This window comes from Myiozetetes cayanensis, unplaced genomic scaffold, assembly GCF_022539395.1.
Source record: "Myiozetetes cayanensis isolate MyiCay16 unplaced genomic scaffold, myiCay2020 scf7, whole genome shotgun sequence".
Taxonomy (NCBI): Eukaryota; Metazoa; Chordata; class Aves; order Passeriformes; family Tyrannidae; genus Myiozetetes; species Myiozetetes cayanensis.
The window spans coordinates 5139897-5428254 of NW_026087964.1; the positions used below are offsets into that span (position 1 = coordinate 5139897).

At 42.5% G+C, this 288358-nt stretch overlaps 4 protein-coding genes and 1 long non-coding RNA gene across 11 annotated transcripts; 1 reads left to right on the forward strand and 4 right to left on the reverse strand.

Annotated features, from left to right (window-relative positions):
* The first annotated feature begins 32501 nt into the window (after positions 1 to 32501).
* On the forward strand, positions 32502 to 67961 carry NAT8L (N-acetyltransferase 8 like). Its single transcript, XM_050337819.1, has 3 exons — positions 32502 to 33118; positions 34390 to 34554; positions 59902 to 67961. Exons 1-3 carry the CDS (start codon positions 32785 to 32787, stop codon positions 60267 to 60269), a joined length of 867 nt encoding a protein of 288 aa, XP_050193776.1. The 5' UTR covers positions 32502 to 32784; the 3' UTR covers positions 60270 to 67961.
* A 16392-nt stretch (positions 67962 to 84353) lies between these two features.
* Positions 84354 to 178391, reverse strand: POLN (DNA polymerase nu). The gene is made up of 24 exons (XM_050337829.1): positions 178265 to 178391; positions 175157 to 175218; positions 171495 to 171983; positions 170871 to 171040; positions 168998 to 169110; positions 167113 to 167270; positions 162987 to 163055; positions 161503 to 161563; positions 161235 to 161299; positions 160392 to 160475; positions 159893 to 159982; positions 156704 to 156760; positions 155959 to 156012; positions 155664 to 155729; positions 139357 to 139414; positions 137747 to 137824; positions 137223 to 137337; positions 117338 to 117420; positions 112983 to 113114; positions 110012 to 110122; positions 106713 to 106791; positions 96811 to 96878; positions 87909 to 87970; positions 84354 to 85481 (listed from the first exon to the last, which is right to left on the reverse strand). The coding sequence occupies exons 1-24, from the start codon at positions 178389 to 178391 to the stop codon at positions 85413 to 85415; spliced, it is 2520 nt and encodes an 839-aa protein (XP_050193786.1). The 3' UTR covers positions 84354 to 85412.
* Positions 171922 to 191857, reverse strand: HAUS3 (HAUS augmin like complex subunit 3). Of its 5 annotated transcripts, none has more exons than XM_050337816.1 (6): positions 191719 to 191857; positions 190746 to 190802; positions 189298 to 190253; positions 184420 to 184856; positions 182559 to 182787; positions 171922 to 181259 (listed from the first exon to the last, which is right to left on the reverse strand). In XM_050337816.1, the coding sequence occupies exons 3-6, from the start codon at positions 190201 to 190203 to the stop codon at positions 180993 to 180995; spliced, it is 1839 nt and encodes a 612-aa protein (XP_050193773.1). In that variant the 5' UTR covers positions 190204 to 190253; positions 190746 to 190802; positions 191719 to 191857; the 3' UTR covers positions 171922 to 180992. The 5 variants fall into 5 exon arrangements, with proteins under 5 accessions (XP_050193773.1, XP_050193769.1, XP_050193772.1 ...); XM_050337812.1 differs by having other exon boundaries at positions 189298 to 190325; XM_050337815.1 differs by lacking the exon at positions 191719 to 191857 and adding an exon at positions 191229 to 191695.
* A 5763-nt stretch (positions 191858 to 197620) lies between these two features.
* MXD4 (MAX dimerization protein 4) lies at positions 197621 to 238808 on the reverse strand. Of its 3 annotated transcripts, none has more exons than XM_050337822.1 (6): positions 238668 to 238808; positions 237938 to 238037; positions 228606 to 228635; positions 207200 to 207314; positions 204020 to 204179; positions 197621 to 203072 (listed from the first exon to the last, which is right to left on the reverse strand). In XM_050337822.1, the coding sequence occupies exons 1-6, from the start codon at positions 238729 to 238731 to the stop codon at positions 202924 to 202926; spliced, it is 618 nt and encodes a 205-aa protein (XP_050193779.1). In that variant the 5' UTR covers positions 238732 to 238808; the 3' UTR covers positions 197621 to 202923. The 3 variants fall into 3 exon arrangements, with proteins under 3 accessions (XP_050193779.1, XP_050193778.1, XP_050193780.1); XM_050337821.1 differs by having other exon boundaries at positions 237938 to 238106; positions 238668 to 238798; XM_050337823.1 differs by having other exon boundaries at positions 237938 to 238034; positions 238668 to 238794.
* A 42969-nt stretch (positions 238809 to 281777) lies between these two features.
* Positions 281778 to 283224, reverse strand: LOC126651694 (uncharacterized). The gene is made up of 3 exons (XR_007631771.1): positions 282926 to 283224; positions 282109 to 282159; positions 281778 to 281791 (listed from the first exon to the last, which is right to left on the reverse strand). It is a non-coding gene; the product is annotated as an uncharacterized LOC126651694 (long non-coding RNA).
* Positions 283225 to 288358: the final 5134 nt, after the last annotated feature.

Sequence of the window (288358 nt, forward strand, 5' to 3'; positions counted from 1 at the left end):
GAGAGAGGCTTTATGAGATCTCCATTAAGACCTTTTCAAGTTCCCTAAAATATTGAGAACATTTTCTTCATGTTCCATTCCAAGGACCCAGGAATTTGGGGAAGTTGTCAAATCCCTCTGCTGCCTCCTTTCTGCAGGCTAGAGGGAGTCCAAAACCCCGGTGAGAAATGAGTGTGATCCACAAGAAGGGTAGGGGCCTGTTCTTATAACCACACTGTAGAGAAACAAAGCTCGATTCTACATTTTTCTGTCATCAGGAGTGCCCTCACTCAATATCCATGGACATTTCCTCAGCAGATGAACACTAAACCACCATGGGCTTTGTTCTTTGTCTCATGGGTCTTTTCATTCACAGCATTTAAATTACAGATTTACTACTATGAAAAGCTCTATGAGGCAGATTTCTCATGATTTATGGACACCAAATGATTGAGTTCAAATGCCTTCACCAAAGTAGCCACACCAGGTGTAGCCCTGAAGATACAATTCTGTTTTTCCAGCCTGAAATTTTCCAGCCTGAATTTTCCAGCTTCCACAGATCCATGACCCATGCTTACTCCACTCATCTTTGTCTACTGCCATATCATTCCTTAGTAACTATCACGATCTCACTTTTCCTTATTCAGTCTTCCTGTTATTTCATAGGGATTTAACCCAGAGCAGTCACTGCCAAGGACATTCTGGTTTTTACCTAACTCATTAGAAAATTATATTTGTCCTATTTTTTTCTTCTTCTTCACACTTTATATAGAAACTAGTAAAAGAACCTTACAATTAGCAAGGTGAGATGACTTGGTGGGTTAAGGCTACAATAACCTATTATTTTGGTGATGGTTGAGTGAAGCATTATTGTAGATCAGGGATATAATACTTGTTCAAGCCAGGTGAAAGAAGTGGTTAAGCTCTTTTTATAATGAGCAAATTAATACAGCCTTTGGGCAATCACCCCCTACAACTACTCACCTGACATTGAATAATGTTTTGTTATATGGGTACAAGACTTTGATTCCAGACTAAAAGTAAATGCAGGGAGTTCAGCATTTTTTAGGTATTTGAGTGAACGAGGGAGAGGACTAGAGTTATAGGTAACAGAAACTGACAGAAAAGGCAGCAAAATGATTTTTTTAAAAGAAAATATAGTCAGAGGGGCTTTAGAAGGAAATCTAAGAGATGTTAGTGGCAGACTCAAAATCATAGTTTGAAATACTGGCAACTGGTACTCCATGTCCAGGGGTATTCTGTGTGTTCATGTGCATTATCAAGGTTATATCAAAGAAGGCCTAGCTTGCCCCCATGGATCACAGCACTTAAGATCCCACTTTGTAAGGTATCTGCTCACATCAATGGAGTCATGCTTTAACACATTACTCATAATTTTGTCTGGATAACTATTCTTCCCCTCTAATCCCACATTATTTCAGCTGTTGTTAGACAGTTGCTGTTTTAAACCCAAATTGCTCCAGTGTCATGGTGAATGATTCTCATGGGCAATATATAAAGTGCACTGGAAGCTTTCCATACAATGCTGCCCAACTCTTCCCAGGCATACACTGCTCCCAAGTTTCAGAGTAAGGTGCAGCAATGACTGAGTGTGTGCACACTGCTCCCGTAGAAAAGCAACCCCAACTGTGCATCCATTTGGGTGTGTAGATGACTCACATTACAACTTATGTTTTCTCTACACATTTCAAACTGCTCCATGAACCCCGTGCAGGTCATGGACCCTGGGTGATTCTCACCTGCTCCAGATTAAATAAAAAAAACACCACCCTAAACCAAAGATCACTATTATTAGCAACAAGACTAACTAGTAACATGTGTCACTTCCTTAGTGAGCCTTTCCAAGCAGGTTATAAATGTCCATAGGAGATGGCACACTATCAACCTACATGGCTTCACATATTTTGTCTGTGCATATATGATTATCACCATGCCTTCGGCGTGAGGGTGGCTCTAAAATTAACCAGGCATTAGGGGGTATAAGGCATGGCAAGGTGCAATCAGAGGGAGCAGGGCAGGGGTAGTGGGAGAAGAGGCCAGCAAGGAGAACAGAGAACATACTTCACATATCAGCATTCACTTGATCCAATTTAGGAACGAGCATCACCCTGCCGTGGTCATGGTCATACAGTATTTATAGAATGCCATCTCCTGCCTCACAGACATCTAATGGCAACTAAGCGTTTACCCCTTTGGGACCAATGCAATATTTTAAAGAAAATCAAAATAATTTGTTTACTTATGTGATTACCCCCAAACCCAAGTGTTTAATCTTTCAGTGTCATTAATGGAAAACTCAGCAAAACCAATATTATTCCCTGGCCCAGGTCCAAAAAGGTACTTAAGTGAATGCCAAACTTCCTGCATGGAAATAATCCCACCGATGAGTGTTCCTGATGAATTGGGATTTTCATTTTAAAATACTTACCACTTTTTCACTCTATGGTGCTTGTGATAGCATTATTTAAGTCTCAATTTAAATTAGTGCATAAATTAAAAATATTCTCTATTGCATCCACTCTGTATGATCTTTATTAAAAAAGGGTATTTCGATTGCATGAAGGTTTTTGTGAAAAGGGACTAGGTGTCCATGTTAAGAATGAATCTTCATCACCATTTGGAAACATAAGCCTGTTGGATCTACTAGGCAGCCTCACGATACAAGGACTATATTTCATTTTCAAGCATCACATCACGTTGTTTCTGAAGTGTCATTTTCTTAGAATTTTCAGTTTGTGAGAAGCTTCAGGCAGTTATGGAGTCAGCACACTTCGAACCACAAACAAATTTCAAATAAGAACAGGGAGGACACTTATCATGTGCTAGAAATTCTGCTTTTGCATCTGGTCTGATATTCCAGGAGCAGCCTAAGGTCTCTGTTAGGGTCAGAGACATCTAGTGTGGGACTAAGCATCTTTTGCACCTTCTACAGCAAAGTTTAGTTTTTGGAATCATATTCAGGGGACACCTGAGGTGGAATTAACTGGGCAGTCTTCACCAGCATTGTTCTGCTTCCTTAGAAGGTGAATACCCAGCCCTGTGACATTCAGTGGGGTGATCCAAAGCTCTGGTCGGAGAAGTGTCATTTGCCTGTCACTTTTGAGTGAAACAGGTAATTGATATGAAGGGAGTTTTTTAATCTGGTGGAATTACATTGTCTATGCAATATCTGTGTGTACTCTTTGGGAAGCTGGCTGGGAGGAGCATAAATACAAGCACAGGCCAAAGATTTCCTACTCTCACACAAAATGTACAGTGTCTGAACAGGGAAACCCGAGCAACGTTAATGGTTACAGATTTCAAATTGCAGCAACGCCAGTTTCAAATATTCCAAAATCATGAATCAGGCTTCTCTAAAACTTGTCTCAGAGTGACACGGAGGCAATTTCTATGGAGGAAATCACCTATAATTGCCATTTTACAAGATTTACAAGAGTCTTCCATTTTAAGACTGACTTCAAAATAATGAGAAACAGAAAGAAATACTCTTCCAAATTATCTTCTGGGATATACAAGCCATTGGGATATTTCAGTTCTGTGTTTTAAATTTGCTTTGTAAGCCAGAGGACTAGAAACTTATTCTTTTGAATAAAATGTGACTTTCTTATGTAATCAGTTGCCCTGCGAGCAAGATTTTTAAGATAAGTGCTGAATTCTATGAAGCTTCTGATAAGCTCCTAAGAATTGGAGTCACTAAATCAAAGAACAAAAAATGTAATCAATCACAGGGTCATACTATAGGGCCTGTGAGAAAGAACTGAATGATGTTAGGAAATCAAAGAAACAACTTCATCTTGCAAAATGACAATTATGGGTGCTTTCATGCCTATAAATTGTTCAAATGTCATGTTGAGACAAGCTTTAGAGATGTTAAATGAGTACCTCAAAATGTCTTCCTCTAAAAATATTCGAGAGGAGTAATTCCCCTTTAGAAAGAGTGGGTTCAAATGACTAACGACAGACTTTCCAAGCTATTTGGGTGATTAAATCTTGGATAATCATCATCCATTCATTTGTGCTGAGGCTGTCATTCAGTACAAGTGTAGGAGTCCCTCTGCTCTGTTCTGGTCTGCACCTTTTCTGAGAATTGCACCAGTGTTGGCTGATGTTTTGTGTTGCAAGTCTGGTAACTGTGTCATTCTCTGTTATTCTGCCCAAGAATAAGAAATCGAGATGGCACAATAAATTGGTGAGGTTTTCAGAAATTGTTTCTGAAGGCCCAGGGACTGGTGGCATGAATGATGACTGCGTCAGCTATTATGTGTTTTGGTGCCACGCATTTCAATTTGCACTGGACAGACTTACTCTTCCTCCTAATGTACTTTCCAGACTTGATGTTTGGCGTGACTGGAGAGGCTAAATTCAGGCAGGCATTATCGAGCAGAAAATATATTCTGGTCAGGTATCATTTTCTTTCCCAGTTAGTTCCATACATACTTAGCTGGTCTCATCTTTGTAGCGTGCTGACAGCTCCTCACAGGAGTGAAATCACTTGTCTGATCTAATGCCTGGGCTGATTAATTGGTTCACTATGCAGAATGGCCCTACTGAGATTTAGCTTTATTGAGAAAGAACAGGAGGCTCATTTTGTGCCCGTTTCTGCAGCAACAGATTTCTATAAATGCCATTTGTGGTGTTGGTAGAGAGATTCAGAATGGGTTCTGCATTATTCTTGTTGGAACTATTTCCCTGGATGTTCCATGCACCAGAGTGAATCTGTGCAGCGTGTTGTTAGGGCTATCAACTCTGTATTTGTGTACTTCACTGCCTCTCACATTATCCTCTCGCCTAGAATGGCAGCAATCGATCACTGCCTAATATAGACACTGCCTCAAAGAGATTTTAGACACTTGGCCTGGGAGAGCAAATCCAATCCACCTAATACTGAATTTCCCTTTGCAATCAGTTGAGTTTGGCACTTCAGAAAAACAGGGCAGGAGGGCGGGGGGGGTCTCCCTGAAATAGTCTTCTACCTTTTTATATTTATTCAGTAGGAAAATAGGCAACTCCAGGACATAATTCAGTCCACATATATTAGACATACACGTATTCCTACAGTAGGTGTGTTATGAAAATCAGCAGCTTTGAGACTGTTTCTCTGTGGATGTACCACAGTGGATCAGAGCTGCAGATTCCCAGCAATGTGCTGTGGAGAACTTCTGGTGCCGACTCTTCGGGTTATCATTTCCAGAGGAAGTTCTGAAGACTCTGGAGAAGACCAAAGTCCTGTTGATTTCCACAGGGAGCCCATCACACAGAGCTGGTGGAGGAGGGATTGTCTCCATGAGATGAGCTGAATGCACTCAGGATTGAAGATAATCCAGGCTGAAAGGGACCTCAGGAGGTCTCTGGCCCAACCTTCTGCTCAAAGCAGGGCCAGCTATAAGATCAACCTGTTCTTGTGCTGTCTGCATGATGAAAGAATTTTTCCTTTTTTAACATGGCCTGAACCTCTCTCATATCACCTTGTACTTGCTGCATCTTGTCTTCCTCACGTGCGTGGCAAAGAGCACGGATGTAGTTGTTTAGCTGAAAGCTGGCTTTGAAATATTTGCAGAGCATAAGGAGATCAAGTAAATGTAATGCATAAGGAAGGTATTCAGATATTCAGTATTTCTATCTCTGTTTGCACATTACTATCAATTGTTTTGTTGGATAAGGAATTATAACGTTCTCTCTGCCAGACTCATACTAGGCTGAGGTGCAAACACTGAACTAAAAAGGCATTTTCAAGAAATATGAAACTATTTGTCAAATACAGAAATATGAAAAAGTCAAAACTGACATTTAAAACCTGTTACGACTGTAGTTTGGAAGCAAAATATGACTTTTAGAATTTTAAGTAAGTGCTTTTCCTAAGCATACAATTGTTTTCCTATTTGAATGACCTATAGTAACTATAACAATAGTTATTCCTGGGAGGACCTCAGACCTAGTTCATTGCCTTGCCATGTCCGATGGTCACTGATCTGCCAGTGGGACTTCTCTCTCTCTCTCCAACCTTGTCCTGGTGAGTAATGTTCCTGCCTGGGTTGTAGTTGCTCTATGCCCCTCATGTGGCAGCCCTGATTTACTAAATGTGATTTACTAAATCTGCCACTTGAATAATTTCTGATTAGAACAAGACAGCAGGTGTCTGGTGATGCCCATTCATATTCAGCTCATGTTTGAACTTTTCTGGCTGCACCTTTGGATGGTCCAGTTCACTAGCCTGTTTTATGCATGCTGATCCTGCTCACTGAGATGCCCACATGGACCCCAGGTTGTAATTATTCAGCTCTATTGTATGAACATTCTGGAGAGTGAGTGAAGGCAGGGGAGGGAGAAGTCATGATTAGCAGCCTTAGGTTCTGGTTTAACTTCGTTGTCCACTAATTCAATAGTTTCCTGACCGACCTCGAACAGAGCAGAGACCACATTTAAGAAAATCTCCTCCTGCTGATGTTCATGACAAAGTGGAAGCTCTCGTGGTTGCTTGTACCCAACCTAAGTTATTCATCTCTCCCCTTCAGGGCGAACCTCAGCCACTTGCAGAGGACAATTTCACCATTCCCTCGTGATACAGAAATGACAGGAAGGTTCCTGATATAAGCACCAGAAAGCAAAGCCAGCTCCTCTGACAATGCCTGATTAATCTGCAGAACACCATGCTGATGCTACCTGAATAGATATCATTGCTATTTATCAAATTTCTGCAGCTTGCATAATACAAATTGCTGGAAGACTTTAATACGTGAGGAAATCCATCTGATCCTATGGGTGCACAATTTGTCTGAGATTTCTTGCAGCAGGGAAGCTTTCAACTTTTGCTGATTTGCATTCACCTAATTGCCTGACTTTGTGCACCTAATTAACTTGCAATTCTGCCATCAAGGGAATCCATGATATTTCCAAACAATTTCATGTCAGCCAAAGCTGATTCCTCTGTAGGAAGGACGCAATCTGCTTTTTAATTGCTGTGTCCATTTTGCTCTATTCCCTTTTTGTATACTCTTTCAAAAGAATCAGAACTGAGGAGAAACAAAATTGAAGGAAGGGCAAAAGAATGGCCATGTACTCCTGAAACAGGGTTGTGTAATGCTGAATCCTAAAGAGATCATACATAGACGAGATGTAGGTTGAAATTTCCTTCACCTTTCACTGCAACAAATAATTTTTGACTATTTAGTTTACCTTTACATCCGATGGATTTAACCAGGGCACATTAATTTCCACATCCATTCTCCATCCTTCAAAGGCTGGTTCTGTAACTGAGATGATGTTTTCTTGCCTGGCCAAAAGATTCCAAGAACAATCTCCACTTGACAGCTTGAAGGACACTTATGGACACTGGCACTTGGATATAACATTGGGAGTCAGGAGTTTTGGGGGACTATTTCTGTCTCTGGCACTAAACAATAGAGGAGGTACCAACAAAAAGGCTCTGACCTTTTAAAAGATAATGATAAAGTTAAAGTATTCATCAACACCTCCTCTGCTGAGATGGAAGAGACACACTTGTGGGTGTGTCATTCCACACCAAATAAATATGTTTAAGTTAAGCAAAGTAACTCGCCTTTAAGGTTAATATTGACTGTAGTAATGCCTCTGTACCACAGTGATGTTCCATTTGGAATGAAGACAATAATGTTTATTAGGTATGATATGAGGGCAACCATGAAATTTTAGTTGCTAATATATGTCAAGTGTTTCTAAATCCCTGTGCAGGAAGTAAAATTGAATTTGTTACCATTTTTATCCCATATAAGAAAAAGCAACACTCTCTACAAAACTTTTCTGCAATGAGAGAGATTGCCAGATGAAAATCCCAACTGTATTATTACCTCTTCTGAGTCCAGACAGTGATTATTTGTGTAAACAAAGAGCAGGAGGATGGAGAGCTCTTGTAATTTATGTACAACTGTGTAGGCTGTTCATACTCATTTAAAGGTCTCAGTCCTGCCTTGCTCCTATCCACTGGTGTCCATCAGATGATGTGGATGGCAGTGTAGTTAATCCAAGTGCAGTGCCATGTGGTGCCCTTGGGACTTTCCTTTTCCTACATTTTTAGCTTTTTAAATCTGGTGCACTAATTGTGCTGCCCATGACAACGGGTTGATAAGTGTTTGTTCTGTCTTTTCAGCATTAGCCTGTATTTGCCTGTTTCTGTCAAGTCTTTGCCTCTCATGCAAACTTGCCTTTTTACTCTCTTCATACTGTTTGAAACATGATGGGTGATACTAATTCCTGGCAGAACTGGACTCTTCAGTTAATTTTTCATTGGATTTGTATTAAATCTCCCCAGTTTTGGCTATCCTGAGCATTTTGAGCCAAAACCGTATTTTAGCTCCTAGCTGGCCAGTGGTAAATACAGCACCAGTCTGCAATCCTGTCCTTGGAGCTACCCGCGATTAATCTCTTCCCATGCTAAGAATTGGCCATTTGTTCCTACTCCTTGCTCTTTATCTCTTCTCCAGTTTTTAATCCATGACAGGACTTTACCTTTCACCCCTGGCCAAGTTTCTCAATAGCCTCTTGTGCTGGACTTTATCAAAAGCCTTTTGAGAGCCCTCTGAGTCCTCCCTGCTCCACAGTTTTGTTAACCCTTTCAAGGGATTCAAGCTGTAAAACAAGAGCATGAGAGAAGGAAGATTATCACTCACAGGCAGTTTGCTGGATGGCACATCTGTCATAGTTTTTGTGTTTTCTTGGTCAAATAGATTCCAGTTGCAGGAGTAATGTTTGGTTTATAGTGACCTGCTTTTCTTGGGGTCTGGCTGTTTGCTCCTTCACCACAGTTTGTAGGGGAGCAGGGGAAGGCCACTCAAGTCTTCATATAAAGTCATGGACTTTATATAAAGTCCACTCTGTTTTCCTTGCATATACTCTGATACTGTCTTAGCAACACTTGACACTCACTGGCACTTTGTCTTCCCCCCAAATCCCACTGCAGAGTCAGGGCAGCAAGCTGCCGGGGCTGCAGGGCACGTCTCATTGTGCCACCTCAGCGGGTGACTGAGTAGGGCTGGCAGAAACCAGGCCCTGTGCTCTGTTCAGAAGCTTCTGTTCACAGTGAAGAGCTTCTGCAGTTTTGCACGATCTTACCAAGCCCCTCCCAAACCCTATTTCACCACTGTTGTGTGTCTCCTTTACTCTCACCCTGTCAGTTTTCCACAGATAATGTCCCATTTACTGTAGTCATTTCTTCCCTTCCATGGAAGCAGGTCCCTGGTGAAATGTTCCCAACCCCACATGAACTAAGTATGGTCACATTAGTGTTCAGCCAGCCCCAAACAGGCTTCCCTTCCCGCATGTTTGTCCTGCCAACTGTGTCCAGGCCTTTTGAAGCTTCACCTTGCAAGATGCCTCTTAAAAAAAGCTGAACACCCTCAAATCTACGTGTCCACTTCAAAGTAAGCTGAGTGCATTCATTATCTCTCAGGGCATACCTGACTGATGTCTCTGGCTCTTGCTCTCCTCTTCACCTGCCATTTTGTCTCTACTAATATCATCATGGCTGGACTCTCGTTTTCCCTGGATATTGATATCACCATGAAACCTGGCAGACAGAGGACAACACAGGCAGTAAGTGAATCTTGGAACATCTCCTTTTGCTTGTGAGAACCACGACAACTTACTTTTCCACCTGCAGCCCTGATTCTGCTGCCCTTGCCTCCTGCATCCATGTTCCTGGGGGCTCAGGTCATACATGTTCCAGCACTACACATTATATAAATAAAATACCGAAATTTTAAGTGCATCTAGACAGGAGCTCTCTGGGTCCTTGGGATAGACAATGGTAATTTCATATTTTTTTACTGTATTAATTTATTTAGCTACGTCTACTTGTAATATATATATGTATTAATAGTACACAAAATACTTTGAGCATAAATAAATGCACAGCTTTGCTTTCTGTAGTGCAGTCACCACACAACGAATAGAGCAGGAGTTGCAGAACATGTAGTGATGTAATCATTCACAAGGCATCCCAGAATTTCCAGAAGTAAAAAAGTAAAAAAAAAATAAGGAAAAGGATAGTAACATATTTCAGTCACTACCTGTAATCCTTAGGGGCATCAAGAGACTTTGGAGGGATCTGCGATACATAGCGAAGAATCTGAAGAAATACTGTCACCAAGAAATCAATTCCCAGCCCATAAAAAAGCAGCTGAAAGTTTACAAAGCAACACCTTCAACAGGGATATATGACAGTCCTACAAACACAGGTTACTTCTCCTCTGCATTAGGAAATCTTTAACCCTTCAGGCAGTGATCAGAAAACCCAAGCAGTTCTTGGACCTGTTTTTGTTAACCATTTTGCCTCTTTAGGAAGCAAACACCTGGGAGAGAGCCAAGGGCTTGCTGAGAGAGATGGTTTTATCCCAAAGCTCTTGTTCAGGAGTCAAAGCAACAGTGATGTCGTGTAAACACCATTTAAAGTTGCCAAAACAACAAACCTGACAACAATGGATAATATAATATAATATTCAAATCAGTGCTGTCAGCGTTCATGCCAGGAAGAGACCCTGAAGAAGAGCAAATCTGTTATTGCCAGAGCACAGGGAAGCGCCCTCTACAACATGACCTCCTCTTTCCTTCACCTTTTGTCAAGGTTTGACAGCTTTTCATTAAATTCTGGCATTTAGCTATATTAGTGTTCCAGATGCCTTGCCTTTCTGAAATATTGCTGCTGACCAGGGGTACAGCAGTTCAACGATTTTGCAATATACATGTATTTTTTGGTAGGGCTTTTTTTCCAGGAAGTTTTCTGAGAGTCATAAAAAGAAATTGTTCTGGTTATGTTCTGTTTAAAATTTTCTAACAGGATCAAAAGGGTTAATATGAAGGAGGAGATTTGAAAGACTGGAAATTCACACCTTCTTGAGGCCATAAAAGAATTAACCAACAAGGTATGAAACCTGCTGTAATGCAGTACTACCCCTGACCAGTGGAGAATTAGGAAAAAAGTAGGCAATATTTGCTAGAAAGGGAAAGGTTTTATACACAATGGGGAAACTGATCATCATTTCCTTAAATGTCAGCAGAGTGAATAATCACATAAAATAAAATTTAAAAAAACCCCACACTTTTCTGCACCTGAAAAAATAGAATACTGCTGTGGGATTCCTGCAGGAAGCATATGACTTAGGCTTAAATCTGAGTAAATCAGATTTTGCTCAGCTCAGCTTGAGAGCTTCCAAAGAAGAACTGTGCAGCTCTTCTGTTCCATGAAAACACAGCTTTTCCTGTATTTAATTTTTGGACTAACAAAAAAGGGAAGATTGTATGAGTCAGAAGTAAATTGCTACAGTATGAAATAATTTTTATTAAAGTCACTCACCCCAACTGTTTTAATTTGGCTTTCTTAAGTGCAGTACAGAGAAACTTTATCCAACCTTGATGCTCTGGTGTCTCGGGGATTATATATCAAGCTCATTTTAAATCACAGATTTAACACATCATGTGTTAGCTTTCAGCACCTGATAAATGTTATGGGTTTCCTAATGATCTTGGAGAATTGGAACCACCAATCAATTGGCTCTCCAACTGTTGTTTGACTATGTGGCATTAAAGGCTGAATATTTTATTAACAAAAGGAAAACAAATCTTAAATTAAAATAAAATACTCCACTCCAGAGCCCAACTGCATAGTGCTCAACCTCAAATCCAATTTGTGCTCCTAGCTATCTCCAGAATACACAAATTGGGCAGTTTTGGCAATTGGAAAAGTTTTCTAGTAACATCCTAAAGGTGGGCCACATTCAATTACCTGCCAGAAGACCTACCTGCTACAATCTTAAGGGTGTCTTTTTAAAAGGAAAATAATTATAGCAAGAGAGTTTCAGAAGCTGAAATGAATGTTACAGTTTGCTAGGAGCAAGCACCATCACTTTGGGCAAGACTGAATCAAAACAACTTTCAAGCATAAAATGCTGAAACTGAATGGAAATAACCCTAGAACTGTGGACTTGGTGGCTGTGAGGGACTTCTGGAGGCCTCTTGCCCAGTCTCCTGCTCCAGGATCAACTACTGACAACTCTACATTAGGTCAGATGTGGCTTTGCCAGACAAATTTTGAGAAACCTCCAAAGACAGAGGCTGAGCTCCGTCTGTACAACCTGCTCCAGTGCTGTGCTACATCCCTCATGAAATTATGTTTTTCCTGCTGTCCTTCCCAAGCTGCAGACTGGCCACTGCCCTCTCTTACTGCCCTGTGCTCCTGAGAAGGGTTTGGTTCCATCATGTTTATCATTGTCTGTCAAGGAGTTGGGGGCAAGTGCTCAATTTCTCCTTTAACTCCCTTTTGCCAGAGTAAATGAGCCCAGAAGCACAGGAGGTCCATGACCATGCTTATGGAAACGTATTTTGATGTTGGGGACCTAAAGAAGCCCAGGCATGGAGTTCCATACGGAATACAGCAGGTAAATATTGGTTTAACGCATGGTCAGAAGTAGATCCCACAGTCCTTTAAAGACCTGCCCAGAATGGAAACCTCCAACAGGAAGAAAAAAACTGCACAGCCTTTTCAGCAGAGAAACAGTGAGGTTGGTTCATGGAGAAAGGGAACAGGAGGGTCTGACAGTGTAGCAGTTATTAATATAATAAATAATAAGTCCCATGGGGACCATAGCGACACCAACGTGGTGTGTAACAAGAGAGAGTTTATTCAAAGAACCACAGTTTATATAGCAGTTTCAAATGCTGACACGTCACACAGGTAACCTTTTCAGCCAATCCCTTCAAGCATCCAACTGAGCATGTGTGACAGAGTATTCAGAACTACAACCCCCAGGATGCTTTGCAGCACCTGGTGTAACTAGACACCACATTCCCCCCGTTTTTATTAAAACACAAAATACAAAACAGTGTAAATTCAAAAAATAGTGCAATTCTTAACAAAACAGTTTTTGACATTGTAAACTTATTTCTTGTGTAAACCTTCTACACTTAAGAGTTCTATATAATAACAAAACTTTATTAATTAAAACCTTATTTACCTAAGAGTTCTATGCAACAACAAAACTTTATTAATAAAAACCTTATTTACCTAAGAGTTCTATGCAATATCGGGGAAAACTTACTTTATTAGAACATAAGGAAAAGGTTAAAGAAGGAACATCATGTTCTGAGTTCTTTTTCAATGAGATTTCGCAGAGGTAGTGTATGTTGTGTATGTTTGTTTCATATATAAGGTGCAGTATGGTTCACATACATTCATACATTCACACAATTTCTCTTTCACTCATTCGGGTGGCCACCCCAATCATTTTTCATTCATGCATACATGCAATCTTTGTTTTCATATTCTAGCTATACAACTTAAACTTTTATGTAGTGGTCAGAATGAAAATTGTTTGACTCAGGATTTACTTACTTAATTACATGCATATTCTCTGTCTACTCCCCTTCTTTTGTTGTGAATATGGAAAGTTAATGAATTTAAAGGTATAAGAGTGGTAAGTAGTGTGTATATTTCTGAGTGTGTACTTAGAGAAATGAATAGGTAGGTTACTATTACAATCTGTTAATTAATAACAATAGAAATTCTTAAAGATGCTAATTACTACTTAAACGAAATAGTTATAAACTTATTTAGATACATTTAAGAACTTAATTTTAAACAACACTTAGTAAATGTGACTATTAGTAATTTAAACAAAGGTATAGGGAAATTATCCCCCATCCTCTCTTCTCCCTTCCTTCACAGCTGTGCAGTGGGTCTTGATGCCAAATGTGTGAACCCATGCAGCTCACATCCCAACTGCATTTATAAACTAAAGGAAAAAACCCACTCCCTGCAGTGGGTCTGCTAAGCCAAGGTGGATTTGTCAGGAAGATATATGAGAGCCAGTGATGGAAAGCACTTGCTACATGGGCACAAAACATCGCCAACAAGGGAAGGGCAGCCAGCATTCCAGGTTTCTGGGGACGCGCTCTCTGCCTCCACCATGGTGGTATTTGTAGGTTGTAGCACATTTGTCTATAATTTACAGATGTCAGGCAGCCTGACTGGGGCAGCCGCTCTCACCAGGCAAAGCAGATGCCCAGAAATCCTGACATATCCACTGAGCAGGGGAACATCTGTGCTGTAGGGTCAGAGCAGTCAGATGGAGACTCCCGGGAAGCCACGGGGGACCCTTGGTTGTGGCAGTAACATCAGCTACTGCGTGACCCCAGCTCGGAGGGTCTGTAGGGCACATCCCTGTGCTCCTGCAGGCTTTTGCAGCCCTGACAGTGTCAGGGCAAAATAGGGGACTGAGGAGACTTTATCTGTGCAAGAGGCTTGCCACGTTGCTGTGGATGTCACTGCATTTTTGATGCCTGGATCTGTGCTCGTTTCAGCACAGATATTGTGTTCCCCTTCTGCTTTTTCACTCAGATCATCAGCAGGGATGCCAAGAATTTCTTGGTGTCCCTTAGGCCCAGTGGAGACCTGATCTTCAACTGCACATCCCCTGAGCCATGAGGGAAACCTGCAGCACAGTATGGAAGTACATGACATTCCTTATTATTTCTGGACTGAAAATAAGCAGATTTATTCATATAGATCAGAGGTCTTTTTAACCATTGTGGAGGAAGAATCATGCCCTAAGCCTAAGGTTTACAAAGTACCAACTAATTGACACTGAACAGGGATGACATGATGCCAAACCCTCAGATTTGCTGTCAGAGCCAGTGAAACTCACTCTTCCTTCTCCAGTGTTCCAGCAGCAGCAGCCCCTGTGCAGTAGGATCCTCACTGCCCTCTCAGTCCCTGCATGAAGCACTTTCTCATTGCTAAAGCCAAAAGGTCTTGATCTGGAAAAGCTGGGATCAGCAAGGATTCCTCACTCTGTTAAGGGTGTTTCTCAGTTCTGACTGGATATACAGGGCTGTCAGACCCAGAGGGATTAGGGTATAAAAATCCCAGCACTGGTACTAACACCACATTTACAGTTTCTAAGGCAGGTCTGTCTGTAAGGCACAGTGCCACATTTACCTAATGGTGAGAGCAAAGCAGGGGAATGAATGCATCTGCCTGTGGTTTCCCTAAAAGAGTTCTTACCACCAGATATCACCTTGCCTGGGGAACCAGGCAGCCAGGAATAACACTTCACCATATAGCTGACACCAGAGAGGGAGGAATCACCATCCCAAACTTCCTAAATCCAGCAGCCTTGATCATCACAATGAATGTCAGGTGGGAGACAGGCCTCAGCAAGCATTAGAAGGACACTGCTTCAGCCTCACCAAGTGTTGTCACCAGGCCATATGTATCTCATGCTGTCAACAGGCCACAGACCCAGGGCATAACAAGGTACAGGCTCTGGGTCAGACACACGTCCAGGACAGAGAGAGACTGACCTGGTCATCTGATGCTGCTCCCTCTACCATGATCTCATTACTGGCATCTGTCAGCACCCTTCTCTTGGGAAACCCCTCACTGATAAAAGGTCTCCACTCCCATCAGGAACACAGTGCTGCTCTCACTTCCCAGGCTAGACCTGGGGAAATCCAGCCTCCTTGGATATATGAGTTTCCATGTTTGGTCTTCTACTGCAGTAGAAGAGACTGTGTCTCCATAAGGGAGCACTGAAGGGAGCCTGGGGGGGTTTCCTCATGTTAAGGAGCTCCCAAGCAACTCCTAAATCAAGGAGAGCTAAAACAAATGGCTTCTCTGGTTGGAGACCAGCATGCTCCTGGTTTCTTACCTGGACCTCACAGACAGGCAGGATACTCTTCTCCTGACATGGAGGGTCCAAGTCTGACCCACCTAAAATCTCTAAAATTAACTTAAAGAAAAGGTTGTATTTATTATAGATATAGATACAGCTATTTTTACTGTAGACAGAAACTTACATGCAACTTTGCCAACACAGAAATGTTGGGCATGACTTCACCCAATTTTTTCCCTCCAATTTTAATCTCCTGCAATTTTTAATTCTCTCAAACTCTTGGAATATGAGGGAGTGGTTATCCTGCATGGCGTCCCCTGGGTTTTGGATAGCCTCTTCTAGAGCATATTTGGGGCTTGTTAGAGGAAAAGTGGCATATGAAGGAAACTACCTCAACCACAGCTTTCAGAAAGATGGATTTGAAATTAAAAGCCACTCTTCACAATTTCACATTAATAAATAGTCCCTTCCCTTCCTAGTCCCAGGGAAGAGCTCTTTCCTACATGGGAATGCAACTTTCTCTGTCACAAGCAGAACATCCGAAATTAGCCGAGGGGTTTGAAGTCTTTGCCAGCAGTGCTCAAACAGCATTACCTCCTGGCAGGGTGCCCAGGCCCTCTCTGTCCCTGCTGGGGATCCACAGCTGGCAGTGGCTGTTAACTCTTGAGGCCATTGCCCGATACCCCAGACAACAAAGAAAGTTATGGGGATCTTTGGAGACATCCAGTCAAAGCCATCCCTGCCCAGTGAGCCTTGGGGACAATTGCACCCAGGCTGAAGGCTGCGTGGAAAAGCTGACAGCTCCTGATGTTTAGGAGAGGAGTTCACAGACATGCCAGGTCCCAAGAGGCCGTACCAGATCTTCATATTTCTGCTGCAGTCACAGAGACCCCAGAGGAGAAGAAGGCCCATACTGTACCACGTGCTTTAGAGATGCAGCACATGCAAATAGTCCAGGGAATTTGTCATCCCCAAAGAGTTTAGCATCCAGGAGGAACTTATAAGTACTGCTGGAATCTCAGCTCCACTTGGCTTTTTAATTTAAGGACAATGACTCCCCACAAGCATCATAACTTGACTCATTAAGTATGTCCTCAACAACAACTAGAGACTGAAGGAGCAATGGGAATACCTTCGCAGGGATCTAGGTTGGGATCTCTGTTCTCCAGCTGCCTTAGCTCAGTCACTGTGCCTGTCTGCCCTGAGGGAGAGAGTCCCCATCTGGGACTCTTTCCTTGACTCCTGGGCTCAGGAGGACACAAGGTCTGACTGCCATGTGCAGTCTCCCTCCCTGTTTTTTCTCCTTTTCTCTATTTCTGTTCAATAATACTAAATATTATCTCATCCCAGGAACTGATTTCATCCCACGCTTGACTTCACATCTCACACTCAGGAGAAGCTCTGCTTGTCTCAGAGCTCATAAGAAATCCATGATCCTCTCGGATGCCTAATAACAAAATGCCTGCCTCTGCCTTGTTCCCTGACCAGACATTTCCTCATGCACGGAGATGAAATCCTCCCTCCAAAATGAATCTTTATGAAATAAACTTCCAAGAGCCACTAGCTCCTAAACCCTCTGTGCCACTGCTTCCCCCAGCCTCGGTGTCCTCCTCTGATGTCTCCTCCTCTCACTGCCGTAGTCAGAGCGGGCTAGTGGAGGTGTTGGCCCCACACTGCCAGGAAAGCAGGTGGGCTGACATACACCCTTCTTAGTCCCAATCCTGTCTCCTTTTTCCACTCTCATCACAGTGATAGGTTGATTTGGTGTGGGTGGGCTGGGAGACAGCAGCACAGACGGGAGACCCAGACAGCCCATTCAGGAGCACAGCAGTAGGGCAAGAAGCAAGAAGATTCCTGAAGAGTGTCAAAGCCGCAGGGGAACTGCAAGCACAACTGGGAAACACAAGTGAACTTGCATAAATCACTCCATATGCTGCATTTATTCCTCCAGTGCTCATAGAAATGGCAGAGCCCTGCTACCCTTTGGAGTTTATTGAATTGCTGCTGGGCTAACGAGATTCATGGGAAAATTAAAAATTGATCAGATGACCTAAAAACATTGTGTTCTGGTGAAAAAAAAAAAAAAAAAAAAAGTTGGCTTCAAGTAATTTTGCAAGTTGGAAAAGTATTTTTTTGAACCACACTTGAGGTCGCTGGACACGTATTGTTTTGCAGCTGGAGCAGGGTGACAGGCAGCTGCTGCATTCTTGAAATGGATGTGAAACATTTCAGCCGCATTCACTGGAATCTTTCTTCAGGTTTACAGCTGGAAAAACGCTTCTGTGATTGTGTTTTTTCATGGCAACTCATGACAGATTTATTATTCTTTTCTTTGATACCCTAGCACATTTCACAGGGAAAGAAAACCACACTCTGCCGAGCTCTGGCTACAAGCACTCGGGGGCCAGACATTGCCTGGCAGGGAGGGCTGTAGTGTGTACAGCTAAAACAAGGGCTACCCCAAGCCCAGTTGTGTAACTGCCTGTTTAACCCAAACAGTCACATTAACAGTCAACAGTCAGAGCAACTGCAGCTGCTCCAGTGCCCAGCAGTGACACCTTGGAGTCTGGATGCAAGCGACCCCCCCAGGCACTGCCTACCTACACCAGGGTCTGGGTCTGCTGCTGGTTTCACAAAGCAGAGCCAGCACAGGCCCCCTTCAGCTGCCCATGTGGAGGCACAGAACCATTTAGGGTGCTCTGTGGGCACTGGACCATCTCTAGGAGTCTTAGTGGCTGTGACAGGGGGCCTAGGGCAGATCCTACCCATACAGAGCAGCTGGACACCAGGTAGGCTGTGAAATGGCCTCACCTTCCCCTGTTTAGGCAACAACACTATAACACTATACTGTCTTCATTGGCTTCAAAAGTCTTCTCTATCTGAATGTTACTGGGAGAGTGAGATTATGGCTGTGTTCATACCCTTTCCTGCAGAGCTTCTCCCCACTGCTGAGGCAGTTGGGTCTGGAGGGTGGATCTCATCACTCTCCTGATGTTGAGCACCATGAGTAAACCACACACTTAATGTTAAACCTCTAAAGTCAGACCAAAGCTCTTACCTCGTCCCAGCACATATCATTCCCAGTCTCAACTAGGAATGAAGCTCTGGCAAGAGGTTTCAGTGGCTGACAGCTTGCTCTCCCACACACAGTGAGCCAAGGCTAGCTTAAGAGGAAAGGCAAAGGTTTGCAAAGTGTCTTGTGGTGAGAAGCACCAGCAGACTTGGTGTGTCCCCCACAACAGCCACATGCCTCTGGGGTGAGGAGGTGGATGTCCCTGGAGGAAGCTGTAGGACCTGTACCCATCATGATTTTGACAAGGATTTACAATCAGGATTTACAACAGGGATTGCCTCTGGTAGAAAAACTGGGCATTATTAGTAATACACTAAAAACACCCCTGGAGTCTCTGAGCATCAGGGCAGGGCACAAGAGAGACAGGGTGCTGGGTACTTTCAACAGATCCTTTCCTGTGGGGTTAGGTGCCTTTTGAAAATTAGGGCATTGACTTTTATTTGCCTCTAATCTGAGTGACTCGCTTGGGGTCAATTTTGGTTTGATCTGCTGGAAGGGACAGGCAAGCTGGGACTTGCTCTGTTCAGTCTTACTCATCTGGCATCTCGCTATCACACTTTTCTCCTGGCTGGACCAGCTGTTCCCTACAATCAGTCCCACTGAGATAGCAAAACGAGCTAAACGTGCTGTTCCCAGTGTGTCTCTCCAGCCCACAAACAACCCTATGCCTTCCACGAGCCATGGAGGGAAGTCCCTGAGCAGGACATGGATTCCCCTTGGGGCCTCTGAGAGGTGAGGGGAATTATCAAAAGCAGAGATGAAGTTTTTAAAACTTACCCTCACCACTGGGGGCCCAGCAGGGATTCAGTGCAGACCCAACCATAAGGAAACCAAACCTCACCGTGGTATGGATGTGCTGTCTGGGATCTTTCTCTCCCTACAGGAAGGGGAAGAAAAGGGTGTCCAGGCATGATCCTCCAGAAAGATGGACTACCAGCCCAGGCTGCCTTTGTAACAGTAATGTTGCACAGGATTTTGCACTGAGCAAAGACCAAGCAAAAGTCTTGCAGGACCAGGCTGTGCTTCACTTTCTTCCCTGTCCACAGCACCAGAAGCAGCCAAAACAACAATGAAGCTGAAAGGCAGAGGCAGGTTGTGCCCTCTCCTGGGAAGCCTCCTGGAGAGGATGGGCCATGGCTATGCCACTGAGAACCAAGGCAGGAATATACAGTGGTTTCAACAAAGAGGTTGAGGTTTCAGACGGATCTTGGCTAGAAACTCCTGCAGAAGGTCTGTGCTGACTCAGCCTCTCTGTGCTGTGACTACAAAAGCACCAAACAAAAGGCCACGTCATGGATGTTGCTGCATCTGCTTTGATGATTTTGCCAGCACAACTGCAGTGATGAGAAGAGGGACTTTTTCCTCACAGTCTTAACCTAAGCACATCAGCCTAGCCTTATGCTCTAAATTAAAAGAAGTTCTGTGGCTAAAGTTGAAGGAATTTGCCCTGTTTAGTCTAGAAAAGGAGGCTAAAATGCCAAAAGATAATAATCTTCCAACATACAAAAGGTTGCTGTAAAGCTGGAGGTGGTCAGTTGTTGTTCCTCAGCTCCTGACAGGAGGATAAGATGTAATTGGAGTAATATCCAGCAAAAGTGACTCAAATTAGAAATGACAAGTAACTAGCAGAAGATTTAAACACCAGACAATAAAACTGGAGATTAAGTTACTGAAGAAAGCTGCAGACTCCCCATCTCCAAAGGTTTTTAACGAAAGATGAGATTGACTTTGACCAGAAGTAGTATGGAAATTCTTGTTCCTTACTTGGCAAAGGAAGTCTGCATAACTTCTAGCCTTAACTTCTAGCTTTATCTCAGCCAGAAGTGCTGTTTTAGGGGTTGAACATGGGCAAAAAGACAGACAAAATTAAAAGATAAAGTTACGTTCCTTTCTAAAGTTACAGTGATTGATAAATCACTGCCCACAAGAGCAAACCACTCTGTGAAACACTGCTTCCCAACGTTTCATGGTCTGCTTAGTTCCCATGTCCTGTATTGCGATTACGTGTATTGGTCAATCCCTCACCCTGCCTTTTTGTCCTCTCCCCTTTCCCAACCCCTGGCCGTGCTTTCACAAGGAGCAAGGCTACTACATGATATTTAATAGGTATTTTATCACTATGGCAACTCCTACCTAACAAAGCTGAAGTCAGGACCAGGTCCTGCTGCGATATGAAACCTGTGGTTCCCAAGAGGGGGGGCATGAGCTGCTGAGCTGCGCTTTCCAGACTACAAAGATTACATGAAACTTCAGGGCCAGAGTGATTTATTGATGCTTCCTGAAGCCTGCAGATACGGCAGTGACCTCGTGTTGGTGGCAAGGGCCAGCTGATCTTTCAAGGTGCTTGTGCTCGAAACAGGTGGATGAAATTCCTCCTCATCCCAGAAGAATAGCTGTAAGCATTGAGCCTGTTTCAAAGCGGCATCCAATGACCTCCTGATAGCCAAGTGCTGAACCAGCTGAAAAGGTCAATAGCATATCAGCCAGAACAGCTGGATCTAATAGAAAACGAGTCAAGATGATACATAGCTGGCATTGCAGGAATAACAGATGTCATCTGGGTTGGTTGTACCAGCGCACTGATGTGCTATAACAACTGAAAAGAGACTCACATGACCACAGCATACCACCCTCTTCCCATCCACTGAAACTGAGATGACCAGCAGATGTTACACACAGATTTTCTGTGTGACCAGGTTTCCACACACAACAGATTCAAGGCAGATCTCGTGCCAAAGCGTGGTCTTGGGAAGGGCCGTTTGCAATGAGGGATATGGAGATGGAGCAACTTGCAAGGCAGTGGTTATAACTCAAGTTTTGATTTATATTAGGACTCTGCAGTTTTCAGTCCCAAACAACACCACCACTGTCAACCTGGACCAGGCATGCCCAAACCTCATTTGCCATTTCATTTCTCTGCTGTAGTTGAAGAGAGGGCGATGTTTGTAGCTTTAAAAATAATAATAGTAATAAAAAGCAGCTGCTTAGCTTAGAGCATCTTTTATTGCCCAAATTAAAGGAGGCTCATGAGGGAAAGATGAGGAAAGCAGGTTGCAGGGAGTGGGGCTGTGAAGCCAGGAAGTCTTCCTGTGGGCACTGCAATGCTGCACTGGCAGCATCTTGCTCCCAGAGCTGTAAAAGGGATTAAGTTAACAAATATAGAAAGAAAAAGAAGGCTAAAATAGGAGACTAAAATAAGAATCAGAATCCCTCTGGTAAACTGCTGAGTTTGCTCCCAGCTGTAGAGAGCCAGTTGTGCTGGTGGGGAGTGAGCTATTTTCTGGAGATGTGCTGGAAATAGCACAGGGTAGTCAGGGAGCAGCAGAGGGTGAGCATCAGCAAGGTAACCTGTGGACCACCAAAAGCTTTCCCACTAGGTTGGGCATGCCAGTGTACACTGGGAGGATGCAGCAGAGACCAGGCAGGATGGGAGGAGATGGGATAAGGAAGGCAGTAGGCTCAGTGCTGCTGCTTAAAGGCTTCAACTCTCAGCAAAACCCACCTGTTTCAGAGCAAGGCACCGAGACCTGAGCCTTGGTGTGCCACTCATGGAGGCACAGAGGAGTGCAGGGGGGTGCTGACCCAAAAGCATGGGGCCTCTTGCAGCCCTGTGACTGATGGCACTGTCCTGGCACCACCTCCCAGCCACTCCGGCCCCTCAGCACACGGACAGTGATGAGCAGCCGGTTGTCTGGCGAAGCAATTACTGCCAGGCCCAACGTGCTGCTGCTAGTGCAGAAATTGAATTTTGAAGCAGTCAGCAGCAATTCTCCAGGGAGCACCAGCAGGTGGATGGGGGACAGCAGGATGGAGGTTTTTCTTACCAGGCTTCAATCCTCACTCAGACGTGCTGAAATTAGACACTAAGCCTTGAACTCAAATCCTCTGATTTTCCCTTTTGTGTTCAGCACTGCTCTTGGTTTTTCCCTCATAAAACCTGTTTGTTGAAGCCACACAAGATACCTCCTTGGTACCTAAATCATCTGTGCTGAATTTTGAGATGACTCTGCCCCTTGCAGAGGGCATGGCAGGAAGGTGATGGACATCGGAGAAGTCAGAAAAGGCCATGGAGGAGACCTGGGCTAAGAAAATATGCTAAGTAAAGAATGCTTTCCCATGTGGTAGATAGGGGTCACAAAAGAAAAAAGCATCAAACCTAATTCCCTGGTCATTGTTAAACCTGGGAAATCACCACCAAACCCTAGAGTTTTATTTTGCTACATTTTTTTCCCCCAGGATCTGCAGACTGGCACGTAGAGCACTGCCTTGTAAATGAGTAACCATTCCTTATGGAGGTATTTACAATAGAGACACATGAAGAAGTGCTGGTTGCTAGAAGGGTTTTGATGAGATCCCATGAAGCTGATGATTTCAAGTCTTGTGCCTGTCTGGATGAGAACACCAGGAGGAGGATGGCACAGGAAAGCCTTTGTGTGTCTCAAAGAGGGAGGGAGGAAAGGGAGGGAAGTGCAGAGTTTCCATACTGAACCCTTTCCTGTGGGCAGTAGGTTATGTGTGGTGCTTGTCCCAGCGATGCACTGTCAAAATCCTTAGGGCAGACCTTTTCTAGCCCTTCACTATGTTTTCCACTGAGCCTTCAGAGTGTTGGTCCCTCAGTGTAAGAAAGCACATGGTTAAGTCTGGGAAATTAAATCCCTGAGTGTCTCACCTGCTCTGAAGCTCCGTGCTTCCAAAGCACGGAGAGGGCACTGTAAGCAGCCGAGCTGAGCCCACACGAGGTCCCAGACCCACGTTAGGACTGTGTAGGTTTGTCGGTGGCTGCAGCATCCTCCTACACAAGCTGCAGGCTCTGGGCCCCAGAAGTCAGATGGAGCACAGGAAAGGCAGCACAGCAGTGGCACACACACAGCCCTTCACTGCACGGGCAGTGCACTCCCTGCCTTCCTCCCCCAGACCTGAAGCACAACCTGCAGCCTCAGCCAACCTTACGCTTGAAGCACTGACCACTGAAGCAGGGAGGAGAGGAGTATCTCTCCCATACTTCTTTGCTTTCCTACAGGACCCCTCGCTCTGTACATGAGCTCTTGTTCACCCACTTGCAGTAGCAGGGGAAGAAGAGATGCCCCAGGCGAGGTCTCCATCCCTGGGGTGGCAGTGACAGTGCCGTGTAGTACTCGGGAGGGCCACTGGAGGTCTGTGTGCATTTGCTTTCTCCTGCTCACTGCACAGCGCTGCACAGGGCGGGATAAACCCCACTCGTCATGGAACCGCTGAATATTCTGAGTTGGAAGGGACCCACAAGGATCATCGAGTTCAGCTCTTAAGTGAGTGGCCCACATGGGGACCAAACCCACAACCTTGGTGTTACCAGCACCAGGCTTTAACCAACTGAGCTGATCTCAGGATCTTGCCTCAGCCTGGGCAGGACAGCACACCTACCTCCCCGGGTCAGCCCGTGTACCCATGGGGTGGCTCTGCTCCCCTCTGAGCATCCCAGGGCACCCTCAGCGTTGACCCACCTTTGGCTCCATTGTGGGGCAAAATTCCAAGAGCAAAACTCAAATATGGGGAGGTTAGTTTGTCTGGCTCCTCTCTGCCCAGGAAGCACCTCCTGCAGCTGAAACTGCACCAAATCTCTGTCAAGCAAGGAGCTGCTTGTGTCTCTCCCAAGTTTGGAGTGAAGTCATCCTCAGGGAAGACCAGCATGAAGCTGTCTACCTTCAGGATGTGAAACCTCCTTCCTTTCCATGGGTGGCTGGGATCATTGACGGGACGATGTTGGGATTCTCACTCATTTTTTTTCAGAGTGGCAGGTTCCTGCTCTCTGAAGACACTTGCCCCTCTACTCCTGCAGCTCTTGCCTGTATATCCATCATTGCTTCCCTGGCCCCTGCTGCATCAGTTTCCCTGACTTTGTTTTTAATCAAGTTCAGACTCGCTTGTGAGCTGCAGGATATAATGGCATGAGTGTGTATTTGCACAGCAGTTTCATTCTGGGTTGCAATGCTGTGGGATGTCACTGCATTTTTTGAATTTGCCCAATGCAATTAACATAGCAACTTCACCATTATGAAAATTTCACCAGAGCTTTCAAACTTCAGAAGTTTTTAGAACTTCAGTTTATTAAAGGAAATTTGGCACACCAGGATCACAGCATCCCCCACTATCATGTGGTGGCCCTGGTCAGAGGAAAAAGTCAAACCTCCCCCGTTCAGTTCCAGAACAGAAGGAAAACTGAAAGGATCAATCACTCCTTCACTCTTCAGAGCCTGGACATTCTGAGACAGTTGCCTCTGGGGCTTGGCAGCTGCCAGGGCTGTTGCTTCTGGAAGCTGTCACCACACTTTCATGTCTGAACCACACTCAGAACCCAAGTGTTTCCATTCAGATGTTACAGGGTTGAAGGTCTCATTTTGGACATACCCTTGTGATGCTCCTTACCTACAATCACATCACATACACCACTCTGCTCTGGCCAGGAGCTCCAGATGATAGTGGTGGAGCTCCCCATGAAGGGAGAGCAGAGCTAAAGTAAGCAGCGGTCATTGGAGCCTTGCTGCCTGCTTTGCCAGGAGTCAGGCAAAACCTTAGTATGGCTTTCTTTAGCTGAGCTTTACCATGTGACATATCTACCAAATATCCCCCAGCTAATTCTCAGTTCAGGTTGGGCAAAAGATAACTGAAATTCAGCTGGGCTGTGGTGGACCACGTGCTCTGGATGGAGGGAAAGGCAGCAGCAAAGGCACCACAGGAGCTGAGAGGAGACAGAGGTCAAGCTATGTTTTCTTGGTGTGCAAGGATGAAGGGCTGGGCTGAGGAGGGAGGAGGCACAAGGATGGCATAGGGAAAAGGATGGCCAGGCCCAGGAAAGGAGGAGCATTGCCATTTTTCACAAGAATTGCAGCTTGGAAGATCAAGAAGATACTAAACAATCAGCTTTTTCAAGTGGCAGTGATAGAAAACGCAGATGGCTTTCCTGAAAATGTGAACCCCATGACTCTTGCCTTACGAAGAAGAAATACACTGCACTTGCCACGTTTCCAGCAAAATCAAAGAAGCACACACAGAGGAAACCAAACTGGGCTTCTCAGCACACTCCAGGCTAAAGCTTTTTCTATCCCAGGAAAATGGGGACTTCTGTTTCTCTGGGCAGGTCTTCATCTGATACTGGAAACCAATGATCTGGGACTGTGTCCTCTTCCAGTGGGTCTGTCCTTCTGCCCCACCCGTGAGCTTTGGGGGTGAAACGTCCCTTGAGCAGATGTCCAGAGGGCCCTTTGCTGGGATCACATCTGAGCGCTGCTGCCTGTGGTCAGGTCAGAGTCTGCTGCCAACTCCCTGAAAACCCCTTTGCAGACCCTAGCTGACAATGCCCAACACCTCTCTCTCTTCCATAGTTTTTGCTTCTCCAGAAGCCCAGGTCTCTGTGGCATCCAGAGTTAGCATCCCCTCACCCCTTGTACGGAGGGAAAGGGACCTGGGGCCTGCGCCTTGCAGCATCAGGGCCTGGAGGCACCACTGAGCAGGAAAACTGGAAATACCTGAAAATTTGCCTCAGCTCCTTGCTGAAAGGCATTATGCAAGGAAAGGAAAATCCCAGCCTGGATCAAGTGCTGGAAAAACCAGTGTAAAATCAGCTCTGACATGAGCCCAACCCACACAGGGGATGATCTATATTGCCTGCCCTAAGGCTACATGCACAGTGCTGCTGGAGGAGCTGGGTCACTTGCTGGCCCTTACAAGCAGTTACAGGGCAGCCTTACAGGCCAAGCTGAAAATGTGGCTTTTCATTGTTCAGCAGCAGAACTGACTCTCAAATGTAGCCAGAAAAAACTTTAAGTAACCTTGTCACATCTCTTCCTGCTTTGTCATTGCAGACCTCATCTTGGGCCAGGCCATTCAGTAGCTGCATTTCGAGGTTTTCTGTCTGTGGTTGCTTTGACATCTAATTTTCCTCTCTTTGTCACAGAATACCCTCAACCCTTCTCCACTCCAATTTTCTTTCTGCTTTTCTCCTTTTACCTCCCTTTGGTCCTTTTCAAACTGCTTCCCCCACCGTCTGCAGTCAGGCTGCAGTACCTGCTATGGGAAGGGTAAATAAGACTCATCCAAGTCCCATCAGCCTCCTTACAAGATCATAAAGCTACAGCCATACTTTGGTGATCATTCGTTAAAACAATCATTGTTTAAAACACCAGCAAAATAGCTGTTGGTCAAAAGTACAGTCATTAACCTCATGTTCTCCTCTTCTTCCTTAGCAAAGATGGATACACATTGACAGAGTTGTTCATGATGCAGCAGATTTTGTAATAGCGTTACCCTGCTGACCCAAGCAGGTAGCCAAAATTCAGGTGGCTGGAGGTTATTTACAGCAAGAGAAGGAACTGGCTGTGGAGGCAGGTAATTTTCCAAAGCAGTGTTGCTAATTTACAAAGAAGGTGCAAAGTCCTGGACTGAAAACCCCAAGAAATGAGCATTTCCTGGCTCACACCATCTGTGTTATTCCCACGTGCATAAGAGCTCTCATGCTCTCAGCTTTTCTCAGGGCACGTGTAGTCCTGGTCCCTCCTTCATGGCACTGTGGTCCCAACACAGCCCCTGGGAAGCCTCTACCATACATCACAGAGCTTTGCTCTGCTTGCACAGCACAGTCTCCTGCAGCTAATTGAGGGGAAAGTCTCTGCTAAAATCTGCAAAGAAAACCCGACTTCTTTTTAATCTAAGCTTGCAACAAAAATATTATCAGGAAATAAAAGACGTGTTGTCTCCCCAGGACATCATACCCAGTGTCAGCGAATACTACTCCTTAGCTGAAGATGCTTTAAATCTCCATAGAATCACAGAATCACAGCATGGTTTGGGTTGGAAGGAGCCTTAAAGATCACCCATTTCCTATCCCCTTCCAGGGGCAGGGGCACCTTCCACTAGACCAGGTTGCTCAAGAGCCCCATCCAGCCTGGCCTTGAAGACTTCCTTGTTTGAAACTATTCCTCACAGCTGCACTGAGATGCTCTAGATACATCTCTGAGTAATTGCTACATAGCTCAGATTTTAATGTTGCTTTGATCTAGAGTGGGGTTTCTTCAACATAGATGTTATTGTACATTAAACACACACACAAGCTCCAAAATCCCCATTCGGCAGAGGGTAAAGCCAGCCGTGGGCGTGCACACTGCTTGGGAAACATTTGTATTTAATTCACAACCCACAAAAGTCTTTCAACCCAAAAAAAGTTGTAGGAAGAGATTAATCTTCAGATATCCCCTGGGGAGACCTCCACAGCTGAACTTGTCACCCTGAACTCCCTTTACATACAAACTCAACTTTTAGCTTTTAGCTCATGATTCATTCGATCTATTTTAGAGGTCTATGTTGGGTTGCAAGGTTCTGTATCTCCAAAGAGGCCTGTTTTCCCCCTTTGCTGTGCCCAAAGCAGAGGTCAGCCAGCTCCAATGCCAGCAGAGATCTGTGTGTGACAGCACATCCCACCTCTGGCCCTGGTTACCAATCCATGGATTTTTACCAGCTGGAAATAATTTGGCATGTCAGGTTTTATAGTGACTTATTCACGGCACTCAGGGAAGGAGAGAGCCTTCACCACTGCTGTGATGGGTCACAGTGCATGGCAGGACTGGGGAAACCAGGATGTGTGTGTGGTTACTGCAACACCGCTGTCACAGCACAGGTGCCACTGCCAGTGTCGGTTCCTGAGCAGAAGATTAGTGAATCCTCAGCCTTGGGGGTCTGTGCATCAGGAAAGGGGTCAGCAACACATTCTCAGGGGGAAATCAGCGTCCCTAAGAGAAGGTGCTGCAGAGCTGCTGCAGTCAGAGGGAGTGCAGTGAGAGCAAATCTTGGGATGCTAATTAATCCCCCTTTGGGAAGGTATTTATTAGGCAAATGCCTCACATTCATATGCACATCTGCAGTCAACAAAGAGGCTTTTACTTTTTCCCAGCCCAGCAAAGCCAGAGGGTGGGAGGTTGCTGCCACCACACAGCCAGTGGTGCTGCGGGTGCTCAGCCTGCTCCGGGCGTCTTGGGTCAAGCGTGGAAAAAACAATTGAAATGACCAAGGTCCAGGTTGGAGGAGAACTTAGACGTTAAGTTGAGAAGAAGATCTTTAAACCTGGATACCTTCCTCCCTCCCTCACTGATGGAGACATTGCAAAGGACAGGGTGGGAGCCATCCCTGACAGACTCATCCTGCTGGGATGAGCTGTTCTGAAATCACTGCATTAATATAACCTGGGGCAGCTTTTGCTGTCAACCAGTTAGTTTCTGAGGTTGATAGATATAGCCCTTGGTGAGCAAAGGATTGGGGCTGCTTGTAGCTCCTGCAGAAAAAAGAGCCAGCAGGAGCTCTCCTTGTCCAGCAGATACTGAGCAGTGGGTACAGAGGCTTGCAGGGGACCTGCCTCGGTGCTCCCCACTCCTTAGGGATAGATGCTCTGCGAGAGTGAGTGCTCATCCCAAATTGTTTGCTTCATTTGCTATCACACAGATCTCATTGCTTCAAGAGTTCCAGTAAAATCTAGTTGGAAGTCATGCAAAGTTCAAGGGTGGACAGAAAACCTCAAATTTCAGAGGGAGAGCAGCATATGAGTTTGTCAGCAGGGGAAGAGGTAATTCTGTTGTACCTTTGATGGATGCTTCCTACAACCTGTGAAAGTGAGTGACTCCCTCTGACCCAAGACAAGAGCTGCCATTTTCGGAAGGATAAATAATGACATTTCCAAGGCTTACTGGTTTGATGTGCTAATCCAAAGCAAAGTCAGCCGAAAGCAGACCTGCTGAAGGCAAAGCATGTTTCTTACTGAAATACTCCAACATCCTCAGCCCCCAGAGCCACAGAGCCTGCCCTCATTATCCCGAAGGTTTTTTTTCCTGAACATACCAATGGATCAAACATCTGCACAGTCTCCTGTTTTATACTGAGGAGCAAGAGCTGCTGAGAGCACTGGCACGACACTCAAACTTTAAACTGTCCATCTTAATTAAATTAGTTCTATCCATGAGGTTCAGCGGTCGGTCACGGCATGTGGGAGATTTACCCTCAAGTCCTGGAGGAGCAGAAGTAAACCCAAGAGTAAAATCCTCAGTGACTTGGGATGACAACTGTGTTCTTTAAGACCAAAAGCTCCTGGCAGAGCAGTTGCCTTGCCAGCAAGCTGCTGTTAACAATATCCTTTTCATTCCAGGGACCCAAATCTGCCGTCTGCGAACCTGACTGGCTTTTGAAATTGATTTCAGAGAGGCCCTTAATTTTCACTGACATTTGCTTTGGTCACTCACAGCTTCCAGCTCCTTCTCCTTCCCTCCTACCCATCGTGCAGCACCCTCAGAATCTCCCCTTCACCCCCATTTACAGAGAAAGCTGAAATCCTGGCTTTGCAACAAGAAAGGCAAAGTTTGGCATTCAGACAGCAAGGAAGGACTTGGGAAATTTAGTCTGGTGCTTTGTGTCTTCTTTGAGTCACTGCATGATGGTGCATAAATTACTGCGTCCCTCTGTGCCTCAGTTCCCTCACCGTGGCCGAGAGTGATGGTACCCTTTTATCTCAGGGGAACAGGAGATATTAATTACTGCTCATTAGATGCTCAATTGTGGCAGCATAAATAGTAAACAAGCATTTAGTGCCTTTCTAAAGATAACTGATTTGCAAACACTTAGGTCCATAGCTTGGGACCGGAATTGGGAACGCCCTTGGCTGTTACATAACTGCAGTAGGTTGGCTTTGGTGTTGTTTTTTTTTGTTGGTTTGTTTTGGTGTTTTTTTTTTTTTTTTTAAAGGAATGGGTTGTTTTTATTACTGTAGTAATTTCATAAATAAGGAATGTATCTGACTAGAAAGGATGAAACAAAAATAAATGCCAGCTTAACCCAGGCATATGGAAACTAAGCATTATCTTAATTATATTTTTGAAACAGCAACCTCCTATCTTTGGCCAAAAGCTTTCAGAATTCAAAGGCAAACACTGCCCCAATCTTTCAAATATTTTTTTCCCCCACCCACAGACTCTTTGTGTGTTGGTGAATTTGGGGCTGCCAGGTATCTCCCAAGAGCAGGAATCCAACTGCTTCTTCCTTGATGAGGTGAGATGTGATGGGGGGATGCAGGGATGCTGCATGCCTCGCCTTTCCTCAGTGAGGTGATCTTCCCATGGGAGGCTCCAGTCTCGAGCAGGCTCTTTTGGCCAACTCATCCACTGCTGTACCTGCACTGTGACTTTTATAATCCTACATTTTTATTTCCAGTACAGACATTCACAGGCTTTGGGAGCTGGGGGTTGCTCTGGCTGCGGTGGCAGACGATGCCCATTAGGAATGGGAACTCTGTGGGCGCTCCAGCAGGCTGGCAGCGCTGCAGTGCCTGGCCACGAGCAGGTCCCACAGCCACCCCAAGAGCAGATTCTCACCAGGGACGCCTGATGCAGCACAAGCCTGTGGGGTGCTGGCACTGCTCCGCTGGGTGGGAAGGTTTCCAAGTCCTTATCTAATCCTTCCTCCTTTCCCCTCCCTCATACTCCCGAAAAAATTTTTAATAGAAAAGTGAAGCAATGGAACCACAATGAAATCACCACAGTGAAATCGAGCTTAAGCTTGCAGCAAAGATCCAGTCACTGCATCTTCCCTAGGACCAAAGTGCACCCCATGAGCTCCAGGGCAGCAGATCCCGCAGAATGCCAGAGACACAGCCGCACTCCCTGACGGGCGGGTGCATCTCCCGGGAGACGCAGGGACGAAGTTTGTAGGGAGGGCGCATGGGTGCACCTCACAGGGACACGTGCACTGGCAGGGGGATACAGGAATGTTAACTCCAAGGCGGCTGGGTGCAAGGAGGATGCACACGTGCATGTTACCAGAGGAAGAGACACAGAGGAAACTTTCACGGCGTGTACGGGAGCACCTTGCAGGTGGAGGCACCGCTGAGGCTCGCAGGGGGGTGCAAGTCCCAGTGGGACGCACAGGTGAAGTCTGAGGACAGGCACAGCTGCGACCGCGGGGGGCTGTCACCGGGCACGGGGAGGCGCAGACGAAGCTCTCGGGGGATGCACATCACAAGACCGGGGGGGTCCGGGCTTTCCCGTCTCCCCGCCCAGCATCCCCCGCCCAGTCCCGACCCTGCACCGGCCGCGCACAGCGCATGCCTCGGGCAGATGCCGGCCGGTTCCAACCGGGAGAGGCCGAAGCTTTTCGGGTCCTGTGAAGAGGAGGAGCCCGTCCTCCTCCCTGCGAATCCCCCCCCCCTCCCCCCTTCTCTCCGCCCCGCGGTGGGCGCGGGGGCGATGGGGCGGCCGCGCTTCGCGCAGCGGCGCGGGCACGGCTGGAAAAGTTACTGACCGAGGGATGGGGAGGGGGATTGGCTTAGGAGGCGCCGGGGGCCTCGCGGCTGCATCCCCCGCTCAGCGTTCCACGCGGGATGGCTGGAGCTGGGGCACCCTCCGCGCCCCGCGGAGCTCCGCGCAGGGACTCTCGGTGCCGCAGCCCTGCGGGACGCGGTGCAGGGCCGGCCCAGTCTCTCTCTCCGCCGCTCCGCGCCCCGCAGGCTCCCGCAGCGCCCCGCGCAGCGCCGCGCACCCGCAGCGACTGTTCCAGAAAGCCGCCGGGCGCACCGTGCGTTCGCAGTATATACGTAGATAAATACATAGCAAAATAAAGAAATGACGTCCCCTTCCCCCCGCTCCAGGCGCACCGGTGAGTGCGGGCAGCGATGTTCGACCCCCGACTGCCCGCGCAGCCCCGCGCCGTAGTAATTTGCAAGGGGCGGTGCAGGGATGGGAGGGGGGAAAGGGGGAGGTGTCCCGCCCCCCCGATCACATGGCGACCCCGCGCAGCCAATGCGGGGGGCTCTAAGACCCCGGGGACCCGAGGCCCCCCCCGCTCTATAAATGCCTCTCCAAAATGCAGCGGGGCTTCTTCCTCCTGTCCCGCCCGGCCGCGCAGCTCAGCGCCCCGCTGCCTGCGGGTCTCCGTGCCGGCTCCGCGCCCCGCTCCTTCCCCCTCCCCTTTTCCTTTTTTTTTTTTTTTTTTTTTAAATTATTTTTTCTCTTAATTTTCTGACCTCCCCCTCCCGTTTTTCTCCTCGCCCCTTCCCCGCGGCCGGTTTGCATGCATTGTCTGTCTCCCAAGATGGTTTGTGAGACCAAGATTGTGGCGGAAGATCATGAATCAATCCCGGGATCCAAAAAAGACACGATCATTGTTTCCTCCTCCCAAATGTGGCCCTCTTTGGCCGGCTCCACTCCCTCCCCACCACCTCCCCTCACCCCACCAAAAGAAGACCCCCGGCGCGACAATGTCTATATCCGCGAATTCCACCCCTCCGAGCAGGAGGTGGTGCGCCGCATCTTTTACGAGGGGATCATGGAGCGGATCCCCAACACGGCGTTCAGGGGGCTGAAGCAGCAGCCCCTCACTCAGCTGCTCTACGGGCTGCTGGCGGGTGAGTATCCGCTCCCTTTTGGGAGAGGGGGGCGCCGGGTTCGTTCCCTGGATGTGGGTCTTCACAAAATGGTCGGAGCGGCGGGAGGCGCCGGGGACCCGCGGCCCCGGGCGCGCTGCGGCGGTGCGGGGAGCGGGAGCGCCGCAGCATCGTGCGGGGCGGCCGCGGAGCCGCAGCGCTGCGGCGGGGACAGGCGGGATGGGAGCGGGATGCGAGCCTTGCGCCGCCGGGGGATGCGCGACCCTACCACGGGTTGTAAGGGTGGGGAGCGCTGAAGGCCACCGCGGGGGTGAGGGCAGACTCCGTCCTTGTGGTTATTGCGGGGCTGGGGGGTGCGCGGAGGAGCGCAGCGCACCGGCCGCCCCCGCGCAGCCCGGAGAGGGGGGGACGAGCCGCGTTCCGGCGTTGCCTGGAGACGGCCGGGCCCACCAGTGAAAGCCCCCCTTTAGCCCTCCCCCGGCGTGCGGAGGGGGTGTCCTCCTACGGCAGGGCCGAGGCGAGGAGGGGGGGGGTCACCTCACCTCCCAGAGTTCAGTGCCCAAAATAATGCTTGCAAGGTGTCCCGTCCCTGTGCCAATAATAATATGTGCCCCCCGCGCCGGGCGGGCTTTGGGGTGGTCTCCTGCCCTCGGTGGGTGCAGCAGGGTCACACCCTGTGCCCCAGACATCGGGGAGGACGGGGCCCCGCGCTGGAGGGGGACCCCCCAGCAGGCGTTGGGGCGCAGCCGGCGGCTCTGGGGCCATGCCGGGGGGAGCCGCCGGCTGGGGGGCACCCGCAGAAGCCCCCCAGGTGTTCGGCAGCCCGGCGGGATGGGGGCGGGCGGGGTGGCTGCCCTGGGAGTCGGTGCTGATGGAAATAGCACTGCCGCAGTGGCGAACACATGGCTGCGGAGCGGTGCCCGCAGCGCGGCTCCGCCGCCCGGCTGCGTTCCGGCCTCACCGGGGAGAGCGAAGGGAGCCTGGGGTGTGCTGGGCCCTGGGGGTCCCCACGGCCCTGCTCCGGGGGGCTCGGTGGGACCTGCCGTGGCGTGGCAGCATCCTCCCCACCGGCTCCTTTCAAGACCCCATAAACTTCTCCGGGTTACCTTGTCGCGATGCACTATCCATTAACGTGATAATCTCGAGAGCGTGAATTGTGTGTGTACTGCAAATGTTTATTTTGACTGTGATTGTTTTATTTATTTATTTTTATAATGACTTTGTATTCCGAAATCAACACTAAATTCTCTTTTCTGACAGGTGTCGTTTATTTCTCTTCCTTATCTCCATAGTAATGTGCTTTGTTGTGACCAAGTCCTTCCTGCTGACCTGCTGTTTGCCCATCTTTCTGATGGGCATGAGGTACTACTTCAGTAGAAAAGTTATCCTGCACTATCTCGATTGTGCGCTGCACACGGACATGTCCGATATTGAGCAATATTACATGAAACCGCCAGGTGAGTACAAATTCCCCGAGGGAGCCTTCCTTCTCCCAGCCTGCTGGGGAACATGGCTGCTCCCTGCTGCTGGCGCCTTTTCCTCCTGTCAGCAGCACTGAGCAAGCTCAAAAGACACCAGAATGCAGCTCTTTAGCCACACCAGGCACAAAGCCACCTCTGGGTTTGGTTTGGTTTGGCTTGGGCTTTTTGTTGTTTTGGTTTTGTTGTTTGTTTGGTTTTTTTCACTACCCCTACAAGGTGCCTAGTCATCCAAGGCACCCTCTGTCCACCCCCCCCACCCCGGGCACAGCGCTGCCGGGTCCCACAGCCAGCCCAAGGACTGGGGCGTGGGTGCTTGGGGACACTGATGGTAGAGGATGCAGGTTTTCCACTGCTGGCTGGGTCCACCCCAGCCCTTATGTCTTGAGCCTGCTATTTCTTTGCTCCTTGAACTTGGTATTAGCTCTGACAGCAGGAAGAGAGGGAGATGAAAGGCCTTTTAGCCCAAATGCACGGAGGAGCCCATTTTAGCTACTGTGCCCATTTTCCCATATTGTTCAAGAACATTCCTTAATGCAGGTGTTTTGGAAGAGGTACAGATCAGGTATGTAAAGGGCTGCTGCCGCATGAGTTTGACATAATATATGTCCATCCATTTGTTACATATATGAATATAATTAAAAATACAGTATCTCACTATAATATTTGCTGGTTAAGCTGTAAAAAAACCATTATGATGACATAATTTAAAAAAAAAAAAAAGAGTCCCTTTAGAACCTGTCAGGCTCCATTTCCCTTGTTGTAGGCACACACCCATGTTGAAAACCAGAGCAGGGGGATGCCTGGGCAGTCACTCGGGGTTTGAGGTTTGCTTTTGGTGGTCGCAGAGTGCTAATGGTGAGCTGTGAGAGCAAGGCGATGCCAGTATCCTGCCTTAGTTCCCTCTTCTCAGGGTACCTGCTCTCTTCTTGGGTATCTACTGTGTTGTTTTTTTCATGTGACTGTGTTTTTGCTGTATCATTGCGGATCGCCAGGTGTGACAGACCTCTTCCCGGCCACTTCTAGAGGATTCCCGGGTGGTATCCTAGCCACAAACTTTCCCTCACTTCTAATGTGCAGTGTTACATTTTCCTAAATGTAACATTGCTAAAATGTTGCTCCTCCTCGTAGGAAAATCCCCAAATAGCTTAACATGTCCTCGCTTTAGATTCCGTTTCCCATTATAGCGTGTATCTTGTCCAGGTCTTTGTCCCATATTCCACACAGGTTGTGTTTCATTTACAGGGCTTGTTTTTGTAAAAATTAAGTGACGTGTGACTTGTATTTAAAAAGCTCAATCTTCATTAAAGGTGGTTCACAGAAATAAAAGTGTTCATACCAACACATCTCTGCAACTCTGTAGTGAGGTTCAGCAAGGTCTTGTGCTGGAGAAAGTAGCAGGAGACTCCACTAGAATAAGAACATGTAATATGGAGTTAATAGGTGTTTGAGCTGCTTTGCTCATTAATGCTCAGGATTTGTGTGGTCAAAGTGGTTGCAGTGCCTGTATTTATAATACTAACAGATACAGAAAATAAAGGAAAAGGGCTCAAAGGAAGAGTAATGCCCTCAATTTGTTTAGGGTCAGTAATGTAATCCTGCTCAGCTGTGTTGCCAACATGTCTTTGAAATGTTAGCATTGCTTTTATTTGGTACCTGAAAGGGCTAATTGCAATTTTAGAGCAAATGTGTGTGGGCTGTAATTTTTGACAGAATTTAATCATGTAATTAGGCTTCTGCCATGCCGTAAAAAGCAGATTTATGGGATTGTTGGTGCTTGTTAAAGGTTCTTGATGATAGTGGTGTTAAGCAAGTTGGCTGGAGTAATAACTGGATAAAGACCAGAGAGGCTTTGGGGGCTGGGGAGGAGAAGAGTGCCTGCATGCTGGGACCAGCACCCTCAGTGATGCCTGTCTGTGTGCCATGAGGCCGTGCAGTGCTGTTTGGTGTAGCTGTGCACAAGGCATGAATCCAGCAGTTTGCTCCTGTTTCCTCTGAAAATGCAGTTGGTGGATTGTTTTTTTCCTATAGGATAGCAGCATAAATACAGTCCTCTTGGAAAATCCTGGAGTTCTGTGTGCTTTGAAGGCTGGCTGGCTGAACAACCGGAGAAAGGCAGTGATGAGCCACACTGGCGTCGCCCATCCCACCCAAAGGACAGAACAATGGCAATAAAACGAATTCCAGCCCCAAGTTTTTCTTTTATTTGCATAGTTTACAAATTAGCACCCAGGCAGAAATGGTTGCAGTGGGAATGAGAAGGGCTCCTCGTATTTCTGCAGCTGAGATATTAGTGAGAGCTTTCTCAATGAGGTGTCAAAAGAAGAACCTGTCACAGTGAGGGTAATGGGGTGCAAGAACAGAGGCACAGAGAGGCCTGGAGATGGCCAGAGCTTGACTAGATGAGTTAAACCCAACCTGATGTAACTGCAGCTTGGCCTGGCTTTTGCTGGGAGTACAACCAGGCAACTTGCTGATCCTTCTTTAGAGGATCTGTGTTTACCTGCTCAAATTTTTTTTCCCCAACATGGAGAATAGAGGAAGGGAGAACTTCTGTGGTGGGGTTATGAATTCCTGTTTCCTGGGGTGATGAACACCAAGGTAGAATTGGGAGATGGTCTTAAGGTCTTGGATCATGATGTTGGTTGTGGCTTTGGTGAGGTTTTGCCCTTGGAATCCACGGTAGCCAGACTTGAAAACCTCTTGTTTGCAGCGGGCTCCCTGTGGTGCCCAGGACTGGGGTATGGCTGTACAGAGCATCCACAGCAAATAGCCTCTGGTGAGGCAGGGATCTACAGTGAGGGGATATTTTAACTATTAAAAGGGGTGGTTCTTGCTGGTTTTGAGAAAGCATCTGCAAAACCTGTGGGTCAGTTTTAAAACCAAACCTAAAGGACCAGGTTTGCAATGGGATATCATAAGCACCCAAGTTAATGATTAGTGTTGAACAGCTCCATGATTTACATTGTATTAGGGTTTTTCTTCTGCAGTTTTTCTGAACCGCTCACCTCCAAGTTAGTTATGGTTTGAATTTTTCTCTGCTGGATTTTGTGTGAACTGAAAAATATGTGCTGACAGTGATTCTGCAGAAGTACACTAGCCAAAATTTAAGTCTTTGTTTTCTCTTGCCCTCCAACACTTATGCCAAGGGTCTGGCAGAATGTTTGGTCCAGTGCTTAACTTGGGGCTTGTACACAGCAGTGTGACTTGAAATTGTTCTTAATGTGAAAGGAATTGTTTGTGTTGATTCTTATGCTGGGGTCTTAGAACAGAAGGTTGAATGGCTCAAACACCTTCCTGAGCTTTTTGTGAGCTTGCATTTTTCATTTTAAAATAGCACTTATTGGAACTCACTTTTTTTTCTCCTTCTTCAAAGGCTATGAAAAAAGACACTGGGGTGGTGGAAAAGAAAGGAATTGGATAATGGGCTTAATTGTCAACCAGAGTAACTTAGGCTCTAGTAAACAAACAAACAAACAAAATTTATTTTAAAAATAGCCCTGCCTTTTGCATTTATCTATGTAAAAAAGAGGAGCACAGCTGGAGCTTGTTTTATGGTCTGATGATTTTGATGACTAATCAATTTTACAGTGTCTCTTCAAGCTTCTGTCCCAGTTGGTTGTGTTGTATATTTTTTGCAGTGGTTGGTGTGTTAGAGAGATTCTTGCGAGGCTGAGGTCTCTGCTGGAGTGCTGATGGAAACCAGGACTCCTTTGCCTCCAAAGCAAAACCGCTGCTCTCCAAAGCGAGTGGAGCTGGGGCTTTGGCTGAGGAACTTGCATGTCTTTCTGTGGTTGTTTAGAGAGTTGTCTCCTGCTGCTGGCTGTCCTAGCAGGGTCTGCTGAGGGGTGTGCATATCTGTCCTGCTGGTGCAAAGATCTAGTGGTGGTGGGAGCTGGCCTTTGTCAGGGTTTTGGGGACTGGTGACGAGGTGGGTGGCTACCTAGCAATGCCCAGTGCTGCAGGGGAAGATGGACAGACAGCACAGATGGGCAGCCTGGAGAGCTGAGGCTGCAGGACCTGCTGGAGTGTTGAGGGCATCTGCCTTGCCCAGTGTAGCAGACAAAGCTGGAGTAGTTGCTGCAGGAGGTGTCAGGTCACATTATCTTCGCTGTGCTGAGGGCTGTGATTTTCAGCAGTGGCTGCACATCTGCAGCTCTTTCTCTGTGGGTGCCTCTGGTTGCTTCATGCTGGGACAAGATGGGTGCCTCTGCTCTCCTGCCTCCATCCAGGGGTGAGCAGAGCTTTCTGATCCTGCTGCCCTTTGTCCCCAGTATATAAGGGTGCAGATGAAGTGCCTGCACAGAAAGCCCAACCTCCCCGGGGGACAGGCCCTTCAGAAGAGGTGCTGCTGGGGGATGGCTTGTTAGGGTTCAATTTCTGCTGCTCTTGGGTGGCACAGTGCTCAGCCAAGCCCAACGGAGGGATGTCCTGTCCTTCTTGGCAGAGGTTTTGGTTTGATGTCCTTCTGCCAGAAAGAACACCAGTTGAAGTGGAGTCAGAGTTGTGGTGAGGAGGTGAGATCCTATTTACTGCTCCTGCCTTTTGAGGTGTTCCTCGGGTTCAGTGGGATGTTTGTCTGGTTAACAAGCAAATATTTGCGTTTTGCTCTTGGATCAGGCCAGTTGGCAGTGGATTCAATGCCAGAGGGATTGAACCCAGATGTCTGCAAGGTGAGCAGCTGGGTATAAATCATGTGGTTCCTGCTAGCCTTGCTTTGTGGGTGCTGAGCTCTGCAGAGGCTGTGGGATGAGCACCGATGAGTTTTGGGATACAGGAAAAATACAGGGTGTACCTTAGGAGGAGATCCTCAGCCCCAGATCTGTCCTTGCTCTGCTGTGCCCAAACCCTTTGGCAGCCCCAGGGAGAGGGGGCCAGGGGGAGTGTTTCTCCCCACCACTGAGCCCCCGGGCAGAGGGTCGGCCACAGAGCCCAGTTCTTCCACATTCTGGGTAATGCTCAAGCTGACAGATAAGCAGGAGGGAAGCTGCCAAATGATAACATTGTTTGGAAAGAATAGAGCAGCCCTTGCTTTGCAAAGAAAGGGCTCAGTTACCTGACGCCAGAGAAGGCTCAGGGCTGCTGCTTCCCAGTGGAGGAATGTGTTTTTGGAGAGCCCTGCCCCACTCTCGTTCCCAAGAAGCAGCTGGAATCTGAAGCATCCCTATCTTCAGCATTTCTTGCTGGCTTACGAAGTGCCCTGACCTCACGCATCTGCCAAACCCCTGAGCTGTCTGTCCTGTATTGGGATTTTCCTTTGTGCCTCTCCCACACAGTGCTTAGGTCAGCGAGGAGTTCTGCGTGAGGCTGGGAGCTGGAAAACCCATGGGAGAGGCTGTGTCCTTATCTCTGCCTGGGTGTTTCCAGCTCTGCTCCACACCACTGCTGGGAGCAGAGGCTGGGTCTCCTCAGGCGGAGGTGGGTCTGTCCTGTGAGCATTTCACTGCTGGCATCTCTCTGCAATTCAGTGAGTGTGCTTCAGGGGATGCAATCTTCATTTAAGATCCTACAAGATTAGGATTACAGACCTCTCATGTAATTTATAGTGCGAAGTATTTTGTCAGAAAGTACTTCCAAAGCTGGCTTACTGCGAGAGGATGGTCAGGGATGCTGCTGCTGCTCAGCAATTCTCACTGTTGCTTTTGGGTTTCTACAGTTTAGGAGCGCAGGAACTTTCTGGTTTGGCATCTCTCGTTGCCAGTGCAGAGTTTCTCAGGAAGCAATAGGAAAAACAACTCATGTTTCCAAGCGTTAGGGATATGCTTTGTCCAGTGTTAGCAATGGACTGAAATATTTTGGTTTCATTTGAATAATGTCAAATGTCTTTAGAGTCGAGTTGCCTCTCAAAACCCACCTCATCTGACACTGGCACTCTACCACGCGTGGCTGCCTCATTTTGCTGTGTTTGAGCCTTGGCTTTTCCATCTGGAGGCAGCCCCATCCTGCAAGCGTGGAGCATGGGCACGGTGAGCAAGGCACAGCGCTGCTCCTGACCCCCATCCCACATTCCCAGAGCTGACCAAGGGATGCCCCCGCCACAGGCAGCTCTGCCGGGTCCCAGCCCAACCCTGCAGCCCTAAAGATAAGTGCTGTGTAGATCTGGAGGTGACACAGCCTGGGTCCCTTGCAATGCTGAGCCACATGGGCCAGCACTGCTCAACCCACTGGAGGGCCTGCAGGGTCTTTCTGCCCCACAAAACACTTATTATTAATTTTTTTCCACTTTGGGGGGGGTCACGTAGTGCAGAGTGGAAGTGCAGTGCTGTCAGCCGAGGGCCAACATGGGAAAGCTGGAGTTGCCTGTTAAGTGGAGATTCCAGGCTGTGTCATCCATGCTAATAGGATAAGCATGTTTATGGGCAAGCTGCTGCAGCCTGCCCTCCCCTCCTATTTATTTATCACTGGAGCAGGAACATATGCACAAACCCATTCCTCAATGCACGTATCCATAAGACAAAAATAGCTCTTCCTTTAGATCCACAAGCTTTGGCAGAGTCCCATATCAAAATTAGATGAAAATAGATTTCATAGTAAATTTTGTAGAGCAATATAATCTTCTTCTTTCTTTTCCCCCCCCGCCCCCCCTTTTTTTTTTTTCTTTTTGGTCCACGTGTTCAAAAATTCTCTCTAAAAGTAGTCAGTCTAGTCAGTCCCTCACTGACCTGACCATCAGTTAATGCAGTGGTGTTTGAGCTGTAGCCATGACTGGGTGGATATGATGCTCCTGAATGTCAGCTCTGCCTGCAGATGTTTAAAATTCCTAGTATGTGCCAGTGCTGGTCATTAATCTTCAGTACAAGAAGTAACCAGTTGTGTAAATTGAACATTAGTAGTTTTTTAGGCACAGTTAGCTTCTCAGGACCAGCAAACAAGCCACACTGAGACCTATGAACATGGAGGCAGGAACATCAGGTGTTCTGTTTTGGTTTGGTTTTTTTTTTTTTCTGGCTTTGAGTAATTTTTTTAATGTTTTCTCCTATGTTGGATGGGTTTTGGCATGATTGTATGCAATTTCTCACTACTGTCTTAGTGAGTAAACCTAAAAAGGTTCTGACTCCAGAATTTTCTGCACAAGTTTAAATGCAAATGTACTACCCTGATAAAGGGTTTGCTGCTTCTTTCTCTTGCTTTCTTAGGAATGACCAAAATTTAAAACAATTACCCAAAAGTCTGTTTCAGGTTAAGATTTTCATAATAGCCTAAATTTAGATTTTGTGTCAGATATCTAACTGGTGGCAGGCGTTTAAAGGTACCAAACTTTGAGCCCCTATTGACACTGGATTTTGGATGTAGGAGCATGAACTGAAAAAATCTTATTCCCAAACATGTTATTTATTTATTATATTCAGCCTCTTAGGGTTACCCAAGAGTGTTACTTGGTTCCTGCCAGCGTGCAAGACCAGCAGCCTGAGGACTTAGAAACTGCCATTTGGTATTGCTCTCTACTTGAAGGCCTCTAAATACATTGAAAAATTCTGTTTTCTTGTAAAAGTCTAAATGCATGGCCTGATTTTTAAGAAGACAAACCATTCAAAATCTCCCCAGATTTCAGAGTGGATTTGTGAAGTTCCTTTTGTAGGCTGAGATCTTGATTTGGGCAGGTCATATTTAATTACTCTGGATGGGAACCATCTGTCAGGGTGTCCAAGAGCCCCTCATGGACTCCAGGAGCTCTCAGCGTTGTTTATGGGTGTATCCAAAAGCCCATGCTTTTATTTTGGTAATGCAGTGCTGGGGATCTGTTACAAATAATCACATGTTTGATGCTACTCCCTTCCAGTCTACAGTAAAAAGAGAGACTTGGAGTGTTTTGCTGGTGTCTGGTTCTGGAATGGATGAGTCTTTGCTGTCACTTTCTGCATCAGTGAAACAGGGAGCTTCAAATGTATTTTTAGATTTCCCCCCCCTTTTTTTTTTTGTCCCCCCCCCCAATAGAAAGCTGAGGAATCGTTTTGTTGTCCTGACAGGTGGCTACTGAAAGGATTCTTAAAGAGAATCTAAAGATAGCAGTACATCTTACCCAGTTTCTATTTACAAATCTATTCCCTGTAACAAAATAATAGGGTTTGGGTTTCGGGGTTTTGGTGGCTTGTTTGTTTGTTTGTTTGGGTGGTTTTGTGTTTTGCTAAGGGCCAAGTGGAATCACCATGAAGCCTCATGTCCTTTAATAAGGGTGCATCAAAAATTAGTTCGTAGTGGTCTGGTTAGAGCCAGGTACAAGCTGTGGTATCTGTTACAGATGGCTTTGAGCCATTCTTTTAAGTCATCTATTGACCTGCTGGACCCCAGCAATCAATTAACAATTTATGACAGCAATATACAGTATCATTCACTGTCTTCTATAACTGAAGAGTGTTTCTTTCAAAAATTGGAAAAAAAAATTATTTCTTACAGGAGAATTCTAAAATTTAGACCTGAGACTCCCATGGTTTAGTGCCAAGCTGGGCTTCTGCTTTGAAGTGGGATTGTGTGAGTGAAAGGAGACATTTCAAAATAGGTAATGGGAAACATATATTGCAGTTGTATTTTTTAAGTGGCTACATGAGATATTGTTATTTAAAATTGGATTTGCAGCAGTGTAAATGTTAATAGAATAATACAGTGCATTAGTTGCACGTCAGCGTGTCCTGCTTGAAATGATAACTTGCAAGTAGTATTTGTCACTTAAAATTCATGTGCAGTTTCTATGACTTATCCAAGTGGCAAAACTGAAAACCAGAGGTTTTATGAGAAAATGATTTTTCAGTTCAGGAACTGGAAAGTAACAGGGAGGACAGTTTTGGTCCAAATCAAGCTGATTCACTAGTCCCTCTCCATTTTTTTTACTATGAAGAAGCAAGTATCTGTGTTTAGTGGGGAGTAGAATGCTTTTCTTCAGCCCAAAATGAAACTGTTGGCTCTGTTACAGGCTTCCTTAAGAAGCAAAGGTCAGACCCAAGTGTATGCTTAAAAAATACTGATTATGGTAGAGCCATGGTACAGTTAGTGTTTGTTACCCATCAGGCAGGTCCCTCTGTTGCTCTTTGCATGGCACTATTAAATCTATACTGAGTCAGTGCTGGGATTGCCTGGATCCCAGGCCCTGTTTAAATTACATATTTAGGTATTTTATACCAGTGTAGTAGTTGAAGAAGTGGTGTTGCAGGGCTCCATCTCTGAAGTGGAGGCTGCTGGGACACCCCCTGTGATCCCTGGGAGGACCGAGAAGTGTGCTGGTGTCCCAGCCAGGCACACTGGGGGCTGAGCTGTGTGCAGGATTAGTGCCAGCCTGCCTTTCCTCTGCCTCTCATTTTGCAGCTTTGGTGAATCCAGGACAAATGTGTAAATTGTTTTGCATTGACAAAAACTGCGTTTTTAAGTAAGCCACTTGCCTGGATTTATCCTTGATCACCGGTAATTGCTACACAGGCTGCTCCCACTCTCTCTTGCCAGTGTGCTCAAAGCCTGACATGGAAACCAGCAGCAGCCATGCAAGTTTATTTGCTTTTTGCTGTTGCAGCTCTTGGGCTCTGTGCTAGCACTGCTAATTGAAATGGGGGGCAGTGAACCAGCTGTCTGGCTGTTTGTGGCTCCTCAGTGCACCTTGCATTCAACACTCGTTTCAACAGCTATCAGATAATAACATCTACTACTGGGAACCAACAGGAGTTCCTTGAAGTATTTATTTTCCCCATTTTTTTTCCTCATGTCCTTCCCCTACCACAGCAGTTCTGTATCCCATGTTTCCAGTCTTGGATCAAACTGCAATATTTGGATTTTGTATACTTTGAATTCTCATTGTCTTTATTGTCCAGCCCTGTGTTGAATTCTCCAGTGCTTTTTTTTTTGTCTGGTTCTTGTTTCATTCATCACTTCTGGCATTTCCCACAAGTGGTGGTCCCGTACACAGCATCCCTCTGTATCTCTGATCTTCCTCTTATACTTTTATGTCCTTTTGCCTAATTTCATTGTATATGTACTTTCCTCCTCTTAGTTTGCTGTTCAGATATTTTGCATGGTGAGTGCAAGACTTTATTTTTTTTTGGTAGAAGACTCAGAACAGCAAAGATGAGAAAATAAATAGCAGTCAGCAGCACGAGGATATTGTCTCTGCTAAGCTGAAAGCAGTCCATCAGTGCACAAATCCACTTGTCAATGGTGGCAGGGGGAGAACATTTTGTCTAAAGGCAAATGAACTGCCAACAACAGGATTTCTTACACCTTCTTTAAAGCATCTGACCCATATCACTTCCAGATGTATCTGCTGATCTTTATTGCCAGGATTTTTCCTATAAACCTAATTCTTCCCATTTTAACAGGATATATAAAATCATTATTGCAGTCAGAATATGAGAAAACAACAAACCAACCACTTCATTTGCTGAGATCAGGGCTTTTTGTTCTTTTTTTGGAGGTGCCAAATCTGTTCATCCTCCCTGGAACTAGATAACAGCAGCAGAAACACTGTGTAACACTTCTAGTGGGAATCCAGGGAAGACCTAAATCTGTAGTCTTTCAATTTAAAATAATGTTAAATAGTAGAACTGCAAAGAGAAGCTTTTGAAAACAGCCTGGTTTGGAGCACCTGGCATTTCTAAGTGCTAAGCAATTCAGATGACTGTTAGTTAGAGACAGCAATAAAAGCACGGCAGATCTCTGGCTGGTAAAGTCCTCCTTGTCGGAATTACATCGTTAGTGGTGGGATTTGTTAAAGGGAGAAAGTGAGCAGGGAATAAGTTATTGTACAATAGGGATGCTGATGAGAGATTTTTTTTTTTAAATCCAAACTCTTTAAAAGGGGTATTTGTAAAACACCTTTTCAAGCTTTTGCTGCCTGTAAAGTCAATTAGATTCACTTAATGGCTATGAAAATCTACATCTGGTGTGGTTTCAGAACCTGCCAGTGTTTGGAGGATAAGATCAAGCTGTGCCTCTCGGACAGCGATTTCCATTTGGGAATAAGCCATCATCAGGTTTTACATCAGCTTTTATGGGGCTTTTTTTGAGCCATCAGTAGTCTGAAAAACATCAAAGCATCTGCAAGGATTCTTGAGAAGTGGGAACATTTTTTCATGGATAACTCAAATAGCTAAAGAGGATTTCAGTGAAATTTAAAAAAATCTTACATAACCCCCCATGTTCTCTGAGACTGAACTCTTGGGACAGTTTGGCTTAAAGATTCAGTGGAGCATTTGCTTTAACTTAATCATGGGCTTAAATCCCTTGTCTCTTGCTGGGAGTTGAGTGTATTACTTAGGGGCATCCTTCAGTATAGGTCCAAGTGCTCTTTGGATATTTAGTGGAAACTTGTGACGTAAATGGAAAGTGCAGTGGTGGAGTAAACCGGTGGAGTTTGCTCTGTGTGTTTGCTATCAGCTGCCTGCAAGGTGAATTTATGATGTTTTAGGGAACACTGGTGCATTGGGAAGGACTTGTAGCTGTGAACCTGCTCTTAGATACATTCATTCTACCCTGTCTTAGCATTGGGTACAGGGCATTTAGTATGTCTTTGTAGCTGAGAAAATCCAACAGATCTTCAAAATACTGCATTTCCACCCAGATTTGTGTGGACTTGCATCTCTTCTTGCTGTAGCACTGCTCATATTTGTAAGTTGATCCCCTTTCCACAGATCCTTGGTGAATGAGCTTGCCACAGCCTGACGCTGCACGGTATTAAAGTATCTGCTTTCACTAGCCCTGAACAGCCTGCCCTTCATTTCCTGTACGTCTTCCCAATGGAATGAGATGTGGCCTGTTACCTACTCACTCCATTAATTTATTTTACAGATGTCTTTCAAATCATTGGCTCTTGGGACTGATATTGGGGCTGGGGCTCCAAGGAATCCCATTCGCGTGGATGTGAAGTGGTGAATAGATGGTTATCACAGGAGATCTTGGATTAGGCTTTTGTAGGGATGTTTTGGCCTGATTGGTCTGGCATGGTAGTCTGAACACGTGGCAAAGTGGTTTTTTGCCGTTTTTTAATTTTAGAGATGTTGAGATTTACACATGTAATTTTCATTTTCTGCTAATGCATCATCCACAACAGGTCCATTGTCTGTGCCCAGCCTGACAGATGTTCATGTATTTATGGATGTAGAATTTTCTTACACTGCCACGTTAAATAAATGTGCTGGTTTCAGTCTGGAGTAGTGGAGTTCAGTAGAATTATACCTAAGGCATACTTGGTTTATTGTGCTGGGAGAGGGATGCAGAAATGCATTGATTTTAACAAGACGGGGCACCCAGGTATGTGTTCTTCTGCACCACAGCAAGGCTCTGGCTTTACATGGGGGCATTGCCACCGGTTTGCTGAGAGTTAAAGATTGAAGCAATGTGTGGTGATGGAGGTTCGTGCTGCTTGGGAGGCCTTGCTGGGGTCTGCACCCTGACCTATTGAAAGGTATTTCTTCCCGTGGCAGGGAGTTGGAGCTACAAGATCCTTATGGCCCCTTCCAACCCAAACCACTGTGGGATTCTAAAGCTTGTGACAGGAGGTGAAGTCTTGACCCAGTGTTTGCCCTCCTTTGCTGTATAGGGCTCCAGCAGAGCCCTTTACCTTGGCATCCACACATGGGACACACTGGAGCAACATTACACCAGGGCTGTGTTTGGCTGAGTTAGGTATAAATATAACAGCCCCTCAGAGATTAAATACTCACTGTAAATGTGGAGAAGTAACAGGGCTGCAGGCAAGCCACGTGTTCATTTACAGTGGGAGCTGCAGTGGGGCGGCCATGGGGAAGCACTCCCTGAAGGATGGTAGGTTGCCTTCACAGGCTTCCCCCGGCTGGAAAAAAAGCCTGTACTTATTTTCAAGGAGAGAGCACTCACTGCAGCAGTGTCCCTGGGAGTCCTGGCTGTCCCAACAGCCCAGTTACCTCAGAAGGGCTGAAGATCCCCAGACACCGTCTCAGGAAGGCTCAGCATCTCCTGCAACCAGGCTTCACGAGCACAGCACGATGAGAATGCAGAGGTACCTCTGTCTGCTGATTCTGCCTGGTCACTGGAGTCAGCACCCAGCTGGCTGAGGGTTGGCTTGGAGGTGTGGGAAGATGCAGATACCAGGAGGCACCAGCAGCTGTCAGTGGATCAGGTTCAGCCCCACAGCAGCACCAGAGAGCACCTCAGGGTGTGGAGGGGAGATTTCCTCTTTCCCTGCTCTTCCCAAGTAGGATGGACTGGTTGGTCTATTGTAGAGAGAGAGTCATTGCTTTAGGAAGGCCTCCAGTGTTAGAAGCGTGATGGTGTTAAAAGCACTTCAGGGATACTAGAAAGTTTTGCTTCTAGAGGGATCTGATAGTTATTCATTTCTTTATATGGGTCAGGACTTGCATTAGCCCTGTTGCTACCTCTAGCCTTGGACGTCAGAAGTGCATGTCAGACCACTGTTCAAAGGGAAAGGCCTTGCTTTTTTTTTCCCTATCACCTTCCATGCCAGGATGAGCACCTCTGCAGAGACAGTGTGCCACCTCAATGGCAGCAGGACCTGATTCTCCTTAGCAGCTTTATTATCATTTCAGTTTCCTTATTATTTAGCCACCTGCTCCTTACCCAGAGGTTAGGGGAATAGCTTTGACCAGGACAGGTCAGGCAGGATTGGTTCCTTTGAGAAGCACCCAAATGAACACCCTTGATGAGCAGCTGGGGAGGACAGAGGTTGTGAAATTTCCTTCAGTGCCACCGTCACTCCTCAACTCCTGAGCTCTTCCCAGTCCATTGCAATGGATTTGGGAGGCTCATCTTGGTGCAGCAGCTGGTGACTATTCACATGCTGGGATATCCTGGGGTGGGTTGGTCCCAGCTGATGATAACTGGTGTCCTGGTTGGATGCCTGTGCTCTGGGAAGGGTATGTGTGCAGCACCATTTCAAGCTGTTGTGCTAGAAATAGGAAGAATAAATATTTCTTTGCAATAAACTCAAGGAGATCAAGCCATGTACCACCTGACTTCAGACTGTAGTTAGTACCAAATCTGTGCCCTGAACCTTTTCTTTTTTTCTTATGTCTTCCTCTGTGTTGAGTAATAAATTCTTTACTGTGGTTTCATAGGAAATATAACTCCTTGTGACTGCTGTTTCACTCCTGTAGATTATTAATGCGATGGAAAGTTAGAGGTCAGGGAGGTTTGATTCATTGTGTTGGTAACAAGGTAGGATTCTTGTGAAACTCGTGTAATCTGGAGAAGGAAAGGCTTTGAATGCAGCAGCGCCATGTCTGTCACTGGTATTAGGAGAGTGTTGTGGTAGCTTCTCTTTGCCGTGCAGGGTTTGGTGAAGTGCAGTTCCCATCTGTCAATTCCCAGCACACCCTAGGGATGAAAGCAGAGGAGCTGCCCTGAGGTTTGAGAGTTCTCTGCTCATGTTTCTGCACCGTAAATATTGCTCACTGGTCTTCATCATTGTCGCTCGTTGGCTGCTGTGGTAGGACAGCTCTCATTCAGAGGCTCATGAGGGCAACAGGAATGTGCTAAGGGGGGGAAAAAACATGTTCAGAACCACCGAAATATGCTGTACAGCATGGTTTGGCTGAATATATGCACACAACTTTAGCCAACTCACAGCTGAATATTGTGCTTTTGGCTTGGGATTCCATGCTGCAAAATGCAGTCACCTGCCCAGGGGGTGGCCTGTTCCCAGCTCTGCCATGCTGATGCCCCTAAGAGTAATCTATGCAATGTAGTCCTGTATGGGGCTGTGTTTTAATTTTGGGTGGGGGAAGTTTGGTTTGTTGTCTTTTAGGGTTTGTCTGTCACTTTTTAAACACGTAAATATTTTTAGGCGCTCCATTTGCCTCACCTCATGCTATTGGGAGGGGAGGCACCTCTCAGCCTTGTTATTGACTGATTTAAAGAGTTTGTATGCACAGATGTTGCTTTGTCCTAGTGCACCATTATGCCATATCTTAATTTTGAACCTACATCTTGGGTACAGTTCATCATTACCTACCTTGTTCCTGACTGAAAGTAGATGGTTGCAGTGAGCTCTGTAGGCTTTTGCTGTGATCTTTTGCAGAAGAGGGGCTCTCCCAGAGCGTGACTCACCTTAGAGATTGTTGACCTCAGTTCAGCATAAAACTCCTCGGAAATCTTTGTAGAGCTCAGAATTGCATTTATTATTTAACCATTTAAGTAAATACACCTTAGCTTCTCTCTTTGCTGTGAGGCATTTGGTGCAATACCTGTGTAGATTACAGGCACTTCTGTTGAATAAAGGGAGCCTTGGCTAAATTTAGAGCAGACATGTAATGATGGATGGCGAAAATCAGATCGATTCTATCCGTTTTCCCTGCATGATTTATGGCTAGGCCAGCTGCTAAGCTAAAGGAAGACATTCAATGGTTATTGCTCAGTCCCTTTTTACAGTAAAGCATGTAAAGTCAGCCAGCAAATAATGAATTCTAGAACATCCACTAATTGTAGTTTTCTCCAGTTTCTTCAGTGTTTGGAAGTGGAAATTGCTGTAAGGTGAATTCAGTACCTTTTGAAAGCAATAAAGCCATGTAGTGAAAGATTGATGTAGAAGATGGAGACTGAGCCTTAACAATGTCCTTTTAAGGAGCTGGCTTAAAACACAACCAGCAGCACATTTCATCTTATAAACTAATTTCACTAACGAGGAGCTAATTGTCACATCAGTCTTTTGGAGCTGGCGGGACCCAGGCTATCAAAGCTGGCAGAAGGGCTTGATTTCTTTTTTCCTTTAAACTTTTAACTAAAAACCAGTCTAAAATGTAAAGCATTGGTTTAGTTAAGGTCTGACTCTGCAGTTGATAGGCTTAGTGTGGATTTTTGCATGCATAGGAAACATCTACTCTGAAAGTAGTTTAAACACTTTTTCCTGGTTTTGCCCGTTTGTGCAGAGCAGTTTGTTCTGCTGAGCCAGCTCCATTGTGCTGGGACTTGTAATCCAGTCAGCCCTGAGGACAATGCCGGGCCAAAATCACGTACTCTAGTCTTCATTCACTCCTTTGAGCTATTTAATTCTTTGCTTATTGATAACAATTGCTCACGTGCCAAACCCACAGGCACTGCCTGGTTTCTCAATCTGTGCTTTCCCTTGGTGACCCAGCAGCAGGTAGAGCCCTGGGCGCTACATCAGTGGTTTTGTATCTCCTTTCCCGGTGTTGTGTCCTTCTTTTCAGCAGCGGAGAGATGGGCCAGGCTAAATCTGTCCAGATAACCAGGCAATTTCTAATCCCCCACAACTGCTTCTGCAGCTTTTTCTTGAACAGTTGTTGTACATTGGCTTTATTACAGTCTTTGCTTTTCAAGGTGCAGCACGGCCAGCAAAAAGAGCCTGATAGAAGGTTTTAAAGTCCTGCTGTTACACTTCTTAATATAGCACCCTCTGAAATGTGCTGGAAGGGCTGTCTTTATCCCATCTGCGGCATCGCCTGGATTTCTAGCTGTCTCATCAAAAGCCTGTTCCTGCGCTGTGCTGAGTGCTTCCTGGGGCTTTGCTGAGCCCCCCCTCCAGTGCTGTCACACGTGGTGACGCTCTGGACCCCCCTGGGGGACTGGAGCCTGTTTGAAAAATCAACCAGTGAAGTGCTGACACGGGGGGCATGGCCACTTAACAGCTTGCATTGATCCAGACGTCCAGCCTGGGCCCCCGCAAAGCTTTGCAGGGTGAGGTGCGTGGGCAGGAACTGTCATAGGGGCATTTCAGAGGAACAGGGTGAGGTTTAAAGCAAAGGTTTTAAGAAGATTAGAAATGCCTGCTGGGTTGTGTCCGCAGCAGTGACAGCAGGAGATGCTGTTTAGGACCAAACCTGGCCACTTCCTGAAGTCCCTTTGCTGCGGATTGTGGGTTTTATTTTCTTCTGTCAAAATATTAGAATGAAAGTAAACTACAGCTAGCCATCAGCATCTTAGGGGTTTTCTGTGGGCTTTGACACCCCAAAATGGAATACCTGTGATAGAGTAGTTGGGTGCTTTTGAGGAAGGCCCAGCTCCATCAGGAAGTGTGAAGCAGGCGCCGATGAAAGTCAGTTCTCATACTGTTATTCTAAACTGCAACCCCACCACCCCTTCCATCCCCAGGTGAAGGTGAACCTGGGCTGCAGCAAAACTCCCCAGTGGGACCCTCACCTGCACAGCCTGTGCTGCTGCTGCTGCAGGTTTATCAGCACTGGCACGTTTCAGCCAGAATTTCAGTCTGAATACAAATATGGTTTTGGGTTTGCACAGATGTTTAGGCCAGCTGTTGCCTGCAGTCCAAAACCCCATTGCCAGTCTTGTCTCATTTTATGCTCGTGTTTATCAGCTGCAGGGGCCACCTCTGAATTCTTGTCTCCTGGGGCAGTTTGAGACCCATTGTTGTGGTGGAATGTGGTCACAGTGTTTTCTGGTAGCAAATGTGGTTCCAGGGACATATGGTCAAATGCTGGATGTCGCTGTCACCCCACTGATTCCCTGCTGCTTGCAGCTCTGGAGGCTTTGCCTGAGCTTAGGGGTCGTTGCAAGTAGCTTCAGCCCTCGGTAACAACACAGGTGAAAGGTAACAAGGATGGAAAAGAAGGCAGATGGAGAAGCAGATGAACTGGTCGCTCAGAACCAAATCCTCCATCTCTCTTCATGCTGTGTAAGGTGATCTCATCACCTGCTGCCCAGATGCCCCATGAATCAAGGGATGTCACCCACCCCTGGCGTATCGAGGCGCTGCCCTGTGCTCTTCCAGCAGGGAATTGTTTATATTTTGGGCAATAAGTCCTGGAGTGGTAGGTTATGTGGAGTTATTTATGAGGAAGAAGGAGTCTCACAGCATTTCTAATTTCATGCATGGATAATTCCTGTGTCCCTGGCATTTTTTGTTCCCCCATGCCTGGGCCTTGTGTGGTGCAGTGGGATGCTCACAGATGTTGGGAATGTCGGAGTCAGGATCTCTCAGATCTCAGCCAGTTTCCATAGACATAAACTACACTGAAATGCCATTATTTTGTAGGAGCCCTCCAGGAACACCTTTAACTGAAGTCAAGTGTAGAGTTATTAGCAGAACTTGTGGGAGCTGCCATGCAGCCCTGCTTGAAGCCAGGGGAAACTCGAAAGGTAGGAAGAAGAGAAACTCAATGCACGGGAAAGATGGAGGTAAGGAGGGATAATGGGATAATGGCATACCTCATAAACACAGACAGAAGTCCCTGCCCATCTTGGCTAGCTGAGCAGCTGCAGTCAGTGGCAGGGACAGCTGTTGCCTGTCCTTGGTTAGTCCCTGTGCTCAGGCTACCCATGTCTGGCTGGGTGGCAGCCACTGTGCCACGGCTGTGCCCCAAACTCCTCCTGCTGGCAGCAGTCACATCACGGCAGCCAAGCCGTCCCCGGAAGAACCTCATTTCTCCCTTGATGTTGATTTAACTCGGCTGGTCTGCCCTGCATTTCACCAAGGATAGAGGGGAAGGAGGAGGGAGAGTTGCCTCAAGTGCTCAGTGGTTCTTCTGCTCCCTCTTCAAAACCCAGACAGGATAAAAGGGCAGGGATTTAAATGGCATCAGCCACCCACAGCCATGGCACAGCCAGCTTTGTCCACTTGCTGCCACTCACAGTCTATCTCACTGACAGGGATGTATATAAATAGTGCTGGCAGGAGGAGAGGCCAGACACTGAACTTTGGGGCTTTTTAATGGGTTATCTGTAAATAGGTAATAATGTCACTGCTCTGTGTCCAGTGCAGGACCCCCTGGTTCCTTCTGTACTCCCCTGCTTGAATCTCTCCTACTTGGCTCAAAGAGCTGCTGCTCTGGCCAAAATTACATCAAGAGATGGCACAGGGGGCTGAACAAGTGACTCCAAGGGTAAATATTTAAAGCTTCATGATGGGACAGCGTGTTGTATTTCCTCTGTCCCAGTGTTTCCACGCAGAGGTGTCACACCAGGCTGTGCCACAGAATGTCAGTAGGTTGGAGGGAGGAGTTGGGGGCATTCGGATCCCTGGGATTAGCAAGGCTGTCACTTCTGGCAAGCTTTTATGTAGGTGTATTAAGAACAAGGGACACAGGCAACTGCAGGTCCTGTCCTATGGAAAGCATGGGGATGAATTTGAGGTTTTTGGTGTTGGGATTTTTTTTTTTTCCCCCCCCTTTTGCCCCTTCATAGAAGCCTGGGAGAAACACAGGAGAGGGATGTTTGCCTTGTGCAGGATGCTGCTTTTCCCTGTGAAGCCCTGAAGACACACACTGAGCCTATGGGCAGCCTTCCTCCCCATCCCAGAGCTCACACCTCTATGTCACATCTCTGCCGGGGACGCAGGTTCCTATTTTTAATTTTGGAAGGCCTGGCCTTCCAAAGGACTTCTTCTCTTACTATCAGCTTCCTTTTCTCACAGTGGTCAGTCCTTGGATGCTTTCCTGGCTCTGCTGCAAGCATGCAGAGATGCTGGTGCTCGCCTGGTGCATCCCCAGCCGTGGTGATGGAAACTGCTGAGCATCTCTGCTAGTCCCCTCATCTGGAGGGTGCTCCAAGGACATCACCTGGGACAGCTTTGAGCCGAGAGGGGAATTGCTCACATTTGTGTCTCTGTGACATGCCAAAGCAGAACTGAAAGTCACAGTCAGTGCTTGAAGGGAAATTGCCTTGAGAAGTTCCGTGTCTGTCTGGAAATTATGTTCCACAAATAACCCTCTGAGAATTAATGACAGCTCGGCTGCAGGACATACTCTGAAGAAAGAAGGAGAAGACAGGGTCTTTCATACATACTTCCAAGGAAAACTTCCCACAGGGATGCATCCGTGTGAAATTAGCACCAACAGTCGGTGGTGACTGCAGGAGCTGCTCTGTCCCCTCTGCAGCCCTGAGAAAAGTCACCCCTCAGTGTGTAGGTGCTGGCACTGGGGAGGACCCAAGTGTGAGTTCAGGATGTTCTGGGGAAGCAGAGCTTTGCTTGTTCTTGTGGGAATACTAGAATTGTCTAGGAACCAATGGATTTGAAAAGTAACTACCTGGAAGACAGAGCTTTGGTTTTTTTCAGAGCAACACACTGCTGTTAAATTCTGGAGCTTGGGGTAGTGGTCCTTGAGTGTTAAGTGCCTTAGGAAAAGTGTGGGAACCTTCCATTGTCAGTCATGTAGGACTCAGGCTGGTGGGGAAGGCTGATGTCTCTCTGTCCCCCTCTCTTCTAGCAGTACTCTCTGCCAGTGCTTTTGGCTCCAGTCTTTCCACCCATCCACCCACTGGCCTTTTATTCATCAAAAGGTGTAGAAGAATTTGCAGCAAAAATAAATGAATTTATTTTCACCCACCATCCATCCTCGTCGGCTGTGTGGGGGAGAGCTGTGCAGCTCATGACAGTGGAGGAGGGTGGGAGAGGAGGCTTGCAGGCACAGCCAGAGAATTGCATGGCACGTCCTCCTTGGCAGGAGTGGGGAATAAGTGGCCAGTGTGGCACCACCGCTCCAGGGAAGTCCTTGGGGTGCGGCACCAGCAGCAGCGTGTGGAGCCTGAGGGCAGCCTGTGCTGTGGGAGATGGGTGGGTGGATTAGAAGAATGTTCTCTTTTGGTCTTCAAAAGCTGGGAATCATCCTTAAATTTAGAGCAGAAAGACACTGCCATCTTGTGTGCTTTCAGATCCTGGGTACCATCAGCTGAGGAACGGTGTCTGACCTTGCTGTGAAACATGAACAACCCAAAATCGTGTTCTTTGTTACAAACATCACAGCCATCTTGTGCCTTTCTCATAGGTGTCTACTGCAAGGTGCTGGGGTTTTATAACAGAAGTTTGGGTTGGACAAGACCTTTAAAGACCAACTAGTTCAAATACCCTGCCATGGGTAGGGACACCTTCACTAGACCAGGTTGCTCAAATCCCCATCCCCCCTGGTCTTGAGCACTGCCAGGGATGAGGCATCCACAGCTTCTCTGGGCATCCTGTTCCAGTGCCTCACCACCATCACTGTAAAAAAAGCTTCCTCCTTTATTATGTCTTTTGCCTTTAAGTTCTTGATGTTGTGTGGTGAGGCAGCAAGCTGAGGGAGTGGAGAGAGCTAAGGAAGGTGGTGGTGCATTTTCCATGGCTGCTTCTCCTCACTTTTGCAGTTGGCAGCCCTGAAGAAAGCAGGGAACAGTGCTGCAAAGAGGCTTGGTGTTTGGCTGGAAACAGCTTGTGCCTCTGGAAGGTACCTCCAGTGCTTCAGAGCTGTGTTCACAGGGCAGCTCTAATTACATGCAAGACATCCGTGAAGAACAGATCTTGGAAAGAGCTGGAAGGGCTTTGGATGACCGTAGTGATGGCTTGGCAGATGGACTGCAAATGAGGGTGAAGGCAGAGACAAGAGATGCTGCCACAAGATGAGTATCTGAAATGCTAGGGAGAGTTGTAGCTGTCAGGGTCTGTGTTTATCTTTGCAGCAGTGATTATTTTCAGATAGCATGTGAGAGAGTAAAACGTCAGCTCCTGCTATTAATAGCGCTGCAAACAAGGCTGTTGCTTGTTACTGACAGGTGAGATGTGTTAGTTTGTTTCATCCTAGGTAGGAAAAAGTTCAAAAACAAGCTCTGAGTTAATTCCCTGAATCCAGAAAAGGTGGCATAGAGACCCCCCCAGCCCTGAGATGTGGCAGTACAGGGTGGTTTATCCAGGGTGCTTCTGTGCTGCTCCAGAGTAAGTGCTGCTGGAAGAGTGGAAATGGTGAGGAGCTGCAGCTGGCTAGCATTGTGGAAAACATAGAATCATAGGATAGTTTGAGCTGGAAAGGACTTTTAAAGGTCATCTAATTGAGTTTAGGTAAAAAGCAATCTGAAGACCTTCAGCATTCCTGCTCTGAAGCTGGAGGGTTTTCCCAGAGGAGAGGAGGTCTCAGCCCAAGGTCAGGAGAATATGGTGTGATCCCAAGACAGCTTTCAGTGGCAAATCCCCATCCAAACGGGATGCAGCTGCCTAGAGGAGGGATTTGACAACCCCACAGGGGAAAGCTGCTCCTAGGCTTGAAGCCACCTTTGGGAACTTGAAGTGTCTTCATCAGGGTGAAGGATCTGGCCACTGGTGATCCTTGGAACAGAAGCAGACACGAGGTGGGCAGTAGGGTAGAAGTCTTGGGGACTGGTGGTGCTGGTGTGAGAGCTGAACACAACTCGCATTGTTTGAGCAGATGTGTCCTGTCTGTGGCTAATTATAATAAGTGTTATGTGCACAACACACAACTGGGAGATGTGCCAGATACTGTTTCTTCTCACGTTGAACTCAAAATCATTATAATTAAGCTTTAAAGTTGTAAGTAAAAGCTAACAAGGAGCGCAGGTTCGCTGTCCTGCTGCTTGCAACCAGGGCCGGTCTGTGCTGGGAGGGACAGGGGTGGGGGTATGTAGAGGGTGGTCAGAGGAAGTGGAAATGTGAACGTTTTGGGGCTCTGCTGTGGTGGGTATGTCCAGATTTGGGGTTTGAATAGGCAGAATACCCCAAAGTACTAGAAATGTGCCATTTTACAAATGTGGGAAGTGTTGCTGAGTGAGCTTTAGCAGCCTCTCAGGTTTGGTGGGCAGAGACAGAGGAGAGGTGTTTGCTAAGAAGGGAAAATAGGGAATAAAAGTGGGAAGCAATCACGGAAGCAATCATGTAACCTCAGGCTGAGAGGAACCCAGGTTGTGTCTCTGGTTTGAGGCAACTGAGACAACCTTGCTGAAGAAGCAGCTCCAGGAGGAGTTACTGGCTGCTTTGTGGCGCTTTTGGGGGCTGCCCCACAGCTGGGTGGGTGCTGGGGATGAACCACCATGCCACAGGAGCAGTGGCCATGTGTGTAGGAGTGAGGATCCCTGTGGCCCTGATGTTTGTGGTGTGCTTGCCGTGTGGCCAGAGGTGTGATGGGTGGGCTGGGGAGTGCCTTGGGCGGCACCACCACGTGATGAGCAGTTGAAAAACAGCGGAGAGCTCTCCACCCTGAGATTTGCATTCGGAGGGAGGGCAGCTGCTGGGTTTCAGTGCTTGTAGGTGTTCATCTGGGGTCGTGTCTGAATAAATTACGTTGTGAGATCCAAGCGAGCACAGGGGAACAAGCCGCACTGTCAGCACGGCAGCGGAGCAGAGACATCTTAACTGCTCGTGATAAATGGGTCACGATGGGCCCCGGTGTTTTAAAAATTAGCAGTTGGCCTAGATAGCAGCAGCAAAATGACTTGCAGGGGGAACAAAAGCGAGCGTTGCTGGAGCTGTGCATTGCTCTGAAGGTGGGGACAAGCCCAGTGTACTGGGGTGAACCTGAGCTGCTTCCCCGCCCTTTGTTTGTACCTGGCTCTTCCTTGGCAGCTGGACTGTGCTGCAGGGAAGCGGGGAAGACCTTGGCCCATCTCTTTCTGATGGCTTTGTGGAGTCACAAGGTGCATTTGTCCTGCAGGCAGCAGCCGGGGAGGCACCTCCCATGACCCCTTCAGTGCTTTGCTTTCCTCCAGTGGCAAAGTACTCTGAGTTGTTTTAATAATTTTCCCCCCAGTTTTGTCAGGGAAGTGATGCTGTGCACCCCTGAGCACCCACCTGGGCTGTTGAACTCTGAGAGTGTCAGAGATGTGTCGTGCATTTGGGTTGGGTTGGTTGGCAGGGTTGGTGCTAAAGATGGAGCTGCTGCCCAAATCAGGTTCTCTTCTGCTTAGCATTGGGGAAGAAGCCCACTGCCTGCACCAGGGGTTTCTCCTGTGGTGGGGTCCTCTTCCTCTGGATGAAACCATGCTGTTCCAGAGCACTGAAAGTCAGTGCTTTTCTTCTGGGCAAGATACCTCAGAGCAGAGGTATCTGACTGTGCTGAGCCCTTGTACTCCAAAAGCACAGACTATTCTTTTATCTGCATCATCATCCCTGGAGCAGCGTGCCTGCTGACCAGTGCTGGTGTGACTGAGGATGGGCTGGTTTTGCTTGCTGAAACTATGTGGCTTTGGCATGAGTTGCTTGAGCACAGTGTTTCCAGCTCATGAAGGGCTCTCACCTGGCACAGGCCAGCAGAGAAGGAGCAGCAGTAGCTCCAAAGCAAGGGGGATCTGGCCATAAGCACCCCAGCCTGCAGGGAAGGAGTGGGTGAGCCTGGTCTTGGCTGTGCAGAGGAGATACTCTTTCTAGGGGGGTTGTTTATGCTGTTTTCCCCTGCTGGTGCTATGCTGCCATTAATAGTCCCAGTTTCTCGCTACCAACATCTTGCTGCCCAGTTTGGATTTTCTGTTTGAAGCTGTCTTAGGCAAGTTCTACACTGAAGTCTGCAAGAGGAAAACGCGCTTACATATCTGATGTGCATGGAGAGAGGTCAGAAATAAGCCAGGCAGTCACTTATTTAACTTTTCATATCAGGTCCTTGTGGATGGAGAAGCAGGTGGCAGGAGGAGCCACTAAGAGTCTTGAGCAGTCAGGACAGCTATTGCATCACACCTGAAAAGCAACATCCTCATGAGTCCCAATGTGAGGCTGAGACCATGGCTCGGTGTCTACCCCGCAGCAGGCACAGCTTTTCCCAACCTGGGGAGCCCCACCAGCTCCTCATCACCCACCACAGAGGCTCCCATCCTGTTCTGAAATGGTTCCCTGCCTCTCCCCACAGCACTAGGGAAAGAAGCTCAGCCTTTCCCTATCCTCACTGTCATTCAGTTCAATCCTGCCTTCTCAAATCTTCAAAGATGCTTTGTGCACCACCCTGTGATTCTTCCCCATGGGCCCCTGCCTGTGAGCGCTGCCCCTGCCTGTGAGCGCTGCCCCTGCCTGTGAGCGCTGCCCCTGCCTGTGAGCGCTGCCCCTGCCTGTGAGCGCTGCCCCTGCTCTCTTCAGAGACCACAGGCCTGCCCAGAGCACATCAGCAGCTCTCAGCTGCTGGGTCCAGCCCGATGATGTCCTGCCCGTGCCTCAGGCGAGCTGTTTACCTGGAGATGAGAGCCTCTGAAAAGTGCAGCCTCCGGTAAAGGAGGATTTTGGCAGCAAAGAACACAACAGGCTGCCTGTGCCAACTCCGCATCACAGGGTGTGATGCAACAAGCGGCCAGGGTGGATTTCGCTGTGCCAGAAGGGATCTGGGACTCACTGCAGTGAAGTTACTTGGTAGGACAGGAGAGTGTGACTGTGTGCTGGTCAGAAGTTGCCCATCATGTACAATCATTGGCTGGGGACCGTTCCCTGTCTGTGAAGGCAGCCAAATGCACTTCATGACACTCTTTCCCTGGGAATCTTGCTTTGGTGTGTAGGGACTTTGCTGTGCATTTTCCTTGGGAAAGAAACATTCCCTTCAGTGTGTCAAGAGAAAAGAGTTTGGTCCTTATTTTTGGAGGTTGTTAGTCCCCACACATGACAGGTGATTTTGGACCCCAAGCCCTGCTCCCAAGTGTGTGTTTGGCAACGGGCACTTGTCCATCCGGGATGGCTGGTGACTGCATGTCCTGCTTTATCTCCCACAGGCTCCTGCTTCTGGGTCGCCGTCCTGGATGGCAACGTGGTGGGGATCGTGGCGGCGCGGGGCAACGAGGAGGACAACACGGTGGAGCTTCGCCGCATGTCCGTCGACTCCAACTACCGCGGCAAAGGCATCGCCAAGGCCCTGGGCCGCAAAGTGCTAGAGTTTGCCATGCTCAACAACTACTCCTCTGTCGTGCTGGGAACCACGGCCGTGAAGATGGCAGCCCACAAGCTCTATGAGTCCTTGGGGTTCAAGCACGTGGGTGTCGTCGAACATTATGCCCTGCCAGGGATGACACGCTCCTTGCTGGAGAGAATGTTTTTCCAGGTCCGCTACCACCGCTACCGCCTGCAGCTGCGGGAAGAATAAAAAAAAACAAAACAAAACCCAACCAACCTACCAAACGAAAAAAAAAATATTTTTTTTTTCCTCCTCTTCCTCCCCCTTCAAAAATAATAAATTACCCTTCTGTTTCTCGTCACCGTTGATTTGCCAATTTTGGGTTGAGTTTTTGTTCCCTCATGTCACCTTTTGGTTTGCTCCGTTCAGCTCGATGGGCCGGCCCTTCCTCGCATGCTGTAGGTGGTGGTGCTGGGAGTCCGTGCGACCCGGCGGGGCAGAGCGGAGCGGCGGCCTCTCCTTCCCAGGTACCTCCGTAAAGCACAGAAACTTAACTGCAAAATAGTACCACTCGCTCTGGTGTACATAGTCTTCTCCTTTTCCAAATGTAAGATAATATAACATAGTGATGCATTCATAATAGTGCAGAAATATTACTTGAATGCAGTTTTCAGTATTTCATGCACCAGTAAGTAGAACATGCATTCGTCCTACCGTTATTTACTGGTTAATAGTTTTCAAAGAAAAGGTGGGGGGCAAACCCCGCCCCCCCTGCCCCAACCCGCTTGCTACAATGCATGAAGAGGAAAGCGCGTGCACGCACTCAAACACATCGCACTGCCACCACGGCACTGGTGTTGCACTTTTTTTGGATGTGCCTCATTCTGCCAAATGCCTGAGAGACCCTGGGTGCATCCGGTAACCACAACTCCACTCCACCTCCCCCTCCTTCCTAAGCCAGCACAGACTCGGACCGGCTGAACTGAGCCCCATTGTACCATAGTGTGAAGTTAAGATCAAACCTAAATATCTCCTGCGCTGTTCCGTAGCCACGTGTAACCTGCAGTCCTGGGCCAGACTCCGCATGTGCGTTGGACTTTCTCTTTTCTGCCTTTTGGTTTTTTTTTCCGTTGTTTGTTTTTATTTTATTTTTAAGGGTTATTTTGTTGTTGTTGTTGTTGTTATTTTTAGTTTTGGCTTTTGCTGAATGGTGTCGTTGAGGCGTAATGGAGGCTGCAGTTCCTATGGCAACACATTTGCACATTAATGTGCGCACCAAATCTCACCACTTCAGAGAAGCAACGTGTGACAGATAATAGCATTTTGGGGAGTGCCGGGGTGGGGGGGGGAGGCAGGAAGCGTACTTATTATCTTAACCAGCTGCTTGTTTGATAAATGTAGATGGCCTCACTGCAGCCTTCCATCAAAGGTAATTAACTGCTTTAATGATGTCAGATTTGTGAATTGTACAATGCAAAAAGCAATGCAAAGCAGATTCGGCATGTGTCTGTATCCAGTATGTATGTACAGTGCCTGCCAACTAAAGAATAACCAAGACTACAGCTTCTTCTAGCCTGAGATATCAACTTTTATAACTTACTTAAACAAATAGCAACCTTGCATGAATTATGTCTTGGGGGAAAAAGAAGATTGGTAGGTTCTAATTTTTAAAGCGTGGTATCAGAGGTATTACAGTAAATCATTTCTGGCTGCACTTAATTTGGGGTGGGCAGAGGGGTATGGCTCAGCTAATACATTTAAAGGGAAAAAGCCCTTCAGGTCCTGGGGAAAAAAAATAATTACTATTTTATGAAGTATTATGTGTGTGTGTGGGGGGTGAACCCCACCACCTTACCATGAACTTGGTGAAAGGGTAGAGCATGTGTTAACCACGCTTGCACTTGCAAATACAATGGAAGCATCAGCGGGAGAGCCCTAGAAGGAAGGAGCCATGGGGTGGAAGTGGGAGCAGACAGCATGGACCTTGGACAGGGCCTGCTGTCTGTCTCACTCCTACCAAGAGCTGCCCTTTCGTCTCCAGCCGAAAGCTTTCCCAGCACTGAGACGTGGCCAGCAATGCTGAATGAGAGCAGAGGGGAGGGGATTCACCCCATCCCTGCTGGGCCATGGACCAGGCACTGATGCTGGGGGTGGAGGAGGCATTTGGCACAACACCGGTAGCGCTTTCAGTGCTGGGCTTGGGCTTGGTCCAGCCTGTAAGGAGTTGGAGGGACAGAGTCCCAATGTGTGTCCCAGCAATAAAGAGATAAAAATGAGGATGGTGAAGGGCACTGTAGCAAGAGACCATGAGTTTAATTAACAAAATTTCTGTATGGGGCACTATATTTTTAAAAGTCTTTCTATGCTGTACATTTCTCCTGAAGCTGAAATAATGTACTATTGGTAGGGGTTCTTGTATAGTGTACAGAAATCGGCAGAATATTTTCTTGCTGCATTCAGTGATTTATTAACCGAAGTAAAACAGACAAATATAAAGTGTTAGCAAAAGCTGAAAGGAAAACAAAACAGTTTGTGCCTTTTTTAGTTTATTTTTCTGTTGCTATATAATCACTGCACTAAAACCTTTCCAGAGGAAAAACAAAAACTAGTCTTTTAATAAGGGAGGAATATGTAAAGCCTAAATTGAGCATTAATTTTTTTATTAGGATATTTAATTGAAATAATGTTGCTGGTTTTATTTGATACCTGTGCCTTTGTAATAAAACTCCACATCTTGTCAGAATATCCAAAACTGGAATAAATCCCACCAGATCCCACAGCCGCAGAAGTACCATCAGGTTACCAGTATTTTCTTTTAAAACATGTAAACCTTAACTGATGATGTTACAGTATCTGATCATGTAATACCTGTTGAGTTTCCTGGGGAAGAGGTGCTTTGGAAAGGTGTGGCTTTCAGGGTGCTGTCTGCATTCCTCCCCCAGCTGGAGATGCAGGGATAAGGATTGAGTCGTTTCCACTTGGCTGGTAGCTGCCAAGCAAATTTATTCCCTTAATGCTTCTGCCAGTTGCTTTGTGACCAGGCTTTTTGGAAGAAATCCAGCTGGTTGCTCCCAGCTCTCCAGCCAGGACAGCTTGTTTCTGAAGGAAAGGGCTGGCTGCCAAATAGGCTGGGATTTGCTCTCCTCGGAAGATGGAGAGGGCTGCCAGGGCTGCATCCCCTGTAGCAGCGGTGGGACGGGGGTACACGACCTCCGGCGTTGCTGCTGTTCTCCCACCCAGAGCTGCTCTGAATAGGATTAGGCAAGGTTGGACTTCAAAGCATCAAGTGATATTGTTGTTTTGTCTGCATTCAAGGGAGGTTTCCTTAAATGTGATAGCTCAGGCTCAGCTCTGGAGCCACATGGTTGCTGCTCTGCGTGTCCCCGAGGCTTTGGACCGTGCCAGGCTCTCCTGCTGCCCCCAGGGCCCAGCCTGCCTTGCCCCTGCTGCCCGGGCAAGTGTGCAGGTAGAGCACCGTGCAGGGCAACATGTTGAGGCTGAGCTGCCTTTGGCAGATCCATCTGTCTGCTCTGCCTCTCTCAGGGTGTTCTGGTTTAAACAATGCTGCATGGAAAAGATCCCACACCTCATCATTTGTGCCCCCCAGTCCTGGCTTTGCAGCCCCCCTTGGGGAACTTCTTTTTTCTCCTGCCCCCAATAGCTGTGCTCAGCATAGCCCTTTCTCTGGGCCTGAGCATCACCTCCAGGGTCTTCCCATCCCAGTTCAGTGGCTGGGTGGGTGCAGAGCAGCACAAGACAGTTGTGGGTTTGGTTTTGTTGCCAGGAAACCCTTTGATACCCTATTGCCAGTTCTTGTGTCTTGATTCCCACAGAGTCACGTCAGTGTGAGATGGGAGGGGATACTCCTGACTTACTTTGGTGATTTCTCTTTCCAAGGATAATTCCGGCTGGAGCGTGAGGAAGAGTAGAGCGCCTCTTGGGCTTGAGCCTCAGTTGGTAAATGTGGTGCTCAGTAAGATCCCTTCAGATTTAGGTGGAGGATATGTTGGAGATGTGAAGGCACTTCTCCCAGCTGTGCCACGTGCCTGCTCTTACTTTGCAGTGCAGATGGGCTGTCACAGCCCCCTGCCCTTGTGCTGTGTGCCAGCTGGTGGCTCAGGGGATGCAGTTTCCTCACCTGGCTTCTCCCTCCTTAGCATGGGGCTTTTCCTGATAATCCCTGTGCAGTAGCCCTCTAGCTTGGAGGGGCCTGGGACAGAGCTCTTGCTCCCTGAGGAAGGAACCAGGTGTGATGTCCAAAAGGTTTAACAAAAAAAAAATGTAAAAAACGAGGAAAAAAGGGGAAAATTGCATTGCTTTGGCAGAGGTCCAGGGTCTCAGGGCTGCTCCAGCCCTCCAGCACAACCTGGGCCATTCCCTGTGGAGTGAATGGGAACTCCCTGCACATCCTGAGCGAATTGGCATCTCCAGCACATGTCATATTTGGCAATAAACTCTCTGGGAAGCTTGGCCCCTGAACAGATCCAGGCCAATAATGCTAAGCAATGAAACCCGCAAAGTGGTTTCTAATCTACCTTGAAACCCCTAAATTCATATTTGTTGTAAATTCACACTGTGCTTTCCCTCTGTGAATCAGACAGCACCTGCAAAATGCCTGGGAATGGCAATTGTAAAGTGTCTCTGCTGGGAGATGCGGAGACGTTCAGGGCATTGCCTTTGGGGCGCTGCCGTCAGCCGAAAGTCGCTCTTTTCCCTCACCTCTCTGTCCCCATGTGTGATGGGGGACAGTGTTTCTGAGCAAGCCTTTACCTCTCTCCAGACGTGCTGCAGGCTGTACCCACGCACAGGACTGGGTGGCAGGACCTGTGCTCTTCCCTGCACGGTCCATCCGCTCCTGTCCCTGCGGCACATGCGGCTTGGGGAGCAGCCAGGGGAGTGGGGGCTGCTGCAGGGAGGAGAGGGGGTGCCTTGGCTGCAGGGCTTTTCAGGCTGGAAGGAGATAGCCAGCAGTGACCCCGTCAGGGACAAACAGGCTTGTTTTTAGAGATGTTTGTTGGAAGCAAGATGAGTTTGACAGTGTTGAAAGGAGGCCGTGTGGGTGCTCTGCCCTTCGGGTGCGAGGTGCAGCAGCACTGCAGGGCTGAGCTGGCTCTGTGCTGTGGGGGTGGTGTGGGGCACTGAGGCAGGACTGCCCTTTGTGATCCTGCAGAGGTAGCTGCACCCCTGAAACTTGTGTCACAGCTTGCAGGGCACAAGTTGTTCTGCTGCGTTCAAGATGGATGCATCTAAATTCTTAAAATCCCACGGGCCAGCTCTGCATCTGGACTCGTTTCAGCATTGCCTTTCAGCTTATGGGGGGGGGCAAATGACTCCTGGGGTTGGGACCTGGGGAGTCATTCCCACACCCCCTGTTGTTTATTGTCATGGAAAATGAGGATGATGCTTTAGGTCATGATGTCAGAATTTATAAGTCCCTGTGTAAGAGTGGCAGGACTGAGGGTCAGCAGCTGCCTGTTGGGGACAATTATGTGCCTGGTGGGGTCCTGGTGCTGCACACCTGCAGTGGGAGCAGAAGGTGTTTGTTGCCTGGGTGGGGCTCAGGCACCAAACACCTTCTGTTAGCCAACTGCAAGAACAGAAAGTCTCATGGTCAGAATTCCTGAGGGAACTGTGGTTTTGCAAAGCCTTGTCATGATCCTTGCTGCTGCTGATCCGTACCCATCCGTGATGCAGGTCTGCTGCCTTTCAATTTGCCAGCTTTGCTGGCTGAGGTGCAAATGGATAGAGACTGACTGCAGGGAATTCCGAACTGCCGAACACACAAAGTCAGGAACCAGCTCTGGTTACCTCTGAATTAACAGTCTCATTTTTGGTGTGCTGGGGCCTGTGTTTCATTAGTGCTAGTGTGATACTGTTGGTATGCACTCTATTTAAAGTTTAATAAAGGCATTTTAATTCCACACTAATGAGAGTCATGCAGTGGAATATACTGTACCATGTAAAGAAAACAAAGGAATGCTAAGTGTTAAATAAGCTTTAAAATGCAAAAGGATAATTTTCTTTTTTTTCTCCCTCAAAATACATCCACACAAAATCTTGAGGAAAAAACATGATATGCTCTTGCGTCCCTCAGTCCTAGAGACCGTGCAACAGAGCTTATGCTTATTTCCCACCAAAACCTGCCACCTGAGTGGTGGTTGGGAGTACATTTCACTAAAAATAAAACGAGATAAATTTGAACAAGTGAGAGTTTAGTCAAAACACAGTATTGTTTAAAATAGTAAGCTCTAAGTTAGCATTTGGAGTTTGATCACTGTTAAAAATCGCTGTTCAGTGCTGTCTTTGTATTGCACAGTGGTCACCTGCAGGAGAGAATATGCTTTTAACATCTAAATAGTAGAAGACAGACTTAGTGAGACCAAGAGCATAACAAATACATGATGCAATTGTAAATTTATTTACGAGTAACACGTTTGAATGCAGAAGCAGCTACTGCTATATAAGTGTAATGAACTTATAGCTAACATTGTTTTCAATTTCTTTTCCTCCAAAGCTTAATCCTTTTGCCTTGTAATATGTATATTTGATTATTTTTTTTTAAATGTAATTAGGTTTAACAAAGCATCCATTGCTTTGTGAGTTGTACTTATGATTGTGCTGGGCTGTTAGCTTTAAGCCGTTTGTGTGCTTGTGTTATTTTATTAAAGCAAAAGTCTTCTTGAGACAAAAACGGTAAAGGAAAAAAAAAAGATTTTTTTTTTTTGGTAGTGTTAAACAGATGTGTGGTATGCATTTGGAAAATGTCCAATGTCAGTTGAAGAAATGAAAAAAAAAAAACCACAAACAGGCTAAATTGCTTACCAGAACTGCTCATGTTTAAGGCAGTGGCTTACTCACTCACGCCTAAATAGAAACTTGGATTCCCCCAAACAGCCTCTTACTCTGCATCTCTTCACCGTTGTACAAGACTGATGTGAAATGAGTCTTGTGTTTTCTATGTTCAGCATAGTATGTACTGTACTTTGTAATGGGAAGTGGCTACAAGTCCTCAAATAAAAATGAAACATATTCTAAAACAGCAATAATTATCACTGTAAAGCAAATGAGCACGTGGGGGAGAGCCCAGGGAGATAGTTAATGAAGGTGATACCATTAGGAACATGCTGGCATCAGTGCTGCTGTTGCACCTGGGGAGCAGGATTAAGTACTAGGGAAGGCCATCCTGGGACTAGACATCACCTTGGCCAAGAACTTGCCCGTGTGGGGTCCCTCCACCTGAGTCACTTTGAGTTTTCATGCAGCACAGGTTTTTCACCAAAGTTTTAAGGGAGAGTTGTTGCAAGTACCGTTCCTGATGGGAGAGACAGACACAAGGCAAAGCTGTCAGTCACACAGAGGAAGGTAAATGCTCATTGCCACAGTTTTGTACTCTGCTACTGCACAACTGTGGCTCCACAACAGCAGAAAATAGAATAAATTACTATAATTTTCTATGGAGGGAAGCAGGAGTCAGCTCTGTTGGAAAGATGTTTGCATACTGTCAAGGTATCAACGCAAACCTGTTCCTCTGGGGTGGCAGGGTGTGTTAAGATGTGTCCAAGTTATCCCTTGATGTGCTTTGAGCATTTGAGCTCCAGCCTACAAAGCTTATGCTGAGAGGGTGTGGTCTCTCCATCTGCAGTGGGCAGAGCCCCGGGAGCCAGCCAGCTCTCCAGGGGCAAGCAGGGTGTCCTCAGGCAGGGGCAGGCGAGGTGCTCTGGACAAATGACTTGTAGGTACTTAAGTTCTGTTCCTGATGGCCGCTGTAACTGTGAAAATTAACCAGACCTGCTGTGATAAATTTGGTTATATAAGGTTTATTTGGTTAATTTTTTATAAGTGAAAACTGAAAAGATGAAAGAGAATTGTAATATGAAAGCAACTGCTGTAAATAATGTACGAATGAATAAAATCTAAAACTTATGTCAGTTTTTTCCTAAACTGTATTGCTGTGAAGTTACTGACACCGCAGTGCAGATGGTGCCTGCATCTCTTCCAGCTCCCCCTCCAGCACGGGCAAACACCACTCATTCCTGCTTCCACTGATAAACAGGGATATCTCTGTGTGTCTCATGCATGTTCTTGGGTTATATTTCCATGCCATTCCAGCTCATACAAGCACATTCAGAAGTGTAAATGTTCTTGGAGCTCCATCCAGTAACTGTGGAGCCAGCCCTGGGTGCTGCATTGCTGGCACGGCCCTGGCTGGCCCTGGCCACCAGGCACAGGGCTGCCTCAGAGGCCAGGACCTCACTATGCTCCTTGAGCACTCACCTAAAATCCCACCTGAGATCCAAGGTAGCTCTGAGGAACATCCCATTGAAGCAGAGTTCAAAACAAAACTATCATTGAGGAGGATACTTTCGTGGTGGAGATGCATCTGGTGGGGGTTCCCTGAGCCACACAAGTCCCTTTCTCTTCCCTACACATGTGCCTTAGCTCATGCAAAAAACAGCGTAAATGGGCTGTTCCCCCCTGGAGAGACCTGCAGGAGGCTCTTTCTGACCAACTCTGGAACATCTCTGGGAGGCAGAGAATCTCTGTCCTTCCATTTTGGGAAGGGAAATGGGGCTCCAGCCTTCCACTCAATTAGATACAGCTGGAATAAACTGATAGCTGCTGAAACGGCCTCTGGGCATGTCTGTTCCTGGAAAGCAGTTTCTAGAGGCAGTTAGAAGTGCTGCAGGAGGGGCCTGCCAGCCAGCTCAGGGACGCCCAGGCAAGATCCCGCTGGCAAGCTGGCTCTGGAGATCACCCAGGCAGCACGCCCAGCAAGGGCATTGGGGCCATCCCCCTCCCAGAAGTGTGGGTTGAAGCTTTGGGATGTGCAGGGTTATCTGGCTGAACAGTCAGGCAGGGATGTGGAGCATTAGGTTAATGTCTTTGCCAGGTGGATCTGGCCCCTGTCGATTCCCTGCTGTATCCAGATGTGCAGGCAGCGATAGCAGTATCTCACTCAGAGGAGCATGCAGGACACCTCTGGGACTGATAGCAAGTAGTGTGGGATTTGGGGGGGTTCTGGGGAGAAACAGCTGTAAGTTCATGCATGTGCACAATCTTTAATTTATACCAGGGCTAACAAAAATCATCTCTATCCTAAAACTGCTTCAGTGAAATTACAGAAACGTGGCAAGAAAAGCTGTGTTGGTTTTAGAAGTTCAAGTGTGGTTGTGCTGTGTGCCTTAAAGGACTTAATTAACTGCTAATTGGGCTCAGACTCTTCACTAACAGGCCATACATCCCTGTCCTGGTCTCTTTCACCCTTCATGATGACTTGCTTTGGATAAAAAAACATTAGAATTCATGGGGATAAGGTCTTTGCCTCCATGCCCAGTGTTCCCAGGCACATGGCTCATGCTGTGGATGAGACAGGACCTCGTGACCCCCTTCCCTGTTGGAGACTTCCTGGTACACCCACCACTCATGTGCACTTTAATGCCTCCTAAAAAGCCAAAGGAAGGCAGCAAGACAAGCCCACCCCTCTGCTGTAGCCATGGCATCCCCTCAGGGGCTTGGTGCTCTCCCAAAGCTTCAAAGGGAAGGTTCCTGAGGCTGGAACTGGGCAGGGCGGCCCCCAGGTCTAACAGCTGGGCACATCCAACCCACAAAACTGCTGTTATCTCAGCCAAACAGCCTCAAAGTGTTCCATCTGCCTACCTGTCTATCCAGCTATCTACCTTTGTCCATCCACCCATCCATCCTGTCCCACCTTCTGGCAAGAGTCAGAGCTGTCTCCACGGAGGTTCCCCCTGCTCTCCTGGACAGCTCCTTGCTGCTGGCTGGCTTTTGTCTGTCAGGTATGCTGAGCAAAGGGTGCTGTGGCAAGATCTGTGGGCCTCTGGCTTTCCCCCAGTCTCCCCTGTGTCCCCACAGCTGCAGGGGTTGGGGTCATTTCATATCTAGGCTTCACCAGGAGTCATAAACTGGACCTCCCTTTGCTTATCTCATCAGCAAGGGCTGACCAGCAGCAAGGAGGATTATGTGACCCTGTGCCCTCTGGTTGTGTCTCTTTTAGTTCAGGCTTAGGTGACTGAGTTTATCAGGTAGGGTATATTTGGGCAACGATGCGTTTGTGCCAGTGCAAGTGGTGAGTGTCACCACAGAGGGACACATGGTCTGGCCCTGTGGCTGGACACCCAGTCCTACTGCTCCAGGCTGCATTTTTACTCCAGCAGCTGCTCCCCTTTACAAGGCATCCCACCACCACCTGCCAGCCTGACAGAAAGCTCTCTTAGTTACTGCCAGAGTCTTTTTGGAGTGCTCCTGAGGACATGCAGGACTCACTCAGAAGTTTCCTTCACCTCTCTGGAGTATTTCTGCTGCATTTCTCTCTCTACTCCCTTAAGCATCTCCCTGGTTCACAACACCCCCTATGCCCCCACCCTGCCTCTGTTACACAAATGTTACACAGTTACCATCCCTTCCATTTTAACAAATAGAAAAACCTCATGAGGGTGAAGGTGTCCTGCCCCAAGGATTATTTTATTACAGCTCTTCACAACACTACTGACCAAAGAAGCAAAGCAAACCAGCTTCTTTTTACTGCCCCACCATCTCAAGGGGTGATTACACTGCCCTGGGAAGCAAACACCTCAAGGAGAGCTTCTTTTTGGAAAGGGCTCCTCATCAAGGAGGCTGAGGCACCACAGGAGGTTTGCTTTGCTCCTCCCAAGTCCTGACAACCCATGTTTGGCAAAGTGCTGATGTGTAATTGCCAGGATGCATTCAGGCCCTCGCAGTTCTTGCCACCAAAGCTATCCAGGTTGATATCCCTACAAGATGAAATCTGTAGAGTTATCAGCTCTGTCAACAGCAATTACATATAAAAATGCTGGAATATGAACTATTAGTATGGGGAGAAAATGGCCATATTCATGATCATTTGTGACAATACAATTTCTTATGAAATTTGCCAAATTTGTCAGGAAATTAACCTATTAATTTCTCTGTGGTAGATTATCATTCTTTTCTGTGCTTGACTGCATTTGCAAAGTCAGTAAAGTAAATTCAGCACCTTCTGTCAGTTATGACAGAAGAGGGATGAGCTTTGTAGAGAGATAAATCTTCTCATCTGGATGTCAAAGGCAGGGTCAGATGAATCACACTCCATTAATGACCAGTCCAAGGTGTGTCTAGACTAGCCCAGCAGTAGCTGTCTATCCTAGAAATACCTAAGGTGAGATAAATCCTAACATGATGCCTCTGTAGAGAAGCTTAATTCTACCAGAGAACTCAGGGAAGCTGAAGGACAAATTATAATTTTTTTTTTTCAGCAAAAATTCACTGGGGCTTTAAAGGTAAATGGTTTTATTCAATCCCCAAAGCTGAAAGCCTTAACAGGGAACTATGTTTCTGGTTGTTAAAGAATCAAAGGTTTGATGCCATGGTGAAAAAAAATTACTTGCAAAAGCTCAGGTGGTCATTAGTCTGGTCCAACTGCATCGGTTAGCTGTGGTTCCATCTACTAGAGAGAAATGTGAAAATCAATTACTCACCCCTAGTATTTATATTACAATTATATTACTTAGATTTTTTTTTTAACCTAAACAGGAAAGAACGGATAGAGTAGGAAAAGAATAAACAGCTGCTCTGTGTTTGTCTGCAGAGAGGCAAGTGGGATGGAAGAAAGGATTACTACAGCAAATTTAATTATCTTTCATTTCTCTTTGTTGTTTTATGTTGTCACACATATTTTATCTCGCAGCAACCCTGAATAATAGCCATTAGATAATCAAGATAATTCTTTCAATTCCATTGTTTAGGGACCACTTTGATTTACATCTGGTGGATTTCTTAGTAAAAGCAGAAGCTCCTACAGCCTTCTAAGCTGAAGAGACCTTGTTTCTCAAGAACAGGAAGGAATGGTCTGTATGATGAGACAGGTTTCCATTATTAACTTTTTTGTGGTCTTTCCTTTGTGGAAAGGTAAAGAAAACAAAGAAAAAAGTAGATACTTGTCTTACAGGTTGTGACTTCTTCAGGAACAATTTAAGGAACAGAAGAAAATCTACAAGTCAGTGGTCCATTTAAAACCCTATCAGTAATGTGCACTAGGAAGACCTTTGGGCAGAGCATCAAGGGAAAGAGGATTCAGTACTGGACCAGGACCCACAAAGTGGGAAGGATGGGTCCTACCCCTACCTGGGAAAGGATGGTCTCACCAAAGCATCAAAGAGTGTTTGAAGGAGGGATGAGTAAACAGTTACAAATGCTTGTTCTTTGCCTTTTCCAAGCACGGTGTTGCATCAGATGATGAGCCTCTCCTCCTGCTTTTAGAGCAAGGGGGGGATCTCAAAGCTATTAGAGAGTCATTAGAAAGGGAAGGTCAAGCCTGCAAACCCAAAAAGATCACACCAGAAGATGAATTTAGGACTGGATGCCCTCTTCAGATACTGATTTTCTTTTCTTTTTTTTTTTTTTTTCATGGATATAGAAGAGCTGAGCAATCCAAGAGGTGTTTGTAGGGTTTGGACTGCTTTGGTCTGACAAAAGCCCCGTGCCTTGTGTAATGACCTCATGCTGCATGTAGAAACTGCACAAACAGCTAAATTTTTACTCCAGCTCTGAAGGTGAGTGAGAGGCTCCAAAACCTGGGGTCTTTGTGCCAAGGCTCTGCAAGCTGAACACACGGCGTGAGCCAGGGGAGCAGGGTCAGCTCTGCCACTGGGGATGCCCTGAGGCAAACGGTCTCCAGCTGACACTGAGGGCATATCCCATGGTGAATACACAAAGAGACAACTGCATGACAGAGAAGCAGTTCTTCCTTTCATTATAGTGCAGTATATCCAGCGAAACACCACCTGAAATAACTTCGAGGTTAACACAGGGAAAAAAAAATCAAACAGACTGTGATTCTACTTCACGTTGCAAAGATTAGCTTTCTGTTCAAAATATTCTCTAATGAAAGAAAAGCATTTATTGTTAGCCTGCCATGTATGTCAGTTCATATAAAAACTCATAAATACATATATATTTCTGTAATGCAGCTAACTTTTTTGTCTCTTATGAATGTACAGACATATATTATACACCTACCTCTCCCACTGTGTCCACTGTAAGAAATAACCCAACTGGAGATACATCTTTTGCACTGCCAAGTGTGATAAATGGGGTTCAAATGGTGGGGAAAATTATACTGACCTACCCCTACCTCCATTCCCATTAAAGTTTTGCAGGTGTTACATACAGAAGAAAAAAAGTATCTCTGTTCATCAGATTCTGTTTCAGATAATGTTAGGTGGGATGTCAGTGTCTTGGGAAGGGAAGGAGCTGAAAATAGAGTGGGAAAATGAAAAAAAGAAAAATAAAATAAAGAAGGGGAATAAAAGGAAAGGAGAAAAAAATAGCACACTGACAACTAGTTCCTACAAATACAAAGTGTAAAAACTTTCCAGTAGCTGTTCTGTTACTTTGGTTCCCAGACAGCAAAAACTTGCATGGCTGGCGCTTGGGCACATTAAACTGCAGCAAAAATGTCCTTGATAGCCTATTAAATTTTCACAAGGCTGAAGTGTTTCTCACTGACGCTAGGTCTGAACTTTTGATGATTGCAGTTTTAGTCTCCTAAATGTCAATTAACACACCCATGATTATCACACACCATCTCCTTCAGTCTGGTCCTGGGGAGGAGGACTGCAATTCCCCCCTTGTGCCTCAGGTCTACTGCAGTGTTTAAAACCAGTATTTGAGATTTTGGGCATCCTGGCAAGATTCCCTCCCTGTGACTTGTAGAAATACTGCATTTAGTGAAGGCAGATGCTGGTTTTTCTCACTCTTTCTAACAGAAACACAATAGATTTTGATATGAATAATAATGCTCTCTAGAAATACAAAGGACATGATTCAGCTGGCTAAACACGAGGATGTAGTATCATTTGAGACACCTGTGTTTAGATGACTTGAAGCGAGCCCAGCCAGGCTGTGAGCATTGCTCTGGGAGAGCTGACAACCTGGAGAGGCAAACAGTGTTGTTCTCTTCTCCCTTACTCTCATGCTGAGTCGTTTAGGTTTATTATGTGCTCTGTTTGCATGGCAAACGTGAACAAGTCACACAGATAACTTGAACACTTGCAAGTTACGTAGGCTAAAAAATAAATATCCTTTCCCCCTCTGTGACTGTTTGTCTTCCTAGACTCTGAACATCTGAGAAGCACAGCTCAATCACATGAGTATCCAGTATTTCTATAGTAGCCTTCTAATTAATATCAGTGTCATGACACCTCTAGTCCTAGGAATGTGCCATGCCTGTGCCTAATTTAAAAAAAAAAAAAAAGGAAAAAAAGGGTAGCTTTCAGTAGGACAAATAATAGCGAAATGAGCAGGGTACATGATAAAACAGTTCCTGTGTCATTCACTTAAGCAAAAGTAATCAAAACACTTCACTATGCTAATAAACTGCAAAATTATTCATTGAGATGGCTTGTTCCTTCATCGTGTCATAGTCTCAAAGGATTTGTCACCAGAGCTTCCACACAGATTTTCAGTATTTTTTGCATATGTAAAGAAGTCTTAAGGGAAAACAGCACAGAAGCTCAGGCCCTAAAAAGGCCATGTCAGATGGGTAAGAGCTGTGAACTTAATATACCTCGAGCATGCTATATAGAATAACATATCTAAGTGTGTTTTGTTTTGCTTCCTGTACTGAAAAAACTCATTCTTAGGAAACTATTTTTAAAAATTTTTTGTGTTTAAACCCAAAGTGTACTAAGAGGGAATTCTTGTTATGGGCATGGAAACATTTGCTGAAATTCAGTATAGTAACTTTCTGGTCTGTTTATTGGGGCATTAAATTCTTGGAAGTGAAGTACCTATCAGTGTTATTTTCCTGGAAAAATGTTTTAATTAAAGAAAGCCATTTAGTTTCTCCTTAATTATTATTTCTGGGAGTGCTACCAGAGTTAGACATTCAATTTGTAAATGTCAAGCATTTTGTCTATTCTGCTCAATTTAATAAAACTTATAATGACTTCTACCCACCAACCATCCCAGTTATTACAAGCCCAGGTCTTCAAATGGATTGGTCCAATTTAATTTAAGAACAGATAAAGAACCTGTGTGGCTCTAGCACTGGAGTCCTTTGGGGTGGATCATCAAAGGCCACATTCTGAGCAGGTGACTCAAAACCAGTCTCTACAGACAAGGCATGTCAGAGTCTAAGGAAAACAGAAATATAAGACCTTTTCCTATGAAATCTGCTTGACAGAGCCTGCCTTGGTGATGGCTTCTTGCCTGTGTCCTGACTGCCATCACTGCCAGATGCTGCTCATTCACAGCCCTGTGCCATACCCTGATGGAACAAGAAGACCACTGATCATTCCATAGGAGTTGATCTGAAAACCTTGGTTCTCTGTAAGCAAAAATTGAGATCTATCCCAGCATGCACTGTGAGGAGGATTGGACTTGAAGCAATAATAAGTTGTCTGGAAGGGCAGTGGTATGACCTGATGGCTCAGATGAAATTTTAAACAACAATTTAAACAGCAGATTTTAAACAACAGTTTAGACAGGTGAGAAATCATGGTGCACTTCAAGATACACACTGGGAGGGCTGCTCTGAATTGTGGTTCTTCTCTAAATCTCTCGCTGATGCTAAAGCTACAAAGTGGGCTTGAGACTTTGGATCCCTGCAGTGATGTCCAAGTTCAGTTATCAGTACCAAAGGGTTCAAAACTTTCCTGTTGCTTAAGTGTAGGAAGCAGAAAGACAGAGGCTTCTTTATAGCATCTCCATGCTTTCTGAGTTCAGTCTTTCCCACACAGGTTTCCTTTAGCCTCTGTTTTATCCATTGAATTCTGTGATATCACTAGTCTTTGGGGAAGGGAACCCACATTTTTCAATTGCCTATCAAGAACGGTTTTCAAAACTGACTTTTAGTCCAATAGCTTTATGAACTGGGCAATATGATGGTTTGCTTCCCCATTTCTGCAAGGCAGGAAAAGGAAATATCTGAAGATTAAACACTTGACCTACAATGTGAGGTTCATGTAGGCAGTAAAAGGATTTCAGTTCTGCAGTTTCCTCCCTATGACTAATGCGTTTAACTGCACCACAAACAGGACAATGCTTTAAGCTGGCAGACTGGGAAATAAAAAAAGCAACACAAGTATAAAAAGAGATTTTGCTGTTGCTGAGAAATGAATGTCCTTGGACTAAGAAGTAAAAAATGTCATTGGCAACTGTTAGGTACAGAAGTATCAATGAGCAAAAAAAGCAGGAGGTAGAGTAAAATGGGGAGTGAATAACACCTGCTCCTAAGATAATTTATTGAAATAACTGAAATATAGGTAAACTAGAAAAGAATTTTAAAGCCAAGAAATCCCACAAAAAACAGCTTAAGTGCTCACTCTTAAGTCAGATGATGGAGGGGAAGCAGGGACAAGAAAGTACACTCCTGTCTCTGTACCATTAGTGTGGAGCATGAAGAAGGACATGGAGGATCCATAATGCAGGAATGATGATAAAAGTGAAAAGCCTTCCAGCCCAAGGGCAAAAGGTGGGCATTTCACTGGGATGTATCTATGGGCAATGATGACACAGTAGAGAGTTCATTCTGCTTTGTTCTGATTTACACACAAAGGCATGTTTTGAACCACGAAGCATTTCCAAGATTGGAGACTGGCTACAGAGTCCAGGCTTTCCTGTGGGATGCAGTAACTTGGAGGCTGGACAGTTGTGCTCTTTTCTGTTTGTTTGGTGTTTTTTTTCCCTTTTGTCTCTGTATGTCTGGCAGAGCAAATATTGATCAGTTCATACACTAGTGGCCAACCGCATGAGGGAGCATAGAAAGCTCCTCTGCAGAACATCCTGTAAGCAGGTGATTCATGCATTCCTGTGAGGGATGGATGTTGAAAGCCCTTCAGTGAGAAAGGTTTCCTACACTTTGTAGATAAAAGGACAGGAGCAGCAGCAACATCCATTGCTCTGACTGCCTTTTGAAGGAAGGAACTGCCTCCTCAGTGTTAGAAGGAAAAGCCATGGGTGTGAATCCCAGAAGTCGGCACTTAAATCCCAGGGGGACAGAGTCAATCACTTCCCTGTTCACAGTTTTTTTAAGCAGGCTACTTGGATACTCAGAGAGCTGGAAAAAAAGGGACAGATTTTGGGCATTTTATGGAGTGATGAGTGCATATCTGATCCTAAAAATGCTGTGTAACACTAACAGTCTGCCAGCTCCTGCTACTTCTGTCAGGCTGAGGAACGTTCAGTAATCCTGATATTAACCGCTTATAAAAAGAGGGGTCAGTAGTTCATTTGACCCAAGCTGGACTTCTAGATAAGCAAAGATAAATTGCCCAGCCCAGTAGGTCATTTCTCCCAGCGTGGCAAGGATGGACACACCAAATGCATGAGGAGGAAATGGAGTGCTGGGGCTGGGGTGGGCTGGGATACACAAACACACTGTATGGCCAACCCCAGAAGTGTGAGGTGTGCTGTACTGCACACAAAACCTAATGCATTCCAGATCGTGCCTGACAAGTGCTGATGGCTTTCAAAGGATCCATCCTTATACTCACCTTTGAGTAAGTCACAGGTGTCTGGTTTTGCTCTTGCCATGCTCCCAAATGAACTGACAGCAATAGTTCAGAACAGAGTCTTCAGACAGGAAAAAAAATCTGTTTCTGGCTGAAAAAAGTCAACAGGTAGATGTCTCACACTGAGGAGTTCTACTGGATGCCTCACAAGTAGTATTTGGTACCATGAGCTTTTTTGCCCATTTTGTGATTTGAGCTTGCAGGTTGCAGAGTCATGTTTTCCTCAAAACTGAAGCAGAGGGAAAAATAATTTCTTAAGTCAGAACTGTATACCTTAATCATAGTAGGATACATAGAAATTATATTTTATGAAATTCAGCTGTTGCCCAACATCAAAACCCAGCAATTTCTAATAGTAGGCTGATGACCACAGACTTTACTCCCTGCTCAGTCTTAAGGAGCTGCTGGCAAATCAACCTGGGAATAGTGTTTTCTGTCTTTATGACTTCTGATTTTGTAACTTGTTTCAGGGAAAAGACTCTTATTTGTATGTAACTGTGTTTAAGCAGTGGTAGAGTTCTGTGTATGTTATATACATATCCGTTCATATCTTACCTATCTAAAGGGTGACATGGGTAAGAGAATGCATCAAAACCTCCACCAGTTGAACAGCAAGTGATGTGCAGATACAGATAAACATTTCCAGAGCCAATGTACCTGGGAGTTTCACCTCACTCAGCTGAAGGTGCCTCCTTGAGACCTGTGGGGGGACTCCTGTCACCAGTCCTCAGCCAGTGATCACCCACCCTGTCCCAGAGATTTTAATCAAGATATGCCCCATTTCAAAGTTCCTAATAAAGCTTGCTCAGCAACACATTGATGCAGTCATTTCTGTAACATGGTATCCATAAGTAATTGGCAGTGAACAACCATTGGCACATAGAGAGATGTGGGGGAAGAAAGGAAATTAACAAAGAGAAGTCTGGAGAGTTTGAACACTATTAATTTTTGCTTGACCAAAAGATCAAGATTATTTAAAGAGCAAGGGTGGGGCAGAAGAAAACTCTTAACTGTTTCTTTTTCAGTATGAAGAAAAATCGATCTGCACTAGTTGAGACAGACTCCACCAGAAAACTCCAGTTTCTCCATCCTAGTAAAACTCCAGTGATTAAAAAACATTATTATGAACTCTTTCCCCAAGGCAAGTTAGAAAATGGCACTGTCATCCAGGCAGACTGCTGGGAATGACTCAGGAGGAAAGCAGGGTGCTTCATGTCTGTTATGGGCAGCTACTAAGACTCCCAGGATAATTCAGGTTGGTAAGGATCTCTGGTGGTCTTCTATCCCCAGCTCAAAGCAAGGCCTTCAAAGAGAGGTATGTCCAGGGCCTTTATTTCTTCTCACATAGCACAGAGCCTGTCCAGAACCAGCAGCTCACATTGTACTGGAACCACCACCCTTTTGCATTAGGGATGTAAACTTGAGGGCCTTTGCTGGCATCATTGCAGAGCCAATGGCACCTTTTCTGTTGCTGTACGTGCTGTGCTCAAGGCCTTGACCCCAGAACTAGGGCTGGAGTGAGTCCCAGTGGGCTGCTCAGCCTGTGCCCCTGGCCTGAAGCAGGATCAATGGAGCAAAAGTATATTGTGACACATATTTGTCAATCCTGATCTCGAAATGCGTAGTAACAAACATCTGAAAGCTCTGTTCAAGTCCATTCAAATCCTTCACTATCATTAACATCCTTTTGAAAGACTTAACAACTTCCCTTGCTGAAATGTAAGCCCCTCTCTTCTCATTCAACCTGCAGACGACTTACAGAGCAGTTCATTGCCATCTTTATGACAGCCCATCTCATACTGGATGACCACTTTTAGATCTCCTCAGTCTTCTCAAGGTCAAATTACTTAAACTCTTGCAGCCTTTCCTTACAGGTGATATTGTCTGTAGCTCTGATCATTCTTACTGCTCTCCTATGGCTTCTTGTTGCTCCACCTACTTTCTGAAATGCTGTTCTGAAAACTGGGCAGAGCATTCAACCGAGCCCTGGCTGGGGCTGAAGGGAGGGGAGAGATTGGTCATACTCCTCTTGGTCACTACACAAACACCCAGAAATCCCCAGGTCTTTTCCTGAAATTGATACCTAACGAGCTGTTCCCTACATTTTGGGAAATATGTTGCCTACATTTGGGTAGCTAACTGGTTTTGCTTTTGTGTGAAGCTTTGCACTTATCCTCACGGAATCACTTCTTTTTATTAATCTTAAAGTATTATTCCACCATGTTAAAATCCTTTTGAATTATAAACCTGTTGGCTAGAAGGATGTAATGCAAGATTTCAATTCTACAAAAGCAGTATAAACAGGAATCAAGAGCTTCCAGGAAAGAAAGATATGACTAATTATCAGAAAAATATTTGGTTTATTGTGCAGTTATAAATGTCTGCCCAGAGTGGAGGGGTAGGACGAATTAAAGAGGTAATTACAAACCTGATTACCAGGGAATGGAAGGCCTTAAGGGATATGGATAATGCCAGGAGAAGGTTAAAGTTTAGGTCACATATGAGAAGAAGTGAAAAGACTAGAAAAAATTCAGCTCCAAAAGAAAAATCAAATGTATAACAAACCATAGTATCAGAAGCAGGAAACACAGCCAGAGAATTTGACTAAAGCCCAACATTTACAACACTTTTTTAACCTCATCTGTGACCCACAGAGGCCCCAGGGGAAGATGTTGACTTCTCCCAGCTCATGTGTTACAAAAGCTCATTATATTTAAAGGAAAACCTCCCTGGGAAGCTTATTTAATTTAACATCACGGTTCAAGTGAATGGATGGGAAGATAAACAGAGATGGGGATTGCTGGCAGGCAAGTAGGGTGGCCCAGCTTTCCAACTGCTGCAGAATTTATTCATTGCTAAAAAATGAAGTTCTTACAGGTATCCTTCACATGCAGTCTGGAGTCAATCATCAGCCTGAGCTGGCTTTGGGGCATAACTTGGAGTTAAAAAGAGAAGGAAAAAAAAATCTGGCAGAAGTCCTGGGGACACTTGTCTTCTTCATCTAACCAGATACCAATAAGGCATTTAGGATAAATCAGCAATTAACTAATTTCTGGACTCAGCTGGATGTGGACTAATGGATCAGTGCAAAGAGGCCAAGGTAACCCAGGGAGATACTTAATTTTGTCTCAGCCAATTCTGTGCAGAAAGGCAGTCTAGCAGGCAGCAGCCACTCGTGGGGAGGATGGAGGTTGATTCTCAGGAGCCTCTAAGTACAGTTCTCTGTTTAACACACAGATTGGGAAATGGGATTGTAATCTGAGGCATGACACTTTTGAATAATTAGATGTGAGAAATTCAGCGTGCACAACACATGAAGCTGCCAAAGAATGAAGGGGGGTCAAAAACCAGAGAATTTCCACAGTCAGTTTTTGATACCATGGAAAAATGGATCATGAGATGAACTACAGTAAAAATACAGTTAGCCAGAAAACAGTCTCCAAAATGCCATAAATGCACAGATTTCATGACAAATGGTAGAAGGAAGTGAACAGCAGGGCACAAAGGTTAGAGGTAGAAAGACAAGCAACTCTTTTTTTTTAGCTTGTGGACAATTAATAGTGAGAGTTCTCCTAGCAATAATAACATTATCTACGAAGTGGAGGGGAAAGGTTGCGAGTGGATTAAATTATCAGTGTCGGCAGCAAAAGATGAGGAAGAAAGAAGCTAAAATTTTTTCCAACTAATTAGCCTTGAATGGAGAAGATGACATGGAAAAATGCACCACAAATGTGTGAACACTGGCTGGAACCTGGATGTCCAAAACACAAGCAGAGAGGATAACAAATTGCCTGGACTTACAGTAGATAATAAAGACACACTTGGTAACACAAGAGGCTCTTACAAAAACGGGTGGTGGACGCGCACTGGTCTCAAGAGAACCAGCTGACAGTGGCTGTTGTTTCCAGTAGAGAGGAACTGACCAGGCTGGGGACGTTTCCCAGGAAGGCAAAGACAGGACATGATTGAAATTTAAAACCGCAGATTGAAATGTTAAACCCCAGAAATTCACTGTCTACTGAAACTACTGCGGAATGGCAGAAAGAAGAACGGATTCCATTCCACTCCCTGGATGTTTCTGACAACCTGCTAATACCAAAAGGAAGTGTGCCAGCCAAAAGTGAGCCTGTGAGCCAGGGAACATAGTAAATGTTGGCACAGAATGAGGCAACACAGGTGGGAAGGAGGAATGAAATCCCAAAACATTTCTGGGGCTTCTTCTGCTATGGCACTATATACTCTACTGTGGTGCAGCAGAATATTTGAAGGGAATTTCTGGTTTGTCTTCCATCCAGATGACTGCTGATACGCCTTGTCCAACTGAGGAGTGACATAAGACAAAAATTCAGGTTGGATAGGACCTCAGGATGCCTCTAGTCCACCTTTCTGCTCAAAGTAGGGTGAGCCGTGAGGTCAAAACCAGGTTCCTCAGGGATTTCTCCAGTCTGGTCTTCTAATGGTGAAGTGACAACAGATGTTTTAGGCCATTGAAAAAATATATCGGGAAACTACAATACAAGCTTGAACCCATTCTTTGACCTCCTTTTAAAATCATATTAAACAAGAAATGAGAGGAACAGGCTTTGACTCCCAAAACATGAAAAAAGTTTAATTTCAAGGGCCCCTTCTCAATCATTACCATGAAGAGATGATGTCCTGGATACTCTAGCAGCTTCAATCTTTTAATCTACTCTCAGTTTTGAAAAACTGAGACATGTTTTCCTCCTCATGTGTAAAATGCCTTGCTCACATAAAATCTGAGACCAGTGCTTGAGCTGTGGTTATTATCAAGTTGGCCCAAGGTTCAAGATCAGTCATGCCATCCCACAGTGGTGTGTGGACAATGGAAGATTTACAAGCAGGTAAGTATTGGCCATGCCATCCATGCAAGCACCAGCAAAGAGCTGTGCTGTTCCATTTCCCTCGAACACTGAGTTAAAAGTATGTTCAAATAGCTCTCCTTCCCCGCTACTCCACATGGCAGATGAAGAGATTTTCAGATGATCTAAGGGAACATTCAGGCCATAAACAACACACCTGAAATTAAACCCAAAGATACAAATCAGTTCAAAAGGGGCTATTACCGTGTTCAGAGAATCAGTGAACGAAATTTCTTCTCAAAAGGATATCTGAACCTCAGTACAACCGACCCTTTCCCTCTCCACATCTATTCTGTGATTTCCCATGCTCATTGATCAGTACTTTTGTAGGGTTCTGCAATTCAAACAGAAGTTTTGTTTCTTGCTCTCCCAGTACCTCTTCATGGTTTGTGACAAAAAGGGAATCATTCTAGAGATCAAGAGTTTTAAGGATGGAAAAGGGTTGTTCCTGCTCAAGCCTAACCATGTTTCAAAGTCCCTTTCACGCAGAACCAAAATAACCTGAAAAGGTGGCCTTTTATTATATAATAAGGGTCTTGAGTTCTCTGGTGTGAAATTATTGTGCTGCCCAAAGGAATTCCTGGCAGTCATCACATACTGAACAGTTTCACCTGTATTTATTTGGGAGGAAATCTGTGGTCAGGACTGGTCTTGCTTCCCTATAATGGCTCTTTAGATTCAGACCTCGCCTAAGGTTTGGAAAAACTGCTCTGCCCAGATTTTATAGTTACACATAGATCAGCACACAAGTGTGATGAAAGTGATGCCTTGTCCAGAGGACCTTGCTGGGAAGTGATTGCAAACACTACTCTTTCTCAAGTGGAGAAAGTTTCTCAGTTTATTTACTGGAGAATCAGGAACACTGGAAAGATATTGAGTTCACAGTATGCATCCTGCAAGTTGTGGGGACACAAACTGCACCAAGTCTTGAGATCTTGGTCAGCAACAATCCTCCAAAATTATGCCAGTTTGCCTTTTGTTCTCACACCAGTGTACACAGAATGATCCCTTGGACACATGTGGAAAAAGTTGTGCCTTACTGCTTGGTCCTCTCCCTTTTGGAGGCTGACTCTTGGGAAATTTAAAACCATGAAGAAACTGCGACACAAGGAGAATAAAATATTAACTTTGCCTGGTGTATGACAACCTCTACAAAGTGCACACATCTGGGGAACTGTGACTGACAGTCTTTTGTAAAAGGTTGTGTTTGAAAATTTGTTCTGTATGGTGACCTCTACATTTCTGTAGCTTCATATTTGAACAGATGTCAATTCACACAAGCGGACTGAGATTCTTTTTGTTCTTAAGCATGTTTTTGTTATTTGTTAGGCTGAAGAGTATTCCTAGTGTTGTTCAGGACGTGAAAAAATACAATATCCAGTTTAAAAGTAGGTATCCTAAGAAAAATACACAAGATGGAAATCAGCTGGAAATGTAGAAAAAAAATGATGCTTCCTCCATATAGTAGGAAGGTCAGCAATGTAGCCTTAGAGGAACTGGGCTTAATTAGTACAGGCCTCCCGAAAACAGCAGGTCTTTAAGAGGAGCGAACCACATGAGACAGCAGAACAATTCACTTATTCAATGCCACTGCAAACACAGAAGGCTTGAAAATAGCAAAAAGCAGAAGAAAATTTGTGCCACCTCTTCTCTGTTGGAAAGGTGGAATCAGGCCCAGTGGTCACACGACCTGGTGCAGAGTCAGAGCCACCCAGGCTGGACCCCCAGCCAAGGAGCTGCCCCCCATTAATATGCAGAAGGTTCTGACTTCGCTTACATGATCACTGCCAATTTTATAGCTATAAGAATCCATTTTTAGAAACTACTGACTCACTTCAGCTGACAGGTTATGTATGATTAATAAGCAACATAAGAAAACAATGTTTAATAGTTTAATGCCTTTTAAGTACAATGAAAAATTATTTAACTCTACAAATTAAAAATGCTGCAAAGTCTTTGTAACCATACATTTCTAAAATTTAAACTGTATAACTTTGATGTCTAATGATAAAACATACTGAACACCTCTTAAAAAGTTTTGTGTTTGACTTCAACCTCTGAATAATTACTAGCAGACTCTGAGGACAGCTTCATATTCCACAAGCATGGAGACAGAATTTGTAAAACAGTAATGTTATGAAACAAGCTCTTTTAAGGAATAAACTCTACAGAAAACCAAATTATCAATAAAAAATCCAAACATTAGAATAAAAGCCTGAATCCTTAGATGCACAAGGCAAAATCCTAAAATTTATCCAAACAATATTTAGCATTACATAAGTAATAAAAGTAATAAATTAGGCAAAACTATAATATTTCCTCTATGCTGAGGTTACAGTGTGCAAGTTGAGTTTGAAATTAACTGAATTGACAACAATCTGGTTATTTTTATTGCATTTATGCTTCTAGTTTTGTTTACTTGTTTTGCTCCAAAATTCTAGATAAAAATCAAGTTCATTTCCAAAGAACTCTTTTTCTTACTCTGGGGAACAGGACATTTAATATGTCATGAACACCAAGCATCTGCATTCTACTGACAAAATACAAAATAAGCTGAATACAACAGTTAAGCATTTGCTGATACAGTTCAAATAGCGCCAGTGTAGAAGTATTTTTACACACCCACCTCACAAAAAAATTAACATTAAAGTCTAAACATCCCTCCAACTCAAATCTATTTGTGATGTTCCCAAAGGGTTAATATCGTCTTGTTTCATTTCTTACATGTAGTAATTTAGCTCTGAACAAAAGCAGCTCCCCGCTGGTTACCTTGGCTAAAGGAAACACAATGAACTGGTAGAAACCAGTTTTATCTCACTGCTGTTGCCTAGGGCTACAGACAAAATGAAGTAAAAAAATTCACATGCAGAGTATTAGGTGCTTATGAAAGATCCAGCAGCGCTGTTGCCTAGTGATTCAGCGAGGAATCAGCACAGGCCAATGAGGTGTTCGGGTACTGAATAACATCCCTGATGGCTGCTTTACATCTCCTGCAATTCTGTCATACACCCCCATGATTTCCCAGTGGTGAGAATCACTTTCAAGGGAACCTGTCAGAATAAAAAAAAAAAAAAAAAACCAAACACAAACATTTAAACAAACAAACAAATTGCATATAGCAAGATTACTATTTTTGCTCTTCCCTTTGGATGTTAGTACTGCTCTAGATTACATACCTATCCATCATGTAGTGTCCTTCGTTTCTATTAATACTCAATTATTGCAACAATTTTGACTAAAATACCTTAAAAATTAAGACTAACCTTTAGTTTTGAAATTGCAAATACATGTTACTGAATTGCAAGGAATACGCTAACACAAAATTCATCTTATTATGCTTTTCAAAAGGGCTAAAAAATCATCATGATGATTTTGATATTTGTCATCAGCAATTTTGTAAGTAATGCATAAAGATATATGAGTTTCTTTACCACCTACTTTTCAAACTCTGGGGTATTTTTATTGTTGCTTTGGTTTAATTTCAGTTTGTTTTGCAGTTCCTGGTGCTCTGGTACACAGTAGATTTGCTGACATGAAAGCTGCCTCATTAGCAAGGACTCTATTTTGGAAAAAAAGCTACTTCAAAGATAAAGCATTCTTTACCTCAAAGAAGAAGAAGAGATCTCTCCCCATTAAGACTGTATATGTGCTCTACTTTAGTGACATTTTGTCTCCATATTAAAAAATAATATTCATATTAACAGAGCACATAACATATATTTAGTTGAAGTAAGTCTGCTGAAGGAAAACAGGAGCATTTCACAAAAATCTTTTCATCTTCAGCATCTCTAATCCTTGAAGATATATTCTTACTGTATAGAAGGGTAAACAGCATGAATAAAAATACAAACTTCTTTTTAAGAGATCACTCTCAATTTCTTCTCTGAGATCAAGCTGTTGGTATGTTATGTTTTCTATCTGGCCTCTGACACTGATCTCTTTGTGATGCTTCAGAGGAAGATGAAGTATCTTCATGATGCATGTAGTCTAGAGTGCTGTAGGAGTAAAAGTATGTCAGGACTCCTACAGTAATTTGCTCAGGAAAAGGAGACCAAACAAGGGTAATGAAATGTATCTCTCCAAATACTTCTACTGCCTACTAAAAAGCCCTGATCCTTGAAACCCCCCGAGAACCGCCTGTTGTCCAAGAATGTTTCCTTTCACCTATTAAAACATAGCTGGAGTTTGAATTTAAACAGAGAACTATTCTTCTAATAGGAATGACATATTGAATCCATTTGCTAATGCATAGAGATGAATTTGTCAGTGTGTGACAATAGGACACCTCAGACAGAGGGGAATAAGGTGATGTGTCCCATTTTGTCCACGGGACATTGAAACCTTCTGCCAGACAATGGTTTGTCGGAAATATGGAACACTAAAATGATATTCTGCCCATGTAATTTTGAACATTCTCAGTATCCATGTAAACATTTGTCTTTCTTAGAAACCTATTAAAGTGTTCATATTTATTTCATGGCAATGATTTCCTCAGGCAAAGTATGCACGTTGTTGCCTGTCAAAAAGCTACCAAAACGTCTTCTAAGGAAGGACTATAGTGTTGCTATTAACTTTGTATGTCACCACTAATACCACATTTGATTATTTTTATGAACTTTATAGCAGCATGAGTGTAAATACATGCTTTTAATTACAGTTAAAAATATTTAAATGTAGTATAGCTTGCAATTAAAGGTAATTGAAAATATTTAAATGTAGTATACCTGGAAAAAACACTCTTGCTTCTCTTTTTCTTTTGAGGAATTTGTAACAAAAGGAGCTAGGCAAACACAGGTGTACAATGTAATCAACCTATAGAAATGCAGTTTGTAAAGCTTGGGAGTGTCTTCTATCAAGCAACAAAGGCTGAGTAGTTGACAAGGGTGAAGGGTACCAGTAGAGAGAGAAATATAATTATTTTATAACATAATTACAAAATATAGACAGATGCAATAGCTGTGTAGCTATTTACTCAGTTCCTTCAGATGCTGGTCTGCAGATGATGTCCTCTGCTTTGAACAGTGACCAAGGATTTTGTCTGCTTTGTCTGTTAGGCATTCACATGGAAATGTTAAATAGACCCTTTTTCTAAGTGAAAATTACTGAAGAAAGATCTTTTGCAATATTTTTTCAACAGTAACAAATTCCTGGCACATCTAGAAAGCCTATTAAAGGGACATATTTTTCACTCTACCACACCCAACAGAAGTTTCATGGCAATGAATGAAACAGATTTTGAAATTACCATACTGCATTGCTAAGGCAATCTCACCTTCCAAAAGGGAGGTTGACTTTCTTTCAGTTATTTTCCTTTAGAATTTTTATAGTAATTTTTAAAAGCAATTACCCACAAATATGAAAATGAAACAATTGAAGTGGAAAGCAAAATAGTTTTTGCTAGATTTTTGATATGATGATGATAATGTACAAGGCTAAGCATGCCTGAGACAGTAACGGAAATTCAGAATTATCCCTACCTTTAGTGGCACTTCCAAGGCTGTTGTTTGCTGCAGGGACTCCATTGTTCTTTTTACCAGTGCTGTAAGGTTAATTTGAAAACCTACAACTTTATTTGCCATTTTAGCATTGTTATATATATGTATATATATAAAATCACATGCTTTATATTGTTATATAATACTTGGCATTTCTGTATAAAAAAAATTACCATTTACAACTTTTTCAGATTATTTTTAAGTTATATTTTATCTCTTGTGGAAGCTTCAATTTCTTATTTTAAACCAAATTTTACAGTAAAATATGTAGAATTATTTAACTTCTATATCCCATATATAAAGAAGTACAGCACTAATATATTTCATATAGAGGTACATACAGCATATCTGAATGCTGAATTTCTCAGCTTTTAAGTTCAGTACTCATAACTATATGTTTGGTTACATTTTATACATTTGAATTTTTTTGTGCAGCCATAAAACTCAGTTAAAAAGAGAAGAAAAAGCTAGTGAAAAAAACCATGAGAAGTCTAAACTTTTTAAAATATCTTATTCTTCAAAGTAAAAAGATCAGAGCCAAATTTTAAAAAAATCTTCCCTGTGGGATAGTGGAGCTCTCAAGAATCTAAACAATTAAACTTCAGTATAATTCATGTTACTTAACAACTCATCATGCCATAACACTGTGCTCACTATTACTGTGCAAATGCATCTATAATTATTCCAAATCAATCACATGGGATCAGATTTGTCATCATTGGTCCTGCTAATTAGTGTTTTGCTTGACAAAGATTGCTGCTGCAACACATATTGTTCTAATAAAAATCAAAGAGAGATTCAGTGGCTAAACAGTTTTTTTTAAAAAAAGTTAATTTTTGGCTAGTGAAAGTGAAATAGGAATACCAGGAAGCCCCAAAACACAAGATATGGAGCAACTCTCCACTGCTCTGACAGGATGGATGACTAAATAATGGATGTGGTCATGTGCCTCACAGAAGTGGGGGATAGCAGGGAATGTGGTACGAGGTGCTGGAGCGAAACCCACGTGATTACCGAGAAGCTTCCTTTGAAGTTATCCCCTGATGCACATCGTGGCTCTTTGGCAGCTGAGGTCAGAGGCAAAAGGAGCAACAAGGACTGTAAGAAGCTGTGTATGGGTTGTCGCTCTGGCTGCTGCCAAAACCTCCCCTAATGATGCCAGCAATGAAGAGCAGCATGAAATGTTTGATGTCACATGGGTGACACTGAGGATGGCTTGCTAATCATGATGAGGATAAGTAGCTTCTGCCTGAACAGAAGTGCAGAGCTCAGGCCGTGCTGGCGCACTCAGACTTGCATGCTAATGAGCTGTCATGAGCTTTTCCATCAAGTCCGAATTATGCAGTAACTCAAAGGATCGGCGGCTCAAATGCCAAAGCTGAGGAAACCAAGGCATTTGTTGACACATCTATGCACAGCTACACCTATGTATTTGCTTCATGTTAGATCTGAGGTAGTTCATCCAGTGTAGGACACGGCGTCATTTTTGGAGCGCAGAAATGAACATTGCAACCGCAGATTGTGAAGGGAGAAGTGCTGGCCTAAATAATTACCCATTTGAAATCCAGTCCAAGTCAACATGGCTATTAATAGAAGAGTGCTGGACTGAGAAGCCCACTCTGAATTTCAACAAGCTGTTGGCTCCAGGAGGTCAGCAACACAGCAGACGCTGGGGCACCCCAGCCAGGTGGGATGCCTTCAGAAGGCTAAGTGGGTGGCCAGTAAGTCCTGGATAAACATTTTTTCCATCAGTAAGCTCCCTACCAGGCAATGACTCCGGAAAGCTTTTGAGAGGATAACACCTGGATTCTGCACTTCTCATGCAGAATCACTCAGCTCTGTATGTTCCACCACAGCACTTACGAAGGGCACACTCAACTCTGTGCAACTTCGCATTTTTTTGTGTTATTAGACAAATAACAGGAACAGAGCATTTGGGCAAAAGGGGGAATAGGTCTTCTTCACAAAAAGAGCTCCAACAGACAACAAAAGATGGAGCATGAGTCAGTAGCATCAATTCATGGGTTGAAAGATATGAGTGATATGATAAAGGCTGCTGTCTGCATATGCACTGAGTTAGACGAGTTTTCCCCTAGTTCTCTAGACCTCTGAATTTGACTACTTCCCTCCTATTCAACTGTTATCCACAAAAGGGGATTCATGATGGTAGCAATGATTGCAACAGCTTTCTCTGTTGGTTGACAGACTTTTCGCTCTAAGGCATCTGGCACAGTCAGAATTCTGCTGTGTTCTTAACTGTTCTTAATTTTAAAAAGCACAGATTAAAATGGCCACATTAGTGAACAAACCAAATGGTCCCTCATTCACTTTGACAACCATTAAAACCCTCTCCATGGGTTTGCTCCATTTTCTTCATTCCTTTTTTCTGTGTCAGTTTGGCTCCCTGTTCTCTTTCTCATGTCACACTGACTTCTTCTCTACCCAGAGTTTAGTGGGTGGCAGAGTAAAGCCATTCATTTCAAGCAATCTGAGTTGTAGTGCCTGCATTTCAGCCTTTTGAAATCACACCTTTCCAAATATACAAAAGATTTACCTACATCTACTTTACCACAGATTTTGAATGAAATAATAAGGATATACTAACAGAAATATCAAGAAAAGGCAGCTGGATTGCCATTCCTGTTCAGTCATCTGCTAAGATGGTAAACAGGGAAGAAGGAAGCATTTAAACTAAATTACAGTCTTCGCACAAAAATAAATAGGTATAGTGGCTGAATACATTTAGGCTGGAAATTTAAAGTTCTAGATTTTGGAGAGATGAAATTCTGGAACAGTCCCTAGTGGGAGTAATTTTTCATGTGGAGATGATAATTTATAAAGGAGACCATATGGCACGGGGGTATGTAATCACAGGATAGGCCCCCTTTAGTCCTATGTACATAATATCTGAGTCTCACGCTACTTTCTCAAATCTCCTTGAAACTCCTCTCTTTCTCAAAGCTCAAAATAAACAACCAGACATACACAACTCTATCTTCTTTATCTCATACACATTTTAAAGTGCGGTCACTAAAAAAGGAACCGCAGTGTTTAAATAGATCTGTGTCTACCACTCTTAATTTTTTATTTCTTTTCTATGATTTAGATTAGAGGCTTTGGGAATAATAATTATTTCTGTTCAGTCAAGGATCTAGTATATCTGGGGCACATAAATTATTAATTTTAAAATGTTCCTTTACAGCCAGCTATATACTGCAATGGCATCTGTAAAATGCTGCTCTCCCAATCCTTGTAATTTGTCTCTCAAAACCCAGAGTCAGCAATTAGGAGAGCTGTTGATTATACTCGTTCTGAAATGCTTTGTAAGTGCTAAGTACGTACACTGAAATATTATGTTTAAAAAAAACCTGGTGACAGCAAAGTTAAAAGATTATAAGGGAACTGAAATTTTAACGTATGTTTTAGCATATACTAGATTTTCTTGATACTGGCCAGGATAAATATGGTTATTGAAAGTGCTGTGAATAGGAACAAAGGAAAGACACGCATGCCTGCTGTGGAACAAAAGCTTATTTGTCCCTATCGAACTGAAGACATTTTTCAAGCGCACTCACCTATGAAATTATGAGTCCAGAAACATGTCAAAGCTGGCCAGACATATGATCTATGGAACAGGGATTTTTGCAAACTGAAGGCTATCTGGAGGCATCTTTAGTTTATGCACCAGTGTTTTTCAAGTTAGAAAAAGGCAGCTCAGAGGACAGAAAATGTCACTAACTTGTGATGACCAGTTCATTCTTTTGTTCTTCTGTTACTTGAGTCCCCTTTTGAACATGTGCACATTTTTATGCAGCTGCCTCAGTGCCCATTAAGGGGGAAATTGTAGCAGAATAAAATGAAATTTCATGGAATTTGTGTACAAGCCAAAAATTTGTACTGGCAGATGATAAAAAACCCTAAGATACTGTTCTTTAGGTAGTAAGATTCTGAATTGATATGAATAGCAAAATAAATAGGCTTAGTTTAATCTTGATGGGTTTTTTTCCTTAAACTGGTCCTTCTGGTGTTCTTAGATAAAGTATTTCAGCTGCAATATTTTATACCTGGTAAAATATTAGAAAAATTGTTTAAAATTCTAAGTGTTACATGTACAAAATATAAGAACAGATGCAGAAATCCTTTAATTCTATCAATAAGGTATAATTATGAGTTCTAAAATAAACCTCTAAAAATTAGTCTAATGCCCTGTGATATTGAACACAAAGTACTGAAACACATATATTTCTACAGAAAGATGTTACTTCAAAATACCAAGTGGCTTTCATTTAATTATCACTAATGGATCCAATTAAGCAGGCAGAAAGACATGGAAGGATCCATGGTAATCACCATTGGTAAAGTTCACCTTTCAAATCCACCAGGTATTTACAGAACACACATCAGAAGCCAGATTTTACAGTTGTAACCAGAGGTATCCCTTTACTTAAAAAAAAAAAAAAAAAAATTGTTCTGCATTTCTTCACCCCAAAGTGGATTTCCCCCTTTTAGCAGTAGAGCATTCAGAATAATCCAAGGGCAGACGAGGCATTTCAAGCACAGCATGGAGTGCCAGTGCAAGAAACAGTCCCCACAAAATAAAAAACTGGGTTCTGCAGTTCCTGAATACTCTTCCAGAGTCTCTAGACAGACTCACTGTCTGATCTGGGGACAGTCTATCTACCTGATTACACAGACTTCAGAACTAGAGATGCTGAGGCTTCTCAGATCCAAGAGCCCAGTTTTTGGCATTCCCAAAATATCATCTGCCTTTCTGCTTCCTGGGCTGCTGGAGAACTCAGGATGTGAGGAAGCCAGGCAGGCAAGCTGGCTAGAAACCAGGCATATTATTGATGGTAAAGCTGAGAGTCTTTCTGCCAAATGTTTTGATTTGAACATCCCAAGCACCCTCTAATAGGAAATTAGGATTGTAAAAAGCTCTTTTGCTGTCATGTTCTTGCCCTAAACAGATAACTGAGGGAAATAATATGCCATATCTTTGCTGAAAATTACACAGTTCAGAGTAGGATGTGCTTCATGGTATTTCAGACTGTGTCAAAGCTTGGACACTCAAAGCCTTGTTATAAATAAATGATGTTTTGCCTCATCCATTCAGAGCGAGCCATATGTATACTACAAAAGGGTGGGTGACAGATTCTGTTGGAAAAAGGTATTCTTGCAAAATACAGATAACACCTAACTTGTTACATGCAGTGCTTTGTGCAGAAGTAGATATCAGAGAAAAAGAACACCTTATTGTTTACCTCTTGTTTATCAGATTCAAAAGATTCAAAATCATCTGTGCGTTATTGGATGCATTATAAACTGGATTTCTGTATACTGAAAATTCTTATTGGGGTCTATGAAGTCCTAACCACAACTAGAGAAAGCACCAGCATTATGATTCCTTGTGGCAGTTCTCAGCCTCCATTCAGGAGAGTCTTAGAAGCAAACAGACATTTTAATCTTGTATAACAATATAAAGGAAACACTTCTGTGAGGGAAATGCTGCTGAAAAGGCTTATGTTCTGCACTATGATCTAATGAAATAATACTATTTACCTATATGGCCTTCCTTTATAAATGTAAAAATATTTAAAGATTTCATATTCATTCTGCAAATAAGAAAACAGAGTTTGTATTTGTAGTTGCTATACTGGAAAAGTAGATCAGAAGCATGATTGGAATCAGAATGCAAACACACTGAATAGTAGGCCAGTGCTTCTTGGATCACACTAAATGCAGGAGAATAACACAGCACTGAACTGTAGTCCATTAAAGCCCTCAAACACTGCTCTTTAGCTTTAAGTCCACGTCTTTCCTTTTACTGAGCTTTGTGACTGTACAACTGAAATTTCTCTCTGGATCATTAAACTGCAGGCTGGAAACTGCAAGTCAGCAGATTCTGTGATTTAAAGTTTCTGAATGGACAAAAGCTCATTAGATATGTAAAGACAAAGCTGACAGCTAAAGAATATTGGCAAATAAAAGTAAGAAGAGTAAGGGCTTACAAAAAAAAGGTGAAAGAATTTTGGGCAAAGAGATGAAAACCATATTTTGACTTCCAAAGCACTAAAGTGAATTAGGAGCAGGCATCCTAGTGACACTTCTTTGGTTTAAAACCCATATACCTAATCTGTTGCCTCAGTTAGCAGCTCCCAAAATAATTGGAAAAGATTAGGAGAAAAGAGTGCTCCTATTTAGTTTTATCTGAAAGGAATCTAGGTCAACTGCTCTCAGACTGCTCTGTGATGTGAACCAAAACTGTTCACACCATGGACTGGGACAATAGGGAGATCTGCTTCAGCATGTACTTCTGACTGAAAGTTGGATCCTAGTGCAGATGCACCCTTTCTCTGCCTATTCAGATCAAGCAAAATCCTCATTAATGGCACTGAAGAAGGGCCAGCTTTGGGCCCTTTTAAGACAACCTGGATTAGTTTTTTTACCATTAGTAGGACTATTCACAAAACACAGCCAGGGAGGTTGGAAGGAACCTTTGGAGGTTACCTGGTCCAGCCCATCTTTCATAGGGGCTACATAGGGTTGGTTGCCCAGGAGAGTGTCCAGATGGTCTTGGAACACATCTAAGGATGGAGAGTCCACAGCTTCTCAGGGCAACCTGTGCCAGTGCTCAGCCAACCTCACAGTAAAACTCTGCTTCCTGATCTTCAAAGGGAACCTTCTGTGTTTCAGTTTGTGCCCGTTGGCTCTGGCCCTGTCACTGGGCACCACTGGAAAGAGCCTGGCTCCCTCCTCTATGCCTCCCCCTTCAGATAAGGATATACTTTAATAAGATCCCATGAGCCTTCTCTTTTCCAGGCTGAACTGCCCCAGCTCTCCCAGCCTGTCTTCATAGGAGAAATGCTCCAGACCCTTCATCATCTTTGTGACCCTTCGTTGTACTTTCTCCAGTCTGTTCCTGTCTTGTACTGGGAGCCCCGACCCCAGTGACGAATAAAGAGGAAGGAAATGAACAAATCACAAGATGAAGAAGGAAATGAATGCCCTACGTTGGTCTTTTGTGTTAAGAATAAGACATTCTTCTGTTCTGACATAAGTGAGTATATCTGAAAGTTCCTGTAATGCAGAATTTTCTTTTTTCCTTTGCCTCCTAGGGCAAAGTAGAGACAAATCGAAAAATCAATCTTCAGTCAACAGAATGAAACAAACTCCCACTCAAGCTTGGCAGCCTATGTTAAGTGCAATGACAATTTCCAAGGTATCTCACACCTCTAGAACTGCCCAGGTCCATTTTCTAAAGGTCATCTTAGCGACTTCAATTACAGGGTGATAACTCCGAAGCACGACAAGGAATTTACAGATATGTTTGTCCTGCAGGCTGCAGCTACACCTGGAGAGACACGAGCTGGTTGCTGTGTGGTCTGCACTCCAGTCTTGAGTACCTTTGTGTTTTCAGAAAAAAGCCCCCCAGTCATCACGGTTCTACAGTGGGATAATGCGTTACTGGAGTCCAGACAACAACTAGAGCTTTTTGTTATACTTGCAAAGTATTGATTTTTCCTGAATTTGCTACAAATTCATACTGGTAATACAGATCAGAATTTGACTCAGTGAGGAAAGAATCTGTGATTTTCTAGATGTATATGCAACCATGAATAATTTTCATCTTTTGGGTATAATATTAGTGCTATACTTAATGCAAATTGATGTAAAATAAGATAAAAATCGTTCTATGCTGTCTTACAGATTTCTTACAGTATGCTACACTTCCTAATTCTAAAATTATGTCCCTTTTAGACATTGCCTTTTCTGAGTAGATACTGCAATCTCAAGTAAATTGTATGGTGTTTTTTTTTAATTTAAACCAGATTTGAACTCCTGTATTTAGAGGGTCAAAGGTTAATATATTAACCTAATTCATTACAATGCCCCTAATATATTGAACTGAAATATTTCCCAGGTAGTTTGTTTAGATTAGGTGGAGGTTTAATGTTCTCATTTTGAACTAATACTCACAAGAGGGATCAATGATGAAATGAGACTAATATAGCAAATTGCACTGTTCACATGAATGCAGCACAGGAAGGTGAAAATTAATTTTTTATTAGATGCTTAGGTAATAATGAAAGATATTTCTTGTATGGTTCATTTAAAACATTTGTGACATTCTGCTAATTGTTTCAGCCAAACATGTTGTTCGGCTTCAAACAAGACCAAAGTTTGTGAATAAACATTTGGTGCCTACAGGAATAAATCCACTACTTTCTGGAGAAGAGACCAAAGAGCCTGCTATGTGCCCTCTCTTGTGAACTAAATTTGTACCAGATGCTGAGACAAACTCTGGCTTAGGAAATAATGTCTGGAAGTAAGCCAGATGAGAGGGTGAAAATGTAGGCTGGAGCTTTTACTAACCTTAACCTTGAGAGTGCCATCATAAAGATTTCTTAACATAAAAAAAAGCAGTAAACTAACTTAGAAATTACAGTACATTATATATGGTTACATCAGGAATTTCATGCTTCTTTATGTAACTGGGCCCAATCTAAAGTATTTAGGAAGTTACTTTCCAAACCATACTTTTTAAATAAGGTCTATTTCCTTCTAAAACCCTTAAAAACCTTGGAGAAAATATTATTATTATTTAGTTTTACAGGATTCACACACTAGATGATGGAACGTTGATAAGAAAACTAAATACAAATAAGCATGGTGATGAATTCCAGATGAGAAGTATATCACATTTTATCTACATAAGAGCCAGGGGTGGAAAACATTCAGAAAAATCTGCTTAGTATACATTTTCTTAATTGTGAGAATCAATGTGCTGCTTCTTGCTACATTAGCTCCTTATTCTCTGAGAAATCACAGGATATACAGAATAAAAATGGGGTGGGAGGGAAAGAGCAAGAGAGATTGTATTTACCTGAAAATTCCTGGATTTGAGAATCTTCTACTTCAAACAACAGTTCATCATGGATCTGTGCAATTAACCTGAAAAATTTCAGAGACTTTAGATAACATATGCAAAAAATTCTAACAGTGCTTCCCATTCGTATCATCAACTACTTGTCACACACACAATGATAAGTGAAAATAAACATCCAAAGAAAATTAAAAAATCATTAATGGATTTAAAAGAATTGTCACTCCACATGTTCTGGAAACATAAAGGCCATGGTTGTAAACCCAGACTGGGCTTGCTAACTTATAGAATTCATTCAGGGATTTGATGATGTGACAAGGTATTACTTAAAACCAACGTAATTTGCAGAAAAATGCATGAAATTACGGAGACAGGATTTTTGTTAATATACCTTTTTTCAAGTTGAACTGGAATAAATGTAGTTGCAAATGGATGATTTTACTAATGCAAATTAGGTCAAAAGTAAAAGTGTTTGGCTCACTAATACACCAGTATTAACTCCTAGCTGCTCAGTGACTTGAGCCCTTCCCAGGAAATAATGTTTTCACTTATATGCAAAGTGGGGGGGCCTCATGCTGACAAACAAGTGGGTTGAAGAATAAAGCTGTAGGCACATACACACACCCTGATCCAGTGCCAGTGCCATCGGGACAGTCGCCTTCGTAAGCACAGAGTGTGTAGCTGAAAGCAGTAACGCCGTGAAAGCTCAGCAGCTACACATACCTGAGCTCTTCAGTTAGAGCTGGTTTGTAAGGAGATGGAACTGCTGCTCTGATTTTCTCTTTGTCTGCCACAGTCCTATATTGATAGGTCTCCTGCATAGGCACTGTGATTTATTTGTTGAGTGCTTACAGGAGTAGCACCCTAAATTGCTGGTTTGAACATAAATGAACTTTCACAATGGAAATAATAAATATATTTCATTAAGTCCACAGCAGAATAGATGTAATATAGCACATATAATCCTTGAGTGTGGTAGTAGGAAAAATACAGTATACCTGATTAGACTGTATTCCTATTAGATCTTTTTTATTACTTCTTTAAGTACTGTAGCTGGGAATGTAAGTCATAAAACTGTAACATCCATTTCCAAATATCTTTGCAATTAGTATATAACATAAGAAAGACCTCCTCTCATTAACCTGTTAGAGCAGCTCCAGAGGAGGCCATGAAGATGCTCAGCAGGGCTGGAGCACCTCCCCATGGGGACAGGCTGAGACAGTTGGGATTGTTCAGCCCTGAGGAGAGAAGGCTCCAAGGAGACCTTTCAGAACTTTCCAGTACCTAAAGAAGCTACAAGAGAGCTGGAGAGGCATTTTGCCAAGGGCCTGGAGAGACAGGACAAGGCTAACAGCTTTAAAATGACACAGGGCAGGGTTCTAGACTAAATATAAAGAAGAAAATCTTCTTTATGAGCATGTCGAGGCACTGGAACAGTTGCCCAGAGAAGTTATGGATGCCTCATCCCTGGAAGTGTTCAAGGCCAAGCTGGATGGGGATCTGAGCAACTTGGTCATGTGGAAGGTGTCCCTGCCCATGGCAGGGGGGTTGGAACTAAATGGCCTTCAAGGTCCCGTCCAGTCCAAACCATTCTGTGATCCCATTATTTAAATTAAATGCCCATCGCAGACTTTTCTTAGTACCTAGCAGTTATTCAAGTAAATACTTCTTTGCAAATGGCTGAAACATCAACATGGTTACTAGTAATAACTTTTCACAGTTTCTTAAGATAGTTTCACGCTGCCTTAAATTACAATGTGACATTGACTAACAGTGTGGTGAGCTCTAATAATAGATCTTAAATTATTAGTCACTTACAACACATTCAGAAGCAGAGGGAAACAGATTAACATATTTCTAATAGGAAATTGGGACACAGGATACAAAAAAGAAATAGATGAAAAGACCAGGATCATCCATAGCAAGAGAATACAGTTCCATGAAAAGTTATAATTTCTAATGCAAGTAAATTAATTAAAGCAAGAGTGTCCTCATAATCATTGAAATGACATGTAAAAGATATAAATCAGAACAGTAAATACTAAGGATGAATAAACTGTGAATCAATGGAATGAGTGAAAATAATTGCATTGATTAAACCAGTGCAACAAAAACATGATAGACTGGTTATTGTTTGTACCAGGGTAGTGTCTCCTGCCTTCAGTCAGGATTAGAGAGCCATATATTCTGGATACTTTAGTAAGGAAAAGTCCTTTCTTAGAAGAATTTACAATATACATAAAAAATTTATCATACATTTATCAGAACTTAGGAATGGAGGAAAAGGATTTTCAAAACCACTCAGCATTGCTTTTACTGATCACCTGATCTCTAAAAGCAAAACTGCATTCAGGAGGAGCATGGTTGGACCAGAATTAAGTGTTACCTTTTTTGTGTGCCCAGAAACCCGTGGAAGCAATGTAAATCACCTCACAATTTCTGCATGGACAGCAAAATAAACTTGACACAACTCTACACACTCCACCTGCTGAAAGCAGCACAGCTCTTTTAGCTTGGTTCTCCATCTGGGGTAGAGGATCCTGTTTCTCCTCCTTATCATCCTGAATAGCACAGCCCAGCGGCTCAGTCACATTGCCAGTTAAGTGAGGAACTGCTCAGAGTTGCACAGTTACAGCTACCCCATCTTAAGCATTCAGTGATTAAGCTGAAGTTCAGGACAGTATTTTGTCTGCTAAACACAGGAGTTCACATTTGATGGTTCCCTGTCTAACTCTGCTACTCTCCTAAGCAATGCAAATTCAGGTAGAAAATGGGGATAATATTTGTGAGATCTAAAAAATAAGTATTTCTAATACACTTCTATTTTCAAATGAAAGGTATTACATAAGATTTAACTAACGCTAAACATGATTTCCTAGATTGATGCCAAGAAGTGAAATATACACTATTTCCTCCTAAACATTCATCAATCAAGTTAGATATTTTTTTGGTGATCTCTCACCTCTTTTTCTTATCCATTTCACATCAAATGAATGGGTTCTGCTCTTACAATCTTACAGTATAAGGCCACCTGTATTTTTTCAGGCTTGTTAAAGTTATAATACTTGCATGCAATATGCTGTTCCATAGGAGGAAGCATTCAATTTGGCATCAACACACATGAAAGAAAAAAATCAAAGCAATTTATACATTCAAAATTCATAGCTTTCACCATTCCAGTGCATGCACCCACCCACCCGTTGCACACCTTGAGTGAAAGAAGTTTGAAAAAAACCCTATACTTTTGCTTAATAGCTTAATTGAATCCTCTTCCTTTGAAGGATTATTGAAATAGCAAGCTCCTCTCATTAACTCTTGCTAAGAGGTATGGCCAGCTGGGTTACAAACTGCAAACCAGGCAGAGATGAGGTTTTTTGGTTTGTTTTTTTAGGTTTTTTTTCTACAGATCATAAGAATGCCTTTGATTTCCAAACTAATATTTTATTAACTATTTTCCTGACTGTCTGAAAATTAGGCAAGATTGTCGTAGTAGTCTTTATCAGAGGCTGGTTTTTAACAGCCACATGTAGTGTTTTGGGACATTACAATGTGCCAAGAGTTCCTGAAACTAATTAAATTCATGCTCCTTCTATAGACAAGGGATTAAGGTTGGTTCTGACTTAGATGTTTTGAACTGACATCTGGAAAAGCCCAACTCTATGCATTGATTTTGTGGGGGAAAATCAGTCATTTTCTAATCAGACAGGGGTTTTTTGATTTAAAAAAACACCACGTCCCTGATCATTGAAAGTATTAACACTTTCTGATACAAGAGTATTAGATTTTACATCCCAATTATTAATATTCTTGTAATCCCTTGTAATCCTATGCAATCTCTTTTTTCTACATAATCAAATCAATCAGTGATCAATAAAATAATAATCCAACAAGTAATATCACATTTTTCATTTTGAATCTGAAACCTGTAAAGGCCTAATGGGAGACTTCAAAACTGCAGACATGGGAGTACATGGTTAAAAGTTGTGTATATAAAAATAAGTTTAAAAAGAATCCCCAAAAAGCATAAAAAGCTGTTACATGGCTAAAAAAAAAAAAAAAAAAGATAAAAAAAAAGGTATTTTGAAATCAGACAAATGGGGATATATGAAAAAAAGCAAAACAAACCAAACTCCAAAACCAAAAAGCAAATGGAAACATGTTTTATGTTTTGTAACTGAAAAGAACTTAATGACTTGAAAATCTGAGACATTCACACTTAATAAATAAATATTTAATAGAATAAAATATTGGTTTAAAAGGTATGTAATTAAAGACACTGCCAGAAAAAGCCAGAATGGCTGCTCATGTAAAACAATTGCATGGACTTCAAGAACATTTAGAAATTATGACACCAATGAATTTGTGGGAACTTTTAAATCTTATGTTTCAGAACTTAGACTCGTCCCCACAAGCAGAAGAAGATGAAAATCTGCAGACAGACAGGCTACCCTACTACAAATCTTACACCTCCCTCCTGAAGCATCTGCTACTGGCCACACTCAGCAATAATGGACCAGATGGATGTTGGATCCGATTCTTCTCAGAAATATCCATGTTCCCTACACTAAAACACTACTCATTTTTTTCCTGATACTATCTGTTATTTAGTTTTGCCACAGTTTCCCCACAGAAATACACAGATTCCAGTGGACAAAGTGCCCATTAAGTTGTTCTGTAACTAAAGAACAAGGTTATGGTAATCTTTTAATATTTTATAGAATTTTCCTGTTTGGATTTTTTTTTTTTTTTGCAGTTGCATCTATCAGGATTTCTAATGTGGTACTATAAAAGTTATAGCTCAAGATACATCATGCCTGCATAAATGTCACTTACATTAACTTTAAACTACTTCTTCCAGTGTTTCTGATAAAGACCAAGATATTTTAACATTTTAACCATAAAAATCCAGCTAATTTATGAAATTGGTTTTCTCAGCAGCTACATCATGAAGAGAAGGAAACTGAACAGATGGTTAATTAAAGATAATGGAATTTTTGCATGTATCCAAAGTGTTTGAAAACATACCAATCTAAAAGGTGACCTACAAAAGGGTTTTATAAATGAAATACATTTATTTGCATCCAACAACTAACATATAGGAACCCTGAAAAACCTGCTACATCATGAATGTCCTTTTTTGGCTGTGATATTTAAGCATATTAAATATATTTAGTTCTTTCTACAAAGAATAAATTACTCTGACTTGCTCTGGCTGACTGTGCATGAAGCGTGCAGGTAACAGTTCACCATCTTGTGGATACATGCAAAATACTGCTTCAAATGCTTGAGGAAAAGGATGATTTTCCTAAGTTACAGCCTGCCTAGAAATTCAAGTGTTACTTGGCCACTTTGGGAGGCAAAGAGCTACATATTGGTGGTCTGGGACAGCAGCTATGGGGAGTTCCCAGTCATTTCTGACACAGCAATACAATCTGGGAACTTCCCTTCTGCTACTGAAACAAAAGCATTTGCGTGTGAAACAACAATCTTACTCTCCTCTCAAGCAGAATCCAAAACTTTTATCTTTTTCTTGGGATTCTGTTTCTCCAGTATTAGGCTAAGGGTAAAAGTTGACCATCTTGCTAGAGTTAATCCATATCCTGGATGGGAGCTGTGGGCAGAGTATCAGAGCAATAAGTATTTACTTGAAAATGCTGGTTAACTGGTAGAGAGGAAACATGATAAAAAAAAATTATTTAATTCCCAAAGAAACAGCTAAAGGGACATAAGATTTCTGCTCAGAGTTAAAGAAAATCAACACACATAGCAGTAGCTCTAAGCATTTTACTGAATGTATTTGGTTGAAACTGTGATGTAATCATGCAGTTGGGTTTATTAGTATGCCTTCTTGTATGAACCTGAGAAATGATAAGAAGTCGATAAAGTAATAATGATTGAATTCCTACACACCCTATAAAAATGCCTCTAGATTCCTGTGTTGTACTAAAACTGAAGTCACTTATTCAACAAATGAATCATGTGTGATTTATCGCATGATTTGTATCTGAAAAAAGTCCAGCTCACATAACAAAATGCTTGTTCCTGGGATGACAGGGCCTGTTTCTAACATTTACCTATCTGCAAAAGTGAGCTGCATTTACAGCTCACCAGCTCAGAAAATCATTAGGTTGATTAAGGAGCTTGCTCACTGAGAAAGACATACAAAACCTTCAGCATCCACTGCTATTGAAAAGCAGCTGGGACCAAGAAAATATACCTTTTCCTTTTATTTGCTGGTGGGTTTTCCTTTTCAGATCACTCATTTAGATCTGGCCTGTGGCTGAACCTCTCTCTTTAACTGGGCTCTGGACATGCTGAGAAGTAAAGCTGTGTGTTTGTGGCACAGGTCCAGTGCTGAAGGAACAATAAATTGGTGAGAAAGCAGAATTTCTGGATTCACACCAAATTACTCAATAGTTGTGTAGGCTAGTTAAAATTAATTTACATGTTATTGGGATATTATAATTTTTAATAACTTCCTGAGAAGTCCATGTAGCACCAGGTAGGCTTTGGGTAACATCAGTGCAGCTTCAGCTTACAAAATGATAACATGTACAATCATTGCTATAGGCAGCAATTCTTCCACAATTTGCCAGCATCCTTCTTTCTCACCAAGCTTCCACGTGTCTGCCACTGCAGGGATGTTTTAAACACTGAAAAGAACTACAACTGTAAATCTGAGTTCATTGAGTACCTCTACCCTCTCATCAAACCCATAAACCTTTCTTTCAGCTGCTACTGTATGCCTTGATCTCACTTCAGAAGTTGCTTTGCTATCATCTGCCTGCAGGAAACATCATGTGGAGGTTCTGTGGATTGCATCAGACAGGTAAAAGCTGGCACTTGAATAATTTATGTCAGCAGCACATTTTCAGCAAGCAACTTGGCCAGCAGCAGCAGAACAGCATCTTAAGAAAGATCTAGGTAATATGAAAGAAGTCTGAAGAAATTTTGATTACTTGTTAGTGCCACACAAAATGCAGAGATGCCAGTAGCCAACTCATACTAATATCAGATCTGTATAATATGTGTTGTATTTAATGCTACTTTTCCCAATTTCAGTAAAATTATTTCCAAATAACTGATTGACTTTTTACTGTCAACAGCATAAGCTGCTAGGCTGGCAGTTGAATTAAAAGATGAAGAAAGACAAAGAGAAAAATGAGACTGCTAGTTGACAAAACAGAATTGATCAGTCACAGTGGAATATCCTGTTTCATCAAGAAGGCCTGATGAAGCCTCATGAAGATGTAACTTGATTACCTTTCCCTGACTTCCAAATGCAGTATCATATGTGCAAACAATAACTGAAAATCTACTCACTGGCTAGTCACACAAAAATGAACTTTCACACTGTTGGGTCAGTTGAACAGTTGCTCACAGTTGAACAGCTTACAGTGCAGAACAATGTTGAGCGTTAGCCAAAACTTAGCTATGCTTAATAGGATACTATCTCCCAGTGTAAATGTTCATAAACATTTCTAAAGCCTGTAAAAATGATATTTCTCTTTGATATGCTGTTCAAAGTGAAAACCCTGTTTCCAAAATTAGAAATTCTAATAGGGAAATAAAGATACTTACAAGGAGATGAAGATAGAAGAAAAGATAGTAGTGTGCTATCTTTGGAATGAATATGATCTGATGGGATGATAATAGGAGATTGATTATATTTCTCATTTTGGAAGAGCTACTGTGCATTCCCACTGTTACAACAAGAACAACGATTATGTACACACTTCCTTTTAACAATATTTTTCAAAGGGCTTCATAAAGGATGTTAGGATCATTATCCTGACTTGACTGATAAGAAAATCAAGAAACAGACCACTGAAAAAATAACTAACTGAACGTCACCTGGCAGGCAAGTGGAAACACAATATTTCAAGTTTCAGTCCCATACTCTTTTGGCAACACCCCACTGATGCTTTCAAATGCCACTGTCCAACCAGGTGAATGTTCATAAAATTTATAAAGGCATTGATTGTGCTCTTCTGACAAGCTTGGCCCTAAGCACCTACTAAATATTACAGCAAGGACTTTATTGACTATTAAAATGCTCTCCTCTAGCAAAGCCATCCAGTTGTTAATGGCTGGCAGGAGTTCAAAATTCCTGTTTAAACCAGTCTATCTCTTTGACATGTCCTTGCAGGTTTGATCTTTCCCAGCTGTGACATTTCTGATAAGAATAAGTAGGATAGGCAGTGATACTTTGCTGTTGTCTGGTGTAGCCATTCCCCTGTGAAGGAATTTCAACATGTAAAACTCCAATACTTCCCTATATCTGTTACCTCCTCAGCCATTTGGTGACACTACTTCTTTAAAACAAATAGTTTTGAGAAACAACAACTCAAGCAAAATTTTCTGTTGAGAGAGCACGAAAAGTTCACGAGCTCTATCAGACATGACATTAGTAGCAAAAATCTTTGGCTTTCTCAGACAACAAACAGCCAGTTACTGAACCTAAAGATCTGTGTGCCAGGGAGGAAACGCAGAAGGGAGTACTTTCTTTGCCCTCTCAGTACCTCCACTTGCCTCCCCTACTAAAGACTGTTGGCTACTCCTCTGTCACTAATCTAACTCGAAGTTTTGCTTGCTACTGGTACAGAAATGTTCACCCATGCCACAGCTGCCAGATTCTGACCTCTTCATTCAACTCGGATATCAAAAAGGGTTATGATCAGTGCAGAGAATCTGCCTGAAAATGTAGAATGCAGTATGTGATAGTGCATCATCCAACATTTAACACAGAAATGTACCACTGTCTGAATGCAGGCAGGATCTGCACCAAAGAATCATTTCCTGTTTCAGATCTGTACTACCAAGAGCACTTGACAGTTACTCAGAAGCTGTTTTATTTTTGGCTAGAGGAACGACTCTAACTTTGAATTAAAAAAAATGGAATTTATATTTGTAATTAAAAATTACATTTTCAAGCATGGATCAAATAAAACAACACCGCTGTGTGTAAATGATACACACACAGTATATTTATAGGTTAGATATTACACATAATTGCCAAGTATATTTGAAAGGCCAAACCCTGTTACTTTGAACTGACCTAAATACCCACTGAAGTCCTTAATACATGATTGCTACAGCTAAGTTGTTATGACCCCTTCTAGATGACAACAGACACTCTGATGTTCTGCACTCTCTGCTATCTCTGCTTTTATTTGAACTTCTACTGCACAAATTCATGAGCCACTGGATTGTTTACTACAGCATTACAAAAGATGAGAACTCATTTGTTTGTGATTTTTTTCTGCCTGTTTGACTTCAAAGTATCTTTCTATTTCAGCAAATAATAACACTCCCTGGCTCTCTGCACCATCCCCTCCATCCTTTTTACAGGGAAAAAGTAGACTTCATTATTTCTGCTAGTGGTGTAAAACTCTTGAGGATGTTCTGTGATCTCCTGCCCAACTCTCAGCAGTCACAGCAGAAGAGAATCCGGATGACCAAGCTTTTCTTTAGCAAAGGAAAGTCATCTATACAAGAATAAAAAAATGTCCATTTATTTTGCTTGAGTACTGGTTTCCTGATTCCTGTTTTTTTTCCCAGCCCATTGAATGTTCAATTCCCACTGTACAATACCCTCAAAATACAGGAAGGATATGATCAGTGGGCTTGATTTCAAAGATGCAGAACTACCACTGAACTGGATCTGACTGAGTTTAAATGGCCCTGGGGCATTTTATTGCCTTGGGATGGATTTACAGATCCAACCATTAAAGTACAAAGATGTAACTTAAAATGTATAAAATCATCCCACAAGTCCTTGCTTGTTAAAAGATTCAGAGACATACATGATATTTCTACAGCTGCTTAAAACGCCAGAAACATATTCATTTCAACCAACTTTGTTTTAAGAACAAACAGTTTTGCAGTCATTCATTACTAACCTGGCTGTTAAAGTGGGAGAGATGACAACAGAGGTAAAAATCTTCACCATAGCCATTTTACAAAGATCAGCTGCAGAGCCTATGAAAGAAAGGGATCTGCTTTTAATTTAAAGCACGCAAAAGGAAAATGTTCCTCTTGGAACTATGGCATAGGAATGAAAAACATCTGAAGATTCTGAATTGTAAGAATTTTCAAAACTAGCAGATCCAATTAATGTAATATTTGTAACAAATTATAAGATTAATGAATAACAAACAAAACAATTATGAGTTAATTAAAACCAGAAAATAACAATACGAAATTATGCATAAATTAAAGGTGAATTTGTCAGTCATAGCTATAGGTGGAAAAATTCCTTTTTATAAAAAAAAAGCTTGAAATTATTTAAGTTTGAATTAAAATTTACCTATAAATCAATTAAAATTTAATGTCACAAAAGGTCAGAAAATTGTTTCAGTGCTGCAATTCAATTTGGAACCTTAATTTTGTACTTTTTCATATTTCCATGTGTATGTGATGTATATTCATTACATTACAGTGTTAGGAGCAGTGGTGCATAGAACAGTGTCATGGTACATAATAGATGGCACATTTCTGGTGATCAAGAGGCAGAATGATTCTCCAGGCCTGCAGTTTGGTGAAAGGCTCTGTTCTGAGCCATACACTTGACATAAAAGATTTATCAGATAAACTACAGAAATAATCCTTAAAGTAAGGATTGGAAGCCATAATCATCTTCGTCCCACCAGATATCCTAAATGTCCTAGATCGCAGACATTGCCCTTCTCTCACCCTGTAACTCAATGAATTTTGAATTCTTTCTTCCAAATGGCTCAACTTCCAGAGTAGGGATAAGGAACAGCCAGGTAGGTAAATTGTAAGGGTACCATGCTGGGAGATGATCATAGAATCATAGAATATCCCCAGTCAGAAGGGACTTATAAGGATCATCAAGTCCAAATCCCTACAGGACTTAAGATGTCCAAGAGCATCATCCAGACACTCCTTCAACTCTGTCAGGCTTGGTGCTGTGACCACTTCCCTGGGGTTGGCCCTTCTGGCTAAGGGAGAATGTCTAAGAGAATGAGGACTCAGACTTAACAGCTCTTCTTCCTCCACAGTTTTTGATGACAAACTGCCTCCTCTGAATCTCTTGCTGAGACTGTTTTGGTCATTTACTGTACCAAGTGCAGACCTAGGGCTGATAATCGAGATGGCAGTGTCTGACTGAGAGTTTAGCCTCAAATACCTGTCTTGTTTTCCCATTCAAATGATGTGTCAAATTGATTCAATACATCACAAAAAAGAATAGATTGGTATAAAAGGATGTTTCAGCAAAGATCAGGTAAATATCTTCTTAGTGATCATGAGAATAAACCCATTTAATTGAGCATTTAGACCATCACAATACATATGTTCAATATATACTCTTCAAGAAAAAATGTAAGGTAATAAAATATAAAAGAATTCTCAAAATCATTTTTCTGAGATATGATTTTTAGAGATAAGCTATTTTAAAATTTTAAAAAGAAAATAATTATATCCTTCTCGTTGATTTTGTAACAACTATAAATAAATTATAAAAGATAAAATTAATTATTTACTCTATATGGACAGGTAGAGCTGAATCATAACTGAAGAATATTATGCTGTATATTGGTGAAAACTACTGAACTGGGAAGAATTTAAAAAGAGAAAAAACACTATGAAAGAAGGGTGAGAAACCCACAGCAAGTAAAAGCTGGAACTCTACATTCCTCTCAATACTGTCATGCATCAGAAGTCTTCTGCTACCAGTTGCTGCTACCATAACCAAAATGCAAAGTACTTAAATTAATTAGACTATTAGGTATAACTATAGAACACATAAATTAAATGCAGTTTAGTTCACTAACTGTGACAAAAGTTTTTAACATAATTGATAAAGATCTTACAGTCTTAGAGTCCTGAACCTCGCCGGAAGAGAAGAGAGCGAAGGCCTCTCCTCCCTTCTTATTTATACCCTGGTCTATGTAAAAATTGTATGGAATATTGGGAACATGGCCACTTCCTTCGTTACAAACTGGTCACCAAGGAAGGCCTAGATTAAAACTACCACAACAGGTATGCCCATAAACCTTTGCTGCAGATCTCACAAGGATATTTTAAAATTCTACGGGGGAGGGGGCCTCCTACAGCAAGGCACCGTCACTCGAGCACAGTTATCACTCCAGCAAAAGGGTATTTATTAGAATTCTAGATCTGTAGGTGTCTCTGCAGAGACAGTACTTAAAGTCAGTTACAAATTATGAGGAGTGTCAAACATGACATAAATACTTAAGTCATTTTAAAGATGAAACATTAAAATTAATAATATTTGGAGAGATAAAACAAAACCAAACAACCCAACACACCATCCTTTCTAAAGGAAAATCCAAATCACTTTATAAGGAGCACGCCATCACCATGTCTAGAAAGCACTTTTCACTTGCCTATAAATTGTACACTTCCAATATAACTTAAGGAAAACCCTGTCAGTATCACCCAATTAAAAAAGTAATTCTTCCAAGGGATAGCTTGGTAGGAAGGATCTCAGTCTTGGACTGACAGCTCAGGTTGGTTTTTTCCCTTGGGTAGCTAAATTCTGTACACAACTGAAACCCAAGGGATTTAAACAGAGTATATTAATGCATCAGATTAACTAGCATATAAGCACTTACCACTGATTCCTACATTTTCAATCTGTATGGTAAATTGGCAATGTTTTTCTGAGAAAAAACACCTTTTTTCTTGCCCTTCACAGAATTAAGTTTGAATGTTTCTTACAAAGAATGAGTTGGGTATCAAATCAAGTAACAACAACACACAATTATTGTAATGTTTGGTATTTCTTAAACTAAAGCTATCTGGCAAAATAAAAGCTAGAATCTGTAAGCAGCATAATCACAGAAACCCTTCTGGAATAACAAACTACGAAAACCAGAAAGGAAAATGTTTAAATACAACAATGCATCAGAAGAACTGAATTCTAGATATTCTCTCTATACATAGTTTGTATTATTTAACTACCACAGAGCACTCCAATGTATTAAAATATTTATACTGTTGTTGTTATTATTATTGTTGTTGTTTACTGGCAATTTCCAAGATAGTCAGATTACATAATTTTAACTTCTCTTTCATAGTAAAACTCACGCTTCCTCCCGCAGACTACAAGAATATTCACTCTTCTGAGATTACCAGAACTGTTGGTCACTAAAGCCAAGCAGAGATAAAGAGACAGGTAGATAAGCAGGAAGGTGGGTGGGCAGTTCTTTACCTTGAACAACAAAATTGACCGCCTGCCTCTCTGCTTGAGTGCGTAACTTGTAATCCTGGGCATTGATATTGGCCAGGGGTCTTTTACGTCCCATTATGGAAACCACATAACCTGGTAGGATTTAAATAGAAATTGGTATTCGTAAGAGTGATTAAATTTCAAATATTCTTTTTGAAGATAATATAGATATTTGTAATTACGTGCTGCCTGAGTCAATTTAATATTTTGTACTCTGAAAACAGACCTTATTTAAACTTGAAATGCTTATTGTATTTTGGATTTAATAATTATTTCAGTCAGAGAATTAGTACATGTTATACAAGGAAAACTTCTGTTCATTAAAGCTGTATTTTCATTAGGAATGTCTACTGATAAACCATCAAACTCTCTCTCTGGGAGATGAAACTATAAATACCTAGCAGAATTAGCTACCTATTAGCAGTCATAATTAGAGCTTTCCATGCAATGAGTAGTTTACTTGGGAATAGTAAAGAAAATCGATTTGTAGAGTAATTAAATCAGTAATGAATATATTCCAAAAATATAAAATAGTTTTTGGGGAAAAAAAATTATATCTTTTTTTTCCATTTCCTTTATGTGGCATTTCTGTGTTCCTTTCACAGCCAAATTTCCTTAACTTTAGTGTGGTGGGAATTTTTTAAAAGAAACATCTGAAAACACAGTTAAAGCTTTATGTTATGACTAATGATGTATTTTGCTAAAAAAATCTACTTTAGAGGGCAAGAGAGAAGAGTTGAGAGGGAAAAGAGATGCAAGGATCCTCTTATCAGAAGAACACATACAAAAACTTAGCTCATCTTAAAAACGAAACTTCTTATTTTAAGACAAATGAAAAGATCATCCACATTAAAAATAAATCTTTAAAAAACTATTTTGCTGTACTTCTAATCAGCTTGACTACCCATGAATTGTCATTATATACCATGGAAGTTCAGACTGCCACGGCTTCATCTCCTCTGTGGCAACCAAGCCATGCAAGTACAAGTGGTTGGTAAGGAGACCTCTTCAAAGAAAAAGTTAGAACCTTACCATGAACAACACACACCCAGGCTTGTGTGCAGAGCAAGAAGATGGCTCTGTTGAATTAATACTGCTTCCTGCGAATTACTACATGCTGATACCAAAAGTACCAGTTTTGGAGCAAGGAACTGAGTTATCTGGGGGCTAGGATGTTCTTTGGCAAATCAGTCTTTCCAGTTTAACTAAGATTTTCCACAAAGAACAATATTTAAAGATGGAACTGTTGAAATATTATATTCTCAGGTAAAAACAGATTTGCTGTAATCTCCTTATTCCCACGAGGTGTGACTCCACAACTGAATCACCCTTGCAGTACTCATAACTGATCAGCATCTCCAAACAAATACCATCATTCATGTAACAGTGGCAGAGGATGTGTCTGGGGTCAATGATTAATCTGCAAATACATATCTGAATACAGCCTTTTTAACATGCCAACAGTTTCATTAAAATCAACAGCAATATAGTAATAAATACAATAACAAATATCTTCATCAAAAATAATTATTTATAAGCTTATCATGTCTACACGGAGTATTAGACATTCACAACACCTAAATAATAGTAGTAGGGTGGGTGCTGCTCACCTCTGAACTGCAGATAAAGAAAATTTACCTAAATATGACCTCACTAGGTTGGAATGTTTTTGTTGGAAAGTTAGAATCTGAGGTGGATTAACAAGAAAAATATTAAATAATGCTGATCTGCTGCAGATTTTCAGAGGTTGTACAACCCAAACAGATTGCTGTTCTACCATTAATGGCTAAAAAAAATGGTTGATAGACAGCAGTGCAAGAGCAGTAAGAAGTAATTAGACAAGTGTGTCTTTATGGCATTACAACATTAGTCATGACACTCTTGTCTACCAAGCTTATAAACCAGATTCTCTACCACAGAAGTTTGTATATTGAAATTCATTCATTTTTAAGAAAAAAATGCTGCTATTTTAAATAGATTCTAAATATATAATAAATGTGTAACACTGTGTAATATTTTACTAGGTACTTTATGTTGGGCTCAATTCTACCTGAAAATAGATTATGAAGTGGCTTCACTTTTCTTGACTAATATTAATGAATAAAGGAATGCAACTGCCTGACACAATGACAGCTCATACTTCCAGCAGATTTTTAGGCCCTACAAAGTACAAAAAAGGAATACTACCCATTTTCATGACTAGAAGTCAATTATATGTTTATATCATGACATACGATGACGGGTAATACTATATTGCAAATTTACTATTTATTTCTACAAAATGTCTTAGTACTGCATGCCCTATTAAGAAACAAAAGAACTCAATTTTGACAGTTCTGCTAATTAGCTTTTAAAAGACAGTATTTCAAGCAGCTATGTTTTCTCTCTTCAAATTACTGCACTCCTAGGATTCACTAAATATAAATGAATACGTAGACTAACAACAAATTTGATGCAAGAAGAGTTTGCAGCTGCTGGCTCCAAGAAGCACTCTGCACACATCTGTCATCACAGCTACCACCTGAACTTCAAGTACATAAATTCTGACTGATGCAAATAAAAAATAAGTTTTAAAAAATTGGCTGTGTAATTGGCTGAGCTTCCACGGTCCAGCAGCCGTGTAGCCTATTTATTAAGTAAAAGATTCCCCGGGGTTCTTTGTGTTGGAGTCCATCATATGTCAAAATGATGCAGTGTAACTTGACATTAAGTAGGGTTCACTCTGAGAACAGATGTCTTATTCTGTTAGCATCTTTCTGAGAAAAGGCAGACAGGCTTAAGCAGCTCCTCTTAGGGTTAAAAAAAGAAACAAAACCCCAAACCTGATTCACCAAGAAATGATATTCCATCATTTTTATTGTCCTATAACCCAGAATTTGGGTTGAGCTGAATCTTCACCACTGTCAAACAGTGCTGATCAGTATATAAAAGACGGTCACAGATTTTGGATTACCTTTATTTCGGCATTGCTCGATGGTTTTCTTTGTAAATTCATGCACTTTCTTGTATTTTTGCATAAAACTCTCTATAAACTGACTTGCTTGAAGAGGAGTAATTCCCAAGCAGTCAGCAAGACGTTCCTTACCTGGTGGTAGAGAAATTACCTTTATTATGCAATAAAGCAGAACAGAAATCCACTACATACAATAGCACTGTTACATGCACAATTACTGGAATTAACTTTCCTTAGCTCTCTCTGTGACACAGGATGGATCTGATATACTACAGTCACATTTCAACAAAATAAATGCTTAACTCTCAGTTTGAATGTTTTACTGAAGTTACTGGACTAAGTATATAATTAATAAGAAGTATACCAGAATTATGTAATTAAGAAATTCCTAGTTATAATTCATACCTACAATGTGGTTGAAATCTTTTGTTCCCAGAATAACTCTGTGAAGCTTAAAGTATCATTTTTATTAGTTCAGAGTGGAAATCTGCTAACTTTGAAGAGCAGATAAAGCCATGAAATCAATTTTAAACAAATACAAATATAATGAAGATCTAAAAAAGGACAGAGATGTGTGAGGTTGAGTTTAGCTAGAAGCTTTAGAGTTGGTGTCAAAATCACAAAAACTTAACTGCTGAAGCAATCAGACCAAATAGCATGAATTTAGAAAGCCCGTTAGGAGACTGAGTCACATGGATTTCAAACAGGCTTCTCAATATGTGTAAAAATCTGGGTCCAAGTTTTGAGATAAAAGGGTAGGAGAAGGAAAAAAATCCAAAAAAAGTGTTTCAATAGAGAGAAAGGAGTAATAGCTTTTGCATAGGATATAGGTACACAAGATATATTATGTTGGACCTAAAAGCACTTATAAAAATATGGGAAAAACCTGAAGACACTTTTTCAGTGTGAAAACATAAACTAAGAGCTACAGTTGAACCACATTTATAAACCAAACACTTCCAGCAAAAATAAAACATACATCAACATTAGTCATATGAAGTTTGAAAGACGGATATATTTGTGTCAGCTGCACAGCAACACAGAACCAGCCCTGTGCCTGCAAAGAACATAAGCTGAGAGGCGACGTCTCAAGGCACGAAAGGCACAGAATAGTCCCTGTCACGGTAATACTGTCAAGAAAAATTATCTAGCACTTTTAAAAGAGAGAGGATTTCAGCCACCTAAATGCCATCACTGTCAGTCTGATGTGTATTTCAGAATAATTCTGTAGCATTTTGTTCTCAGTCATGCCGGGATCTGCACTGAGCTGCAGGAACACCAGTCTGGACAGGGTGCTAGAGGAAGACATTCACAAGACATCCAGGATGACACTTGCTGAGCTATTATAGGTCTGTACTTTTCCTTTTTTTTTTTTTTTTTTTTGACATTTAACTAATTTGGGTTTTCTTCCTGGGTCAGCAAATGACAAATTTATCTGCTAAAGCATATATTGCTAACAGCTAGAAGATTTCTGTAGCTTCCTTAGAGAACTGTAACATCTAAGTTTGTCCATGTTATCCAGTTAAAGAACTATTAATATAGAGAACAAAGTATTGCATAAAATACTAGGAAAATTAAGGCACAAAATTAGCAAGGACGTCTGAAACGTCCCAGGGAAATGCAGTTCCTGGGGAGCAAAAAGAGGTGAAGGCACAGCCACATAATTGTGTCAGATCATGTTCCACAACACAAGAGCATAGGCCATGCCAAGCAAAGCCCAGGATTGGACTAAAGCTTCCCTGAGCACTCTCCTTGAGTTATCTGTGCCGGGGGAATTATAAGTAGCAGCCTGTGCTTTTTAGTGTTCTCCATTCTGTAATATCATCTTTCAAAATGGAAAATAGTATTAGTTTTCATTTAAACACTTCGATATCCCTCTGTGTCAATTTAGGGCTTGAGCATACTGCCACTGAACAGAATTAATTCCTTATTTTACAGATGTTTAAGTTCTCTGTGTTTTAGTTTTACAAGATGACTGAGGCAGGAGCAGGTGAATTGAACTACCCCAAATAAAGCAAAAGTATTCATAGAATCATAGAATATCCTGAGTTGGAAGGGACCCACAAGGATCATCAAGGCCAATTCCTGGCCCTACACAGGACACCCCAAGAACTGCACTATGTGCCTGAGAGTATAATCCAAACAATTCTTGAACTCTGTCAGGCTTGGTGCTGTAACCACTTCTCTGGGGAGCCTATTCTAGTGTCCAACCACCCTCTGGGTGAAGAACCTTTTCCCAATAACAAACCTTCTTTCTCTATTATCCTTCAGAATTACAGAAAAGACCTTGAAAACATAAACCAAGGATAACCTAAAGCTAAGAAAACAAAAAGAAAAAACAATTCTATTTACTACCTGACAAGTTTTCATTAACTTCTGTAAGCATAATAGAGGCAAGCTCCTCAGGGAATGTTTATGTAGTTTTTAATCCTAAAAGAAGTATTATTCACACTCTTCAGTTGTATCAAAATGTCTCCTTAATGAAAAGTGAGCCATCTTTTGAAGGGAGACAATCTGTGAATGGAATTCAGTCCATCAATTTCAGGTATCTAACAATTACTTTTTGTCAGCCCAGTTTCCATCTAAGTAGTTTAATGATATCATTTCATGTCTTAATTAGGATCTGATCACACAGCTAATGAACTGGAAACATCTTATTATCTTTGAGGTGCTTCAACTGCCCTCATTTGAGAGAGAGGGACACAAAGCAAGTGAGTAAAGGAGATACTTAAATCAAGCACTGCTGCACCAAAATATTCAGTAGCTGTTTCAGAGCAAGCGAGGGAGTGCCAATCCTGTGCTTAAATCTAATCATGGAAGTTCTCTATAGCATGAGCAGACAGACAAAGGCTCCACTGAGAGAGGCTCTAGCCCCAGTAGCTGAGGCATTTCTGACTATACACAGAACTACAGGGCATTCAACTGGCGGTGATTCAGTCTGATTACATCTGGTATCTGCTGTTCCACCCACTGTGAAGGGAAGAGATAGGAAATGTGCATCTGCAATGAACAAGGGGCAGGGGTGCTAATCCTCGCATTTTGTAAAATAACCCCGTGATGAAACCATTCAAGCTGGAAATGGGAGTCTGAATTTACATTGCAGGGAACAAGTGCTGGGCTTTTTAATGCAGATTTTAAACACGGATGTTTAAAATGCAATACAGCTTAATGTAAAAGTGCAGGTGTGTGCATATATATATTTACTCTTATATGTGTGTATATAACCTACACACCCCCTATACTTAAAAGAGATATTCTAGAGAGCTGAATTTGAAGTGTTTTTCTTCCCTTCCCAGTTGAATGCCATAAATGACAAATTGAATGCCCTGACCAATTCTGCCTTTGGTTCAAGAACTACTGGTGACTCAGTGCAAAAGATGGTTTAGAAAGCATTCTCAACCAGGAACCCAAGATGTAGCATTAAGTGTTTCCAAGTTACATAAAGACTGCAGCCCAGGGCTCTCATTTACTAAATGAGTTTTTCAAGTACTCATCTCGAGTAGAGCTTTTGGATTTCTCCAGAAGACCTATATAAAGTTTAGTCAGCTGTTCACTAAATCCAATTCACAACAGCTTGTAGGCTGATGATATACAAGGATCTCTCTCCCCAGAGAAGGTAATTCTAAACATGTATGAAGCATTAGGAGAGCTGGGCATCATTTAAGAAATGGTAGGCAGTTTTGGAAATCATGCTGAACATCTTGACTTATCTGGGACCTGGGCAGGACTTAGGCAGGATGGGAAACTGGATTTTGGCAAGTTTTCTGGATTGTGAAGAAATGGCAGTAAACATTAGGACTCAAAGTAATGAAATACTTTTACACTGTGAGGATGACCAAGCACTGGCACAGGTTGTGTAGGGAGGCCTTTCTCCAGCATTGAAGACACTGAAAAGCCATCTGGACACAATTCTGGGAATCCAGCTCAAGGTGTCCCTGCTTGGACATGGGGGCTGGATCTGATGACCTCCAGAGGTCCTTTCCAATCATTGTCATTCTGTGATTCTATAAATGTGTTTTGAGACAATATTGGAGAACTTTTAATTTCATTGCCGTTATTCTCATCTCTATCTATATACCGAGGGAATGCAAAGTCCAATCAAAATTAAACTCATTTTAGATAAAGCAAATGCTTCAGTTACATCAGCAGCAAATAAATACAGAATCAGATAATCTTTGTATATGGCAATTTGATAATTTTGATACTGGGTAGATAATTTAATAATCCTTGATGAAAATAAAAATGTAATACTCTGACAAACTTTTATTTACCTTTAGCAATTCAGTCTACTTATATAAATTACGTGTAAAGTATAAACTTACTGCAGCTGGGGTTTTTTGCTAAAAAATGCCTACCTGCTCCATAAACCACTGAGTAAACTATACGCTTTGCTTGCTCTCTATCAGCATGTTTCACTTCTTCACTTGGAATACCTTTCCTAAACAAACAAACAAAAATCATACATTTTCAGTTAAAACTAATTTGTTATCCATACAGAAAATGTATTTAAAGCCAATAATCATTTAATAACTACAAAATTGTAAGATGTGAATAGAAGCACTTAAAGGCTTTTGTTGTCAGCTAGGAATGCACACCTTCTTTACAAATTTTGATGGTGATAGTCCACAGTAAATGAAAATATTTATTTTAATCCTAATCTTCTCCTTTCCTTCTCAATCAAATTCTTGGCTAGGAAAAATCCTACTACTATATTATTAGTTCTTTAGATTGAGGAGGATTTAATATTGACCCATGAGAAAAATTAGTTATTTCCAGCAATAGCATTTCTTCAAGATGTGAGAGTCCAGAGATTCAAAACATAAGTCTGACCTAAAGCTGTTTTTTAAAAGGTTATTATTAGGGCTTCACTAACAGGAATATCCAAGCTTTTATCGAGAAATCGACTGATAGAAGCATGCACCGAATTCATCCATATGCCTTACACACCTCCACAATAGCAGGACTTCACAGAACAGCAGCACTGACTGTTTCTGAACTAGAGAGTGTAGTTACGTTACTCCCAGCAAAGAATCATCCTTCCCAGTTCCCATTCACAGATGTAAACAGTCCTATAAAGGGCTAATGGATTTAGCAACGTGAAAAATAAAACGCTGTGACTCTGCTATAAAGGTGTGCCACCTTATCCAAATGCAGCTTCAGAAAGGATGCTGATATTATTGACAACTGAAAGCACCGAAGAATATCGATCACTTGGTGTAAAAGGAAGTGTGTTGAGGGCAATCTCAACCATCTACTCACACTGAAGACAAATACCCACACAAATTGCATTTGGAATATGGGAGATGAATTGTTATCAGAGATACTTGATGACATCTGCACTCTTTGGGAATAAGTTTCCTCATGAGTCTGTTCATTACAATTTTTTTACAAAGTTTGCTGTGGTTTGTTATAAGGGGTTTTTGCCATGACAGATGCTTTGTTCTGAAAGTTTTGGCTAAGGAGCTTTGAGAAAATGTAGGTGTATTCCTGTATATCTTCTTGAAGGAGAGTCTTTCACCATTATTATGCTACTCGAACACCTAGAAAATCAGCAGAACCACCAATTTTTGCTTGCTTGGCCCACATACTGATTTTAGTCTGTGGTTAGTGTTGGTATAATCAGGCATTCTGAATGATACACAGGTAGACTTTGAGTGTAATCAGATTTAAGAAAGTCCTTAGGGTAGTACAGATTTTTTTGAAGAAGAAAAATAAAATTGAACATAATTTCAAACCTTCATCAGGCAAATAGTCTTCAGTTTTGTAGAAGCTCACGTTGCTCCTTTGAATGTTACTAATTGCTCAAAGGTAAAATGGACTTTTTGCTGCTTAGTTTAGCTGAGACATATGAGCAACTGGATAATTTAATATAGTGTTTTCCATATGGAATAAAGACTATTCCCACTCAAGTCAATCATTCTGCTAGTTTGAGATTCTTATAATTTATTTTCTTAGTTATGCCAGGTCAAAAGTTCATGGATCTTTTGAACAAAGTAGGTTGAGATTCCCAATTGTACCTGAGTAAGAGGACAAAGTGGCAATTGGAGCTAATAAGTGCAGAATTAGGAAATTAGACATCATTAAGGATTTCCTGAAACAATCTCCAACAGAAAGACTGCAGGAATTTCCTGGAGAACCTGGCAGAAAGCTATACAGACACTTGAGAAAGCATCTATCCAGAACCAGGAGGGAAAACAGAATCTGGTAAGAGAGCAAATCTTACCTAAGGACCTTTCTGAGATGCAGAACCAAGACTGAAGAATGCTGAAAGCAGGGAAATCATACAAAATGTAATACTGCTTTCCTAGTATAATTTGAACTAGAGGCCTGGAGAAGGCAAGAAACAGGAAAACAGCAACAGAATTTACTTGCAGATTTACTGAAGTCGGAGGCTTGAGACAGCTGAGAGGCAGCAGGAATGTCAGCTGCTCACTTCTCTGAAAAAGAAGGGCTACAATAGAAAGAACACAGTGGGTAAGAAGTCATGGAGACCTGTAGAGAAACGTAATAGAGAAACATCATTCTCAGATCATGGCACTGAGGAAGACACAAGGTGAGACTTGCTGGGAGGGACTGGTGGTATTAAAGACATTTTAACAGTGAAAGGTGACACTAGGACTTGATTATGGGCACAGTGAGAACTGCTGCCAGGATTTTGAGGATGATTGTGCGTTATCCAAACTTCAACTTGAAAGGGCTGACTGGGAAAAACAGAAATAGTCTTACTGCTGTAATCATGATTGGCAGTGTCAGCTCTCACAATAAAACCTTGCCCAACACAATTATCAGTGCAGATGTACGTGTATCACGTACTTATGGCAACTCAACAGTCACTTTGCATTTCCTGGTCTGTGGTTAATCAATAAACAATGGAAAGATATTCAAATTTCAGAGCTTTGTGCCAAATATTTCCTTTAATATAATACTAAAACCAAAAGGGTCAGTCAACACCTCCTAGTGTGTCAGTGGGAAATGTGAGCACTGGGCAGAGAGGCACTACATCTGTCAAACTGAGTATTTGCAAATTCATGTACCACATGCAAGAACACATAATAATAAAGTAGGAAATTGCTATATAAATCAAAACTGCTTGAGCAAACAGAAGTCATTAATCAAAACTATTCATTCTTTTTCCTAATAAATGGGTTTTTTTCTGCTTGTATTGACAATGATTGGTTTCTACTCAAATGTTTGATTCCCTCCGTAATACAGAGCAGCATTCCTGCAGTTTGAGCTGAAGGATATTTATTCCTTTGAAAAACAAAATTAAAGGGGAGGTGTGTAGTTCCTCAGATTTGCAGCAGCCATGTTAGAAATCCCCAGTGGGCTTTCTGCTTCATCCTGTTTCCTCGACAAAATAATTTGTGTTTCTTACAAAAACAATTTGTTTTAAATGGGTACTGTGAGAACCTATTTCAAGACAAAACTCTTCTTTTGTCTTTGGACTCATGGAACACCATGATGTTGAAAAGAAGACATTGCTATCTGCTTATTTGTATAAGTAAATTTTAAGTAAGCCATCCAATGCATGAAAATACTCAGTGCTGAATTAAGGTAGGATTTAAAATAGATCTTTAATGGAGATGAATTTTTCTGAATACATTTGAATTTGGAAAAGGAAGGTGAATGGGCATTAAGCAGTCTCAGATGCCGGGCAGTGGCACTGAGGCACTGACTCCAGCTCACCCAGCACTGTGTGTGCAGCTGGAGGAAGAGGAAGAATGTCAATGCAATGTTATAGAAACTGCTGCAGGAAAAAAGCTCAAGAGAAAAAAGAATTTGCTTCAGACTTAGTTGTGGAAACAGCACAATTCCTGAAGCCCTGGAGGAAATTAATACACAGTTAACACTTCTAGCATGAAGTGTGTTTTTCCATTTCATGACATCGTTCTCATTACTCGTTCTCGCATATGCTGGGAAAAGTTCAAGTCCATAATCAATATTTTCACCATCTTCAAATCTCCAAATGTGCAGTATTTCACCTCCTACATTCCTGTTCTTGCCTGCATACTTGTCTCAGGTTATTTCCACATCTCTGACTTGTTTGTCCTTTACCTTGCTTTGTTTAGCACTGCTCTGCAAGTACTTTGCTCTATAGTACTTTATTTGATAGACATCTACTAGGTAGAAAAAAGAGCAGATCTCAGTGCTGGAAGACACTTTCAGGGTAGCAGATCTCATTATTCTGGCAAGGAGTTAGCAGAGCTAAACAATCTGGAAAGGTCTGTGAGGACAGAAAAACAACTTAAAGCCACAAATTGTAGAAAATCTAATGAACATTGTGAGAGTAGAGATATACCAAGTCCTTAAAAAGGTGGTTCTACTAAGCACGGGGGCTGTATGCCTAAAAGGAAATAGCTGTCTTATTCTGAGAGTGAAAAAAATTGGACAAAAATTTTCTAGCAAACAGTGTAGAAGGATAACATCAAATTATTATTAAAAACAAAGTGCAAATATGAAACAAAAAGAGGCATATACAATTTATTACTTTTTCAAAGCAAATATCTTGAATATTTTCGTAATTTCTCCAAAGTCCACCTTATGTTTTCATATATTAATGGGGTCTAATGGACATCGCAAAGAGTTTCTACTGCATTAAGTCTTTAAAACACATGAATAAGTTTCTTTATGTCCCAAGAAAAAAAATTAGAATCATATTTGTAATTTTAAAAAAGGTTAAGTACAAAGGGGAATAACACGTTTAATACAGAGTAGAGATCTCAGTGGATTTTTACCTATACTGAATATTTTTAAAAAATTAAAACAAATTTTAGGACACAGAAATGAGCTCCCACAGCATTAAGTATATGAACACATCAAAAAAAAATTTTTAAAGAAATGGAAGAAGTCACAGGGCATAAAGTTTGAGCAATGCCAAAATAAAACTTTGAGAACAGGTAGAAATAGGAGGAAATAAGTCTTAAAAGAATGCGATAAGACATTCCAGAATTTCTGGGAAACACTGTACGGTGACGGAAGTCGACTGTTTATGCACAGGAAAAGGCAGAACAAACTTCTGAAACACAATATCTGGCAGACATGCATTGCCTTGATCTGCACTACATTCCAGCCAAGCTAAGCTCAGTCATAATAGTCACAAACTCTTGGCTGCTCTCTTGCACCTGCCAATTAATCCAAGTCGTAGCCATGAGTTGTTGATGTGGGAAAAGAGATGGAGTGCCATTAAATTCATTTTATATGTGGTCATTATTGTCCAATAAATGAGTGAATGTATGGGTGAATACACATTCCTTCATCTGGCTGCTTTTACAGATTTTTTTATTTTCATCAGTGAACTACATAAATCTCTCATTTTCAATCACCTGTTGCTGTTTAATAGCAGATGAGGGTTTTATATTTTCTAAGTTTGTGCCTAGACCTTTGTGTTGGCATATGAAACAGGTACAGAAAATTTATGTTCTTAGTGACAGCTGCCAGCTTTAGAAGAGCTCAGTTTTTCAGCAGCATCACCATTGGGTAGATCATGTAGGAGGTAAATTCTGAAAGCTCACTTGTTTCACAGGCCTTACTATACCTGAGGCAAGCAGAATATCTACCACAATATATGTGAGTATCCTAAAATTATGGAAAAAAATGGCTACACCTAACCTAGTCCACTCACTGCTAATGCAGCAGGAGAGAATAAACAAGTTTTTTTAAAGCTGCTATTCCATGACTGATGGAAAATGCTGACAAGGCTCAGGCATAGGCTGTCTCAGACACTTGTAAGGTAATAAGCAGAAGTAAGCTTGGAATTACTTTTACATAGCTGATCTCTGTTACAAAATACAGAAAAGGAAGAGGTTGGCAAACAGTTTCCCTGAAGACACTGTCATATCAAAACAGATCGCTGCTTTTGCCTCACGTGTAGATCAAGAGCCAGACTTAAGATATGTGCAATGAGCCCATCTGAATGTTTTTATCACACCGAGATGTAACCTGTAGGGTTTGATACAGAATGTCCGGTGAAAACCACACACACAACCACGTGAATGTGCCTTGTATAACCAGGAGGCATCCACACAACTATGTTTGAAGCAAAAAGTAGGGAGATTGCCTTCCTGATATGAGCATGGAGACAGCAGGATGGAAAACGAAACCCCTGGCGTGGATCTCCCATGTAAATAATAGAGATCATGTACTTAAAAACAGAGGGGAAAAGATCACTCCCACTCATGAGTTTATATTTTATTTAGCTTAGAGGTTTTTATAGAAGCTTTTAGTTGTGTTCAACTTATTTGAACGAAAGATTACAGCACTGTCTGCCTGATGTCATCCTTCACAGACTACAGCCAGCTCTGATACATTTCTTAATCATTGACACTTTTCCCTTTTTGTATGCCACCCTATCAAACTATGGTTTTATTTATTTTATGTCTGTTCAGCACTAGAATAAGCTTTACAACCCCCATAAAACACTTTTGCAAGAATCCAGAAGTGCTTTAAGAGTTTAAAACTTCTTCCAGTAGGTAATCATAAAATAACTTATTTTGTCTGATAGCCTCTACAGCTCATTGAATGAAGATTTATTTCATTAGTCCTCAGCTTCCTCTTAAAGAGCATGATATCTAGTTTTCATGTATTTTACAGAAGATAAAGACATGTCTTTGCAGTTTGCTCTGAGGGCCAGAAGTCTTCTGTTGTTACATTTTAAAGTAGCAGGGAACCAGATAAAGCAATTGCAACAAGGTCATGTCATAAATTATATCTATCATGGGTAACAATTTGTGGAAAGATTAATTTGGAGTAAAGTGATACATTATCTTTATGAAGATATTTACCTGCACGTTGCTGCCATGGATATCTGGTATTAAAAAGACAAATTAGATAGCACTTATTGTCAGTGATCTTGACAAAAAAGGTCACAAATGTTCCTTTAAACATGCACAATTCTGGACATCTGTCAGCTGGAACAGAAAGTCCCTGACATTGATAAGGGTGCTTGAAAAAGCACATCCTACCCTGCAACCTTCACCTTTTCTCTCCTTCACTCCTGCAGGAACAAAGAACAAAATGGCTTTCTTCTCACATCCACACTCCCTCTTGCATAGTGAATTACATGGATAAGTGATATTCACTTCTGAATCCTATGATTTCTGAAGGAATTTATTAACTAGAGGGAAGTCTTACTTCAGGATATTCAGGTCTACAAGTACAGGAGAGAAAAAGTCAGGTAACTAAATCCCATCTTCAGGTGTGAGCATCAACAGTGATCCCATCACCGAAAGATCAAATAAATGTAAATGGATTAAGTGGCCTATGCAAATTGGGATGGCATAAAACTTGTCAGAGGCCATTTGCGTAAAACAATAATGTCAGGGATTGAATGCAAATTAATGGTCTCAGAGTTCTTTCTTCACTTCTCTCATACATTTCTCACAATTTTCTTCAAGAGGCTTCAAACAGTTCAGAAGGAACAGAAGCCATTTTGGGAGATGATACAGGCAGCTACAGCAGGGTATCAAATAATTACACATCTTGGGCCTGTTAGAAGTCTCAAAAAGAAACAGATAGACCTTCAGAGCAGTCTTTAGACAAATACCAGAAAAGTGAAACAGAAAGAACAGCATTCTCAATATACAGTCAAAAGATGAGGTAATGTCATCTGAGACATTACACGGAACAAAACATGCAGCTATAATATTGTTTGCTTGGGAAAACAGAAGCAGAGAAAAAAGAGAGGAGGTGTCATACTACATCAAGCTGCACCACACAGTCCAGAAAAAAATAAGAAACAAACTTTGAAATATCTTGGAAGGGTAATCAAAAAAGGAAGAAATCAGTCATGCTATATATAAGGGTCTTGAACAAATGGGTTCTACAGAGATAGATGAGATACTTCATATCCCATCTCTTTCAATCTTAACTCTTGCAGCCTAAGTCTGCATTATGCCTATGATCAACACTGAATTAAAGGCAAAAGTAAAAGTAAAGAATGAATTGCCTTGGCATTTTTCATTTCATCAAGATTTAGCTTGACACTAAAGTCGAAGTTGAGTCAAATGAAATAAAAGGAAACATTTAACTGAGCTCTGGATTGTGCATTTTATCAAAGTCACTCTAGAAGGGAAAGACTATTTGGAAATAGAATTTCACGCACAAGAAAGCTTCTCTATAAAATTAGCAAAGCCAAACATTATTAGACATCATGGAACAACTGAGGACTGTCCAGCCTCCTCAGAGCTTGCTTTCTCACTAGCTTCTGTGTTAGTTGTGGTGGTGGCAATTCTAAAACTTTATTTTTCATTTATTCTAGAAGGCTAAGAAAGCATTTAATGGCAATGATAATATACTACCAATGTGACACAAAATTAAGCTGTCTTGTTAAACTTCTAGGTAATTACCTAGTTTATTTAAAGCTACTGTTTAGCTCTTCTAAAAACAAAAGCCATTATGTTTTCTGAAGACTTTATTCCCTCTGCCTTATTATCTGCCAGTCTAAACTAATGTCACAGCTGCCCTTCTCCAAGAAACTGTAAACTACAAGGTGAAATTTCCATAAGTTGCCACACAGACAGTCTGTCAGAGTGCAAAGTAAGACAAGTGTTAAATTTCATTAATATCAACCACAGCAAGTGAGCTTCCAAAACAGACAGAAATTGCTTTGCTGCAAAACTAACACTGTTAAAATATTCCACACCAACACCCATGAGGTGTTGAACTTGGAGCTTAAAGTGTTTTCAAACTCTGATTCTGAGAAGGCAAACTGAACATTCTACCTTTTTACCAAATTTCAGCATTTTCATAGTTATTTTCACAGTTATTTTCATAGAATCACAGAATGGTTTGGTTTGGAAGGGACCTTAAAGACCATCTTGTTCCAACCCCTCACCAGTGCCAGTGCCTCACCATCCCTTTGAGTAAAAAACCTCTTCCTAACATTTAACCTTAATCCCCCCTCTTGCAGTTTAAAACCATTCCCCCTTGTTCCATCACTATCTGTCCCTGTAAAAAGTTGCTCTCCCTCTTTTTTATAAGCTCCCATCACACACTGGAAGGACACAATGAGGACTCCTCAAATCCTCTTTTCCAGGCTGAACACCACTAGCAAATAAGCTCTTTCATAGTCTAAAGAATAATAAATATTATTGCTTTTCTGTAACCTATTTCATTTGCAAGTAAGAATTATTAAAGAGTGGAATTTTTGTATAAAGTAGGGGATTAAGAATTAGAAACAGAGACAAGATATAATAATCAATCATGGAACAACTAGGAAACAGTGAGGTTTGACTGTGGAAAACCAAATGCAATTTCAGGAACCATTTGGTCCAGAATCACAACCATGACTGGGGCAAATTTACCACCCCAGATGTTGACTGCCAGCAACCAGGGACACCCCTGGCATTCATTTTATTAAAATACAGGTAGCCTTTCCAGTCAATACTTTGCTTTTTATTCATCATTCTGCTAGTTGAGTGCCATGGCTGTTCCACAATTTAGTTGCGTTTCTGAACCAGAGATTTCAGAGCCAGCCAGCAAAGCTGACCTTGGGAACTAAAGCAGTTTAGTGAAAACAGCCACTGAGGCTCGTTTTCCTTGCCAAGAAGGAATACAGATCAACACACACGGAATTCCATGCAGTCATAACTAGCTGCTCCTAACACTAGTTTATTAAGGCATTTTGATGACAAATACCCTAACGAAGCCTCTCTTGTGTCCTTAAAGAATGAGGGTTGAGAACACTGTTGACTGCCTTCCTAAAGTGTTTCTACAAAGCACACACTGGGGGGCAAAGATAGTGAATAAAGCTAATGGGCAACATTGGCAAGAACAATTTGGGTGTATAAACTGTAGGAATAAATATCAGGTAGAAAGTAAAAGGTGTTTTCTAGACGAAGAGGAATGGGTTATCCAACATCTCTGCAATAGCATTATGTAGGTTAAAACTTCTTCTGAGACCCTACCAATCTATGAAAGGAAGTTTATGATACTGTCATCTGCAACAATATCATGACCAAAAAGGTTTCCGTGGTCTTCTACTGCTGAGTAAGACCAGGAACACTCTTACCATGCATGAAGCACTAATCAGCAGTGTCAGAGATCCTGCCCTATTTTTTCCTAGAGCTTCTTTTCTGAATGCTTCTCTCTTTCTTAATAACTGCTGTCAGCTTGCCAGCACCTTTTCCTACCTCAAGAGAACACTTTAATTCTCATGGGAATTCAAGCTTATACTGGAGTACATTACAGGCTTAAAAAATCTCAAGAACAACCCTAAGAAATCGGCAGTGACACACCTGCAGGAGCTGCAAGTGGTACAGCCTCACTCACAGCTATTCTACCAAACAAGCTGTTATCAAACACCAGATCCATAATGAGTAGTATCTGCACAATTAGATGTGCACAGAGTACCTGCCCCTGAATGTCACTTGATTTGAAGGAGTGTGCCTTCCTATTCAAACTGAAATTGGGTCTCTCTCTGAACTGCATGTAGGAAAGAAATTATTGACTCTGCATTTTTTATCAGTAACACTGTGAATAAAGGAAGATGCAAGACACAAAATGAGAGACATTTTAGATACTGATCAGAATAAAAATGATACACGTACTGCAAAACTGCTTTTCCAGAATCTATTTCACAAAAGAAGAATAAGTAGAAGCCTTGAAACTAACTAAAAATTGTAACAGGATTACAAAACCAGCAAATTCAATGATAATGAAAGCAAAGTTAAATTAATCCTTAGTGAAACTCCTAGCAGGCAGCTCTGAGTTTAGGATCTCCAGATTTACAGTGAATCAATACCGGCTGAGTTACACAGCTAAACCTCAGAGTTGAAAGATCACAAGAACATGGTCATACATTTCCAAACAGAGACCTCAGCAGAGATTCTCAGTTACACTTATTAAAGGGGGCTGCCATGTAATACACAGGAAAACTTCACTCTCTTCAAAGGCAGGATTCTAGAAGAAACTCTAAGTACTGCACAGTGAAGAGCAGGCATGTCTCTCTAATTTGTATTAATACTGCAAAACAGTTTCACCATCTGATATGGGCTCAATGGCATGGAATGTCTCTTCTTCATTGCAACTCCAAAAACAAAAAGATATTGCCATTTTGCAATGGATGAAGTGAAATTAATTAATTCAAACTCATTCTAGACTTGACATTAGGCTCATAAAAACTGGAGAAACAAATCCATGAGACAACATGTCAAATAGAATCGAAGTGCATGAAATAGCCTGGACTACCTAAAAAAATGTTTAGACAAAGATGGAGCTCTAAGACTCCTAAACTGGTATAGTTCATTATTTAGATAAAGAACAAAACTAAGATATCTCTACCTGGGAGAGAAGGAACTGTATAACCCTGTGGCTGCATCCTGTACCTGTATGTCTGGTAAAGGGGATGGGAGAACTACAGCTCTTTCTATCTCCTCGGTAGAAATCCAACTGGATAAGCATGATTATTTAATTATTCCTTAATCACCTAACAAACATCCAGGTGACATGTCTTGATTAATAATGACTCTTTCAAGAGCTTGCTGACAATATTTTCATAAAATTAATATAGCAGGACAAATATTCGTATCTTTAAAATTCATTTAGCTACAGATGTGTTTTTTGCTTCTCAAAAGTCTGTTTATCTCAATCCTGATTAACTGCCCTTTGCTCTTGCTATTTAAGTAGGCAGCTTAACTGAATACCAAGCCTGCTATACCATTCATTTATGGGAAGCAACTTAAAAGACTATTGTTCTGAGGAAGAATCTTTAATCTATTTGAGTAAAAGAATGTATTTGAAACAAAGTTGTATAAAGCGGGTATGGGCAGGTGGACATATATTTAGTCAGCCTACCACCAAAAATTTGTGCAAACCTATACTTGACCTTATCTTTTTCAAACAGACACGGTATCTTTCTGTATAATACAGCCCATGAGGAACTATTTTGATTAATTTCAGGAATATCCAAAATATCCCTGCTTATTTCCTGTGTTCTTCAGAACTCAGCAGGGTATCAACAGATAGAGCTATTGTCAGGAAGTATCCTCAACTGCCAAGTGGCTGGAAAAACAAGAGTCCCTATTTTGACACAGTTCGTACTGGACCCACAGTGTGCAACAGTTTGGCTCACCTTGCCATTATTAGATATCATCAGTTCCTTGAGTCCCCTGCTTGGCAGGTGGTAAAGAAATACAATTTCACACTTCCTGGAGGAAGACAATCTGTGAAGAACAAAACAACCCTTTCTGTACTGTCATCTTTTTATTCAAACACGGTTGAACTTATCTAAATAAAAAAAAAAAAAAAAGACAACCCTAAATCAACAACAACCAAAAAACCCAAACAAACAAACAACTCTCCCCCCCTTTTCTCCCTTCAATATGCTAATCCCAAGTAGCTCTGTGCTTTGTTTCTCTCTAGGCTTTTTCTCAAGTAATTTCCAATATTGGCATGTCATTCTCTTAACAAAACAGCTCACAAAAGATTTTACAATGATCCCACATAAACACCAGCTGAGGAAAGATGGACTTCCACATTCAGAACATTTTATGAACAGCCTGCAGTTGCTAACATTATTGAAAATGAAGTGTTTGAGTTCCCCTGATTCTGGCAATGGTAGTGTAAGCTAAAGATCCCTTCCATGTCTTAAAGCATCAGCCAAACAATCCCACACTATAAAAATAGAAAGAAATTGTTTTTCAAAATGATTAGTGGAAAAGAGTTCATAAACCCCTTGGAATTCCATGATAATCACACATTTCCTTATTTTAGATATAAACTGCAATTGCTAAAAAGAAATAATGAGGCATGTCCTCTTATCTGCAGCCATTTTTTCTTAACTCTGAAAGCCACACAGGCTCAGGTGAAGGGTTATTCTGTCCAATACTTACTAGAAGGTAAATTCAATACACATGTATTCATGCTGTTCTCCATCATCACACAAAAGAAAGCACTAATAGCATGAATATGAGGAAACAGATGACAGATGAGAGAGAAGGGAGCATTTTGTGGTTTGGATTTTACAAAACTCAGATCTCAACGTGAAACAAGAGCAACTAGACCACTATCAAATTCTCCAGCCTTCTTTCAAGCACTGCCATGGGTGTAAGCACTGTACACAACTGTCACAAATCGTTCTTTCATTGGTATAATCGGAGCAAATATCACCCTTAAAGAGTATCCCCTAATTACCTTGTTACTTTAATTCACCAACAGCAGTTCATGTGCACAGGTTAAATTACAGTTCAGAGGTTGAAATGAATACTTTAAAGAGAATGCCTGTTTTCATACTGGAATGGCAGCAGTTATCAGATTATTCAGGTAATTACCTTTTAATACACAAATACATCTGCATATCGAAGAGTATTAGAGATATTACTCTACTACTTAGTACAACATAGGTATTTTTAGTAGAGATTATTTAAATTTCTCTACTCTAATATTCTTTATATTCTTTTCATATTCTCTGCAGAATATAAAGAAATCTCACTGCCCATGGGCTAACTTTTTGTGTGTTCTCTGATTCATATTCTATGATTTCCAAACTGAAAAAGAGTACAGAAGTTAAAACACTAACCCACAACTGTCCAACAGTTTTATCTACAAAGGCATTTTTCTGAGGCACAGGCCAACTTGGATATCATTACAATGAACTTACACTGGCCCAACAGACAACCTAACACAGAATGTATGACAGAAAATACCCAGCTAATTTATCACTATGTGGAAAAGTTTGTGCAGAGGGACAATTATCTTTCTGCTCTCACAGAAATGAAAATACACAGTTCGTAGTAGTAATAGATTTATGCTTGCAAGTAGATCATACTGTAAGCAATTTACTTAATATCTTTCTTAATTCCTCCCCTTCTGAAATAGCAAATATCATCTAAAGAAAAGGTATATTTACCATGAAAAGATAACATTAAATCAATACAGACAATCTAGAAACATTATTAAATCTCAGAGAAATAATGTGGTCAAGAGAACATTCTGTGTTTCACATGCTAACGTTGTTCCTAAAGGCTGTAAGTCACCTGGGTATTCCCATAACTATATTTCTGGATATAGAAGTTCTGGACTTTCCCTTCAATCCATTTGTAATGAATCTGCTTACAGGGTCTTTAGACCTCTTGGTTTGTGAGGATATAGAGTCCACATGTTTTACAGTTTAATTCATAGTTAGAATTTAGAACAGGCAAAACGGTTCCATAAATCTGCTAGGCCATTTATGACAAACACATCTAAACAGAAACTAAGATTAGAGATGGCAAACATATCTTGTTGGTGCTTGCCAATGAGTGCCTTAGGAATCACTCCCTAGGTAAAAGCATAACCCAGTAATAATTTTCTACAGACCGTAACATAATGCAGACACTTGAAGCTCCATCTACCTACTTAGTTTGACTTGGCTACTGGGACGAGGCTTCCTTCGAGCAGTAACCCTACATTTATTTTTTGGCCAGTTCTCTGTGACAGTCTCAGTGGAAGTCCATCTCTTATAAACCTATACTGGCAATTCCATAGGGAACTGTGACACTTAGACACATTTCAAGCAAGTAATGTGGATGCTTATACCCAAACCAGCAAACCAACCTCTTTCACTCCATTAAGTGGCCCCATAATTCTGGATGTCCTTGAATTCTCTGGGTACCTCAGGAACATTTCCCTCCTGACAGTTCAGTAGGCTCCCAAAATTCTACATTGTGCACATGCTCATCACAGACTCACTCTGAGCCCAGCTGAGCACCTCAGTGATTCCTGTAGGACTCAGTCTGGGAAATGTTATCACATTGAGAGCTTCTGGCTATTAGGTTTGAATTTGTTGACTTTTTCTTAGTGTCAGGTGAAGGAGGTGCCACTCTGGCTACTGAGGGGCAGCAACTCAGTTGTCTCTTCACCTGATGGGATTCACATCCACAACTCTGCCTCCCAGTCACATGGAATTAAAGCACACTAATTGCAAGACCACCAGGTAGGTTGGCATCCTCCAAGATCACACAGAAATGGGACTACTGTGCAAAACAAACAAACAAAACAAAACAAAAATCCCCAACACAAAAACAATCAATCTCAAGCCACCCTAAAACAGCAAAAAAAAAAATTGAGTTCAGAATTAAAATAAACATGGAAGTACTCACTATTCTATTTAGAGTACTCAGGTGAGAGTCATAAATATATGATTTTTGTCCCTGTAGCTACTATTAACAAACAGAATTAAACAATCACTAAGTAAAAACTAATAATCTCCCAAATGGGACTGAAATAAAGAAATCCCTTTTTCAACTGAATGTTCTAAGCAATCTGCAATAAAATCACAGTTTCATAAAAAGACAGTTGTGAGAGAGACTGAGAAATTGCCTCACCTGCCCTTGGCAATATCTGTCTAATTGTCTCATTCCTTCCAGTGATGGAAATTGCACAGCCTTTAGAGATAAGCCATCTCCATATTTATTGTCTGTAGTATTCAAAAGACTTAACTGAAACATCTCTTACAACACTGTGAGCAAACTCTCTACTCAGCTCTCTGCAACAACCCCTATATATTTGAAGATTTTTATCACGTCTTTTCTAGATCTTATCTTTGCTCAATTAAAAAAATCCAACTATTTCAACTTTATAATATTTGCTGAACGGACTCTCAGGTGCAACATATAAAGTCTGGCCTTGCTTGGTGTTTTCCTGCAGGAGACAGTGGAATACTCTAAGATTTAACAGGTTGAACGGAGGTTTCCAAGCACCCAGTTCTTATAAAACAAAAGCTGGGCCACAGCCACTTGAAAACAGTGAGTCCTGCTCAATTTTTCTCAAGGAACACTACCTATCTAGCAGGCACATAGTCTGGACCACAGGTGTCCTTGTCATTCTGTTCCAGCTTTCTAAGAGGAGCTCAAATGCAAACTTCTTCGATTAGAATGTTTCATTAACTTCTCTTAGGTGGCTCTGTGGTCCACACTGAGCCTTTTCCACCCTCTGAAATGCACATTTTGGCACTGAATACAGAGCCTGGCAACCCAACACTGGGTTTTGTGTTCTATTTCAGGTTCAAGAACCTAAAATATAGGACATAAATATAATTTGCAGATATCAGAGATGTCTGTAGCAAACACTGGAACACAATGACAACATCTCCAAGATTAAAATGACTAACCCAGTTCAGGGCCATAAAATATAGTTGAATTTGTATGGCCAGGCTGCCCTCAGGACCCTGTGCTCTGCTGGATGCAGCTGAACTTGTCACTATTGGCGATCTCCAGTTCTCTGATATGGATTCTAAAGAAACAGAGGAAAGGCCTTGCCCAAATATTTTAAGTATAGTTTAATGCTTGAGTCATCGGGACTCTGAAGCAGTACTATCCCAGTTCAAGAAAGCACTCAGGAAGGAAAGTAAGCATAAGTCAGATAGGATGAAATCACATATTTATGGTGTGCTTAATTGCTTACCTAAATCAAGATCCTTCTCCTGGAGTTTGACCCAATATGGTCAATATGAGTGTATACTATGATGGAGGAACAACGACCTACTGAGATGGGTGACAAAAGAACAGTTCGAAAGAGATGGGTAATCGCTGAACCTCTGATTAAGAAATAAATGGCAGACTACCTAAAAGACTGCAAACTTCGTTTTCAGCATCTATCTTTGAAAGTGATTTTAAGATATGATCATCAACAGCATTTTAAATACAATTACTTATTTTTCATTTATTGTGTAAAAGCTACACTAAAGGAGTGAGAGCAATTTCCTGCTGAGATGTGTTGTCATTTGGATGTCTAGTGCCAGTTAGGTCCCTTGGCTGGTCAGACAGCTGCTAGGACAGCTCTCGTCACCTTCAGCACTGGGATGATGATTTGGATTTAAAAGGACTATAACTCTCACAGGGCATCAAGACAATACAACACAAGGTGATCTTGCAGGTAGCTGGAATCCATGGTGTTACAAATTTTCAGAAGTTTAGGCAAGCCTTGAAACTCTGCCACGTGTTCAGTAGCAAGTATGTCATTAACATAAAGGATTCTTGATGTTCTTGTAATAGCAGGTGCTGACCTGTCTTTTAAGGATTTCTCTTCATAAGCTGTAACACAATAATCACTGTGAGATAATTTTGGTAATACCTCATAATCATCATCACAGAGACAGGAGAACAGTACTAAGCACATACAAGTGAACATTAACATCTATTTATATCATCTTAGTTTTAGCTGGGGTAACTATGTTAGATGACCAGAAAATATATTGGCTGTGCAAGGCAGAGATGAGCAACCTGGTCAAGTGCAAGATCTCCCTGTCCACGGCCACGGGGTTCAGTAGATGATCTTTAACAGCCTCTGTCCAACCCAAACCCCTTCTGTGGTAGTCAAATGCAGTTTCTGGGGGTTTTATCTGAATAGTAATTTCAAGAGAGTTCTGCCAAAGAGAACACACAATACTTAGAAAGCTGTTTACAGCAAACAGGTGAGCACAGTGCAGGGAAGCCCAGAGTGGTGGAGGCTGTGTCCTGTGTCACTCCTGAAATGAGCTGTCTCTGTGAGTTCTCCACAGGAGCACAAGATCCCAGCACAGCCTTTTGGAGAGGTTGCATCTCAGCTGGGTTAATGGGTTGGGTGTGGTGTTGCAGGTAACACTGAATCTTAGCATGGAAGTTGGTACCTCCACTCAGCCTTTTACTGTAAACACAGTCTGGGCTGACACATCCTTATGCACCTCTACCCTGCACTGTTGACCAATGTAAAGCTTCCATATAATAATGTCTAACGGAAACAGGGATCCAACAGGTTTCCAAGAGGGATGCATCTTTAAGGTCCCAGGGATAGGCTGAGTCACAGTACAGCATGCCTAACCAAATTATGAAAGGAAAGCTTTTACACATAAGAGATCTTAATTCAATCAGAAACTCATAGAGCTCACCCCTTTGCAGAAACTGCCCACCATGTGTATTTGTTGCCAAATGCTATAAAAAGCCTGTAAAGGTTTTCCAAAAGGTTGGATTTCAGATAAAAGGCTTTAACCTGAAGGGCAGCTAAGGAATGGAGTTACATTTTAGTGGAAAAGCCATGAAGCTTAGAAAAAAAAGCGAATAAACTGGTATAAAACTTGGCTGGATTCTGAAGTGTGGCTCAGATTTCTGTCCAATAATATATTCTTTTCTATTTGATGACGTAACATTCATCAGTCTAAGGATTTTTAGGTACAGAAATCCTGCTGAAAGATACCAACTGACATGCATTCAGAAGCTGAAATGCTATCAGACATTAGCACTATCTCAGTTTTTTCTTCTGAAAGGGAGCTTCACAAACAAATCCATTCTTTATAGATCTCTTAGAGAAAAAACCTTTCTTTGTCAAGGTTTTCTAATTGTCCAAAATATGTTAGAAAATATTTAGAAATAACAACATGCAATTCCTTCAAGCAGAACAAAACATTTGCTATGTCTCTTACTACATCACTTGCTCAGATTTTAAAGGATTAAGACCCAGAGAAAACCAGGAGACCAAGAGGAGATAAAAGGTTTGTTGTTTATTTTGCTTTTTTCACAACTTGTTCTAATACCAACAGAGTGGAATCAACTACAATGAAGTCAATGAACTAATTGTTGGCCACGAAGATTTTATTTATCAATAGTGGACTATGAGAGACGAGTAAGTATCTGGAATGGGAAAGTATCTGTGAAGCCTGTAACTTTATGAATTCTCTTTGGTGCTCAAGAAATTAAGGACAAAATTCAAAACTCCAAGGTGAATTCACTAGGAGCTGATCCAAGAGGAGGAATTCCATTTGTCAGAACAAATACAGATGCCTACATTTGAGCTGGCCACCCCAGAGCTACTTTATTTTCAACAGTGAGAAGTCACTTTTAAGGTGCAATTGATCTTACTACGCAGGGGACATCAACAATAGGTCAAATGAATCTCTCCAAGTACATGACAAACGTCCAAGGTTAGGTGAGATTAAACACACCCTTCATGTTTCTGTGATTAATAACAGTCATATAATAGATTCGACAAAAGAGTTTCTTCCAAGCATTAGCTTTCCTGAAGCTTAAGAGGAGAGTCAACAGAATCATTATGTAATGATTTTGCAGACACACCGTGACAATTCTGTCTGATAAAAATATTTGCCTGTAATATTTCATTAAATGTAAAGTTACCGTGTAGCAACTGTGAGAGGTTGACGGCTGCCAAGAGCTGTGAGGTTGCTGAATAGAATGGTATTTCTGGAGCCGTGCCCAGAACTGAGACAAAATTTGACTCATCTTCATGCATACATTTCCAATAAACCACTGAACTAAAATAAGGACTTAACCCCATCACGAGGTTCCAGTGATATCATTTAGAGCTAAGAATTTATTATAGGATCAATAGAAGCTTTTGTGGTCTTGAGTCGTGTTCTCCCAGAATGCACTGATTCAGTTGTTGGTAGCAGGATAATTATAATTTGAGCTCCATTTTGTTTCTTTGTAAGCCTTCAGAGCATAGTAGAAAATATGTCCCATCCCTGTAAGTGTTCAAGGCCAGGTTGGATGGGGTTTTGAGCAACCTGGTCTAGACTGGAAGGTGTCCCTGCCCGTGGCAGGGTGTAGAAACTAGATGGTTTTTAATGTCCCTTCAAACACAAGCCATTCTAGGATTCTAAGATTCTTTGAACTACTGAAGTGGGTAGGAAATACTGTGGTTGGGAAGGCTGTGTCTGCAAATATTAAGAAACTGTAGGATAAGAACTGAGCTGAATCAATCATACCTATTTTTGCTTTCATTTTCAGCTAACAATCTTCCCACAAGAAATGGAGATAAAAAGATAAGAGAGGGGAAACAAAGAGAAAATAAGAACATTGCATGACATTTACATGACTTCACTCTGTTTAACAGCTTTATGTTACAGCATTTTATTCAGTCTTTTTCTGACCTGTCTAAACTGCAAGCTTCTTGACATCTATCCTGTCACTTATTGAATACTCGGGCACTTTTGAGCACAAGGGGAGTTCCAGACTCAAGTAAGATTTTTAGGTATCATCATCATATGAACAACAATAAGATACACCTTCAACAGCTAAGTATCTAATAGTCCACCTTTTTTTTGATAGTTAGTCTTTCGATCTGAATGCTGAAGAAATCAGTAAAGAATAATCTGGATATGGAAATAAGAATTTTTTTTCTTTTAAATTACCACTTTTCCCAAGTCATCCATAGATGATAAAACAGATACTGTAGCAAAATACAGTCTTTTGTTATTACACAGTAATACAATAGTTTAGGTTATACTCAATATTTTGTGCAATTACTCTTAAATTATGCAACATTTATTCTTACCACTGAGAAGCCAGTGTGGAAAATATATCGGTGATTTCAGGTTCTTGGAACAGTTTCAAAAGTTCTGGTTCAGATGATAAGTCAGCAAGGATCCTTAACTCAATATGAGAAAAATCTAGAAAATAGAGTGTTAAAATGAATCTATTGCTCTAAAATAAAATCATACCTGCATTTTAACCAAACTGTCACAAATTAAAACCTAAGCCTGGAGTGTTCAATCATTTCCTCCTCATGCCTGTAAGAAGCTCGTCCTGAAGAAGTTACATTCCAGCTATGGATCACAAGGTGCCTGATTCCTTCATTATCTTCAAGTGCCAATTAATCTTATTAGCTCTTCGTTTCTACTGACAAGGCTTTAAATATCATCCAGTTCTGAAGCATACTAAGGAGTACACATCATATAACAATATTAATTGATACTAAGGGATTTGACAACCTTGTAAAATATGTCATCCAAAGGAGAGGGGAAAAAGAGATGACAGAACTACAAATATTAATGAGAATAATGGCACAGACTATCTTACCTGCTGCTAAAAATGTACATCCTTTTTTTGAAACAAACAGTGTTCTTGGGGAAATAGTTACTATGTCCTCTTCCTTTCCTAGAGAAGAGATAGACATTTAAGTCCCAAACACCAGACCAAAAATACTGTGTTGCAAACCATAGGAGGCTGCAAATGACTTACTGAACACACAACTAACACCACAGAAATGGCAGTGCAAGGAACCTTGCAGGGTACAAACTGCCAGCATCACAATTATTTCTGTGTATCAGTCATGTGCAACTTCATCTCCACCATACTCATCCTCGCAGTACTGCTTACTTCCTTCATCAAATCCAAACCCTTCCCAAAACACAAGGTAACAAATAACTACAATAACTAATATTATTCACTTAATAACGGAGGTATTCATAAAGAAGGGTCTATAAAAAGGAACTAAACAAATGTATTTTATCTTTGAACATGCTGCAGCCATGTGTTAATAATCAAATTCTGAGTTACAGGTGGTAGGGGAATATGATACTGAGAACATACAGCTGTCAAAGGCATCCAAACTGTAATGATAGAAATCCCCAATAATACCATGAAGCAATAATGTACATTGACAAGGTACTAGAAACTGAGGGCATCCTGGGAATACCACTTGATTTGGAGTAGAGAAGGATGGTAGTTTGAAATGTCACAGAATCAATCTAGTCAACATAAAAGTGGGGGGAAAAAAGTGTGTCTTGATACAGGAAATACTGATAAACACATTTTTGAGAAGCACATATTATATAGGTTCATTAACAAAATTTCCAGGAAGTTTCATGTGCCACAGTTATTTCTGGCACCTCAGGTTTATACAGCCCCTGCTCACACAGTTTTTTATAACAACTTTAAAAAAAGGCTTGTAAAAATGAACCATGTGGATAAAATAAAGCTACTGTCAAAATTTTACATTATCTTCTCTAGCCGCCTGTTTTATGATCTGTGTTATTTCCAAAGCAGGGAGGGAATAGCTGTGAAAAGGCAAAGCCTGCCCTAAGCTGAGAACCAAGCACCACAATGAGCAGCATTGCCCAGCTGTGGCTGCAGGTGCTCAAGGAGAGTTTATGTTCCGAAATACCTCTCTTATACTTTAATCTGCTGTTGTGGGGTTCTCTCTTTATCACCTGGCTCATGCTCTTCTAGACTTTACTTTGATTCTCTCTGAATCTTCTGCCTTAAATCTGCTTCGGTTAACAAAGCAACACACCTGACTAACTACTGGTGTTCAGTTGTACAATTAAAATGGCCCAGGTTTAACTTCTCAGGTAAAGCCTCATGAGCTTAACACACACAAAATCATCCCTAGGATATTTAAGGGATTTAAGATACATAATTCATCTGGAAAAAGAAACAGTGAGGTAGCTGAAGGAAAGACAAAAAAAAAATCTCAAAGTTTGTAACTATTTCGATCAGTGCTGAAAGAGCAAATTTGTTTCCAGGAACAACCAGCAGCAGTTATCAGCTTAAATGATAATGTATAATGAAGCATCAATCATCTATTCTGTTCTTTAATGATGGAGCTATTTGTCTGCTTTGAAATATAACTCAGTAAAATAATAAGATAAAACTGTCTTTTCATTTAAAAAACCCCCACATTTTACCTTTTATGTACTGTTTCTTTGTAATTCTAACTGGATGTTTAGAGATACCTTGAATGTTCTACAAATAAGAAAAATAAAAATGCTTAGTAAGTGAAAGTTCATGAAAACATGTTTTTGAACAGTTTAAAAGCAGCAAAAGAGCATTAGTGATACTAATGCAAACAAGTTTTTCCCATATAATAAATAAGATTAACCACTACACCTTTCAAAGGAATCTTCACACTCTGCATCTACAGTCACTTTGGAATATTTGCTCTTCCTTGAAAACTGGAAGCTCCTAACAACAATTTCTCACTGGAGGCCCTTCCAAAACCTTATTTCTGGATGCACTATGGAAGATAATTATTAATCAAATAAAAATAATTTTCTTATTATTTTAATCTGTGTTTTTTAGGTACAGTGCATTACTTTCAAGAAAGGAACACATGTGAATCCTGCCTTAAGGCTAAGAGAACAGAGTATTCTTCAGCCTCTAGAAATTTTTCCAATATCTATTCCCCCTTCTTTTGAAATGCAGCATAAAATAAATAAGGAGCTCTTTTGTGATTACAGCACATCAGCCCAGATGAAAAGTGAGAGTCAAGTTTATCAATCAACATGCAGGAGTAGGAATAGCAGAAGATTTTCCTTTCAAGATCCAGGTTCACACACTCCCAGTAAAGCAGAAAAGAGACACAGCACAGCTCCCTTCTGTTATTTTGTGTCATTATGCCTCTTCATCTAGAAAGGTTACAAACAAGAGCTTAAGCGTATCAAGCTCTGATTTTGTGATTCCACGCAATTAATTTGCAAGTGGTTCAGGAATTAGATGAACATACTAATGCTATGTCATACTGGGAATTCAGGGGGTGGGAATAGTGCTGTATGATTTCCAAATCAGAATGATCATTTTCTATGCAACTTTGAACTCAAAACTGTTATTTTAAACTTAAGAGAGACGTAATCAGACAGCAAAAGCTATTGAAATTTAAAGCAGAAGAAAAAGAACAGAATTCCCAAACCAGAACAGTATCATTTCTAGTCTTAGTATCATCCTTAAAGATGTACAATATAAATGTATTAAAGTTGAACACCTGTCAGAGCAAGATACAGAGAGAATCACAGGAAACTACTCCATAATATACAGAATATTTTCACGGCATGGGAAAAAACTAGGAACACTGCTCTCAATCCATTGATAGAAAGTGCACAAAACTAATATTCTTATTGGTCACGATTGATTTCCATGGATAAGCTGGGGAGAATCAGTGCTTTTTCATATGAGTCAATATGCAGTGTAAGTGGCCGTGGTAGATTCTCAAAAGTTCAGAAAATTAAGTCCTTTATTAGGTATCTGGACATGAATATGGGAGTCTAACTTTACACACATGTGAAAAAAAACCCACAACATTTTAATTCTGACTTATAGAGCCATTCTGACAGTAGAGATAATTGTATGGACTTTTCATTGGTGTCTACGTTGGTATTGTGACATGCACTCTGTTGGATAACTTCGAGCATAGGTTGGAGTTATTTACAGTTTACTCTCACTGATTATTGTTCCTTATCTCATTCGCTTCAACATCCTAAACAAAGTGGTGTTTCAAAATCTATCTACAACATAAAAATAAATCGCTGTATTTGCTATCTTGTTTTCATTGAGAGCATATGCACAAAGTCTGCTTCCAATGCAATTTTAAAAGTGTTACTAATAATTCCAAAAAACACTAGTAATTGCAAGTGCAAAATGTCCTTTCACTTGTAAATTAGGTAACAACTCATAATTTGAATAAATCTGCAGAAAAGAGCTCAAGAAATATGAAAGTTGTAATGCTCAACTCTAAGCTACTGTAATAGCATATCACATTCCTCTCATCTAATTTTAGATGTCTTTAGGCAAGTGGTTGGTCTAAACTATCTGTCTAGAATCCCTCTCCAGCCAGCAGACAAGGACAGGAATCTCCCGTGGGTAGTTCAATCTATCTGTATAAGACCCATAACTTACAAGTTGTCCTAAGATCCTTTTGGAGGTAACATATTCTAAGATTTAGATCATCAAACTTGATGAGATAAATTTACTCTAGGTATTTAAAAGAATAAAGAAATATGGAGACAATCTCACAAGAGCCTTCCAAATAGGAAGCTTTGCTTTTCTTGAATCAGGCGATTGTTTTATTGTGGAAAACTAATGTAGTTTTGATAAATGATTATTAACACCTTGTACTACATAATACAGCCTGTATTTTTGCTTTTAAGTATTTATTTCAAGTATTTATGCAAAACCTTCACAGATCCAATTTGAGATCTGACAGTTATCCCTTATTTGTTAAAGAATGGACACATTCACATCTTGCTAGAAGTTACAGAGAAACAAAAGTGCTCTTTCTGAAAAATCATGCTCCAACAGACAAATAGGAATATACTTGAAACAGTTTGATGGAAAATCTGGTTATGAAAGTTAACTATTAATATTTCTCTTCATTGTTTCTGAGTGAGGAGGAAAAAATCCCATTAAGCTATTCTAGTAGATGATTAACAAGAAGACCCTAACATTATTAAAAAAAAATTAAAAACCAACACCATAATCGAGAATTAATTTACAGACCCCCCAACTGATAAAAGGATAGATGAAGCCAAGGTCCCAATTTCATCTATATTTGAAAAACTGTGATGATCAGGGGAGATTTCTGAATGCTGGAAGAAAGCAACTGTCACTCCTTTCTTCCATGAGGGCGAGAAGGAAGATGCAGAAAACTACAGGCCAATCAGCCTCTCCTCACTTCCCAGGAAGATGATGGAGCAAATAATCCTAGAAAACATCTGCAAACATATTAAAGTCGAGTAGATGGCCTGGGGTAGTCAGCACAAACTTAGAAAGGGGAAATCGTGCTTACCCAATGCCAGCCTCCTGCGATGCAGTGACCAGCTCTGTGGACGCAGGGACAGCAGCAGATGTTGTTTACCTTGACTCCCAGCAAGGCTTTCAAAACAATCGCTCATAAAAGCCTCAGAGAAGCTGATGAAGTGCAAGTTAGATAAGTGGACAGCGAGGTGGACTGAAACCTGGCTGAACTGCTGGGTTCAAGGGGCTTTGGTGAGTGGCACAAAGAGCAGCTGGAGGCCAGTCCCTATTGGGGCACGCCAGTGGCAAACACTGCCCAACACCTCCACCAGCGACCTGGATGGCAAGACTGAGTGCAACCTCAGCAAGACAGCAGGCAATCAAAACCCCTGGGGAGTGCTTGATATGTCAAGTAAGTGATTCAGAGGGGCCTCAAAAGTCTGGAGAAATGGGTTATCAGGATCCCAAAGAGTTCACAGTCTGGAAAGCAGTTTTGCAGAAAAGGACCTGTGGATCCTGGTGAAGAACAAGTTGAACTTGAACCAGCAATGAGCCTTTGTATGCAGGAAAGCCAACAGCATCCTGGGCTGGATCAGCAAGTGCAGCACCATCAGGCCAAGAGACTTCACTCAGAATGCCTGGTGGAAGGGTGTAAAGAATATGGAGCCAGGTTCTTCCCACTGACGCCCAATGACAGGACAAAAAGCACCAATCAGAAACAATTACAGAAAATTCCATTTAAACATAAGAACAAATTTTTCTACTGTGCCAGTGGTCAAACAGTAGAGGAAGAGGCTGCCCAGAGGAGTTGTGAAGCCTCCATTCTGGGAGATATTCAAACCCTGACTAGACATGGTCCTGAGAAACCTGCTCTAGTGGGCACTGCTTTGAGCAGGGGAGGTTACTCTAGACAATCTCCAGCAGTCCTGACAAAATTCAATGATCTTGTGATTCTATGATTCTGTTTTTATAGCGTCACTGTTATTAATTAAATTATCCATCCCAGTGACAACCTATTGCTTTCTCTCTACCTCACAAGATTTCTGAATGAGATAGAATTGAAGTCTTCAATGGTATGAGGCAGTGGAAAGCAAATTTTAAGGAAATACATATTTATAATAATAATAATAATATTGGCCAGTCTTCGCAAGCGAAGATCCGGGGAAGGTCTTTCCACCTTCCAGCCTGCGCATTGGATTTTTTTAGGTGAGACACAGTGTGTGCGGAACTGAGCCCACCCTTTAATCCTAAGGTTCATCTGCCGGGGCCAAGCGAGCTTGGACGGTGGCAGCGAGGTCCTTAGGACGTAGCTGGGTTGCCTTTAAGGGCTAACGAGCCCCACCTGCCCGGGAGTGGCCCTGACCGGGAATCGAACCCGGGTCTCGGCGGTGACAGCGCCGCGCCCTTAACCACTAGACCACCAGGGGCTCTGACATATTTATATATATATTTATATTCAACACATTATATACATATTTATATTCAACACTCGTTGAATCTCAGATCAAGACTGGTAGAAAGCTGAAAAACCCTGCCCTACAACTGCACCCTTTACTTTTCCACCATTTTATCGTCAGTAAAGCCCTTTTCTTTCTCCTCCACTACAAGTACTAAATGATTAAAGATTAAATTTGGTAATAGAGTTACCAAACTTAGAGGGGAAAAAAGCACTGAATCTGATCTGCACTTAAGTCACTTGGGGTATGACAAACACAGACTGGCTGTCTTCTTCCTGGGTGTCCAATGCTGACACCTTTCTTTGGCAATGGAACTGCCACACAGGGACCTGGCACTCCATCAATTCATCACCTCTTTTACAATTTCAGTTACTTAACACATTTTCCCAGCATCTAGATGGTTGTTGGATCACTGTTTTTTAGCTAAACCCTTCAGAAGACACCATGCTGAAAAAAAAGCTGGCATGGCAGAAAAATAAATCTCACTAGGAACACTAGATTAAAACTGTGCATGTTGGAAAACAGACTGCTGATTTCTTTCCTCCTACCTCCATAATCACATTATTTGCCACTATAATCCATCCTCACTGACAATCCTGGTGTATCCTGGTATATCTAGTGTTTTAGCACAAAACTAGAAACCTGTTTTCTTGGGTTTGAAAATGGTTTTATTAAAAGCTGTTCTACTTTTGTCTGTTGTTTCAGGTGAAGAAATGTAGATTCTTGCCTATGCTGTTGCTTGTGTACACAGAGCCCTTCAAAAGCAACCACAGACTTCCCTTTGGCAAAGAGACTCAGAACTGATGGACTCTTTATGTCTCTGGTAAAGCCTCACAAACACAGCTTCAAGCCTTGCAAAAAGGATGCTCTAATCCATAAGGTAATTCTCTGTATTCAAGGAGAGTAGAATTATCAAGGAAAACAAAACCTAATAAAAGTCAAACAAATATACCGTTTCCTAGTTTGATGAGTTTCATCTCAGTTCATATACACCCTCTGTTGAGCTTTCCCTTTGTGGTATCCAAAATTCTACATCTGCATTTCCCACTGATTTTTTATTCCTTCTTAGGTTAAAAACTAGTATGTTACTCTGGTTCTTTCAAAGCACTACAGTATACAGACATATATTGGACACATTAGCTTTGAAGTCAATACAGTTAGATTTCATCTAATCACAGAGGCTGGTGGTGCAGTTTGATTATTTTTTACTCTGTGTCAAGTAGGTTTGTGGATCATATTGCCTATATTATAATTCTCCTTACAGTTTTTACATGGATTCATCAAACCCATACCTCTCTCTTCCTCCTCATATATATTTTCAGTAGCATAAATTGCTATTCCTTTGAGCAATTAACCTCAGTCAACCCCAGTGACTCTCAGAATAGACACCCATCTATGTATGCAAAGCCATCAATAGCTATATGTACATTCCTTTTGTTTTTAACTAGAAAATGTCTCATTAATCTACCAACTGCTCAGAGCCACATTTCTAAATACCTATGGAATGTATCTGAAGACCTACAAACTGCAGGGAGGGGAACAAAACAATATAACTGAAACAAATGGGAATGCACAGAGGTGGCTGTGGACTTTTCTATGGACATTTGGTTCTGACTAATTCCCACACTGTTCTAAGGTCTTACTAAAAAATAAGAATGGAGACAAAACCTACTACTAAGGTAAGAGTATCCATTCACAAATGTATACAGGACGGATGTGTCATGAGGGAAGGCTAAAACCAAGAAGGAGTTAGACCAAACAGATGCAAGGAAGGAGTTAGACCAGGTGGAGTCATCCTGTTCGTGTCCTTAGATGTGGTGACTAATCCACCTGCTGTTAGTGAGGCACAGTGCCAAACACTAGAGCAAAATAAAGGAATTAATTATTGGTTTACTCTAGCCACCAACAACAACAAATAGCAAAAACTAGTTGCATTTCTTACAAGAAAGAATATTTACATGGACTGTGGTCTTGTTAGATTTAATTACTCTGATAGCTGTTGCTTTAGGAAACCAATTATTTCCTCATATTTGAGAAAACCCCAAATTTTCTCTTCCATTTGAAAAAAGTTCAGAGCTGCAAAATTCTAGTTTATCTCAAGAAATGTAGCACTCCAGCAAAAAGTGGAGCATTGTAAATCCAAAAATTTCTTGAGTTTCTCTTAGTATCTTCTTCTCCAAAGAGTTTAGGAAATTAATTAGGCTATAACTATTCTCTTTGAACAAGAACTTCACTCTACACAAAGAAACAAAAAGTAAATCCACAGCATCTCTTTGATGACTCCCATTGTAATACTTTTGGAGCAGAAGTAAGACTTTGGTCTGTAAGACCAGACTTCATTACAAGGATAACAGATAGGTAGATAACAACTCCCTTGAGCTTTATATTCCATATTTCTGATTGATTTTTTTTTTTCTCGTAGTGAATTTTTTTCCCATTTATTTGCTTCTTCAAAATTTTTACTACTCCTTCTTTTTCAGTTGTCTTTTCTTGCTGTATATGGGGCTGCACCTATTGAGAAATTGTGCTCTCATAGCTCAGGTAATCAACCTGAGAAGAAATATAAGCACAGGGTCAGTGAGCTACTTCCTTAAGCATCAACACTCTGCTTGCTCCATTGTTACAGGCCAAGGCTGCTGGAGAACTAGCAAGGAAAATTGCACCCTGCCCAGAGGAGCATTCTTGCAGGGCAGAACAAGAAGACTTTGAATCCCGAGGGCACTCACAACATCGAATTCACTCCATTTGTCTGGCATCTCCAAAGGCAGAGGCAACTCACTCATGAGAAATTACACAGCAGAAATAATTAAAACAAACCCCTTCAGATTTTCCTTTTGGAAAATTGCCACATTTAATTATTGCCCATAGCAGCATTTATTTAAAATTGTAAAGGAAGAAGAAGCTATTTCTGTGACTTCTATATGAAACACAATTTGAAGACAGTCTGAAGATCTAATTTTTAAAACAGACCATGCATTTCAATAAATAGAGAAAACAGGAAAATGAACAAGGTCACAAAAGCAATTCCAGCCTGGTATGGATGTGTACATGCATTGCTAAGCAAATCTTGACTTGTCTGAAATTGCCACCTAGTGGCTTGTTGAAAATTAAGGACACCTATTTTCCCTGCCAAAAACCACAAAATCATGCAGACTTCTGGTAAAAGATTTCTTCATTTTTGGTACTAATTACCATTTTTTCAGCAGAGACCAATCATTCAAAAGTAATGCATTCCCTTCTTGCCTCACCCAGCAGCACAGAATTATAAAGGTTTTAGGTCTCAGACAAGTGGGAAATTTAGAAGCACTTCATCCCCTTCCCACAAGCTTAAGTAGCTTTCAAAGTGAGTACAAGGGAAGGAAAAAAGAGCAACCAAAATTACTGACTTCTTTACTTCAGAGAGTTGGCCACAAGAACAGTGTATTTGATTTCCTATGACTAATCCTCTTTCTGCCCTGTGCTTTGAAATTTAGACCTGGCAGTGACCTCAGGGAATAAAGATGTAGCAGCGCATGAAAAAGGATTTGATGAGTGATTTTTAAAATGACAAAAAATAGTCTATTTTAACTAACTTAGTGATTTGACATGTTCTGTGACAAGTTATTTTGCCAAATCATGGGTTCAGCCCAGATTCTTGGCTACATACTGACAGATTGCTAACCTGTGCACAGCAAGCAAGGGGGTTTGTACAGACACAGCTCTTTGCATCTTTCAAGAGACAAAGACTGCTTTTGTTTCCCTTATATAAACTGACTGAATTCTACTACTTATTTTGTTTCATTTTCCTGAATGAAAATTAGAATATTAGCTCAGTTAAAATGTTCATTAATATGGGAATCTCCAACTCCGGATGAACTCCAAGAAGATACAATTTGGTTTTGGTGCAAAAGACAGAGCTGAGGCACAGAGATAACAACCCTTTGAGGGGCAGTTGGAGCCAGCAAATATTGTATAGTTGAAGATTAGCTGCATATTACAGCTTTAAAGCAAACAGTGTCAAGGGAATATTGCCCAAAGGTACAAATACCAGACCTCTAAACACACAAAAAATGACGAGATTTCCAGGCTGGAAGAGTTTACTGTCTAAAGAAAAGATGTAACAGCTGTTTTACGAAAAGGGTAAAATTTAGCATCTCAAACAAGATTGTTCCACATACTGAGGAATTTATGGAGCATATGTTAGCAGGGAATTCCTCTTAAAAGCCTGTGAACAGGAGGTTGATGGAAGGAGTTAAAAGAAACCTAAATAAGCAAAATCTCTTTCTTTGGTCACAGTGAGGAAAGGACAATTCCTGACTTGATTGAGAGGAGTCCTTAACTGTAAGTTCCTGAGAGCCTCAGCCAGCAGATGATGGTGCTGGTACAGGAGAACTAAGGACAAGGCCATGCAGGAGCCAGCAAGATGAGCTGAGTCCTCTTATGTTCATCTTCAGTGACCCTTACACAAAATACTACATTTTTTTCACTGTTGTTCCCAGCTTGAGAGAGTGCATCAATCTCCAAGACTCTGCATGAAATTTCCTGAAGTTTCATGAAAGATTGCTGAGGAAATATAGAATTGGCAAATTTTCCACTCACTGACACAGAAAAAAAAAAGTTGTCTGAAAAGAAAGCTGAATGTAATAGGGTTGAAAAGCTGCTGAGATAATTTTCCTGAAATTCTTTGGAATGCCAATGACAGAGCTCTGGAAAATCATTACTGTGTGAAAATTGGATCACCCAAGACAAGAAGTGTCTTTTAATGTACCTAACTTCTGACATTCCCCTATAAACCATTCTCTTTTTATCATTCTTTATATCGTATATCATACTTATCTTCTATTTCTCTTTAAATAAACTATTTAAATACTTCTGTTATGCTAAAACATAATGAAACTGACTGAAATTAAATGAAAAGGCTGAGATCAGAATTAGACTATATTTTGTCCTTGTAAAAAGGAATTCAGACATTAGAAGACTACAGTAACACTTCTCACTCTTGGGAGTTTGTGAGAAAAGACATAACTTGTGTGTCTGAGATTTTTATTCTAATTGTCCCCTCAGAACATAAGTTTCCAAGCTTTGAGTATTTCCTAAAGTGTGTATCTAATACCCCTACTAATGGAGTATTTCATATGAAAAACAGAAAAAATCTTCAGGTAGAATTTCTAAAATCTTAACCAACTCACAAAAGGTACAAACAGAAAACTTAATAACAAATAAGCACAACAATATAAAGATTACATATATTTGTGCACATTGCTGAAGATTCAATCTGAGCAACTGTCTTATGTATGAGGGCAGTGAAAACAACCTCAGTAGGACATGGGCTCCATTAAATCCTCAGAGCTTACAGAGGTACAGTGACTGTGTCCAGTCGATGCTGCACATACCAATATCAGTAAGAAAAGTGCCCAGCCAGGAGTTGAAATGTGAATGGATAAACAGTGAAGAATAAAGATTGTGACAGACTATGAGTGAATGGCATTAATTGTTTCTTGTAACCAAAGCACCATGTTAACATTGCTCTTAAACTCTTCTAAAACTACCTGGGATCAGACTTAGTAAAATTCCAAGAGATACAACAAAGTGTGTAGACTAAACTTCTGTAAGAGAATATTTAGTAAGAGATATTACTACAATCACTTTAAAACCCCTTTGAACTCGTAAGGTAGTAAGAGCTACATTAATCAAAACAAGTCGTTTTTTGGCAAAGAGGATGCTAATTTTGTTTCTGGTTAGCTATGTGCTTCAGTCACATTCATATTTTACAGAAAATAACCTCTAGCTGTGTTCCAACATGGATTTCTAAAACATGACCAGGGCACAGTTTTGGCCTCTGTCTGCAGCATTCCCAAAATATTGCTCGCAAAGGCCTCTCAAAGGATGAAATGAATCAGTATATGATCAACTATCTTAACCAAGCCCACTTAACAGCAGTAGATGCTTAAGTACTGACAACTTAATTTATCCATAGTGTATTGAAATGTATTATCTTCAAATTCTAATGACACAGGTGGCAATATGCAGGGCCATCATCTCTCTAGCACAGGAAAATTTTGGAGGAACATTTTTTCTTCCCTTCCACATTTCTACAAATCTGAGCTTCTCTGAGGATTTTTTCCCCAGAAACTAAAGGAGAGTGAAGTAGGAATTCAGCCTCCATAGTCAATATTTCATAATGTGCTAAAAATACTTTGGCTGATATCATCCCAAACTGTATAGAATCTTTCATTTTTGAGTTGTCAATATTAACTGCCCTGTTTATTTCTGTGCTTATGTTCAGTTTGTAGAAGAAATCATGACAGACTATCTTATTCCTGCATAAATAAAATGCAAGTATTTTTTGTGTTATTACTGCATAGAAGCAGATTTATATGGCTACAAATTAATAATCCTAAATGGAAGAGAAGTTGTATACAGGCTTGAAGACTTGTTCCTACAGAATTACAGCCCAGATGATGCTACAAACTTTACTGAGTCAAATCATGCTATCAAGTACAGTCCTTGTATTGGATATACCACACTCACCATGAGATAAATGAATCTATCCAACTCAGGAGCATCACAACAGAGAATGCCAAAGACCTGCATATATCATAGAAAAGGCCACTGTGTACTCAAGATGCTAAAAGAACAAGGATCTGTAATGAAGAAACCTTATTTCTTGCATTTGGATAATAAATCAACACAATGATATTGTGGAGCATCAGACACGAGTGTTATGATATGACCAACAGTGCCTTTCCATACTGTAGTTGTCACACTAATACCTTAGAACACTCTATTTTAACGTGAAGGTAGTGTAAAATTTCATCCTGAATGCAATTGGACTGAACTCTTGTCAACATGCCCATTCACTCATTTTTAAGGACAATTTCTCTGTCATGAAACATCAACTGTGATGAGTGGGGAAGAAAGAGGAAACACAGAACTTCGGTCTCTAACACTGTAAATACAGTTTCTTTAAATGCTAAAGCCTTCACTATGGTATACTTTGAAAAAAATAAAGCAACAAAAGAGACTGTAAAAATACCAAAACTTTACTCATAAAATGAGATACTATTTTAGTGCTATTTGTGCAGTGTCATAATCACCATATGACTCAAGAGTATTGGAATAAATCTACTGAAAAGAAACATGGCACAAAAATATGTTCTGGATGCAAGAGATGCTCAGAGAACACCGACCAATACAACAAACAGGATGTGCACTCTGGCTTTCTCTAACAGCACAGCAGCTCCTCTGAGCAACAGTGTATTTTACTGGCTAGAAAATACAACACTGAATTGCTTTGGCTCAAGGGACCAAGAAAACACAGACATCCTCATGTCTGTGAAGACAACCTACCATTATTTTAGTGAACCCCATACTTAGGTAAAAGCATACTTAGAGCATACTTAGGTAAAAATTATTTTGTTAGCCTATGTGACCTTATAGAAGACTTCTGATAAGATTTTTTATGTGAGCTTGTAATGTGTCTTATGTGTCTCTATCCCCAGTGCTTTACACTAAATATACTCAAAAAAAAAAAAAGAAAATAAGAAAAAAAGAAAAAAAACAGAAAAAAGAAAACACACTCTAAAGTCAATGCAATTGCAAGACCCATGTTGTCCATCCAATTCAACATTCTTTTCAGCTGGATGGTGTATGAAAAGAAGTTTACAAAAATGATGTTCCTAACAGTGCAGCTTCAAAAGCAGACAAGTTATTGGTTCACTTCTGGGGGGAAAAAAAACCCAAAGATGCAATCACATCCTTGCTCCCAGACTCGTGTCTTGCTCCTCACATTGCATCAGCTCTGCCAAACTTCCTAAAAGCGGTGAAGGAAAGGGACAGTGGAAAAACGAGACACTGCAAATTTCCTCATCACTATTAAGACACCTTGTAGAACATCCATTTCTGCTGAAATCCAATTGTGATTACAGACTTCAAACTTTCAGAAAGAGTATTTGCTGTATCACAGATCAGCCTGTAGCTTTAATGAGGCCTTGGACAAAACGCCTGGAATTTGAGAGCTGTCAGAATAGTTTGGAAGCACAATTCTGTCAATCCACCCTGCTAGGACTGCACATGTGGGTATGCTCAGGATGTAAAACCTACTGGGATAGTGCCATGAAACGGAGACAAACAGGCAGCATCTCATCCACACTGTCCAGGAATGATCCCAAAACTACGCCAAAAAACCCTACATTTCCGTTTTATCTCAGAGAAAATTAGTCTGTTCACTCCAAAAACCAGCCCAGAAGGAAGTGACACAGATATAGTATGGATAACCAGAAATACTGGTTTGCTAAGTTAACTGATGGAAGAGTAATTTTTTATAGCAATTGCTCAGAGGGATCTCTACTTCAAGACATTGTCTTTCCCATTAGAATGAAAACCAGATGGGTAATTTATTATTCATGTTCCAAACACTACCCGTAACACACATTCTGTAAAAAACCAGAATGCAATTCTCTATCATGAATTCCCTACCAGAAAATCTTATTTATATCTGTTGAAGATACTGAGATATACTCAATATTTCAGGTTCTTTATGATCCTTCTTTAAGCTTGTTAACATTCAATATGCCCTAATTAGTTTTCCTTTCAAATTACATTCCTGCTTTCCAAATTAAAGGCTAACATGTTTCTTTGAGCTGACAGGTTAAATTATTTTATTTCTTTGCCTTTTTGGACAAGCTGTAAAAGCATTTTTCCTGGGGAGAAATAGGAATGCTTTTTTATTTTTTTCTACTTGCTCCAAGAAGGTAGAAAATTTTATTTATCTTCAGCCTGACTTTTTGTTACTAAAAGGAAATGCCCCCTGAAGCCCACCACTTCATGCTTTTTAGCTTAATGATACAAACATCTTCTGAAGTAGAGAAGCATAAACTCATTAGCAGCATTTCAGTTCTCTCTGCTGCAGAAGCCTGGAGGAAAGAAACCTTAATACAGAATATCTGATTCTCGCACTGAAGTTTACATCTTAAACCAAATTAGAACATCCAGTTGTATGCAATCTTTATATCTCAAATTAGGATTTCTCTCTGTTCATTCTGAAAGAGGCTTGATTTTAATTGGCTTTATGCTTTTCCACTTCGGTCTGGACTTATTTTTGCTTTAAAACATGAGAGGCTGGAAAGAGGTATTCAACATGGGTTTGGAGAACATAAGCTTTTATGAATGCCATAAATATATTTAATAGGAAAGTTATCTATGAGCAATATAATAAAGGAGTACCCTAATGTAGTCAAGATCAGTATGCTTATGCAAAAAGTAATTTAAAACAACATATTCAAATAACAAACCTAATGAATCTCCCCTAATAGTCATAAGCAATCCATCATGGAGTGGAGAAAATAACTAGCCTGTGGATATGTTACAAAGTCATTTGACTGAAGAATTCTAGGGTTTATATTTACTTTTAGATACTCAGGTCCCATGGAGTAGAAAATAGAGAACTACAATGCTATAGGCAGGAGACTACAGTATCAAATGTGTCCCTATTCAAAAATGTGCTACAATAACACCTTGTTATTTGTGAAAAATGCATTATTTATACACCACACATATTGCAGAAAAAGAAAACGAATGAGAAGAAATGGAGTGCACAATTAAACTAAAAAAGAGGAATACATGGAGAGCCACTGCAGTAAAGTTCTGCTAAGAAACCCCCTCTAAGTTGTTACAACACAAAAGTCATAAAAATTCATGTGAATAAACTTATCTATCGAGAAAAACCCACATAAAGCCAAAAATATACATCATCCATACGTCAGATGTGGATCTGTCTGATCACAGTAGAGCATCTGAAAAAGAAATCCTGTTCTGCACCTAATGTCTAGTCATATCCCCTTAAGCCTGTAAGTAAATCCTTCCTGGACTCCATTAAATGCCTTAAAGGAAAGAGGGCAGATAGATCCATTACATTTACAGAAGAAAAGATAAAGAAACCTTTGTTTGGAACCCCATCTCTCACAGCCACCGAAGCAAAGGGGATGTTTTTTCTATTTGAATTCTCACTGTATCTGATTCACACCTATCTTTTGCTTAATCACTTCTTAAAGCATTTTAAAACAGTTAAAAATAAACTATCTCAGCAAATATTCAGCCAAAATTTCACATAATATCATAGTAACTGCAAAAATACCTTCAATATTTATGATTTCTGGCAAGAACCTCCCCAATCCTTTAACACTTAGCAAAGTGACTGGGCACTGCAGTATATCTTCCATATCGATAAATGATTCAGAAACAGATGGTATAAGTTCCATAAACATTTCAAACAAAAAAAGCCATGCCAATGTTTTTCCTTAAAAGGAAAAGCCAGCCTGAGGCAACCCTGGATGCTAACTTTAGCAGCATTATTTTGGAGAAAAACAACTTTTAAGAAAAATAAGCTTTTGTGTCACTTTTACCATGACGGGCCAGAGGTCACTTTAAGCTGTATGTGGTTGCTCAAGACAGCTGTCTGCTCAGCTCTGACTCGGAAATGCCTGTGCATCACATCACAGAATTCAGCAAACTGGGACCTTCATGATCATCTTTTCCGTTCTCTCCCATCACTGTCTCCAATCTGGGTGCATGAGATTCGAGAGCAGCAGTAACACTTCTCCACTCTGTGGTTAATTCAGAAGCCTAAACACTCTTTTTCACTCAGCAAAAAGCACAAGCACTTCCTAAAAACTGTTTGATGACAAATTGTACAGAAATATGCTCCACGAGGGTAGGAATATATAAATGAAACCTGAACTGTGAAGGAAGGTGAAAGAAAAGCTAAGGAAGTCACCAATATGGTGAGGGTGAGAACCTCTCCCAGGACAGGTTTCTGCCAGAACTCCAAAGTCACCATTCCAGGCAGGGCTTGCCAGGAGCCTCATGAACCCACCCATGCCAAGTGGTCACAACATCAGTAACATGTCCAGCATCTCTGCTCCCACACAGAGCTGTGGAAGACCATGGCCTTTCTCTCAAGACTGCAGAAAGCTCCTAATGCTTAAGGTTGGGACATGCATAGACAGATATGCATGGATATGCATCTATATGCAAACCTGCATGGATAAGGACTGACAGTACTTGGGAGCACAAGTTAAAAGGACAATGGCCTCATGGATTCCCCCTGGCCTTTGTGAGCCAAGTCTCATCTCTGCATCTATTCCCCTTCCCCCACAGGGTTAGAGGCCAGGTCTTTGCTAAGAAAAGCCATGATTAAACCAAACAGAAAATGTCCCCAGGCAGGCAGTCACTACTTTTCTTCTTATTCCTGCACCTACGCCTTGGCTTGAGCCCCTGAAGCTCAGCAGCCCTGTGTCCTCCCACACCAGGTCCTGCACTCTTATCCATGCAGCCATACCCTGTGACAGAGTGGGAATGCCAAGACCTCAGCAGTCTGTACAGCCAAGGGGCAGCATGCACCCCAAACTCCCAGAGAAACAGGATCATAGAATACATTCAAATATGCCCTTCAGGGGAAAAAAAGAAAAAAAAAGAGAATCCAAGCCTGTAACACTCCAGAAAGCCAAATAAAACATGTTTCAGGCACAAGCATGTACATGGAGATCATCATAACCAGAGCCAAGAGAGGAAGCACAAAGAGCCCACGTGTCACAGCCATGCATACAAGCGAGGCCTCCAGAGCACCAGCATTGCCAGTTTAGCCCTGGACTGCCATGAGGCCTGAACCTAAATTACAGAAAAAAAAGAGCTTCCTTCTTTTCTGTAATACCTACCTTCCAGGCCTCACTGATCTTTTACAAGTGGCTCATGAACACCAGGAATTCATTACAAAGAAGTATTCAGTGTATGGCCCACAATCATACCCCTCTACTTCAGGTAATAATGTTAATTCTGATGCAGGGATAACATAAAGTATTCCAAAGAACAAATGTTCTAGAGTAAAACACCCATTTATTTAATAAGTTTTTCTATCCACCATTTAGACACAATACAGCAACTCCTAGACTTGCATGAAAACAAACATTTCTTGTGTTAAAAATATTACATATTTTATATAAGTAACATTAATTTTTCAATTAAAATGTAAATCTTCCAATAGGGTCACTTACAGGATGTTTGGCTGAAAGTCTGCCAGTCACAGTTCCTGTCTGATTCCATGTAGAGGAAATAAATCCCTGTAATTAAGTAAAGTAAAAAATAAAAAAAAAAGAAAATTATGAAGACACACAGCTAAATTTTATTTAACATAAGCATCAGTAATAAAAACACATTGCAATCAGAACTATAAAACCAAAAGTTCTTTTGAACTTTATAATTTTCCATATATAAAAGTTCTTTAACTGTAAACACTGCAATAATTTCACATCCTTTTAGGATTTTACAAGCTACTTTATATATTTTTACCTTTCTCATGCACGTTCGTAATCCATCCACATAAGTTGATTTCATCTTATGAACCTAAAATACATAAATTTCAAAATAAATGCTTACTTATAAAAATAAGAGAATTTTCAAATTAAAGATCTTACTCTCCAAAAGCATATGAACTGGTTTTTTAGACTTTTTTTTTTTAAAAAGTCAGTTTTATTTTAGTAAATAATGGATTTGTACTCTTTAATAGCTTAACCTATTAGCATAAGTTAGGTAAGTGTTCGGTTATAACATAAAGCCAGGAATTTGCAGATACTAGTAATTGAACTATTGGAATTTATTATTTTACATCTTATGCCCCAGATCAATAAACAACATAAAAAAAGCCACATACAAAACCCCCAAACAAAACAAAAAAGCAAAACCAAACATAAACTCACATTTGTTTTGTCGGGGGTTTTTTAAATTATTGGTGTTAAAGAAAAGCCAACTGAAAACCCACTCAAAACCCAAATGTTAAGTGTGAGAGCAGACTAACTAGGTCATTTTGGATTTTCAGGAGGTTTGTCACCCCAAAATCCCCCATAACTAATTATCTCCTTCACGTAATGCAAAGTATTTATTGAGAACTCAAAAAATAAATGTTTTGCCCTAAGAGTGTGCTTTAGAGCACTAGACAAATTTAACAGTGCAGTTTTCCATTTTTTTATGAATATGTTCTCTTTCTTGCTAATTGTGCTTCAATGCAACTACAAATATGTGAAAAACATCAGCTCACCTGACGGTACTCTAAAATTATCTTAGGCAAAGGATGAAGATCTTGCAATTTATGTAGCTGCAAAATCAAGAATGTAAATTACTGGTATACTTTTCTGTTAAGTTATATTATTAAACAAACCTTACCAGAACGCATTTTGGAGCAAGAAATTTTCTTGACAAGCTGAATGGACAAAATATTGGCTAAAGAATTACATCCTTCAAGCAATCCCACCCTAGGCCCAAGGAAGCCTTCATTCCTTCCTGCCTTCATTAGGAAGGCTGGAGATGACTCCTTCCTATCTCATTTCCCTTTCTGTCCCAGACAGAGACAAAAAGACATGCAGACATAAAAACTTCTCCACAACAACTCTGAAAACACTGGGGTATGATGTGTGTGTGTTACTTACGGTTTTTTGCTTATTTTTTGTGCTGTGCAGCATCAAAGCAAGAGAGAACATAATAAAAGTATAAAAAACTAATACACACACACACACATATTTATCCACACACAATATAACAGGAGAATTTCTCCTGTTCATCCCCTAATAAAAGTTCCAGGAAAACTTCATGAGAAACTGAAACTGTCAAATCCCAAAGCAACAAAATAAAGTATATTTCTGATCACTTTGACTGGAAACGGCAAAAAAATCTGTTAAGAAAAAGAATGAAATTATTAAAATAGAGATTGGATATTCATACATACAACAAAAAATATCTGGAACTACAATAGTCCAGGCTGAGAAACAGATGCAACTGTACTAGAATGTACATTTAAAAGCATAAGGATTTTTTTCTTGCTACGAGGGAAAGCCAACATATTAAGAGTAATTCTGGTATTTATCTACTGCAAGGTTTCAGCCTGCTTTCTCTAAATAAGTCTCAGCAGTTGTTGGAAAGAGAATACTGGACTAGCACTAGTGTTGCTTTGATTACAACAAAAAATCTTTTGTTCCAACAAAAAGATGACATGCGTTCTATTTCACTGGTCCCTCCCATCTCCCAAGGCTCTCTATCATTCTCCAAGATTACATATTTGATCTATGAAATGTCCTTCTTCCTGAGTAGTGTGGGGGTTTTATGGTTATACTGTTGACATTACCTGAGATCATATATGGTAGTTCAGACACTTGGCTGAAAAGTGGAATTTCTTCCTTTAGAAACAAATGTTGCCTTTCTACCTTCCCCAGAAATCTTCAATCTCAAAGAGTTGTGCACTTTGACTCCCATGTAAATTACAGCAATACAATTGTGGCAGCAAATCAGAAACAAGTGCAGCTGCACAGAGGCTTCTTCTGTTCCAAGAAGGAATTCCATTGCTATTATAATCTTAACAAAATAATTTTTTAATGAACTGGACAAGGGGATTGAGTGCACCCTCGATTAGTGTGCAGATGACACCAAACTGGATGGAAGAGTTGATCTGCTGGAGGGCAGGAAGGCTCTGCAGAGGAATCTGGACAGGTTGGATCAATGGGCCAAGGCCAATGGTCTGAGGTTCAACAGGCCAAGTGTTGAGTCCTGCCCTTGGGTCACAACAACCCCCTGCAGTGCATCAGGCTGGGGGCAGAGTGGATGGAAAATTGCCCAGTGGAAAAGGACCTGGGGGTGCTGGTCAACAGCATCTGAACATGAGCCAGTGTGTGTGTCCAGGTGGCCAAGAAGGCCAATAGCATCCTGGTTTGGATCAGCAATAGTGTGGCCAGGGGGACTGGGGCAGTGATTGTTCCCCTGTGCTGGGCACTGGTGAGGCCACACCTTGAATCCTGTGTTTGGTTTTAGTCCCCTCATGACAAGAAAGATATTGAGGTGCTGGAGCATGTCCAGAGAAGGGCAACGGAGCTGGGGAAGAGCCTGGAGCACAAGTCTCATGAGGAGCACCTGAGGGGGTGTTTTGCCTGGAGAAAAGGAGGCTCAGGGAGACCCTTATTGGTCTCCACAAGTCCCTGACAGGAGGTTGTAGCCAGGTGGGAGTCGGGCTCTTCTCCCAAGTAACAAGTGACATGACAAGAGGAAATGGCCTCAAGTTGCACCAGGGGAGGGTTAGATTGGATATTAGCAAAAATTTCTTAACCAAAAGGGTTGTCAAACACCGGAACAGGTTGCCCAGGGAAGTGGTAGAGTTACCATGCCTGGAGGGATTTAAAAGACATGTAGATGTGGCACTGAGGGATGTGGTTTAGCAGTGAGTGTACTTGGCAGTATTTGGTTAATAGTTGGACTCGATGATCTGAAAGGTTGTTTCCAACCTACATAATTCTATGAAAAGAAAGAGGCATCCACATTTGCCTTAAGTTACCAAGAAGTCTGCAATTTGGTCCTGACTTCATTTTTAAACAAATGTTTTCGACAGATTTCTGCACTTGTGTGGGATCATCCATGAACATCTGCATTGCTGAAAATTATCTGCTCCAACACCAACAAAAGAAAGAACTGAAGGAGCTTCATATGCACAATATTTTTTACACTGCATCTAAAGATACATTTGATCTCTTGTACAGGTGTATCAAAGTATCTAAACTGTTTGCTCACTGCTTCTGTAAGAGAAAAAGATTGTATCAGGATCCTGCAGATCTAACTCCAAATGCAATCATTCTTACTGAAGGCAAGCCTCTCCACAGAGGGAACAACACAAACATTAAACCGGGAAAATTCATACACACAAGTAAAACACTGGGCCATACAAAGAAAGTGGTAACTTTCAACTCAAACCACAGGTATCAAGTAATCTCCTACAGAAATTAATGAATGAGTTAAGGTTCCATAAAAAGATGACGACATGGTTTTAGTCCAAATCTCCTGATGGCAAAGAGGAAGTCTGGGCTGCTATTTCCTTTGACAGCAGAATTTACATCAATGCTCTTTTCTTTGACCCGTGGTCTGTGTCACTCAGTCAGTCATTCTGAGCTACCAAAATCTGACCAGTAAGAAAGTTTCTCTCCTTTGAAGAAGATGGTCATACAGGCATTTTGGTATTAAAGTTTTTAACCCTGGTTTATAGCTGAAGGTTAGCTTCAGTAGCTAGTGTGCTTTTCCCCATCATAGAATACATCTTTCTTTTCTGCTATAATTATGCAAAGCATAATTAGAACAATACAAAAATAAATCAAGATCGTTAGGAAAACTTTAGGTAAATCACAATTTCACTGGAATATGACTTAGAAGCTTTGCTAAATCATGCAGCTGGTTTTAAAACTCCCTTCCATCTCACCACAGCTTCTGAGGTGGACACAAGTTGTTGTATTTCAGTTCTCTGAAGTTTCTCACACAGCGTATGCAGCTTTAACTTATCAAATAGTACCTACAGTAAGAAAAACACATAACAAATGTTTCAGTGTTTCAAGTGCTGAAATAGAAAGGATAATTATTTGGTTCTTGAACTTTAGTCTAGAACATGTTTCATAGCAAATAGAGCATACCGTAGCAAAGAGAACTCACACAGAATTGGAAAGACCAGATCTTTATTTCTGAGCTACTGAAACAGTAATGTAATGTATTTACTAAAAACAAATGTCTAATTCAAATACAAATCATCCCACATTGTCAGATTTATGAAAAACTACGTGCTCCTCATGAAGATCAGAAAATAAGATAATTAATATAGAAGAAAAGAATTCAGAAGTTGTAAGGATATATATGCTTTACAGTTCTTCTGTATCAATAACAATTTACAGAATGTGCATAAATAAATACAGTAGTACCAACATTACCTCTCGGAGTTGATAACTGCTGGTCAACAGGAACCGTTCTCCAGCAACTTGATGAGCTTCCTGTTCAAGCTCCTTGAGCCGCAACTATAAATTGGTACATCAGAATTATTCTGTTTACATCATTATTTTCTTCAACATCTGCTAAATCATACGTTACTGAGTATATTAGACTTTTATTTAAAAATGGAGAACTTGATATTATGTAATCATTGCTGGTTGGCTATCAACATTCAATCTATATTTCATCTTTACTCTATATTTCTTCATGACCTGGGAATGGGATTTACATTTGTGGGAAAAGATTTTAGGTTACTGAAGACTGTAGAGATCTGTGAGAAACAGAGCTATGTGAATTATTCTGATAAATTAGTAATCTATGATAATATATCTGGTCAGATTTTATGCCACAAAATGGGATTCTCTTGTAGCTGTTTTTATCAAAGAATATGTAAGTTGTAAAGAGTATATTGTTTACAAAGAGAGACACTGAGAACCACTGAGAGCCACTTCTCAGGAAGATGGCTACTGAAAATCAGGTTCAGAAGAGTCATCATTTCTAGTCTACAACATACAACACAAAAGGATCTCTACATTTTGCAAAGCAATTTCAGTTCTGGGGCAAGGCTAATGAAGCAAGTATCTCTTTTTTACTCATCTAAATAAGAAGTGAGTTATCCTAAAATGTAAATGTCATTAGTTACATTTATAATAATAAAAATACTAAAACCCCAAACTTAGATTAAAAGTGACAAAGGTTCCTTCTCTTTTTAATTAGCTATCCTCAGTAAAAGCACAAAGATGATGCTATACAATTTCAAAAAGAAAAATAAATACAAAAGTTACCCCCAGAATCTCCGATGTTTTTTTCAGTTCTTGTTTGTTCACATATATTTTGTGTGTTTCCATCACTGTAAATACAATTATACATTGAGAACATTTACAATTGACAATTTCAATCTTACATACTTCTTAGAAAGGGAATCTCAAACCCACACAGCTGTCATGTGGCTAAGAAAACATTTCATGTTCTGATGTATTACATTCCACTTAAGCATAGTCGGCAGCTGTGTGAAAATAGTGAAGATTCTTACTTTGAACTGAACTTTCATACCTGCCAGAATTTTGATAAGTGGGAGCTCCAATGTGCAAAATAAGTTCCACAAACCTTGAGCCTGTAAAGCAAGGTATAAACACAATCATCAGAGCCAACTAATTTTGATCTTAAAACATACAGTAGTGTCATTAGGTGAATCCATTTTCCAGTGAGCAGTATTTCACCCTCTGTATATTCCCTTTCTATATGACAACACTGTTTGTGGTATGAAATACTGCTTATTGTAAATTATAATATCTGAATGTTGTATCACTTCTTTCTGTGGGGAATAGTAATACATTTTGAAACAGTAACCATTTTGGGGGGGGGGGGAATACTAATAAAAAAAATAAAAAAAAAAAAATTCCAAACTGTTTTAGAGCAATCATTATAATAGGACACACGGTTATCCCTTTCTATTTATTCTCTTGAACAATTAAGTAACCATTCATAATACATAACTTTGTTTTCATTAGGAAGAAAATAAAGAGATGATATGGTTATGTACAAATTAGTTACAGAGAACAGGAAGTCTGTTTTCTCTCTAACCACTGAGCAGGACTTGTCTAAAAACTCCTCCTGCAGGCTGGATCTCAGTATTTCTGCACCCTTGGTGTTTCCTTGCTGCCCTCCTTCACGGATTGTTTGTCACACTGCTGGGCCACTTGGATATCCAGATTAATAGGGTTCCATCTAAGCCCTACACTTGCTATCATCAACTTCAAAGAAAACCCCTAGGAAGCTATGATTTAACCTTCCACCTGAGCATATCCCTACATATTCTGACACTTTGCCAGGTATGTGATTACAGGCGGAAAACAAACACACAAAAAACTCCCCACTAAAAGACTTTTTCAGATGCATCCTGAACTGCAATAAGGGATAAAAATAGAACAGTTCACTTGGAAGGGACCTACAGTGACCACCCAGTCCCACTGCCTGATCTATTGAAGGCTGACTAAAATTTAAAGCATGTTATTAAGGGCCCTGTCCAAATGCCTCCTAAACACCGACAGGCCTGGGGCATCGACCGCCTCACCAGGAAGCCTGTTCAGTTTGACCAGTGTTTGGTTAACACAGCCTAGAGCAAAAGACACGCTGAGAGGTTTTGTACCCAAGGAATACATAGGAAAAACCAGCTATGTTATGTTGTCCCTCTGTTAACACTTTTTAGTCTGTAACATACAGATTTAAAATACTAAAAGAAAAGTCACAATATTCTGAACCTTTCCTGTTCTCAGAATCTTCATTTAGATATTCACTTAGCTGTTGCAGAGGAAAAGGTTCTTCTAAAGATTGAGATCTATTTCCTCCTTCTAGATAAAAATGGAAAATTCAATGGGCAATTTATTTTACATGTTGACTACCAAAGTAAACCAGTATGGACTGAAGGATTCTATTTAACTAGATTCTAATTTGAATGAGAAATACAGGACTAACTCTCTTTAATTCCTGATAATATCTCCAAAATTATTTCTGAACAACTTCTTTTTATACCTTACCTTTAAGTCATGAATGAGGTCCATCATTACATTATAAAGCTTCTCCAAGTTCACACCTAAGTTTTGATACTGATATAAATAAAAAAAAATAAATCAATAATTTTACTGCTAAAATAAAAGTATTTAGAGTACTAAATTTTTAAAACGTTTTAAATTGTAAAAATAGGGGTTTCTGTTTTTCTGTATCTCTTGTTACATTTTAGAAATGTTCTTAGACCTCTGACAAACCCAATTCATGAACACAGAACTACCAACTATGAACATTCCAGATTTTACCTGTTCCTTCATGTACATTTTGCACAGATCACAGAGAAATAGTATCAAAATGCCTTTGGTATCAGAGTTTTATTACCACTTGTAAAGTGAGGGAAAATTCCTTGCAGTTTTCTTTCTCATGTAAGAACCCCCACTCTTCTGTGCCAGAACTGTTCACTTCCTTCCCTTGTGTTCTAGAGGTGTTCCACACAGAGCCATGCCACCTCCTTCGGATGGCTGAGATACCACTTTGAAATGCATACAGACACTGAGATTATGACTGTTGGCTGCAAGAACATGATCACTAAAAATAAACCTAATTAAACCTATTAAATTTTGTTTAACGGGCTAACACACTAAATTTAAACAACAAAGCACTGCTTTTCACTACTAAATTCCTGTGATCAAGGATGGGCATGTGAAAAATCCCACAGGCTGTATATTTAATGAGGGTTGAAAATTCAAAATTGTGTAATAAATTAACATCCAAACCATTATGTGAAAAAACACTAGCACTGTCCTGTAAAATTCCTGAGCCAAAGCCCATAGAACCTAGGACAGCATTCCAAAAGACTAAAGGTATGCACTTGCCTGTCCATATACTGTTTCCAAAGAATTGCATACTGGTCCATGTTGCAGGCAGAAAATGGGTTACATGGAATTAAGTATGACATGTTATGGTAGTTTTGAGGGGTTTTATGTAAAATGGTGAAATTTGAGTTATTTGTGGGAGACACCTATAACTTGCAAGTTATGTTTCATGTTATACACAGAATTACTCGAGTTTTGGTACAGCTTTTACTGCAGGGACATTTTCCTACCACATACCATAAACCAAAGGGTTTATGCGTATAGTCTTCAGTCATTCAGAACACACTTAAGCCTTGGTTTTATCTTGAAATGACCCTCTGACTCAGGATAACAGCTGATAAAACTAACCAGGTTGTACATAATCTAATGCCTTTCAGTAGGAAGCAGGTCCCAGCAAAGCCCCAGCTGCAGAAGAGTCAAAATGGGGTAGTGAATTCCAGTGACAGCACCTGCAGGTTTTCCTGGTAGGAGCTGTGGCCCTGCAGAGGACCCCCGCTGGAGCAGCCGGTGCCTGAAGGACTGCACCCTGTGGAAAAGTGACCCACCTTGCAGCAGTTTGTAAAGAACTGTTGCCCATAGGATGGGCTCACGCTGGAGAAGTTCATGAAGGATTATCTCCCGTGGGAGGGACTCCACAGGGAGCAGGGGGAGGACTCCTCTCCCTGAGCAGCGGCAGAAATCAACCTGTGATGAACTCACAGTGACACCCCTTCCCCTCTCCCTGCACTGCTGGGGTAGAAGAGATAGAACTTGTGAAGGAAGGAGGGAAGGATGGGGGAAGGTGTTCTTAAGATTTATTTTACTTCTCATTCTCCTGCTCTGATTCTGTTAGTAATAATAATAATGGCCAGTCTTCGCAAGCGAAGATCCAGGGAAGGTCTTTACACCTTCCAGCCTGCGCATTGGATTTTTTAGGTGAGACACAGTGTGCGCGGAACTGAGCTCACCCTTTAACTTACTGGTTCATCTGCCGGGGCCAAGCTTGAGCTTGGGCCGGTGGCAGCGAGTGTCCTTAGGACGTAGGTGGGTTGCCTTTGGGCTAGCCTGAGCCCCACCTGCCCGGGAGTGGCCCTGACCGGGAATCGAACCCGGGTCTCGGCGGTGACAGCGCCGCGCCTTTACCACTAGACCACCAGGGGCTCCTTTTGTTAGTAATAAATTTAATTGAAAACCCCACTTTGAGTCTGGTTTGCCCGTGATGGTGATCAGTAAGCGATCTCTCATGGTCCTTATCTCAGCTCACGAACCCTTTGTTATATTTTCTCTCCTCTGTTCAGTTGCAGAGGGGAGTAAGAGATTGGCTTTAGTGGGTACCTGGTGTCCAGTCAGGGTCAACCCACTGCACAGTCTAGTTCTATGAGTGAGGGCTTCTCTCTACCCCAGACAGACTAATTTAAGCAGGCCCACACTGCACTGAAAGTCATCAACCTGACTCCAAGAAACCTTGTCCATGCCATCCTGATCTGGAACAAACGAGATGTCTGTGAAATACAGACAGTTTGATTGATCCCTTTCTGGAGGTGGAAAAGTGCCCAGTGACAGGCTTCAATTGATACCAAGAACGCTCATCAGCGAATGCAGCAGTGACAGGAACTGTAAGATGTTTAGCACCTGTTCCAGCAAAGGTTTCAGGGAATACGGACCATGATCCCTTTGGCAGAGCATCAAAGACATAGACAAGCAGCACATCTCCTGTGCTACAGGTGTGTGGGTGAGCAGTGAGCTACGGAATAAACCAGCAGTCATTCCAAGGACTATGGTGGGTGGCCAAGACTAGGACAATAGAGAGGGAGCTTCTCTGAAGTGGTGGGGGATGAGACATGATGCATCACTCACCACAGATCCCTCTGGGAGTACAGACACCTGTCAGGAACCTACCAGCAAGGACAGAGCAAGAAGGCTGAAGAGATAAATCTGGCAAAGAGCCAGGATTCACAGGAAGAACTGGGACTCACTGAGCAAACAGAAGAGCCAAAAAGGAAATGTGAGAGTCCAGGTAACAAATTAAGGAATATGGAATTGGGGGGGGGGGAAATAATCACAGGATGTTACAAGGAGGCATTAAACTTGGACTTGAGTGAACAAGTCAGCAAAAAGGCACTGGATGGTTGGGGCAAGGAAACAAACTAGACCTGAAGCGGGAAAGGAAGGAAATATGATTTCAATATTTAACTCAGAGCTGGGAATCAAGTTAAGAAATGATAACTAAGAACAGATGTGATATCTGAAGAACAAAAGACTGAGTCAAGCTAAGGAAAGAGACAAGACTAAGGATGCTGACTCACAGGAGGGCCATGACATACAGAAATAAACAACAAGTTTACAGTTTCTGCCTGTTTGCCTGTCCAGTCCCTACACTAATAGCTTAATTCATGAAGTAGCTTCTGAAGAACTGCAGTTTACAGCCAGTGTTTCAAAGCAAACTGGCTCTGGTTTTCTGGGAAATGTCTGCACTAACAGGTACGTGCCAATACAACAACCCCTGTCCATGCTCTGAGCCCACTGGACATCTGTGGACTTGAATCCCAGAAGTCCTATAATCATGTTGTAATACTCAGTCTGGACAACCGAGGCCTCAGAAAAGTGAATGGTTTCCAAAAAAAAAAAATCATTTAGGTTGTTGCACATCATTTTATCATTCAAACAACCTCTGAAGGCCAGTGTGTCCAGAGTAGATCACCATGGCAGTAAACACGTTTCAATAGGAATATAGGAAGATATTCGACAGGATATAGGAAGAAATTTCTCTAGAGTTGAGGATAACATCTCAAAAAGTTCATCACACATTCTCTCATAATGATAGAATAAAAATTCAGATCTTTTCATTCACATGCTTGGAAGTTCACATTTGACTCCTACTGTTCCTCAGCAGCTGTGAAGTTTAGCAAAATTTTAATAATCAACTAAATACAGCCTACAGGTTCACAGGAACTGGAAAAGGCAGCATTAGACATTTTGGAAAGGAGAGCTGGAAATCATTTTGCAGGGAGGTGGAAAGAAAAAAGATTATACATTAATATTGTTACTGAACTTTACAGTTTTGAAAGAAAATTTCACAGCTGTCCCTGGAGAATGAGATCCCATTGTGGTAGAATGCAGTGGAACCTTCCCTTCTCCCCTTTCTTTAGATTTCCAACAAGGACTATTAATAGAATAATTTTCTCCCATTAGAAGAGCATTATCTATCTTTTCATGCAACATTTTGTAGGCAAAAGCAATTCTTTTATCATTTCCTTCCCCTTTCAACCCAACCACAAACAACTGAAAACAAACTACTTACAGATGCATTTCTCAAAGTGCCTGTATCTGTATTTTCTGCTCCCTTTGAGAAAGGTTTTTCAAAGTACTTCTGTATTAAAGATTCAAAGGAAGGAACTGTGTCACTGGGGTTTATCAGCCATGCAGCAATCCTTGGATCCAACACAACACTATCAGCAACTACAAGAATAAATTATTTCTGACAATCAAAATACTTAAATTACCCCCCACACTAAAAAATACCTCTAAAGTTTTGCCCATCTTTCCTGCACCCACACTTCATAAAAGAACAAGTATTTACTCTACAGATATGTTAAACATTGAATTTGCAGCTGTAACAAATAGTCAATATCATGACTACACAGGAGTAAGTTCAGTATTAAATATTTTTGAAGAGGGTTATTTTGTGAGGTTGGAGTGTGGTTTTTTCATTGGTTGATTTTTTCAAGTTTTAAAATACAATAAGCCTTTGGTTCTTTAGATTTACTGTTAAAGCTTCTCTTTCTTATCACTGGAAAACTTCAAGTTGAAGTTTTTCTTACAAGTGTCTCCCACCGCTACACTTCTGTTGCTGTTAACTTGAGCCACAAAATTGCCAGTGGGGATCAGGGAGAGATTTACCTCCTAGTAATCAGACTGAGATTGCTAATATACATATGAATTCACACATGGGTGCACAACACACTGGTTCCAAAAACCAGGCCCTTTTGTCCTATAGGATCATAAGTGCTTACACTGCACTTTCGCTCATGTTCACATAGGTGGATAGGATGGAGCAAACCCAGTGCTGCTTCAGTTCCTTCTGAAATACAATCTCAACACGTGTACTGCAGTACTACAAAGACTGGGGAAAACTATTAACTAGAATGCTTTGTGACATATTCAAAGATAAACCTATGTACCCTCTTCAGTAACCCCTAAGTTCAAATGATGAGCCACAGGTACATTTATAGAGAACGCCATGCTACACAACCTTACAGACTCGGTTACCTGAAAACAAACTTTAATGTCTATAATGCAAGTTACAGCTGCAGGACTACTCTAAAGAGAATTTTAAGAGATTTTGTTTGTTTTGTTGGAGGGTTTTTGTTTGGGTTTTTTTTCATAGCAGAAAAAACGTGTGAGAAACTATCAATTTCTGAAGTTTAAAAACCTAGGCGAGAATTCTTTTGGTTACTGGAAACTTCAGATTCAAATCCCATGCATCAGATAGCACCTAACTGTGTACAGGTTATAAAACTATCGTGACATTTCTTCCCTCCTTTCCCGTTCCCAGTGCTATTTTAAGTAGATCTTACCACCAGATTTTAAACCATCATCAGTTTACTGTGATTTAATGATGAAACTTTGCAGATGCTGAACACAAGCTGACGAAACTCCATAGAGGGAGCCCTTCCTGAAAGGTCACATTTACTTTTGTAACTCACTTAGCAGGAATCTGATACATGGAACTAAAAGACATTATACTGACATCTTATGCCTTCTGTTTGTAGTTGCTTTTAAATCCAACCCATTCAAATAATTCCTAAGTCGGACAATTGTGAGCATCTCTGGGATTTATTTTAGCCTTTCCTTTGAGCAGAGAAAGCTTTTTCCTAGGGAATATGAAACATGAAGTAGTTTGACCCTTTCAGCTATAGTCAGGACTGTGTCAAGAGCTTTTGTTTCCACTGGAAGCTATCCTTAAATTACTCAATAATTTGATTCCTAATCTAAGAAGAAATACATCATCTTCACATGCCAAGCCTCTGGACACCTCTCCAAGAGGGATGTTCTTCTCCATGGTACTAAACTGTTTTTCAATACATTATTTAACTACCAATGTAGTTATTTCTACATCCAGGGATTTTAACGGAGACGTCAAAATCACCAAGATTACAGGATGAGAACGTAGATTCAGTACTTACCTTGTTTCCAGCTGATTTCATTACCATAAACTTGAAGTAGAGTCCTCAGGAAATCTTTTGCATTGAAGCAAATTACTGGAATTTTGCACTGTAGCATTTGAAACAACACTTGCCTGCACGGAAGCAGTTCATTAACACACACTATATTGCTACTACATTCAGTGAATCTATACCCTGAATTCATTTAATTAGCACCTAATACTCAACAGTTAACCCAAGACATTTCCCTATTCCTGTAAGAACAGAACATTGCATTTTGAATATTAAATTCTCAATTTAATAATACCTGAGGCTTCATTCTATAAGAAATTAAACATCCTAGCAGATATGCCTTATCATGCATTCATAAAGGAAATAAATCCTTGTTTGACTCTCAAAGTTAAATGCAACCTTAATCTAAAGCAGCAACTGGTATCCTGTAATACTTCAATATATCCAAATAAGATCACAGAGTTCAAGTTACTGTAGCATTGTAAAATACTGATTTTAAAAGTTACTAGGCAATCTAAATTACCATAACTGCCTTGTGTTAGTACACTACTTAAACTTAGGATGTTTCATCTCTGTCATTTATTTTCATTCCTTTTCAAAATGTCTATAATTCCCTCATTCATGCTACTTTAAATAGATTTTACCAACTATATATATATCAGTATGTAGATTTAATAATTATATGTGTCTTATATTTCAATAAGTTCTTTTTTGGTCAATGTAGAAAAACAGTATTTTTTAATAGAACATTTTTGATGGTATGAAACCACAATACCAAGGGTTTGGACATAGAAATCACACAGATCCTAAGGTATTATTGTATGCAGTATAGATCCATTACTAAACAACTGCACCATTCTTACAAGAAAGAATTACCTGTAAGATTCATCTAATACCCTTATTCAACTTATTATTTTTACTGTAATATGTACCTGTTTTATTGATCTGTTATTCTCAATTCACAACAACCTATATTCAAGCTGACAACGTTAAATTAGTTGTCATGTAACTCCAATATTACAGCTGGAGAAGCACAGGTAAGCAAAGTGCCTTGTTTCAAGTCCCAGTGGAACAGTGGCAGAAATTCAACTAACAATCAAATCCAACATCTTGAAAAGGAAAGCTTTGTAATTTAATAACCCCAATTCAGCAGTTTACAATTAGGCAGTTAATACCGAAAGTCATAAAATAGTCTGATGAATTTTTAACATGCAACTATTACATCTAAGAATCAGATTCAGTTCTCATTTCTCCCTTTATGGGATACAATTTCCAAGTTAATAGGAATAAAAATGGATTTTGGTTATAATAACTGGAAGTTTAAAACATAACCCAACTTTTTATTGAAATTTAGTCCAAGTATTAAAGAGACACATGAAGCATTTATTTTAAAAATTATACTGCATTATTACTGAATATTAGTAAAACTTCATTTGGGATCTCAAAAGCCATTTAAAAAACCTGTTCTAAAAAGATGAAAAAATATTAGCAAAGCTCAAAATGGGTGCTTACTGTAATAATGCTCATCAAAAAGGTATTAGATAAGAAATGCAGTTGAGGAAATGGAAGATAAAATAAAAGATAAACCTGAAAGAAACACATTCTTTTGGTGCCATAAAATATTTCCAAGGCAAATGTAACCAGCTCAGAATACCCACCTAGTTCTGCAGTCAGTCTGCAGTGAGTGATATGCTGAGGCCAAAGGAACAGTTTACTCTTACTTGGTTTATATTAGCCCAGACCTGACACAGAACTAATACAGCCAATATGAAATTCAATGAGCTTGGCATGTTAGGAGATTAAGCCTGTGCTATGTAACCAACATCACTGCTGCTAAAAGTACATGTAAAGCAAAACAGTATTTTTTCCTACACACTCTCACCAAGAAAATTTCATGTGAGCCTGTTCTTGTCCCCAGAGAGACGGTCGTTCAGTTTTTAAATAAATTAATTTATCATTTTCCTTAGCAGCATTCCAAGCACAGCCAGTTGAAGAGTTGCTGGGAGGATTCTTCACTAGCACAACAACTCCTTTTACTGAAGAGGTTGAGACCTGTTAAGTGTAATTACAATAGTGTTTCCTCTGACAGATCTTGTGCAATCCTATAAAGAAAAGTTCCCAAATATTTTATAAAATGAAAGCTATTATGTACACTGCAGTTATTGCATACACCATTGACATCAGTAGAGGAGCAGGCAAGTGTTTCAGTCTTGAAACAAAAATAGACAGGGACAAATACAGTAGAAAGTAGAAAAAGATATTCTAATTAAGTTTAACTTTGGGTACACAAATGTCTAGTTAGCCCAAGCAGTTTCATTTTCATTTTACTTGGTAACTTAAAATAAAATGTAGTCAAAATATTAAGATTTACCTCATTTTACATGCATATTTTGGTATGCAATACACAAAAGGGGTTCCCAATGAGCACGGGTTTGTGTTTATCAGTCACATGCACATCAAACAGCTCTACAGGACTGACTCTAATCAAAGCTCATCCTTCACTAACCTGTTCTGAACTGAGCTGTGAAGAACCATCTTGAAATATCATCGTAGTTACAAAAGCCACTGCCTGCTCTATAGTTGCAAGCAGTTCTCTTTTTTCTTCATATCCTAAAGTGCTGATATCACAAGGATGATTTTCAGAAGTCTCTCTTTGTCCAGAGCTATAGTCGTATCTTCTTTCATGTGAAGAAGTGCAGGGCTTTACATGTAATCTTCTTGTTTTCTCTGAACAACACGTAAACACATTTTGCTTTCTTTTAAGAGGAACAGTTATTTTCTTTTCCCCATCCTTCGGCTTTTTTGCTTCTACTGAAAGATTTCTTTCTTGATATTCCCATGTTGGCAAGTCTGAATCCTGGTAACAGCTCACTATTTTGGTATCTTGACAGCCAAGCATTTCATTGGTATGCACTGTCCTGACTATCTCACCAGCAGTACTTTTTTCAGGGCTGGCAGATGTTTTTAAAATGGCAATTCTGGAATCACAAACCTCCTGGGAAAATTGGAAGTTTATTTTAGCAAAGCAATTATTCAACTTATGAGGATAAATAAAAAACGTGATAATTTACATAACCTTTGAAGAAATCAGTATTCTATGAAAAAATGTTGATACAAACAAAACAGAGTCAGCTAAGGGCAACCATAGTACATAAACCAAAATTCAAGTATTTATCAGTAGAGATTATTTTGTGGACATATACTGTTTACATCCACAACCACTGTTGTTTTGGGTTTTTTTAAATCTTAGTCTAACATTAAAAAATGGCAAATCAACAACTGTAAGATACATTTAGTTCAGTGTCCTGTCTTCCACAGTGATGAGGTTATTAATGTCTGAAGAGAGAAGAGATCATTCATCTTTAGCTTCAATATTCTGAGCTTTTTTCATGACAGTTTAATTTGTTAAAGAACTTTTGGCAAGGAACCTTAACAATTGCTTTGGAAATCCAAGTACAGGAGTCAACTTGTTCTCTTCAAGCAACTTACAAGATACAACAGTACATATGAAAGTTGCACTGTGGAAGTATTATCAGGTGTATGAATAAGCACTATATTCTGTTCTGTTTAACCCACCACAGCCAGAACAGTTTTCCCACTCCAGATAGTCCCTGGATCCCATTACAGCAGCATGCTACCAAACAGCATGAAACAAGATGCTGCATGGTAATGTTTTGTTTCTAATCCTTCATCCTGATTTCCTTCATAAATTTCCTTGTTATGCTATTGGACTTAATGCTTTCTTAGTGTTTATTTTGCTAGTTCCTTCTACAACCCCTTCAGCTGAGACAGATCCTCTGTCTTGATTTCACAAACAAGGACTCTGGAATGGCAACCAGTGACCTTTCAAGATTCCCCAAGGTAGATGTGTGTAACTATTTACAGATTACACAGTTGTATCTTCCCTCAATACCCTTTACACCTCGATCACCAAAAGGCCTTAGAGGAGCCAGGAGGCTTTCTACTTCTGAGGCATTTGGAAAAATAATGTATAAGTGATGCATTTGCAAGCTGTTCCTCCAAGCTTATTTGGACTATACTCCTGTATATTTAATCTAATTTAGTCAAACAAGGCAAGTATAGAAGAATACAAATCTGCTAAGTTTATGTATTTGCATGATGACATTTTTTAGTAGTGTCCTTCATACTCTTGGCCACACTTTTTTCTGCACAGATTTTAGTATTCATTTTAAACCAAAAAAATCTAAAGTGTTGTTTTGAATAAATCCCTATGCTACCTACACATGTTCTGATTTTGGAGGGCAATTCTATATGCTTTCTTTAAAAAAGCTCCTTCAATTTTATGTTTTTTGGTTTTTATTTTAAATTAAGCATCACTGTCATATTTATCTTTTAATGCCTCAGAAAGATTACAGTCTCTGTCAGGGTAACTTTCAGAGGGAAGATTTTGAACCTAATCTCACACAGAATCAAATAAAAATCAATTCCTCTCCTGAGTTCTCTAACTGTTCCAGAACGCAGTTGTCTCCTCACTTTTAGTTGCAGCATCATGCATAAATTTAACATTCACCCACTCCATTGAAAAGTAACTGAAGCCTCCCAAAACTACTGTATTTGCAGCTCTCCCAGCCCAGTCTCCTTCAGTACCTCTTCTGTCATTCCTATTCCAAAAACTAAGGCTTCCTCACGTCAAAAGAACCACAAGTTACTGCAGTGCAGGGCTCCCCCCATTCCCCAAGATGACAGTTTTCACTGATCAAAGGACACTGTCCATCTCTACCCGATCTGCATAGACTAAACCAGCCACAACGACAAAGACAATAAGTCTGGGGGTTTTTCAGTTTTGCAATATTCCTCAACACAGTTCCCACACACCCAAACCTCAGAACTATGGAGTCAAAGGATGAAAAAGGCTTAAGACTGCTTGAGATCATACTTCACAGGATCAACTCCACAGGTTCTAAGTAAACAGAAAAAGGAAGCTAATTAAGCTTTTGCTACTACCCAAATGAATAGTGGTTGTTCTCAATGAAGACAAATTAAATGGGCTTAGACAATAACAATCAAAAAGTGGACACTATAAAGTTACCAGAAGTGGAAAAATAATATGTTTAAGAGCCATAGAAAGACAACTAATTCACTCAAGTGTATTCTCCAGTCAAACTGCAAATACTTTTATCATTTAACACAGCAGAATTTGAATTACGACGCTCCAGTAATTAAAAAATCAGGAATAAGCAATTCTCTTTCAAAGGTTAAAAAATAAGAACAAGGCAATTTAATTATTCAGTCAGAATAATACAGCTGGCGCTACAATTAACCACAGGGAGAAACAGCAGCTTCCGCAAAGAACTGATCTTCTATTAGAAATAATGACGTGGCTGGAAGTAGAGAAAACTCCCAGGATGTAGTTTCATCATTTATGTCAATGGAGGAAGATTTCACTACATGCAGCGAGTCAAAATTAGCATCTCATCATCACAAAAAGGGGTTCCACTACTACCCATGTGCACCCACAGCTGCATGAGCATCTATGAGCCAATGTCAATTTGTAGGAAGCTATCCCACTCCATAAAAGAAAGCAGTTTTCTGCATCCTGAGCAGCCTGAAGGGACCTGCTGAAGTGTGCAACATGCACCAGTGTCAGACTGAGTAAGGCTGTGAAACCTGCAGCTGGGACAGGAGCACACTTGCAGCATCTGCAACTCATTGATCGACCCAGTGGGTGTTACACTCAGAGCCTGAGCTGGGGCTGCTGCAGTTTCCCATTCCCACTCCTGCCCTGGCTCTCACTCACATGCACATCAGGCCAAATTGAGAGAGATGATTAAACCCAAAATTTAACTTCCTAGTACAGAGTAATTTTTCATCTGAATCAGCTCACTTTATGATTATGTGCTTGTGGTTGTCCAGTGACAGAAGTCTGAGAACATTTCTAAACCCTGGTAACTGCCTGAATGTGGCAACCTCATTTCTGATCCCTCTGTCATAAAAAAACAACTTCCTGTGGAAAGGGTAACAAAAGTGGGGCCAAGACTCCCATGGGTAAAATACATGCCAAGTGCAAAACAAGACAGTAAAAGCTACCTGAGCTATGAGTGTATAAAATATATTGTGATAAAGCTTCTTATGAAAGAACACAGTGTATAACCAAACCTGCTATAAAAAGACTGCTTTTAGTGGGTTTCAATCTCACAAAATGCTTGCCTTTTCATTTCTCAGATGTGCATCCTTATCACCTACTTTATTGTCCTTTGTCTTCTCTATACCTTTAAAAAAGAAGAAACAATTTACAATACAAATGAATCTGCAAGCAGTGCACATAACTTAGGTTACATACAGAGTACTATTACTGCGACTTTTACCAAACCTAAAACAATTGTACTGAAATTTTCCTCAACAATCACTTTAGCAAATTAGTATCATTCATGCTTAAAAGGGCCCTGCAGGTTCTGAAATATGCATATGCAAAAGCCTGTTTTGTCACCATTAAGAAAAATTAAATTTTCTACAAAGCAGACAAACAATTTCCACGGTGCTCAGAAGAGGCACTGCTATAATTCCACAAACAGGCATATTTCCTTCTTTCAAGAAAACACAAACCATTTTGGTCAAAGTAAAGCTTGGGGCATGGGCATGAAGAAGAAGAAGCAACCAAACCCTACAAACATTACACATTTTAACTGTTGTCTTGGAATTAGGTAATATTATTCCACAATAGTGTTGTTCTACAAAGCACTATTTGCATATATGACTTTAACATGTCATGCCCCACAGCGAACTGACCATGTTTCACCTGCAGGGGGATAACCTTTTCACATTGTTCATCCTGCAACAGAACAGGTATTGTAAGACCAGACAAGAACAGAGAGTGAGGGGAAATTCAGACCTACAAACTGACAGAAAGGTAAGGTGATACCAGTGCCAGGAGAAGCAGGATGGCCACCCATGCTGGGTCTGGCACACCCAGCCAAAAGACACCTCATGGGCAAAGTATGTATTTTGTCCCCCCACACTGAGTACAAGACTAAACTGACTTTGTCAGCTATGAATTTGCATTACCAGCAGCAAGACACTTTCTGAATCTAACACACTGATGACCGATGCCAAACAGAGCATAAGGTGATCTATTTCTATTTAATAAAACTGTTTTAAAAAATGTTCATCTGGGCAAATCAAGACCGTGTACTTAAAATCTAAAAAAATGCCTTTTCCAGAAGAAACTAAGCTCTTTATTACATGTTGGTGTAAGTGTATGATCAGCCATTTATCTCCAGCTCAGACTTCTAACCTGAGCTGTTAGAACAACCAACATGGTATAGCTGTATTTGCAGCTTCAAACATTTTAGGTTTGGTTTTCTTTACACCTTCTACAACAATAAGATTATAAATTAAGAATGATAGTATCTGAGTCTACATTCAGTGCTTTTAATTGTTTCACACCAAGCTACTTTTTCTTGACAAATCCACCCTCCAGAGAGAATGATGAGGATTACATTTCTCTGCTCCAGCACACAGCAATCAGTATGACAGATCGAAGAGATATGCGACTTCCAATTTCTGAATTACAGCAAAGTATCACCAGATGGCAGCAGAAACCCGTCCTTGCCCTCCAACTCCTTGAGGCTTGATGGAAACATTACAGTCCCACTGCCAAGATAACCCCAGAATTTCACCAACTAGGTCAAAATTGCGGATCTTTATTCTATTTGAGCCCAATATTTACTTTCTAAAAGACAAACAGTTTTTCCATTAAGTAGAATTTAAAAATCTATCAGTAAAACACAGTTTATTACAGTTTGAAACAGACCAAATAACATGACAGGTTTCTGTTTGGTTTTGTTTTTAAGAGAGGTGAACTTTTTCTTCTTTCCAGATCCACACTAAAGCTATACAGATACAGATACAGACAGATATGCGATTTCTCAAGAGCAATTCAAATAGGTCTGTTAAACTCTGTACACTTTAAACAATTGTTGAGTAATTACTGCATGAAAACAAGAGCAAGAAAATCTTGTCATGTGACCTGCTGCTACAAAATGCTTATACTGTTCTTTCTTTCCTCAATAAACAGGGGTTTAACAGCACTACAGAGACGACAACAAGCTCATTTGGTTAAAGATACCAGACACCTTCCTGGTGTTCCAAAAAAAACAAGAATCGGTAATTTTACACCTGGAGAGAGAGTGAATGGATCAAGAGCAGACAATAAAACGTGATAACTGTTGCATAGTATTGAGAGTGCCCCAGTGTAAGACAAAAAATATTACTCAGGAAAATTAAGGCAGGGAAAATTACACGGCAGCAGGAGAAGCAGAATGGCAATTAAACCAAGGCTGAAAAGAGATCTGATTTTGTTTAAAATCATCTGGGTTTTGGTCCCAGACGTACCATGTACAATGTACCATTTTAAAATGAACTTATCTCATTTCTTCAAATGTGTATCACTGATTGACAATGAACTACTATCCTTGTCACTGCTGTACCACCAGGCTCCACTGGTCCAACCTTTACTACTGACAGAGGAGTCTGAACCCTAATTTATACAAAACTGAGACTGCAAAAAACACAATTTACACATATCCCATCATTTAAACAATATTCCAGGATCTAATTCTCAGGAGAAAACAGACAACTGAACTTGAGCAAAACTCTAACTTTCTATTTACTTCCTTCCAGAGCTACCAGACTGACAGACTACAAAATGCATAGGATTGAGAATAAAAATTACATCTTGCAAAACCTCCCCAGCATCCATAATGTTCTGGGTAAGATTTGCCCAACAGAAAGATCTGCTGAGGCACTTGTAACATTACCTAATTTGCTCTTTCACTGGGACTTTTGTTCACTTTTCCTCCTAGAATTTCACAAGGAGCTCATTTCTAATGAACACGTGTTTAAAGCACAGACATGAGTCTGGAGAGTTCACAGGCCACCTGGTGAGTTCCTAGTACCTCTAGTGATCTTCAAACATCTACTCCAGAGTCATGCTCATGTATACATATAATTTATGGTATTTTAAAGTATTAGTTAAGTAACAGTTTGAAATTCTCATCTACTTCCACACCACACAGGAACAGAAAGAAAAAAATTAAATTGAGGGTACTGTTCTTTGCACTCACATAACATTATTTAATCAGAAAAGTCCCACAAAATATCACAGTTACAGCTTAATTCCTTTTCTACACCTGTAATCCTAAAATCTCACCTTTTTTTTTTCCCAAATTAAAAATAAAGACTAGAGGTTTGATATGGTTTTGTTTGTTTGTGTTTCAATTTTTCAATTGAAAAACACTTAGAAAGGCTAAGACTTACTCTGGTTATTGTCTCTGTTTGTCTGAACTTCTACAGGAATAGACTGCAGAGCTGTCATAATCCTCTGAGCAGTATCAGATAAAGGCACTTTAGAAATCTCACATCCTATGTACATGCACCGCTCCATTTTTAAGATTAAACCTATACACAGAATACACAATTTATTAATTAATCAGGGCCACAATTATCATTTATATTCTGTTCAAAATATAGTGAATGTGTTCAACCATTTATTCTCAATAGAAAATTACATTTCCTCCCAGACACGTCTGTTAGTAACATACTGCACATAAAAACGTAATAATTTTTAAAAGCTGGTATCTTTAAAACAGTGTTTTAATACACTGATAAAAAAAAAAATCAGCACTCTTAAGTACAGCTAACTTGTACCAGAAAAAAAAAATCTAGCAAATAAATCAAGAATTTGATGTATGTCTGACATGCTTTCCCCCCTCAGTATCTTTAAACCAATGTAGCACATGCATACAGTTACTGTTATTGGTGCTTGGATTTTATTAGGAAAAAAACAATCATCAAGTAACTGCCAAAATTGAGCCAACACAAGATGAAAGAAACATGCATTACTAGCATGGTAAACAACCATTAATTATGTGCTGTTTCAGAAAATACTTATCATAAAAGACCTCTATTTCTTAAATTTTCTATAATTGATGCACTCAAGCACTGTTATATACAAGTAACTTTAAAATAGTTACTACAGTTGGTCAGTTTGAGAAAATGGTCGGCAACATCTATAGTCTCTACAAGCTTTGACCACCACTGTTGTCCTAAACTTTATCCTTTTCTGAGAAGGAGTAGTTTTTCCAGATGACCTGGCCAATTACATACAATTACATACATTTTGTATTACATACAAAATACTCGGAGAATCCCTAGATACAACTCACACTGGAGAATCACAAATAATGGTGTCCACGTTGATGCCTTGTTATTTTACAGGGTTTTTTTACAGAAGAACGCATAAAACTTAACAAAAACACAGCAGAAATATCCAACATTTTCAAAATACTTAAAGGATCCAAGTTGTCCAAGTCAATTGCTCCACCAAAAACTGCTGTTTACTAAATTATTCCTATACAAGGTAGCAACTGGAGTCCTGCTGCTCTGGTCTTCTCCACTAAATCCAGTGCATGAGCAGACCACCAAGTTTAACCATCATGCAAACAGTAGTTCCTTTGCTTGCATGGAAATATTTTTCTTAGCTCAAGACCATAGGCAGATTGCAGCTTTGAATACTTACAAGTGCAAACATTTGTATCTCGATTCAGGGAGGAACATCCACCCTGCTGCACTAGAACTGGCTGTATCTATCTAGCTCAAATTAGTAAGTGTGTGAAGGAAAGCAAGAGAGAGGCAGAATGGCTTCCTTTTCCAGGATGTTCCAGGAGTCAGAAATATAATCTGTCTCCGCACACAACTCCTTCTAACTTTTATAATTAAGAGCAACACTTTCCTACACGGGGTTAAAGTGCTCCCTGACTTCTCAGGGTGGGAAGCAGCAATCACAGCCTGAGGGGCAGATCAAAATGAGAACCCAGCAGACTAAATATAAACAAGACACTCTGCCTGAGAACAGGCCTAAAACCAACACACAGATTCACCGTAAATATTGACCGCACTGAATGAATTTATAGTTTGGTATTTCATAATAAATACAAAGTATAGAGTTAAGCAACATGAAATCCAGAGACATAAAGACACTTATAACAGTATGATAAAAAAAAAATTAAACATTTCAAAATAAGTTATGCTCACATAAAAGTTAAAGTCTGCCATCAAAATAGTTTAAAGACTACTGTTACTGAAGTTAATGCTGATACACTAACCTTCATCAATATGTACAGTGCTTGAAAGTAAGCACAGCTGATCCCATCAAAATACAAAAGACTGGAAGTTATCATACCATAAAAGCCTATTTAGTTCCATTGGTATATTAGGAAGCTATACAAAAATTTGATAAACAGGCTAACAATGCACATGAAAGCAGAAGTATGAAAGTATCAGCACTCTGAATTGAAATGCCTATCATTACAAATTACAGAGCAAACTCAGAAGTCCAAAAGATAAGTTCAAAATTCTTCTTCTTTGACAAGCCCAGTATAAGTATGGACTGGTTTCAATGGAGAAGACAGGCCATAATTTAAATTAAGACATGCTGGAATGGTCTTAAAACAGATGGTCTTGGTAGTTAAAACAGATTCTGGTACATATTCCAACACATTTTTAACAAAACCAAATCTTCTTAGAACTGTAAGGGAAACAATCATGGAATATCTGCCTTGAAGAACTCTCCTCTTCACTATGAGCACATTACACTCATGTTCCAAAATCTGGAATGCCTCCTCCACATTTATTTTGTGGTTCACAGTCAAAGGTTCTCAGCATGCAAGAAAACTTAGGGGTATGAAATGCTCCTTTTGGTGCTATACTGTGTGCAGCAGTAATGAACCTACAGGCCAGGAGAAGGGCAGCCTGAACATAATTCTTTCAAATAAACAGTGGATTACTTTGTATCCAAGAGCTGTGACAAAAGTGAGACTGAACTCAGCAGGCAGATGCCAAAGCCTGCAAAGCAGCACCCAATCCAATGGTAACAAACACACTGCAGGACAGGTAAATGTCAGCCTGGACAAGCTAATGTTTATTATTCCACAGACTTGTAGACAGTTTACACTAAGGTTTTCCTTTCTTAGGAGTACAATGAAATTTAGACATTAGGAACTCCATTGGCTGTGAAATTCTCGTCTTCCAGACCACTGACTTTAGCTTGAGACTGCTGCTCAAGATTCTCCACCATCTCTTTCAAGTGATCTTCATCTTTGAAAAAATACACATACAAGTCTCTTTCCATCTGTTGCAGCTTGTTGGACTCCAGAATGCTTTTCTTCAACTTCAGATCAGCAACCAGATCCATAAGGAGTTGATTTAGTTTATTTATATCAACTTCCAGTTGATGAAACAGCTCAGTAAGTTCCTAACAAAAAATACAAGACAAAAAATTAACACTTTTATATTATTAATACATTAGCTGAACTAGAAATACAAAAGGTTTTTTCTGCTTTGAGAAGCCACTTTCATTTGTAATTGAAAAGTAATCACAAAATTCCATAAACAAAGGTGGGAAGGGATTCCATTCAATTTTTGAGCTCCATGTAACAGAACTCACGTCAGGTTATGAAGATGTAATTTCCTTTGCTGGTTGACCAGATGAGTTAAGACCATAAAACCTGACCTAGACAGATGAGTGAATGACGTTTTCAATCAATTAAAAGTCTTCATTGCTAATCAAATTTTAAAAGGGAAAAAGAGACCACAACAAAAAAGCCAAATCAATTTCACAATTAAATCATTAATTACCAGTTACAATTTTCCCAACTGGTACTCTTACGATAGTTCAGTATAAGCAGACTAGTCATCTACTTACACATTATTTCCTTATTAAAGGAATTACTTTCCTTAGGAAATAGTAGCAGTAAAAAGAGATGTCACTAGGTTTTAAGAGGTAATTTGAGTCAACAGACAGGTATTTGATTTAATAATGTATACTCCCCACATATGTACTGTCCCAATTACAGTTTCATTTCTTAATAAAACCTGTTCTATATGTTGCAAATTCACTTGACAGATGAAAGTTAAATATATTTTTATGTAATTAACCAGGGAAGTATTAAGTAACAGGAAATCTCCCTCAATGCATTTTTGAAGTATCTACAATGATTTCAAAACCATAACAAGTAGCATTTAACAAACCCTATTCCCATTTAAAGGATGATCTAAACCCAGTCCCTGGGAGCTGTGTAGCAGGATTGTCCTACTACAACTGTCCTTCAAAATTCTGTTATAGTTATTTTGTCCAAATGAGCTGGGTTCTTTAAGGGGCCAAACAGTACTACTGGGGTGCTACAGGTAACAGGGAAGAAAAAAGCCCATATGAAATAAAGAGAAATTTAAATGAGTTTTCCAATTACACCCTATCCAGACAACATATTTCCCACATCACAAATTGACAGGACTGCACATGCCTTTGAAAGAAATTAAGTTAGATGCAACAATTTGCTCAGACACAAAAAAATTATTACCTGCTAGCCTTTACAAAAATCCAGCATTTGCCAAGAACAATGTAAATAGAGAGTCCATCATCATTATGCTAATAAATTTGTTGCTGACAAGTGGGGACAGTTTGTGTGTGTACAGCCTTCACACTACATTTTTGTCAGGGAAAGAACACGACACACATTAATGTAATAATTTTAATAGCTCAGTAAGGGCTTACCGGACTACGGAGCTGTATCTGATTTCCTCCACAATACAGAGAAGCACGAAGGGTATCTACATCTCTTTCCAGGTTGGACAAAAGGAGAGACTGCTCTTGAGAAGAAGCTGCTATCTGCTCTTGTACCGTAGCACAGTCTTGCTTTAACTTCTGAGCCATCTGCTCCAGGTTTTTGTATGTTTTAAATAACTGCTGTTTGTTATTTCCTCCTTCTAGGAGCTGATATAGCCTGTAACAAGTGAAGAAAGACACACAAACATTTCTAAGTTTCCTAAGCACTCTATCATCATTAGTCAAGAGAAGATGGTCATGCTGAGAATTCAGAGGACTAGTAAAAGGCAGTACTGCTCAGGGCTCTCTTACTACACTGCTGTATCTCCCACTGATTTCATGATTCTATCTATATATAGTTAGTGATTAATAGGAATCCAAAATATCACAATATTAAATTAGCAGCAATGAAATATCAAAGTAACAGTAAGTACATAATGAATGCAAATAGAAGTTGACAGTGTGCTTTTGCCAACTATTTCCCAACTCTCCAAGAACTGCAAAATGAGATTTTTTTTTGACATGCTGAAAAAAAGTAGACTTCAATGGCCAATAAAAAATAAGAGCAATCTTTATAACATTTTCAAGCTTACTGGTGTATTTCCTGTTTTCTGTGAAGAGACTGCTAAGAAATTCTCCAGCCAGTTACAAGTCATGCAAAAGACAGCATTACACACTACACCAAACTTACAAAAAGTGCCCTTATATTGCATCAGGAATAGGCCAGTATGATCACAGGTAACTCTGCTCAAGTGTTACTACCATCTCTGCATAATAAAATCTTCAGGAGTTGAGCCCTAATATAAAATCAGATTGCTTTAGTAAGAGCAGGAGCTATATTTCAAAAGTAACTGAGTTTCTTTTGTGTGTCTTCTGCTTACAAACCCTTTAAAGTTTTTAACTCTTTCAACTTCCCTTCCCTCTTTTTTTTCTTTAAAAAAAAAAAAAAAAAAAAAGTGGAAAAAGTAGCCAGACAACATTCAGTGACTTGGAAACTTTATAATAAACCTGAACAAAAATGTTACAAGTTGACAATGCAAACACACAATGTGAGCAAAATTAATGCTGCCTAATTAGTGCAGTTATTCACTATGCCAAACCATACTCTGCTATCACTTAGTAATTACTAAAAAACCCAACACCTAAAACTCCATTCTGAAGGAGGGAAAGTCTGACAGTAAGACACGTGTGATTATACAATACACCTCATCAAAAGAACAGCAGCCCAGCACACATCCCTGACTGTATCACCTGAGCTACAAGGAGAATTAACTACTTAGACAGTGAAAAATCAGACTCCTCCATGGATGACAGGACACTCAAACCAGATGGAAATCAAGCAGTAAAAATGAGCTGAACACATTTCATGGACTGAAGGAGTCATTCTTCTCTCCTACCACACAGGGGTTTTTGCCAGCTCAGCTGACAAGGTCACACATCAAACTGAGAAATCACTGTTATTAACGTCTGTCCTTCTAGAGTAGCTCTCAGGAGGTCCTACATCAGAGCCCCATATAAGACAGGTTTGGCTTTGAGCATTCATTATGTTCTGGATACAGCTTAGGAACACTATTAAAAACACTGATAATTAAACAGTTTTTCTCAGGCAAATGTGCAAAGAATTTCAAAGGACGAGGAAGAAGCAGGTTTCATATCCTGAAGACTTCAGTTCTTGAGAATTGAAAATACTAATTAGCTACAACAAGTACCTAAGAACTTCACAATAGGAAAGGTTTAGTTTGCCTAAGTCTTCATCTCCCCAATATTATTTCAAAGCAAGTCAAAGTTCAGCAGTGACCATAACACTTACCTGCAAGCGAAACCATCCTCTGGACTAATAGTATCTTTTGGTTTTGCAGGTTGAATTCGCTCAGTTATGGCCTGTAGTCTCTGCTGCAACTCATCAGTGCTCTTCCTCAGAGATTCTACCAAATTCTCAAGCTGACTGCTGATCTCCTGGTGTTTCTTCATCTCCATTTTACAGCCCAGCTCAATAAGTTCAAACGATGTTTTCTGTCTCATCAAGTGCCTGCACATTTCATCTTGTCTTGCAACATAACAGTCCTGCTGAGCAATGTGATGATCCAAGTAGGCTTTCAGCACCGGCGCAGTCAAGAGTTGTGCTTTCTCTTTCAGAAGGGGAAGCAGCTCCTCGCTGTTTATCTGAGCTATATCTCGTTTAATTGTTGAAATTTCATCACTTAAACTAGACATTTTGGCATCGAGGTTTTCTTGTTGTCCAATATCCTGCATAAAACAAAATATCTGTCATTTTCTTCACAGTTACCTCCAAGCCACTTTCCAAACATTCCTTCAGTTCACACAGGGTTCATGTGCTTATGTTACATCTACTGTGAAATTAAATGAAAACTCCACAAGTAGTTTCACAGAACTTTACAACATAAGGCAAATACAGATGTACAAAGTAGATATCAAATAAATATATTTCAGTAAAAGGTAATTTTGTTCAATTGCAGGGTCAGGAAACAGTTTATTGTGCTAAAAATAGAAGAGCTGCATTTTACTCAGCACCCAGATTTCAAACATGTCTAATTGAAATCTCACATGCAAACACAATTATTTATATTCGTTGGATGATCAACACTGCTGGCAGAATTAATCTTTTTCAAATTACTCTAATCAATCAAGTCCTATATACTAGTCACCCATAAATGAAAATATACAAACTGACATGATGCCTCAAGTAATTCCATGAGTGGCATAAGAGAATACCATTCCCTTCATTATGATTTCTTCACAAACTCCAGTAGCCACATCTGCCTGTCACTCACTTGTTGAGAGATTTCTGGGGCTTCAACTATCAGATTCATTTATTTGGTACAAATTCTTGAGTTTCAAGAGTCAGTGAACTAAAACTTTCTGAGCTTATGCTACACAATATAAACTGGAATACATTTACCACACTGGCTCTTCAATACCATAAAATTGTAACCAAAGCTAAGATTTCGTCTATTGTACAAACAACAGAGAGCCAGTTCTAATTTGAAAATTCAAAGCCAAACTAAATTAGAAAGGTACTACTAAGCTCTAGGGTTTTTAAGGTAGTAACTCTGGAAAGGAGATTCAAAGGTACTGTGCAGCATCCATATCTGGGGACCCCGACGTGAGACCTGTGTTACAGGACCCTATTCAACACCCACCACTCAGTGGGGTTGGCAAATGCCATCATTCATCTCGTTAGAATGGGATAGCAGAGCCTGCAGGACAGGAATCTCTGGAGTCGTGTAGTAATAATGGGGCAGGGAATTTCCCAAGAACACAGACTTTATCTAAAGGTCTTGCAACAGGTCTTGAATGCAGCAGGACACGAGGTTATGGATGAGCAATTGGAACATTTACTTCTACGCATGCTTTGCAACCGTTGAGAGTAACAGAGCCTGATATAGGGATAAAGGAACAACAATGGCAATATTATAGTCTAAATTTGGATACCCTGAAAATACCCGTTTTAGATTTGTTGGACAACCTCTTTGGGGAGAAGGAAGATATACTACCTGCCATTTCTATCTGTGCTGCTGATCAGCCTGGTTTATATTCCCTGCTGACAGGGGGTTTAGGACCTCTGGTGAGGGGTCTGTCTTCTACCTTTACTCGTGGTAATCTTCTGCCTTTAATCGTGTTGATTTACCTCCAATGGGGAATTTTACCCTCAAAAATCAACACCCAGTCACTTCCCCTCCCTCACTGTGTCCCACCATGGCAGCCTCCCCTCTGCCTCCAAGCTCCACAGCTGCCAACATGTCTGGGCTGAACTTCAAGCACAAAACCAAAAGAAGAAGAAAAAAAAAAACACAAAAAAATAGGGGGGAGCTTAAATGCATGAATCATCTGAAGAACGGACAAACAGCATTGGAACCATTGAATCTATTTGATAGTTTGAGTGCCTATAACTTTGTTCTTGGAAACTTTAAAAAAGGGAAGTTACTTATACAGTGTGTTTTGTGCTTTAAACCAACAAACACCTAGTCCTAAATATATGTGTATAATTAGATGCCCTGACACACATGCCAACGTCCAGATTTACAGAAAAAAGTTAAGAATAATACTAAAACTGATGAAAAAAAATGTTAAAACTTCAGACTGATTGACTGATTTATGCCTGTGTCAGGGACCTGAGTCATGTCTGAGATGCTGCCATAGGTGGCCTGTGATTGTGCTCGTCCCTATGGCATGGGAAAATATTGTATAGTTTCACTGTTGGAAATACTGAACCTTGGAAAGAGAAACAACAGTTTAGGTTAACTGGTGGGAACTTGACTTTGGTACAGAGTTGGTATCATAAGCCATTGTGGTCTCGGTTCGTGTGCTTGGCCAGGTGTGAGGCAAAGTCACAACTGGAGAATTCCACTCCTGTGAGGGGGATACAGGAGGTGGTTCTGGGTTGGATGGGGGGCGATGCACACTGCTTTGATCCAGGGGACACCCTGACAGGGGCATGGCCTGTCAGCCCCTCCCACCAAGCACCGTGATCCATCTCCTCCTCCTGCTCAGCAGCTTCTCAGAAATTATGGAATCAGTGTGTAAGGAATACTATCGCAAGTATTAGGATAAAGTTGTTTTGCTTACACCCTTCGTGTCTCAGTGTTTGTGATTTTGGGAATCCTCAGGAACCCAGAACAACGCCAGATTATTTGTTGTCTTAAAATATGTACATGGAGATTGTTTCGATATGTGTTTAAATCTTCCTTGAAAATACAACTGATCGAAAACAATGCAACAAAGGAAAAAAAAGAAAAAAGAAGAGTAGAAGAGAAGAAAAGAAGAAAAGAAGGTAGAAGGAAGAAAAAAGACAAAAGAAAAAAGACAAAAGAAAAAAGACAAAAGAAAAAGAAAAAAGAAAAAGAAAAAAGGAGAAAGAAAAAAGAAACAAGAAAAAAAGAAAAAAGAAAAAAGAAAAGAAGAAAAAAGAAAAAAGGATAAAAAAAGAGGAAGACAAAAAGAAAGAAAAAAGGAAAGAAAAAAAGAAGAAAAAAGAAAAGTGAAAGAAAAAAAAGAACAAAAGGAAAGAAAAAAGAAGAAAAAGGAAAAATGATAGAAAAAAGGAAAACAAAAAGAAAGAAAAAAGAAAAATGACAGAAAAAAGGAAAAGAAAAAAGAAAGAAAAAAGAAAAAGTATTAAAAAAAGAAAAAGAGAAAAAAGAGAAAGAAAAAAGGAAAGAAAACAAAAAGGAAAGAAAAATGAAAGAAAAAAGGGGAAAAAAAGAAGAAAAATGAAAGAAAAAAGAAAAAGAAAAAAGAAAGAAAAAAAAGGAAAGAAAAAAAGGAAAGAAAAAAACCCCAATCAAAACAAACAAAGAACAAAAAAATCTTAATTATAATCTTATCACCTGTACCTACCCCAGGTGCAAGAAATGTGTCCTCTGTATTAAAAAACAAACTTTTAAAACAAGAAAGGGGGAATGTGACACCCCAAGTGGAATAAGCTGTATTTACCATTAATTTTTTTAATTTGGATCAATAAGCATTGTACAAAAACCCACATGAAGATGCCCTATGGTAAGGTCCTATTGAGTTGCCGGTGTGGGGAAGGAGGATGCTTGTGTTTTGTCTCCCTCAGGACCCCGCTGACGTTTGATGAAGCCTTCTCCTGAGTGGGACAGAGCCAACATGCAATCTGATTCCACAGATGCAGAGGCTGTCCCTCAGACAATCCCAGAAGGAGACTGGAGAGCGGTGCAAGGCCTGCCCGGATGTCACATGGAAGAAAATATTCTAGGGATAATTCTTTGTGTCTACCAACTCTTACTAACTGACACAATGACTCAGTCATGAGTTTCACTCATATGCCTTCTTGGCTGCACCTGATGTTGTGATTAGTGTGACTAACAATACCTTTAACATTTCCGTAGGTAATCCCTACTATTTTAATTGTATTACAAATCAGAATGTATCCCCTCTGAGTTTATCAGTAATAATTCCCATGCGCAGAAGAGCCAAACTGTGGCTCCCAGTGAACCCAACCAGAAGCTGAGAGAATTATGCAGGATAAAGTAAATTAATGAAACTGTTAACACACTCAAGAAATCATCATTGGATGGCTAATTGCTTTTATCATCTCTGCAGTAATCACAGCAGCTACCACAGCCACGGCTACCGCTGCATTGGCCCATTTAGTGCAGACCACGCATACAGGGGCCAGCGTATTGGGTAATACGTCAGCATCAATAGTAGGTTTTTTAATTATTTGTCTGTTTTTAATATTTCAAGTCCTCTGGAAGTGCATCAGACAATCCCAAAGACAAGAAGCCCAGGTCCCGGCCCTCTCCACAGCGAGACCTGCGTGTTTAAAACAAAACAGGGGGAGATGTGGGAACAACCTGAGTCACTCTTCACCTGCATTTGGGTAATTGGCACCAAAAGGGAGGACCGACCTTGGCTAAGTGTTTTGACAGAGAGAATGCTGTGTGTCTCAGAGTGGCAAACCACTCCGCAGGATGGCGTGTGTTCCTCTCTCAGGGCTGAACACAGCCACTGCATGCTGCGGGTGTGTGGGACCAGAACACTGGTCTAGGACAATCCCGGGAATTCCGGTTAACTAGAAGACAACACCAAGTGCTGTTCATGGGAGAACATGAATAAAAGGGGAAAGCTGAAAATGGTCAGCAGAGGAGTCCCAAAACCAAACTGTGTGGAGTGCAGCCTCATCTTTTCAGCGCCCATAGCTTACCTTGTCCAAGGACTGCAGCATGCTCTCTGCACATTTGATAGCTGATTTCATGCCCTCCTCTTGAGCCTGTAGCTGAATTAGTTGATGCTGAGCACAAATATATGCTGTCTGGAGCCTGGCTACCTCTTGACTCTCTTCAGAAACTTCATCAGTCCCCTCACAAGTGACTCGCTTGCTTAAATCTTCAAGCTGAAAGCTGTCTTCATGTGAATTTTCAACACATTCAGACATACCTTGATAAAAATGGTTTTTTATGTGTGAGGTAAGTGCTGCAGTGTTTTGTTCTTCCAGAGCAAAATACTTATCCAAAGGAAGTTGGGAAAAAAACACTGGATTTTCTGAATCTGAAGCTGTGAAGAAAGAGGCAAATTTCTTTGCTGCATCCATAAGAGACTGCAGTTCGCTGTCAAGATTCTTGTTTGCTGCAATAAACACTTCCAGCGCTTCCTTCAAATCTTTTTGTGCTTCTTCCTCTTTGCTTTGCAGTGTTTGTAACACATGGCTGTTTGCAGTGACCATCAGTTGAAGCTTATTATGGTGATGAATTTGAAGTTTTTTTAACTGCTGAAGAGTTTGAAGCTCATCCTCTAATTCCTTCAGTTCCTCCTCTTCCTCCTCCTCCTCTTGGTTACTGTTCTTTGAATCCATCGGCCTCAATGTTTTAAGAGCTTCATCCAGTGCATCTCCTTCCAAGATGGGCTTACCACACTCGAGAAGATTATCAAAATCTTGCAGTTCTTTTTCAGATACCACATGCTGCTCATTTATGTTTCCACAAAACCACTCCAGAAACGACCTGTCTTCCAAAGACTCGAACATCCAGTCAAAATCTTCTCCATTAAGCTCATCAGCTTTTGGATATCCAATTTTCTTAAGAGTTTCCACAAAATCCTTCCCACAGCTCATGATTAAAATATTTTTTGTAAGCAGAAAAGATCCAAATGCATGAAAAAAATCTGGGGAATTATTCCAGCCGTAAATTTTTTGCCATTTAAAATGAATATTCAGTATTTTAATAAAAAAAGAGTCTGCACAGGAAAAAGAAAGTGTCAGATCACACCAAAAAAACTGAATAATGTTTTGGACTAGAGTGGCTATTCAAAGATTAGAAACCAATTTTTATTTCATGGATATCTTAATATATTTTGTTAATCAAATCAGGACACATTTTAACATCAGTTATATCCTTGATCTTTGCAAGTACTTACATTTCTCCTTAATTCACATAAATTATTAAAATAGAATAGCAACAGGTGTAAATACTGAATAATTCATTGGTCTGCAAAAGTGATTTACTTATATTCGTTTCTTCACATTCATTAAAAAAAACACCCACAATCATTTTAACACTTCCAAAATTAGTGGGGTTTTCAGTTTGTCCTAAAAACAAAACCACAGTGATGTTACACTGCACTTCAAGATCTAGGTTATAAAGGGTTATTTTTTACCTCAGCAGCAAGCAGTCTTGTCTTCTAAACCTTCATTTAAAAGATTCCTCTGAAATCCTAAAGTGTGTGCAACAGACAGCAAAGGATAAATTATTATAAAAGTCAAGAGGCCTTGTCTGCAATAGTCTGGTAATATTAATAAGTTTTCTTTAATTTGATATTATTTAATACTTTGTTTCTAAAACATACCCTCCACCACAAAACCCCGTTTTGCCAACCGGTCTGGAGGGCTGAACCAAGTAAAGGCATCCCTCTAAAATTGCATATGTGTCTGACTTAACTCAGGGTTACAGATTACATACGAAACAAAATGTCATGCGAGTTTCATGTCACAGGGTGGCCTTCCAACTCTCCTCTGCCCTCAGTGCTAAACAGGGCATAAATAAATATGGGTGCCAAGAGGACGGTGCTAGACTCTTTACAGTGGTGCCCAGGGGCAGAGCAAGGGTTAATAGCCATAAACTAAAACACAGCAAACATCACCTCCGCATGAGGCAGAACTTTACACGGAGGGTGTCAGAGCACTGGAACAGGCTGCCAAGGAAGGGTGTCGAGTGTCCCACGCTGGAGACATTCCAAACCCACCGGGACGCGTGTCCGGTGTCACCCGCTCCAGGAGACTCTGTCTTGGCAGGGGGGTCGGACTGGAGGCCTGAGGCTTCTTCCAGCCTTAACTATTCTGTGGTTCTGAGCGATAAAGGCTTTATGCGCGGCCCCGCCGCTGCCACTGAACACCGCGAACAACAACCCCGGAGCGCTGAGGGAGCACCCACCACCCCCGTCCCCACACGGGCCCGCCCAAAGGCCGCACGGCCGGGGCCCTCGGGGGCCACGTCCCGCCCCCCGGGGCCGCCGGTGCCTCCAGTCCCGCAGGGATCCCGCTCGGCAGCCGGCCCGGAGCGGGACAAGGAGCGACGAGGAGACGGAGGAACGCGAGCTCGCCCCGATCCCACAGCACCCGCTCCGTACTCACCGCAGCGTCCGCTCGGCCCCAGCGGCGGCTCCGGGGGAGGGGAGCGGGGCGGGAAACGGCAGGAAAACCGAGGGGGGCGGGCAGGGGAGGCGGCGGGATGGCAAGGCTGAGGGGAGGTCTGACGGAAAGCGGCGGGAGGGCGGCGGGAAGGCTGAGGGAGGGGGAGGTGAGGTCGAGGGGAGGCTGAGAGCGGGCTCAGGGCGCGCCCGCAGCTCGAACCGCGCGCCACGCGCCGCCTCCCTCCCCGCGGGGCGCACGCGCACGCGCCCTCGCGCCGGGCCCGCTTGGTGACGTCACGCGGCCGCCCTTCCCCTCAGGGCGGCCGTTGGGTGACTGTGTTCGGTTGTGTCCCCTCAGCCCCCTTCGGCTGTGTCCCCTCAGCGCCCGTGCCCCGTTCTCCTCGCCTGTGTCCCCTCAGCCCCCTTCGGCTGTGTCCCCTCAGCGCCCGTGCCCCGTTCTCCTCGCCTGTGTCCCCTCAGCCCCCTTCGGCTGTGTCCCCTCAGCGCCCGTGCCCCGTTCTCCTCGCCTGTGTCCCCTCAGCCCCCTTCGGCTGTGTCCCCTCAGCGCCCGTGCCCCGTTCTCCTCGCCTGTGTCCCCTCAGCCCCGGCCCCTCGGTTCTCCCCGGCCCTTGCCCCCCGCTTTCCCCTTCGCAGCGCACGGGAACTGGAGCACGGGGCAGACCCGAGTGCAGCTGATGTCGCTCGGCCCTTTGCCCGCTGTGCCCGCCAGCCTCCCTGTGCCCATGCCCGAACACGACGATTCTGCCACCCGCGCCCATTGTTGCTGTGTGGGTGATTTCCACCCCTGATTAGTCGTTCCGGTAACTCATGGCCTCTGTGTCCATGGATTTGTCTGATGTCGTCTTCAACATGCCGATATCCCCCCCAAAACTTTGCAAGGCAGCATCCCAGAACATCACTACCTGATGCGTGGAAAGGCACTTTCTGTGTTGCTTTTCAGCCCTTTCCAAAACCGGTCAAATGATTCCTGGCACTAGCATTGCAGGATTTGGTCAATGCCACCTCTGCGTGTACCTTATCCATGGTATTCATGGCAATTTAGAAACCATCAGTACATTTCCCTTCAGCTTTGTCCTCTCCAATTTGGAGAGTTCCAAAATTTGGTCTCTCTAAAGGCAGTGCTCCATTTCTCCCATTATTCCAAATGTCCTCTGAACCTTTTACAGCATCACTGTGCCTTGCTGGAGGTGCAGAGATGAGACTGCAGGGAGTCCTCAAGGTGTGGGTGTATCAAGGGTTTCTACAAAATCCTCATTTCCACTGTCCTTCCTTACCATTCTACCAGGTTTCTTGGCTTTTTGGCTGCTGTGGCTCATGGAGTCACCAGAAAGCTCTTGGCATAGGCTGTGGGACCTCTTCTGCATTGCAAGGGCTGGTTCTCAGTCAAGCACCATGTAAACTTGTCATTAACAGTTTGAGCATCCCTTATCAGGCACTCCTTGAGTTTAGACGTCTTTGCTTCCTGTTTACATTATGTGTGCCACGTTTTTCTGGGCTTCCCTGTTTGCCCTGCAATAGACTCCTTAAATTTCTCATTGAGTCACGCAGGGGGAGGTTTGCACCACATTTCTCTATTTGTGTCAGATATTATACATGGGCTTCTAGAACTGTATTTTTTAAGCCTTCTGGGTGTTTGTAGGCTTCTTGGTTTCAAACTGCGCATTTGGGGGGTTTCGGCATTTCCCCCACTTTTGCATGTTATCTCTACAATTCACCTGCTGATAAGCATTGACCCAGTCCATATGAGGGTAGCTGAGCCCTCCCACTACTTGTCCTAAATGTTCAGCTTCTCTAATCTCAGTGCAATTGTTGAAATGAATCAACACAGGGAAATGAGCAACCTTGCAGCTCAGCACAGCTAAGACTAAATCACATGAGGTTTTCTAGATCAAAATCAGCACCTGTATCGCTCGCAAAGTACAGAATGCTGATTTCTGGTATAATGTGGTCCATGCAAGACACTTTTAGATTAAACCCTGACCTGGCAGTGAGTTCTCATGGGTAAAAGGAGCTGTAGTGTTGAATTCCTTCTCATCAGATTACAGCCTGATATGCAGCTGCAAGTTAGGCTGGCTGAAGTTTTCAAATCATCTTGCAGCTGGGAGTGCATTGCGTCTTTCTGACGGGGAAGGAACAAAAGCATTCACCAGCTTATTTCATATGAGCTGTGCTGTTTCAGTTCAGTCAGTTACTTGCAGTAAAATCAACCTCTCCTACAGCAGTATTTTGCAGGGTTGTGCTTCACAATATTGTGCTTTGGGGTTTTTTGTTTCATAAATATCAGTGTTTCAGGGTTGCTCATGTAAAAAATGCCCGAGTAAAAGCAAATTTTAAATACCTAGAAAACATCCTAAAATTCTGCTGTCCTGGGAGCAATTCAACTCTTCCACTGAAGTCCACATCCTAGATGAAAGAAGACACATCTGATAAAAGACTGTCTGTCTTTTTTCTATCAGATTGTCTGTCTAGGTTGCTGCAACTAATGCCTTCAGTTCCCTGTGTGACTGGTTCCTCTCCCTCTTTCCAGACTACGATGGCTACAATGTCCCAAAACCTATGTCCCTGTCCGTGCAGCTGGGCAAGCAGCACTACATGCTCATTCTGTAGCTGGTTTGGAGCTACAGACGTGCTGGCCAGTCCTGGCCTCCTCTTGAGAACAGTGAAGAGTTCAGCTGGGACATGATCAATGCAGGAAATAATTTGTTTTTCTTTCTATCCAGACATGGAATTTCTATGAAAGTTTTCATTGTGGATTATTATTGCAGCCTCCATCCTATCTCTGATTTGTCAAATTTGGTGAAAATTTGCCAGAAGGTTCAGAAGTTATCAAGGAAAGGAGGAGGGGAACAGATGGACGAAAGAGGAGTTGACAGACAGCATGATCTCATAATCCCCGCTGGCATAGGAATTCAGGCTAGAATTGAAATATTTTAGGTCAGAACATTGTGCACATAAAATTCTCATTTTGAAAGAACAAGCCTCTAAAGGGAAACAAATTATCATTTGTTAGACCATCGATCGGCTTTTAGGGCAGAGATTATACAACATGCTTCCCCTACAAACATGTCTTCAAAATTTCTTGCAGTCTCTCTCCCCACCCAACCTCACCCCATGTGCTTCACTGTTTGCTTTTGCAGATCCTTATGGGTCAAGTTTGTTTTTCTCTGATTCATTTTTTTTCTTGGTTGTGTTCAGTCAAAACATAATTAAAATCTTACCTTACCCTTTTTTTCCATTCTAGGAGCAGTTGGTTTGCATCTGTGTCCAAAAGCTGGATGGGCTGCTGAGATAAGATACTGCCTTTACAAGTTGTTTTATGGTAAATTCCAGCAGATTAAGACATAAACATTTCTGGAAGGATGTCTGCAATCTCTGCACTATTCCATCCTTATCATGTTGTGTTTATTCCATTGCAAAATATGACATCATTGTGCCTGATAACCTCAGAGAGAAGTTCTCGATTACCCATCATCCAAGGCTGTAATAAACAGGTAACCAAACAGGCGTCACACCTGGGCAGTCTAAACCCTCCCACTGGGATACATCTGTCAGATGACAAACTCTCATAAAAGTGGTTTGCTTGTTACTGCTTTAGGATTTGGGTTTTGTTTCTTTTGTTTGTTTGTTTGTTTCATGGGGGGTTTTATTTGTTTCTTTGTTTCATGGAGAAAAAGCCCACAGAGGAGATATGGAAATAGGTTTTTAGCTGGTGAACTGTAACTGTATAGAAGCTTTTTGATTTTGCATCATACTGCGTGCCTGCTGGCAGCAGCAGGATGACAGAGGTCCCTGCTGCAGATTACTGGAGTAACAATCAGTTTTTAGAAACACCCTGTTTTAAAAGGTAATTTGTTCCTTTAAGCAAATTTATATTCTGAATTAAGCACGGCTTTTGAAGTGCCATGTGAACTTTTATTATAAAAAAGTCATAAGACAGGAATTTGGCACCAGCTTGCTTTCTCTCCCAAGTGCATGTATCTTCTCTCCAAGAGGAACGGTAGATTTCATTCTGAGACCTTGTACTCCCAGAAAAGCAGGTCAAAGTGATTAGTTTTCTTCAGCTTTGGTGGATTCAGGGCCATAAATATACAAGAAGCTCCTACACCTTTGGGATAACACTCCTATGTATTTAAACACATAATGTACAAGGGGATTTGTGTTTTTTTAGAAAATGGTTTGTTTACTCTCCTGACCCTATTTTTTGAATGAGTACCCTAAGCAGGGCTGATGAGCTGGGCTGTCTGCAAATGGGTTTTGTTCTTAAGAAACTGAACCCGTGTTTGGGAATATGCACTGGGACTCAACAGGGACCTCGGCAGGAATTGTGCAGGACCAGATCACTCCCTCCCACTTCCTTGCTCTGCTCCCTCTCTCGCATCAGCCTGCCCACAGCTCATCCCCAGTGGGGCAGTGGTGGCACAGGAGAGCAAGCTTTTGGGGGCTTTCACAGAGCTGTGGGGAGTGTGAAACCATAGTGGGCACAAAGAAACCAGCAGCAATCTCTGCTCGTCCAGGCCCAGCTCTTCTGGCAGCAGTGACACCAGCAGTCTGCTCTTCCTCTGGCCCCCACACCATAATCACACCTTTCTGGCCACGCCACGGTCCTTAAAAACACTGGGTAATTCACAGGTTACGGAATAATAATAATTGATAACTTTTCCATTAAATCCACTGTAAAGTACCTCCTTTAGAGGAAGCTGATGGTTATATCATTATGATTTGAATTATAATTTAAGGCTCTTTTTTATTGAAATATATTTTGACAAAACATCTTCATCCTGATAGGGGAGGCAAGTTCCTGGACATGAGGAAACTTGCTTTGCTTATAAACAGATGATAGGACAGGACAAATGTCATAAAAGAAGCTGTACAGGTCATAAACTGTACAGGATTTACAAAAATAGTGTCACCACACTGGTCATAATTCTGTTACCCCATGCAATTCTTGTGCTGAGAAAAGTGCTGTCACAAAACACAGAACTGCTAGAAGTTTGATAGCTTTTTTTCTGCTGGAGATTAATTTATAGTAAGTTAGTAAGGACTGGATTGTATTTTATGCTTATTCTGTGATAGTGTTAATTTCATAGAAACCTGTGATTAATTAGTTTACTATGCTTTGCACAGGAATATTTTTACTGATTCAGCAGCTTAACTTATTCAAATCAAACATTAACATATCAACAAGCTACTTGCCATGATTTCAACTTTAAACTACTATTTCTGTATTTTTAAGACATTGCTGTATTTAAGTCCAACATGTGTGACAAACACACACAAAACAGTGGATGTCACACACTGCAGCTGAGATTAAAAGATGTAATTCACAAAAACACTTTGGCTCTGTCCCTCATCTCGTCTCTCCTAGTAACAAACTAAAATGCTCATTTTTGTCTGGCTGCACATCACGTATGATGTGACTTTCATATTCAACAAAATACACATGCAGAACATGCAGACTGCCTCAATGCTTTTTTTTTTGTTTGTTTGTTTGTTTTCTGTCTTATACAGAGCAGGAATGATTTCAAGCATAATTACTTAGAATAGACACTAGTGCATTTCAGCTGGCACTTTGTTTTACAGGTTGATTTGTCTTCAGAAAGGTAATAGTGAAAATTTCTGCAGCACCCACAGTTAGAGACAAATAATATTAATAACTATTGGTGTTTCATTGGGTCAGTGTGTGTAGAAGAACTTTTAACAGCACTCCAGCCTTCATACCTTGCTATTCCTCTGAATTGCTGAAAGTCAGTGAGCTCCTTATGAAATAGTCATTAAACCAATATGTAAAGATTTGCAGTATGTAAAGACTTTCAAAGAGAAGAAACACTATGCACAAAAAACCAAATGATGATGTTTAAAAAAAAAAAACTGGATACCACAACAAAAAGGTATAAAAATTTGTATTTATATTATGACGAGATAATGATACAACACAGTACTCCGTGTGCTACAGAATGTAGCAAGCGCCATGTACGTGCGTACAAATGAATCTGTATAATACAGTAAAATGCATCTCACAGACTATGAACCATTCCTTTGGCTCTGGGACCCAGAGGCTCTGGCACAGAACCCACTCATAACACCTTTAGGTAACAATTTCCACCAGTAAGCAGCAGAAGGCTCTCAGTCAGTGCTTCACCTGCACCAAAGTTTCATCACTTAGACATCCGTATTGCACAGACCCTTCCAATGCCATAAATCCCACGTAACCACAGTTTATGCCTCTCATGCAAAATGGAATAAAGAAATTCTGAAATTGGGGTGCCTTCACTCTGCTTTGCCAATGGGCCAGCCTCTGTCTGGTCATGCCTCCCCAGGAATCCTTTCCTGGGGTTATTTACAATACTTCAGGCAGAGAGAACAGCCAAGGTGACCAAATGGTTTCTGGCCTTATTCTGTTTCGTATATCCCCTGGATTTTAATTCTGGGTAGTTACTTGGATGTTTTCTTTGCAGCTACCAATTAAGAACAGTGCTTTTAGGCAGTCACTTAAGCAAATTGGCTCATTTCATTGCTGGTGAAATTAATTTCTAGTGTGTTTGCCCCATTAGTATTTGTAGGGAGTACAGCTCTTACTTAAAGGGTATCTAAAGGGATTCAATTATCCTTCCACCAATTTTGGAAAGTGCAAGTTAGTGCACTGTTACTGGCTCATACCACACAAACCAGTGGCCTCTACCAGTTAAAAAAAAACAAAAAACACAACAGGTTTCTGAAAGAGTAACTTTATCAGTGCCATCATAAAATGAAGTGTATAAAATTAATATTGCTTAATTAAAAACTGTGATGATGTGGCTGTTTTCAAAAATATTTCTATTCCACAGGGCTGATCTGCGAGGATCAAAAATTGCACCACTAATTACCAGTCTGCCAAGAAGTTGGTAAAATGGTGAAATAATCACTTGTTCCGGGAGCAGAGACTGCTGTAAGTACCTCCAGGAAAAGCAGAAGTACCCACCCTGGAGCAGGTCTGCAGGCAGAGCCCACGCTCACACAACTTCACCTCTTTCCGCTTCCCAGTTCTCCTCTTTTGGCATTTAAGTTCATGTGCTGAAATGAGTTATGCAAAGTGTACAGTTGGGTGTTCAGAATACTGGTATTTATCACTGTAATTTATTGCTAGATCACTAGCTTTTTTTTTTTTCTTTTTTACTTTTAACACTAAATGTTGGTAGGCTGCATGTGGTATAGCTGAATCCATGCTCATCCATGTCAAAAAAAGTAACACCATTTAAGGCCAGACAGTCTTAATTCTGTAAGTTAGATGCAAGTTGCGTTAGATTTTAAGTCTTTTTTTTCCCACCTCAAAGCTTACACTACTAAAAAATTAGGATAGAAACTAATCTATAAACACCAGATGAAAAACTGTCCTTCTCATGGATTTTTGGGGGGGCTTATTATTTCTGATTTAATCCAGTAAAACTCTCTGAACTGAGTTTGTCCTTTGCACAAGACAATATAGGATCCAGCCTCTGGTTAACAATACCTTGAAGAGTTTCTACTGACAAACCTGCTCTTTTCAGAAGAATCAGCTGCAATGGGCCTGGCAGGGTACAAGTCGGGCAGAGAGAATGGATGTGAAGGAAGATTCATCCTCTGAATTACAGTGGAGAATGTGCAGAAAAAACCTAACAATTTTGGGCTGTTTTTTTATGCCTCTCTGCGGTGATGAGAGAGTGCACTCCTGGAGCTGGAGGAAGCGCTAATCCAGGAGCAGTGAGGAGGCGTATCCTCCCGACACCTGCCTGCTGCAAGGGAAAGCCCTTCCTTTCTTCTCCCCCAAGGAAACAGGCCAAACCTCCACGTCTCCATAAAAAGAACTTCTCGATGACTTCATCCCCCCAGAGCCCTTTCCGCAGAGGAAAAGACCTAGCAGCCCTGTAATCTTGTCCCTGCTCCTTCTTTCCCGATGCGGTAATTGCAGGGGAATTCAGATGAGCTGAGCACTGGTACCTCCTCGCCTGCTAAAAGCACCATCACGACACACCACGGCAGGGCTGCTGAGATGGTGGCAGGATTTAATCTCACAGCCAACGGTTTGCTTTTGGCAGTCGTGTCGTGGTTACAGGTACAGTTGTGTGCACACACGGATGCATGCACGTACACACGCACGCACAGAATGTCCAGCTTAAAAAAATTAAGAAAAATAGCACACTTTGCGTCCCAAGGGGTTATGGCCACAGGTAGCGCTGCACTGGCTGCTCAGTAGCAGGAGAATCGTGTCCCTGAAGGAATGTCAGAGCCCCAGCTATGCCTGTGGGACTGCAGCTCTGCTGGGGGGCCAGACCAGCCACCAAACACGACACTTGGAACTGCTGTGCCATTGCCTCTAACTGGGCTGCTGCTGTCTGGGGAAGCTGTGCCTGAAAATTCCACCTTAAATTGGGCTGCGCTTGAGGGAGAATGACACAGGCAGTATGGTGTCATTTTTCTCTACCAGCATAATAGCTCCCAGCTGTAATAACTGAAAAAGTAAAAACAAATAAACCCTTTTTTATTTCCACTCAAGATTATTCGAGTAATTTTTATTGAAAATATAAGATCTACAAAGCCATGGATACCCAGCGTGGAAGAACTCATTAAGTTAGCACATTCATCTTTAAAAGGAAAATTTCAGGTTGACCTAAGGTACAATAATGTTCAATTTAAAGTCTCGTTTTTCCTTCTGTAAGTTTCAAATCTTTTTTCATTCGGAGGTTCTGTGCAAGAGCTGCTTGTCATGAAAGGAAACACTTTACAATCCATGAATGTGTTCATTATATAATAAATGAACAGCAACAATATACTAGCCTTTTTTTTTTTTCCTGTTAACAGTCGTGTGTTAAAGTAAACTCTTTTTTTTTTTTTTTCCATGATTTGGAAATTAGTTACATATGCACCAAAGGAGCTAGTAATTTCTGCTGCTTGTCAGCTACACACAATGAGAATATTGCTGTGTGCTTTCCCCAACAATGAGGATTTTAGTAATATGCAAGGTGTATAGAACGTAATACCAAAACCTGCATCACAGAAAATTGTTAATTGGTTTGTTTTTTTTTTTATTCAGCTGCCAGAGTTGATAACCTTAGGCCCCTCCCCAGAGCCAAAGTAGGGGTGGCCATCCATTAGGTTATGTAAATTAAATGTATGTTTTCCTTGTTGGCAAGTTCCAAGCAGTAAGCGAGAGTGCAAACAAGGATCTGTAAGCTGCCACAAAATGATTTCGTATTTCTACCCCGTGTTGTAAGAGCCAAAGGGAGGACACATATGTCAGATGTTGAAAGAACAACTGAACCTTTGTTTTTGATCATTATGGTCAGTCTGTCATGAGGTCTTGTATCTGAATGCTAAAAATGGCACCACACTTGGACATCCCATAGCCTTACGCAGCACGTTTGTGTTTCCTCAGCCACTGAGCGCTGGTCTCACAGAGACCCTGACTTTAGAAGCTAACAAAATATAGATTCGGGTGCTGAAGGATCCAAGGGAGGGCTCATACAAAGACAATTCACCCTCGCACCAAAACCTAATGTTATGATTTCACTTAAAGCCACACTGAATCCGTTGTGAGAGGGTGAAGATATAAATACACCTCTCTGCTTCTTCCGCAAGAAGGTGGACAACTGACCATTTGAACAGAGGGTCTTGAAACAAAGCTTAGTTGTCCTTTAAACAATGAAAAGGAGAGGCATACATAAATGGTCACCAAGGCACAATATGACAAAGGTGAAGAGTCCCTGAGACTCTGGTCTGGGTCTGTACCATTCCCCTCCCTATACAAGTAAATGAGAACATTTAGGAAAATATAATACAAAATCTCTTACAGGAAATATAGACTACACTTGCTAAAATCACTTCCCTAAAAGTGTTTATAGCTTTTTTTTTTTTTCTTTTTTTTTTTTTATTTAATTTTTTTCCTTTTTTTTTTCCTTCCTTTTTTTTTTTTTAAAAGACCTTCTTTAAACAGGTAATGCAAAGACTGGTCCATTTTTTTCTTACCCGGCAAGCCAAGCTCTAATGACTTCACTAAGCAGAAGTTGTATTAAAATACATCTTCATAGTATTGCTACAAGTTGGGTAAATATGTTCTGAACAGCTTGATGAGTACTAAATAAACTTTGCTGTTTTACAGCATACATTTTAATTTTTTTTGCACTTTTTTTTAAGAATAGAAAATGCAATTATAGTGTGCAAAAGAAAAAAAAATTAATTACCTTCTAGCTGAATACTGTAATCTTAAGCCATGCCTTCCATAAAAATGTATTGACATGTGTAAATAGAAGAAAAGAAAAAAAATACAAGCAAACAGATTTCATTTCCTTGCAAGGAAAGATTAACTATCACAAACTGGATCACTTGAGTTCTGTATTCTTCAGAGAAAGAAATGAAAACAACAACCCATGAAACCACTGAAATGCTTCAGATGTCATCCATTCCACGATAACAGGTTAAAACTGCCATGTTGCTTTCTACTGCTCCCATTAACATGGATAGAATGATTTGTTGCTGGTTGGATATTGAATACAAAAAGCAAAAGAAAGTTGAGATCATCCCACATGAAGTCATTATTAGAGCTGGCTTTTCCCCCGTTTTGAAGTACAGTAGTGACTTGTAAATATGACCTTTTCTAAAGATCATCTGAGATTTGAAGATTTATCTGCCTGCTTCACCCAAACAACAACTGCTGAAAGAATTTGCTCTATGAAGCCCACTATGCAGCATTCAAAATGTTTTGGATTTTTGTTTTGTTTTGGTTTTTTTCATGAAAAAATACCACAAAAAGTAGTTTTAGGTTTTTGTATCTCTGAATCACTAACACATTGTAGATTCCATTTATTCTTCCATGTTTGAAAAATGGTTTCTGCAAAATCAAAATAACTGTCAAACTCCCTTACGCCATGCTTCCAACAGTTTGAATTTAATTCTTCTTGAATGGAATGACAGAATTTATTTCCTTTAATTTGCAGTATGGCTACATCAAGCTAGCTTTAAGTCACAACTGTACCTAACCACAGTTCTCTGCAGCAAACCCATGATTTACAATATCTAATATTGTGGTTACAGTGCAGGGAACCGTGGGTAAGAAACCTCCATGTCAGAGTACTGTGGTTGGGGTTTCCCGGAAGAGTGGCAGTTGACACCTCTGGAATTTTCATATATAAGTGCTTCAGTCAGATGGTCCTGAGTTGAACAGGTAACTCAGGCACTATGAGAGCCTGGCATTCAGTCTGCGGGAATGTGTGTAACCTCCGTCACTCGAACCGCTTTGCAAACTGTAGTGGTCTTCAGCATCACTGGCACTTCCAATACTGTCCATTTCACCTGGAGTAAACTCCATTCCTTCAATGTCTACTTCTAAAGAAAACATAAGAAGGCACATTTTCAGAAAGGCAGCAGCTGTAGCAAGTAATTATGGGCCAGTGTCAATCAGCGTTCAGGTGGAACCTGAATCATGCTTCGTTTTCAGTAATCAAAACAAAAAGAACTGGCACACTAACTCCTGAGGAAATGAGCATCTTGTCCACCTGAGAATTAAAATCCCTTCTGTCCTCAACCACATAAATACACTGTATGACATCAGTACCAAATGTTGTCCCAGAACTGTTCCAACCTGCACATGACACTGATCTAGCAGGAACCCGACCCTCAAAGGCCGTGATAGCGCAGCCCCATTCCCCGTAATTCCAACCGTCTGTCCCCAGTGACTGCCCCGACACCAACCACTCAACTCCCACCGGCCCTGAAACAGCCTGGGTGAGTGCTCAGCACGGAAAAACTTCCAAATGGGAAAATAAGAAATGTCCATGGGCAGCTCCAAGAGCTCTGTCTTAAATGAGAACCAAATGCAGAGAACCCTTGGTGATCGTTACACAGAAGATGCTTTAAAATTTCACAATAAACGATGTGGAATTAATTTATTCACACAAATTAATTAAGCCCACTAACATTTTTTTTTTTCCAGGAGAAAACATCATGCCAGCCTTACCAGTAATTACACTAAAAATTCAAGACATGAAATGGTAATTGTTTAAAAAACTGGCAAAAACACACGCAGGATGAATAGCTTTAAAAATACACAAGCATATTAATAGCTTCAAAACCGATGAGAAAAAGGAACATTTTTCAAAGACTGTAAAAAAAGTCGCAGTAGTTTTTTTATTCCTCAAATAGCATTGTGGAACAGTTTTGTCTGGGCTTTGTTGAAAGCTCGGTTTTAGTTCCAAATGACAGTTTCTCGTTTCCCTACTTCCCTTTCCCTTCCTGCTCCTGCGACTCCCCTTGGGAAGCCCCGGTTCAATTACCTTGTTCAGAGTCAGTGGATATTGTTGATCCCATGCTGTCAGTGCGGATACGCTCCATGCCCTGCACGGATAGCTGCTCCAATCTGCGCTTGAGGTAGCGGTGTTCCCGCTGTAATTGTTCTTTAATATTTAGAGCTTTTCGGTCCTGTTCTTCCAATTTCTTAAAGGGAGAGGAACACAGTAAGCCGACAGCTTTTACCCACGTTAAACCATAAGATAACTTAAGGCCTTCTCATAAACAGTAATTTAAAAGCGATATAAATATTTTAATGAAGTTAAAATGAAATTTAAGCATTTAATTTTTCAGTTAGCATTCTGTAGAGGTCAGCGCAATTTTGGCAGGCTAGGTCGCGGCTGAATTTGTCTCACAATAAGATATATGGATGCAGGGGAAAAAATACTGAAAAAAAAATCCCTCAGAAACTCTCCTGCCACTAGCAGACATTCCTTGGCTAAGGCCGAATTATTGTTGACTTGGTTGTGGGGAATATTTAAACCATTTTATCAGGCAAAACTGGCATCATCTTTGATAACTCGAGTGCAGCTCAGGTTTCAGTGAGAACGTAACACCTCTTTAGGTGAAATAAGAGAGTTATCTATCACCATAAAGGAACCATCCTGAGCCTTTGAATGCCCTCCCTCCTACCACAGGCCATGGGAAATTTTAGCATTTAAAAAGCTTAATTAACAATAAGCAGCATTAATTATATATAGTGGGAGGAATTTACTAACAATTCTCTTTATTCTTGGATTTTTTTCCTTGAACCTCTGCAGAGCAAATATGATAATTCTGTGATATCTCCTACAAAATCAGTGATATTAATCCAAAATTTCTCAGCAAACAGCCTGTGAAAGGATTCTTCTACATATCTACCTAAAATCTCCCCTCTGATAGAATAAAAGCACGTATTAATTTTGCAAATAAAAAGAATACATGCTGCACAGTTGGTCCAAATACAGCAACAGAAGTAGCATCTTTTAATATTTCAACTGAACCCTCTCCCAAATCACTAATAGCTGGTTTTGATGGTATAATTAGGGAAAAAAGTGTAATGAGTAAGATGGGATTAAAAGCATGAAGGACACACAAATCAAAACACCTTTTATTGCTAAAAAAATTATCTAACTGATGCAGTAAATTACAGGTTGTAGCAGTAAAAGCACTCGCAAGAAAGAGCAGATTTCTCTGTGAGCTGTGTTTACACGACCACTGAGATTTAGGAGATGTGCAGGGAGTGAGTACAGCTGCTGACAGTGCCTCCCCGCCATCTGAATGAACCTGGGCTTGGTTTTCTGAGGAGAGTGGGCTGGGACAGTGCACAGCAAACCACAAGCAAAACCCCTCAGAGATTTTGCTGTTCCAATGCAAGCCTGAAATAAATGCATTTCTCTCTGAAAAAATAACTGACACTCTTGAACTGGGCAGTTTCCTGGCTGAATGAGATCTACCCTCTTCAGCCAGCTGTTAAGCCCCCTCCCAGGCAATACACTCGGTAGAAATGCATCAGAGGTGGGTACACAATGTTAAAATAAGAAAAGGGGTTGGTACATCCATGTACACAACAAACCAAATGTGCCCAATTGATCAGATTTCCTCTTCCTGTATTTTCCTGGCTGCAATCCCGAACTCTAAAAGCTATTTTAGGAGTGAACTCAGTGATTCATATCCAGGAGACTCAAAACCGTCCAATCTTTCGGAGTAAGTTTCAATACATGGGGGTGTGTGTGAAAAGTTCAAAACTAATGACTGAGTTAGAAATGGCAGCCGGGCACAGTCATGCTCTGGCAGTGCAGTGGGGAGGGAGCTGACCTGACAGAGGGGAGCAATTAAGTGCCAACCCAGTTAGGGCAGGTTCAGTTAAAATGTTAAAAAGAAAGTTAAACTTCAGTCTCGGTTTTCAGAAAATGGGTACTTGGTCCCGTGCGCGGTGGATTTGGAAAGAAGCTGTTCCTAGCTTTTTTTATCAGCAGCTGAAATGGTAACTACAGGGCTAATCTCTCACACTCGCCACTTGTAAAAACAGTTTTTCAATTTGTATGCATAAGCCCATGATAGGGGGGCAGCCCAAGACAAAAACCACATGCAGGGCCTTTCACGCATGTTAGCCTGAATTATAAACAAGAGGCCAAAATCTCAAATGGTAAAAACAGGGGTTGCCCAGCTGGAGTAAATGTGCTTAGAAGAGCTGAAGAAGTAGCTCTGCAAATTTGTTCACATGAACAGTTTTGCTTAAATTAATCTTTAATTCTTCATATGAATTACACACATCTCTGTAACTGCAGTGCATCTTAATGATGTACATCAGCAGGCTGTTCTCCAAAATATGCTAAGATTACTGGCAGTGTTCAACCTTTGATGACACTTTTCTTGACCTGTTTCCCTGTAACACTGAAAAAAATGCCAGATGAGTAATTATAGTCCTGGACACAGCAGCAGAAACCTGTTCTTTAACTTTTACATTTGAATACCTCTTTGTCTTATTTCTGCACATTACCAGGTTCCCTGAAAATGACGACAGTGAAAATGGGAGGGCAGGTGTCTTTGGAGAGAGGAGGCCTAAGGAGTAATTCGCTTTGAATTACCTTTGCAAATGTAGAACCTGCACTGCTGCTGGATCATAGGTGAGATTTTGGGCTGGTTTTTTATTTTAAACTTGTAACAAGGAGAGCCAGCCAACTAGCAGAAGATTGCATTTAATTTTTGGGTTCATTTAAATGCTTAAAAAATGCCTCAGAACCTGGTCAGAAAGATGTGGGATGAGGATAAGGCTCACTAGTAGCTGTAATCCTTTTGACTACGTTATTTGTTTTCATCATGAATGTATCTGTCTTTTTACACTGACATCAATGCAATACAATGTTACCCTGCTCAATCCTTAAAAAATATATTAATCAAAGAACAGCTTTGATACATATATATTATATTTTAAACTACAGTGTAAATAATTACATTACTTAGTAACTAAGCAGAAATGACTGTTTTATATATCTGAGACTACCGGGTAAATTGCAAAACCTTGATACTGTGACTGAAATCCTTGCAACTAATAAAGGCCAATACATCCAGAAGATTGGACATATGGATACGGATTTTGTGTGAAAATTAGTTTCCTCTCTACGGATACACATTCTGGAAGATTCTCCTTCAAAAGAAACAAAAACATGCGTGAATGTTTTTACCTTGATATGCATCTTAGCTCTTTTCAACAGACTTAGAGTGGTGTGTCTGGTGCTGTCCGGCCCGAGAGGCACAAGCTGTTTTAGCTGTTCCAAATATAGCCGGAGTTTAGCCCGCCTGCAATTATGAAAAACGGAGAGCGTTGTAGTAGAGTTGCACCCGAACAGCATATCCTATATGCAAACACCATCTGTTTGCAGGATCTCTGTGCAGAACTCGAGTGGCTTCCTTTCCCCTCCCTTTGGCAAAGTTTCAGACTGAAAGGTCACTTGAAATGCAGTAATGCTGCTGGCACACTCAGACTGGAGTCTCATACCTGTGCTTCAAAGCAGTCTGCTCGGCCTGGTCAGTCCCATCTTAACCAAGGGGGGAGTATGAGCAGAGATCTGAGAATTCCAGGGCAAGACTGCACACTCAACCCATGGCTGGGTAAGGAATTAAAACTAGGATTTTGCTCCAGTGACAGGCCAAGACAGAGCTGTGGGCAGCTGCAGATCCCTGTTCCCCTCTCCCCATTCCTATCCCTGCTTGCTGCCGTAGGACACACTGCTGCTATGCAAGGCAAGGGCATTCATGCAGCTCTGCACAACTCAGAGCTGTTCCCAGACGTGGTTTATCAATATTGTAACGGGGAGGTCCTGATGCCCCTTCTCTTCCCTTCTACTGACCCACAGTCCCCCTGAGAAGGAGACATTCTTCCTCTCACTGTACAGCATTTATTATAAACACACAAGAGAGAACACTCCCAGCCATATCCCTCAACAACTGGGTCCTGCTTCCTCTGTTACTCCTTTGCAAGTATCACTACTGCTGCTCTCCACAATCTCTCCTGTACTAATGACATCAATCTATCAGTAAAAAGAGGATGAACAAAGTAGTATTTCTACAAACATCTCTTTTTCAAACTGTCTCCCTTTGAGAAAGAGAAATTGGCAATACAGCAGTCCATGAAACAGCTGCTTCAACTCTCCAAAACAAGGCAGTGGCAAACCAAAGAACTGCGTGTGTTTCTCCAGTTAAATCCTACAGAAAGTCTCTCCTGGTTTTAATTCACAATTCTTGACCAGGAATCCACGTGGGTCAGTGAGACAAAAATGGATGCCGAAGCACTTCCACGAGCAACATGGCTACTGTTTTCCTTTCTCCCAGCCTGTTACAGGCTGAACAAAGTGATGACCTGGAGCCGACATCCCCCACACAGCCGTAAGAATAACTGAAGCAGATCTCAAGGGTGAGATGAATAATCATCTTTTTCAAATCTGCTCAGTGCTGCATGAAGGAAACAAACATTGCAGGGAATTCAATGCTTCTGGTCAGAATGAACTTTCTTTTGAACAATCAGTTCAGAATCACAACCCAGCATCAGTGTTCGAAATGCAGCTGAAGAGGATTTAATATGCACCAAATGACAAATTACACATGTGTAATTGGAATGATTAGTGCAATGTGAAAACAACCTGAGAATTAATGGGGAAAAAACCCTAAGCAAAATAAAATCAAATTTAAATACAGAACAGCAATGACTACACACTAACACATCTAGTTCTAGCTGCCTAAAAATCAGCAATGTATTAGGCAAGAAAGAAAAGAGCATTTCTATAAAACTGTCAATTCTTTCTTCAAGCTACTTAGGGAAAAAGGAATATTGCTGAAAATGTGATTCACAGGAGAAAACTAATGACAGACTTTTTGTTTAGGCCTGAGGTTTGTTTTTAAACACAAGGCTCTAAACTTACCCATCTAAATCCTTTTATTTAAACAACATCAACAAAGACTGGGCTAAGTATTCATAAAAACAGCCCCATCAGATCCCCGAGGCTGCTACCTTAAACTGGGATATTGATCTTTAAAACAACAAAATACCCAAATTATATTTGGTATTTATACAGAAAATCCTGATCAGGTAAATTTTTATTTCAGTGCCTGTAATCTCTAACAGCTACCTGGCTGGGTTTGCATTTTAAATACAAAAACTTGTTTCAGGGACTAAATTTGAATAATCTTTTTGTATTGTAAGTGGCCTCTAAACACACATGCAATCATCTGCGTCACTCAGCAAAACTTGGATGCAACTGTATTTAGACAGCTGACAAGCAAGTGGGGACTGAAGATAAAGGAAGATATGGAAAGGAAGAGGACAAGAATAGTATCCAGGTGGTAAAGAGAGTTAAATGCATTGAAATGGAATGATCTATATACTTGGAGTAATTAAAAGTCTGATAAGGAATATACAGAATTGTTGATCTGAGATCTACTTCGCGTTAATCCTGGAAAACATTAATGAAACCAGACTACGTATTCAACTTATCTGCCTCTATTGCTATTTGAGGAAAGTCTGCTTACTGCAGGGAGAAAGTAAGGCTTTAGTGCACATCCTTACTGTCAACTGGGGAGTTAACAGAAATATTGCCAGGATTCAGGGGCATGGCCATGTGCTTTTTTAAATCACTAATTCTTTTATGTTACCTGCCAGCCCAGTAAAGCAGGACTTCACAGAAGTGCCATGAAAAGCATTGGACTGAAGTTAAGAAGAGCATTTTAACTGACCAATGAAAAGAATTAAAAAGAGCTAAATATTAACAAAAATGCTTTAGGCATTCTCAGCACTAACGACTGACAGCAGTAAATGTAATAAACACGCTGCAAGATCTGCTCTAACTTCACCTTTTTTTTTTTTTAAAGGGACTTTTTCTTTCATCTAATTACTCAGCATCTATAAATCTGTTAAAAGCATAAGCTTTACGTAGATCTTTATATAAATGCAGGCATGCTTATGTGACTAATTCATGCATTAGAATTGATGGCACAGATTGCAAATGTACAAAAAGAAAACCAGCCCACCACAATTCCTGTGGCACTGGAGTAAATATCCCCACGTCTTTCATTTTGCACATCTTAGAAAAAAAACTGTAATAAGAATGTAAGAAAACATTTCAGGCATGTTATGTTAACAGATCACACCAGCAGGAACAAGGGACTCAAACTTCACAGCAGATAAGTTGTCTCATAGAGGCTCTGCCAGCACTAATTTCTCTCTTTTTCTGCAGGGACCTGACAGCTTTTGCTTTTCCTCGGCTGCCTGTGACCACCGGAGGAGGGAAAGGCACTCACAGAGGTAATCACAGCCGGAGCTGCTTTGTGTTTTGCAGCTCACACCTTGAATTCCACCTAAAAAAATAAGCAGAAAAAGCAGCCTGGTCTCAAGAGCAACGGGGTAACAGTCTCTGTGCGCAAAATGTGGTTGAAGGTGGGTAATTACACTCTGCTCCAGCTTCAGACCCCGACTGCTACACCTTCGCCCACACCAAGTGTGGTGTCAGGCCAGGACAGCAGTGCCTATTGAAGTGGGCACTGTTCTCACCTCATGTGGATGCACAGAAATATCCCCCTCGTCACTGGTACTGCATCCATCAGGGAAGGCAGGGATCTAAAAAAATGCCATCCAAAATCCGAATCCTCAAGCCTGCAGCTCTCCATTTTGGGTACAGCCCCACGTCTGGAGAGGTGCACGGGTGCCCTGTCTCTGATTTACCACACTGTCCTTTGAGCCAGATGGCAAAGGGCTTTCAGGTGTTCAAGACTTCAGCATTTCTCCACAGGAAAGTTCACAACATGGTCCTATCAGCATTACAGCTCTTCTAATGCTTACTAAGCCCACAGATTGTCCCACTGGAGGGACAAAGCAGCAAAACAGTGTTGTTAAGAATTTCCCTGAAAAATGAGGACATCCACCAGTAGTGAATTTGAAGACCATTCACTGAGTCTAGTCCTTGGAGACTCCACTTTGCTCCAGTGTTAGCTATGGAAAGGCATGTTCACAACTTCTCAAAAAAAGGCTGCCCCTAACCAATACCAGAATTGTGTTAAATGGGTCTATTAAATAATGGTCAAGAAGCTTTGCCACATGTATGAAATCCCAGATGCAAATCCATTTTAATGCACCAAGAAATGGAATACCAAGATACAGAGGAAAAAAAAACCAAAAAGAAACAAAAAAGTCTATTGTTCAGCCTGGATAATCTTCATTCCAAGGAAATGGCAACAACTCCAAGAAATTCCTACAACTACTTGACAGGCAGTTGCAACAGCAACAAAATACTTTTCTGTAGGGCCAAATAATACAAGAGGCAATGGCTGTGAATTGTGAGGTTCTGGATGGATATTGGGAAACAAATTTTTTTATCAGGCAGCAGTGCACAACCAGAATAGGTTGTCCAGAAAGGCTGTAGAAGGCAGTCCCTGGAGGTTTTTAGAGATTTACCCAGAGCCATAAACGTTCACAGACATATGTTCATGTCTACGAACATGTAAATCAAAGATTGCCTGTAATGCTGCAGCATTTGACTCACAAGATTCCCATTCATGTAAGAGCAAAACACCCAAAACTGTGCAACTTGAACCTGTGCCACTCTGACTGATACAGTGCCAGTATGTTTGTGAAGTGACCTGATCCACTGTAGCCTTTCCACAGGGACTCTCCAGAGCTTTTTCAGGCCCAACACTGCAGACAGAAAGGGCCTGCAGCCAGTCAGACAGCAGACAGTTGTTCAAGCAGCAGTTGCACAGTTTTTTGACAGCAGCAAAGGTGCTAAACCTTTCAAGTATAAATCCTAAACCATTCAAGTATAAATCTACAGACTTTATTTGGAGGCCACTGAGCTGCACAAAGCCATCTGGAAGGGCAAAGTGCACACCCCAAACAAGCTGCTCAGTCCTCAGCATGGCATGGCTCAGCCAGGCTGTGGGGACACTAAATGGCCACAGACACTCATGACACAGGGTGACAGTGTCAAGTTCATGTGAAATGTGTGCCTGTCCATCCTGCCACCCCAGCTGAGCACCCCATGCAGACAAGTCTCTGACAGCTGACATGTTTATGGTAGGTAGCATGGGGTGGGCACTTCCCTGAAGCTGCATCCAAAGACATAAACAACAGTTCCCCGTTGGCATCATGCTCCTGACTGCCAGAGGTCATTTGCTGAAAGTGTCAGAAGGGCCATGTTCATCTGTTTCTGAGCATTTGTGGGCAAAAGCATAAAACTCACTAGAGAAAAGTAAAATTCATGACAAGTGTTCACCTTGCACATCCTCCAGGTCTCACTCCACAGCCTCCTGAAATTAGAATGACTCTCTCACATGTACCCACTCTCTGCTGACCCAAAGCTGGTTGTAGAAAGGAAAAAGCAGCTTTATCAGCAGTTTGTCATCCCATGGGGAGTCCCAGAACAGTTCCAGTTCCCTCTCTGTTCCACATCCCCTCCCTCCTACTAGCAGATTGCCCAGTCAAGACATGGAGCTGTACTGGCCATACTGGGAGGCATCTTAGACCTGCAGCATCCCCACCTTGGTGGGCAGCAAGGATCTGGAAGGCTAGGAAATGGACAAAAACCCACCCAGTGTCTGTATTCCCATGCTGCCTCCTCTGAATTTCCCTTCCTGCTGGCTTCAAGCAGAATTTGGTTGCATTAGACATGGTGTTGTTGCTTCAACATCCACAGCCCAAGGTACTTCTCCCCACACCAGAGCACGTACGGGCATGGAACAATTCTGGCCTCACAGCACGGCCCTAACTGTGCTTTCTGCAGGGTGCCTTAATGCTAAAAACACTTGTGTGGCTGAACATGTGTCTGTGTTTCAGATGTCCCAAATTTAGTCTACTAAACTAGCTCTGTGTATGGGAGGTTGACATACTCTCGAATCAACTGCTAAATATACTTGTTTGGTGATGTTCTGAAAAGAAAAGGACACTTACAGATCAAACACTCAAATGACACTGAAAATGCAATCGCTACAAGCCGTGCTAGTGAGAACAACAGGCACTTTTGAAATAGATGCAAAAATTAAAAATCCTTCATTTCTGTACGTTAACTGTTTCAGTCCAAAAACCAGACAGAATCAAACCCTGTCACAAGGCAAACTGAGGACAAACATTAATACAAACAAAACCCCCACTTCTAAGAATAGAAACATATTTGAAATTAATCTAGAAGAAAGCACTGCAAACTAGACAAGAGTTACCGAAGCATTTCTGATTCCTTTTCTCATGTTTCACATTTTTTTCCACATTCAAACCCATCCTGGTGCTGTGCAATGAAGTTAATACACAAAGGTTTAAATATAGAGCAGTTACTAAATTTTTCATTGTTGCATAATGACTATGTAATCTGGCTTAATAGCATACATAGGATAAAGTCAGAGAAGAATCTCTGCACCAAAAATTCACTTCTGGAATCAAATGTTCTCCAGGTACATTGTGAACCAAAGTAGTCTGGCCTGAGCCCACAACTCTGGGTCAGAGACACTGGCAGAGAATTAATGGTTGTGTTTTCTCCTTAAAGAAGGGAGAAAACTAGATATGAAATCCAGCAGAAAATACAGAAGTGAACTAATTGTAAGACACTCGTGTTTTCACAGGAAGACTCTTCACAGATTTACTTATGAAATGCAAATACCTGCTTACAGTGAGCACTCGAGTTTTAGACAGAATAAGCAAACAAAAGCTCAGGATCCTTTGTGACATAAACTGGTCAGGATGAACACAGACAGAATCATTACTCATAAACTTATTACTATTTCAAAGTTCTTAAGAAATGCAGAAATGCAGCAGTAGAAATTTCCCCATTGTGACTTCAGGTTCACCTGCCACCAAGGTAAAATCAGGGCGAGGAACCCTGCCTGCCTTCTGACTCCAGCTTCAACCCTTTCTTACCGGAGCTTGACACAACAAAGCAGCATCTCTTAAGGGCTGCAGCTCTTTTTATTCTGTGCACAGTCACACTCCGCAGCGATGACGGAATTTTCCTGCAAACTGTTTTAATGGTACTGAAAATTCAGTGTGTTTGGATGATTTTGTATAGTCCTGGTTTATCACAGCCACACATGTAACGTGGGTAATTACGTAATTATATACCCGACTGTGTTCAGCAGAAGCCGGTACTGAAGCATACTTGCCTTGCTCCTCTTTAAGCTAACACATTTATTGAAGTGTCAGGAATTACATATTTACAGCTCTACAAGACTTTTTATAGGCTACCAAAGACGATTCTGTACTAATTAAAACACATTTGTTTACAAGGCCTTTTAAAGAGATTATTATATATAAACTTCCATCTTAAGAAATCACAGACATTCAATCAGATAAAAATGGTTCTAAAGAAACCTATTTATTAATGGTCCAGACAGCATTTAGCATATCTCCAGAAAAATATTAAATACAATGGAAGATAACAACCCTCACTGCAATAAAAAATCCTGTCTCTTCCAGATTTATTTCAGCCAGAAACACTTCCAATACTTTCTCCTCTACAAAGGCTACTTCAGATACTTTTTTTTTTCTCAAAGGATGCTCCAGCTCACACTTGAGCTGCACAATCTATTTCAACTGCACAACAAATTTGCTGTAGTGAAAAGGAAAGAAAACCTCTTAGTATTAAAGCACTGTACCATAGCAAGGCACCCAGTGTGCCAATTGCTACAAGATGTGTGAAAAGCTCACTCACAGCTGAGTGCCTTAAGAGTCAAACCCAGAGAATTCAGTCGCTCTCTTAACAGCAAACCTCTTGCCTTTTATTATCCAAGGAAAGACAAGCTGAACACCAGTGTTCTGCAATAGATGTCTTTTTTTTTTTTTTTTTTCATATTAAGAACAAAATCTTGAAGTTTGCAGTGCTGGTGAAGATTCATCAAAGGATTGTTCCACGTGGCATTTTTTGCCTGTGTCCAAGACCTCACAGAGGCCTCTGCAACTAAATTCAGCAGCAAAGCCCGGGAAGACACCGTGGAAACTAACGAGCAGAAGGAGCTGCGAGTGCCTAATTGCAGTGACTGTTAGCAAATTAAATGCAACAGCCCTACAATCAGTGCAACCGCCCGCCTTATTTACTGTGGTATTAACTAGGAGTTTCATCCTCTATATGCATTTTCAGTGTGCTGAATACTTGTGAGCATCTGTTTTGCTAAATTGAAACCAGATCGCTTCAACAGCCAGGTGGTCTTGGGGTACCTCAGGAGTATCCAAACACAGGACATCAACCACCTATGAAGGCAATTGCTGCGTCTCTCACCATCACAAGCTTTTAGACACAGTGCTGCTATGGACTTATCTGCAAGTTTTCATGGGAATACTGCTCAGAAATGTCTGGAGCTGTTCCTAATGCTAAGGAAGGCAGAAAAAACCCCTCTGCTGCCTGTTACACAGCTTATGATTTCCATGTTTTGCGCATTTTATCACTCTGAGGAATATTTTAGTTCTCTTTTACGCTATATATAAATGCACACTGCAGCACTCACAGTGCATTTTATTTACTTTCACTTAGTGCCACTTCAGCCTACTTGCTGAGCCCAGACTCCACACTTGACTTTTGCCTTTTTACCTTTCAAAAGATGCCACTTGTTCTGGAACATATGGATGGTACCAGAACTTATTCCTACATTTTTCAGTAAACATAAGTTAAGAGAAGCATCTGCAGTGCCTTAAATGTATGCATTTTTTTGGCCAGCTAAGCCTCTTGGCAGCAATGCACAAAAAGCTACCTGGGATGCAAGCTGGGGACAGGTGAAGAGTGGCTGGTCTCTGAGAGGGAAGCTGCTGACTCCTAAGAGAGGGAATGCCTCACAGACCTCACTGTCCACGTTGCCCTCTTCCTCTCTCCCTCCTTTCCCCATCCCTCCAGTAGTTCCTTGCTGAATGCAGCGACAGCTGCCTGTCCTAAATTACAAGCACTGGGCTACATCGACGTTTCTTCACCTCTCAAAATGCCCCCAGCAGACTCTGATGCACTTTATGCTCCTGTTCCCACTGGAAGGTGAGCTGTGGTGGCCTGTGTACTGCCATAAGGCAGGGACAGCAGCAAAGACTGGGACATGACAGCAGCTCCTGAGGCTGGAACGACCCTGCAAAGCAACACAGTCAACACCAGCATGACAGACCCGACCAGAGCCTCAGCAGCTGGTGCTGGTCAAACTGCCCAGTGCTGTCCCTGCAGGAGTGCACTGACAGCAGAAGCAGACAGACCGATGAGGGTCCCAGAGTCACCTCTGACTTCGGCCAGCAGAAGGAATAAAAGCCCTATGGCACAGTTAGTGCCTGTTGCTGTATTGTTCCTCAACCTTCTCCCACTTGAGCTCTCCTGCTGCTGCAGTGAGCACGAGCTGTCAGAGGCATGTGAGGTGTGACAGAGACGTGTCACACCGCAGTGCACGCTCACCCACGGAGCTGAACTGCCCCCAGACCAACCCAGCAATATGGGAGCTGCTCAGAGGGGCACCTGGACAAGGCAGGGCATAGGCAGGCCCACGTCAGCAAGGACTCTGGGGCAGGTGGAGCACCAGAAGCTCTGACTGGTATCTGGTTTACTCACTGGGGAACCATAGCCTCAGGCTCTGCAGTATTAAGAGCTGCAGGACCAACATCTGACTACTCTCATCCTCTCTCCTTGTTTTTTTAACAGACTGCTCCCTGCAGCCAGGCTTGTCCTCACAGCTTTCCTCAGGCTTCAGCCATCCCACTGTCTTAAGCTGCTCTTATTTGAAGAGTAGCCATGAAGGATTTAACAGCCCTTAATTGTCCTGGGTCTCAGTGATAACTAAGAGCAACACACAGAAATTTGAGATGTGTTTCATGGGAAATGTCAACAGGAATTTAGAAGCCATACAGGGATTCCCAAAAGCATCAGAAGGAAAAGTAATGGCAGCTGGATATAATTTGTCTTTCCTGGATGGTGACCATCACAAATTTACATGGTATGAGATTCTACATCCTTCAACCACAGGCAATAAAATATCTGACCTTGCAAGAATCTGAGGCAACAGAAATCAAACGTTATGGAAACAGCTGAAACCCACTGCAGTATGTTTTTGCCCTGGTGTGGATTTCTCTTCTTCTGCCAAGAAAAAAAAAAAGAAGGAGATTCCAACCTATATTTTAGTATTTCAGCCTTTAGGTTGTGCTCATCCATAAAGAACAATTTTCTGTATTTTAAACCTTTAAAGTCAATGTCAGGCAAATATGAACAATTCTTAGAGCTATAGAAAAGTCATTTCTTTTTCAGGTGTCTTCTATTTTTGGCCCCGTTATCTAATGATTGTCTTTAACATTTACCTCTCAAGCGCTTTTAAGCAACAGTGAGGGAGGTGTCACCTAGTACCACGAGCTCAGTGTCACACAGCACCTACCTAATCCAGGCAGATGAACAACAGTGCCTTGTGGGGAAATACACAAGTGATGGAAACACCTTTGTACACACTGAAAACAGAGTCCACAAAGAACTAATCAGCCATGCTTTTAATAAACTTATTTAATACTTCATTTAGCCAGCCTTCCACCCATTTGTTTCGCACATCGAAATGCACACACTGCAGTTTAGTAGTCCTCCTAAATTAAACCTCTCAAACCCATCTGTCTTACTGGCACTCAAGTTTCTTAGATTACACTGCAGGGAGACTCAAGTTTGTCTGCTACCTCAGAATAGTGTCAGACCCAATTAGATAAGGAAAGTGCCATCACAAGATCATGCCACTACAGGATCAAGCAGTTTTAATTCCCACTTGAAGTTACATGGAGGCACACACGCACTAACACACGCTGCCCACAGAAACCCCAAGAGTGGATTAGGACTTGCAACCATTTACATGAGAGCGGTAACACTTTGGCCCTTGCTGGCAGTGGAACACCACAAAGCAAATTTCCACAGCACATCCAAACCCACACCGTGGGTCTGCAGTTCTGCTACAGGTGTGTTTGCGTTTGCCACCTTTCACAGTACTCTTGTAAGGAATTTGTTGAGGACTGCAGAGTGGGTCAAAGAGAACTGCATTTATTTAAACAAGGAAAAGCTGCATAACAACAACAGGTTTGCACCAGGTTTACACACAGAGGGGAAAAGGATGATAATGATAATTTTCCAGGAATTAACCATTCACCAACAGGTGGCTGAAGAGGATGCAATCTGTCTCATCCAGAAGCAGCTCCTGGGAGTGTGTATGTCCCTCTCACATGGAGTTTAAGGCACAAGGTGCAGACTGGCTCTATGCACACAAGCTACACGTTTTATCAACTGACAACACCCCAGAGCAAGTCACTGCTTACAAATCAGCTCATGGCTTGAAACCGGCTTTAATTATCAGAACTGTTTCCCCACATCAAAATGCTAAGCAAGAACATCGTGTCTCAGGACAGCTGCCAACAGGAAGGATCTTAAAAAAAAAAGGAGGGGGGGAGAGACTACAATGCTTAAATAAGCCTGGAGAAGTTGAGCTGCAGCACAGCACTAAGCCAAAAGAGCACAGTACTGGGCCTAGTGAGCTTTTTTCTGCCTAATTTTAAACCTCCCTATAGACCTAGTTATTTTATACGTATGTCAAATGAGGGGAGAAATGTGTTCAAGATTTTTATTTTTTTTTTACATCACCACTGTATGATGCCAAATTAAAGGAGAGGCAAGTCAAGTTGAATTATTTTAGCTAAATTAAAAACATGCATTGCTGTCACACACTGAGCACAAGGCCTTGGGATTAAAGACAGACAGAATTAAGCAACCTTTTCCTGCATCAAGTTAAATGAGTGTGAAGCACTAATATCTGCAACACTGGATACCTGTGACTGTGGTTTTTATTGTCTGTTGTACCTCCATATCCAAATACCAAGTAAATACAAGTATCCAATTTAACTAGCCTGAAAAATGCTGTAGGGACTCCACGTTTCCACGTGCACGAGGCACTAAAAGAAACAACAGCAATTTACACCACATTTTTAAAACCTAATCAGAATTAAGGCAACTCTCTCCAGTTCAGCACCTAAACAATCACTTTCTCATTCTCAGAGGTCGGAAGTTTTAAGCTCTGACCAGGAAACTATCAAAAAGAGATATTCAGCGCTATGTGTTACTTCCATTTTTGCTTTTACTATTGCTTCCTCAGCACGTGTACCCACCAAAGCTTCATGGCCATCTTAGAGAGAGCAGCTAATGATGGCAGCTTGTGAAGTTTACTGGCTTTGCAGGGGGAAGGAGGTGGTGGGTGTTGCTGTCTTTTACAGATGCAGATACTTGAGATGGGCTCTGAAAAACCTGAGGTGCCTTGAGACAACAGTAGGGTTCCTGTTGCAGCCAACTGAAGGCTGGTTCAGACCCCAAGTGAGAACACCAAATGAAGAGAAGAAAAGAAATCACACTGAAGTAATTAATAATACATGTCCCCAAATGTCTTGCTGTATGTCTCCAACTCCCTCGTTTAAACCTTGTAATTAGAGGTGAATAGAAGACAGTGAGGTGTATATATAAACAAATTTAGGGGAAGGATTAAATGCACTGACTGTAATTAAAGATGGTCTCTTCCAAGACTGCAATGGGTATTTTACTTTCAGATGAATTGAAAGATGAGCAACACTTATTTCCCCCTGCAACACTTATTTCCCCCTGCCAAACAGCGACAAAATACAGCATCATGGGACAGTGGACATTTGCAGATATCTTGACAGTTCCACCCCAAAGTTTAGATATAGCTTGCCACAGCACAGATAGTACCTTGTTTATAATTTAATTTCCGTCCTATTTCCCTTTCCATTGAACAGTACAAAGCTGGTTGCCCCTGAGTCAGACAGGGTGCAGTTGAGCAGAATCTGAAAATGATCCATTTGGGGATGCTACGCTATGGAACAGCTTTTCAAAACTCTTCTCCCTTTCCTCCTTCTTCTTTCCCACAAAACTCAGCCCAGATTTCTTAAGTGCAGTGTCCTGACATTATCTGGCAACAAAAGGAAGAGCTGAAGTTTGGACCCACTCGCCATGTGAGTATGTAAAGTCAGGCAGTGGGAACCAAGACACCCAGCAGTCTATTTTAAACACCTCTTAGCACCTACACCCAATAACTGCTTCTAGCCAAACACACACAACAAGCTCCCAAATTTCCCTAGCAGAAATTACTTGCTCCACCCATGCTGTTCGTTGCAGCAGTCAACACAACAGCACCTACCAATCGGGATTAAGTCAGCTTTCTTGGGGGAATTACAGGGTTTGCTACCTTTATGTTTTGTAAATACCAGCTAATGTGCTATGTAAGGCACAGAGTGCCTGTACAGCCAGTATTTGCAAACGGTGATGGTATTCCTCACTTCAAGAAGAGCTGCTGAGTCCTGGCAGCAATTACATGCCAGGCAGGTCCCTTATTTATCACCTTCTATCTTCACTTAGTTACCTGAATTGAACCATCAAGGAAAGAAAAGCAGATAAATTTGTCAGGCATTCATCCCAAGGTGGCATTTGGGAGAATAGGACTCACCACTAGTTCTCCAGCCTTTTAGAAACATTTTACCAAGGTCAGATGCAGTCTTTAACTGTTACCCAAATCTTCTGCTTTCTTGCTATAAGGTAGAATCTAATATAGGCTTTCGTAATGTAGGGCATGTAGCCTGTAACTAGAGTTATTAGTTGTTCAAGTTAAATGCATTGCAACATGACCTCATGTACCTACATCCAAGCCCACACCTCTTCTGTGTCAGCTGTGCCAATCTCCACATGCTACACAATTAGTTACACTAATCTGTATAGAAAAAAAAATTGCACAACATAAACTAGAATTAAACAACAATATTAGCCACTTGACGTCCTTTGACAAGTCCTGTCACCCTGCTCTAGTCTAGCAGGGTGTGTACACAGCTCAGCATATGCATTGCCATCTCAAAACACAGCACTCTATGAAGTCCCAAAACAAGTCTCTCCTTCAAAAATAGGGAGAGGCAGACAGAAGGAGTATCTTATCCATTCATGTAGTTTGCACAGCTCTTTAGGACAAGAGGAGTCAGCTTTAACTGGATCCCGTGCATGGAGGAGGCAGTGGGGTTGTTTTTGTTTTGTTTTTTACAAAAAAGGCCCAAATTAAGCTTCTGTGAAGGAACATCATTATGCTTTTTCACATTTATGATCTGCTGGCTAAATGTTCATGCTCAGTACACTTTCTGGAACCTTAACTGCATCGTCTGCAGCTGCCTGGATGTGATGGAGGGTTCAGGCTGCAGGCACAGCTCCTACTGAAATCCCCTGGGTGTGAGGAAGAGTCAGGCCCACAGCCTGCCACATGTTAAACCATCGTGTGTACCAAGGGGAGAAAACACAGATTAAAAACTACTTGACCTGCAAAGGAATCCTGAGCAGTAAATCTAAGCACAAGTGTCTGCTGACAGAGACCACGAGAGGAAAGGGGCATGAGCTGCAACAGGGAAGTACATATCGTTCCATCCAGAAAGAGACATTTTGAATTTGGGACCAGGCCATGGCATATCCAATACTCAAACAGCGTAGGCCCTCCAGGGAAAGGAGTGCTAAAAATAGAGCTAGAGATGCCAAAGCAGCATGGAGGCAGGGAGTGGAAGAGATAGGACAACCAACCCACAGAATATAGCCACCTCCTCCAGCTTAGGTTGATCCCTTTTTGTCTGCTCCAACCAGGGACACTGTGACATCAGCACTCATGACATACTTGGGAGAAAGTAATCCCCCTCCTGCAGATTTGGTGTAAATCCTGAGTGCAAAGCCAGCCTTGCCTTAAAGAGCTGGAGCTGCACTGCTGGCTTGCAGGTGCATTTGCCACTTCTTCAAACCACAGCAGGTACCACTTCCATACACCCAGTTTTGGTCTGTGGGCTTCCACAGACTTGACTGGTTGGGATGCAGCCAAGGATTCCCATGGCATTACGTAAGACTCATTTCAGAGGCCAGATTCTTAAAGCCCATTAGCTGCCTAAATACCTTTACAAAAAAAAATCAAGTTCCAGCTCACTTGCCCAAATGTAGCTGAGCAAGCTTAAAAAAAAATATATTTTTTTTTTATTACCTAATTCAACAATTTTTTTTTTCTCCTCCAATCAAGAGAGCAGTCACCATCAGGCCTCTCTTCCCTTATTTGCAGGGAATCAATGTTGTCTGTACAGTCCTGAAAGCAGCTGGAATTCCAGCCCACCCATCTCCCCTTTGTACGAGACCAGCCCGCTCTCTCTACCGTGCTGGGTAAGAACTGGCCAGGTCAATTAGCAGATGCTGAAAACATAAACCACCTTTCACATAGTCCATTAGAGGCTGACACACAATGGACTTATGTTTGGAGAGAGGCACGAACAAATTCAAGTGGAAAAAAACGCATGCACTTGGTTTCTCTCCCATCTGCTCTCTGCTGGCTGCTGGGCTGGCCAGGAAGCACACGGCTTTCTGGAGCCCAGACCCACGACTACACTTGGGCTCCACAGTTCAAAGATTACTTCAGCAGGAAAAAGGACACTACAACTGAGTCAAGGCTGTATTTTAGTCCCATTTTTCATTGCCAAATAGAAGCTTTGTCCAAAGCATGAGGATGTGCACATCTCTGACACCTGGAATATAACTTCCTGAGCAGATTAACTTCCAAGCTTCATCTGCTTAATATACCCCTCCTTTCCAAACCAGCAGTCTAGGTGGGAAGATACTATTGTTGGGAGTGCATAATCAGGTGAGCTGCTATCTGCACTGGAAAGACAGCAGTTCAGTGCAGAAGTATTTATAGTAGTCATTGCAGCAGGTAGTGCAGGAAAAGCCACAGGTCCAGACACTTGCTGATTCTCTAGAAGTGGGAAAATGGTGAGGAAAGAACAGCATTTCAATGCAAGGTTTTAAACCTTCCAATTTCTTTAATTCCATAGATCAGTCAGACTCAGAAACATGGGACTTTTCAGCAAAAGCACAGAATTAAATCTTCGGTTCTGAGGGTCCAGTTTTTTATAGACTTTGCTAAACAGGCTCCACCAAAAAAAAATTATTACAGAAATTTAAGACACAAATGCCTGAGACTAAATTACAAGTAAAAGGGTTTAAGCTGAGATTCAGGCTTGCACTGGCTGAGTCAACACCATTCACCTGCCCAATACAGCTGGCACCCTCAAAGAAGCAGCCATAGCTGGGCAGGAGGAACAGGGGCCCAAACCATGGTGGCCTTCAGTTCACAAAAGGCAAGTCACACTCCTAAGACACTACCTTGCTAAAGCACTGCAAAGGTATGTTTATTGCAATTCAATGGAATTGCAATAAACCATTTTACACCAACCAGATGATGTAAAAAAGTTCTTTACTTGATGAGAAAACAAGAAGAAACAGATCTTATAGGGAGTTAGTATACAGATATTATAGTTCAGCTAGTAAGATGGTGTGGTTCCAACCAATAATGTAGCAGCCACATTACCTGGATGGTTTAGATATAATCTGGACACATCCTAGAAATGGCAGCAGTTTTTATAGACACATTATAACAACGAAATCTGTCCCAGGTCAGTAAGACCCATCCAGCACAGCACTCCAGGCAACAGCAGCCAGCACTGGATGCTAAGGAGAAACACTAAGCTGACAGAGAAGTGAACTGTAACTGCCCTCTACTGTAAATTAACACTGTCACTCAAAGAAGCCATCCCACTCTCTCCCTGTGCTGGCATCAGGGTGTGCCTGTGACAGTGAGCTGGGTCAGGAAGCCTCTCCCCTCCTGCTGTGCTGGTAGGAAGCAGGGCCCAGCAGCACCAGCCTGGGACCACGGTGGCTTAAACTCCTGATGGAAGCACAGCAGTGAGACACGTACTGGGTGATCCTTCCCTGGAAGGACTTTACCTCCACCACCAGTTTGGGGGTTTCCTCAGTTAGTGGTGGCACCACAACCATTCAGCGTGATGGATCAATGCAGTTACATCTTTGATGCTGCATAGCAGAGCTAACCACAATGGTAATTTATGATTTTGAAAAGGCAGCCCATAACAAAAATAAACATTAAGTATTGTTTTAGTATGCTATTATTTCAATGACCTTTCAGCTCTGTTTCAAAACTTCCAGGTTTATCAGCAACTGGCAATTACATGCTTTTCATTAACCCTGCAGTTTACTAACATGGAGCACCACAGAGAGAATTTCAAGACATTCTCTCAGCTTATATAAACTTTAAACTCAAAGTGACTCTGGTGAGTGAAATTGAATGTAACTGTGCTCCTGCATCTGCACTTCCTTCATGAGAATACCTATTAGAACTTAACTTCAGAGGCACCTCTGCTCTATTTACTGTATCAGCTAACGTTGCACATCATAACTTTCTCATCAAAATATATATTGCTTATCAAAACCTATGTTTATATACAGATATCCATTTCATACACATGATGATGTAATAGAAAAACCTTTTTCTGGCAAGATACTATGTTTTAGGACTACACACAGCACTACCCAAACCTCAGGTCAGCATTACCTTCTCTGCACATGAGAACACTTTCAGTCTCCCCCTGATCAGCACTCTAACCAGTGCATACATCAGGCTCCTTTGGAAAGAAAGAAAGCGTTTTTCTTTTCTTCTGTAAAGTTTTGCAAATCATGGTGCCTCATGTATTCCCCATCCTGGTCTTGCACTTCTAAAAATTCAGGGCAGTTTCCCTCAACTGACGCAGGCCACCTCCACAGTGGTCCCAGCTTCCTGCACTACAAACTAGCGAGCCCTGAACAAGAGTGCTCCCTGTCACACCTGATACCCACTGATGGAGCTAAACACCTATGCACTTCCACTTCTTGGAGCACCTTCCATAGAAAAGCAGGGAAATGCCCCTAGAGTACACCTCTGCCAACAGCACTGCCTGGTTTTACCTCCACAGGGCTCAGCTTGTCAGCTTTTGTCAGACCTAAGCCTGGTGCCCTGGGCCCTAGATCAAGCCACAGCAGGGTCACACAGCACTTGTTCAGCTCACGTGGTGCCAGTCTGGGGACAGCAGCACGCGGCTTGCCAATTTCAAGGCACATTTTTATTCATTTCCTCACTAATTCTTAAAAGCTGTTCTTCAAAATCATCGAGATTCACAAGCAGTTTTCAAAGACTTGGCGAGGGAAAGGGCAAGAATTCTTGCATTCCTCCTGCAGCAGAGCTCCTCGTGGCCAGGCAGGAGGGAATGACTTTGTCAGCAGAGGAACCCTGATGGGTTGATCTCAGCATCCTTTGTCAGGGCTCCATGTGCTTGCATCAAGAAAGGGTGGACTACAGTGGGAGGTGCTGCTCCTGCTCCCTCCCATGGCCTTGCACGAGCTGGGGGGATACACCTTGGCTTTTATCTTCTAATGCAGCACTAGTATAAACTGATGTAAATAAATGAGATTATGCTGTGTCTTTTTAAGAAGCTTATGTCTTTCACGAATTTCTGAGGTTTTTTACAGTACGAAAGTCGAATTCCTTTATACAATTGTCAGGTCAGGTCGATTTAAAAATTTCCTTGCAAAAAGTCTGACTACTAATTTACTTACTGTTTACATTGCTCTGTGAAAGCCTACAGACATAATGGCCTGGCTGGAAACAACAAAAAATACATAAATGAATATACATGCATGTATTTGTCATTAGGAACTAGTTACATCCAAGTGCCACTCTAACCTGCCTGTGATTATTAAAATATCTTCTAGGACCTCATCTGTCCTTAGGATAGAAAATTTCTTGCCTTTCTACTTTTTATTTAGGGGGATTCCTGTTTCATGGCTCCAAGATGCAAATGTGGATCACACAGGACCAAAACAAGACTGCCATTAGAGGGTAAGTCCTTACAGGCGTTTCACTATAAGGAACATACGCTGAATTTCTGAGCAGGATATTCGAGGGAGACTTAAAGCAGAAAAAAAGGATGTTATGAATTGCTGACAAACACTTTACTATAACTGTAATCTGAATTCTAACATCTAACAAGATTTTTTTCTTGGAATTATGTCTCTGCTTCCATTTGTCTTTCTCTGAGCATCCCTTCAAAAACACACAGGAAAGAGACACAGCAGTAGAAAACGCAAATTAAAGTAGTGGTGCCAAACAGCTGAGCCGGCACACGCAGAGATCAACAACCACTGCCATTCCCACCGACGCCAAATCCACCGGTAAAACCTCTGATGTGCAACACCAGTGCAGAACCTGCAACAGCACCACACGCAGTACAAGGCTACCACGGCTTTCCAGTGGCAGCTCTGGCCACCCTCATGCAGGACACAACGGCCCTGTGAATGAGGAAGCCATTTCCCTGCCCTCCAGCACCGAGTGCAGCCCACAGGCGCCACGGGAGGGACTGGGGAAGGAGAGGGATGAGCACGGCCATCTTCTCCGCTCCTCCTCGACAGGCTCCTGTGAGATAACCAAATGTGTCTCGCCAGAGAGGCATCACGGCAGTGGTGAGTCAAAGGCGCTGGTCCTGGAAGGGATACACCTCCAAAATCAACATCCAGTGCTTCCCAGCTGACAGGGCAGGGCTGTGCTGGGGAAGGAGGACGGGCTCCGCCGAAAGGACCAGCTGCTACAGGGACACACCACGGCTGTGAATCTTCCATTAAACTTTGCAAGACACTTGATAGATTCTAATGTAATTTTAGTAAAACACTGTGAAAAACACTATGATCGGTTATTATCTGCTCATACACCCACAGCGCTGGAGGAGGGGGTTGTTAAAAAAAAAAAGAGAAATAAAAATTGCAGGAGTCCCTCACACCAATACATCAGGCAACTAGAACTGAACACGTCTCAACCACTTTTGTGAACACCCATTTGCACATACAAGGATCTCGCACTAATTTGCAGGTTCTCACCGGGAATAATAAAAATCTGGCTTCAAGTATAGCCTAACTGCAGGAGGCACAGCAAGCAGCAGCAGTTACAAACATTAGTTGTATAATCACACGACATACTGTGCAGTTTACCTATTTTGACCTTGAGATGGCAGAGAGAAAAGGTAGCAAGGCAAATACTGTATGGTCCAACTACTACAACACAGAACTGAAAGTGAGAACAGAGATTGAACAATTAATAGATTCTCCTTCTGGCCCTGCATCTGCTGCTAATGCTGCTGTGCCTCATTTACTGTGCTGCTTAAACACGTTAAGGCAGAGCAGAGGGAAGAAGAGGCAACTCCATGCTTGGGTTATAAAAATGACTGAAGGAAAATAAAAAAAAAGAGAATATGGAGTTTGCATGACAACAAGTCAATAATGATGGAGCAGAGGGGAAGGAAAAATGCAACAGAGTATCTAAAATGAGGATGAAAAAAAATGAGAGTGAGAAGGAATCACAGTTGGGGCCAATGACTTTTTTTTATTATTTTAAAGAAGTGTGACCAAAGGACAAAATTTTACATGCAGTTATTTTCCTGAAGACTCTGTCAGCAGAACTTCTGCCAGTTGATGTCACTGCCTTAGCCAATGCACTGCATTCTACAGCTGAGGCCTGTGTTTGTGAGCTTGAGCCTTCTCCAGTTCCTCTCATCTCTAGGATGACCACGTGGCTATTAGGCAGAGCTACAGTTTACTCATATTACAATTAAACTACAGGAAAGCATGTAAGCATGCAAGGGAAGTGATGGTCTAGCTGCTACATAACTGCAGCCACAGAACAAGACACAAAAAACCCCCACGAGTCCAAACTTGTTGTGCCATCAACCACGTTTCACGTATTTAGATGCATGCAAATAGGTTTAAATCATATTCACACACACCACCCTTGCTGTCTCTGGATGCACGAAACCTGAAAGACCACAAGCTACACAAAATGAACAGAAAACTACCCGAAGGAGAGTTTATCCTGCTGCCTGGATGGTAAGTGAAAGGCAGCAATCCTGCAGTGAGGGAACCGAAAGGCAGAGCCAAGACAGGCACCATTTGCTCTCGGAGCTCTCTGTGTGCACCCCAGAGACTTCAGACAGCTCAAAGGCCCATCTGCAAACAAACTCTGACATGATACAACGGACAGGGAACACTGCCTCCAAAACTGTGCAAACCTGAGTTCTGTACATCTCAGGTCTGCAGGGTCTAAGGTCTGTCCTGGTTAAGTCTGGCTTTTCCCAGCACTGGATACACCAGACCAGGGCTGCAGCTCAGGAGGTGCCCATTTCTATCACACACAGCTCTCTGGACAGGACACGCACCAGCAAGGAAGCAGACGGAGGGGAAAAACATATCTGTAGGTACTTACATGCAAGATGGAAATTAACTGCACTTTAGGCATACTTTAAAAAAAAAAAAAAACATAGAATAACCCTGTGTGACACACTGTTCCCGAAAATCATTCACCTTAGTCACAAAATACTTTGTACTATAGCATTTAACACCTCTAGCAAACAGTTGCTGCAATCAGATTCTTTGTTAGTAACAACTCGGTTATCCAGTTACAGCATTTATCAGTACAAAGCTAATTATCAGGGGTGTTTCAAGAAGAGCATACCAAACAACAAGGGAAAAAAAGCCAAATAATACTATACCTATCCTATTTTAGTTGATAAAAGAATCCGAAACAACTTAATAACCTACTCAGTGCAGAATCAAAACAATTTCAGCAAAATATTCTTCAATAAACATGGTAACTCTAATGTCAACCATACATCTTTTAATTAGCTTTTTTTTCAAGACTTACCTATGTTTTTCTAGTTCGTTGTGTGATGACCTATTAAAAAGAGAAAAGAAATATTAGAGAAAAGGATAAATAAACCAAGATTTAGAATATTTAAAAGCCAACACCTGCATAAGTCGCAAAAGAGTTCTCTAAAACATGCATTTATATGGATTATGAAACAGCTTTGCTATTAAATTGGTTCACTTTTACATCCCTTAGATACTTGAAGGTATCAACTTAATTTTCATGAGTAAACCGTGGGTTTGGGGAGGAATTACAATAAATTTGCATTTATTAGCGCTCAATACATTCAGAGACAGAAAGGAACATAAAAAAATGAGCAAGTTAGCAATAAAAACAGCCCACAAGATTTTTATCCGTGAAGAAAAATTATGAGGGGGCAGGAAGAGTTAGAAGATCTAAGTGGTAGCAGGTAAGAAGAGCAAAAAGCACCCAAAAAGCCAGCTTTCAAGCCCACAGAGCAGCAGAAAGAAAAATCAGCAGCTAATCACTGCTGTTGTTGTTGTTGACATCTTAATGGCAAAAAAGAGGAATCCTCCTAATTCTTCTGAGTCTACAAACAGAAAAAGAAACCAAAAATATCACAGTCTCTGTACTGACCACAGCAGTATGCTATCCTCTTCCAATCTACTAGGATTGGAGATTTTTTTTTTTCCCCAACCAATGCTTCAGGTTTTTTGCCATTAGAAGGTAGCCCTAAATTCTTAGAGGATTTATTTTTTTCCACTGATTCAGCTGAAAATATTAATTTTATTTATTTATACAGCTCAGATTAAAAACATTCCTAAAATGAAGTTACTGTCACCATTTCAAAACAAGCAATTTTCCAGACTTTTCAGTTTTGCCCCACTGAATGCATGCCCGGCACGTAAGGATCAAAAGATCCAGAGGCGGTGGCAGCTTTTAGGGCAGGCAGATGATGTCAGAGCAGCTCTGCTCCAGCGTTCTGCAGCCCCAGCCCCTGCAGCTGGGCACGATGTGCTGGCTGAGGGGGCTTCAAGGAAGGGTGAGAGCAAAGCCTCTTGGCTTTTTTGGAGGGGCAAGTGCACGGTCCCACCAGCAAGCAACGACATCCCAAGGGGAGAAAGCCTTCCCGCAGGAATGCTGCCCAGCGGAGAGCTGTCCTGCCTCTCCCTGCACACACACGTGCAGCTGGATGCTGCGGCTCTACCGGGGTGTTACTGATGACAAAGCATCACTCCAGCCATAGAGGGGTGGTGGGGGGAAAGAAAGCGAAGCTCAGGCAAACAAACACCCAAGTGAACAAACCCACAAGCCATTTATCTCAGGCCAGTGCAGCTCCTGATCCTGCAAGCGCTTCAGTGAACTGCCCCTCTGCAGGTAAAACTGAAATGCTTACAAGGCTCAGCACTGATGCTAATCCACTCTCACCAAAAAGCATCCCAGTGTTGGTACCGAGACACCAATTACGTCACTCACTATCTGCTGTCTTTTTCTGAAAGGCCTAGGAATTCTCTACGTAATTTTTTTTAAACTTGTTGCATCAAGTGAGCCACAATCAGGTAATGTGTGATAGTATTCCTAAGTGCTGTTGACCAGTGCAGCAACACTGAAAGTGTTTTACACATAATCAGCGCTACATAAATATGGCAGGGTGGGCTTGGTTTGCTGTGTTTTACTGCCCTTGCCATTTGACTACAATAAGGGGAAACTGGTTTTTATTTTCTACAACACATCTACAGAGAAAGAGATCAAACTTTTTCTCTACCCCAATATTTACAAAAATTGACAAACACTACACCAAATCCACCAATGTTTATGAAAATACGTGGGAAACAGAAGTTCAGGAGGGTACTGTTGTCCCCAAACACCCTCACTGGGCCTGTCAAGGGCACAAAGACACTGTTTGCAGGGAACTCTGGAAGAGAGAGGAAATACAGGCTGGTATGGATTCATCCCTGCAGCATGAACTCCTTGACATTTCTGGCAATTAGACACGAAGATGAACACAATCACTGTAACTGGCCCATTCCAAGCTCCCTGCTGTAGCAGAGCTCACAGCAGCTCCGGTGAGCATGCACAGGGACAGCACCAGAACCACTGGCCAAGAAATTCAGCCTGCACTGAGTGTTTTGCTGGGTTAAGAGAGGATGCAGTGATTAGCTGGAAGTCCTGCATGCAGCACACCCACAGGGCACCTCTGTTGGGCAAAGGGTGTTCTCCTGTCGGTTGTGCCAGCCACCAGACGGAGCAGTGGTGGGTGTGTGCCTCTTTGCAGAGCTCTTTGGGACATAAAAGACTGCAGTGTGCAAACGTGGGCACCAGCCACACATTTCAGGAGGTGTGGGGGGGGCTGACTAACACCTCAACCATCAGTTCCTATGCAGGAACCAAAACCGAGAGTCCTGACATTTACCTGGGAGTTGCTCCATCTACACAAGTTAAATGCCCAATTACAAGCATGATGGGGGTTTTTTGTTGTTGGGTTTGTTTACAGAAGAGGTGAACCTCTCTCTAAATATTGTTTTTTATCTCCTTCACTGTCTACAGTACCAAATATTGCAAGAATATCCATCTCCTTCTGCTATTCATGCAACCTTAAGTGAGGGGAAAAAAACATAAGAACTGGTCTGCACACAACCCAGTACCCACCGTACCCTGTTTCAAAATGGAGTCTTTTATTACTTCAGTAAAAGATGTAGGCCACGGCTAAGAAGATGTATCTATATGTGTATTTATATAAAAGAGACAGATGTATGACTGTTTTTCAGACAAATGGTCTGTGAAGTCCTTAAAAAAAAGGCTGAAAGAGAAAGAAGATTTCTGGTGTTTAGCTTAGGTTCACTTGGCAGAGTTGGAAGTAGAAGTGATGAAAAGGTGACAATGAAAAGGTGACAATAAAAAGTTCAGATTAAAAAATGGAAAAAGACAATTAAAAAAATCATCAGCAAAATCACAGATCAGGAACACTGCTGCTTAAACTACATCATTAACCGGAGACAGCCCTGATATTCCTTTAGCAAATGCTGAGCAGTTCACTGGATATGAAAGAGCAGTTAAATTTTCTTTGTGAAGAAACTGGCCAAAGAAGATTTGGAAGAACAAAGAGGAGCCAAGTAAATGCAGATGTTGGTCTGCAAGATGCTTTACCACTTCCAATAGCACATCCCCAGAGCCATTGCCCTCCACCATCCTTTCTCCAAACAAGAATTCAAGGTATTGCATTTGAGAATTCCGCTGATTCAGCAGACTCACCTAAGTACTTCAGACAGGTGCTAACTGAGATGGTGAGACTAAACCAGAAGAGGCAAGAGCCCCTCCAAGTCCACTTTCTGCCAGTTGATGGGCGAGCCAGCAGGAGCTGCTCACGTGCATAGGAGGTTGAGATTTCCCTCTATGCACGATGTGCAGCCTTAAGTATATTTAAGTTTTCAGTATTAACACACCTTCCCTACTCCTCCCTCTATTTACCTCACCAGACAGGGCATCTTGTCAGTGGGAAACCAGCACAGCTCCTGACAAAAGCGGTGAACTGCTGAAGTTTATTGCCCAGTGTTAAGGTCTAGACCGTGAGTCACCAATACACTACCAGTTGCCAACACATTTTAAAGCACTATAGGGAGTAAAGCAGGCTGGTTAACGAAGTGCTTAAAACAGTGGCAAGCATCTTACCCGTGCCAGGGCTTTCTAGTACAGGCAGGGCTGCCAGGGTGTTATACAACCCATGTGCAGAGGACACAACTCCACCTAAGGTCACACAGCCGTGTGCAAACCACACTGCCTGCACTTCACCTTCTGTCCAGGCCAAAAGAGTAAGAACAAACAGAGCAAGAAGTTTTACAAGGTGCTACACGTTAAGTGTCTACATCCAGTTCCCACTCCCAAAAGAGCAGGTGTGTAAAAGCACGAGGCTTACCCCTTCAGTCCTCTGTGAATGCGACTGCTACGCAGCTTTTCGTCCGAAGGATCAAGATTCGCTTCCAGGAAATTCTCTGTATACACTTATAACCTGCTGTGGGATGCACTTGAAAATATTACAGCTCACCACCCAAAGCACCAGATGAACCTGCACATAAGCACATGGCCTGTTTTTTTCCATTTGTTTCAAACTGGACACATTGCTCACAGCCTGTCAAAGAGCGCACCTGTATGGAATGAATCCACTAAAAATTAATTTTGCATTCTCCTCATAGCAAAATTTAACCGGTTCTGCAGATTCAGCTGGGGTCGGGGAACCAGGCATACTGGCACAGCCTCGATGCAGAGTTCTGGCTCCAGCACCTTATTCAAGTTTGTGCTGCCACATGTTTGCAGTGGCCAGGTCCGAACGTGCTTCTAAGACGGTGGCAATTTGTTTCCCTCAATTGCAGGAGCAGCGCAGCTCCCAAACATTGCAGACCTACTGCAGTTCCTCAGGGGCGACAGGCCTGTTGGTGAGATCTATTTCATTGGGACTAAAATGCCTCAGTTTTAAAACCACGCTCGGTGACATCAGTTGCTGTCCCTGTGCTGCCAGCTTTAAGAAAGCAAACCCAGAAGGATCCATCGAATTCAGAAATCCAGGCAAAAAAAAAAAAAATCAGAGGAGCTGTGCCTGCACAGTCTGCTTTGCAGTGTTTTATTCTTGGCCTCCACAAAAAAAAAAAAAAATTTAAGGAAAAATAAAATAAAAACCAGGCTGCAATTCCTAAGCTGCTCTGTGTGGGCACAGAACAACATCTGCAGAGAGCAAGGGGCTCGTTTCGCGGGCCACAGGTTCACCCTCACCATGAGCCAACAGCAACAGAGGAATTCGGACATTAAGCTCTGTTTTTCTTTGAAAGACCAAATGCAGCTTTCATCTTTTTCTACATATAACCCTTCACCAAAACACAACACAAAGTACAAGTCTATTTATATAACATATGAAGAAAAATATTAATTGACACAGAAGATATATTTATTAACCGGCGTTTATTTTGCTCCCTGTCCCTCAATAAACCAGCTCCTAAATTAACAGGCCAAACACACTGCACCACTGACATCCAGTTCCTTTCTCTGCAAGTAAATTTAACCGTGACCTCAGTAGACTGGCATCCAACACTAAGATTTTAGTTTTCATTTTACCTTATTTCTGACCCTTTCACGGCAAAGCAGCTGCCCGAGCTCCCCTGTGCATGGGCACACAGGCACCTCACACCCCCATGCAGCTCAAGGTACCCCACACCTGGTGAGTGTCGTTACAGACAGGGCAGAAGCAGCCCAATTATCTGCAGCCTTGCGTGTTTCTCTGTCAGAGTGCCCTGCCTTGAGAGCAAACGTCACCAAATTTCAGATTTGTGTCGCATTCCTCCTCGGCACATCACGCACGTGTAACCTATCCATTTCCTTGGAACAAACAGTGAGTTTGACTTTAGAATATTTGTTATTCACTAAATCCAGCTGTTTGTTTGATGCCTTTTTTCAATTTCAACTACACCTTACGAAGAATTATTAAACGGCATGCCACTGCTTTAGGAATCACATACAGCTACTGCTCTGTGAAGAGCAGACATTTATTATACAGGAGTCAAGTACCTGATAAGTATTATTGTAACAAGAAGATGTGACCTAGGTTTACCTCCCTGCAAAAAAATAATATTGTGGCTTTCTCTAATCTCCTGTCCTCTTCACAAAACAAGAATCCAGTTTCATTTGCCAGAGGATTTTGGTCAAAATTACTGGGGGGAAACAAGTCTGAATCTCAGCTGAGGACGCAGCACAAATGGCAAGCCAGAGAGAAAACAAAGCAGTTTGGTTTGTGTGACATGGGAAAGGGCACATCACAGGAAACTGAGAAGAAAACACATAACATCAACTATTTTAATGTACAAGTGAAAAAGAAATGGCCAAAAATTGTGTCTGATTGCTACCAATAACCCCCCGAGAATATTTTTTATCAACAAACTGCTAACACCTGTTTTCAATTTTCATTTAAAGCTAGCAGTGGACAAAGCAAAAATGTTAAATTCCTACGGTGAACAGAAGGCTTACAGATTTTGGTTAATTAAATGTAATTCTGCGGGTGTTTTTCCCTGCATGAATCCAGACCTGTCAAAATTACTTCTCACTTAATGACAGCCAAAAGGTGAGCAAGCTTTTAGCCAAGACCTGAGCATCCTGTCCAAAGGACAGGCAGCCTTCCTCCCCCTTCTCCTGTGGGTCTGGGCCTTGCCAACCATTGACAGGGGACAGAGGTCTCATATGATTTCTTATAGGAACATCACCACCTCCTCAGCAGAGGAAGGTGGTGTCGATCCGTGCCCGTGCAGAACAACAGGGCAGCTGGAATCCATCCGAGCCTGTCCCCCTGCCCACGGGGGCTGCCCAGCACACCTGTGCTACCTGGGGTACATTTTTCTCCCCACAGGCAGGCACCATGTTTTGCAATATAAAGAAAATACAGAACAAAGAAGAAGGGTACAGCACACCAGTCTTCCTCACATCTGACAATTCTTCTCCTCCTTCCCTCTTTTCTGATTTTCCAGCAATGAGGAGGATGTTTTTCATGCTTTTATACACGTAAAGCTCATAAAGCATGAAAAAAATATATACACATATATACGTGTATCTCACTTTTTAATCTGATCAGATGCTGCAAGCAGCAGGATACAAAAATAGGCGATGAAAACAACAATGCCCCTGCAGATTTGAAATGTGCAGTTATCTGCTCCTTTCCTACTCCTCCAAGCTTAAGTATATATTTTTCTATCCAGAAAAATAATGCAATCATAAGGCATGAATTTCAGGCATGTATGCAGTCATACCTGCCTGCCTCTGATGCTCCGAACCCAGCACTTCTGCAAAATGGTTGAAGGGGAACAATATGGACAAACACTTTGTCCAGTGGTTCACATCATCCACGACCACTCCAGATCCTATGAACTTTAGGCAGTCATCTCCCTCTGTTAATCTTTGAATTGCTTAGGAAGAATTAACTATCTTATCAAAAATTCAGACTCTAGTCTGGGGCTTGGCCCCTATAGCCTCTAAGCTACAAGTAATAATAAAATAGTGATGCTGGTGCACCTCATGGATTTTCTGTATGTTCAAATGTAAGGGTAATTTCTCACCCATAAATCTAAGCACACAGGCAGCGACTGCTGGACACAGGCACAGAGCCTATAAGGACAATGCAGAGGTGCCCACAGGGCCCTGCTGCTGCTGCCCTGTCCCTGAAGGAACGGGGAGCTGCATTAAAGCAAATGTGCCCCTGCTTCCCATGTCAGTGTCCATGCTGAACCAGGTCAACCACTGCCCCAGTGGTGACCACGCTGGAAACCATTCCTCGACAAGGATCCTCCTGCCCTGTAACACAGACAACCCATTCCTCACCTAACCACTGCAGCTAGAAGAAAAGAAAGTGTAAGTAAACATCCTGCTGCACACTGCAGGATGGCATTTCTGAAGGTTGCCACTGCTACCGAGTGAGAATCAGAGTGAAACACTGAACAAGTAAATAAACATAAGTCTGCAGCTAGAAAAAAAAAGCAGGAGGGTAACTGCAAGTGGATGTGTCTGCCTCAGCTTTAATAACACCAGCAAATCTGTAACCAAAAATCTTTTAATTCTGCTGTATTTGATAGATTACAAATCCTCTCCTAAAAACTCCTGAAAGCAGCTTACAGTTCAGACAAATAACTATTTTACAGTGGATGACAAGAGCTCTAAGAACGGAAAACGATGGAATAATAGCTCTGTAAGTAACACAGATTTCTTGAATGCAAGAGATAGGCAAGAAATCCGTACAAATCAAGGAGCAGTTTACAGCTATAAATCCTATGAAACCTTTTTTGAATTTTTTTTAAAGGCAGCGAGCATACTTTATAAGAAAATATTAAAAATCTGCAGGAGCGAAGTGTCTCAGGACACAAGACACGCCTCCCACTCCTGATGACTTTCTTTTTCAAAATGCACTGACGTCTTCTCTGTGCTCCAAGATGAGACAAAGAATCCAACTAAAACTGAAAAAAGTAGGAGTACTGCAATCAATACCCCCCAAAATGGTTGCCTTTCTCAGAGCAGGGGCACGGGGGAACGATTTGCTCCCCCTCAGTTTATCCTCAAGACACACTGCTCGGCCCCGGCAGGCACGAACGGGACGCTCACCAGCTCGTGTTTTTCTCGAGGAGGGAGCTCGTCAGCTTTTGATTTCCTTTTGCACCTCCGGTGCCCCACGAGCAGCTCCTGGCCATCTGCCCAGCACCTCCCCAGCACCACCCGACCCGGCTACCCCGCCGCTGCGCAGGATGCCCGCCGGAGCAGCGAGAGCCGAGCGGGCCTGCCGAGACTCTCTGCTCCTTTGGAAAACAAGTCACGTGCAAGCCAAGTTCATTTTAGGCTATTCTACAGGAGCCACCATCCAGCATGACCATGCAGAGCGGAGCCTGCGCTGGGGCAGAGCATCGCTGCTCCGGGACGAAGCAGGCCCAAGCTGGGCACGGTCCTCGGTCCTCTCCGGAGCAGCCCTGGAAGAGCAAAGCAGAGCAGGCAGAGCACGGGGCTGGGTTCGCTCCAGGCAGGGGCCGGCAGTGTCCCTGTGAGACAGGGGAAGCCTCCTGCACGTACACAGCCGCTGCCCAAGCAGCAAACAAAGCTGCAGAGCCTGCGCACAGCAGCGCTCGGCCCCTGCCATCGCAGCGCAGGTAGCGGCGGCAGCGGGGGAACAAGAGACCCTCCGGGAGCGATGGCCGGGAACGGGGAGCGGCCGAGCCGTGCGCTGTGCCGGGTCCGCATGCGGCGGGCGGGCAGCGGGGGCTGGCGAGCCGGCGGTGCGGCAGAACGCACCGGGAGGTCAGGCTCGCCCCGGCACCTCCGCACCTCGGGCCGGCAGGATAAGTTGGAGTTTGCGGTGGGTGCCCCCCCGCCGCCCCGCACACGCCGCTCCCCCGCCCGCAGCCCAGCGCCGCCGCAACCGGAGGCTGCATCTGCTCGGGCTGCGAGGGGTGGGGGGGGGAGGAGGGAGGCGGCCGGATCGTTGCCTGTGGTTTATAAATAAATGCCGGGGGGCGGGGGGTGGAAATTAGTGCCATGCAAAGAGAAATCTGGGTGGCGATGATGGTGTTTGGGTCTGCAGCGAAAGCCGCTGTCGGTGAGCGCGGAGCAGAAGGAGCGATGAGGGCGGATGGCTCAGAAGTGCAGTGAGTACTAAGGAGATGGTGTACGCGTGGCAGTGTTTATATGAGAGATCAAAACAGAGCCAAGCCCATCCAGGGGAAAAATGGCGACTACCGGGATGGGGAAAACTGAGACACTGGATTAGTTATTATTTTTCATAAATGTATGCACTGCACATAAGCTAGACACATTGGAAAAGCTGCCGATTCATTCTGAAAAAGCGGTGCGTCTATTACCTGTTATTCTGGGATTTTCTGGCCATGGTGCCTGCCTTTGTTTTCTTTCTGGAATAGTCACTATCGAAGGGTAACACTGATGCATAGCCATGTTCTGCTTCTAGGGACAAAGTCAGCATTAGTGGCAATATATTTTTTCCATGCAATTTTTTCCTCCTTTGCAGGAACGCTAGGGTAAAGAACAGAATTTTTTCCGGTTGATTTGTTTGCATTTTATTCTGGCATCTCTTAAAGACGCGAGACACACACAAAAAAACATAACTCGGTAAACCAAAAGGGGGGGTAAAAAAACAAACCAAACCAAAAAACCACCACCGAAGTGCCGAAATTAGGAGGATTACTGGAGTGCACACTAAAAAACGAGGCGGATCATGCAAACCCTTGTCACGCTGCGCTGGGGGAGGGGAGCTGCCATACAATCACCGACTGCCACACACGGAGCAGCGAGAGGGATCCTGAGCGCTGCACACGCACCGTCCCCATCCAGGGCGGCACACAACACCCGTCCCTGGTTTGTTTGGGGGATCATAGATATATATATATATAAAAAACAAGCCAGGCTCCGAGCAGCGGTGCTCCCCCAGCGCGGTGCCGCCGCCGCAGCCCGGGTCCCCCCCGGGCAGGTGCGGGCGCGGGGCCGCTGCCCCGGCCCGGCCGCCGCACAACAAAGGCCGAGAGCGGCGGGGAGCGCCTGCGGGTGCCTGACCGACTGCCCGCCTGCGCCCTGTACCTCGGTCTCTCCGCTCCAGGTACTCGGCCGCTTCCAGGAGGATTAACAGGGAGTTCAATTCCATGGCTGCCCGTCCCGAGCCCCCCGCGCCGAGTTCACGCGCGGGGACTCCCGAGCCCCCGGTTTTAAGGCACCTCGCTCAACCTACATTTGACACACGGCCGACGGGCAGCCCGCGCGGCCAATCGGAGGCCGCGGACGGGCGCGGGGGCGGGACGCGAGGGGGTGGCCGCGCCAATCGGCGTGCAGAGCGCCCCCCCGGCGGGGCAGGGGATGTTGACAGATCCCCGCCGCCCGCGCCCATTGGCCGCCCGTGTAGTAACAATTTAGAAGCCGAAGCTTAGCAACAGCACGTGGTGGCCCGGCCCCCGCGCCCGCTGATTGGCCGCCTGCTCGCATGTAAAGCAGGCGGCGGCCGCCCATTGGCGGCTGGAGCGTCATGCAAATGAAGGGCGGGGAAGGAGCCAATGGGGCGGGAGGCGCGTGCCGCGCGGCGGGGGGGGCGGGGAGCGGGGCGGGGGCAGCCAATGGGCGGGCGGGGGGCGTGGCGTTGCCGTGAGGAAGAGGCAGGCGGAGGGGCGGGGCCCGGGCGAGGCTCCGCCCTTCCCCTCACGCGGCGCCGTGAGGGGACACGGCGGGGCGGGAGCGGACCGGGAAAGGGGGAAAGAGGGACCGGGGAGGGGGTGGAGGAGTGATGGGAAGTACGGCAAGAAATAAGTCGGAACGGAAAAGACGATACAAATGGGATGCGCAGAGACGCTGTAAAAAAAAAAAAACAAAAAAAACCCGCGTCCGGCACGTGCACCCGTGACCCCCCTCACAGTGCGCGGGCGGGAGAGGAAGACGAGCGGTGCTGCGAAAACGCGCACGGAGGTTTTAAAGGAGTTGCTGAGCGCTACGCAACAGTCCGGCCTGCTGGGAAAAAAAAAAAAAAAGGAGCAGTGGGAAGCTCTCAGAAATGCGGGCAGAGTCACTGCCGGCTCTCCAGCCCTTGCCAGCACATGGAGCTGCCTATCGTCATCTGGGTACACAGAATCCGTCTACCAGAATAGCCCGGCTCCTGGCGCGCAGGCTGAGCAGGAAGGAGCCCGGCACCTTTCCTGTCCACACCACCCTGTTCGCGCCGCTAGCTCTGCATCCTTATCTCAGATGGCTCCTGCACAGCTGCTGCCTGAAACTGGCTGGTTTTAACACGAGCAACTAGTTTTAAAATAGGCGTATTTTAAGCTGTTCTGTGATCACACGTTGGTACATCTTCAGGCCAGAAGTGCCGAAGCATGTAATCAGCCCTCCGGCAGGATAGCACTTAGGCACACAAGTGGTCCCGTTGGTTTTAATTGAGCTGTTTGGGTAAGAGCTACTCAGCATATAGGAGGGATGCAGAATATTGTCCTGTGTGTTTATTCCTTGGCAAAAGATGTCAGCCAGTTTCCTTTTAAGAGGATAACAGCGATTCAGATTAAAACAAGGATTATGCTTTACTGGTTTTGCAGCACTGAGGTAAAGCCGCATATACATTACACCTGATTTTGTATTAAATCTGTATCTTGTTCCCTCGGATGCACAACTGTAATGCGGCTCTTGAACACTGCTGAACCACAGATCACATTTTACTGCCATTTAGTCCAGGCAAGAGGGATAAGAGAAAATACAAGGCAGCTAAGAAAGCAGCATTGTGATTGTAATTTAAGAGAATTTTAGATCTGTTTGGAAAAAGTCTGACTATGTGAATTACAAGGTGGAAGGGAATTTGGTTGTGTAGATTGCAAAGGTAAAAAAGAAATTGCTGCAATGTTTTGCACTTGCCACTTGAACTGTTGAAATTCTGCTGCATATGGGTGAGACAGTGCAGTTTTTACTGTAAACCCATTGAAACCTATGGCAGTTTTGCTGTTAACTGGAAGTAGGTTTAGACACTATTTGACATTGCCTTCTGTTGCGAAACAGCATGAAACCATATATGCATAGGTCTGTGTTGTCCACACAGGAAAGAAAGTTCCCTTTGCCTGACCACATGCATAGGGCGCTTAGTGAAAAAGATGCAAAAAGGTATAGATAAGGCACCGTTGTTCTCTTCCACAGCCACAGCAATCCAGCAGGACCTCAGATCTTCAGGACAACTATATTTCTTTGTATACTTGTCTAAGTGTATCCTAAACTGTTTTGTACATGTGCTGTGGAATCAGTCACACGTCCATAACGGAAGATGAATGTGCTGGGTATATAAATGCACCTCAGCAAAAGTGGTATATGTATGTATGAAAGCCCAAGATCCAGGTGTGGATTTACTGAGGCTCTGAAGGCCTGAAGCTTCTCGTGCTCTTCCCCACCACACTCTGAGCACACACCATTTGCCTCTGGAAACACACAGGAGTCCAAAGAAGCACAGCACTGCACAGGGCAGTGCTTCAGGAGGGTGCATGGCCCGTGCTGAGCACCCCACTGGCCATTGGTGACAATGAGCAATCACCAAACACTCCTCAGAGCTCTTGACTGCTGGACTGAAGCTGCCTCAGCCTCCCCTGCACTCCGCTGGGACCCAAACCCAGCACCTCTAACCACTCCCGGGGTAAAAACCATCAGACTCAATGTGATTGCTCTCTCTGGTGTTCAATATGGGCAGAAGTATTTTGAAGACAGTTGTTTTAAGGTCATTGAGCACAATTTCACATTGATACCGTTACTTTCCAGGGCCCTGTCCTTCTACCCTTCCCTGCATAGAAAGGCTGCTTTGGGAAGAGAGGAGCCACTGGAGCCAGCTGGACTATGCATGAGTGAGTGTCATGCAGTGGTGCTGAGCACTGCAAAATGGGGACCAGTGCAATCACAGAAGGCAGCTGATCTCTGTTCATGGTGGCTCTTGTTCCCAGGAGTCATAAACTGTTTTACTTTGCTTGAACTGTAAGAATCTGTGTAAACACACACATCCCCCCCCCACCCCCAAACCCACAGAGCCCCTGCTGATGAAATCCAGAGTAAACCCACATGCATTTGGGAAGGGCTGGCTCATTCCAAACAAGCAGTGACACACATTGACCTGTAGGTGCATCTCCCAGGGAATGAACTCAACTGAGTCCATCTCAGGAGACACTATTAAAAACTTTTAAAAAACCTAGAAGGAATCATTCTGGATGTGGTTTTATTTGTGCCAGGGAACCAGGACTAGCTTTGGTGGTGTCAGCATGGGTGCAGAGGTGTAAAATGTGTGTGAAAGAAGATCAACCGAATTACTTTAAGATCTGAAGGACAGGCTCTAAGATACATGTGCTCGAAGGCTTTGCAGATTTGCGTCTCTAAATAGCTTTTTTCCATTTCTATGAGCAAGCAGCAGGAACAGCTGAGTGCTAAAGAAACAGCTGGCCTTCAGTGATAAGGGGTAGCTGTCACTTCATGGTGAAGTTTGAAAAACTTTATATTTAGAAGCAGAAGGGACAGCCATCAGCAGCCACACCCCAAAACCTGAACTGTTTGCGGTTTCTTTGCCTCCTGCACTTGGTGATTGGAGTGGTAGTATTTACAATTTTAAATATTACAGTGCCCTTCTTTTCCAAAATCCGTCCTGTGGCATGACATGGCATGTGAGATCAGTGACATCAGAACTGCTCACTGCCCTGAGCTGTGGTGAGGGCAGAGGTCTGAAGCTGACAATAATTCAAGCAACTTCATTCACTATTCCCCACCTACGGCCTTAAAGGAATAATTAGGCCTATGCTGCTTTTCATGTTTGACTCAATGCAGCTATTGAATGTCCCTTTTTTCTATATTTTTAAATTTCCTACTGCATCTTATCCCAGTGTCCAAAGATAAGGCCTTACACTGTGCCTTGGGGTCCATCCCCCTGTTTCCTTGGGTGTTGCAAGGTTTAATCAGCAAAGAGTTAGTTGTCTTCCCACACAGGAGGGGATTTGCACTCAGGGCTGCCAATGACAAATTTCAGCTCCCTGACTCAGCATCTCAAATCCCATTTAACTTCTCATCTTACCTGTGATTCAAATCTTGAACTTGCAGAAGCCAAAACACCTGAAAGTTGAACAGAAAGAAGTTTCAGAAGTAACAGTTCTATCAGAGCCCAAGCCCAACTGGAGACACTAATTCTATTTACTCTGCCAAGTAAAGTGGGGTTAAAGACCGTTCTCCATCCCTGATCTCAGATGGCAGGTGTCACTGCAGCTGCTTGGCCCTGCATCTCCTCTGGACTGCTACTGGTGCACATGTGGCTTTTAGTCATCACTTTATTAAACGTATGGTTTGCTTTTAGTTTGGGGTGAGTTTTTTAAGTTCGAAGTGCCTGAAGATGTGTGGCAGCCCCTTAGGGAGCTGCTTTCAGACCTTAAAGCTGAGGTTACGTGATGTGAAGGTATGTGGGGTATCGGGGTTAACAAGTTGCTGCTGCAGTATTGAGGGACTGTGTAGTGTGGCGGAGTCATGTCTGTGCAATCTCAACCCCATGTGCTTCCTGGGTTGGTCCTTGACCTGCCACACCCCTTGAACTGTAGCCAGGCATAGGCTTGGACAGTAGCTTGGTCCAGGACCACAAGAAGTACTATGGATACTGTGGGGTCCTATGGACCCAAGTGGCTCCCACACATTTGAGTTGGTGGGCTCTCTACGCGATGCTCACTAGCCCAGCTTGCTGCCTGGCCTTGACCATTTAGTTGTTTGCTGCACTGTTTGAGTCACTGGCTTTCCCAAAGCAATTGAATTTTTCCTGGTTTTGTTTGGGATTTAGGAAGGATTTATGTAATGCTATAGTACACACATGCTTAAAAGTCAAATCTAAAAAAAAAAAAAAAAGTACTTCAAACTGAATGCCAGTCCCTTGTAACATTCATTTCTTGTTAATTGCTGTTATTATGAAAGACAACATTTGTATCTTAGCGTCCTTGAGAGTTTGGCTGCAGGGACCTCGATTGCCCCTCTCCGCCAGCACTCGCGGACCAGCGAGACGTGCAGTACCCTGCCGCCAGGCCCTGCAGCCATTTCTGTGATCAGGCATGAAATTATTCTTAACTGATTGAAGTGAGGAATAGATTGAAAAGCTTGAGAGACACTGATTTGCTCCCATCATCCTTCTCTGCCTAAACCATGCCTGGCAATTTTGAATAGCATCATCCTAAAAATCCTCACTGAGGCTGCCACACTGGAAGCGCTTCACAGAAGGCAGTGGTGTCACTGCTTTCATTTTAAAAGACAAAAAAAGAAACAAGACAGTGGTGAAACAATTGGCCAGCGTTATTCAGCAAAGGCAGGAGAAGGGCTGGGAAGAGGGCTGGGTGTCCCAGTCCCCAATCTGGCATGTTTGGCATTAAGATGTACTGCAGAGTTAGGATTTGTTACATGATTTCAGATCTGAATCTCAGGCATGTCATGGTCTTATTAAATTTCCTTGGTGTACGCTTGTATTGCATTAAGCTTCCACAAGGGGCTTTGTGTACACTCGTATTGCATTGAGCTTCCACAAAATATATAGACTAGTGCAATGCAAAGAGGCTTTGAAGAAATCATGGCTCAGACCCACTTCGTTAGAGTGACTTTCTTGTTAGGTAACTTTGACACAAGGCCATCTTATAGCAGTAAAAGAATATTCTGCCTTGCTGTGATCATCTTCTATGCTGCCTTGACGCTTAGCACCCTGCTGCAGTCCAGGACAGAGGGAGAAACAGAGCACGGTTGTGCACATGTGCTAGCAAAGGGTGCTGAAGCCAGCCTGCCTTTGGCAAACAGAATGTCCACTTCAGGAGAGAGGCAACTGGCATTTATGAACAGAATCAATCAGTAACACAGTCTCAGTGACATCTATCCTTAGAACATGGCACTTACTGCCATGGTCTGGTTGACATGGTGGTGTTTGGTCATAGGTTGGACTCGATGGTCTCAGAGGTCTTTCCCAACCTAATTGATTCTGTGATTCTGTAAAGTAAAAAACATAACGTTTTCTCTGCCCGAGGTACCTGCGTCCTGGGTATCTGTCAGTCATCTCTGCTGAGTTTATAGGAAGAAGCTCCAAGGAATTTATATTGCACTTTTGTCTGAAAATCCATCTGGATATGGAAGAATGAGTTCGTGTGTCCTATGGAGACCAATAAAGTAGATAGAGGCCATTAGTTTATAGAATATTTATTAAGGAGGAGGAACCAAGAAAGAAAAAAGTTATATTTACAAATTTAAGCATGGAAATTGCTCATCTGGGTGCTTGGACATGCAAAATCTACTGAGTTGTAATCTGGGTGAATCAGCTTTTGAGATGAGAAGGAAATTAGAGATGGACCCGTGATGTCTTTCCATACAGCCATTCTCCAGGAGCCAAGTGTCTGCATACCTATATGGGAGAACAGGTTTTTATCAGAGGACAGATATCTGTAACATATTTATAGGCCTGCAGTAATTATGTAAGCAAATTGCTGAGTTCTATTCCCAGTAGGAAAAAAATAATACCTAATGTGGCTGAAGAAAATCTACTGCCAGCCATAGGATTCTGTCACTTATTTGTATTAGCTGTGATGGAAACAAGTAAATTTGTGACAGGAAGATTGTAGGTACATCACATATTGTACACTGATAATAATAATATGCATTTCTATAGCGTGTCCAACTCATGCACTTTAGACTGCTTAGTCAAGATTTTCTAGTTCAGGCCCTTAACAGATATTAGTAATTAGGTAAATAAAATGCTGTTCAGCTGAATGATGGAGGAATCACTATTGATCCTGAGCCTCACGCTGCTGGTGTAGTTGGGGCCAGTGTTATCATCGTAGAGATAAGAGAGCTCGTACATCAATACATACGTTTGAGAGAAGATCAAAACAGCCCAGGTGGTAAATAACCTGGACAATTGCCTGTAGGACCTAAAATTAGAGATCAGCACAAAGCCTTGGCAGGTGAATACTCAGCAGATGCTGTCTTATCTCTCTATTTGCTTTGGAAGATTGGGTCTGACCCAAAACACGTTGAAATCAATTTGTATCTTCTCCTTTATTTCAATAGGCTATGCACCAGGCTCTAATCAGTTGTGGGCCTAATTAAATGATTTTCCTCATTGCAAGCTAATTACTCCTATGGAGAAATGAAACTGAATGTTAGATGAGCACTCTGTAGGATCTGTATCTGTAACGTATGGTTTAGAATAAATAATTACGGGCTCGATTTCACACTGTCTTGCAGTCTCTTATTCCACCTAAAGCACGGAAAATGGCCAACTCTCTTTTCTTGGTATAGGTATGGAAACAGTGAAGTGTCAGGTGGGATGACTGTAACAAGCTCTCTTCCTTATGCAACAAAAAAGCTAGTGCAAGCAGGAAATCATCAGCTTTCAGCATCCAAGAGAGGAAGAAGCAATGCAGTTAAAGTGCAACAAGGAGGTCAGATATCAGCAAAATGTTCTGTTGGTGAGGACAGCGAGGCACCGGGATGGGCTACCTGGGGAACCTTTGGCACCTCCAGCATGAGAAGCTGGCAAGAGGCTTGGCTCCAGCCTCAGGAGCACCCAGAGACCTCCTGGGCCACTCTTGCCAGTGCCTGGTTGGAGTTCTGCACCAATCTGGGGGACAATGCAAAGTACAGGACAAAGACAAATTCGGTGCCATCACTTTGTGGTGATGGGCCATTTGCCGGTCTTGGACAAATGGCAAAGCAGGTAATGTAAAAATGTGAAATCTGCAGTAATTAATTAGATAATGGGAAATCAATCATGCTAATGAGTATCTAAGTGTTGTCAGACTCCTGCTATTGCTGTGTGGATAGGACTGATTTAGTGATTACTTTTTTCAGGGCTCACAGGTGGGATGCATAGGTCTGGCCAAACAATGATCCTACGTGCAGCTTCCCTATTATTCTTCCCAGCTAAACCTTCAAGATGATGGTTGGGTTCAGGGCTTTGCTTGAGGCACTAAATCCCAGCAAAGGAAAGATCTTTGCTCAACAACCCCAAAACACTTCTCTGACATTATGGAGGGGAAAAGGAATGACCTGCAAAAGGAACAACTTGCCCAAAGCAGTCTTGCATGGAAAAAAATACCACTTAAACTGCTCTGTCTGTTTGGGGACCAGAATCTAAGATGCTGTAGCATGTGGGGGTTATGATCCAACCTTATGTAACCCACATAGCACTGTATCTGCTAAATGTGATGTATGCAAAATGCAAACCTTCCTATGAGTCAGCAGTGCCCTGGCAGCCAGGAGGACCAGCCGTGTCCTGGAGGGCATCAGGCAAAGCATCACCGGCCGAGCCAGGGCGGGGATTGTCCTGCTCTGCTCTGCACTGGGGCAACCTCACTGTGAACACTGTGGCAGTTTGGGGCACTGCAGTGTAAGAAGGATATTAAGCCATTAGAGAGAATCCAAAGGAGGGCAACGAAGATGGTGGAGGGTCTTGAGGAGAAGCCATATGGGGAGTGGCTGAAGTCCTTGTTCTGTTCAGCCTGGAGAAGAGGAGGCTGAGGGGAGACCTCATTGCAGTTACAACTTCCTCCTGAGGGGAAGAGGAGGGGCAGGCACTGATCTCTTTGTGGTGAGCAGTGACAGGACCCAAGGGAATGGCCTGAAATTGTGTCAGGGTGGGTTAGGTTAGATATTAGGAAAAGGTTCTCACCCAGAGGGTGTTTGGGCACTGGAACAAGCTCCCCAGGGAATTGGTTACAGCACCAAGCCTGACAGAGTTAAGGAGTGTTTGGACAACACTCTCAAGAACATGGGGGTTCTTGGGGGTATCCTACGCAGGTCCAGAAGTTGGACTTCGATGATCCTTGTGGGTCCCTTCCAACTCAGGATATTCTGTGATTCTATGATTCATCCCCAAGCAGATGTTTACCCTGCAAGTGTCATGTGGGATGCCACGTCCTTTGTGTTGATTTTAGCACATCGCGAGAAAATTTCAGTAACAAGGAGCTAGTGAGGTGGAAGAAACTGGGAGGCAGGATGGAGAATTTAAAATTACTTTATTTGTTTTCCTACCAGCTTTCCACAGGTCTGTTTTTTTGCCTTGTACTTGGCTCTGCGTCTCTGATCCCTTCTGTCCTGTTTTTGTTCGCCTTCCTTTGTTGCCGATGGTTTCATGCTGTTTCCATTCCTCTCCTTTCGTGTGACACAGATTCTCTGCCTGAGCCACGTCCAAGGTGTTGGACTCCCTGCAGTTACAGCACAGAGACCTGATACCGAGGACACAACTTCCTGCCTCACTGACAGTGCCCGCATTGTGTAAGTGAATGTGTGTTTTACCAGCCCACAGAAAAGAAGTTTCAGGGCATTGCTTAATGGATTCTCCTTTTTCCACCTTCTCAGGACACTGGCAGCTCTTCAACTCTTCTTCATTGTTGCTGGTCTCTTGGTATCTACAGGAGACTAGTTTAGATGACCTACACACAGTGAGAGAGCTTTTTCTAATGTGAAGACCTTACAGTCAACACAGAGAAAACAGACAAAGGTAGGAGAAAGTTGTTATGAATAAATCTTCCCTATGAAGAGGGAAGTAGAAACCCAGAAAAATCCCAGATCTCATTACTAGAGGAATGGGATACCTGTAATAACTTGTAGTAACTTGGATACCTCAAGTCCTGTTCAGGGCTTTCACCACAAAATGGTCCTTCTTCTATTCACTGGGACCAGTGTAACACAGGGATGGATTTTCACTTTTGCCTCCCATTTGGATGTGCTAAGGATGGTGAAAGGTAGGCCTGTATCAGACAAGTGCCATAACAGTATTAGGACGGGGAATTTCACCACTCACTCACATGGGAAAGTGTAAGTCATGCCAGGTCACTCTGTCACCTCTCTGTTTTTTAATTAAATGATGAGGGTTGGTTAAGTGTTATGGATGCTGTCAGTTATGCCAGGGGGGTGAGAAGATTAGTAAAAGTATATTCCCATTGTATAAAAAGATAGGCGTAATATTCAGAGGTGCACTGGTTAGACTTAAAGCTTTAACTTCTAATAAACATGTCTGGAGTTTGAAGGCATCCCTGATCTGTGGCTATAAAGTATTGAAATTAGCATCCAAGCTCCTGTGAACTCAGAAAGTCCCTGAGGAGTTGTAACCCCTGATTGCTGAGCAATAGTACTGCTCAGTTCTGAAACGCTATCATAAACTGCACTATAACTGTGCATGAACAAAGGCTGACACAACCCACACAAAAGGTAGCTTTTGTTGAGACTTGAGAAGCCAAGACTGGTGCCAAAAGCAGCTGGAGCAGGACCCTGTTATGACCTTGTGCAAAGCAGCACAGATCTTGCACCCAAGGGGAAAGACTTGGTGCTGGGGTAGATTGGCCCTACTCTGTGGGTCAGTGGTGGGGGAATAGGCTGTGTCTGGTGAGGAGGAAAAAAACCCAGGAGGTGGCAAGTTCTTGGTCCGCCCCTACTTATTCCTCTATAACTGGCCAAGCAATACACTTAAAGTCTTTTTTGATATCAAGCAGAAAATCCTTATCTTAGGACTCATTCTTCTGTTCACAGCCTTGCCTTTGCTTTCCAAATTCAGATATGTGCTTTACACTAGCTGGCAGTATGATGGCCTAATGAAGAAGAGGTCAGTATTATTACTTCAGCGTGACCTCTGTTTTCATTGTCTCTACCTCTGACATCTATTCAAATACATTAAACTATCCAAAATGCACACATCTGGGCTCTTTGTAGAGTATGTTTGTTTTATTTTTTTAAAGCTTTGCTCACCTGTGGAGTCTACTATTTATTGTATGATGCTTTTTGCCACTTAGGCACTATGCTTAATCAGATTTGTAAATTAATTCTCTCCTGGGGTTTCTCTTTGTGTGTTCAGAAAGCATAAAAAGTGTTCATGACACGCTTCAAAACACACACTGGTTACATTAGTCATCCTCTCAGCATAATAGTTTTATGGTGCACACTTTCAGTTAAAAAAAGCCCACATTTCCTTTAATCCAGTTTCTTTCCCCCACTTTTGATCCCTAGAGTTATGTTACATGTTAGTAAACATCGAGCAACACGCAAAGGCTGTAATTGCCTTTTTTTTTTTTTTTTTGGCTAAAGGAAAAGAGCTACTGTTTACATCTTGAAATATCTGTTATTACTTTTTATGATATATTCAACCTAAAACATTTTCAAACAGGAACTTTGCCTTCTTCTGGCAGCTGGAAAGCTGACCGCAAAAAGGAGTGCTGCTGAATCATGGCATGCCTTCCTCCTGCTTTCCCTGAGCCATTTCCCCATCTGGGCAGTCTCAGCCCATGTCAGGCTGAGGCTTGGATGGGAAAGGGCAGCTTGATGGGGAGCACCAAGCTCTCCATCAGTGCTGCCCATATCTTCATGGATGGGACATCTCTCACCCTCCATGCCCCTTCCTTATCAAGTTGTTCAAAGCACCTCACAGTCAACAAAACTTTTCTGTGGCAAACACTGCAATGTGGGAAAGGATTTTTACAGCAGAAAATGTCATGAACATTGGTGAAGAAGAGGGTGCTTGGCCAGCACTGCAGGGCCCCTTGGCAAGAGAGGAGGGCTGCTGTGGCCATTGAACCACAGACTGAGAGGTACAGTGACAGCAAATGGCAGGACATCCCTTTGGGAGTCAGGGATACTCTCAGAAGTCAAGTCCACAGACAAGAAGTCTAGTTCCACAGACAAACGTTGATTGCAGTCTTCTCTTTATGCCAGTGGGACCCAGGGAAAAATCTCTCCTTGTGGTACTGCACACTCATCCTTGTACTCTCTAGGCAGCCTTATCTAAACACTCCACTCCACACACTCCCCCAATCTCTCGGCCCTTTGTGTTTCACAGGAAACAAGTAGATAAACCACAGCTCTCAATTTCCTAATTATGCAAAAAAGTAGAAACTCCTACACTTTCAGAAGCTCAGAAATGCTGAAGTGGTTGGAAAAAAGGGCAAAGAGATGACCTGAAACCAAACGGGGATTTCACACTGTGGATGCTGGTATGTCGTAGACATTACAAAGATGTGGGGTGCTCTCACATCACACTCACTCATACACATGTTTCCTGAAAGAGAACATCAGTGGATGGTAGATACAGCCCCATCTTTGAGGAAGGACCCAGTAGGTGGAAAATCTTTTGTTTGATGGAGCAATACTTGATTCTGAGAAAAGAAAACATTGCGTTGATTGCTGCAGAGAGGAACTTGCTCAGCTCAGTGGGGAGGAACCTGGCTCTAGCACTGCTCTCCAGCGGGACCCTGGGGATTTCTAGACATGTTTTTGGCCAGACCATTTCTTCTCTCCCAGCCTCCGTCTTTCCCTGGATCTGTGCCTGCCTCAGAGCTGTGGGATAACCAGATCCCCTCAGGACTTCACCCATTCTGCACCAGTGTGGGCACATGCAACTGCAATAAATGCATGTGATGGAGCCCCAGCAAAAATCCAGGGGGCGGCTATGCCTGTGCTGTTGCTGCCCCACTTCTGAGTGCTGCAGTTACTGCCAGTCCTGTTGCCTTCATCGTGGCTTACAGGGCACGTGTTTCTGTTCCTGGGACACTTGGAGGGGCTGAGCTCATCCCATTAGAGCAGCTGCTTGTTCCCCTTCTCCCTGGTTTCACATGTTCACTCTCAAATCTTCTCCTTCTTGACAGTTGGTTCACAGCACATGATTTAACCCCTTCTGAATTTTCCTGCATTAGGTAACAATTTTGAGAAATGGGAAAGGCATCCAAATAAATGCACCTGGAGGGTAAGTGGGCTGTGGTGAATGCAGCTTGTCAGAGGGTCCCTCTCCCCACTGCCACTAGCAGACAATGCTGCAGCTCATGGTACTGCTACTTACAGAGCCTGTTTTTTCCCCAGTTCCCATATCACAAAAGCCTGTACACATCTCTGTATCCTCACTTGCTATTTCCTTGTTCAAACGTCTGTATTTTTTCCTTTTCCCCTGGGAGACAGCGGAGTGACGTGGAGGAAGGAGGATTCCCTGATTCTGGTGAGTTCTGGGAACGAGTGCCACAATTTTCAGCCAGATGCCAAGAAACCCAAGTAATTCACAGGCACGACTCACATTTGTTTCCTTAGCAGCTCCTCTGTTTTCCGGCACATTGTCAAGGACACGGGGAGAGGGGAGGTTCATCAGGCACTGCTGGCCAGGCTTGCAGGCAGCTTCAAATTTTAGGACCAAAGCATGAACCACGGAGGACTGATTGGCAGCAGACCATGGGCAGGGCTTTCTGCAGCCTGTGCTGCTGTCTCAGCATCAAACTGCCCTTGGCCAGGTAGAGCTGTGCTGTCTGCAGGGCAGCTGCACCAGCTTGTCCTGGATGAGGACCTGCTGCCCATCCCATTCCAACTCTGCCTCAGCCTCCCTCTCTGTTCCCACACCAGGAGCAGAACATGAGAGTGGGTGTCTCTGTGGCTTTCTAGTCCCTGCTTTATCCAAGAGGATGTTTGTTTCCTGCAGAGGAAAGCACAGTCAGATGTCACGCTAGAGGAAAATCAAACACAGGGCCAGACTGGTGTCTTTTACGAGTCTACATAGAGATTTCATCAGAGCTTAACTTGGCTCATCAAACCAAGCTCTGATTTTGTCCATTGCTGGTGGACAAACTCAGGGGACTAATGCAAGGCCAGGTAGATGCTCAGTTTGTTCCCAGTGTGGTGTGTCACATGAGGCAGTCCCAGCTGAAGTGAGCATTGGTTATCCCGCATTGAAAATGGGAGTGCTGACACTGACCATGCAGAGCTCTGAGAATGGAAAAATACGATAATAATGAAGCAGACCCTACACATTCTTAGTGATCTGCTGAATGGTGCCACATGGTTTCACTGCGTGATGCTTGTCCAGCACATTTGTTGCTCCAATGAAACTTGGTTCCTCCAGAACACCACATATGCTGAAGCAGTACAGGTTGTCCTGTGAGAATCAGAAATCTGTGGTAGCATTAGGTGGATCAGGAAGATGGACTTTTTAGGTGGGGAAGGACTTTACCATTCCCTCCTATTTGTGGCGTTGAAGTGATTTGGAGAATTTCACACCAAAGCATCTCGACTCCCTTAGTCCCCTGAATCTTCCTGTTGTCACTTTGAATTCCTTTATCTGTATCCATTGTGGAATGGCTAATTGTGCCCATTTCAGCCTAACATTGTCCTATTTCCTCTTGGTTTCCGCTGACGATATTACACATAGCAATCATTTGTGGTTGCGGATACTTTTTAGTTTTGTTAATTGAGGTATTTTTCTTAACAAAAATCTTTCTAAGTCTGGTTACTGTTTTCCCTTATTGAGAATATTCATTCAGCAATTACCTTTGCCAAAGATGATGTAGTGCAAGCAGGTGTCACAGCCATACTTTCAGCCATACGGAAAATACATTCCATTTCTGACAGCGATCCTGCTGTTTCAGTAGAAGGCTACCCCATGCAGAGATAGGCTGGTTAGATCAAACTGTACTAATTGCAGAGTGATTTGGAAATCTGTTCCACTTGCAAACAGAATGAATCCAACACTTTGTAACATTGAATTAACAAAGGTCACATTTCATAAATATTACCAAGCAATTTTCATAGATAATGCAGCAGGCTAGTTAATGATTAGAGCAGTAAACTTCTGACGTAAAGCCATGATGAATAAGGGATATATTTTTACAGCTTCCGTTATTATTGCCTTGGGGATCTTAACCTAAGGCAGCAGAAATTATTAGTGTCCAACATATCTTTAAAATCTAACCCATCAGGCTATATCTGGTCTTCCCAATGGCTTTTGTATCAGGAAATGGAAAATTGAAGAGATTTTCGAATATAAGTCAGATCCTCAATGGGAAAAAAGCATGTTGGTTTCAATCCAGTTCTACTGGATTCTGCACTGTGAAAACCAGCCTCGGTAACTGATGGGAATTGGCAGAGCCAAGGCTAAGAAGGGATGCAATTTTCCCTCTTGTTTCAACTGCTGGATCTGCTGGATCAGGGCAGTAAATTTTAGTAAAGATCTAGTTCTGCTCCTAGGGCTGAGCACAGAGACTGGCTCCTCTCCTGAGACTTGGTCCAATACTGTTTCTTAGATAGAAAGGTATTCAAGCTACCCAAGCAGTAATCTTGATCAAGTCTGTGGGATTAGCTCTGTAGGGAAGCAGTATTGTACATGTCATATGTGAGGGAAGGCTGTTGGAACAGATCCTGGGATAAAACAGGAATCTTGGACCCATGTACCAACAGAGGACTTAAAACCAGAGAATATAATTTTCCAGGATTTAGCTAGACATGTTTTGTGTCCAATATCCCCTCACTTATAGACAATCCATATTTCCCTGTAGAGTTTTATCTTCTGTGAGCCATTCGTGTCTGGATTTGATGGGGTAGAAAATCTTCATATGCAACTGTGGGACAACGGTCTTCCAGTAGTTCTTAAGTGTGGATGGCTTGGGAATCAGCAAAATTCCAGCAAGCATTTTGTATTTCCTTCATCCCAAAGAAAACTAGAGGGATGGAAAGTGGCTAGTGCCACTCTGTAATGAATTTTTGAGAGAAATGACATGTGAAACATGCAGCCCTTTATGAAACATGCAGCGAAGTCCAGGCGCTTGGATGAAGAGGTGGAACCTGTTCCATCTCCATTTGGGAAAGCTGTTTGACAAGGTGAAACACGAATTGTCCATGCAGTGATGCCATTTGGACATAATAGGTTTTAATTTTCAATTTTTAGATGTTCACACTTTGAGAGCATCACGAACCTAAACCTAAAAATGGAGTTCCTTGAAAACCTAGTGCAATTCAAGTGAAAAAAACCCAAAACCCACAACAAAAAGCCCACAACAAAACAAAACTCCAACATTCATGCAAACAGCAGCTCAGCTAAACATAAAACAACCCAAATTGTGAAAACCAGCCCAAAATACAATGAGCGCCACAGTCAGAAGAAACCTAGAAGGCTTTTCCCACAGACTGGGGACCCCGCCAGGCAGAGGTCTGCAGGGTTGCTGCTCCCTGGAGGGCTCACCCTGCCTGCAGCCAGCACTTTCTCCAGCCCTGCCTCCATCCCAGCTGGAATGGGCTGAAAAATAACTGGAAGTTTCTTGTCAGAGCAGACGCACAGCACAGCCAGTTCTTCGTTGACAAACGAGCGAAAGCAAACAAAATATCACACTGTCATTTAAAAATAGCTTCAGTAAAAATACCACAGGGAGTGCTTTCACCAAGCAGAGATCAGCGACTGATTAGGGAGGGTTATCAGTGTACCTGGTGCCGGATAAAACCCGATCCCGCTGCAAGGCATTCTCACTCAGACAGATTGCGGGTTTGTGCTGAATGCCTGAGAAACTCTAGAAGTTTTCTGATAATGCGGGAGGTTTGAAACAAGGGGTTTCCACTCCTCGCCTGCAATGCAGCTGTAGAAAAGCTCCCTGTGGTCTGATGCTGCCAAGTGGCACTCTTGGAGTTCGGTGGGACAGGGCCCTTCCCTGCTCGTGCCAAATGCAAGCTGGCCTGGTCCGCTGCCAAACTGGGGTGAGCTGCCCTGTGCGAGGGTGATCCCCTCCTGTAAATTATAGTGAAAGCATTCACAAAGGACAGGCACCATTGCAAAGTTCAGTCTAGGTCTGGAGACTTCCACAAGTGATATCTGTACTTTGTAGCCATGCTCTGAAGTTGAATAGTTTGAACACAGACTTGAGTGATTTTGGGAAGCTGATTCCATTGAGCGTTCTTGCAGGGTCATCAGTGTCGTTTTTAAAGCACAGCATGTTATGTGCAACAGTTTTCCAATGGCAAAGCTCAAATTGCGTGACCCAAGATTTAGGCTCATTGGAACTTTTAACATTCCTTCTGGTCTTCAGCCTCTTGATTCTGCTTATACAGTGAATTTAGGTGTTAAAGTCAATGCACTTTTCTTACTTTGTTTATTTTAAAGTAATCAGAGCATCATTTAATTTGCAACTCTTGTTTGGGTCTATTTGCATTATTCAAATTATTTCACCCAATAGGAGAATTAATATTCACTAGCTGAAGAAAATCATGCAATGAACAAAACCCACCGGTTTGCTTAAGAGACTCTTGAACATATTTCAAGACAAAGGAAGAAATTGGTGGATAGAGAGCAAGAGCAAGTCCTGAGCTCTTCTGGGATGGTATAATTTGTTAGTTTACCATAGTCCCCTCAAGACATACCTTGACTCATCACTTGTCTAAAACTTCATAGTTGGATCCACAGCTGAAATCCAGAGGCTTGAAACACTGTCAGTATTGAAGAAAAAAAAAAAATCCAAGTATGTTAGAAGCAAAGCAACTGGACAAGTAGCTTTGCTAGGTCAAGTGTCATTCTCATGACCTTAAGATTAAAGAGCTTTCCTGTTTTTATGTATCCTGACTTTTTTTCACACATGACTGCAAAAGCAAAGCACAGCACAATGAAAATATGTGCAAAACCATCAAAACCATAAAAATATATAGATGAGGTAACATGGTGACCTACCCTACAGCAGGCAACCCTCAGGCTGGGGCTGCCCTCACAGCTGGCACCCATCCACAGCTGACTGTGTCCTCCGATGGTTGGATCACATCCCATGCAGCATGCTCGGGCAGAGTCCCTGCTTCCACACTCAGGATTCAGGACACGGGATCTGCTGGCATGCCAAAGCCACTTCATGGAGTGGGCACCACCCCAAGAGCACAGCAAGGCCTGGAGTCGGCATGGTGCTCCTCTGCTCCCAGGGTACATCTCCTTACAGTCAAGTTGTGCAGCAAGTCGGGGGACACAGAAGCCTCATCCTGGGTCTCCTTTGCAGGAGTGCACATCCCCAGGGGGTCATCTTGCACCCTGCCTTTCCCCTGCCTTTGCCCCATCCCCAGGGTCTTGGCCATGCAGAGTTCCCACCATTCTTGCTCTTCCAAGTTATCTTCAAAACACTGCCTTGGGTGATTCTTTCATCTCCTGGGGGAGCTGCATTTCAGAGATTTCCCTTCCTGCACAATGTCCATTCCCTGGTGGGATCCAGTTGGGCCATTTCTGGGGCCGGTAACAGATCCATCATACCATTGGCTCTGCTGTCCCATCTTGAGGCCAGTTTAATAATAGGGGGTTATTTAGGACTGGTTCTTTACTACAGCAATGAGTTACTGTTCTTCAAGCTGAGGGAACAACAAGTGATAACCTTAGGCCTTTCACTCCCAGATCTGTTGCTTCTGCCCCAGGCAGCACCTGAAGGGAAAACCAGCTGTCCCAGCTCACCCAGTAAACCATAAACAGCAAAGGTGGGAAAATAGAACTCCCTCAGCGCAGCCTGGAGCCATATCTACTCAGCCTGGACCAGCAACTCCGACAGTTTTGCTGCTGAGATCCCCTGCAGGAAGGATAATACTGAATGCAGGTTGTCCAAATGCCTTTTAGCAATAGAAAGATATTCTCTGCACCAGGCAGAGGAGGACGCATATGAAGCCTTAAGCTGTTCCAGTCTTCACAGAGCAGCAGACAGCAAAATACATGTGGCTGCACTGAGACACGTTGTTTTCAAAGCCCTGTGTGATAGCAGCAAGTGGCATAAATCAGAATTATCTGTCACAAATTGTATGTCTCCATGGCCATTTCTCCAGTCCCGGCTGAGCAGCAGCTCAGACTCTCTGAGACAGACTAGAAAGAAAGCAAAGAAATAGCAATGCAGGAGATGGGGAGGTGGTAAAAAAACAGTGATGCCTGAAAAAAAGGTTGAAACGCATCCCGCTAGAAAGTAGTGCTGAGGATGTGTTAGGGCAGGAACATGAGGGGCTTTCCTGCTTCCACAGAATGCAGAACTGGTTCTAAGAGCTGCTTTCTTTAGCATCAATTTCAGAGTTAAGACTTTGGCTTTTCTGTATGAAGAAGTGGAGGACTCTGCCCCAACATGCACGTTCTGCAGCCCCAGGGTGTCCAGTCTTTCCCTAAAACTCTGCAAAACTTAAAACAGCTTTCAGTTAAAGCTCAGCCCATCCCCAGGGAACATGTGGAGCGAGGCCAGCAGCACATCCTCCTTGAAGCAGGCAATGACTGTGCTGCTAAATACTTCACATTCCTCACGGACTCCAACCCAGACTCGAAGATGCACTGGAAACCTGACACGGAGGTTACTCAGCATAAGACATTTGCCTTGGGGAACTCTTCGGAATAGCAACAAGTCAAAACCTCAGTCCAGACCTCAATTCCAAGTCCAAGCCATATCCTGACCAGCCTCAACAGCCTAAATGTGAGGAGTCATAACCTGTTTTAGAGACCAACCCTTTGGCTCTGTATCCCAGGTGTTGAGCTATTGCCCACCTGTGGTATTTAAAAGCCTTTTTTCTAATTTATCTCCACAGCTGGGGCTTCTGTTGGGGTGCTGTCCTTCTCTCCATAAGTCTCTGCCTGCCTTGGTTTAAGGAACTCAGTGCAAGACACATCTCATCAGAGTTGCCTTAAAACATAGGTAGGTGTCGGTTTCTTTCCACCCTCCAGTTTGGGTGAAGTCACCATGCCCATTTTCCTTTGGTATGTGAGCAGGTTAGCAGTGAAAAGCAGTGTGGCTTGGACTTAGCACTGCTGAATGGCTTCTGGGCACTGTGCTGTGGTAACTGAACAACCCTGCCCACATCCTATGGGTCTCATAAGTATTTCCCATATATGAGGTCAAGATATTAAGAGCAGGTACTGTAGACTGCAACACCAACGTGTCCTACTGAAAACAGAAGGGTTTGCTGAAAAATCAAATAAAAAGTAATTTGTCCATGAACATAAGGTTCAGTGCTGGGATCAGAGTGTCAGGGCTCACAACTGCTACACCAGCCCTGCTGCTCTGGCATTTGGGGGTCAAAAGCTGTGATCAGCTGTATTTTTGGAAAGGAGAAGTCCTGTTCATAGTTGGATTCAAGCATATAGCAATCAGGACAACAGCTCCATACATTTATTTCCTTCTCCCTGCCTCATTCATCACTGACTTGTTCCCACACTTTTTGGCAGCCTCTAGCACCATTTTTGTTTTCCCCACAGATTGCTGTGCTGCTTCTGTGCAGAGATAAGCTCGTGTAAGAGAGGCTTAGGCAGAAAGAAAAACAAACAGCCAAGGTCCATATTTTAAGAATTATTGAAATACCTTCTGGTATCACTTATTTCTTAGAACAAGAAATCATTTGTATGTGTCAAAAACCTAAAGAAAACCCTGAAGTGCTGAATTTTCCCTTTCTATCATCATAGTTATTAAAAGAAGGTACCATTTGCCATCTGCCTCTGATGACTCTACACGCAGGTGGTCTTTCCACTTGTCCCAGAGTTTGTCCTGGGGTGCTGCTGTGCTTTGCTCATTACTGCTAATGCTGTCGTTCTGCAGGGTTATGGGAAGATGCAGCAGCTCGAAGCTTTTCAAATCTAGGTTTCAGAAGGAAGTGAGAGACACGTATGTCTCCAGTCTGCTGGGGGAAAGAATGAAAAATAAATTGTTCTGGTGATATGCAGTTGCTGGCTATTAATTCCTTTGAGGATTTTGTATTGCTTCCAAGGCAAATATAAGATTAGCTGATGGAGTAATGGAGTAGCATGGGATACAGATCACATAGAGGTTCTTGTAACACAGATGTTATTTATTTAGCCTGTGCAGAGCAGAGCTACTTACAGATGTAATTTTGTATGTTCAACATGTTATCTATCTGCCCAGTAGCCCCCCACTATAACCTGAGAAGTCAGGGATCCTGCCTTCGTGGGCCCCCAGCTCCCAGGCAGGGATGGCTGCCCCTTATACCCACCCCTGCTCAAGCAGGTGCCCCATCGGGGTGTCGTGGGGCTGCCGTTTGTCAACATGCAGAGATGAGCAGGTAAAAAAGCAACGTGGCTGTGAGAAGGCAAGTGGAAAACAGGTCTCGGTCACCTGAAACCTTTGTGCTGATTCACCCAGCTGCAGGGGCTGCCCGTCCCAGCTGCGCCAGTCAGTGGCAGTGCTTGGAAGAAATGCTGCTTCTATAAGAATGCTGCTATTTTGTAAAAGCATTTTCAGGACCTTCCAGTGCCAGATATCCAGACGTGCTAATGTAAAATGCATTAGTCCAAGCAGCAGGAGCTCCGGGGCTTCTGGCGCCATTGAGTTCCACTCATTTCATCTTTATTATAAATACTGCATTGTCGTCTCATTCTTTTCTCTCATCCTCTCTTTGGAAAAGAATTATAAGGCTCTAGTTGACTGGTCCCTTTGACTTAGTACAGTTGTTAAACCACAGGCAGTAAATACCTCTTTCAATTGTTTTAGGCGGATGTATTTATTTCACTGGAACAACTGAATGAAATCTGTAAGAGCTAAAGAATCCCCCTCTTTCACGGCAGCTCTGCTTTTCTACCTCCGAGCTGAACGCAAAAGAAACTCCTCCTAAACCTGCCGTGTGAAACCAGCCCACCTTCAGGCTCTCTCCCACTCTCCGCTTAATTTTTTTGTGGTTCAAAAAGTATTGCAGCCTCGAAAAGACTCGCCGCCTACTTGTAAATAGTGATCTTTCACCAGGCAGATCCCAGCTGACAAATGTTAATTGTTATGCAAACTATCCAGAAGATGAGCTCTTCTCCCAGGACTGAAGGGCAGCCACCTCCCAGATGAAAGGAGGCAGCTGTTCAAACAGTGCGGGGTGCGCTGCCCCGGCTGCCAGAGCAGCGGGAGAGCCGAGTGGTGCGAGAGGAGCTGGAGCTGTGCCATGCCACCACGGTTAACACCCCCGCTTTTGTGGAGAAAACCTCCACAACACAGCTCGGGAACTTCAAATGACCCCGTGCGACCAGGAAAATGATGCTGTTTCAGGGGAAAACAGATAGAAAAGTCGATTCTTTGGGCTCATGAGGTGGGATGCTCCCCCCTGCAACTGGGGAAAACACATTCTGGTCGTTGGGGCAGGATAGGGGGAGAGAGCGATGCTTTCTGCCAACCCAGAGGATTTGACAGGGACCAGGGATGCTGAGAATGCTGTGCAAGCCTTGTTCTTACCTGGAGGCAGGTTGTTGCCTGAGGCAGGTGGTGCTGTTGGGCCGTGGCTCCTACTGGAGTCCCCTGGGGAGCTGGAAATCTGATTCCCTCTCTTGGGAAAGGCATCTTTTAGTTCTACTAATGCTGCTTAGAAGTCCATCATAAGCTGAAGGGAAACTTGAACATGCTGTCAGCTCATTTTTCCTTCCAGTCCCATTTAGTTCCTGCTCCTTCACTTCCTCAGCTGCTCTTGGTGCAGGGCTGCTCTGCCCCATGCATTCTGGGAATGCCCACAAGCATTCCCATGCTTCATCACTATGAAAAACAGAGGGACTCACCGCGGCTGCTTGTAAAAGCCATCCTGAGAGGGCTGGTGGGAATCTGTATGAGTAGCAAGTCTTGCTGTTTGCCTGCACCTGTCCAGCCCTCAGAGAGCACAGCCTTGGCAAGTAGAAGGTGGTTCAGCAGTGCAGACACCCCCCACACACTTTTCTGGCCATCAGATGACATGGAAAAATGTTTCTTTCCTGGAAGTTACTTAGGATAATTTAAACAGGTTGCTGTGCTTCTTGATGAACATGTGGAGAACTCTCTACATCTGTTTGTGGCTGTGCTGAATTTCTGAGCACTGTATTTGACCAGGGCTTCATACCACCCTTTACTCCTTGGAACTGGTTTTGGAGGTTTTGGTTTTTGTTTGTGTGTTTGTTTTAACTTCTAAGGTAGCTTTGTGTTATTGCAAATAGGAACTTCAGCATGCTTTTGTTTGATTGTTTTTTTTTTTAATAAAATGCTTTATCCCGCCTGTACCTGCATAGTCTTCAGCTGTATAGGACTCCATGAGTTTGACCCAGTGCATTTTGAGACAAAAATACATAGAAAGGGAGAACAGAGGAAGGGCTATGATTTGAAGGTTCAGACAACAAGGAAATGTTTTCAATGATTCTTACTTTCTTGAAATTCAATAGCAACATTTTCATTGATTTCAGTGGCAGCAGGATGGCAGTCTACTTAAAAGGGAAAAAATTGGCACTTAACTCAAAAAATCTGTTCCAACCTTACATCTCCTTCCCTGTTTTTGCATCAGTTCCCAGTACCAGGCTGAGCAGAGCAGCCTTGTGCTATTTCCATGCTCCACTTTGCCCTTCAACAGCTCTGTCTGGCAAATTATTTTACACAATATGGTAAAACTCCTTCCCCAAAGGGCTGTAAAGCCATGGATTCAGTTGCCAGGGAAGGCCACCGACTTCCTCTCAGCAAGGGCACTTGACTTGGCCCATGGTGTCCATGGTTGTTTTCAACTGAGACTGGGCTGATAAGGGGATTTCCTTTCAAGTGGAAAAGCGTAAACTATATTTATATGCAGATAATTTCCTATTTGTTGGATTTAGTGTAACAGGCTGCATTTTTGGCCTGTCTCTCCAGCGCTCTCCGACCACATGAAACATATTCCGAGTGGGAGTTGTTTTGCCAGAAGCTGGAGAGATGCCACAGTGCACTGGCTGTGGATGGCAGAGGTGGAAGGACATGACCAGTCCCCTTTAATTCTGCTTTTTCTATAAGGAGGTAACACAGACCACAGAACCCTCTTAGCATTTGCTACCCATGTTCACTACAGGAGCTTATAACACTGACCCACCATTTTATCTGGGCAAGGTATGTATATTTGGAAAAAGAATTTTAAAAAAGGAACCCTTGAAGCATAACTAATGCCTGCTGAGCCACATTCAGAACTCAGTGATTTTGCAGGCAAGTAGGACCATGCTCAGCTAAGGAGTAGAAGAGATTAAAATACATGTGTAGTAGAGGAAGGATTTACTCAGAAAGCTGGTAGAAGATTCCCAAACTATTAATGCCCAGGAGGAAGGGCATATCAAACCAGCAGTACTTCCTGTTCATCTGGGAAACCTACTCCATTCCCCTCTGCAGGGATTTCCAGAGGATGAGACCCCAGTTCACAGCAAACTGATAATTATTAGTCTTCTCTGTATCAATTTACACTTGCAAAGCACCTCAGGATCCCTCCCTGCAGGAATTGTTCATGTTTATTGAATTATCTGGGGGTTTTATATTGCATTCACTTCAGTGACTGCCAGGGGAGTATGCTCTTGAGGTTTAAAGATTAAGCTTTTATTTAAATATATATTCCTCTAATGTTATACATCTGGTTTTGCTTAAGCTTGTTTTAGAAATCCTTTGTTTTCTGGGCCCTTTATTGGTCCATCTAATTCTCAGGCTGTAGATGTTACCAGCAGCTCCACCTGAGCCAGTGTGCATTGAAAGATCAGGACTCTTCCAGTTTCACCTTCCTGAGAATTTGTGTGTGGTGGATCAATGTACATGAAGGTTTTACAGAGGTACATCTTAAAGTCTCCTTTGCTTATGCTCCAAAAGTCCATAAAGTAATAAAAAATGTCTGCAAATAAATAAATACCTTACCTTTTCTGGGAGTATTTAGTGCTCTGGCCCACACATCTCCACACAGTCTTCTGGTTCTAGATAAAGTTTTTTAAATTCTTGGGTGCTGTCTGTCGTTTTTGCAGTAGGATCTTCTCTCTTTATGTCTTCCAGTTTTGGAGATTTTTGCTTTTTTTTTTTTTTTTTTTTTGAAGTAGAATTTTGAAGTTTTGCATGAAAACCCAAGTGCTCTTGAGGACAGCTGATGGTCCTTGATACCTTGAGTTGAAGCTGAGATCATTCTTCTACTGTAAAGGGGCCATTAATCAGCACAGAAAGTTAAAGTTAATAGAAGAATTCAAATAGCATTTGTGCAGACCTAGGCAGGTCCACCAGGCCACGTGTGTGTATATAATCACATATGTATGTATTTACCTATGTCTGCATTTATACACATATACAAATATAAATGTAAAAAATATATGCTGCATTCCAGCAAGAGAAGTGTCAATACAGAAAGTAGCACCATCTTCCTGGTTCTGCGCACTAGAACTGTGTAACCCTAACAATACATTAGAATTTAAATGGTGTCAAATTTTTTCAGCTTCTGGTTTTCAGGGAACTTTTCTCCTGTGGCGTTTCTCAGCTTGAGAAAGTACTAAACTGCACAGTGGATTCCTGTACCTTGTGCAGCCATGCAAATTACCATCTAGTTTTCCCATGCCCAGCTCGAAATACAGCTCCCATCCTACTTAACCTTATCCCAGTGTGAGACAATACAATATTGAGAAACACTTCAAGCTACAATAGTAGTAATGCAGATCTTTTGTTTTATCATTAAGTGGAATGAAACCCTGAGGACACAAGAGAACTCCACCGAAGCCTGATGTATGCAAAAAGAGGCTGGTTATGGTAAGCAAGGTTAGAGTTATGTGAATAGTCAACAGGCACGTTCACACAATGAGTAGACAGCCACCCAGTATGATGGGAATTTTGGTGAGGGAGCCTTCCTTCTTGCCTGTACCACAGACAAAGGGTTAATATCCATCACAATTTATGAGATCTCAGGATGGAGGGATGTAAAAATATCAATGCTCCATCCTGTTCAGGCTGTACTGACTAAGTACAGCAGACCTGACTGAGCCACAGCAGAGAGTGAAGTCCTTCACCTTCAGCATGTAAGATCACCATCTGAGAGTCAAGTGTATCGTGCCAGGTAAATGTTTCTTGTCCCTTTCTGCTAGTGGTGAAAACCTCCTTTGCAGAGGGGAATAGGCATGTCCGAACAGAGAGAGCTGGATGATGTGAATGCCATGAGGAGCCAGGGATAAGCCTGGATCCAGAGCTCTGCACAGGAAAACCAGCAAAGAGAGGTAGCATTCCACAGAGCTCTTTGAAATAGGCAATTGAAATCCCAGTAATAGTATCAAGGTGGCCACATTCAGGCAATCAGACTGAGCACAGGAGCAAAACCAAGTCCAGCCATAGCCTTTGACCCCTTCCTTTTTGAGGATGGCAGGTTCAACTCTTCTGCATTGGCATCTGCAGTAAATAGGTTTCTTTCCAAATGTCTTCAGTTCAAGGAACGAGTCTACAAAATGCCAGTGCTCATTTTCTGTGAGAGGTAGATCAGTCAGATTGTCAATTAAAAGCACTCACTGAAGGTGAGCTGTGGATAAATTAATCTAATAGGAAAGCTCCATAGGTCAACAGCTTCCAGTCAGGGATGGGGGAACGTCACAGCACATTGCTTGTGATTGCACATGATGGCAGTACTGGTAGTCACCTGGAGGCAATGTCCCTGGATATGTTAATGACACCTTTGCCTGCAGCCTGCACAGTGCTGTGGTTCATCATGTTTGAGCTGAAGGTTTGCATCTGTAACGACCAAAGACCTTGTGCTACTGAAATGCCCACATGAACATCCTGGATGGCTGTCTCTACCCTTGGGGAGCATCTCCCCTCATATACCAGAGTAGCAATTGTCACACACCCAAGAGGAAACGGGAATGGGTCATTTTGTAGACAGCACTATATGGAACCAAGATTACAAGCGGAGAAGGTGTAGTCTGACATGGGACATTACAAAATACAAACACCTGGAGATCCTCACAGAGGTCAGCAGGGTTTGGCAATAGTTGTTGGCTAAACTCCAGGGACTAGTGGGTCCTGCACACTCTGCAGTCTGGCCCAAAAGCACCAGCCATGGAGTTGGAGTTGCTCCAAGAACTGCACAGACTGAAGAGGTGGCCTCTGATCCTTCACAGAGAAGGCCTGCTCTCTGAAGCAGAGGTGGCCCAAGACGACTGAAGATCAGTTCATTGGCCAGATATCCAAATAAGAAGGAATGAAGACTTCCAGTCATCTCTGATAAGCTGCAAAGGTGGAAAAATCTCAGGTCAGAAGCAGCAGGCACACTGATGTGCATAGTGACACTTGAAAATAGAACCCATTCTTCCAGCCATGACCAAGGTAAGAAGACAACCCCCATCAAACATAGCTGAATCTGGGGGAATATTCATCCTGTGCCCACTGAATTTACAGAACATAATTTTCAACTACAGGAAACACAAAAAGACATGATTGCACACATGGTGTGGGAGAAGCAAATCTTTGCACAATGTTCCTCAGAACTTCAGGGGAAGAGGTGGAAAAATACAGATGCTCAGAAATAGTCTCTGCTGGACATATCCATCAGATGATGTTTTGTTGCTTAATATAATGTTTAAAACATTATATTATTGGCTATTGTTCCTCAACCAATCAGTTCACATCTGGTTTTTTTTTGTAAACCTACTTCATATTTATCCTTCCAGAGACTTTCTAAGCAGTAATAGATGTTTTAAGAGATTCAAAAGGAATTCTGGATTAGTTTGGTTGGGTTTTTTTTCAAGATGAAGAGGAATTTGAGAGCAAAAGCAGTTTATATTTACTCACCAAGGCCTTTATTTTATAATACAAATACCAGACCTGAATATGGAAAAATAATGATGGTTTCTCTCACGAACAGAAAGGTACCTTTCATCCATAAAAATGTCTCAAAACAATTACAATCCAAGTAATGAAAAAATCCTTTAATGGGAGACAACTGGTTTGTCGCAATTCAGACAAACATTTGCTATGCAAAAGCAATTCCTGTTTTAAAAGGCAGTGCAGGATATTTGGGAATGTTCTCAAGAGCTGTATTCCCATCTCTGCAGAAATATAAAATTATATGATTCTGCTGTTTACATCACGGCAACGGGTCAAGTGCTCCAAAGGCACCACGGCTGGGTAGAGGAGCTGCCTCTGCCAGAAATCGTAGACATTTTACGTCATGAACATTCTCGTTTTCAGTTTCCCGTTACTGTTTTCTTTCAGTTTAGGGATAATCCAAGATGTATGTTTCTTGCCATTTAAAACCAAGAGAAAAACCACAACAGTATTTTCCATGTAAGCCAAAATCTTTCACATGTGCCAATTGCCAAAGCAGACAAAAGAGCTTTGATCGTAGTCAGACACCATAACCAGCTACTTGTTTTAATTACAGAAAGTTTTAGCTATTATTACGTGACAGGCTGGCACATTCAGCATATGACATAATTTTATGAAAGCTTTTCATTTCTCTCAGCACAGCTCCAGCCCTAGGCTATTCCACTCACAGCAGAAGCATCAGTTTGAGTGAAGCCAGGGAGATATCACAGACCAAGACCTATGACCACTCAATCCCACACCAACCCCGCTCCCAGCAGGTTGGGACACTGTCATTCCCAGTGTCCCAGCCAAGGCAGAGCTATGAACTGCCTACAGGTCATGTGCTTTCTTTTGTTCTGTTAATTTTTCTGGATGAAACAATTCCAGATCCCTGGGTTTTGGGACATATTGCCTATTGCTTTTACTCGATGTTGTCCTTCTATTTATAGTACTTTAGCTGTTTTAAATAACCAATGAGCAAACACCCAAAATATTGCGTTTTTTTCCTGTCTGGGTCACTGTCAGACCACCAGAAAAAACCAGCCATGGCACAGGTCAGTCCAAACATTTTCACAGGTATTCCTGGGCTAGTACATGCTTTCATGTCTCTTAGCAGTACTTTCATTTTGGCAAAGCTTTCTGTGAACAAACTCGCAAAAGCACTGATGAAGAGCAAATCAAAGGGGCTGTGACAGTCCTCAAAAAGGCTCTGTGATTTCTGTTTGAACAAATGCTTATGAAGACTCATTTTCTCATAGCTCTGGAGCTCTAATCCTCATCTATTCAGCACATTGGAGAAAAATACCAAATTACATCCCCTATCACTGCATCTAATTTCAAATGAAATCAAATAAGCGTAGTAAAGAGAATAAACACAAATAATTAGTGGCAACGATAACATAGGAATTGGGCTGAAAGAATATCTTTGCCTTGGAAAACACTGGGAAGCAGTGTCAGAGTTTAATTTCAGAGATTTCTGTTTAATGTAAGACATTAATTTAACAGCCATTAAAACATCTTATTAACTCAAGTGCTAATTGAGTGCTTGGCAGGAATAACAGAGCAGTGCCAACCATACACATAAAAATGGCTAGAATTTGAAGGAGTTCTGTGGCTTAATATTTTATTGCTTTTATAACTTGCTTTTATATGTTTGGCTGGCTTTATATGTTTGTGGCCTTACCTACCTCCTTTGTACCTGGTTTGAAGGTGTCATGTTCTGATAGTACACACAAGCTCAGCTGTCCTTTTGGCTGAGATCTCGCAGACTGGACTGAAACATGTGCCTTGCAGCGATGCCAGAGTTTATAGGTGGAAAGGTGCAAACTGCTGAGCTTTGGGAATCCTCAGTGCCAGGACTGCTGACATGGTGGGCACTGAGGGAACAACTGCTCCAGCTGTTTCAGTAAAGGATCCACGACCATGCTGAGCACCACCCTCCCAGGACCGGTGTTTGGTTTCCAGAGTACCAGAAAATTTTTCTTTCCTGTACATGGACATCTACAGTTTGTTGGGAGAAGTTAAGACTAACAATACTCCTTCCTCTACATTTGACCCCCAGCAGTGATGGTTTGTGTTTGACACACGTTACTTACTGGGTCCTTTCATCCCTAGCACCCACAGCCTGCAAAGGCATCCTACCATGGCTCCTAGAGTGAGAGAGGATGGACACAGATTGCTGTACTTTGCTTTTGCAGAAGCACAGAGATTACCTCCTCTCCTTTCCCCACCATCACCCCCAGGGGGAAGAAAACAACTAGTTTTTCTGGTCCAAGCAAAGCCAAGGCACCACATAGCCTGATTTTGCTTGAGACCTCAAGGGAGGTATATCCCACTGCTGAAAACGTTACAGGGACACCTCTCTCCTTGATGACTACGAATGGAGGTGGGTGGCAGAGATCTCACTCCTTTAAGGCAAGCCTAAACTTCAAATCATATCATCTAAATTAGCTGAGCACATCCAGGAGATATTTTGAGCTCAGCACATCCTAAGCTCACGACAGATACTTTGAGGCCAAGTGAGAGCCAGCAAAACAGATGAAAAGTTAAGGGTCATGAAGTTTGTCATGTATAAAACCTTCTGAAGTCTGTTATCTATCCCTTGGCAGAGACACACCCCCAGCAATTTGTGTTTAGATACATAGAAAGCAATGGATGAAGCTGGAATTTACAGACAGACCCACTGGCTGACCCAAGCTCCTGACTTGTGACTACAACACCTGCTCCCACAGTGCTGCGAGTCTTTGGTGTGATTGCTGTATCTACAGTGAGTGTGGCTTCCTCCAGCTCAGCAGCTGCAGCATTAGTAATTTTACACAGAGCTGCTTCGAGTCTGGACCCCCTGAAAGATTATTTAGCTGTAGCTTAAAAGCTGCTCAACAGCCCTTGATGAAGCTCCAGTGAAGTATGGGCCAAGCAAGACTGACCAACAAGTTGTACCTGGGACAAGGTTCAGGCTGCCAGCCTTGCACATGTACCCAGCACAGGTTATAAAGTGCTTCTGGTGGTCAAACCCACTGGGAACCTTGTGCTGCGTGTCATCTTCCCCAGGCACCTAGAAATGACCGGCCATTAAACCACTAGTGCTTATTAATAAACTTGCTTGAGGAAATTGGCTGGAGTCTTACTTTTCATTGTGCTGAATGAATGAAGCTAAATATAATCCAGAGCTTGTTTTGCTGGGTAACAATGCAAGAGAAACTTCCTGTTCTAGCAGAAATCCCTGAGTTTAAAAGTAGGAGTTTCTCTAGGCTGGGTGAAATTCTTCAAATCTCAAGAAACACAGAGGTCACTCTCTAAATTCCTCTCTCCTCCCAAATACAGATATTATTTTAATATTCTCTGTGAAGAGTAATGTAGTGTCTCTATTAGAACCCAGCTGAAAGCACAAGTTGTTTTAATCAATGCACACTCAGAAACAAAGGTACTTCTTGGCTTAAGACCCAAATTCGGTAATTATTTTTTCAGCTGAACTGGAATAAAGACATTATTTAAACATGTATCTGTCATCTCACACTGCCTGCGGCTTGCTGTTGGATATCTATTTCTCAGGAGCACTGTGGCAGCTCCTTATGTAAAGAGAAGAAAACATAACCATTTCCTTGCATGACTTCATTTTGGGATTATGTCTCCTCACATCTCCTTCCCTGGAGCATCCTGACAGGAGAGGGCTTCAGGTGCTAACAAACCCTGTGGTGGGTGTGCAAGTGCACACTGATGTTTGCAAATAGGCCTGTTTGTGTTACAGATTTGCAAAACAAAGGGCCTCTGCATTTGATTTGTTGCTCAGTGCAAAATGAACCACAGGCAGGTTGGGCTGCAGGAGAGAGGGAATCACTGGAGAACTGGGAGCTCAGCAGTGACACCGCTGCCAGGGCTGGGAATCAGGAGATTCAGCCATGTAAAAATACGTTAGTCCTACCAGGCTCCTCTCCTTCATTTTGCCATTGGTTACGCCACCGACCCATCAACTTTCTGATGAGTTTTCCAGGATCAGTTTCAATCCCACAGCGCTGCCTGTGCAAGCAGCCTCTTTGCACAGACCTGTGCTCTCAGAGAAAAACAAGGGGCTAATCTATGAGTCCTTTTTAGCTCTGCAGGCGCCAAATCTGCCCTTTTTCCTTCGTGGCAGTGCCACGGATAATGGACCTGAACGCAGTATTGCCAATAAACACTGACTGCTCTTCAGCTCATGAGGCTCCTGTGTGTGTAGCTGCAAGATGGTGTTGGGCTGCATTGAAGCCCTGTGGGGCTGCAGCGATTCCCATGAAAAGAGGCAGTCAAGGCAGTCGGGTGAAACACAGCTGTTGTGGGTGGGGTGGACACTGAACACCTACGGGGTGTCAGAAGTGTTAGGTGGCTGTTAATGCCAAAGTAAGATTTGGTGAGGCCCCTGGGCAGACCCCTCTCAGTCCTGTTGCTTCACTCATCTGGGGCCGAGACATTGGGTCAAGGTGTGCGAGCAAGGAGGAGGCAGAAGCTGGTGGGGTGTAAACAGAGGTGCATGTTGGAGGTGGAGAGTGGGCAAGAGGCCATGACCTCAGAGTAGGAGTGAGAGGAGGGGGAAAAAAGAACCACATTGGGTACCTGACAAGTATCTTACAGTGATGTCTTGGATGTCCCCTGTGCAGGAGTGTTCCTGGGAGACAGTGGGCTTGCTGTGCCTCTGTGCCAAATCTGTAGGGCTTGCATATACTCAGGTCTGCAAGATTTTACCATGAGTGCAACAAACTATTTGCTAATCCTCTGCTTCTGAAGGGCTGAAGGTGTACACACATAACAGACAGATTGCCTTACCCTCCACCAGCAAGATCTGGGGCACTGCTGGTCTTTTCAAGGTGGGGTGACAGCTACACTGCTACAGAGCACATCACTTAGGGGAGAAAACACCTTGGGAGCCTTCAACCCAAGACAGCAGCACTCAGGTGCAAACTACTGCCTTGAGCAGAAATCTATCTGAGCTGAATCTGCAACTGAAACTAAACGTTACCAGTTGCTCCTGCAACTCCAGCAAGCTGGGTAGTTAGAAGCAGCTTTCAAAATCTGTATATGTGCCCTCTGTATCACCTGTCCACCAAGTGGTGTTTGGCCTTTCAAGCTGGAGCAGCACCATGTGGCACTTTCCCTCGCTGTCCCTTGGCTGTGTTTCTCTGCAGGGGATTTTCCATAAAATGTGGCCCTGAGATGCTCGTGGCATAGGGTATGGGGTGTATTTTTGGGGAGGGGACCACACTGTGGGTCTACCTCTATCCACAGGATGATGAACGCAGAGGCATGGAGCTTGGGCTGTGCCCTTGGATGGATCCTGAGATGCTCTGGCACAGCCATGGTCCCTGAGTGTGGAGACAGGGCTTGAGGAAGGCAGAGCATGCTTCTGTCCACGAGTGACTGACATGGTTTGCTGTACCTTAGTCGGGCCCTGCAGAAACCCCTGAGCTGTGAGGAGTGGCTGGAGGATGCAGGGGCAGATTTCACGCTCTCGCCCTGTGCTTTGATGCTCTTGCCTAATGAGTTAATCAGCTGCTTGATGTCGCGCCTGACATGGGAAAACAACAACAAACACAACCAGAGGATGAACTGAAGACAGCAAAACATTTTCTGGCATGTGCTCCTTTGACTGCAACATCAAAGATCACATTAAGATTTTTGTAGAAGGTTATTTCTGTGGGTTTCTTTAGCTCTGAAATTATCAGGAGTGTCAAACTCCATTTGCAGGAAGACCTTTTGGGGAGGAGGATGCTGCTGAAAGGGCAGAGATGTTTAATATTTCACGAAGGGCATGCACAGACTAACACACAGTTCTCAAAACATCCTCATTAAAATGCTTTAATTAACATTGGTTCAAACAGTAGCAGACTTGGAGCTACACATGTCTCGGATACATTGGGGGTGCTGTGCGCTGCTCAGGTCCCAACGGGACCCCAGGAGAAGGGATGCATCTTGAACTCCCTCACAAACTCCTTTTAACACCATGGGAGTTTTCTCATCTTGAAGGGCCAGGAGACATTTTTTACCTGACCACAGGCCAGCCCAGTAACCATTCATGCAGAGCAAACAAAGTCAACAGTGTAAAGGGAGCAGCAGAGGTGATCCTTTCCCTTTCAAAGGCTGTAGTTTCAGTTCCCCAGTGCCATTTATCTCATTAACTTTCTACCTGGCATCTGGACTAGGCATGCCCCTGCTCCCACAAAGGCACAGGGAGTGCTCCCCTGCCCTTGGCTGCCTTGTCAGTATTCTGAGAAGGGGACAAGAGGAGTGCTTCACATCAAGCCAGACAATAGAAAAGCAGAGGCACAACCCTATTTCCACGAGGTCTTTTTTAAAATGGATAAAAGATGCTTCTTTTGTCACCCAGAAGAGACTGAGTGCCTTATGTTTTCTGAAAAACAGGGCTAATTTACTGAAAAAGAGACGTAAGGAAAGGTGGGTAGAAAAATACCTGCCGTGTTTATTGTTCCTTGGGCCAAGAAGGGTTTTGGGGATCTTCAAACCAGTGCCCTGCTCTGGGGGTGCCTGGTTACACATGGGCTAAACATCTGCAGTGACTGTGGGACGCCTGGTGCTGCTGATCCTGTCCCCATCGCGGGCACTCACTTCCATCATGGAGCTCCAGCCTGTCCCACTCTCTGCGTCTGCACAGACCACAGGGAAAGGTCAAGGACTAAAACTGCCACCGAGACCAGCCAGATTTGCTGATGGCAGCAGCTCAGGAGGAAGTGCCCTTTGACACCGGCCACTTTATCTGCGTGGAGATAAGAGGAAGGGTCTGCTCTCCAGGTGGATGCACTGCTACCCTTCCCAAGCGCTCCTGCCACCCTGCAGCAAAGCCACAGAAGGAGCTGGGTGGCTGGTCCTTCTGCACAGCCTTTTGCACTGATTGTTAACCTGGGCTGGAGTCACATTCCCAGCAACTTCCTTTGGTCAGCACTGACACAGTGAGTCAGATCTGCTGGGTGAGTGGCTGGAGGATGCAATCCCCACACACTGATCGGCGGGAGGACACCATCCCTGCACACGGATCAGTGGGAGGAGGACATTCCTTCACATGGATTGGTAGAAGAACACCATTCCTGCACATGGATTGGTGAAAGGACGCCATCCCTGCACACGGATCGGTGGGAGGACGCCATTCCTTCACATGGATTGGTAGGAGAACACCATTTCTGCACATGGATTGGTGGAAGGACACCATTCCTACACACGATCAGCTGCAGGTCACCATCCCTGCACACGGATCATGGGCTGGAGGATGGCATCCCAGCAAGCAGAGGAGCTTGCACTTCAACCTACAGTAGATATGAATTTCCATCCCAGAGAAAATACATTTTAATTATGCAAACTCTATGCGCATTTTTAAAACATAAGGAAGGGAAAACAGGACCCTGTCTTATCTTTTTGTGAAATCATTATTCATTTGAAATGCATGGATAATTAACCACATTATCATGCAAATTTAAGTGAATTGAGCTGGCTGAATTAAAGAGACTTCACCTACCTAACCATAAAAATTGCAACACGGGGCTGTCGCAACAAAGCTCTGAGCACTATTTTTAGTGCAGTGCTGTAAGAGAGGGCCTGTGGGAGGGCATCTTCCAAAGGAATGCAGACGGTATCTTTTAGGAGAAATTAATCCTTAGGAAACCATTGCTAGCTCTCACGAATGGCCGAGGGATATTTTTTTGGCTGGGCTGGAGTTTATACACAGAGAACCACATGCAACAACAACAACAACAAAAAAATCATGACTCATTGAATTTAAGGAACAATTTACTGAAGCCGAATTTGCAAATGCTCCTCCTTCTGCTCCTGCTCCCTTGGCTCACTGTCTTTGGGGCATACCAGCCCTTTATCCATGATAAAAACTAAGTTAAAAATTCTTATTTACTGCCTCTAAATGAAAGCACTTTAGCTTTTTCAGGATTACACCTCTGCAAAGCCTTCATACTATACTTTTAGTCACTTGAAAAATACCCACCGAGATCAACTTATTTCCACTTCCTGTGATTTTACAGCATCACATCTTCAACCACAAGGTTTCAGGCATCAGCACATAAAGAGAACATGCCACAACCATCTCCCCTTGCCAAAAAAGGACTACGTTATGGCTCTGTGAACAACCACCATCCAAAAGAGACCCTGAATGGTGATTTTTCCAAAGATATTTTGGTTTGTTTGCATTTTGGTTTTGTTTTGTTGGGTTTTTTTTTTTGCCTGTCCACACATTAACTTTGATCTCTGTGAGAGAGTTACAGATCATGCTTAGGAAATACCTTGGTTCTTGTTCAGCTGTGGCCTGTCGTGGGTTACCCCTCCTGGTCACCCCTCCTGGATACTGACAGGGATTTCTGGCACACTGGCATTTACAGAATGGCACCAATCACAGGGACACAACACAGTGGCTGATTGAAGGCACTGCGTTAATGAACATTGTCCTTGGAGATTCACAAGCAGCTAAAACTGGTGGTCTTCCCCCCTGAACACCTTTAAAGAAATAAACTGAGCAGAGGTCTATCCAGGCTGAAATGTAAACACATCTAAAGCAACAAAGTCATTGTCACATGTACTCATATTTCCTGGTATAAAAAGGGTTTAGAAGCATCACATTTGAAAAAAGTCATAAACGCCATATAAATGGACAACTTGAGGTTAAGTTTTGGGGTGTTTTTTTTTAGGTGCATTACCCTCATCCTCTTCTCCCCTTGCACATTGACTCAAAAACATTCGACCCTAGATGCAGCATTCAGAAATCTTTAGATGAAGGAGTAATGAAGATGCTGTTTCTTACAGCAGAAAGAGGATCCAGGAGCTCCAATCTCCCCGAAAGCCACTGGGGCTTTGGTTGCCCAAGTGGCTTCAGCAAACAGGACTTCAAAGCCATTCAAAACTATACAGCTAAGAAAAACAAACAGATAAAGTTTGTGAATACCCTAAAATTTTAAAACACTTAGTGGCTTTTTATGGAGCTCATTTCCAATTATCAGCCTTATCCAAAGGCTTCAGAGGGAGAGCAGTGGTGTTCGGTTTGGCCACCCAATCCCCAGCCCCAGCCCTTCCTTCTACTTTCACCTCCCGCTTGCTGAAAATTGCTGTCGATTGCACATCCACAGGGGGAGGATTTACATTTTCCTACATGCCTGCAAAACGCCTGCCACTGTGTCTGAGCCCTCTAGATGCTACTATAATAATAATAACAATAATAATTACGAGCACGATTCCCAGTGCACGCGGTGTGCAGCGAGGCAGCCGAGAGCCCGACCGCCAGCAGCTTTGTAGTCTGACATCTAATTACCAGCAAAGAAGAGGGTGGAGGAAGGCCAGCTATGGCAGGGAAAGAGGGAACAGCTCTTGGGAGAAAACGGGAGTGCTTTACAAGGCAGATTTGCTCTCCTCACCTCTGCTTAATGAAGAAGCTGCAACCAAACCCCCTTTAAGGTATCGCGCCTTTGTTCCTGTTGGGAAAGTTCGTCTGGGTGGATTTGAGGTGCTTTTCTGCTGCTCAGAGGATTCTGCAGGCTGGCATACACCTCAAAACACTCCGAAGGATCAGCAGAAACCAAGGGGCAGCAAGTGGGATGGCCATGCCATCAGGGAAATGCCAGGAGGTGGAAACGGTCTGTGCAGGGGGCAAGTGCAGGCACGGGAAATCTGCTGGGTCCCAAAACGCCCTGATTTACTGCCCCAGTGCAAAGCATCTGCCCAGCACATGGTCAGTCAACCTGACGCATCTTAAGAAATCCCACATGGAAACACAGCAGGCTGAGACACAGGGCAAAAGGGACCACCAGGTCATAAATACAGTTCTGTATTTCTAAGGGAACTAAGCTACATATTCAGAATGGTGAACTGAGAGGGAGATGGGTGGGGATTTTTTTGTTTTATGGGAAAAATCTGCAATTTTAGAATTTGTTTGCTACTTCGAAGTAGGTAATAAATTTGTCACGGATTGCAATTCCAAAATTGCTTCAGATAAGGTAGATCAAAGTGTTTGGTGTCTATGACTTCTGATGTAGGCCTTTAAAAGTCATAAATTATCTTTTTCTCTAAGACTGAAAGACATTGAACCAAAACATTCCAAAATATAGTAAAAAAACAGAAGCAATTTCAGTTTATTTAAATTTTGTCCAATTCAAAGCATTTCTACAACAGAATTCATTTCTCAACACGTCAGCATTGCCAAGCAGAATAAACGCTGGTCCCAGTGTTTCCCATGCCTGGTGTTCTTATCCCACCTCAGCCCAAAAAAACCCCAAAGCACCTGAAAGCTGGAGGAGATGGGGACCTGCAGCTGCTGGTGCTGGTGGCAGCTTTGGGGAACAGTCCCCGTGTGCTGATGTGAGTCCCATAGCTGGGACAATGCTGGGATCACCTGGGATACCCAGAGCAGACACCCAAGCATTCACCCAGAGCCTTGTCAGCCAGGCACACGCGCCCGGCTGGTTTCTGTCACCGCAGGCAGAGCTCAAGGGCACTGCACACACGGCTGCCTCTGCACACAACAGCATCCTGCCAGGCATTTTCTTGTCTTAACAAATTACCCTGAAGTGCCCTAAAATATTCGGCTTGCTGGAAGGAATTGGAGAAACGTGGAGACATAGGATGCGTTTTGGTGAGCTGACCAGAAAAACTGTTTCTGCAAAAAGTCAGGGGTTGATGCAGCCTGGCAGCAGAAGGTGAGAGGCAGATGAAGGCACGACAAAGCAAATGTTTTGCAGTGACCTGTTGTCCTAGAGTGTAAATTAGGAGCTGGAAGGGCTCAGTGACAGTCCAGCAGGGTCTGTGTGTTCATTGGGAGCCAGAGGCGACAGCCCAGCCCGCAGGACCAGCTGCCGAGGCGATGCTAAAGGCAGTCTAAAAATAAAGCGCTTATCAGGGTGAGAAGGGCCGAGTATTTCATCACCCTGCCTCGATCGATGACTAGCAAAGCATGAGCGAGGAGCATTACTGTTTTGTTAGGAGCTGTGTTCTGATTCACAGTTTGCTGGGCTTGGGCAAATACCTTCAGTTGATTTGAACCTTGTGGGAACGTGATGCGACCGCTGGGCTGCACCGTCCCCCACCTGCTGGCATCTCTACTGCAGGACAGAAAACACAGCATTTTTATACAAAACCCACATAAAACCCATGACTGGCCCAAGGCCTGTAAGAGGCAACAGGTGTGGTGCTCAGCTCCTCCCTTGCCCACCCGCTCAGCAGGGAAAGGCAAACAAACCTTCCCCTGCAAGGAGAGAAAAAAGCTTCACTCTGTGACTGATTTGACCAACTCTGTCTCAGGATATTTGTTATTTAAGGGACGTTTTACTGAGCAGATGGGTAGTTTTGATTCTTAGGGCCTTGTGTCCGTGGGAGACAGGCAGGGAAAGGCCAGGGAGAGGAGCCTGGCAGGGCCAGAGCATTGACAGGGCAGCGTTAGTGGCAGCAGCCGCTGCTGGACCCACGGCGCTGCAGCCCCTCTCTGCAGGCAGGGCTGGCTGGGGGCAGGCTCCGAGCTGCACAGGGCATCTTCACACCCCTGTCCACACCACGCTGGGACAACCTGCATATACGCCTGTGGCACCAAGCCGCTCCCGCAGCGTGGATCCAAAGCCGAGCCAAGGAAAGCCCTGCAGCAGGGGTGCTGGGGGATGGCACAGATGACACGCTCACCGCTGCCACGCGAGGCGAGCTGCCGCCGCACCGGGAACCCTCACCGTGGGAAAGCCTTTGATCTAACCAGATCTCCCAGGGCCGGACTCCGCTTCCACTTCGGTACCTGCTCGTGTAAACATCGGCGCCGCCGCGCAGGCAGAAGCCGCATCCTGTCGGCCCCTGTTGCAATCGGCAGGGCCATCCCCTCGGCCACAACGCGCGGGGTTGCGACACTGCAGGGAGCGACACGTCCGTGTGGGGCAATGCAGGGCTGGTTCCCGTCGGGGCGCGGCCCCGGCTCTTTGCACCCGCACGCACCCAGCGCTTCATTTTGCGAGTGACCAAGGCGGGCTACGTGCACCAGGAGAGGGTTTCTGCTAGTAACTCTCCTCTCTGCAGGAACATATATCTGACTTCATAATTCATGCATGCCTGGGAAGTTCAATCCAGTCCCACTGGAGTAGCAAGCTCGGTGGGAGTTTATTTATTTAAAAGAGTGCATGCAGTAGCGTGGAAAAAGAAAATCAAATCTATCAGAAACCTTAAGTCTTAATACTAAACCAGCTTTCCTTTTCTTAAAATACGGTCTAGGGAAACTGCTTGTAAAATGTGGCTTCCATGGAGCCTTGGCTTTACTATTGCAATCCCCACAGAACGGTATTATAGTATAATAATTAAAACATTTACAAAATGAAGATAATCTATGGTCGATCCAAGTTTCTATGGAAATTTGGAGGCTATGCTGTATGCAGCTGTTCCCATCTAATGCAAAGGTTGGCTGTAGCCCTGCTTCTGAGCCCATTTGTAAATAACTTGGGGGATAATTTATCTGTTACGTTGACACAATTCTCAGCTTGCACAGGCCCTAAGTGTAACATTTCTGTGGTTCCCAAGTAAAAGGTTGCCTTATCCTCCCTGCTCAGCCAAGCAATTACTGTTCTCAGACTTAATGAGGTACCTCTGCTGAAAGGTGTGGGTGCTTGCTCCGGTGTTGCAGATCAGGGGAGGCTGTTGGGTGACAAAGCAAAAGGATAAAAACACCTGAGAAAGGATCTTAAATGCTATGATGAAGGACTTTTTGGGCTAATAACCTGAAACTGGGCTGATAACCTGAAACCAGGCTGATAAAAAAGCCGGACAACTTGCAACTGCTTGTGGGGGAGCAGAGAGCAGGCATTTGCTACCTGCTCATCATCATGACATGATGATGTTTTACATTCACAAACTTATCTGCAGTGAGTCCGTGGCTGATATAAGCAGTTTTCACTTTGCAGTGTTAAATTACTAATGAAGAAAGTATTAATAACCTCTAAAGAAGGTTTGCCAGCAGAGCAGAGCTCCAGCAGCTACACTATGGCCCCAGGGGTGTAAAACCTTCAAGCCTCATTGAAACAACAGCATGAAAACCTGCTTTTACAAAGGGATAGGAAAACTCCATCAGTCAGGATTGCACAGAAGAAAATCTTTCAGCCGAAGTAGGGCTGGAGGTTCCCATCCTGAACACATATTTAGTACCATTCACTGAATGGATCCCTTAGCATTAGTTTGAACTCAAACATGGAAAGTCATAATGTCTCAGTGCTTCACAGTAAGAATTAAGTAAACCCCACAACAACCAACCAAAAATAGGCCCAAAAGACACCCCCCTCCCCCAAACACAGTATTTTAAGTAATGGTTGTATTTAGTCACTGCAGGGCAGCTCAGTTACAGCTAGGATGGAGGTGGTGATGGCTCAAAACTGTCACTGATTTTAGAGAATAACTGTATCCAGAGGCCCTCAGTCATTTCTCAGGGAAAATAATTTGCAAATACAGATACATGTCCCAAGCCATAAAAAAACCTGTCAGAAGGGGCCTACAAGAAAGCTGGAGAGGGACTTTTGACAAGGGCATGTAGTGAGAGGACAAGGGGTACAACTTCAAACTGATAGGAAAGCGGGTTTAGATTACATATTAGGAAGAAATTCTTTACTGTGAGAGTGAGTATAGAAGATCTGAATACACACATTTGGAAGTGCAAAAAGATGTAAGCCAAGCTGAGATCAATCTGAAGTCCTCTGCTTCCCCAAAGGGCAGGATCACAGCTCAGCTTAGCCCCAGCAGGCACAGACTGCTCTGATGGAGAGCAATGCCCCCATTCACCCTCTGGCCTCCACTGACTTTTGGTATGGGGAACAAGGAAGGGGTTTTGATGTGACACAAGAGTGATTTCCTAGAAGACAGTAAGATTTGCAGAGCTGCCTGTTGTTTGCAGGAGCACAGGTCTCTCTGTGTCCATGCCAGGGTTTGCAGCAATAAATCACGGGTTCACTTGGATGCATTCCTTATTGCCCGTGGGAGCCCTGTTGCTAAGTCACACAATTATGTCACTGTGGAGCGTCTATGATTTTTTTTGCAGTTGGGGTCTTTTTGTTCCTCAGCAGACCTTCTGGGCATATAGGTTTCCTTAAGCCAAAATCTTAAATTTCCAGTTGTTTATTGGCTGGATTTTGGTTATTGTCTTACCAGCAGCCTGGACAGGCTGTGAAGACATGTCTGCATATGGTTCTGTGCTGGGTTATTACATCGGTCACCTACATCAGAGCTGTTCCCTCTCCTTTTTGGAACAGAATAGATTAAATATTAGGGGTTTTAGTAGAACTTTATCTATTTCCAGCAATCCTACATCAGTTCCTAATCATCATCATCATAAACTGTAACAATAAAAAACCTGAAGTTAGATTTAGATGAGATTAATGGATTAAGTCTCCTTCAACACCTTAAGAAATCCACTAGAAAGCAATTTGCAGTCTGCTTGCTTTCTGCCCAGAGAAGTTATGGATGCCTCATCCCTGGACGTGTTCAAGGCCGGGTTGGATGGAACTTTGAGCAATGCAGGCTACTGAAGGTGTCCCTGCCCATGGCAGGGGGGTTGAAATTGTATGATCTTTAAGGTCTTTTCCAACCCAAACCATTCTGTGATTCTGATTTTAAGGACACCATCTCTCTTACCCTGATGGCAAATTTTGGTTTTTTTTCTGTGATTACACTGTTTTAAATGCAGAGCCTAAAAAGCTCTGCACGTTTCAATCTCTCCCTCTACACATAAAGGCTTTGGATTTAATTTTCTTTCAATTATTTAGATTCCGGTAGAGCATTTTCTTTGTAACTACTACTGCTACACACATTAAACCAGCTCTGAAGTTAAGCAGCAATTAGAGCAAATGCTAAGATCATCAGCCACTCAGGTCTGTTAAAGCAGAAAACTATTTTTGAGGCAATCCAAGAAACACAGCCCATCCAGCCAACGACAACACACCTTCCTCGTAAAGGCTCAGGTTTTTGTGCAGCCAACGAGCAGCTGCATCTGACCCCTGAGCTCAGAAGAGCCCAAGTGCCAGATAATAATGCAGCTGCAATGTAGATGTGTTCTGGGAGCACACTGTGCTTCAGTTTGCTTTCCCAACAAAGAGGGTGTGTGCGTGGTGTCCTGCGAGTGCGTCCAGCCGGACAGAGACACGCGAGGGAAACCTGCTTACAAAGAGCAAACTGGAGCCAGACCTGAAACTGGGACAAGATGGTGCAAGCTGGGATCCAGGAGTACATGGACTTCTCTTGCAGAAGCAGCTGTCCTCATCCCATGCACCTTTGGCTTCCACTGACAGAAAAGATCCTTTTTCTGTCGTATACTGAACGCAGAGCGCATCCTTCATCAGGCTGCAGCACTTGCAGGGCAGAATGCATTCCTGATCATAGATAGCCACAAATTTCCAATCAATTTACAGCTAAGAATGACTTTAAAGAGGTCTTTAATATTTCTTCCCCCTCCCCCCTCTTTCCTTTATTTAATAAAATAAAAACCCAGTTTAAATTTCTAGGGTGTTTTAATTCACTTTAATTCTCAAATATATCCAAGACAAGAATAAGGGCCTCTGCCTAATGTTCATCCCAATGGCATCTTTCAGGCCATCCTGCAAATGTAACCACAACACTCCTGATCATATGGGTTGAACCATATCTCTGCATTTCCTGAGCATTTTAGCACCTGCCTGTAAATAATTCAAACCATGTCTTTTCAACTTTACCTCTATTTTAACACTTCTTTAAATTCAGGTATACAAATGTAAATACAATGTGATATTTTACCTATTTATTTCTTTACCTGGGCCCCTGGATTTGCCTCCTGCTTCAGGCAGGTCCCTGCCATGATCCTGGCACTTGCTCACCAGCTCCTCAGGGTTTAGTCCTACATTCTGCATCCATCCTCCCCTCTCTTGTTTAATCAACTTTTTTTTTAAAATGCTGATTCTGCAGAGATTTTGCCATTTTTCTCTGAAATGAAAGTGTCACATGGAAAGGAGAAGTCATCGGTTGTACCAATAGGTGAGATAAAAAGGATGCAGATTGCAGGGCAAAATAATAAAAATAATAATAAAAAAAAGAAAGACCAAAATCATCTTTATAACAGAAGTGAGCAATATTGGGTAGGGAAGAGTACCTTGTTTATATACACCTCAAATGCTTTTCCTTTGTGGAGGAAAAAAAAAAAAAAGATATCTGGATCTTAATACTCTCATGGGGACATTACAAGATCATTACACTTGGAGACTTTCCATCTTCCCCAGTCCATTAACATCCCATCCCCATACCTCAAGCAAGATTTCCCTGGAGACATCACCTTCTTTCATCACATCTGATATCTAATAAAGACATAAGAGAATTTAATAACAGACTGCACAGGGGAGACTTCTGTTCAAACAGCCAAGGTTGCTGCTGATGTGTTGTTACTACAGATGCTGAAAAAGTGTAAGAGCGACAAGGAAAGTGTGGGGTGTTCAGTTTTGGAGGTCATGCCAGTGAAGCCGCTGACCTCACCCCAGCCAGCCCAGAATTTGTATGAAATGAGGCAGAAAAAGGCAGTTTCATCTGATCAAGTCCAGTTCCCTGTCACTTGGCTCTACAAATTTACAAAACTCTTTGGAGGGGGAATGCCTTCTCTGAAGGATCCTGAGACAACACAACAAGTGAAGGGACCAAAGTTGTCAAAATAAACTTGCACCCATCTTAATCATACTTGCTGAACTTAACAGAATATTCCCAGATTGCTTAAAAAAAAAAAATCACTTGCCCTACTTGAGAAACCAGCCCCAAAAGGCACCTGGTTGGTCTCCTGCTGGATTAAGCATCTTCATAAAGAACACAGTGTTTTATGGCCCCTGTCTCCCAGTCTTCATATTGTTTCCACAGCCAAAATTTTCAATAATGACCATTAGCTTTGGGTGCTCAAATTGAAAAAACTTGAGCAGCTAATTCTTTTTTTTTTTTTTTAAATCTAGAGGTGAGCAAGTATTGTCACAGCAGCAGTCTTGTATAAAACCATCTTAAATGAGAAGCTGGAAAGTGAAGGGCACAAAAATACCACACCACTTCTAAAACTTGTGTTGGGCTAAAATAAGGCACACTGACCTGATGGCTGGGCCTTGAGGTTCTGTGTGGCTTGTTCATGCAGAGCCTGCCAGGTCCTTTGTCATTGAATTGCAGTTCATCTTTTATAAATCCATATTCAGGTATTCATTTTGCAGAGATGTACTAGAGCATTTTCTATAAATGCTTTTGCTGCTGCTGGAGATGGGTGATCAGCTTCTCTGTAAATTGTTCATGAACTCTTCTCGGGTGTGTGTGTTTAAATGTGAGAAGAGAACAAGCCAAGTAGAGACAAATGTTTGGTGACAAACATTATATATGTACTATGAGGTAAGTACAGATGAGAAATGGAAAGCGTCTATTTGCTGAGAGCTGAGCCAGGTACCCGAGGGCAATGTCAACCGTGCCCTCAAGAGTTCAGCTACCAGTTTTGGCACTGGTTTTCTGAGGAGGGCATATATGCAAGGCATTGTTCGTAGCTGCACCAAGATTATTCATGAATAAAGAACTCAGGAACCTTTCTCACTAAACTTGTGAATTCAGTTTTTACTACACTAAAAACATCTCAATGTTTTCTGCTATTTAACGTAAACTGACAGATTTCTTGCATGCTTCAGGCTATTTCCTCTAAAATGGGGTAGGGTTGGTATTAATTTCTGAGCTGTTTTCTTTCAGCAAGGTCACTGTGTTTTCTCTTGCTTCTTCACAGGATTCCCTCGTTCTGGGCTCCCCACACTTGGTGTCCTCATCCTACTTCCAGAGATCTGCCTTCACAGACCTGCTGCATCACCTGCTTGTGTGTCACCCACTTCTACAGCTCCAGGGAGTCCCCACCGCTTTGGTGCCGGAGCACCGAGCCACAGGGAAGAGAAGGTTTGCAAAGTCCAGAAACAATTTTAGGGAGAAGAAAGGAAATGCTGAGTGTTGGCTACTTGGCAAAGGCTGTGTGTTTGCTGCCGTTGTGGAAAATGCCTGGGAGGCACCATTAACCATTGCTCTTTGCTACGGGCTGGCTTGTGTCCACACCGCCAAGGACCAGCACTCTCTGAAGGACAATGGTTACCTTCGTGCTGTGCAGAACTTGGCCTGGGTCTCCTCTGAGCTCCCTGCAGAGCCCCACGGACCCTGGGTCAATAACTATTGTACTGGGGACTTTTTCTTTAGGCTTGAAATTCTCCAGATGATGAAAGGAGTGGGTGGCAGCCTGCCAGCACAATGCTTTTCAGCAGGGTGTGAAGGCATTTTGGGTTCTACAGCACAGCGTGGAGGTCGGTGGGCATGAGGTCTCCTGGGATGGCTGGAGGGCTGTCCAGGGTAGAGCCTGGTCCAGCTCATGCCAGGTTCTTCTGTCTGGGCAATGCTGGAAAAAAAATCCCTGTCAGTCGTGTTGAGGTTTCTCCTTGGGAGAAACCAGTTGGTTTGCTCCAGAGCAGAGACAGGAGGGAGCTCATATGCATGCCACGGAGACAGCCGGTGAGCAGAGCCCAGGGGGGAACGGAGGCAGCCAAATTGGCTGGGCAGACAAAAGGAGTTTCATACCCCACCGTGGTCTCACCGAGCGAGACGTTAAACACAGAACAGGCAATGCAATTTTTCCTCACCATCACCCGCAGCATCGGCAGCCGGTCGGTCCCTCACCGCTCGCCCGCCACTGTCACAGTCTGGAGGTGACTCTGGCACGTGCTTCTTCAGCCACCGTGAACCCCTAGAGCTTTGCCAGATGAGAGCAAACTTTGTGCCTTGGCTCTGCAATTCTTGAAGGTTAATATGACTAAACAGCAATTCTGTGTCTTTTTCAATAGCCCTAGCCTTTGATTTTGGGCCTGTCTAGGGGTTTAGGCTCAGTTTTAACTTTAAGAGGTAAGATACATGAAACACTCACATAAAGCCAAATTAAACAGCACACAACTGGTGGATTTCAGTATTTCATTGCATTTACAGTCCAGGTTTTCAGTCGTGCAGCTCTAGCTGAAAGCAGTATGAAATGACATTTTTCTCCATCATACATAGCCTATTTACAGCAATACAAGAAAATGTTTACCTTAAAATATAAATGTAATTACAAAGGTATAATTACAGATATGACTGCGCCTCTTTGAGCCACCTCAAATTACAGTTTCAAATTATAACAATAAAAAAGGATCAAATTAACGACCTTGGTTAATTTCATTACAGAGTGGAGCGAGCGCTGCTCAGCACAGGGTAAGATTACGCTGCCTGACCTCATTTCATCCGTCCTCTTCCCTTGCAACAGAAGAGCGCCCGATGGCACATCAGGTGAGCCATTCCTCCCAAAGATGTTGCTAAGCAATCAGCTGCAGGGTTATAAATGTTGAGTGCTTGATAGACGGTGCATGAGGGTAGAGATTAACTATATTTTTTATTTTTCCTTTCCAGGTGTTAAGGGAACTGGAGTGGTTCACCTGAGCGGCATTGAAATAGTTTGGAGTCAGAAATCAACCCAGATTTAAAGCAGCCTTCGGTGTTTGTGTACAGACTGAACTGATTTATCGTGCGTGCTGTGTGCTGAGTTGCAAAACCTTGCTGTATTAGTGATTTAAAAGGAGGAACAATTTGATTTGTCATTACTAATAGGGATGTAACTAAATTAGTCTCCCACATACTTTATGCTGATGAGGTCATGCTTAGATTTCCCTTTGTAGATCTGCATTCTCACTGGCTTTAATCACAGCTAAGAAACATACTGTATGAGTAATACTATTATGAAATACTGAAGTGTTTTCAGAGGGGTTTAGAAACCCAAGAAAACCACGGAAGTAAAAATCAAAGGTAAGCTTTAATATTCAGCCCTATGTTGTACATTTGATTAAATATTAATTCCCAGCAATGTGTTGGGTGCTTACAACCGAGCTCTCTTGACCCATTTGAAATGCATGGTCACGTATATAAACTTGGCATTTGAAAAAGGACAGGTCAACTCTGTAGATCCCACTTAAATCTTTTCTACAGTTCTTGCTTAATTAGTGGTCTAACCCTACCCTTACAAGTTATTGACTTGATCGCAGCTGTGGAGTTAGGAAAATATTGCTAAAAGATAGATATGCAGGCCTTTTAAAAATACAGAGTCTCTCTGCAATAAGGTGTTTTTTTTCTTTTAGGTGTTTGTTTGTTTGTTTGTTTGTTTGCAAAACAGCTTGAAATGAAAGGAAGTCAATGAAATTCTGGATTATTCAAAGAATAATAATCAGGGGGCTCCTTGTGCAAGGTGGGAAACAGAAAAATGTAAACTACAGCAAGACACCTCAGCATTTGTCATCATCAGTGAACTTGGGAGTAGGTGGCACAGGTTAGCAGAGTGCTGCCTCTGCCTCTGCCCTGCAGCTTCTCAGATGGCACGTCAGGTCCTCGACCATGGCCGATGCACCCACAGCTATCAGTGAGTGATTTGGTACTGTCAGCCCCTGCTCTGGCCACCAAATAAATTCAGTACTGGGATGGAGCCACCTTTTCCATCTTCCACTGAAGTTTCTTGAAGGTTTTTGTTTGTGTGAAACTGTTACTAGCGTTTCATTTGGTATCAGAGCTTTGATCTCCCCACTTAAATGCCACATTAATGCAGAGCTCCCTTGGGTGCATGAGTTCACAGTATGAGTTAACCTCTTCTGCTGGAAGCCTCAAACATGATTTAGAAATAATTCTGTGCATCACAACAGAAACAAAAACTCAGCCTTAATTAAAATTATAAATAAAAGGGACTTCTCTCCTTAGACTAACCCGAATTCAGACAACAGTTTTGTGCTGCTTTTTCACTACGTTAAAGCAAAATTTCAAATTCTGCCTGCTCAGCCTACAAGTCTCATTTCTGGTCAGAAAGCAGAGCATTTTCCTGAATACCATTAAGCACCTGTGAGCAATAAGCTAGCTAGATCCACAAAACATTTAGATTTTTATCCTTCTTTTGGGAATAGAAACTGAGCTGCAAATTTTGGGAACACCCAAGTTTCATTACTGCTGTCAACTCGTAAATGGTTTATTGCTATTTTAAACCCCTTTAGAAAGCCCCTCAAGGTGCTGTTGATTTGACCCACAAAGGGATCAAGCTCAAATTTTGCGAAGAGCCTCTCAGTTGCTACCCACAGATTTCTGACTTCTTACCAAGAACGGGCTTGTGGGTGCCCAACCACGTGAATGCTGATGGAGCAGAGCTGTCTGCAGCCTGAGCTTTCCACCTCTCTCCCCAGTAGCTGCCAGGGGTGCCCAAGGACAAAAACAGGTAGAGGGTGACTTTACCACCCAGTGCCAGAAGGAAACTTTTTGATCCTGGTGGCATTCACTTCTGTGCAGGACTCCAGTCTACACTTCTTGGTGGTAGTGTTTTGAGGGTTTTTTTTACCTAATTACATTTTTATGTTGTATTTCCAGGTTCTGATCTGTACCCAGTCAATTGAATGCTGCAATGACTTAAGGCCTGTGCTTGGTTTCGATCTCATCTTTCTACCCCCATGATTCTTGTCAGCCTGGGCAGGACCGAGGCTGCTGTGGAGGCTGCAGGTCAATCCTGCAATCCTCCAACCCTGCCTGTGAGCTGGCAGAGCCCAAAGCCCACATCTTTTGGTTTAGGATGACTCCTGCAGGTGCTGGACCACTGTACAAAAGCAGGAGCATCACCACTAGCACACCCAGCATTGTCCTACCACCACGCTAAGGTGGACTGAATCCCAAGTTAATTCCACGACCGATATTTCCTTACCATCTCAAGGGAAAAACAAACCCCTGTTTAGAGTGGACAGGGCTGCCACCTGGAGGCACCCCAGTTTTCCTACATAGTGGAGAGAAGGAAGTGCCTCTGTGAGGTGACTGCAGCTCCAGGGACGTCTGACCGGTCCCGTTGGACATTTATAAAGCCGGGAGATGGCAATTTTGGCGCCTCGATTAAGCAAAGGCTCTATGCTAGAGGCCTCTTTGGGGTTAAGGATTTCATCAAGGAGAACAGTGGTTATTTGCTCCCAAATTCAGCCAGAACACTCTCAAGGGTTTTCTCTCCAAGACCAGGTTCAGGCAGGATCCAGACTCCCACCTCTCCACTGATGTAACACTTAAATAAACAAGGACCTAAAGCACTTCCATCCTCACCTTAGGCGCCTCACGAACCCTCTCATCCCTCACTGATCCTCTCTGGTCAGTACCAGACTGTGTTTTCTCTTCCAGCACGAGTCTTGCAGCCGTCTCGGTGTTTCCCAGGGGTTCCCGTGAGGACGGGCAGGGAGCGCAGCAGGGTTGCGACAGGGCTTGTGGCAGCGATGCCGCGTCAGAGCCCCACGTCGGGCGGCTTGAGCAAGAGGAAACAGCCTCAAAAAAAGTCAAACTGCTGCAGATTTCTCGAGAAGTCAGGGGCAAGGCAGAAAAGAAAGAGGCAACCAAGCACCCAGAAATTTGCCCCATCAGCATATAATGACTTCCAGCTAAACCTCCCCCCGCTCCTGCCCAGCCTGGGGGATGATTAAGTTTTGCCGT

Coding starts and splice junctions, on each gene's coding strand:
- POLN (XM_050337829.1), bottom strand. CDS start 178,391: ATGGAGCGGTGCATGTACATAGGATGTGAGATTTCTAAAGTGCCTTTA. Junction 137,338..137,746: donor ATGTACATTTTTAGCAGCAG/GTAAGATAGTCT, acceptor TCTATTTTCTAG/ATTTTTCTCATATTGAGTTA. Junction 106,792..110,011: donor GGTCAATTTTGTTGTTCAAG/GTAAAGAACTGC, acceptor TTTCTTTCATAG/GCTCTGCAGCTGATCTTTGT.
- HAUS3 (XM_050337816.1), bottom strand. CDS start 190,203: ATGAGCTGTGGGAAGGATTTTGTGGAAACTCTTAAGAAAATTGGATAT. Junction 182,788..184,419: donor GAGGATGGTTTCGCTTGCAG/GTAAGTGTTATG, acceptor CACTTGTTACAG/GCTATATCAGCTCCTAGAAG. Junction 181,260..182,558: donor AGATACAGCTCCGTAGTCCG/GTAAGCCCTTAC, acceptor ATTTTTTGTTAG/GAACTTACTGAGCTGTTTCA.
- MXD4 (XM_050337821.1), bottom strand. CDS start 238,731: ATGGAATTGAACTCCCTGTTAATCCTCCTGGAAGCGGCCGAGTACCTG. Junction 238,107..238,667: donor CCTGGAGCGGAGAGACCGAG/GTACAGGGCGCA, acceptor TCTTTACCCTAG/CGTTCCTGCAAAGGAGGAAA. Junction 207,315..228,605: donor AACGAACTAGAAAAACATAG/GTAAGTCTTGAA, acceptor TCATAATTGCAG/GCGGGCTAAACTCCGGCTAT.
- NAT8L (XM_050337819.1), top strand. CDS start 32,785: ATGCATTGTCTGTCTCCCAAGATGGTTTGTGAGACCAAGATTGTGGCG. Junction 33,119..34,389: donor GCTCTACGGGCTGCTGGCGG/GTGAGTATCCGC, acceptor TTATCTCCATAG/TAATGTGCTTTGTTGTGACC. Junction 34,555..59,901: donor ATATTACATGAAACCGCCAG/GTGAGTACAAAT, acceptor TATCTCCCACAG/GCTCCTGCTTCTGGGTCGCC.